At 43.4% G+C, this 288,358-nt stretch overlaps 2 protein-coding genes and 2 long non-coding RNA genes across 4 annotated transcripts; 3 read left to right on the top strand and 1 right to left on the bottom strand.

The window, feature by feature from the left end:
* Nucleotides 1-90,229: 90,229 nt before the first annotated feature.
* TMEFF2 (transmembrane protein with EGF like and two follistatin like domains 2) lies at nt 90,230-222,757 on the top strand. The gene is made up of 11 exons (XM_049794186.1): nt 90,230-90,764; nt 92,181-92,290; nt 98,400-98,529; nt 101,287-101,313; nt 167,935-168,031; nt 188,165-188,313; nt 189,496-189,555; nt 214,256-214,379; nt 215,945-216,103; nt 221,429-221,515; nt 221,925-222,757. The coding sequence occupies exons 1-11, from the start codon at nt 90,578-90,580 to the stop codon at nt 222,019-222,021; spliced, it is 1,227 nt and encodes a 408-aa protein (XP_049650143.1). The 5' UTR covers nt 90,230-90,577; the 3' UTR covers nt 222,022-222,757.
* On the top strand, nt 206,615-208,276 carry LOC126035751 (uncharacterized). Its single transcript, XR_007505030.1, has 3 exons — nt 206,615-206,853; nt 207,154-207,189; nt 208,123-208,276. It is a non-coding gene; the product is annotated as an uncharacterized LOC126035751 (long non-coding RNA).
* A 27,899-nt stretch (nt 222,758-250,656) lies between the features above and the next one.
* CAVIN2 (caveolae associated protein 2) lies at nt 250,657-261,132 on the top strand. The gene is made up of 2 exons (XM_049794222.1): nt 250,657-251,144; nt 258,542-261,132. The coding sequence occupies exons 1-2, from the start codon at nt 250,749-250,751 to the stop codon at nt 259,331-259,333; spliced, it is 1,188 nt and encodes a 395-aa protein (XP_049650179.1). The 5' UTR covers nt 250,657-250,748; the 3' UTR covers nt 259,334-261,132.
* Nucleotides 261,133-273,820: 12,688 nt separating this feature from the next.
* LOC126035787 (uncharacterized) lies at nt 273,821-278,318 on the bottom strand. The gene is made up of 3 exons (XR_007505039.1): nt 278,229-278,318; nt 277,737-278,043; nt 273,821-273,949 (listed from the first exon to the last, which is right to left on the bottom strand). It is a non-coding gene; the product is annotated as an uncharacterized LOC126035787 (long non-coding RNA).
* Between the last annotated feature and the right edge of the window lie 10,040 nt (nt 278,319-288,358).

The raw sequence follows: 288,358 nt of genomic DNA, 5'->3' as shown, positions 1-288,358 counted from the left end.
GTTCCAACTTGCTGAACTTCCTCTTGTGCCACCCCACCCCACTTGTCACCTTGCCTGTTGAAAACACTTGCCCCCTTCTTCCAGCTGGCTTTACGTCCTGTCCCCAAGCACACGTACAGGAGGGACAGCCGGACGGGGCAAGGAGGCTGAGCACAGTGAGCCACGGCAGAGACGATAAAGGAGGTGTTTGGCAGGAGCTGCCCATGCTAGAGCTCAGGCATGGATCATTCCTGTGTACACTCTCAGGCAACTGTGGATGCTTTCCATGGAATAAACAAAAACTTGAAGAATATATCCCAGTTGACTCCTAAAGCGCTTCTCCAGCTGAACATTTTTCTGTAATTATCGTTCTTATATAATAACTGTGGGCTCCTTAATTCAATTTACAATAAAAAAAGTGGAAACACTTTTTTTTAAAAGAACACTCTTCAGCTAGTTTTGTTAAGGCATTGTTCTTCCTTTAGCTTTAATTTCATCACACTTCTTTCCTAATTAAAATCCAGTTTATTTCCCCCAAGTTGTTAAAGACAAAAGATCACTTTTCTCATTCCCTAGACTAAATTGGATTTTAAAAACAGAACACCCTGACTTTTTTGTCTAATAGGATTTATTATACTATTTTGTATAATCATTGTAATTAGGAATTGTGTACCACTGTTTTAAGAAACAGTGAAAGTCGGAAACACTGAAAATCTTATGGTTCTCTCGCTGTGGATGGATCCTACTCTGAGCCAGTATCTTCACCTAGACATAGCAAAACTTTCATGGATTTGGTTTTTTTTTTCCAGGTACATGCAAGCAATATATTGGGCAACCCCTACTCAAAGAAGATCTTATCGCTTTTTATTAAGATGTAAATGAAAGCTGTCAATCCCCTCATCCCACAGTCTGTACTGATACTGGGGACTCTCCCCAGTGCAGGACCTTGCACTTGGCCTTGCTGAACTTTGGGAGGTTTGCACAGGCCCACTCCTCAAGTCTGTTCGGCTCCCTCTGGATGGCATCCCTTCCCTGTAGAGAATCTACTGCACCACTCGGCTTGACTGGGAAGATAGAGGAGACCACCACGCGCGCTCCCAATCCTTTCAACATTGCCCTGAGCAACACATAGTCTCTTACGGTGGGTCTCAGTCGCCTTGTCGCCGTATCACTAGACCCTACGTGGAACAGCAGGAGCAGATGATACTCTGTAGAGTTCACCCAGCTCGGCAGCCTCCCAGTGATGTTGCGAATGTGAGCTCCTGGTAGGCAGCAAACTTCTCTAGAGAAGTTGTCAGGACGGTAAACAGGTGCTTCGGTGCCTCTCGGTAGGCAGCCTCCAATTACTGATACTTATGTGCTTTTCCGGTGGCACCGGTTCTAATGCAGGAGGGTGGCTGGATCAACTTTGCATGGTGGGCCAGAGCACCCTATCTGTTACGCAGGGGCATGTTAGATGGAAGGTTCTTTCTTCTGCCCCGAGCAGAGACAAGGGTCCAATCTCCTTCACCTCCCGAGTTGCTGTGTCAGCCAGCTCCAGGCTGAATTCAGGCTTACGTTCCCCTTGCGGAGCCTTAAGGGAAGGTCCGGGACAGCACACAATACCACATTACCGATCTCCTGCTCCCGTTCCCAGATACTGCACTGCCTGTCGAGCTCGTCTCGTAACATGGCTGCTTGTTTGGAGAGTTGCTCTAGCTGGGCACGCTTGCAGCTATGATATCCACCACCGCCTTCAGGTGCTAGGGGGAACCTCCAGCTGCAGGAGGTCCCTGCGGCCCAAGGCCTGGACGGCTATTCCAGTGCTTGGGAGGCCTGTTTGGGTGGAGATGCCAGCGCAGGCAGGCTGCAGTGCTTCCGTCTGTGTTTCTGCCTCAGCCCTGCAGCTGCGGTGTATGGACACCATTTTCTGTCAGGAGGACACAGTCTCCTCAAAACCGAAAACAAAACCCAAAAAAGGCAAAAAAAGAGCCCACTTAGGAGACGGCGGTTCTTTAGAAAGCCGTCACGCTGGGGCCCTCAAGCTGCTGGGTGGGCTTCCACTGCCCCCAGCTGGGACCGTCGGGGCTGCGGCCCCGCAACAGGCAGCGCGCGCTGCCCTGCCCCTGCCCCTGCCCTGCCCTGCCCTGCCCGCGCGCGGCGGCCGCTGCCCCGCGGCCGCTGCCCCGCCCCGCCCCGCTCCTCTCGCGAGAGTTGGTGCCCGCCGGCCCTCGCCTCCGCCCCAGAGTGAAGGGTCCCAGCCGGGGCTCTGTGTAGTGGCAAACTCGGCCCCGAAATGAAAGGCCCCACACGCTGTAATGGAAACGGCTGTGCCACCCCACCCCCCCTCCTCCCCCCCCCCCGGGGTGGAACGGCGCCATTAGTGTCTGTGAGCAGTAGGTGAGACTCGGGGTGCACAGGTACAGCCCCAGGCCGTGTCTGAAACCCTCCGAGCAGAAGGTGAGGTGGAGGCTCACGCTGCAGGCTTCGCGCGACACCCACCCCGACTTTTTGGCCTTCTGCCCTGTTCACGTCACTCGTAACCGCCTCAAGTTTCCAGCATGAGCTGTGATGCCGGTCCCGTACGTGGGGCCCAAACACCACAGCTGACGAGGAAGCGCCCCTGGCTCTTCGGGTAACCAGAAAGAGGACTGAGAACGTTGAGTTCCTCCCTAACAACACCACATGTGAAGGTTCTTATTGGATAGGGACTTAAATGCGTTACAGTGAGTATATCAGCTTATTATCTGGTGCATAATGATAAGTTGTCGCTAGCAATGCAGAAATGCATAGCTGATACGTGCTTTGGCTCTTTTCGAAACAAGAAAATACACAGTTTGGTAATTTTGGTTTTTTTCCCCCATGAAACTTTTAATGCAGTCTGCATGCATATTACAGATTTATGAACTCACTCTACTCCGGAACTTCCATAGCTGAAATGAGAGTCTAGACACCCTATTACTATCTAAAAAGATACTTATTCATGCAGGCCAAATTGATTTGAAGTGTCCACTTCTCATTTCAAAGGCATTATTTCTGAAGTGATAGTTGGAGTTATTTTTGTGTGCTGTGTTAATTTGACTTGGATTCACTGTTGAATAGACGACTTGGGTTTGTTGCTGCAAACCTTCTGCTCGGCACCGGGAGCAGCAGTTGGGAAGTCAATGCAGAATCCTCATCTCCTTTTCTCAGCCAGGATTAGTGCTTTTAATACCCAGCTTCCGCTAACAGAAGCTGGTGTGTAATAAGATGGTGAAACCTGTTCTAAAACCTTGTTTCTGTGTGATTGCAACTGGTGTTTTGTCATAGGACCTCAGCAGGCATTGTTAGTAATTAGTATCTTTATATATAATCCTTAACAATTTCCATATACTGTTTGTAGAAGCTGTGTGTTGGAGGCTAGTGAATAATCCATGTTATTGAAGATAAATGTGCACTATAATTACACTGTTCTTTCTAATGCTGCAGTCAGAAAAACATAGTGGGTAATGACATACATGGAGCCTGGTTCCAGGTTGAAAATGAACAGTGCACGATTAGTCTGTTTTGTATGCTGCTTGAGACAGGTTTTCCAAACTATTAAGTGTGCTAATGACTTCCTTCTTTCGAGGATCTAATGCTGCATCTTTGTAAACTGTATCTTTTGAATGCTGGCCATTTTTGAGATTTTTTGCTCCTGCCAAGGAACACGCGTGAAACTACTTGGGAAAGGTTGTCTGGATGCTGCAAGTCAGTTAAGTGCCCAAGAAAAAGTCTTGTAAAAGTTGTCCTTGCTTCAGCCCTCCATATCTTGATGTAACCCTAATGAGAAAAGAGATTCTCATTCATTTAATTTGTATAGTTTTAGAAGATGAAATGCATCAATAAGCAATGTTTCAAAGTCATGCTCTTTCTCTTACTGGCCTGATTTTTGGCTAAAAGCAAGAAGCTATCTAATTGAATTTGAAGGTTCTGTCATTTCATTAAGCAATAATATCATGTGAAATCATCCTCCTTCTAAAATCTTAATTTTTCAGGAGTTTAGCATTGCATATCAGTACATAGAGTAAGCCAAGAACTTTTAAATAATCATAAGGTGGGGAGATACAAGACTGAAGGCCTGCTCCACCTTCTCGCACTCATTATTTTAAGCTAACTCTGCAATCACTTTGTGCCTTGCAAACCAAATAGTAAAATGTTGTTAGAAAACAGAACTATGAGTTCACGGTTGTGGTAGCACCTGCTGAGGTAAAAAGCTTATTCAGCTCTTATAAAAATAAAAGAGTGCACAGCAGAAGTGCACATGATTCTAACTCAAATCCAAAATGGATACTTGAAATTGTGGAGAAAAACAGAATCCAGTGATGGATAAGAGACACAGAGTAAGAGGTGACAAAGACCAAGTTTAGCCTTCATGTAAGCTATGTGGTAGAAATGAACGGGCTTGAGTCTGTTCTGTGAATAAAATTCAGCCTCGGTTAACGTATATGATGGAAGGGAGAATTGATGGATGTTTTGTTACTCTGCTTTGTGCTTTCCGTAAGCAAGAGGCAATCCTCTTTATCATTCCACTTATTCTCACACCAAAGGCTCTGAAGTCTCCTTCGCTACTTGTGAGAGCACCTGGGTGATGTTTCTGACAGTCCTGTGTTCCTCAACTTTTCACCATGGTTTGTCTGACGGAGCAGGAAGGAAAGTCAGCATGGGCTGCACTGATGTGAATGGTGACTGCTGAAAGATCTGATCCAACTTCACGCAGTAATATTCTCATAACAAAGCAGATAAAAATGCAAAATTAAATAGCTCCAACTTTTTCAATAAAGTGAGTGGATATGAGAATAGCGACAACAATTCATTTGGTTGTGGGAACGCATTTGCCAGAATGCTGATAATAAAAAAAATTGAGACATCTCAGAGAGGAGCAACAGGAAAAAAGAAAACCAGCCCAAACTGGAAGAGTTGAAGGAAAAAAAGGTAAAGTTTAAAATAGCCAAATATATATTACCTAGAGAGTGACAATTTTGGTTCTGATTCAAGAAATCACTTAAACATTTACTTAAGTGCTGCTCTGAATAAGAATGCTTTCTGGAGTTGAAAAGCAAAGGAACTGGTAGCAGTCTAAGTATCTAGCATCCTGTCCCTGATGTAGGGGATTAATAACTTGGGAAGATGTAAATATTAAAAAGCTACATTTCACCTGTTCAGAATACGATTTTTGCTGTTTCAAGTAAAATGTTTCTTGGGACGTTCTAAGGTAACAAAATATGATAGTAGAAAACATTTTCTTGGGAATAATTCCAGTCTGGCAGGGAAATCAGTTCACTGACCCCAGAGATTTTCTTGTGTTTTTTGCTCCATTGGTACACTTAAAAAGTAAAATTAGGTAAGAAAACTGGAATTGGCAGAAATGTGAACTCACTGCTGCTTCAGTGTTAACTTTCCACTAATGATCTTTGAAGGCTGTTGAGTGAAACCTTCCCTCTTCCCTTCCCCCTTCCTATTACCCTTAATATATTATTATCCAATTTAGCTCCCCTGCCAAGGGAATCTTTTGCTCTCTGATCTCTGCTGTAAAAGGAATGGAAAAGCACAAGTAAGCTGACAAAGTCTGAAGGAGCAAACTACGCCGGGTTCATGCATAATGTAGCCATCACATCTTCTGTTCTTTTAATGTTACTGAATTCATATGATATTCAACACTCACACTCAGAAGAGAGACATATCTGCTCCTTACTTATGGATATTGTTTCTACGTTAATGAATTCTCTCTCCATCAACAGATAAAAATTAAGGAGATGGGGAATTCCTCCTCTCTCAAGTTCTCTTGATAATGAAACATTTTACATAATTACCAATAAATTGTAAGAATTTAGTTTTCTTAGAAAATAAATTTTAACATAGCTCTCACATACCGTATTATAATGCTTTTTAATACTTCAGCTTCCAAATGCAAATGTAAGAGAAGTAGCATTCTGGATTAACAAAAACAAACAAAAAAAAGAAAGACAACTGAAAATAAATTTAATTACAAAGCCAATTTGCTTCAATGGCATAAAAAATTAATCTTATGTAACTTTAAAATGTATGTCTACTGCACTAAGTCCCAAGGCAGTACAGTATTGAAAAGTATGAAGTAGGCTTATTTCAGCCATGAGGGAACAGCTCATACAAACTTCCTAGAGCACTTACTGCTATAAGTGATATGAAATTTTTGCTGAGATGTCTTTGTAAGTGTTTCCTTCAGATAGATGCATTATAAACAGTTAATAGTGGAGAGTCTGCAAGGAGATTCATTCTGTTTCTTTACAAGTGAAGAGGCTATGCAGGAAGGGTACTGAGCAGTCTGTTATATATATAAAAAGAACTGAGGCAAAGCAATGAAGGGGGAAAATGCTTCTGTTTTTCGCTTCTTTTTCTCTCTTCTGTTAAAGTCCGTGTTCAGAAGAACATAGCTACTCTTTGTTTGCCATTGCCAAGTGGCATGGTATCAGGTTGTGATTTCTTTTTAATTGGTATCATTTAAAAGGAAACACATATCCATGTACGAGCTAATTCAGTTTGATGAGAAACCCAGAATGACAGAATGGGACAGAAGTGTTACAAAAGAATATACTTCTGAGTGACAATTAAGTTTTGTGCTCAAGGTAGCAAAATGCGGCCTGGTCATCAGCTGATGCACTGCAAAGTGAGAAGGCTGAAAACATAAAGCAGCAATTTGCCTTTATGGAAAAATCAGCTGAAAGTGGCTACAGACTTGCTTTTAAATACCCAAATGAATGAGATGTGCAGATAATAACGCAGTGCGAAAGGGCTGGAAAAAGTATGGAAGGCTTCTTGTGCAGGCATTGGTGGTTTGGTGTGAGGGAGGATGAACCTACAAAATAAATTTTTTAAAAAGTCATACGTAATACATAACTCATGGCCAATAACCCCTTGTTCTGAAAACTACAAATTAACACTTTTTCCTTCATCTAGCTTTGCTAGAAAGCCCTAATTTGATATATTGAAATTGACATAGAAATTATGAGGAAGCTTAAAATGGGGCGAAATCCTCCCACATGATGCAATATGCTCCAGGCTCAGCAGTGACTCTCCTGTGAGCCAGAAAAAAATCTTCTGGGGGCTTGTGTGTGTGTGAGGATTTGCTGTGAAGGGGGATTCTTTGCTGTAACTGCTTCATACAATCCGACGTTGAGAAATGTAGCAGCCGACTTTCCCATACAGTCAGAGAGTGCTTCCCAGCATGTGGAAACACGAGTGGGAGCTGTGCACTGCAACTGTGCTGCTAGCTGGCTGCCTGCTGAAAGGAGCTAGAGATGCCTGTTTCCATATCCTGGGGATTGTTGCTCTAAAAAAAACTCCCAGAGGGTTAGATCACGGGCACTTCATCTTTGAACGCTTTTGAGAACAGGTCAGACAAATGTGCCACAGATGGCCTTTTTGAGATGGGGTAGATTAGATGACCTCTCAAATTTCTTTTCACCCTGTTTTCTGCAGCTCTGCGATCTTTCTTTTGAGGAATAGCTGGTGCCAATTTCAAATCCTAAATAGCCTACAATGAATGAATTTTCCTGACGAAATGTTATTCCTCAATCCTGCTCCACGTCTTCCAGCCTGTTCTGTGAACACAGCATATTACCAGCTTGGCAGGCAAAGCACAGGGACCAGAGAGACAGCTGGTGAAGACAGCTATGTTGTGGGTGCAGCTTCTTATGGGAAGTGGTATGGGGCAAAAGAGTGGATTTGGTCTGAACCACTATGAAGTGAGGGGATTAACTGTTCTCTTCTCACCAGCTGTAGTCCCCTTTCTGAGCACACAGAAGATGACTGGGAGTTGGAAGAAAGGGGGACAGAATTTGGGAGGCTCTTTTCTAGTCTCCACTCAGCACAAGTTATCTGGATCAGATGAAAATTAATTGTGATATCACACAATCCCATTATTATGACAGCAAATACAGCAATTCTCATGAACTTTCTCTGCAATCTCTCTTGGCAGCCCATGAGATGTTCTCAAAGGGAAGGCTTGCTGGCAGTGAGGATTTAGGCCTGGGATGTGCATAAGCGTGCGTGCAAATTTGGACCACATTGCTTACATGCTGCCTCTCCCCATCTGGTAAGACGGTCCAAGGTCTCAGCAGGGTCCAGGTGGAGGTATAACGGCTAGATAAACACACCAGATGTGGTTGTTAGGTGTGCTGGTTCATGGAAGGTGTAAGTGAAAAGGGACAGGATTGAGCTCTGCAAAATAACTTCCAAGGGAAGGTGACATGTAGTCACATAGGGTGAGAGTCCAGTGAGGAGCAGAGGCATCAGTGGAGCAAAGCGGTGTGGGAAGGTGGCAGGAGAACCAGCGAAGAAGTTCATATATGACCATGATGTAGCCAAATTTGGTCTGAGAAATTATGTATCTGACTATAATAGGAGTAAAAGCTGCCTGGAGATTTGCCAATTACATGGTTGTGAGAAGCTGCTTGTTGTGAATTCAGATTGCTTTGTATCCAGCATCTGGTTTACACTGTCCGTGTATTTTCAAGCATTAAAAAACTACTTTCCATTTCCTGATCTAACTACAGAAACAGCTTCCCATTATGTCAATAATGCTGCCTGAATAAATATTACTCATTTCTAAACTGGGTAATACAGAGTTCTTATCAACTATCTTGGAACATAAACCAGGGCACTCAACCCATCTCACTGAACAGTACGTTATGGCTTTCTTTTTCTGTCAGTTCCCCAGTATGTCCCAAGAGATAGGACATGCTTTTTCTACGCCCACTTTATGCATCTGAATTAGATATCAAAACCAAGTGTCTTATTTCACACTACAGTGAATGGAAAGAGAGAGCCCATTCCACAGCAGAATATAGAATAGGGATTTTGTTGTGGCAGGCTCCCCAGAATGACTGCCCAGTCCCCTACTGCAAGCAGTGATCAATGGGCAGAGTGAATTAGTGATTAGGGCTTAGGGATAACTCTGGCCCTCTGGTTGGAAAAGCAAGATTGCTGCTTTGGGTGGAAGTTGGTCTAGACCAGCAGAGACAGACAGCAACCTCTGAGCTTGCCTAGAAAGGAGCAGGCGAACACAAACAGCTCAAGTAAAGTTAATGGGCATAAATAAAAGCTTTTAAACTACAGTGTGCATGCCCTTGTTTGGGGTAAAGTACTCTTAGGTTAATGTAGTTTGAAGGTTGCCTTATTCCCAGATGAGAAACATGTACATGGTGGTTTAACAGGCTTCAATATATGCTCATTAACTTTACACTCTTAGTTGGCTCTTCATAAATTTCTGATGTATTGACTCTGTTGGGAGTTTTGTTGGGTTTATTTTAGTTCTTTGTTTTAGTTTTACCAGAAAACAACAATCTCTGTGATTTCTCAGTGAAAAACCAACCCTCACCCCCATTCAAAAATAAACAAACAGCCCCAAAATAGAATTTTTATTTTAAAAGGCAGAAGAGTTAGCGATGGTAGCAGAGACATCTGTTCACTGGGGACCCAGTGTACCTGTCAGAGGAAATGCTGATAGCACCAAAAAAGCAAGGCCGGGTAAGTTACTAGAATGTGATTTGTATGAAAATATGTTGTGTAGTTTAAAGGTCCAGTTTTTACAATCTTTATTATTACTTTATGGGGTTTTATATAAAATGTTGAACTTGGTATTGTGCTAGTAATATTTATGAAATGGTATTAGAAAATTCAATAAAAGTTTATAGGAAAGTCATTACTGTAACCATAAAGCAATGGCTCATCCAAAATACCACCAATGGAAAAGTAATCAATCTGCATCTGATGAGTCAAGTGACTTTAGGGGACTGATGCCAATCCAGACACAGCTGTGCATACCACCTGAGAAAATGGGGCTTTCTGGGTCTGGGAGAAATAAAACGATGGCTTTATCAGGATTCATCCTGAAGCGTCTTCTCCTGTCCCTGTCCCCAGTGGTTGCAGAACAGCACTGTCAGTGCTGCAGAGAAATGGGGATGCAGAGCCCAGGCCTGGGCAGGGGGGGGCTCAGCCCGTCCCGAAGCTGGTGTTGGTAATTATTAACTGTTAATGGCAAGAAAAACCATTATGGGACACAATAGGCTTTCCTTTCACGCTGCTAATTGTGTGATGAACTTACTTTGGCAGTAAATTGTCACATCTGCTGTGGAGAGAGATTACACTTAGGGAAATAAAATAAATACAGTTGTCGTTCCTTTATCCCTGGATGATTGAGGCATTTAAAAAAAAAGAAAAAAAAAAAGAAAACTTGGCAGATGGAACATATTATTTGTTAGACAAGGCTTTAGGGGGAGGTAATAACTTTTTTTTAGACAACAGATATAGCAGGAAAAACAGGCAAGCTTTCACAAGCCCTCCTCAATTTTTTCCTTCTGCTCTGATTGCACTTTAGAGAGCAGTAACACCAAAGGCCCCGGTCCAAGTACCTTGTTTGGTGGCAGTGCTAGTTGGAGTTTCCTTCTTCCTATGTCCTTCCACTTGCACCTACTTTACCGGCTTGTTACTCCCTTGTCCTTGCTCCTTCAGCTGTGACAAGGCAGCTGTCCGGGTCTGGAAATAAATAGGCTGGCAGAGCTGAGTATGGTGTCAGTGATGGGTTGAGCTGCTGCTCTCTTTTTCATGCTAGCACCAGTGTTCGAGGTGTACTCATTGTCACCCGGATCATGGAACTGATGCTGCTAAAATGTTACTCAGGCAATAAAATCAACAAATAAAGAGACTCGGTGTTTGGAATAAAAAGATGGATAGTGGAGGGTTTTCCTCAGAGAGGTAGGTAGCTGTGGGACACTGAGGGACATTAGATAGAGGCTGGGGGGAAAATGTGTCACCAAACTATTATCTTTGTGGACCCTGTGACTTTTAGTTTCTATTTCTAGCTTCTAGTTAGTATTTCTGAAACAGCTCCTGGCTTTTTCATCTTCTGTGTCCTGAAATGTTCTAGAATTTAACAGCTATAGTCCTTTTATCAGTGAAACAACATTTGGGAAGCAGAGGAATGATTATTGAAAACATCGCAATATGAATTTGGGGGTTTTTTTCAGTCTTAAGACTGTCACCAGTCTTCAGCTTGTCTAAATACTAATTCTCATTGCTACTTAATTCTACCTGCTAGTTCTAAATATCAATGTTCTCAGTAGATATTCTGCAGATTTTTTTTCTGAGCTCCAGAAACTGTTCTCTATTTTTCTTCACTTCTAAAAGCTGATTTGTAATTATTCATTATTTGCATTGCAAGATGGATGATACTTCAACAGACCAAAATCTGTTAAAAGGCAGCAGAAATTTGCATTACATGTGTACTTTAATGAATTGGGAATAAAAAGGAAGGAAAGAAGGAGAACATTTTGTAGAGAGATATTTAATTATTATTTCCTTGGGCTACAATAATCTGTACACAGGAATTGGATATTTATATCTTTATTTAGATATGGAAAGAAGAAGATAATGCTAGAATAGCAGCTATTGCATCTTCGGAGATTCAGTTATATGGTAAAGACATATCTTAAAGAAAACAGACAAGACATATCTTTTTAAATAAATATGAAAGGGAAGGATGGTTCTGATCTATATAGCTGTGTTCAACCAAGCCTTACAGTCCTCAGTCCACCAGAATTTCAGTTAATGTAAATGGAAATTTTGGCTGAGATGTGGGCAACAGTATTGTCAAAACATTGTTCATAACAGTCCTGATCAGTGTTTCTAAAACTTGGTGTGGTGGCAGTATTTTCAGATGTGCCTGCTGAAGACTGGATGTCTCTATTTTAGAAAGATGAGACCTTAGAGGAATTTGTTTTTTCTGATGCTTGGTGTGATGCTCTATATAGTATGTGCAGGCCGATTGTCAAAAAATTACAGCGGTCTTTGGGGTGTCTTAGCAATAATCTCAAATTGCTTGAGAGGAATGCCAAATCTTTTATTTAAATGTCCTCTAGCAAGGATCCTACTTTCAAGCATATGTCTATGTCATGTCAGTCCCTCTTTTCAATACCAACTGCTTTTTTGTATGTCAGGTCCATAACACGGGGTTTGCGTTGCCCAAAGTCACATTTACAAAATCCTTTTGTCAGTTTGACTGAGACAAATGCAGAAAGTGACAGATGGGTTAATGGTCCTACCACAGTGTCATCACATCACTTCAGGAAATGGCATCAACATGCAATCATGGCATGATGTACTATTACAGTTCATTTGTCTTTGGAACAATTTTGGAGAATCAATGGGTGTCCCATGGTTCAAGATCAGCCGTAAAACTACGCACCCTGCTCCTCTGAGTTGTTGATACATTATTCCATGCCTTAGTTCCTGCAATTGATTCTTGAGCCTTAACACTGCCTCTGGAGATGTACAAAAGTCAGAGCTTCAGTTTTTCAGGAAAATTTGCTTTAGTTTCAGTTCATGAAAAAAAGTCAAGGGAAAAAAAAAAAAAGAAAAAGGCATTCACCCTAAATCCCAATCCAGTTTTGTCCAGGAACCGGAAGCATCTTTGCAATTACCATTGCAGGTGCTTAGTGGAATTACTATTTTTCTAACTGCCTGTGGGTTCAGTGAGGATTCACCAGCCAGCAAAGGAGGCTCCTACAAACTCATTTTCTCACAGGCCATTTTGTCTGTAAAGTCTTCAATAATAATACTGCACACCAGGTCATATAACCATGGTCCTGTAAGATGCACCCATTTATTTACATTCTGAATTCGTCTAGTTATAAAACAGTCTCCTTGTCTTCAAGGACTTTCCTGTCTTACACAGCGCTCTGCTTTCTCCCTGTATCATTCTTAGTCTCCTAACTACAGCCTTCTGCTGGTCCAGCATTGCTTCCTCTTCCATTTAAAATTCATCCTGTGGTTCTCTCCTCTCTCCTGTTTGCAGTAGTTCTTCCCCTCACTCTGCCAGGCTCCACACTTCTCTGCCTCACATCTGCTTTAACAATGTGTTAGGAAAGTTTAGATTTCTTGTGCCGTCTGCAATAGGCAAGTTTCTGCTCTTTGCCAACTCCCAGCTTGAGACCAGTACCCTCGATACTAGCATACAAACCTTTTTATCTCACTTTTTCATCTGTCTGCATTTACACTGTTCCCCTTTCATTGAAGCACTCCACAATAGAATGCTTCAGTATTACATAACTTCTGCAAATAGCGAGGTATTTCTGTGAAAATGCATTATGAAATAAATTGTATTGCATTGTGTAGGAGATATAATATGACATTCTCTGGAAGAAGCAATTATTTGCTCAATAATGTCCACCACATTCAGCTCTTCAACTTATGGGACATTCTTCTAAGGGCAGAAGGGTATGTTTCTTGGTAAAATAATTGTATTTTAATTTAGAATATCCTCTTTCACTAAACATGAAAACTATGTAAAACTGCATAAAAGCAGTCTCTTCATGGTCATAACAGAAGTGGACTTTTCTCATTTAATTTATTTTGAGAAAATACATTTCCTGCTTCTTTTCAAAATTGTTATTTCTAGATATGGTTATCCATATAAATTAGACTTCTTCCTGTCTGAACCACAGGTACAATATAGTACTGGGAGAACGCAAACTGAAGAAGTTATTTTTTGTGGAAGAGTAGCTGTGATATTTCATTCTTTAAAAGTTTTTTTAAATTCTTTTTTCATGTCTTCTGTGGATTGACTTGTAAACAAAAATCTGAGCCTGCTTGTATTTCATGTAACCAAATTTAGCCATCCTTTTTCTTCAAAGGACAAATGTCAGCAAAATGACAAGATTTAAATGGTACCCAGTAAGAGTTTTGTGTTGCCCTGATAAGTTTGGTTAGCTGATCTCATTCAAAAAAAACTTCAGAATATTAGAAGTTGTTTAATAAAAGGCTTCTTATTTCTGGTGTCTTTGCTAATAGCCTTGAACTTGTCCTTAACATTGATTTTGATCATTGACTGTGTGTAATCACCCAGCTATTTGGCAGGGGGCACAGTAGGCTCTCATCTTTGTGTAATGCAGCCTTAGTGAGGGGCCAGGTCAGCCAATAAATAAAAGCAAATTGAAACTGGATTGTGGTCTTCTATCAAAATGCACAATTGTGTTTAGACTTTTAGAGATAAGGTGCACCATATGCAATCAAAAGAAGACTGAAACAGCAAAAGAGTGGTTACTGTCTAGGTGCACTCAGGAGTTTCCAGGCTTAACACGCATTTAAACAGGATTCATGGGACATTACTGAAGGGAGACAAGAGCAGCTGTGCTGGAGGCTCTTACAAAACAACTTACAAAACTTTGTGCCCCCTTAGCAATGTGTAAAATATTAAATACTTTCGCAGCACAAATGTTGTGCTTGTTTTCTCAGCCTAAATACCAAAAGAGTACAAACATGAGACAAGAAAATGTCTTTGAATGTCTCTACATAGGTTTTTTTGATAAACTGTAAAGTCTTTATTAAACACCACCTATTTCCAAGTCAAAAAAAGTCCTTAAAGATTTTACTTTGGGACATATGCATGTATATAACATATTCTGTGTAGAACCGAGTAGGATTTTTTTTTTTCCTTTCTTTTAAGTCAGTTTGGTCATCCAAAATGGGTCCTAATTAAATCTGGTTATGAGTAATCTTAGGCACCCTTGCTCCTGCTTCTGTAGGATGGATTCAGGTAAGCATGATTCAGCTCATGACTTTTGTCCTGTCAGAAGTGGAAGGAAAGTAAAATCCGGTATAAAAATATTTCCCTCTCAGTAAAGTAATGGCAATCTAACAGCATCTGTGTGGAGCTTTCCTTTGGCAGAGTCAGCTAAACATTGTAAGGGTCTGTCAGATGATCTCTGAATAACCAACAAAAAAATCAATATTTATGTTAAGTAAATGGTGGTCGGCAAGTAGATGGGAAAATATCCAAAGTTTAATATAATTGACCCATATAACACACAAATGGAAAAAACAAAACTGTGAAAACTAATTTTCAGGGTCTCAAAGTATAAGCAAGGAGTAGCTTCCTGCAGGCCATACTCAAATATCTTTCTGCATACCTATCTCACCTTTCCTGATGAACCGTCCTACTACTGTTTTGAATTTGTCAAATTTGAACCATGTGGGAGCCCCTCCTCAGCACATTTCACTTCCACATTAATGCATTGCCTATCACATAACAATACCTCTTTGAAATACTTTTTTTACTTGAGATCAGCTGAAGTACCCTCAGCAAGGAAATGTACCTTTCCTATCCTTCCTTACAAAGAATTTTCATATAGGCTAATCTAGTCCAAAGCAGTAAATATGTATATATAATTTATGTGTATTTTATATGCACATATTTAATCTGTATCTTCTTATCCAGTACTGCCCTTCAGTTAAAAGCCCTGATTTACAAAGATTGTTTCTGTTAAAATTTTAGTTGTATGATTTTCCATCATGAAGAAGGTTCATTGTTTCTTGTTAACTGTGAGAAGGAATAAAGTGTATCTTTATACATTCATTTGTCATAGACATCACTAGCATAGGGATCAGGACAGCTCTAGAAAGAATGATGTAAGGCTAAAAAGAGTAAAATTTTTACTGCAAATATTTCAGTTGGTGTGTATAAGAGTAAATGTTGAGAAAGCAAAAGAATTGCATTGCTGGAAGACTCAGCTTCCCAACCTCCTTCTGACTCATGGACACACTCCCTGAAAAGAAGTATAACAAAGTATTTAAAATTAAACTGTTCAAAACCAAAAATGGAGAATGGTTTGGTGCTGAAACTTCACTGGATGTGACCTTCTGCTAAGAGCACTCAAAGTGTGTACTCCACTAGATCTAAAAATAAATGATGGACAGAAAATTGGCAGGATGCTCCCTGAGGTCTAAACAGTGTAATGTCATGTAGTTTGTAACTGCATGACTATTTGTCACCGCAGTCCTGCATGAAGGACACACACTGTGCAAACTCTTATTAATGTGTTACATTGTTTTTCAGTTGTGGTTGGTGAGTTGAGTCTGATATTTTCCCTTTTCTTGCCTGAATTAATTGTGGGAAGCTATCTGATACTTCATGAATTGCATAATAGTGTCTGCTGTGAAGTATGCAAGTACCTGATTATAGCATACACCTGTACTTGACAGCTTCATTGACAAATTTGTTAAAACTATTTTCTCTTTGTGCCCCCTCCAGGATATTATAAGCTGCTTGTGCCATAGGAGGTCACCCAGGAAGGCCTGTGTGCTGAAGAGGAGCATCTCGTTTGCCGCCTCATTCATACCTCTCAAGATTTTTAAGATGAATTATTTATCAAAGATGCTTCTGTCAGAAGTTTGAACAGCAGATGTCTTCTTTAATTATTCCTGACTTTTTTTCTCCAGTGCAGCACATGGTGAGTTTCTTGAAGAGAGAGTAAAGATGCTTCGTCTTCAAGATACCAAAGAACAGACTGAAGAAAAATGTTTCTCTACTTGCTTGTGTGCTAGCAGTGACTAAAGGCAATATTGTCCTCATATCCACACTACAGATCCCTCCTCAGATATTCAGCTTCCTTTTTGTGGGAGACTCCCACTAGTGTCAGCGGGAGCAGAAATGTGCTGGACTGACAGTTCTGGATGTTGAAGGTCTTTTTATCATGTAATATGTATTTTAGTAGAGTAGACAAGATACTGTCCATTATAATCACAGTCTTGGTAATGAAAGGGAAGATGTGTGAGAGGACGTGAGAATTAATTACACCCAACGTTGAGATTAGGCATGTGTGAGAGGGATGGATTCTAGTGGGAAGGCTTCATGTGTGCCCAGTCTGTGGACTGAGCTCGCTTGTTTGAAAATCAGCCTAAGATTTTTCTGTTACCTCAGTATTCAAAAGAAGAATTCAGTGATGCATCAGCTGCAGGCTGCCTCTCTGCAGAGGAGTCAGCCTGCATTTACAAAGCAACAGTATGCAGAAATACCAAAACACAAGAATTTTTTTTAATTTGAATTTACATTACTTATGACTTTCTGTGAACATTTGCATAAGAAATACATTGTTTGAAGAGACATTTCTTTTAGGACCTAAACATATGTAAAAACTCAAATAAACACATATGTCAAGAAGCCCTGGCATTCAAAGGCTCCCACGAACATCCTAAAATACCTCTGTGAGAAACCGACATCATGGAACATGCTCTTCTAACAAGTGAGGACTGCAACCTCTGAAGAGGGAAAGGCAATTTCATAAGGTGCTTATTCCCAGGCTTGTTCCCCAAAGCACCTAATAATGCCTGTTGCTGAGCAAGGCTAGCCATGTGGGCCAAGTCAGCATACTGCTCTGGTGCAGCAGGAGCTGCTGTGATTTGTGACACAGGAGCACACTGATGAGATTTTCCCATCAGCTCATAAGCAAATACTAATTTCAGTGAATGTTTTGTGAAAGGCAGTTGCAAAAATGCTCCCTGGTAAAACACGAACAGCTCTTGGATACGGGTTTTAATTTATCAGAATAAACTGTGCATTTTTCACTTAGGTCTAAAATATGCCTTTAGGTTTTCATTTAAGCTTATTCCTTTTCAGGAAACTGAAGCTGTATAAATGCTTGATGTAAAAAGAAAGGCAGGCTAAGAGATAAAGAAAGTTGGAAAGGCAGAACCATAAAGAAAGGAACAAGAGTGAGGGGGAGGAAAAGAGAACAGCTAAATGAAGAAAGAATTATTTTCCCCTTCTACACTGAAATGAGCAGTGAAGTTTTTGCCTGCAAAGTTTCCTTTCAGACCTGAGTTACCCATGCTGCCTCCATCCTCCCCATTAGCTTTGTGCCATGGTCAAGGCTATAAATTAGACATAAGTGGGCTGGCTGGGCCCTAATAGCAGGCAGCTCTCAGGGAGTACCTGGTAGGCTTGGTTTCTCCTCTGTGCAAGAAAAAGACATTGAACAAGAGCAAATGAACTCCTTCTCCACCTGCAAACAAGTAAGGATCTTTGTGCTTCATGAAATGAACAAGTCACATTAATATTTCCAGTTTAGTGGGGCGTGTGTATCTCCACTCCTGGATTTAGCTGAGGTCCTGCTTCTCTTGCTTACCCTTGCTTGTTTGCAGTATTACACATTTGGACAAAGGGAAGAGGAGCAAGTGAGTATCTGTGTGCTGCCTGTACAATAGGTTTTTGGTGAAGATGGTGCTTCTGGTGTAAAGAATGAGCTCTGAAGTAAAGGGGATTACCCTGAGCCCTGTCACAGTGGTGTGCTTGGATCTCCTCTTGAAGGTCCTCTGTGATGTTAGCTTCTGAGCACAGCATGTGGTCTAAGGTAGCAGGTTCATGTTTAGGCATTTGTATGATGTCTGTCTTGGGTATGTTAGTCAATGGGGCTCATGGGCTACAGGTAAGGATGTCACATTTTCTGCGTGCTATAAAAATAAATGTATTTCCATACTCTTTAGTTTATGATGTTTGCAAGCTCATAGCTCATCTTGTTTACCCTGGTGGTCAGTGATCATAAAACAATGAAATTTAGTTTTGGGAACAGAATTTTGTTCCCAACAGACTCATGCCCTGCACTCCACCCTGGTGAATCCACACCAACGTTATCGTACCCAAGGGAAGCTTGATCTTAAGCTGTTGAGTAGGCTACAGATCTTGGTCAGTTTAATTTACAGCTTGGGAATGAGATATTGATAAAGAGGCTGTCGTAAGCATTGAAGCTACCATATTTTCAAGAATCCTGATACTTGTGCTGCAGAGCACAACCAGTGCTTGCCCAGGGGTGAGGGGTTTCTCAGTCAGCCCCCAGGAAGTTATCTGTTCCTGCTGGTGACCAGGAACCTCACTGATGGGCCATGGCCTGCTTTCTTCTTCTTGGCTTGGCATGGGAAAACCAAAGCTGAATGCCCCCAAAACAATTCTTTTTCACGCTCCACTGTGGTTAGTGAGGGAGCGTAGGCTGCTCGCAGTGAAAGTATTGAGGTCTCCTCCTTAGAATATGAACCTAACATTTCTTTAGGCATCAAGACTGCAGTACCCCACTAGCTTTTTTTCCGTTTGCTTTGGCAAAATTTATGCTTTCTTCTTTAAAACTGTGATCCACTGCAAAGGTTAAGTTTTTTTTTTTTTTTTCATTTTTAGAGGTTTACTCTGTATTTCTCATAACTTAATGATACAAGTAGACCTTTTTCTTTGATTTCTTCCTCCTTTTATGTTTCTCTGCTTGTGACTAACAGACTCTTTTAATCTGCAGCTTTCCTTCCATATAGGTTGTGACTATGTCACACCATACACATATGCTTTTCTCTGAACCTTCCTCAGTATTTTTCTTTGTCATCTTTCTGATATCCTTATTTACTGCCTCCTGTTTCAGGGCACGGTTGTTATTTCTTTCTTGGTTGAATTAAAGAGAAAATTTGGAAAGTATCGATACAGGAATGTTTGAATGTGGTTTCAAAATCTCACTCTTAATCTGTGTGACCAAAAAAGGAAACCTTCTGTTCTTTACAGATTTTTTTTCCCCAAATTACTGATGGAAGAAACTGTGTGGTACTCTGCTTCTACTGAAATTTGTTGTGATGTGCTATGGGGGAAAGAATACATTTTAGTTTTCCATTTTATTAGCAAATATCTGACCTTTCTTTTTCCTGTGGGTTTTGTGCCATTTCTGCACATCTGTGTTCTGCTTTTTTTATGATCTTGTGGTGTTTCATGTGCTGCTTTTTTTTTTTCATATTTTATTTCCCTGCATAGGGCATCTGAATTTGTTTTAAGTTGTACTGGAACAGAACTCTGTTAGCTGTACCAATAGAGTCCTGCAACAAATCTTTCCTGCCAAACCATATTTACTGTACATACTGTATTTTTCAGCAGCAGAATACTTACTTTGAGTAAAAACAAACAAAAAAAATTTCTCATTTTCTTAATTAACTTTTTTATTGAGGGTTTAATGTGTGTTCATTAAAGAAATTGTAGCTCTCCTCTGAAAATTGACTGTAAAAAAAATTCTTTGTGGGGTTACATATTTATTGTGCCTTAGTGATTTTCAGATCAAATACACTCAGTTTGGTAGTAAAAAGATGTTATTGTTTTTCTGCCTTGGCAGCCTTGTGCATTCAACTGGGGCTCTGGCTCAAGCTGGGTTTTTCGCCTTCCCATGCATCAGCAACAGCAGGGCAAATTACAGCTTCTGTTTACACCTGCCTCTTCAGTGGGGTTGTGCAGGTGTGACAAAATACAGCTTAGCAACCAGTTCCCCTTATTATAAGAGGAAACTCAAATCTGGCTTGCCTACTATCGTGTTGGCTTTCTAAAACTAACAGGACTTACGAAGGGGGAAAATCACTTTTCTTTTCGTCATGGTCACCAGTATGTTTACACTTGAGGAACAGGTCTGCTAGACAGACAAACGAGTAGTTTATATCTTCATATAGTCATATCCAGAAAAGCAACTGTACTTCTAGTCAGGAAAATAAATCCTTTTGAATGAGGCAGCTGGTTGTGTTCTTAGCAGCTTCTACAGGTAAAGTTTAGGACAAAATCTTTCCCTGCTTCTGCGAGGCTGTAGCATGGAGACATTCCCTAATTCCCAAACCAAAGGAAGTTCTCTACATTGCAGAATGTAGAGCTGCTTCGCAAACCAGGGCTGTTTTGTATGTGGCTTCTGTCTGGTGTGTATTGTGTAGATAGGCATGGTGAACACCCAAGTTCCTGCAGTGGTGCAGGGGAAAGAAAGGCCTTACCTAAAAATTCTGGTGGGTTCCAGTGTGAGATGCATGTCACTGAGGCAAAGAAGTGTGAGGCACCTGGGGCACAAAATTTGCTCCCTGGAGGACAACTGGTCATCTAAGCATCTGCAGAGGTTTTGGTGAGTGGCCTTTTGGACACAGTTCCCTACTTTGTGGATTAAAGTTGATCCAAAGTGGAGATGGGTCAAAGTAAGTCTATCCCAGGGTACAAACTTGAACCCATGTTTACTAAAGTTTTGGTAGACTGAGCAGAGCTTCTGTTCCTGAGCTAGCACCAGGACACCACTCCTCTGCAGCCACTGAGACCTTCAGGCACATCTCTCCAGAGCTGCTGCTTGCACCAGCAGACATTTCTTCCTAAACCAGTGTATTCAGAGGCTGGACCAGCCTCCGTAACGCTCAAGTGCCTGGAGATTTTTGGTGCTGCTTTGACATCTGCTATTCGCAAAGTAAAATCTTGTGGAAAATGGACAGAAAAAAATTCCACCAGTTTCACTGTTCATCCTTTAAGAAATCTTGATTGTTATAAAAATAGCTGCATCTCCCTCCTCCCCTTGTTCCCTTGAAAAAACTACTGAATGCAGCAGGAGGAGGGGCAGGGGGATTACTTGAATTCTTTCTAGATAAAGCTTGCAAGAATTTTTTCTAATTACAGTATAGCTACACTTAAATGGAAGACAAAAGTACTGATCATTTTGTTGATGAGTTCCCATGTGGCTGCTGTATTTGAGGTTACTGTAGAATCTCAACATGTGGCAACAACTATTCTGTTTCATCCCTGTGCTTTTTTCCTGCCACATGCTTTTTGCTTCATTTCCTTCTCATAACATTGTAGCATATTTGCTCTACCTGAGCTTGCAACTTTATTAAACACCATTATAGTCCATCTTGTCACAATATCAATGTATTGCTGCTTTCAGTCAAAAGGCTTTGTGTATTTTTTTAATTAAAGAGGACATATTTTATTCTTTGGAACTGTAAAATCGTAAGTAGAAAGACCAGCATAAAAACACTGAGAAGTAATTAATTACAAATGGGCTTCTCGGCACATGAGGAAAGGTTTTCATTTTGATGTTAATATACTGAGGATATGATTAAAATGCATTGGGGAAAAAAGCTTATACATTTCATTTAAACTGTATTGAGTATGAATAGCAGTTTCACACTTCACACTTCTCCTGTGGAAGACGCTTACCTGGAATTTAAAACGTGTGCACCTTAACACATAGCTCAGAAATATTTTCTGTAGTGTCTTCTGAAGTAAACTGTCATGTAGCCTGGGGTGAATGGGTTTGCTACTCAGTTTTGTATCCAAACAGCAGTAATAAGTGGTTGCCCACTGAGGTATAAAAGTATCTGTGTGTGTGCCAGTACTCTAGCGCTCTCAGTTGCCAGAAATGCGGGGGGGGTGGGATATACACACAAAACAGAGGAGCAGTTCTCCATGTGGGGGCCTCACCTGCATCCAGCAGTCTGTGAGCTAAGGGTCTGGTCCCAGGGCTGTATGTTTAAGAGCTGTGATATATTTGTTTTAAGAAGGTGTCTAATGTGAAAATCCCTGTATGTATTTGGGTTTCATGCCACTTTATGGGCAGCAGGTTCCTCAGGGCCCATTGGGTTTATTATCCTTGTTGCCTCTATTCTTTTGAAACTTGGGGGAAGGGGAAGAAGAACTCTTTGCCTTTGTCCTCATCCTCCAAGTTTTGCATGGGCCTTGAGCTCTGCCTCTGTAGATGCATTTTTAAGGGCAAAACCTCTATTGTGACTTAATGCTGACAATGAGACAATATTATCAGAAGCCTTTTTTGTGACTATTAACTCACACTGTGTGTTCTGACATCCAGGAAGTAGATTAATTCCCAGATAGTGCTGTTGTTTTCTTCCTTTCATGGTGTGAAAGTACTGTTTTCATGGGTTAATTATCTGCATGTAGCAAGGAACACAGGTCAGGGATCTGTGCTGATAGTCTGAATAAAAGTGAATTTTCTAAGTAATTGCTGAGAAAAGTCAGGAGTTAAGAAAACAAACTGGACTTTGGGCTCATGCAGACCATAATCATTCCTCTCCTGCCTTTTGAGATGCCACTTTATTAAAAAAAAAAATAAATAAGCTAGTACTAATAAGCAGACCCTCCTTGATGTCAAGAGACATGGAAGGACCATAGGACATAAAGAACATCATCTTTCCCTTCCTACTGTTTGAGCTGCAATCATTTGTTGTGGCTATGAGTGAGCAGATCCCTCAGAAAATGAACAAGCTACTGTCTTGTTAAGCATGGTAGAATTTAATGGAAATGTGTTCTTAATTTCTGGGACCCCATTTTTTATTTCCTCTCCTATACTTGCTAAGGAATTGTTTGTTAACTTGCTAGTCATGCAGTGGTGCATCATAGAAGGGGGAGTGAGATGTCTGATGAAGGACACAGTTCTGACATCTCTATGTTTATAATGGGAATTGTTTTCCATGCTAGTATCCTATTCCAACATGTTTGCTACTTAGAAGCAAGAACACAACACCTTGTTTTGGTTTGCTTTTTACATCATTGCGCAAAACTCTGTATGTCAGAGCACATGGATCAGAGTCGTCTTGGAATTGGCTTGTTCATTACCAATTAAAACAAGAAATGATAGTGCTTTTGCTCTGTTTTAGGGTGGCATCTCTGAGAAATGACTTTTCAAATACTGTTTTAAACAGTTCAATCTTTTGATGAGAACTCTAAGGCTGAAAGTAGTATGTTAATTAGTAGGGCAGCAAATCAATAAGCGTATCACAGTTGCCTCATCTACTGTCCAAACAAATGACTTCAGTATTTTACATCTGCTTTTCCCTTCTTTACCTCTCACACACACACCCCCAGGATAAAGAATTTAAGATCTTCGCTTCACTTGCAGCTGTACGAAGGACAAATTAGAAACTGCTACTTTCTGTGAATACAACAGACTGATGTATTAAGATTTTTTTTCTGAAAATGGCTTTTATTGGTACAGCCAGATAAAGTAATTTATTTTAGATCCATCTGTGCAAATAGGTCCTGTTGAAAAGGCTGACTGCTAAGACTGTTTGGCTCTCAGAATGAATCTTCCTTTTGAAAAGTGTTTAAAGATTTTAAGCTTAGCCCTAGACATCAATTTCCAAAAGCTTTTGGACTTCAAACAATGAGCTTAACTAGCCTCTAGAATAACATGAAAGGTAGTGCAATGTCCAGAACATCTATTGAAAAAACCTCTAATATCTCTAAGTGCCCAATTTATCTCTGGATTTAACTTTAAAACTGATGGAATTTTTAAATGAGGAAAGAGTTCTTCTAAAATATAATGATAAGCTGCTCTAAAACACTGTTCTGAACCGACTGGGACAGATTTAGTTTCTTACATACCTATTTGCAGTAAGATATGCTGCTTGAGGGGATGATTTACTGTTTCTGTCAAAAGGAGCTGCAGTTCCTCTTGCAAAATTGGTAGAGGCTGAGTCTAAAGGGATTAGCAGATTTTAAGTTTAAGCTTTTTAGTGTGTCGTTTGGTTAATTTATGATACTTCTTTTAGTGGTTGTGGAAATGGTCTGCTTTCTAATATGGTACCACTGATAGTTTTATAGGGAATTTTAATTGCTTTACAGTTAGCGTTTTTAACTCTCTTCTTACCCCCTTCTTTGTTCTTTCCTTTCCAGAAGTGAGGGCTCCAGCTGTTCAACTCTGATATATCTACTTTCTCCTTACTTGTGTTCTTAATTGTAACACACATACATTTTAGATGCGGATGGGAGCAAGCTGGTTTGTCAGAGTAATGGCAGATGTCTTCCTTCCTCAAATGTCTCCAGTACAATAATAAGGAGACCACAGAGGACTTACCAAGATGCAGCCTTGTCCACACAGACACAGCAGTTGTCAGGTTTTCATACCATTTTAATTTGCACTAAGAGAAAAATGAAAGAAACAAGCTTTTCTTCATTTATTACAACAGTTCTTCAGTCAAATTTGCTCTTCTGTGATGATTGTTTAATCTAACATGTGGTTTAAATGGTTTTGAGCTTCTGGGTGTGTCTTAAATTAAAGTTATTCCATGATGGTTGCATAACCTGGCACGAGACACTGGAGGATATAAAAATCCTGAACCATTTTCCTTCCCCTGTAGTTTCTCAAAATAGCCTTCTTGGGTGCTCAGCTCTTCCCATGGGAAGTTCTGGTTTTATAAATGGGGGGGTGTGTGCAAAAGTCCTCTCTGGGGGTACAATGTCTAGAACTTCATGTCTAAGAACGTAAGGTTAGGAGACCGAACCTTGTAGTTCAACAGGACTATGAAGTTGGTCACTACTAAAACAAACCAACATCAATCTCTAAAGCCTTCTTTCTTTGCTCAGCAGCATGAGACTAGGTTCGTGTAGCTTGCAGAAAATGACCCAAACTGCCTGCTTCTAGAACTATGGCTTCTGTGGTTCAGGGGTTTTTTGGTGGTGTTTTTTTACTACTTTGTTTGGTACTTCTGACAGAGTGTATCTGACCTCATTGTCTCACTTCTGGGTAAGTCCTCTCAGTATTTCTTCAAATCTGGTTAAGGTGGCCTGGTTGGTTTTTTGTGGGTTTGGAGTTTGCGGGGGGGGGCCCTAAAGAATTTGGCCTGTGTTCCTTCTGTTTCTTAGTGTAAAATGACAGTCTTCCAACATTGGTTTGTTTCATCTGTTTTCTGTTTCGACTTTTAAAGAGCAAGTGATGTATTTAGCCTTTCACTGGCTTTCATTCAGCTCTTGGCATAGGTGTGCTTTCTAGGTTTTTTTAAACCCAACTAAGACATGAATGTTACATCTACATACGATCACTGAAAGAAAAGAAAAAACTTTGGAAAATGTACTGAATTTTTTTCAAGTAATCAGTTTAAAATAGAAAATTTTTTCACTACTCTTTCTTCTGTCATGATCTACTTTGGTAGATAAAATCTGGATCTGTCACCTTTCCATCTGAAGCATCCATATACAAATGTATCTATCCATGATGTCTCCGAATGCAATTTTTCCAATAACTATTTGATGGTGTCCATCATAAATTTTGTTGTCAGCTGTGTATCAGTCACTGAACAGAAAATGGAGCCCTTCCTGCTGGGAAGGGTGGTTGCCTGTGTCCTGGTTTTGGCTGGGATAGAGTTAATTATCTTTCTAGTAGCTGCTATAGTGTTATGTTTTGGATTCAGTATGAGAAGAATGTTGATAACACACTGATGTTTTCAGTTGTTGCTAAGTAGTGTTTACACTAAGTCAAGGATTTTTCAGCTTCTCATGCCCAGCCAGCAAGAAGGCTGGAGGGGCACCAGAATTTGGGAGGGGACATGGCTGGGACAGCTGACCCAAACTGGCCAAAGGGATATTCCATACCATGTGACATCATGCCCAGTATATAAACTGGGGGGATTTGGCCTGGGAGGCGGGGAAATCACTGCTCAGGAACTAACTGGGCATCAGTGGGCAAGTGGTGAGCAATTGCATTGTGCATCACTCATTTTTTATATTCCAATTCTTTTATTAGTATTGTCATGTTATTATTATCATTATTATTTTCTTCCTTTCTATTCTATTAAACCATTCTTATCAGAACCCACGAGTTTTACCTTTTTCCTTCTGATTGTCTCCCCCATCCCACTGGGTGGGTGGGAAGTGAGTGAGTGGGTGCGTGGTGCTTAGTTGCTGGCTGGGGTTAAACCATGACAGCCTGTTACAACCCTCTTGTCCCTCCCAGTCCTTTGGGCTATTGATAAGTGCTAGAAAGGTGGTATTTTGAGGTCTTAATTGGTATTTTACAACTTGTATTGTTTCTCAGGACCACCCTACCTAGCCCCTTTCTGGGATTAAAAAGATGGTGTTCTGAATCCCATTTTTCTTCGGGAATGTTACGGAGTTGTTTCTAAGACCATGCTGGCATCAAATACCTGTATCTCTCCTTATCACAGAAGGTTGTTAGTGAAATTAATTTCCTTCTCATAGTCTCCAATTAAAATACAGTTTATCATGATATACTTTATTGTGACTTAGATGAAAAGACTTTAATGCATTATTTTTCAGCAGTGAAAATGCTATTTGTAAGGCTCTGGGTGATTTAATGTGGCACTGCTTATACATATGGGAGGAGAAAGCAAATTCTTGATCAGTTGATGGATTATTTCTAAATTGTCTTTGTCCTTAATGTTACAGTTGCTAATAATAATTTATAATGCTTGACCATTTTCTTGTCCTTTAGGAAGAGATTTTAAAAATTGCTGTATTTGGAACTTCTTTCCCAAAACCTATTGTTTGTTAGGTTTTTAGCATTTTTATTGTCTTGTTCTGTTCTACAGATAGACACAGTGTCATGATATGAGGGATAACCTTGATTGCTCCAGTGTCACTGGTGACTGTGAATATATTTGTATAACCTGAGGAAACCTCAGTGTAATTACTAGCTATCAGGGAATATTACTCTGATACTCATAACAATTTCATAAATAATAAAGTTTCAAAGGATAATAGGGGCTATTTTCTATTGGGATTTTTAATCTTCTAAAACAACAAACAAGTGTGCCCTTCACAAGCACTTAAATGCATGATTGAATCCATTTTTTTCAGGAAAAATAGCTAAATAAATCCCTATTTTTAAGGATATTCTCAAGTGTTGTAGATAGCAGATGTCTAACTTTTAATATTAAGAGAATCACTGAGGTTTTGAAGAGTTTGGTGCTAGTTTGACAGATGCACCTGATAATCCCAAATCAATTTCTGTCAGATTAGAATAATTTGACAGGTTTAGATGTTGATGGGGGGGGTGGGACCATTTTGCTTCAGTTATTCTGCCCAGCTATTCTAATTAATCTCCACTTAATTTAAAGAAATTACTTACTGTATCTGATAATGAGTTAATTTGTAATTCAATTAGCAGCACCATTTGCAAGCCTTTAATGTTAACAAAAACACCTGCTGAACTGCTCAGCCTGCATTATACCTGGGAGATGGCGAGATGAATCTTCTTTCCCCGGCATGCCAGGATAGGCAAGGCCAGGTCACAGCACTGCCCACAAAGATGCACCTGTCTCCAACACCAGTAAAATTTTACTCCATGTAAGTAGCTGTCAAATGGTGGGTAGGATGGTTTTTGTCATGCAATGTTTTCTTATTTGGGTCATGAAGTAAGTATTGAGCTTTCAGTTTCTGTATGAGAGAATTATACAGTATAGGACAACCTGTTCAACTTCTTGCAATCAAACAGTGTCCTTGTGGATGGATTGTTTCAACCCAGCTGTTAGCAAGGAGGTGCTCTCCTCTCCCGCAATACTAAAATATCATGCTGTTGTGTGTCCTGTCTGTGTGTTGTGTCCCCCACCTCACTCTGTGGAGATTTCTGGTAGCCATTTAGCAAAGCAGTTAAGTCTATGTTTAGTTTTATTGTCTATAGTGCCACTGAAAAGGGAAAGATGCACCACAGAGTTTTGATTGTTAGCAATGCCCTGAAAGTTCTTTTTTTTGAAAATTTTAAATAAGGTGAATTTATTGGACAAATAGATCTTTTCAACTTTAATCTTGGCTAAACTGGAAGAGAAATTACGTTGTAGTAAGTGCTCTCTCTGATATAACTTCTACAGTATATGTTACTATAATTTTTGTTACTTTAAACAGAAAAGAAAGGTTTTGTTTTGAAAAGCTTGTAATGAGAATACTGACAAAGAACAGCTCCATCCTAAAACAATAACAACAAAAAATCCAAAACAAAAAAGCCCCAATCAAACAAAAAAAACCCCACCAAGTCGCTTCTGTTATGGAGGAAATAGTCTGCAGATCAGTCACTTTCTAAAACTGTTTTACACCTGGTTGCACTCATTAATTGAAAATAGGAAGCACGCTCATCAGCTGTGTTAAGCTATAATGGAGCAAAGAAGGTATATGTGAAGTCATCTACTCAAAATGCTTACACAAAGGACAAGTCCCTTGGTAAATAGAATTTTTTTTGGTAGGTAAGATAGTATGATCTAAAATGAGGATAACAACATAACCAGAGTAGAAGAAGCAGGTCTGCATAAAAGTGGCACAACAGGAAGGGTGATATAGGGTATCATAACACTTAGTTCACTGGGAAAGGAAAGGACAGAGGAGGGAAAAGAGATCAAGTGTCTGTATTTCCTACTAGACTGTGACTCAGGATGGGATATGAGCCAAACGACCAGATTTAATGCTTCTAATCACTTTTTTTCTTCTAAGGTTCTTTTTTTCCCTTCATGACTAGCACTATTTAAAAAAGACCTAACAGGCCAACGTTCATCTCAATTATTCTCTTTCAGGTTTGTGGGCACTCACAATGCCAAGTATTCAAGGCAATCCAAATTTCCCTGCCATTGGCAAAGGGAATTAGATGCTTGCCCCTAACACACGGCCTATGTGCTGTATGTCCACAGCCCCATTTAAGTAAGGGTGACAATGTTAAACTGAGGTTATAGCTTCTGAGTTTTTTAGATATTTAGGATCACAAATAGATTACAATAGAGGCTGGTGAGAGGAAGGTAAAGAAGAACTTGACAGCCTATTGAAGACTGGTAATATATGTATCATTTTGAATATAAGAGTTGCTGGTTCATGCAGTAGCAGGTGTACCACTGTAGTGAGTCTTAAACATACACACCTTTGGTATCTGCATTCAGAATTGCACCAGTTGTTTCTTAGAAAATTATTTTTGAATGAGCATCAATGTAAAATGGCAGTCAGCTGGCTGCTGGGGGTTTTTTGTTCAGTTTTGGAGTGTTCTAGGGACTTGGAGGTTTGTGTTGTTATGTGGTTCCCAGGAATTGAAGCTGCAGTTTAGCCAATTACTAGCTCCTGTTATTTCTTTGTCCATGTGACTGGAAGGCCCTTACTCTGTGATGTGCTTTAAGAGCTCTTTATTTGTGGCTTTTAGGAACAGGAAACATAAAACCACTATAATTTTACCTCTAAAATTTACATTGGGTTAATTAAATAGACTGGGCAATGTAATTAAAAAATCATAGTTATATCTTTTTTTGCCACTGACTTTTATGACTTGCTGTTATTTTCATGTTCCTAAAAATATGGGTTCCTGAACTGGGATGCAATATTTAGAAATATATTTCCCTTGGTATGCAACTCAGGATGACATTAGCTCTGCTAACTTAATGTTAGCTAAGAGCTCCTCTTGAACAACTTAACTCTGATTCTTAAATACTCTCTGACTTTCCAAGATTTTTTCATCTCATAGTTACAGCCAGTGGGGGTTTTTTCCATACAGCTGTATTAAACACGTAGTCTTGGATTGTTGCCAGTTTACCAGGTCACTGAACTGCCACCAGTTTACCTACACACTTTTTCATCTTACTGCCAAAATAATCTTTTTGCCCTCTGCACTTCCATAAGTTTTTCTCGCTATACGTGCTTTGTTATTGAATTACATCAAACCTGATCCCTTCAGGACTCCAGTAACGTCTGGTTTGCTGATGTCAACTATGTCTGGCAGTAGCTGTAAAACTGTAAATCTTGAAATTTAGAAAGGAACTATTTAGGCTATTACGGAGTTCATTGATATGTGCACTGTAAAGATTTTTAATTATGTTGTGAACATCTAAGTCACAGTAATACCATGGTAAAATACTAGCTTGTATCATCATTGTTGCCCTTATCAGTCAGGTCTTTGGCCTTCTGTGCTTGAAAAGCAGAGGGGGGAATTCTTCCAACTCAAATTGTTATCAAATACTTTGATAATCCAGTACTAACTTTGAAGTTATTTTGTATTGTGTTTATGTCAGACTATTACTTTCACAGGTTCATGGGATAATTCAGGTTCAAAGGGACCTTTACTCTAACCTCCTCGAAGCAGTGTTAGTTGTGAGGCAAGGCTGCTCAGGGCTTTAACCAGTCAGACCTTGAAAACTTTCAAGTGTGGAGACTGCGCAGCCTGTCTTGGTCCCCATTCCTTTGCTTAACTGTCTTCATGGTGAAAAGATTTCTCCTCTCCTTTTCACCTTCACACAGTTTTTATGAATATCTGTAGTGTTTGGAGTTAAGGGAGTTTTTTCATACTCTTTATTAAGCTGGCCTAGCTTATTAGTTTATAAATGTTAGGAAGTGATGGGACAACATATAGTTATTAAAGCAATGCAGGATACTATTGCAAACCTGAAGTGGAAGGGTTTCATCTAAGCTTTCCACTTTGACACGGAAAGGGGTTTTGTTGTGAAAATAGTTTCCATTCAAAACTGAAGAACTGTGGCATTTTTCAGACAAATGAAATGTTATAATATATTGTTCTGTAACAATATATAATGTTCTACATCTTCAGAACAGACATCTGAATGGCTGAAGGTCGCTACTGCTGAACCTAGTTGTCACTGTGCAATGACTAGATGCTCCAAGGCTAGTTATCACAAAAAGCGCACTGGGCTAGACAGCATCGGTTTGTGCTTCAGTTGGCAGAAAAGCTGTGCTGTCCCTGGGGAGCCTGATCCAAGGCAGAAGGAAAGCCTTTCCAGAGCTGAGCTCTTTCCAGTAGAGGAAATGACATCTGCTTATATTGTTTTATACCTGTTCTGAGAGTCTCTGCTGAACAGTCTGCTGCGTTGGCGTCCAAGGCTGCCAACCCAACGTACCTCACAAGCACTGCAATTTTGCTGTAATCCCTCCTGTGTGAATTGAGGCACACTCTCTGTGTGAATTACTAGGAAGAAAGATGGGAATCGCCTTGTTCTAGCAGAAGCACTTTAGGAACAGATACTGAGTGTGGAGGATGACACCTGCACTGGTCATAACACCCGTTCTGTTCTGAAGTGCTGTCCCTTTGTCTCCCATAGCAGACTTAAGGGAGTGCTTTGTTTGGTTTATTAAACTTCATTTATCCCCCACCTCTTTAGTTCTTCTTAATCCTCTCTTCCTTCTAGTGCTGAGGAAAACAGAAGCCCACACAGGAAAATACTTGGTAGACTATTTACTCAATAAAAGTCCAACAATGTCACTAAGAGAAGGGGAGCCAAATTCCTAACAACTTATAAATATTCAAAAGGATGGACTTCAAGCTGTCTTGATGACAAAATTACAGTTGCTTTTTATTGCAACTTTAAAATACTGGTGTCCACATTTAAAATACCAGCCCCACTCTAGAGCAGAAATGAGATATTTTAATGTTAGTTCTTCATTGTCAGCCTTTGTTAGGATATATGAAGTCAGAGACAATGACTGAAATGGGCCTATAGATTTGCTAGCTTGAACACTTTAAAAGTCTTGTATAAAGGCCAAAGCCTATGTTCGGAAAAGGGTGATTAAAAGCACTGTTGTTGCACTAGGTCAGGTGAAATGTCCAGCCAACTTGTGTCTTATTTCTAACAGTAACCACTTGAGGATACGTAAGGAAAGAACATTAAAAAAGGTGTGAAGCAGAGGATGATCCTTTCCCTGGTACATCTCCAATTTAAGGACTTCCTAGGGCAGTATGCATTTTTCAGTCCTCTGGAAAATGTCAAGATGGCATACTGATGTGTATAGGCTCATTCTGATCACTAGTTAGATAAATACAGTGTTAAAATAGAACTAGTGTTTGTCATCTCTTCTACCCTAATAATTTCTCTCAAAATTTATCAGATAAACTGCATTCAATCTGGGAAATTCAGACTCATAGTTGAACTGTAAAAATCTCAAGAATGGGAATGTTCAGCGAAGGCACGCACATACCCTAAACTCAGTCCTTTGCCAACAGTATGCATTAATTATGATTATGATTTAAGTATTTTAATATGGTCTTTGTTTGGATTAGCTGCAAAAAATGCAGCTTGTTTTTGGAAGACTCATCCAATTGTTCTTTTTCTTATTGTTTCCATCACTATAGGGCAGAGTTAAGGCTGTTTGGATGCCCTCAACTGTAATTATGCAATTGCAAGCAATTTATCCGATGTTTACATGCATATAATACGTTGTATATTAACTTCATTGACCCTAATGCGCTTTGGATGAGGTCCAACATAGACGTGTTGCTGAATTTGTAAAATGCTTTGGGATACTTCAGATAAAAGGCACTGTGATAAAGTGGGAGTTAGTAATTACCATAAGCACAAGGAAGTGGTTATACTTGACTCTAGCCATTGACCCATAACTCTTGGAAAGAAATTGAAAGCTAAATGATAGATATGGTAGAACAGCATCCCATCAGAAAAGCTATGCAATTTCATAGTCTCTAATCTAACTACGCGGTTCTGAAGGCAGAAGGTGAGATATTTTTGTCTGGTTCAGTTAAAGTGCCAAGTTGTTTGGATTTTTTTCTGACTTGCTCTTTGCATGTTGAGCTGTAGGCTTATCTGAAGCGTGTTGTAGCCTCTGAAGCATCAGTATGACCAGCTGCGCTGTTTTAAAGACAATGCCATTCTGCAGTGTCCTCCTTCCTTTAAGCAGTCGTAACCATCCTTTCTTTGTATTGCTTTAGTACAGTGTCTCACAATGCACATGAAGCACAGTCTTTGTAATCCTTCTAGTGATTTGGTATTGGCATTTACCTTCATGAAATTACTCAGCTGAGTGTCAGCAAGGCTGCAGATCAACATGGTCAGATACCCAGCAGAACAGGAATTTGCAATGCTCTAAATCTCATGAAATCTGGGCATCATCCATTTGGCTGCCAGCAGTGAAACCTGGTTAGGAGAAGACAAGCAGAATGTATCCAAGAAGTTACAGTACAATGTGTCTCAGTAAAGCCAAATTAGGAGGACTGCAAGTGGTTTTGCTAAGTGTGTGCTTGCAGGTAAGTGTAAGGAAGGTAAGTGTATTGCTTCTGAGGTAAGGAAGGAAGAGAAAACTTGACAGTCTCATTTGTATAGGAAGCAACTACTAAGTACATCTTGTCATTTTCTTGGGATTTATGTTTCTTTTTTTAAAGTCGTCTCTTCTGTTTTTTGAACAGAAGATTGTTCAACCCCTGTATCTTTGTATAGAAAACTACATAGAAGATGATGAGAATGCTAACTATCAATCATTGAATGTCATGATAGCATAGCCGAGAGCTTTCTCAACAGTAGAACAAACATGAAAACACTTACAGGGTCTTGCATTAAAAAAATTAAATAACTTTTAAACAGCCATTAACTCTTCTATCAAAAATGGATAGTGATGAAAGGAACTTGGGCAAGAGAGCATTTCTTCCAAAGACTTGAGGGGGCAGATGCTCTTTCAAATGTGAAGTATGCTACTGAAATCAGCCTGTCTCTGCAAATTCTGAAAATAAGGTCCAGAGGTGATATATAGTTCCTGTCCCTTTTTGAAAGGATCATGCTGTCTGTGACTTAGGAACATGAATTCATTAGCAGGGTGTTGCTTGTCCCCCCTGAGGAGTGTCCCTCTTCTGCAGAGCAGTGGCAGATGCCCTTTGGATTGTTGTTCAGCTGCGGTGGTGTGGAGGGGCCTGGAAGCGCCACAGACAGAAAGGGTGAACTTCCTTCCCATTTCCTGGTGCTTAACGACTTTGCCATTTTATTGGAAATATGACTTCTTATATTTCCTATATTACATAGGAAATATTTGTCATGGTGAGTAATTGGCATGTATGTCATAGCAAAGTTCACAACAAATGTATCTTTAGAAAACAGATAGAAACCATCTCCTGGGGTGCCAGTTTTTGTGTACAAAAGCTACTCCTCACTGATGCAGAGATTCCAGTGGAAGTCTGTAAAATGCAAATATCCTTACTAGTAAGATGGATGTCAGAACCATCTACATCATTTACAGGGCAGCTGTATTTCTGGACAGAAAACGTCCCTGATGTATTTAAAAACAAAAAAACCCTCACAGCAAGGAGTTCAAACCCTCCTTTCCCAATGAGAAAGAAGTTAAATGTGCTGTGTGGCAGTAAATATAATCTGCTTACAAAGAAGGCATATTTTTGCCAGTAAAGCAATTTATTTAGAAAAACAGACGTATCAATCTAAGGTAATTACAAATTGCAACAGGAAAATTAAAGTAAGTACCTCAGAGGCACTTGTTGTGGAAGGAATTTTCAAATAGAAACATACGGGGTGGAAAAGTACAATACGTATTGTTTCTGTCCACAGTCTAGATTACTTGCTGCATTAATGTGCACTAATGTACATTTATGCACTCCTGCTAATCATATCCAGAGCCCTTCTGAAGTAAATAAAGACTCTTTCTGTTCCAGCTAGTCCTGTTGTACAAAGCATAGCACTAATCAAGCAAGTTATCAGTGTAATTAGGGAATAGAAATCACTAGGGGCATCATGCATTATGATTTGTCTGCTCTATTTTTAAGATCCTGAAATGCAAATGGGTAATAAATTGTGTTAGTGATAAATTGTTTTTACTTTATGTTGAAATTAGTATGAGACAGGCACCCAAATGACACATATTGACAGAAATCGCTGGTTTCTTTCATCCCTTCCCCCCACTCCCCATGCATGATGTGTTACTGAAGCACCTAACCCTATTTCCTTGCCAGAAAGACAAGAATGGGGCTTCTGTTAGGTCCTGTGCTATCCTAGACACAGATGCTTTTCTCTGCCTTGCAGTGCAGGGAAGGGAGGGGCAGAGGGGAGAAATTGGAGGGAGTCAGGAAAGCAGGTGCAATGGTCTGTGCAAAACACTCTGAAATGCCCACTCTGCCAGAGGATATCTCTGAGTCTGGGGGAGGGAGGGTGTCCTGAGCCTGGATACTAGGAAGTGAGAATTTGCTCATTTTACTTGACAAATTACCCGCAGGAAATCTCTGCCAGGAGCTAGAGCCTGAGCGCTGTCCTTCCTTTTAGAGCTCCAAAAGTGGTGTAGAATAAAGCATGTGGCAGCGGTGACCATCAGCGCGAACTAAACAGCTATGCATGCTGGCTTGGGTGGACTGGGAGAGTGAGAGTGGCTAAACTAATTGATTTAAAAAGTAGGAAGGTCATTGCACATGAGCAACAATTCTCTCTTCCACATCTGTTTGCCTAAGCCATTCATGTTTCAGCTAGAGAAGATTTAAATTCCCAAAATTATTTGTTGTGGCGTCTTCTGTGTTTCTGTTTATAACCTCAGAAAACTCTTGTTACAAAACCACTTCTGTGTCATTTGGGAGGATGCAGAACCACATCTTCTGGAAATCAGTAACCAAAGATGGTCCATGCATGTAGGAACAAAGGAGATGTGGTCTGAACCGAGAGGAAAGCTCAAATAGTTAATTTGTTTTTAAAGCAGCAGTTACTTAATGGAGAAATTTAATCAAACATCCTTAGTTCCTCAGGCAAGTCAGTGCACAGCTATGATGGAAAGATGCCACACAGGAGGATAGGAGGTCCCTTACCACAGTCTGAGAGGAAAGCAATTGTACAAGCAGAGAAGGATCTGGCCCACAGTACTTGTAACTTCTGATTTTGTTTATCATAATATATAATTTGTTTTTCATGAAGTAATGGAAATGGTATCAAGTGACAGGCGACCACTAACAGTTTAATCCAAATGTTGGTATTCAAGATGCAGAGTGAACAGGTAGCGAACAGCTTCATCGCTGTAAAGAGGGAGAAATTTCTTTTCCAAATGTGAATAATTTCAGAGACTGAACACATCTCGCATGTTTCTACATGTAGGAAAATAACCTAAATGTATTTGAAAGCACTTCATTTTCTCTGAATTATTTGCTTATCTTCAAGTGATATAAACCAAGCACATGTGGGGTCTTTCTGGGAGGTGAAGAATTGGTGTCTGTGTGTCATAAATAGCTCTCTCCAAATATCTAGGCCTAGCAGCTCTGAATAAAGAGTAGTTGTTAAAGGGTACACAGGTGGATGCAGACAGCAGGAATTTATCCACAGTTAGCTCGGAAAGAAAACTGTCTTTCCACGTGTGTATTGACCAGCGCATCCCAGGAGTATCTGCTGTCAGGTAATCTATTGATTGCAGATGGATTGTTGCAGGAAATAAGAGAAGTTAGTGGTCAAAATATGGTTCTCTTAAGAAGATACCAGCAACTGGAGCTGCTCAGAATTATTAACTGCTAATAAATTAGCTGACATGTTTGATCATCTCCCTCCTCCCTTTCCTCAGACAGCCCGATTCCTGAAAAGACCTGGTGATCAGATCTGGTTTTTTCAGTGTTTGAATAAAGTAGGTTTATTTTTTTTTCAGCCTTTCAGTAGTAGATAAATCAATAATTGTAATCCTGAGGGGCAAGGAGGAAACATTTCCAACTGGCTGTGAGTCTTGAACCCACAGCTTGTGGGAATCACCTGCTGAGAAAGGGATGTGCAGGTAAAATATATTCAGGCTGCAGTGAAAGAGAAATGTGAGCAATGAAACTAAACTTAGCAAAGAAGTTAGTGGAAACCAGAAAGGAGTAAGGGCTGCTGATACTGGGCAGACTGAACGAGCCAAAGGATGCTATTGGTCCATGGCTGCTCTCCCTCTACATTTGTTGTGCCTGCTGGTCTTCGGACACATGTATTTTATGGGGGTTTTGCACTCATTTTCTTTTAAGGCTATTTTCAAAATAAAAAGCCTACATTTTGTTAAAATGAAAGGAAGTACAAATGTTATTGGGGGTTTTGCTATTGGGATGCTACAGTTTATAAGCAGTAACTTTTCTTGGCATCTGTTCATTGTTTGATGTTAACTAAATGAAACATACAAATTACAAATATTAATCTGAATTACAGGTTGTTTGAAAAGAGAAAAGGTTTCCACTTTCCACATAAACAACTCCTAAGAGGAATATCTTGTTTTAAGGGAGGGAAATTAAAATAAAAAAACACCAACCAAAACAACAACAACAACATAACCCAAACAACCACCCCACGCCCCCAAACCCAAACCAACACAAACTAAAAACCCACCTCCAAATATTTATCCTGGAATGAATTACCAGTTGTGCTGTGACATGAACACACCTGCAAAAAACAAACGTGTACTGAAATAAATACCACAAATGAGTATTTCTTGCAGTAGGTATGCAGTTCTATACAATGTATCTGTAAATTATCAGTGTATTGGTACTATTAATGTATGTAGAGAAAGGTATTTATTCTAAACCGATTCATGATTTGTCAAGCATTGGGAAAACTACCCTGTTAGATTAGGTTAGCATGAAAGCCTTATTTCTGCTGCTTTACATACACATTCCACACTTGCCTCTGTGCTTTGTCTTTATTCCACAAAGCAAATAAGCCCCAAAAGCAAGCAAAGTACCTAGCTAAATGCCTTGCTGAATAGGAATCAAGATCCGGTAGGTGCCTTAAGATCCTGATTTAGCAGAACATGTAAGTAGAGACTAAAATCTGAGTGTGCTCTTAGCCTTCTGCAGAGGGATTCAGGAAAGCATGTGCTCTGAGGTCTTAGCTGACTGAACCGCTTCAGTGCATGTTTGGTTTCCATGAGTAGTACTTCTTTCAGCATCAATAATAAAGCACTTAGAGCACTGATTAAGCAACTCGCACATTGGAGGCAAGATTAGCTTCAGCTGATCATATCTTTAGCAGCTTCTGTCTCTTTTATACCTTTCTCCACTCCTTTGAACAGTAAACAAAAAGAAGTTATATTTGCAGCTCTGACAAATGGATTTAGGTTTCTCTGGAAATGTTACCCTCCTGTTTAGACAGGATCTGCTAGCAGCTGGGATAATCAGCAGTGTCTTCATGTGTGCTGTTCTAATCGTCAGTGTCAGAAGGTCATATTCTTCCTTCCTCTTTATTAAAAAAAGAGGGCAGGGGAAGGAATTATATGTATTTTTAAAAACTCTTAATAACTGAAAAAATCTACTTTATGAAACATCTACTCATCAGTGCTTTATTATACAATCCAGTATGCCCATATGAATGAAACTCCAGTGCCAAAGGAAAAATGAGATGACAAAATCCTTTCAATACAGAAACGCAGCTGAACTGCAGCTCTATTGCTATGCAGAGAACCTCAGCTCTCTGTAATGTGCACTGCTATTGCAGTGATTGACATGTAGTCCCAACTGCATGCTTTGGATGGGGACCTCAACCTCCGTTTCATGCTACAAGCGCAGTAATTTTGGATGAGAACATGGTGTCATCTGAGTGCTTATTGGAATAGAATCTGCTTTGTCAAGAGTATCATGTAAAATCTGGCTGGGTTTTGGTGACACCAGTGTTTCAGTACCCTGTTGTAAGAACATTAGGTCACATCTAGGTCCTCTGGGTCCCATTTTAGTTCAGATAATAACTTCTCTTCACCTTTAATCTTCTTCCCAAATCCCATTCCTCCAGTTATCAGGTGAAAAGCAGAGACCAAGGTGCAAGGCTCATGTAGCATCCCTTTTCATTCTGGAACTCGCTGGTTTCTGTAGATTGCAGTTTTAATGGGTACAGGGATAGAGGCCAGCATCAGGATTCAGTGCCCTTGTTTCCCCAGGACCACCATCAGTCCATCGTTTTCTTTCATGGTGTACTGCTAGTTCAAAAAAATTAAATCTAAATGGGAGAAGGGGAGGGGACATTTTTCATGAGTAGCTGATAGCAGTCTTTATGTATCCCAGAAAATGTCAGTTCAGACAATGTACCCAGATGAAGAAAATCAAAGTGTGCAGGTGCCATGGGTGAGTAAGTGTATTCCTTTCCACCTGCATCCAAAGAATGTGGAGCTCCATGTTCACAGGCATGAAATACAGTTGTGGTTAATGCTTACACAATATCTTGGATGCAGAAGGACAGCAATCTTTAGGTTCTGGGACACTTTAAGAAGAGACTTTTGTCGCTATGGTCTTGGAAGTTGTCTGCCTTACTTCTTGGATCCTCCCAGTGCGGTATTTCTGAACAGACGCTACAGGATTTGCAAGGCAATGCAAAATGACATTGGAGATACCAGTCCCAAACAGAGACAGGTGAATGTATGATAGATACCAAAAGGTCAAATTCTGCACTGACATTTACAAAGACGTCTCTAGTGGTCTTGATATTTTTTCTATTATTCCTATGCTTACATTTTATATTCATGTTGTCCAGATCCTACAGTTTTCACCTCCAAGCACACCTATTATTTAAACCATCTCTTTATACCTGTTTTCCCCTATGTGTGTCTATGTATTAAAATAATTACTAGATACCTAGCTATACTTTTTATATGAAGTTATTTAGGGTTGGTCAATTGGACCACCACAAAAGCAAGAATATGTTTATAGAATATTAGCTAAACCCCTGGTTTTCTCAGAAATCAAATCCAGTAAAGGTCTAGTAGATGACTTGGGAAACCTTGAAAGAGGGAAACTGGTGGGAGAGCCCTACATTTCAGGCACAGCAACCTATCAAATGCTAGCAGTCATAGGTGTGGAGCAGAGACCAGTGTGCAAGGAGAATTGCTGTAATGAGTTTAGTTTGCAATAGGAAGCAAGCATAAAAAGATGAAGAACCCTTAAGCCTAGGCTGGATGGGAGCAATTTATAAGTTCCTTGCAGGGCTTATTTTACTTAAAGGCGAACAGAAGAGGCCAGGCGTATGTAGTCTCATAAGTCTCAAGTTATGGTGCTTTGTGGATACCATGTAGTTAAAAGAAGTTTTGTCCCATTACCTAACAGTAACTAGTTAAAACCAAGATTATTAACTGCAAAATAACCAGAAGACCAGGTTTATCCTTAAGTGAAGAATTTCTAAGGCCCAGGAAATAATTGGTCTGAATTCTGAAGTTTGCTCTTCTCTGGGTTTGTGAATGCATCAGTAACTTACATTCCTTATTACTGCCTGCAAATCATGGGTTATGACAGCTTTGAGAATCTGCGTGTCCAGTGTGGTCTCACATTGACTGTAATTCAAAAGGTGATGTCTGGAGAACTTAAAGATGATGAAGTCTAATTTGTTTGGAAATGCTGAAGTTCTTTGTGCCCCCTCAGTTCAAAGCCCTTGTTCATGCTCTAAAATACACTGTTTTGAAGTACCTGATAACATGCATTAATGCATGGCTTCTCTTTCTTCCTGAATTTCCATCCCTACCCTGGGTTGTAAGAGGGTTTTGCAAAGTAGAAGGAGTCTCAGTCTTAGAACTTAGTGCTGTTTTAGGTTGTGGAGGGGTACTTGCCTTGTCACAGCTTCCTAAGTGATGGGCAATTGCTTAACGCGGTTCTTTGTGCAGCCAGTATGTTGGAAGCGTTACTGTCACCTCATGTATCTTCCTTTAAGTTAAATCAGAAGGACGTACTTGGCTATTACAGCCTAACATCTAAAAAATGGTGTGAACTGCTAGTGAAGTTGCATGTGAAAAAACTTCACTTAAAGGTATTTCTGTGCTTTTTTCTTCTATTGTAAGCCAGAACCCCTTACCCTCAACAAGAATGTGATAGTAAATTAAATGCATTCATAGACACTGCAGGACAAGACAATGTAACTGAAGTGGGAATCCTGTAGTGATTGCAGTGCTTGTACCAAGAAAGTCAGATATTCTTCTTTTTCTTTTCTTTTCCACCCTTTTGTGGTTTAGTTGCTTCATCAGCAAAAACTGGGTCACACAGAGTGTTCATTTGTTTTTCAAAACATTCTGGAGTTAACAGTGCCATAGAAACTCTTATTTTAGTAATATTGCTAATCATAAAATGATATGTGATTAAGTGCAAATTAAGTAGTAAAACTAAATAATTGAGTGAATAAAAAGAACATTAAACTGAGCAGAAGGTGATATTAGGAACATTAAACCACAGAGGAACAAGTTTTATATCAGAGTAACAAATAGGTTCTCTGATCTGAGATCTGTATCTCATAGCTTGTACTCAAAAAGCAGTTCTTCACTTGTAAGGGAAATAGATCTTTAAATACTTGGAATGCAGTAGCAAGTTTCCCTTCTTGTCTGTCTGTATGAGGTGAACACAATTGGGAAAGAGATTACAGATAAATAAAGGGATATTGAAGTGTCAGTGATGACAAAGTATGATCTGATTCTGCTGTTGGGCTCTTTAAGTAGAGTGGTAAAACTGAATTTGTATGTAAAGTGACTTTCCCTTTTTGGTCCATCTCCTTTTTTAAAGCATATATGGAGAATAACTTCTACTGCTGTTGCCTCTCTTCACAGGTGAGTTTTGATCAGAACTGAGCTACTGATGCCAGGTAACATTTATTTTATTTCATGCAGGCTCTAGAAAATGACCACAGAAAGCTTTCCAGAAGTGGAAATAGTTATGTGATCGCTGCCAAGGAGCAAGTGTTTGCTTATCTTAGATCTGCAAACTTACATTCAGAATTAGCCCTGGGTGCTCACAAATCAGATCTCTGAGTTGGTGCATCCGAATCTGTTTTTTGTTTCACCTGTGAATTGTGCAAGTGCAAACCTTTGTGTACATAGAGCAGTTTTGTAGGTTTTGTCTCTTACATCACTGGATTCTTTTTGCCATTCCCATGTTGCCTACATTTTTTCCTTTTGTGTATAATACAGCTTGCTTCAGTTCTAATGTACTGGAGTTTGTGTGTTTGTTGCTGGATGAAAGAGTCAATATTTCTCTAATTTTAGTTTTCCATGGCAATTTAATGACTCCAAGTTATTCTTAAATAAGACTTTATGTGGCATGACACTGCATTTACTGTAAAAGGAAAATAGGACATATATCACTTTTTTTTTTTTATTTGAAATAAAATATAATGTAGAAAAGAAAAAAATGCAAGTTTGTTTAGATGTTTCAATGGAGTGAGCAGTAGGCTAGCTAGCTAGGTACCTGAATCAAAATGAAGCTTTCCCATTGACAACATATCAAATATAGAAGTTGTGGAACAGTATTTTAGAGTAAAAACTCTTTTTTCAGATTTTAAGATGTTGAATATTATTGCAGAGGATGAGATTTGCAACTAAAAGATGCTATAGTCTTGATAATGGAAAACAAAACATTGGCAGTTTTGTAAAGTTCAAGTAGCTGTGCATAACTGCAAACCAGATGTTACAGCCCACTTTTGATCTAGCCACTCAGCCAATATCCACATTGGGAATGAACAGCTCCTGAAAATAGTTTTCAGGAGGGGAATAAGGTTCATCCATTCTCTCAGAATAAATACATTTGTCTTTGCTTGTCTCCCTCATTGCTCTCATTCTATGAACTATACGTATGAGGGCCAGATTTTTTTCTGTGCAGAGAAGCAAGGCTTGTTGCTGGCTTCACTAGCTAAGAAGCTTCTGTCTGTAACAATTTCACCAACAATGAGGATGTTTATTGAGTAGATACCCACTAGAGGTTGGGCATTTCAATTACAGAACATCACTCCTTGCCAGAGCCTACCATAACAGATGTCTTATTTCCTAATACAGTACTGAATTCTCCCTGACATCTGAATTTTCATCATGGAAATGCTCTTCTGCAGATATACAGGCAAACTAAATTAATCTGCTGTGCTCTAAGTGAAAGAGAAAGGGTCTGAGCCTTTTTGTGTGTGTGTGATGCATAAAGCATGGCAAATAGCAAAACTCTTGATGGCTTTGTTACGGCTGTTGTTTGTTTTTTAAGTAGTAGAAAAGTATTCTGAAGACATATGGGAATGCAAAACAGGCTAAGCCATGAGAACTATCTGATGGGATATGTGATGAAAAGCAGGTGTACCGTGTAGGAGGACAATGGAATAGCCTCCAGCACTTTATTTATGAGAACATCCTTTATCTCTGCCTCTCTACAGCAGGCGTGTGGCAAAACTGTCTTTTCAAAAGTGGATCAAACAATGCTACCAACACATTCTTCTCATTTCCCATTTATCCTTCCACATCTGTCATACAACCCATTTATTTTAGGCTCCAAGGAAAGTTGAGAAATTAAATTTTCTGCCAACTTGATTTCAATGGCATCTTCTTTTGCTTCAGATTAATTGGTGCACATAGTGTAACGTTTTTAAATAAGCTGTTATCTAATGCAGTGAAAGCAATGGAGAGGCAAGGGGATACCCTTTAGTAACAGTACAGCTGCTACCTTATATGAATGCTGTGGATTATCAAATGTGACTTCTGGTCTTCAGGTTCTCTTCAGGAAAGATCTATTGGTGACAGTCCCAAGAACAACTCAATTCAATAGATGTGGGCACAGAAACATAACATCTCTTTGTACTAAAATACTCTGCCTAGAGTCATCAGAAAGACTAGCTTGCCAAGTACTACTTAGGTGGCCTGTGCACTCATAGGGGTATTTCCTCATGTCATGGGCATGCTGAGATGCATCTAGGAACTGAGTTGAGACCTGGGTTGTCCTTTCCTGAAGCCATTCAAGCAGCCTCCTGCCTTTTCCCTGTCCTACACTATTTTGAATAGAAGCACATTACAGAGAAGCATCAGCTTCTGTTTACTTGATGGTGAAGAGAAACAGCCATTAGTTGGACATTTTCCCTCAAAAAAGAAACAATCTGTTTCAAATCCCAATGAGACCGGCCTTGCTATTATTTGATCCTTTTGTCAAAACCTCAGTTATCATGTCTCTAGGAAATAAAATGAGGAGGAGTGGGTACAGAGAAGGGGACAAGTAAAGATGAGGGAATAGCTAGAAATCAGAGTCCACAGAAATGTGGCAGTTTAGGTTCATCCAGTTCTGCATTTAGGTCTATCTCTATTCTCACTGAAATCGGTGGCATGACTCCCACTTCCTGCAAAGGGATAAGAATGAATGCTGAACCTACAGAGCTGTCTGTTTTCTGAGGATACTTGTTCTGGAGATGAAGAGAAATGGAAAATCATCAAACACACTGTCAGCAATTGTATAATTGACTATTTGACCACTGCTGCATGATAGCTGCAGACAAGAGCATTGGGCCTTTAGCTTGGTGTATGTCAAACATTACTCTTCTGCGTGCAGCTTTGTAAAGATGTGGAACAGACTTTCCAAGACAAATGTGCAAAAAGAAACAGAGTAACTGGGATCAGCTGTAGCCATGAATTTTATGAATGGTTTGCTGGAAAGAGCATTAAATGTTAACTTTGGTCCAAATATGAGGTCTGCATTGTTTCTGTTCCAAGCCCGCAGATGGGTAATTCACTATGCAAGAGGTTTTCATGGCCAACATTTCAAGCCATCCTATTTGCCTTGGAACAGCTTTCCTTAAAAAGAGAAAGATCTTAACTTTTTTTGTATTGGGAAGGTTTTATTTCTTTTTGATAGAGTGTAAAGAGAGGAACCAAAAGAGAAAAACTGCCTGAGGGTGTCCCCCCCCTCCTTAAGTGAGCGAGGTAACACAGGAATCTTTCATGAAACTGGAAAGTGATAACTGAAGGTTGGATGGGAATGCTTCTTTCATAAAATGTGCGCTAAGCTCTGGAGGTCAATGCCGCAAGATGTCATCCTAGCTAGAAATTTAGTAAGAGCCAGGAAAGTGGCTGAAGTATTAATAAATTTTGAAATACTTATTTAAAAAAGAAAGCTTTAGAAGGCATTTAAGGCTTTGTGGTATAAGCTCATTCCTAGACCATAGTGAGACAACTTCTCCTTGTATCATTCTTGCTTCTCTCTTTACTTCCTGTCTTCCTTCCGTCAGTGGCCATTGTCCAGCTGGCATACTGAAACACAAAACTCTAAACCAAAGTACTCTGTTTTTTCCCATTTCAGACAAACTGAGCCTGCTCATCATGAACAACAGTCTCAAACACATTGCTCATGAGACGATGTTAAAGTATTACTCCACATTTGCCATAAAACAAGCTATGAGTTAATGCTTCTCGGTGTCTACCTTCTATTTTCTACTGATTTCTGTTTGTGTTTAGCAGACAATGAAAGCAGCATCTTGGTGAGGATCCTTTTGGTAAAATCCATTGCACTGACTTATGGCAACTGTCTGGCTAGAAAGATTCTACCTTAGCATGCCTGATGATGCTTCCCTCATTTTATGCTGGTCTTTCTTGTAATTGGGCAAATGAGCCTTCCTAAAGAAAGATGCTTCACCTGATGCTTAAATGACTGTGAAGCTGGTGAGGACTTCTCATGTGTCTGTTCAATATCTGCGTGCATGCCCACATGCATACTGCTTTTTAGACCTTAAAATGCAATCTCACTCTAGGGAATGTTTTCCTTTCTCCCAGATGGAAGCTTTTAAATATCTGTATTTAAATAAATGTAAAAAAACTCTGCTAATTAATTCACAATCATAAATTTAAAATTTTAATTTTCTCACCCAAGTCCACTTAACATTGTGGATAATGAAGACAGGTGATGTGAGCAGCACTAAAATTTCTATCTAATCAACACCAAGGTGAGATCTATGCTTGTAAGAGTGAGGTGACACAACAGTGTAACCACACACATGATAACCTAAGCATTTTTCCCCCAAAACTGCAAATGTATTTTCAACAAAAAGGCTAATATTTTGCCTTCTATTTTGTCCCACAAGCATGACTGGTAAAGTTTAGAGGTTGCTTGCCCCTTTCAGCTGTAGCCTTGAAATATGAAAATGCAACATTGCCATGGTAACAAGCTGCTTCTACCATCCATAAAACTAAAGGGCCAGCTATTTGTTTCCAATGATAACATCTTATGTTTAACTGCCTTGAGCAGTGCTGACAGGGTCAATCCTTGTTACAGTAGTCAGTTCTTCTTGGTCAAACAAAGAAAAACACCTGCTAAAACTGACTGTGATGGACACAATCATAATGTTAACTGATTTTTTTTTAATGCTGTAAACAATTAAATGGGTAAAGTACCCTTGTGCCCCCCTCCCATGCGAGGTCATGTTGGTTTCTTACTTGGAGAAACATATGATGGTAAAGTTAAGATATTTGGGATTTTTTAAATAAGGTTTCACTCCAAAGTGCTTTACTGTCTAAGATGGAAATGCCCCAGTGAGACACAATCTGGTGAGAAATACCAGAGACTGCCATCTAAGACCCTTCATAGCAGTAGAAGTAAAATACAGTCATTACAAAAACATACACAGCTCTCTGGCCTAAAAGATCATTTCATTGTGTCCTCTGCTAGGATTTCTGGCAACGTTCTTGTTGACCTTCCTGCTGCTGTACCCAAATGCCTCACGCATGCCCTCTTGAAGGACAACACTGTTCTCCTCAATATACAGTTGAAAAATGAAACACAGAAATGGTGAATGGGATTATTTTTACACAAACGTATTCTCCTGCATTTAGAGCAGATTGTGCCAGAATTTACAGGCAAATACTTAGCTGACTTACAGAGCTTGTAGTCCTAGAGTCAGTGAATGCAATCTTGTACTTAGTGCAATGAATTATACCTAGGCATTATATTTTGCTTTTTTTTAGTGTTATTATTATTTTTATGTTCCATTTGTTTGGGACTAATTTCAAGTTTTCCTTATTCTGAAATGCCTGCTAGTTATTCTGTCCATCATTCAGGTGAACTTGGGTACATCAAGCTTAAAACTTGGTCCTCCTCAGCAGAGACACTGCTTGGTATGTGGATGCTTTGGAAAGGTTGTCTGGAGTGACAATGCTTTGGAACTTGAGTGTACATCAATACCTATTGGAATCATTGTGTATTGCTCTTAAAACATAAATCATGTGTAGACATTTAGAGCATGGGACAGACTCATTAAATCAAAATAATTACACTTAATGCTAAATATTCATTACAGGGCCTGACACTGTGGTAAAATGTAAAGAACCTATACTTCCAAAGTGTACCAGATGTTCCAGTAATGTTCCAAAATGCACATGTTGCCAACATGTCCATATTTCACAGTGAAAGCTAAGCCTTGCTGAAGGTCTGAGGGGCGTGAAACCATGTTACTCATTGGCTAATAGCAGGCTTCATCCACTGACAAGTCAGGCCATTGATACACAGCATGCAGTGATAGCCGTGACCACAAATGGACAAAAAAATATAGGTTTAAATAACTTATATGGCTTTTTGCGCTCATGGTGTACAAGCATTATCTTGTGCAAAGGTTATTCAGGGCCATCCCATCCCTTTCTGCATTTTGCTTAATTGGACTCCAGAAGCATTCAATAGATAAAAAGGTGCTTCTGCAAGCACATTTGAATTGAGGTCTTTGAGTTTTCAGAGAATTTTCTCCTCCCTTCACCAGTTTATAACAGAAAGCACCTGGGGAGCACTTTTCATTCCTCTAGCCATATCTTGTGGGCTTGATCAGTAGCAGGAGCATAAGTCAGACAGTGTCTCTTCACGTTCACAATCAGTTCCCTTTGAAGAAATCTTGCGGTGCTATCCTGAGGTGATGGGAGTCCTTAGGAAACCTATCTTCCTATCCCTTTTAACAGACCGAAGGAAACAACCGGTTTGCAATGGTTGCCAACAGTGCAAATGCGGTGAGGGGGTTGTTGTGTGGTTCTCAGCTAAGTGATGACTCCATGGGACTTCTTTTACTGATTCTGAATACGCCCAGGGCAGCTTCATACTCGTTCATGGCATGTTCTCTGCGTGTGCTCTGTTCAAGATAGCTGAGATTGTATCACTGCTAAAAAAACCTGTAATTTCTTAAGTAGCAGGACAGTGGATATGTGACGTAGGTCCACACTTGTGCATGTGATCTGTGCATCCCTCTGACTTGAGGGATTGTCAAGGGATTCTTAATTGTTAATATTGTTGGATGTTTTCTTCAATGCTTGTTTGAATGGAAAAGTTGATCAATCATCATCTTTTCTTGATATGAATGTTTTAAATAATGTTGGTTACCTTCTGCCTCATTGCTTTCTTACCTTACTAATTAAAAGTATGTCTTTTCTCCAGTAGTGAACATTGAGGTGACATATCTAGATATAATTTTTGCCTTTGAATCTAATAACTATTCAAAGAAAACTGCCCATTGCTGCATATGCTACTTCCTAGGACTTTACCATCATTATCAAGGTAGAATATAACTGTTTCTTTCTGTTTTTCATGAGTGAAGAAGGCGGCTTGCAGAAATTTGATCAAAGTAGTGTAAGATTCGGGTGTTTGTTCTTGGTGTCCTCAATTTCATCTCCACTCAGCAGTAATAGGACAAATGACTCTCCAATAGGACACCGACACTCCCAGTTGATCAGCTTTCTGGTGACAAAATACTTAGTAAGCTTACTTGGAAAGCAGTATGTGTGATGTATGAGGCTCTTGCCTCTGGCAGTTATACTTTGAGTCCTGCTTACTTCACTACCAAGGTTTGGCATTGTAAAATTTGTCCTTCTCTACCCCCTCCCCATTTTTTCTCCCCTCTTTTTTTTTTTTAAGGCTGTGGCAAAATTTGTAAAATGAGTGAACAGTAGAAACTACAAGAAGAAAGTTGTTAATCTTTATAGATCAGTCCTGAGAATTTGAGATAGGTTTAATCACCCTTTAAATGAAAATATTGTGCACTTCTGTGTGATTCATGCTCTTGTTAAAGTTTTGCTGTGAAACTCCAGCAGACTTCAAAGGTGAAGGTCAGGCCAGCTACAACAGGTAGAGGGGTGTGTTTATCTTGAACATTTCTCACTGTGGAGGAGAAGAGAAAGGAAAAGGGAGAATGACCTTTCCAATCATATCTTGGGCTTTACTTCTTGGAGACAGAATGCAACAACAAAAAAAAAAAAAAGAAAGAAAAAGAAAAAAAAAGAAAAGACAAAGAAAAAAGAGACATTTAGTTTTGCCAAAGAACATTATTAGAATTAAAATAGGCAAAACTCAATAGACAAATTATCTTCCTGTAACTAGTCAGTTACATGTGTAAATTCAGATCAAATCACACTTTTCTCAGGGCAGCATCATGGTATGTGACAGTGTAAAATAATTTTGCTATTTAGATCATATTATTGAAAATAGAGGGGGGTTTCAGACTATGCTTAAGCAAAGCCTTGGGCATCCCTTTGTGCTTTTGGGGCACAGTGGCTTTTTGCCTGGAGGTCCTGTTCCTCTGTTTTAGAAGCCCAGGGCTGTGCAGATTCCCCCTCCCTGCCTGGCACTGCTGTGTTAAAACAAAAACGGAAAAAAGGTAATGAAAGATCTTTTTTTTTTTTTTTTTTTTTTGGGGGGGGGGGGGGGGTGTGCTAAATGCAAAAATGGGTTTCCTGTCCATGTAAAACAAGTAATAATTTATGGACTTTTAACTGGGCTGACCCTCATTACATAGTAGTAAATGTTGATGCTAGTATCTTACTGTTGGCTTACGTTTTAAAGCTGTGCACATTTAATTGTAGGGTACCATTTAGAAGGGAAACTCTCTTCAAAGACCACACATGCATTACTGGAAAGGATATTGTGGTGTGAGAGAGATCCAGTGGTAGGCATCCAATGGTTTGCTTCTACCTGAACTTAATGGATGATAATGCATCTTTTATGTCATGTATAATGATAAATTTACTACACTAATAAGTCCATATGCCATAACAATAGACCGCTGCTCCAGTAAGTTCCTCTTTTATATGAAGAATTGCTTGTGTATTGAGAAGAGGTTGACAGGTAAATTGCTGGATGCTACCATCTTTGGTTCAGTGATGAACTATGTCTCCAACAAAAGCTATTAAATCAAAGTCTGTTAATGAAAGCAGGAGAGAAAAACAAGAAATTAGGTAAGGAGGAAAATCACTTAAATTCTCTGAAAGTAAACATACAGAGAATAGGGACTACTATAAAGAATTGCTCTGCTGGACTGCTGATCTGCAAAACAATTTTTAAACTGTTTTGCAAAAGAAAATATTCAAATATTTATTTCAAATAATTTGTGTGCAGGTAATACACCTCCAAGGCATTCTGTTGGTAGTAGGGAGCTACTAATCCTTTAGTTTTTTCTTAATACCTCAGTTTTTAAAATATATGTGCAACTATATATTCAAAATATATTGAACTCTAATCAAAAAAGATATTCAAATAGTCTGTGTTTTTACAAATTCAAAATTAACTGGAAAAAATCTTACAAACATAAGATTTCCATCAGTCCTCCTTTCTCATCCCATCTCCCTTCCTCCCTCCTATTCTCATCCTTCCTCTTGTTTCCATCCCCAGTACACAGTGTGGCCCTAGCAAAATATGTTCCAGAAGGAGCTAAAACAACATCTTTAGACCCTAGATGCAGATGGCCTTCCATAGTTTTGTTAAAAGAAGCTATTATTTTACAATAGAAATTATGTGGTTCTGTTTTACAGTATGTTAGAAATGCCTTTTTTTTTTTTTTTTTGAGGATAATAAAGATTACCTCTCCTATAGAAAAAAAAATAAAATCACTGAATATGTGCATTGCATTTTGTCCAGATAATTTGTCTGGCAAACAGTGGAGGTGGTAGATGGAAAGTAGTGGTTGGATTCTTCAGTTGCGTTAAAAAAATTGTGATTCTTCAGTTGCGTGTGTGTGTGTTTTGAGGGTAAGAGTTTTTGTGGGAATAGAAATTGGTTTTGGTTCATTATGGCAAAGGGGGAGCTGAAATTAATTGTCAAGTTCCTGCTATATCAGCACAGTGCACTACTTGTGAGAAGAAATTCATGGCAGTAGTGACCAAAATGGATTTTAAGTCAGCTGGTGAGGTCTTGATATGTTACCCATGTCTAACACTTAATCACACTAATATGTTTATTTGAAATGTAGATATGACATCTACAGGACCATGTCAGTCAGAGGTAATAGCATGCATTACTCTAAAAAGAAATGAAAGAGTGTATATAATGATCATCACTGCACACTGATTATTTGAGAATCTGAGCAAATCTTGTGAAAACTTCTGTAAGTGTTAGTGAAGATAGTGACCACAGGTGGGGTATTGTGAGGGGGAGGAATGAGTGGGGTAATGTGGAGTATTCTAAAAGGCCCATTTCTGAATATATATTTATCACTTGCATTTCTACTGTGCCTGTAAATTACCTTTGAAACCTATACCTAGCTGCTGCAGTCCATATATAATACACATATACATAGCTCTTCCAGAAATATTCTTTTGTTCTTTTCTTTTTTTATTTTTGGTATTAAACTGCTGTAAAATTCCCAGAAGAATTTTGGGACAGATGTCCGATCACTCAAAGCAGTGATAAGAAAACCATCTCTTTAAACTGATTTCTTTTGTATCCTTGAGCACCAGGCACACACATGCTAAGCATAAATAGTGGCCATCTGCACTTTGCAAGAATTTTAAAATAAATAAATAAATCATAGTTTAAAAAAAAAAAAAAAACAAAAAACAAAAACTTTCACTGTTAAATATTTCCCATTGTCTTCTGAGATAAATTACTTGCTGACAGATCATCTGGCACATTCCTAAGTAATATTTCTAACCTACTTCATTGGTTACAATGAAATTCAGTGGAAAAACAGCCTGGAAATGGGTAGTTCACTGAATTTCTGTAGCAGGACACTTGCATATAAGGCACTGGCATACAAGAATCCCTAGCCAGTTCTGGGGATCCTCTTTTTCTGCCATACATTTACACACAAGACAGCTGCTGCCTCACACAACTCATGATCTGAACGTCAAACATTTCTTGAGTGAACCAGAGGGATTAAGTGATGTGATGGAAATTGATCATAAATATTTTGAGCTTAAATCAATGCCTGAGCTCTAGGGTTTTCTAACTAGTTCTTAATAATTTAAAGGTCCAGATTAGTTTCATGTCTGTCAAAAATAGACAATGGATCACTATTAGTGACTATTTGGGCCACAAGGAGTTCACAAACATAGACATGACTTCCCTTAAAATGGGGCAGTAGGGCAGCTGGTGGAGAGGGAGGTGCTGGCAAACAAATGTGTGTTTACTTTTTGAAGGTAATTCTCCACCGAGTAGGTGAAGGACCTCTGTAAGAGACACAAGGTGATCCTCTGCAGAGGGAGGATCTTAAATGCATCATTGGCACCCATTATCTCAGCTTATCTTTAGCTGAACTATTTTAACATAAATTAAAGGTAATGGTTCTTACAGTAGATCTATTCAGCAGTGAAAAAAGCACAGAAAAAAAATTTAAATTGCCATATTTCAGCAGATCGTTGTGAATCTGGACCAGGCGGAACTGTGCTGGCTGATCCTCATGGAGGCCATGGCTCAGGCCCACTGCACAATGGGACTGGATGGAGAATGGATGACATTTGTCAAGAAGCAAAAATAAACACAATTATTATCATCATTACAGTCTCATTGTTTGCTTCACCAAAGAATGAATGTCACAACAAGTTTTTTTGTACAGGCTATTATTAGAAGTTGACCCTGGCAACATGTGCCAGAACTCTGCTAAAGAGACCATTTTATTTGAAAGAAATTCGTTCTCCTTAAGCAAAATAAAAGCATGAATTTGAAACTCAGCTATCATCTTTGAAAAGGCACGGTAGAATTTCTTTTCTGTGAATGACGAGAGAAAATGGACAATTGCGAGCCAAGTTCTGCTCTAGGGGCTTAAAATCATCTCTGCTAGCGTCATGGAAAAAAATCCGATTAACTTCAGTAAGTGTTGGGTCAGGCCCATATTTTGTAGGGTATCTTACTAGTAGAGTCTATCCCAACACTTCTAAACACATGGAGCAAAACAATTATCAGTGTCAGGCTGCAGTCTGTAAGGGCTGCATATGCTTGCATCAAAGCTAAATGTGATTCCTTCTTTACTTGTGCAAAAACGTGTCAGCCTTCATTGTGCTTCTTTCCGACACATTTGATGAAAGAATCATATAAAGTGAAGCTGTTTGGAAAAAAACCAAATATGCCACTTGAAGGATTTCAGATTTTTAATTATTAGTTTATTATACCTTATAAGTAACAGGGGGAAAAGTTGCAGACAGAGCTGTGTGCATCTTTGTTTTCCTTTTGGAGCAACTTCAGACAATGCTATTGCACTGTATTAGCACCGATTTATTCTCTTCTGGGGCCAATGAAATGAAACCTTAATTTGGCTCAAGGACTGGGAAACCAGTAACCCAAATGTCTTCATTGACTGAAAACCTCTAAGCAGAGTGACTAGATTTATTATTTTTTCATTGCTATTCGTATTACATTAGTAATAAGGGTACAACACATCAGATCCTCTGCAAACAGATGCTTGGAGGCATAGCCAGCTCATAGTGGTGATAAGTAAAGGCTTTTTCTGTTGCAGAGCACACTGTAGCATTGAGATTCCTGAGTAAGCTCTAAACTGGATAATCTGGGTACCAAAAAAATGATTTTGTGACTGTAGTGTGAAGTCACCTAGCATTTGCTGTTTGGGTTTGAAGCCTATTTTATTAGCCTATTTTCCAGTGACACTGACAGTAGAATTAACATGTAAGGAAGAAAACAAATATAAAAATTAATAGAAGACTTCATGAGACAGAGGTTGCACGCAGATCATTATGAACAAGATAGACCTGCTAGAGGCTACTTAAGTGCTGGACATCTTCTGAAATCCACTTCTGGTCTCAGTAGCCAGTCCTTCTAGTGCTCAGGCTGCCTCAGTCATCTCCACTACTTGTTTACTCTTTGCTTTTCCATCTGTTGCCCCAGCCTTTTGATGACAAAAATGGCTAGCACCCTACCCCTCACAATCTGGGCAAATTTACCCATATCACCTGTAGCTGGGTTCTCAGTCTGATATGTTATTTATCATTTGGGATAATAGAAAAGCCAGGCATTCATCTCTTGTTTTTTAAGCCATGTTCACGTAACAGGGCCACAGTTCCCAGACATAACTAATGTTTTATGCTTATTGTGGCTATCCACTCCTACAGAGTACTGGAACAGTAGCCTATGCACATATTATTAAATGCATAGCCATTTTCCAAACATTTTTTGGCAAATCCCACTAAAATACTCTTGAGAATAAAAAGCTTAATTAATTACACTGAATGTTCAGGCATTGGATCCAAAATACCACAATAGAGAATTTAAGGGAGAAAAATATTTGAAAAGAAATCTTGTGTTCCTGTTTATGCCAAAAGCCATATAATTGTTCAGCTTTATTTGTGAATATAAAAATGGAAGTTTTATCCCCATGATCATTTTTGCAAGGAAAATACAGATAATATTTGTCAACCGTAAACAACTAATTCTAATGGGAAGTGAAGACTCTAAATTGATGAAGACATGAGCATGAGATAGGAGTTTATCAAGGAATTGCAGGGGATTCTGCCTGGGACAACACATAGAAATAATTAATTTCACAGTATCATCGCCAGCTAGAACAAACTGATGATTTAGAGAAAGAATAAGAGGAAAAAACACAACAAAACCTCTTACGTCAAAATGTCTGAGCAGTATTTTCTTGGCTGTTTTGCTTTCAAGAAAATACTGTGCTTTTGCTTGCAGTCAGTTTCAGGACTTTTTCTCATGGCAGCCTCTTTCAGTTGTCTGCCTGTGGCCTGATGCTAATGGAACTGATGGTCATCAATATTCAGAATGTCCTGACAAAAATGTTTGGGTTCAGACAGCCAGTGCCTCTGCAATCCTCCCCTCTAAAAAGCAGCTTTTCATGTAAGCAAAGAAATGCAACTGAGGTACAGGGGATCCCATTTTATGCTACCTTCTTATTTATTCAGAAGAGGTTTTACAAACTGCTTGAGAAACTTAATAGTCATTTAGTAGTTGTTCAGATTCTATTTTAAAATAATTAAATGTTATACCAGAATGGAAACTGAAGTATCTATTGGTTTGACTCTGGTGTGAATAATATCAAGTCTCTAGTGTTTCCCATTGATTTTCTTTGGAAAGAACTCAGATTGGATGCAGCTAGTACAATGAGACCTACTACACTGCATCCAGAATAGACTTGCTACATCTGCCTGTATGGTGCAGGCATCCAAACCTGGAGACATGGAGGAAAAAAACAGTAAAACTTACTATTAAAAATAGGCTGATTTTGTATTTCCTGGCCCTAGCTAGGGAACAAAGATGTCATGGAGCTGCAGAATTGCGAGACACAATTTTTGTGTGATTAAAGTTCAAACCCATTCTTGAAAACAAACAGCTTCTAAATTTAGCATGCTTTATCTATTCTTTTTCAAGCTCCCTCATCACCACTTTTCACCCATTAGCCTGTGACATCCATCATAGCCTCAGTGCAAAGAAGCGGGACATCTGATCTTTTCAACTAGAGGTGAGGAGGGAGAGCCTGACATCATCAGTGAGTGCCCACCCAGGCAGAGTGCTCTGATCTCACTCCACTTTGAAATATTCAATTAAAATAGGTGTAAAGGATTGACAAGACCCACTGAAAGTGGCTGAATATTTCAAAGAAAAGAACTTGTCATGCTGGGCTGCAGGGTGTGGGAATCTACATAGGAGGGCAAAGAGAAAAAGATTTTTAGTTATAAAATATTCAGGAATATCTTGGCTCAGCTGGGGAATGAGGATAGGAATCTGCTGCTGCTGGAAGAGAAAGCTCACAAGAAGAATATTTCAAATTTAAACATACCTGTATTATTCATCCTATCTTGAAAGAGATCGGACAGACCCTGTGCTTGGAGAAGTTGATTTTTGTTTTTGAAAATTCTGGGTTTGAATCATGGCCACTGTGGTCAGCTTGCCACCATTGGGTGGGGTGTGGTGAAATGGGTGCAAAGCCCCTTCAGTTTAAAAAGGTGAATTTGCAACCACAGGTACCAAAACCACAACCAGCCTTTGCACTGTTTGTTTGGGTTAGTGGATGACTTTTCAACTGTACGTTTTCCCACTGTGTGGCTGGAGATTTGCTTCTATTCAAGTTGCTTTTGAAGGCTGGTCTACTAAGGCAAAAGGAGAAATGTTTCTTTCTCCCTTCTCAGCAGACTTACTCCAGGCTGATGGTTGCTTTCATGCTCCCCTGACTCCTTCCACTAGGAGTTAAAGTGGGGTGATAGCCGGCCTTTAGTTACTCTTGCTACAAAATTACAGTTCGTAATTCCCTCCATGCCCACTAAAAAAGCATTTAAAGATTTTTCATCTTTTCAATATGTGATGATAAATTCCTGAAATGACAATGTCGTGGTTTAACCCCAGCCAGCAGCTAAGCACCACGCAGCTGCTCGCTCACTTCTCCCCCACCCAGTGGGATGGGGGAGAAAATCGGGAAAAGAAGTAAAACTCGTGGGTTTTATAAGAACGGTTTAATAGAACAGAAAAGAAGAAACTAATAATGACAATGATAACACTAATAAAATGACAACAGTAGTAATAAAAGGATTGGAATGTACAAATGATGCGCAGGGCAATTGCTCACCACCCACCGACCGACACCCAGTTAGTCCCCGAGCAGTGATTCCCCGTCCCCCCTTCCCAGTTCCTATACTGGATGGGACATCCCATGGTATGGAATACCGCCTTGGCCAGTTTGGGTCAGCTGCCCTGGCTGTGTCCTGTGCCAGCTTCTTGTGCCCCTCCAGCTTTCTCGCTGGCTGGGCATCAGAAGCTGAAAAATCCTTGACTTCGTCTAAACACTACTGAGCAACGCCTGAAAATATCAGTGTGTTATCAACATTCTTCTCATACTGAACTCAAAACATAGCACTGTACCATCTACTAGGAAGACAGTTAACTCTATCCCAGCTGAAACCAGGACAGTATCCACCCCTTATTCTATACCATTGACATCATGCTCAGTTCCCAGACCTTTAGTTACATCCTGGTCAATCATCATTACCTTTTCTGTCCCTTTGAGACATATGAACTATACGCACACAGAGATATCATTCCTTTAGTTTTATGGGTTATGTTCATAAAATGTTCGTTGAGTTCATTTAGTTCCCAACTCTGGGCTCCATCTGTCATAGCAGTCTTTCTGGGCAGGAGGGATGGTGCAAAGTCCTCTCAGTCAGTAGAGCAGAATTGGGCTTCAGTGCAGTGTGACGAGCAGGTGACATTGGACGCAGCAGGAGGATGGTGTGCACCATTGGATTGTTGCATGCTGGAGTCCGTTCTGGTTCCATCACTACTGCGCTTCGCTCAGTTTTATCACAGTTTATTCTTGCTTGATCTAAGTGATTCTTACCTATGGATATAGCATATAACAATTATAGTAATGATAACGTACAGTAGCAGGGTTATATAGCAACTAATATCATACAGTTTACTTCTGGCTATTGTCACCTAAAATCAAATCCCCTTAAGGCACACATAGAAATTCCCCATCTTCTCGCATCACCCACCAAGTGCACCCAGGTCCTTGAGCAAAAGCAATCCCACGAATGGGTTTACCTTTGCCTGAGACAGGAGTAACCCAGACTGTCTTCCCTAACATATTTTTTATGTGCACTACAGGGGCTTTATCCCCTTCTACAGTATGTAAAAGTTCTGACTGGGCAGGGCCACCCCGACTGGCAGATCCTCTGCTGTTGACTAACCGGGTGGCTTTTGCTAAATGTGTATCCCAATGTTTGAAAGGTCCACCCCCCATTGCTCTCAATGTAGTCTTTAACAGTCCACTGTATCGCTCGATTTTCCCAGAGGCTGGTGCATGATAGGGGATATGATACACCCACTCAGTGCCATGCTCTTTGGCCCAGGTGTCTATGAGGTTGTTTCAGAAATGAGTCCTGTTGTCTGACTCAGTTCTTTCTGGGGTGCCATGTCACCACAAGATCTGCTTCTCAAGGCCCAGGATAGTGTTCCGGGCAGTGGCATGGGGCACAGAATATGTTTCCAACCAGCCGGTGGTTGCTTCCACCATTGTCAGCACATAGCGCTTGCCTTGCCGAGTTTGTGGGAGTGTGATATAGTCAATCTGCCAGGCTTCCCCATATTTATATTTCAGCCATCGCTCTCCATACCACAGGGGCTTTAACCATTTGGCTTGCTTAATTGCAGCACATGTTTCACATTCATGGATAACCTGTGTGATAGTGTCCATGGTTAAGTCTACCCCTTGATCATGAGCCCACCTATATGTTGCATCTCTTCCCTGATGGCCTGAGGTGCCATGGGCCCACCGAGCCATAAATGGCTCACCCTTATGTTCTCAGTCCAGGTCCACCTGAGCCACTTCAATCTTGGCAGCCTGATCCACCTGTTGATTATTTTGATGTTCTTCAGTGGCCCAACCCTTGGGTACGTGAGCACCTACATGACGTACTTTTACAACCAGATTCTCTAGCCGGGATGCAATATCTTGCCACAGTGCAGCGGCCCAAATGGGTTTACCTCTGCACTGCCAGTTGCTCTGCTTCCATTGCTGTAACCACCCCCACAGGGCATTTGCCACCACCCATGAGTCAGTATAGAGATAGAGCACTGGCCGCTTTTCTCTTTCAGCAATGTCTAACGCTAGCTGGATGGCTTTCACCTCTGCAAACTGACTCGATTCACCTTCTCCTTCAGCAGTTTCTGCAACTTGTCGTGTAGGACTCATACAGCAGCCTTCCACCTCCGATGCTTTCCCACAATGCGACAGGACCCATCAGTGAACAGGGCATATTTCCTCCCGTTTTCTGGCAGTTTATTGTACAGTGGGGCTTCTTCAGCACATACCACCTCCTCCTCCGGCGACATTCCAAAATCTTTGCCTTCTGGCCAGTCCGTGATCATTTCCACAATTCCTGGGCGACTGGGGTGTCCTATGCCAGCCCGATGTGTGATCAGTGCGATCCACTTACTCCACGCGGCATCAGTCGCGTGATGTGTAGAGGAGACCCTCCCTTTGAACATCCAGCCCAGCACTGGCGGTCGGGGTGCTAAGAGGAGCTGTGTCTCAGTACCAACCACTTCTGAGGCAGCTCGAACTCCTTCATATGCTGTCAGTATCTCTTTCTCAGTTGGAGTATAGCGAGCCTCGGATCCTCGATATCCTGGACTCCAAAACCCCAGGGGCCGGCCTCGGGTCTCCCCAGGTGCTTTCTGCCAGAGGCTCCAGGTAGGGCCATTCTCCCCGGCTGCAGCGTAGAGCACATTTTTAACATCTTGCCCTGCTCGGACTGGCCCAAGGGCTACTGCATGAACAATCTCCCGTTTAATTTGTTCAAAGGCTTGTTGTTCCTCAGGGCCCCATTTAAAGTCATTCTTCTTCCGGATCACTTGATAGAGAGGGCTTACGATCAGACTGTGATTTGGAATATGCATTCTCCAAAAACCCACGACACCTAAGAAGGCCTGTGTTTCCTTTTTATTAGTCGGTGGAGACATAGCTGCTATTTTGTTGATCACGTCCATTGGGATCTGACGACGTCCATCTTGCCATTTTATTCCTAAAAACTGGATGTCCTGTGCAGGTCCCTTGACCTTGCTTTCTTTTATGGCAAAACCGGCTTTCAGAGGATTTCAATTATTTTCTTCCCCTTCTCAAAGACTTCTTCTGCCATGTTACCCTACATGATGATGTCATCGATGTATTGCAGGTATTCCAGAGCTTCACCTTTTTCCAGTGCAGTCTGGATTAGTCCATGGCAAATGGTGGGGCTGTGTTTCCACCCCTGGGGCGATCGATTCCAAGTGTACTGGACACCCCTCCAAGTAAAGGCAAATTGTGGACAACACTCTGCTGCCAGAGGGATTGAGAAAAACTCATTAGCAATGTCAGTTGTGGCATATCACTTGGCTCCCTTTGACTCTAGTTCGTATTGAAGTTCTAGCATATCTGGAACGGCAGCACTCAGCGGTGGTGTAACTTCATTCAGGCCACGATAGTCTACTGTTAGTCTCCACTCCCCATTAGACTTTCACACTGGCCATATGGGACTATTAAAAGGTGAGTTTTGCTGATCACTCCTTGGCTTTCCAGTTGACGAATCAACTTATGGATGGGAATCAGAGAGTCTCGGTTGGTGTGATATTGCCGCCGGTGCACTGTCATGGTAGCAATTGGCACTTGTTGTTCTTCAACCCTCAGCAACCCCACAGTTGAAGGGTCTTGAGAGAGACCAGGCAGCTGTTCAGTGCCCTCCGTCTCCAAGGCAGCTATACCAAAAGCCCATCGATACCCCTTCAGGTCCTTAAAATACCCCCTCCTGAGATAGTCTATGCCAAGGATACATGGAACCTCTGGACCAGTCACAATGGGGTGTTTCTGCCATTCATTCCCAGTTAGGCTTACTTCAGCTTCCAATACAGTTAACTCTTGGGATCCCTGTCACACCAGAAATACAAATGGGTTCTGCCCCTTTATAACTTGATGGCATTAGAGTGCACTGTGCGCCGGTGTCTACTAGAGCCTTATAATCCTGTGGGTCTAACGTGCCAGGCCATTGAATCCACACAGTCCAATAGACCCGGTTATCGCTTTCCTCCACCCTTTCACTCTATCCCAGCTGAAACCAGGACAGACAAGAATCATGAAGTTACGATCAAATGAACAGCCACGAGCTGCGCTTGCTCTTGTGAAACATAAGCAACAGCGCTGTGTGGATTTCTGTCAGTTACCTCCAGCAGGAGCAGCTCTTTTCTTACATACTGTAACAAGTTATTATGGGAGAGGAATGAGGAATAATTGGAGAATCCTCCGGGATCCATGAGTAAGGGGATCCAGGAACACAGCTCAGAAATATTTAGGAAGAGATTAGTGAAGGCATGGCGAGGCTTCTGTAGCTGCAGCATACTTCTTCACTGCTGGCACAGCTCATAATCAAAACAGACATAGACTCGGGCAGCCGCCCGGAGAGAAATCTCAGCAAATGCTAGCAGCTCTTCCTTACATCCCTCTCAAACACACATGCAAGTCTTGTTTCCTCCGTAATTCTTCTGTCTAGTCATATATGGAAAACTCTCCTATATTTACAAGATGTTTAAGTTCCCTTTTCTCCACCCCACTATATTTCAGACCCCACCTCAAATGCCAGCCCAGGGATGTGAAATGTTGTTTCCTGATTAATTGCTCGCAGCCAGCCTGTATGCATCCTGCTGTATAAATGATTTGCGGGAATTTTTTGAAAATGACATGCAGACATAAATCTTGAGATGATTCCTACTCATGCTGGTTTGTGGGGGCTTGTCTTCATGAATTTATAGTTTACAGGAAACCAAATGTGCACCCTACTAGAAATTACTGGAAGAAAATGCTAGTCTTATTTAACTGGAATGAGGAAAGCAGTTTTTCTAGCACCTTTGCAGATCTCCTAAAAAAGAGCAGTAGAAAAATTATTGATACTGCGTTTCTCTTCCTCCCTCTGTATATGCAGAATACAGCCTGCAGCCTCTATGTGGCTGGAAATGTGTGATTTCTGACTTCTCATGTAAGAAGTGCTGATCATCTCCAGCTTGAGTATCTTTCTGTGGGCTTGCATTTTAGGGGCTCCAGTCTTCTACATTGGGAGATTCAGGTACCGTCCTCAGTCCTGTGGTGGGAAGTGTCAGGAAATCCCACATATCTGGGTGTTCCTGTGAATTCTTGAGGTCTTTGTTGCTGTCCAGGAGCAGCTCTCGCAGGCATCTTCTCTTGAGACACCCATCAGGTCCTGTGTGTGGGGTGGTGGGACAGACAAGGTCCTGGCTAAGGCAAGAAAGCGCAGGTCTCCTCTGCATGCCTGGTCACGTGCAGAGTGCAGCCCCCAGCCTCGCCATTGCAACCTGAAAGAGCTGAGAGGTTTCTCTTACCAAGTGCCTGCTCTGGGTTAGAGCCTGTATCATGGGGATCATAGGGGAGTCAGGGAGGAGTGCTGCCAGTGAGCATGACTGAGCCTGACCTGCAAGAGGATGGGAGCTCGTCCAGGCTCATGCTGTGCCTGAGATCTGGCAAGCAGGCAGGAGTTCCCGCTGGGACGTTGCTTTGTAACCCTGGATGTAACAGTCAAAGCTTTGTGTCATTCTTCTGAGATTTTCAGTAAATTCCCATCAGCAGGGAAGAGCGTGGTGACTCATTGCATTACCGTATGCACCAAGAGCAGTTTGCCAAAAACCACACCAGCTACAAGCCACTGCCTTCTCCAGGAGGGCTGTGCCCTGGTTGGGGGAGCCTGCAGCGCTCCCCTGATTCCATCAATGCCTCCAGCTTCAGAAGGCAATCTTAGGGTTGTGCAGTTCAAGCTTCCGTGTGGGAACAAGGGGAGGGATCTGCTGAATATGTCCACTTAAGAGGACTATTAGGGATGCGCTGGTCCAAGCTTTCACCCCAGCCACTTTTCTGGCTGTGCTCCACATTAGGCTTAGCTGAGCTCGACTGAGTTGTTTGTTACAGCTCTCCAGTGCTCTCCTTCCTTTTATCCTGGCATGAGGGTCAAAGGTGGCTCTCTTCCCTGTGTTGGGAAGAACAGGCTGAGAGATCAGTTGGTAAAATGCTGCAGCCCCTTCAACTCTGGGAACAGGTAACAGACCAAGAAAGGGTTGAGAGAAGAGCTGAGGGCACTTTGAAGGGGAGGAGGTCAGACAAGCTCATGGATATTGTCTCCCTCTATTAGTCTTAGCCCGTGTTTGTATCCAGATCACAAACCATCAAGTAACTGAGTCTTTCCTTTAAATAAACACTTTTTTCCTTCAAAAACACATACTGTTTTAGAGTTGAAATACTTCAGGAATGTGTTCCTGATATTTCTACAGCACTCATTTTTTGGCACCCCAATAGTCTTTATGATGTCACTGCCACTGTCCTGGGTGGGTCTGTGCAGTTTGGTGTTTGCATGCAGATCTGTGCCTGGCTTCCTCCCTCTGGTTCATTTGTATAGTGGATACAAAGCAGATCTAAAGCTCTTGTTTCCCATGATATTTCAGAATAGCTTTATTCTTGACTATCCAGTGGAATTTGCAAATAAAGGAGTCTTGCCCAGCTTTATAATCAAAACCTTCTGTGTCTTCCAACATTAAGTGGAGGGCTTTGTTTTGCTTTGTTATTTAAAGAACAGATGGGGTCTGGCATTCTGTTAAGTGACAGCTGAAGTCATCCCGGACACATTTCCTTGTGTTTCGGGATGGAAACCGAAGAAAGTGAATTGAACTGTGTGCTCATCCTCTTTCTCTTGTGCACGCACCCCAAAATGCATGCAGTGCCAGTATTGGCTCTCGCAGCTCAACAGTAGGATTGCAGCTACCTCAGGGGTTTGGGTCTAGACCTTTGTTATTGTGACGGAAAGCAGATCCTGGTATTCTGAAAAGGTTGGTAAAACCTGACATAATGGGAGAAGCAATTGTGTCATGGCAACTTCCTCGTCCAATAATTGAGAGTGGGAGTTCACACTCCTGAGCTTGTCCCTGTCTCCTGGCAGGGACACGAGGCGATGACAGCTGGTCATGTTCTGAAGTTCAAGATGGAATTTATTAGAGACTACTGTTATTAGCTCTGGTATTTCTGTTGACAAACAGGCATGAGAAAGTCTCTCTTATTACCTCACTGTCACAGGAGACCATTAAGCGTAATTAAGTCTTGGAGAAGATAATCATTAAGTACAGTTCTGCCATATCTCAGAAACTCTGGTTACTCATCTGCCACGGAGCTAGTCTGTGCTATGAACGTGCTGCCTTGTTGCCTGAGATGAATAAGGCTGTATTCTGAGCTGATGTAGCTGACTTAGTTCCACCAACTGGTGATATACATCCACCAATGTTCTGACTTTTAGACAGGTCATTACGAATCTGCTCCCAAATCTGCCAGCTTCAGTGGACTTTGGCTTTGGCCATATGTCTACAAGAACACGGTTCTATAACATATAGTAATTGCCATAACAGCAGATTCCTGGGGAAGAAACATGTTCTGTTTTCATTACATCTACTGTTGTGTTTCAGTTCTAACAGCAAACTAGAAAGATCTCTGAAATATTCCAGTCAATCTCATAACATCTTAAAATATCTCTCCCTAATTAAACAATATCCTATTTACTGCTTGTGTAGGAACAGAATGAAGCAATTTATCTGTGTCATGGTTTTGAGCCCACTCTGGACAGCTTTTTTTACTGTGTGGATTGAATAAAGACATCCCAAATAAATTATTTCAAATTCTTCAAGCTTAACCCTGGCCTGCCTCTCAAAATATAAAAGATGCCTTTGAATACAGTATCAAATATCAAACATTTGTTTAAACTGTTGTATTTGCTATCATAGTGATTTATTTTGATAGCTTTTGGTGTAAACCTGTGTAACTTTGTCAGAAATTTTTAATATTGTCTTATATGTGATCTAATGTGACCCAGCAGACAGATATTCAACAATATAAATTCCACCAGGACAATCAGTATATTGGTACCAAATAGGGTTTGATGAGTGTATTGCTATCAAATCTAAGGATGTCCTCTAGAATTAAATGAAGCTGGCAACATGGAGTATTTGGCTGAAGTTACCTGCAACTCCACCACAATCTACTCGTGGTGTAACATTCTGTGTGGTAATATTAATTATTTAGCTTATTTTACAATTGTTGGAATGGATCGTAAACCAGAAAATTGTGAGCAAAAGTAGTGGAATTCCACATAACTACCCTTTCCTAACTTTTCTTCAAGATCTTTCTCCATCCTACTTGGTTCTGCAAGCAGTGTCTTAAAATGAGTTTAGATTTCTACTAAACTCTCAATGCTTTTCACCTCTTATTGAAGCCAAATTTATAATCTTATTTTTTAAATATGTTCCATAGTGTCCAATTACTTCAGGACAATGGTGTTTGCTGTGGTTTAACCCCAGCTGGCAGCTAAGCCCCACGCAGCCACTCGCTCACTTCCCCGCGGTGGGATGGGGGAGAGAATCAGAGGAGTAAAAGTGAGAAAACTCGTGGGTTGAGATAAAGACAGTTTAACAGGTAAAGCAAAAGCCGCACATGCAAGCAAAGCACAACAAGGAATTCCTTCACCACTTCCCATGGGCAGGCAGGTGTTCAGCCATCTCCAGGAAAGCAGGGCTCCATCACGGGTAACGGTTACTTGGGAAGACAAATGCCATCACTCCAAACATCCCTCCCCTTCCCTCCTCTTCCCCCAGCTTTATACGCTGAGCATGACACCATATGGTTTGGAATACCCCTCTGGTCAGTTGGGGTCAGCTGTCCCAGCCGGGTCCCCTCCCAACTTCTTGTGCCCCCCCGGCCTCCTCGCTGGTGGGGTGGGGTGAGAAGCAGAAGAGGCCTTGGCTCTGTGTGAGCACTGCTCAGCAGTAACTAAAACACCCCTGTGTTATCAACACTGTTTTCAGCACAAATCCAAAACACAGCCCCATCCTAGCTACTATGAAGAAAATTAACACTGTCCCAGCCAAAACCAGCACAATGTTAAATTAAGCAATACGTACTATTTGGAAAGGCTTATTAGGTATGTATGACTGCTCAAAGAAATGCTGGGTGCAAAGATGCAGTCTGGAGAAGTTGCCACCTACATTCAATTGTGATGTGAGCAGTGAAGGTCATGAACAGAGTAGGGAAGAAGCACTAAAGTTACTCCATAACTCTATGATACTTCAAAACTTAAGCTCTCCAGCAACATTCAACTGAGCAGTTCTGTTAAATATAGCACTCTGCTTTAGCCTTTCATTTGGCTGTGACTGTTTGAATTCTCATCCAGCCTCCTCCACTCTGTCTGTCTTGGTAGTTTTCCTGCTTCCTTTTGCCCGCTCTTGGCTCTCTGCTCCCTGTCTCCCTTGCCAGCCTTCCCCTGTACCCACTCTGGCACGGAGTGCAAGAAGGGAATTGGTCACTGCAGTGGTCTTGTGGAACGGGACGCTTCCTTCTGCGAGGGGTCAGGCACGGGATAGGCTGCACCAGGCACTTTCTCTTCAGCTGGCTAAAGAGAAGAGCCTGTTTCACAGCCTGTTTCATAGCTTTGGGAAAGAGATCAGAGAATGATAGGGGCTTCTTTTATTTTTTTATTTTTTTTTTTTCTTTCTCAGTCTTCATCTCACAACGCACCCGCCTCCTGTTTCTTTAAATCTGCAGCAGGTAGATAGGCAGGGGGCTAGAAAAAAAGTTTTAAAACCGTAACAACAGGTCTCTAAGAAAAGGGCAGGTTTTACCTGCTTTAGCTGAGGCAGCCTGTGAATTGAATTCTGCCAAATTCTTTGTTCATCTCACTTTCCAGCAATGCCCTTGTCTGCCCTGAGCATGGTCCTCAACTTCTCTTTTCTTTGACTATCCCCACGTGTTGGAGGAATTCACATTCTCATTTAAAATGCTAGTAGTGCTGGCTCTGACTTCTCATATTTTCTTTTCTTCAGACACTTTCAATGCTTGGATGGTTTTTTCTAGCCAGAGCTCAAGAATCCCAGGGTTATATGAAAAGCTGTTTTTATTTAAAGACAGTATTTTTCTGCACTTCTTGAATATGAAGAAAACTTTGCAAAATAACTTAGATGTTGTCTACAGGCTCAAAAGGCATCAAGGGGGCAATTCTCTGCTTATTAATATCTTGGGGTTTGATCAGCCTTGTGGGTTTAGGCAACGTGACACATGCTGGTTTACAGCTGGAGGTTAGTAAAGCTGAGCACAGGGGCTGTTCTCTACATCTACAAAGAGCAAAATCAAGACCTCACATCCAAACACCCTGGAGTTAGATGTGGATTCACTTTCCTATGCAGAGTCATCTCTTACCTCATGTGATCTGAGGTACCACGCAGATGTCCCTTAGAAAATACGCATCTAGTTAAGGCTTCAGCAAAATGATCCCATATGAAGCATCCAGGTCTGATGAATGTACCTGCACAACAAGGCTCATGCTTTCTCCCTTACTGCTGCTGGTGACTGACGGTGAGAGTGGACTGATGACCCTGGCAGGTGGAGGAGCCGCACTCTCCTGTCTTACAAGGATCGTGGGAAGTGTAAGCAATGCACCTCGCTGACATGGACAGACTCCCCAGTTCACGCTGTTCCTGCTGACTGCTGAATAGCAGAGCTTTGCAAAGCCCAGGCTCTCCTAGACATCAGCTGCTTTCGCTGTGCTTGAACAGCTGAAAGAGATGCCTGAGCCAGCGCTAGGAAAGGGAGACTGCTCACTACAGGGAATAATTGCCCGGCTGCGGAGAAAGGCGTAAGGGGGCAGGACCTCATTGCCATAAGTCTCATCAGGCCCAGATGAAGTGAGGGACAGCACACGTTCACTTACCCATGCCAAAACCCAGAAGAGGCCAAAAATAAAATATTACCATTAGCAATATTCCCTTCCCATAGCAATGTGTTAAGTCTGCAGTAACAAGACTAGAGAAGGTAACTGCCCTAATATAATAATTTTCTTTCTCTGGTAAGAAACAAAAGCTCTTCTCACCTAGAACGACCACCTTTCTGCTATTTGAGAGAAGCAGGAATATGGTGGGTCATGACACTTGCGCTGGGGAAACTTTGAAAAGAGGAAGGACAATATTCTTATTTTTATTGCCCTGACAGTTCTCTGTCAGTGGACTATATGAGTACATGGTAAGCAGTGTTATCATGTATTCCAGCAGTTTATCTCCAAAGAGAGCTCGCTGATGGTGCTGTGTTTATAGATCCTAACCTGTATTTCTTCAGAGGTCGTGTGACATCATCCTGAAGCCTTGCATGTCTCTGCCCTGTTTGTGGTGGATGAGTAATGGAAATCTCTAGGCAAAGTCTATTCTGTGCACCTAAGCTCAGGGAAAAAAAAGAAAGATCCAGATTTACTATCCCACAGCACTCGCTGAGAGACTGGAGTCACCACTGCTCTGCCTGAGCAGTGACCACTAGTCTGCAGACTCAGTCCACTCATAGCTAAAATACAGTTTGTTCCTAGGTCATTCAGGTGGAGAGGGGGGACACTGAATATTTTACCTTCATGTGCTCCAGCAGTTTCTTGCAGAATGGCAAAAGTACAGTGCTCTAGACCTGCACGGATCCTGTCACACCACGAGGATCTTCACCCTAGAGGTGAAGCTCAGCAACAGTTCAGCCAATGCTGTGGAAGGGTTGAGGGGGGCAGCCTGTTTTATTCTGTTTTATATGGTTTATGCCATTCTTGCTTGGACCTATAATATTGAGCACTTTCCACCAACACCAACATATCAGGCAACGTAACTGATGATTGGTGTTGAAACAGTTACCCAATATTTTTGCCTGAAAGCAGAGGCTGTGTATTTCTTTGTTATAACGGATTTGTGTAGTCCCTAGAAAATGGAGCCCAGATCCTTATATGCACTAAGTCAGTGACTGACATGATTAGTTTCTTTTAAATTATGAGTACTCATATGGTGGTTTGATGTACTAAGTCAGTCCTATGTTTATTAATAGCTTTCATTTTATATTTGCTTCCTTATCTTTTTTAATAAAGTGAGCATATTACTGAATAAATGTGGTACAGTTTCACTGATACCACCAAAAATGGATGTGATGACTGAATCATGGCCACAATTAAAATAGAACAGATAAATCCAAGGACTCAACCGAGCAAATCATGAGATTAATACGGCAGATAACTTGTCAAGGGTTATGCAAAAGGTATTTGCTTTGTGGTGCTTTGGCATGAGGGAAAGTTGAAGGACACTATTTCATTTCAACCCAGGGCTGGAGCCTGTTCTAGGCAGCATGGTGTGGTGACCTAGACAGCAAAGACACACCAGTCCCTTCTGGTCCTAGACCCTTGCCAAGTGAGACTGCCCAAAACAGATGGTAATCCATCCTGGTTCATTTAATTTGCCCTCAGCAGCTCTATGTGAATGGTCTCTCGTTAAATCTCACTGTTGTTGCAAGTTTCTAATTTATTGTTGCTTTTTGTTACTTCCCCCTTCCGCACGCTAACGCAGAATTTGTCAGCACAAAGATGCTATTTAAATCCTGCACATTAGCAGTTTTTAAATAACGTCCCTTGCTAACTGCGGACTATACGCAGCTGATGGTGGCAGACACAGAAAGGGGGGAGGAATGGAGGGGTGTGCTTTTGAGAACAGAGAATAGCTAAGAAGTAACCAATATTAAAAGTTCACTAAAATCCATGTGTTTGCATTCACTACTGAAATATGAAGATGTATTTTCATCGTGATAAAAATAAAGCGCCTTTGAATTTTCTCTGCTTCATGGTTTTTTTGGCATATTAATGATCTGTGGTTCCCGGGATCCATGTGATAAGCCCTCAGCCTGTCTCTGCTGGAAGCTGTCTGTCAGGTTTTCAGGTGGCCTGACCAGACAGGAGAGGAGAGATGGTTACTCAGGTGACATTGATGCTGGCCAGAGAACTGGTGCTTTCCTTCCTTCTGGCCCACAGTTTCACACAGTCATTTCCCAGGGAAGCAGCTTTGGGATCCTTAGTGTCCTAAGTGGGTGGGAAGGAGGGGACGCGCTCCCACTCCCCTTGCACTGGTCACCAGTGAACTCCAGGTTATGGTGGAAAATCTCATAGCCAAACAAGTACAGTTGCTGTTTGCCTGCTTAATTTTTTCCTGGAATTGGCTCACTCCTCTGTAGCCAGGTGTTCTTCCAGAAACATGGATTACGGGGAGGTGGTGGGTCCGTGCCAGGAAGAAGGGTGTTAATGCCGCCACTTAGGTTAATGGACATTAGTTCTGCTGACTGTGGGTCTAATGATCTAATCTGCACAGTCACTGCCTTTTCCTTACAGTTGTTATTCCTCAATCTAAATTAGGAAACTAATAGTTGTAAGATCATAACTTGCTCTAATGACTTTTAACCTAGAATCAGAAGCTGCTTTTGCATGTCTCAGAATAGATTGCTCTTCTAACTAAACAATTAAAATTTTCCCAGCTCAGCTGGAAGCTGAGCCTTTGTCCCTCATGTGTAGTCTAAACTGTATGTAATTAGCTCTTTAATTTCTATTAGAATATGAAACAGCAGCCTAAGGTTCGTCAAAGACAAGACAAGTCCCATAACCTTTACAGGAGTGGTAGTAGTTCAGTGTTTGTGTGCTATCAGATTGTGGTCAGAGCGGCAATTTATTCAAAAGGAGTTTTGCTGCTCTTTCTTTGCAAGGACTCCAGCTTCTGGTTTTCCCCTAAAACAAATCCCTGTTTAGGAGAGTTGATCCTTGGTGATGATGTAGGGAAAAAAAACAGTATGTGTCCAGAAAGTAAGAAACCAATCTGAAAGCAGGCGGGAGCTGAGCATGCACTGGTCTGTAACAGGTGGGTTTCTGTCATTGGAAGCATCTTTTCCCCTTAAAAAACCCCACTTCCTTCTGCCCCAACCTCCTTACCTTACCTCCTTACCAGGAGCAGTGCTTTAAAATGCCACAGCAGAGGAGGACGGATGGACAGTCAGGCAGGGGACAAGGACAGCGGGTCTCCAGCCCATTTCTCATTTGTGGAGGCTGAGCCCAGGAAAGGGGTAGATCTGTCTGTAAAACCATGTAAAACTTTGTGGAAATACTTTCCTGTTTAACACCTTTCATCAAGAGTAGCTGGTTGGCAGTGCCCTCGGAGAAGGGTCGATCTAGCTTTAGTACATGTTGTTCTTTGCCCTACCTTATTTTAATTGCCTCTCTCCTTAACAGAGGGGGATTGAGGAACAGTACCTGCGTTGGCTTCTGTATTCAGCTTCTTACTGCAATTAAGTGTTTAAAATGTCTTCTCATCCCCTGGTACTATAAATATTTAGATAGCTTATTGTATGATTATATTTTTGCATGCCTCTTGTGGTACAGGCTGATGAGGATTTTGAAAAAATCTGTAATGCCAAGAAATTGGGGAAAACTGAAGAGGTCCATGGGGTTTTGTACATTTCTAGGCATATTTGTTTGTGTTGAGTGCAGCATGCTATGCCATTTGCTATACAGCTAGAACATTTCATAATTTTTTCTTCCTGCAACAATTACCCTACTAATAGTCATTTTTCATTATTTTGGCTAGTAACCCAGCTGTGCTATCTACGTTCCAGAGATAGAAGCTCAGTTTTTGAGTCAGATAAAATCTAGAAAGGATGTAGACACAGAAACACAAAAATGGGGGTGGGGATCATATAGAATCAAATGATCACAGTAAAGACTGGGACAAATCTCATCATTTCAGATACTTGCTTGGTTTTCCGTGTTAAATACATTTATTTCCCTTTTTCCCATCAAATAAAGTCAAAACAGAAAAATATACTGCAAATATATGTTATGCCAATTCATGCAGATTTATGAAACAGGCCTTCAACTAATGTGAGCAAAGATACCTCTTCATCTGTCATAGGAAAAAATTCTGGTAAAATTTTAGTTTCAAAACTAATGACTGATTATTTTTTTTGCCATTCACTGTTGTAAGGCCAAGACCCAAGTCACCCCTTCTACTTCACAGTAGGTCAGGAAAAGTAAACAGCATCCTTATTTTTCTCTAAAAATGTCCTTTGTTAGTAAACATTGATACTGTATGTGTCTTGTATATTTTTAAAGGATTCATCCCAATAGCCTATGTTATGCTATTTCAGGATGTTGGCCTTTGTTTTGCCCCCATTCTTGAGGGTAAATCCAGAGTCATTTGACTGAGGTCAAGGAAGTTATGCTGATACCAACCCAGTCTAAATGACAGATGAATCGAACGGCATAGCTAACTCAGACAAAGTTTATGCATTGCTTGAGTTGGGTATAGATTTTTTTTCTGATCTCTCTGCACATAGATGAATTTTGTTTCCAACAGTCATCTGCTGGGAAGATAGAGATGCTGTATTTAGCACAATCTAACTCGAAGTGCAATGAAGTGTGTAGAGACATTCCTGTTGATAACTGAGTTTTAGGTTGGGCCCATACAGTTTTGAACAAAATTCACATTATATTGATTAATCAAATTCTCAAAAGCAGGAATGTTGTAACACCTTCCAAATCGCATGACAGCTGCTTGCAGAGGTGGCCTTCCAGCATATGGGAAAAGCAGTATCTATCCAGCAATCTCCTGCAAATGAACCTGTATCACAAAGCCAAAAATTGCCTCTAGTGAGCACTCTCTGACCAAGGAGAAGGTGGCTAACTAACAGCTGTTTTCCAGCTGACTCAGAGAAAACAGCTGCTACCAAAGCAGTTGCGTAGCACTCAGCATAACAGCAGCCAGGTTTTTTGAAGTGCCTTCTAGGTATAAAGCCAGAATTTAGCAACACAGCATCTGTAATATGCAGGCATAGGTTTGTGTGTAAAGGAATGGGGCCAGCAGGAAAGAAAAAAAAAAAACAAAAAAAAAACCACAAAACCCAACAAAAACAAAAATTCAAACTCTGCTTGCACAGTAGATGCAAAGAAGTGAGTTTATGTTCCAAGATGGGGGAGAAACAGAATGCCACTTCTCGCTTTTGGGTGACCATATATACAACAGCTGTTATATCTGCATAACTTTGTGAAAGATGTGGCTACCTTTCAGAAAGCAACTTACACCAGATGTCCTCAAGGAATGAGCAATTCAGAGGTGTAATTGGAACCAAACTTTGTGAGCAGATGAATGATAATTCAGTGGTCCATCTAGAACTGGCAGATATACTTTGTTTTGCTACCCAGAATTTTTTGCTGGTTTGGGCTTCATTAGTCCGGCAATGTAATAGACAATGTTACCCAGGTATACCAGGAATGTTCTGCTCTTTCAAGATCCACTTAGCTATTTGCAAGCTGTGTAATCTGTTGATCTGCTTAGATATGAAAAATTGTGGATAGTTATATCATTAAGTATGCACTTTAAGCAGAAGACAAGTGATCCACCGATATGGGAGTGCCTTTGTTACTTTCATTATCCTCTGCACAACAGTAAGAAAGATGATCTATGGCTAGATATAAAGGGATCTGTGGGGAACCACTTCATTTCTGTCTTTGTCCTGGACTGCCTACTGTATATGAAATGGGTAATGCTTTCATTTCATCTAGACAAAATAAATAGAAGTCACCTTACTTAAGCATTTGACAATTTTTTTTTCAGAAGGAGAGATGCTTTGAGAATAGCAACAAGTGAAGAGAAAATGAAAAAGTAGAGCAGAATTTCTACCAATTAACAAATGTTGAGCTTTAAAGAAAAATTAAGGGGGGGGGGGGGGGGAGCTATACACTATACTTTTGAAGATACGTATTTGTACTGTCCCTCAAAACATAGTACACAAAAAAGTAGGTGTAGCTACAAAAGGACACTGGTGCTTAGGAAGATCTGTGCTTGTCTATAAGTAATGACTTTTCTCCAGCTGTTGGGGATTAGTAGATTAGATGACATACCCTGTGTCTGTGGCTCTTAATAGGTGATTGCCATGTATTATTTTTTTTTCCTACTTGTGATGCTTTTGTTTGGAGACCTGTTCGAATTTTAAAAATCTGGGAAGTTAATTTTATAAAGAGTAAGTCTCAAGAGAAAAGTTACTGTGCATATAGCATAGCAATCAACAGTGGATATAAATCAAACTGTAGGCAGAGTAGTAGTTCTCTGAAATACAGGTTGCCTCCAGAAGTGTATCAGCCATCCCGGGGTGCCACCTCTTCAGATGCTTTGCACTCTTTTCCTAAAGTCTCATTCTGCATCTACGAGCTGTTCCTCTAGTACTTCCCAGGCCGATTACATATATTGAATCACCTGGAAGGAAATAAATGGTGACAGAGGATATCTGCTCAAAAAAAGATGAGAAACAAGATACATAAAAATAATGCGGCTAAAATCTGGAAGACAAGTTATGCAAAAGTGGGAGAACAGAGAGGCTGGTATGATAATTTCCCAGTTTTCTCCAGGCTTAGGCATCTTATCTTTGTCTTTGAGATGCCCTCTTTATGTCCCCACACTTTGTGAGTACCTTACTATCTGTAGCATATTCTTTATACAGGCCAATGCAGTTATCCTCATTTTATGGATGAGGATTTGTACGATGATGCTAAGATCACGCGGGAGCGTGTGGTTGAGAACTAATGTCTCTCGAAATTTTAGGACACTGACCTAACTTTGGACTACCCTTTCAACATATCAGGCATTCATGCAAAATGCAAAGTGTACTCAGCAGCTGATGACAGCTGGTACAGATGCACCAAAGCAAATCTCTTCTGTGACTTCCTGGCACCTCAGGACACTCATGAGGAACAGCCGAGTTTGCATGGCTGGAGGATGTTATGCCTTACCACTCCTACACTGTTGACTGAATCCAGTTCAGAGCAGTCTGGTAGTATGTCTTGGACTCAGAAGTTGCTGAATACAGTTCAGCTTTTGAGGCCTTTCTGTGTACAAGAAGCTCTAAGAGCATCAGCACTAGATTTGTGTCTACTGGTGTCTAATTTGTGTCTAATGACCTTTGACAAAGGTCAAAGTTTAATATGGATTTTATCTGTAGTTGGGATGATTCAAGCATCTCCTCTTGAGGTCCTTTGGTGTCTATTAAAAATTAGCTTAGTTCAGAGCATGCCTAGGATCTCTGTCCTTTTCCTATTGTCTACTTCAATGAAACTTACAGGAATTTAATTACTTTTGAGAAACCTGTGATTCTCTAGTTTTGTTGAAAGCAGCCAATTAAATAAATAATGGATGAGGGAGGAAGGAGTTGCATGCTCATAATCAATGTGATTGCATAAGCCCTATTTCCACTGGAAACAAGGCTGAGACCTGACCTCCTCACTGTACCATGAAGCTGTTTTGACATGTCTGATTTCAACAGTGAGGATGTGGCAGTAGTTATCTGTGCTAAAAATGAGCAATAACTGAAAATGATTAATGCCTCTACAAAGCAAGCACGCATAAGAACATAATACTCGTCGTTTGTTTGAAGTTCTGTATGAACCTTTTTCCCCTAAAGTTTTCACAGTGCACATATGAAATTACTGAGCTCAAATGGACACATACAATCAAAACACTCTAAGGTTGCGCATGCATACGTGTATTGCAACAAGGTTAAATAATTGCTCATGACAAGTAAGTTTTCTTGTGGTTATTTCTCCAGTTAGACGCAAACCAACGGTGATTTCATTAATAGCTTGCAGTGCTCTAGTACTAGTGGAACTCCTGATTTGAGCGACTTAGCTTTTCTAGCAATAGCGAGATGATCTCATTATCATTCAACAAGCCAAGCAACTTCTGCTGGTTTGAACTGCTGAAATTGATGGGACAATGATTGTCATCGTTTTGAGTGCTCCTGTGATTACTTCCTGAGGGTATTACCTGGGAAGACTCTCTTAACATCAAACACCACTTACTATTTTGTCCACTGTTGCATGATAAATAACAACAAAGAAAAGTCTGTAATCTTGCTAATCTACTCTTTGCCAAACTGCACATTTTATAAATAGGGCAAGGGGAAGGCAAACCACTCCTCCCCATTTCTCAGCATAGATCAAGTGACAGAGGGTGAAGTGATTTCTTCTCTCCTCCTAAGGTTTCATTACTTTTTATAAAATACAGCGTAGCCTGTTAAGAGGAATGACAAATTATAAAGCCTAAATTACAATTCCCTAAATCAATACAAAATATATATATTTTGGTCACAGTAATTTTTTTTCTCTTTCTTCACTTACTTAGTAATTAACAAAATTCTGTAATGTGCTATGGGTCTCCTAGGTATTACAAACAGAGAGAGTATGCAGTAATTGCAATTGAAAACCCCAAGCTAGCTATTTACTTAATGCTGATGTATCTTCATGCTTTGTCACTATCTACAGCAGTGCTGTAATTTTGCTTTCATTTTGTACATTTTCCAGAAATCTTACTTCTAAGCTGTTTGATAGTCTTTAACAAACATATCGTTTACAGAACGCAATAGAGCGTCTGCCTCTGGAGCACCATCTCTCACGGGTAGGGGTTGTTTAGATAAGTAGTCTTGGCTCTGTTGCTCCTCCACAGGCTCATGCATGCCCTTGGTCACTGCTGAGCTGGGCTGGGAACGCAGCCAGACCACACCACCAGCCTTCGTGGCCTTCACGCCATGCTTTATACAGAACCGCCTGGCACAGGGGAGGGACAGGCCACATGCTCAAGTCTTCCCCTGGTGTACAGTCAGAAAGTACCTTTGCACCCAGATTTGGGAAGTGTTCCTGAGTTTAGATCCAGCCATGGCTTCCCACCTCTTTGCGTCAGGTGTAGTCAGCAGATGTGACTCAGGTGAGTGACGGTGGGCAACTCAGGTCTGCCCTGTACAGCTTTTCTAATGAGGCAGGGAGACATTGTCTTTTTAATCCGTACTGCGGCTGCTTTCTAGCACAGAACAAATTTCTGCAATGAAGTGCTTGTATGCTGTCTTTAGGTACCATATAGAAATGTAGTGGTGCAGACATACTGTTGTTTTTAAGAAAGTGTTTTCTCTATATTTGAAGGTGCCAAGTTGGTTAAAAAAGTGCACTTGAAGGTCAAACAAGCAAACAGTTGATTTTGGTTCAGCAAAATAACCCGAACGTGCTTATAGCAATAATAAAGAGGATCTGACCAGGCAATCCAGACCTCACTCCCCACATCTTTTGGGCCATTTTATGTTCTCTGAATGATACATGCAAAAGTCGTGGGTTTATGTAGAACAGATTAATATGATTGGAAAGAGGGTTTGGACTGGATCTTCCCCCTTACTATTACAAAATGATACATACACTGTTACGGCAATGCAAACTCTTCACAATGATTAAGCCTACGAAAAAAGAAACAAATATTTTATTACATTCAAATAATCTTTACTTGAAATAAGTATTATTGACACAAAAAAGGGCAACTGTCTTACTCTGAAAAAAAAAGTGAATAGTTCTAAATAAAACTTGCTGCTCGAAGTGTGGAAAATCCCCGATGCTGCCAGAAGGTCTGTTGTACAACACCTAGTACAAGGGTCACCTGTCCCTGCATAGAGTCAGTGTCCGTTACTGCAAGACTACAGAAGAAATACTCCCTCTGGGTTCATGAGCTCTTGAGGATTCGTGTTATGACACCACATTTAGTGGGCGGTGTAAGAGCAGTACTGCTGTTACCAATAGTTCTGCCTTTCGCACTCCTGAAAACCTTGAATCTGTGATTATTTTGCTTCATTTGCTGAAGCCATTGGCACTAACCTCTACTCTAAAGACATGTGATGCTAAAGAATTTTGTATGCAATGTTCATATCCAATCCAGATTGTTTTAGCTTTCTATTTGGATAGAGCTTAGAAGGTGCTAATCACCTTTCTATCTCCCAAATATGGTTTGTGCCAGCACGGAGCATTAACAGGCCCCTTATATTTGATTGTGCACAGTTGGAAAGCATTATGCTTCAGTATCAAAGAACATTTCAGGCAGTAAGCTATTAAGGCAGCCATCATTTAAATTAAAAAAGATGCTTTGGCTTAAGTGTGGTTAATAGGCACTGTTCTCAAAACAAAGGCCGAAACTTCCTGATGCCACCCTGCAACTGAGACAGGGTCCATGTGCTCACACGATGAGCATTTCCTACTGTTTACATTTCCCTCGTGTAACCTTGGTGTCGGGTGTAACTGGGATGCGCTGACTTCAAGAGGGTCAGCAGACTGAAGAGGGTGGGCACTGAACAATGTCGGGGAGTTCAAACCACTCTGATCCATAAGCATTGCTTGGACAATCTTTTTCAAGTAGTCTTGTGTGCAGATTTTCTGCCTTCTGGTAACTCAGAAAGTACTTTTTTTCCCCTCATGGTCCCATATCTGTTCAGAGCTGGATTCAGGAAGTACCAAGATAAATGAAAGGGTTTTACTTGACTGCTAAGTAGGCTTTTCTAAATCTCCTATGCTGTACAGTTTGCATTAGTTTTAGATTAAGTTTATTTTTTAGATTATCCACACTGGTTCAGCAATCCCTTCTAAAGCCCAAATGATGCAATAAATAATAGCTGAGGAAATAGGGAACCAGGCTCCAAGTGGAAGAATCTTCTTTTTAAGGCACACCAGATGTTCAGAATGGGAGATTGAATCAGGGCACAGATCCATAAAATGAGAAGCATAAAGTGAAACTCTGTGTTTCCTTTTTATCAAATTTCTGTTCAAAAATTCCCATCATCCCTCACCACTACCAGAACAGTTCTGTAGGGGAAGCCATGAATTCATTAGATAGCCCATATTTGCAGAACCACCACCGTGTCTTCTACACTTCAAGGTGAGCTTTTTCTTTAACAGTTTCTAGTGCTGTAATAAAAAGAAATGAGCACAAGATTCTCCAAAGTTCATAGGGAGATAATAGTATGTAAATCAAGGAGTAACTATATTAGCCGTGAAAGCTGATGGAAAAAAGATCTTGGCTAACTAAAATAACTAACTCGCATTGATTTCAGTGGGATCAGAATGTCATCCAACTTTCTACCAATGCTAATACCAGTCTATACTCCTTATATGAGAGGAATTTTGGAAAAAAAGGGAAGTTATGACCTTGCGGAAGACTGGAAGCTTTTTTACATGACTCCCAAAGCTTGTGGTACCCTATTAATATGTTAAAGGCTGCAGTTCAGGGATGTAATTTACATTGACGTAGTTTAAGTTCAACAGTTCTTTCTTAAACCTGAGAGCAGAGTTTCATGCAAGGTTTTGAAGAGTATCATGGGTTGGGTGACATTCATCTTCTGTAGAAAGTACAAGTGCAGAAACCAAAATAAAGCAATTTGATCCTAGCTCAACTCAGCCCAACTTCTCAGCTAAAGTTCATCCTTTTTTAAAAATAGGCTGAATTACAAGAAGGACCTTCACACAAAACAGGCAGGACACCTAACTTACGTGACAAAACCAACCCAACTACTTTCCTTAAATTCCGTCTGTAGCCTGTGATAGGAGTGGAAAAGGAGGGAGCAAGAGGAAAGACACATACGCACACACACACAGACTTAGGAGCAGGACCTGAAATTAGGAAGTATTGTCCCTCTGGAGGTCACAGAAGGAAGGCAGGTCACTCAGGGGACTTCTAAGGTTGGATGGTGTCAGTACATGCCCTGTGCCTTCACCCTCGTTTTGCTTGTGGCTGTGTATGTGGTTTTGGCACACTGTGTATGACAATAATACTATATTATTTTATTATTCTACTATATTACATAATACTGTAATATTCTACATATTTCCACTATTGCTCGATGGGGGTAAAATACTACAAGCCTGCATTTCTCCTTCCTATTATCATGGGATGCAGCAGCTCTACACCTTCACTTCTATAGCTGTCTTTATCAGGCAAGACTGAGAGAAAAAAGGTATCATTAGTCTAATAATGAGTGTGTGAGCTTTTAGCAATTACATTTTCTCTCTACTTTGCTCCCACAAAGTGCCAGGTACCTATAGGGAAAGAGATTATGGAAGTAAGTTACATTTTCTCACTAGCCTAATGAGTACAGATACATACAGAGAAAGCGTTCCCTTGGCTAATTATTTAGTCAGCAATCACTCCAGTTGTCCCTGCCATAAAACCAAGAAACAGAAGGAGTATAATAAATATAGACTGGGGTCGCTGACCAGGAAAATATATCACAGTTGGGTGGCGTAGGCCTCAGGATGTGCTATTTGGGAAAACTGCATTTAAAGCATCCATAGAAACAAATTTAATTAAAATTTGAATAAATTTTCAAGCAGAATTTCTAGTTCATACACTACATGGCCAGCTGTCTGAATAAAGTTACATTGTAGAAATCCTCTTCCTTGATTTAGGAGTGATTAAATAGCTGGAAGAATCTGATCGCTTTTGCTTTTGCTATCTATCTTTACTCAATTCACAAAATTTAGGCTTGGGATATAAATCACTGCCCAGACTCCCAGATTGAGATCTTCTCTTCTCTTCTCTTCTCTTCTCTTCTCTTCTCTTCTCTTCTCTTCTCTTCTCTTCTCTTCTCTTCTCTTCCCTTCCCTTCCCTTCCCTTCCCTTCCCTTCCCTTCCCTTCCCTTCCCTTCCCTTCCCTTCTCTTCTCTTCTCTTCTCTTCTCTTCTCTTCTCTTCTCTTCTCTTCTCTTCTCTTAAAAGGAAGCAAAAATTCATTTCAATGCTCTGTAGAATTGCTAACTGTGAGCTTCCCTCATGGACTCCTTCCCCTTAGGGGTGTTAGTTCCTATATGCTCGAGAAAATCAACTCTAAATAGACACAGCTCAACGGTTTAGTTAAGAAAATCTAACTTATTAACTACATAACCCCACTGGGACTGGCAATACCTCTTCTTGCACAGAAACAGGGGTACTGTAGAACTATTATCTCAGCTTTGTCTAGTCTGCTTAAACAGCCCTTAAATCTCACTTAAAGAATTAAAGGGGAATTTCAAGCATGCTTTACTGAAAGGGGGTTGTATTTTTGCCTTCAGTTATCAAAAATAACTAAGCTAAGAACTTTGATATTTTGGGGCAGGTCTGGAGAGAAGATGCCTCAGTTTCATACAATGTCTGTCTTGTCACCTTCCCAGAATACAGTTTGAGTGGTTATTTTCTTCCCGGCATGCAGCAAAAGCAGCTATTACTCAATAACCAAGAAGTTGTCTCAGTCCTATGAAAGCCATAGGCCTCATATCTTGAGAGCCATCTACTGGCACCTTATCTATTATCCACATATTATATATCCACACACGCTTCTCAGCTACAGAGCTGACATGTAGCAGGTTTTACATCTTCCTGCTATGATATAAATAAGAGCTACTTAAAGCAGTCTAAGCTCCTAAATCATCTGCAGGGGATCTTTCGGAGACCTTACACCACCGGACTCCTCCCACGCCCTGCCTGCAAGCATACAGCGTGGCAGTGGCTAATGCAGGACATGGGACTGCAGAGAACTTTGCATAACGGTTGTGTGTTTCTCCTGCACAGCAATTAATAGTAATTGCCTTGCTTTGAAGTAGTGGCACATTTTATGAAGCAAAGGAAAAAAACAGTGGTGAAGCTGTATTCTGGGCAGAGTGTGCCATTTCCATAGGAACCAAAAGCCTTTGCTGGTTGTACCCTGCTTCTTCCCAGCCCACCCAGCTGGACTGAGACTCCCCCCCTCTTAGGGCTGCAGCAGGAGGAGGGTGGACACTTGACCGAGCCGGGTGGTTGTGCCAGAAGGTACCACTTCTCCCAGAAGCATGGGACCACTGGATAGCAGCGCGTGTGCTGTGCCTCGAAACCTTATGGGACAGGGGCTGGGAGTGGAGTCGGGTCAGCAAAGACACAGATCATCAGCAGAGGAAAAAAACAGTAGAGAGGTCGCGGAGAGAGATGAGTAACTTTGCAGATATCAGAAGCGCAAAGACATCTCGCTTAGCTTCAGTTTGGCTCTCCCAATATTAGTAGATGCAAAAGCCAGTTTTATTTTCATGTGTCGGGCAGTAAGTACCTGGGATACTTCCTGTTTATGCGTGTCACAGACCTATGAAAAAATTACTGTGTGCCACCATTATCAGAGTAGACAGGAGTGGTATTTAGGACTGCACTCTGCCTTTAATTCCTCTTTCTTTAAACAGAAGCTATTAAACTTTGCATCTAAGGCAGCAAGGCTGTCTCTATTATTACAGAGCTTTACTTGATGTACTTTACAAGTCTTTTTTTTTTTTAAGTTACCATTTATATGTATCATTTGACATCAATGTTTTAGCTAGTGAAGCATCTTCATTTGCATTTTTTACTGTTTTGAGTTGGTATGCCTTCAAATAATTTCTAAATAATAGTTACTTTTGCCTGACTGATCATAAAAAAATGTTTCTATCACACCCAAGCGATGACATTTTGAATAAAAAATTAATTACATGATCGGGAGTGAAATGTTTTCAGGTTTCAACAATGCTTCTCTGTATTGCTGTTTTGTTTCATTTAAGGTGAAGTTAAATATACGCATGATAGCTTGCAAATCAGATAGGAGATTAGTGTGGCTTGATAAAATTCTATACCTGGCTAAGTATTGTTGCTATACGTTAAATAGGAAACAATATTAGTTTTCCTTAGAACATCATGTCTGTGCTAGCTGTTGGTAGTCTGTTGTGTACAATGCCAGTATTGACAAAACATCCCTTTCAGATCCGTGGATAGAAAATGCCAAATGGTCTGGTTTTCAGAACTATAGCTCTTCTGGCCCTCTCCCTTCTCAGATATGCAATCTGATTTTGTAATACCTAAACTGTGAATTTTTATGCACGCGTAGGCGTGTGTGTAAAAAATTTCTAAGGATACTGACTTCTGATCCTTGTGAGAATCCTTCTTATCAAATCTTTCAAGAGTCTTAGTACTTTTCTGTCATACTTAATTTTCATTGATGCCCCATTCCCAAGAACAATCGGAAACGCTCCCATGACACTTTGTTCTCTGACCTGAGACAGGCCAGATGAAGGCTGCCCATCAGCCTTTCACTGCTTAGTGCACCGGACCACACCACCACTCTGGCGTAGTCACTTTGGCATGACACCATGACAGAGTAACTGAACTGAAGTCCACATTCATGCATATCTTGATATTCGCCTGGGGCATACAAGCGCCCTTTGTTCCCACAAGCATCGTGTGTGACAGGTAAACAGTGTCTTTGGATGCACGCTCTGGTACCCACACCATGTGCTTGGTTTCTGTGGCAGGGACGCTCATCCTGGCAGTGCACACCATGGTCAGACATTGCCCATTGATGCTTCTCATAAGGAGGGACACTGATGCTAGATCTCCATCCATATGCAAAAGGAAAGCATGGACAGGCTGCTATCTGTTAGAATGATTTAGCAATATATCAGGAGACATGGAGCAGGGCTTACAGATACAGGCTGGCACAAGGTGCTGAATACGAAATGATTGTTTATTGATTCATAATGCATGAAGTAGGAGTATCAAATGATGTTAGCAGGTGCCAAGTTTAAGAAAGTTATCTTCTCACGCAGTCCATGAAGCCCATGACCACAGGTCCTCCTGGCTGCCATATGTTTGTGTGGTTCATGGGAAATTCATGGTAAGAAAATCTATCGGGAGCTATTAACCACAGAGACACCAGCTCTTGTCCCTGAGCAGTCCCAGCCTCCAGCTGCCTGCGAGAGTACAAGGAAAACGTTGCTGTAACCTTGCTCTGATCTCCTACTGTCAGCTACATGTCAGAGGACCTGTATGAGGTATTTCAGCACAGTATGTAGTGTCTTCCGTGGGCCTTCAGCAATGCTGCCTTTCTTGCAGGAAACGGTACTCCTCCTTCGCTGCCATGGTACTACCTACCTGTCCTCAATGGTCTACTGAAAACAAGCAGAAATGGCTCATATGTCTGTATGTTGAGCAGTACTACATCCGTCTGCAGTTGGGCCCTCTCTCCTCTACCGACAGACACAGTTCAGGTGTTTCTGTTGACAGCATTGCCACACAGAGACAGGGGTGGATAAGTCAGACTGCTTGGCATTTGTTCAGTTAAATTATTAATTCCCCTTGGTGGTCTGCGGGAATCCTATCTAGGTAGAAGGATGCTATGCAGTCAGTTGGGGTGAGCTGAATGTAACTTCTGCAAGATGCACCTTCATAGAAGATGAACCTAAAAGTTGGCTGAGAAACGCCATTTGAAAATTCTGTTTTATGTCTCCAGGTTGTTCTTCTTTTTCATTGAAACAGTTTTATTGCCTGCTAGGAAAAAAAGAAACCACTACAATTCCAATGAGGTAAAGTAGCTAGAAAGAATAGCTAGAAAGACCAATGGTATGCTAAGGCTGCAGTTACTCTTTCACATTATAGCACTTTCATGCTCTTTGTCTTGAAAAGAACTCTGGGCCAAAGAGCCCAAAGATAGAGAAGGAAAATAATGGGAAATAAGAGACGGATGTTACACTGCATCAGACAGAAGAAATAGTTCGCATGGCCAAGAAACCAATGTCACACAGAAATTATATCAGTGACTGGCTGCTGGGGGTTTTCTCCATGCAGGCCCCAGTTCTGCATCTCCATTCAGTACTGTGCTGGGAAGAGAGCTGCAAAAATAAAGCTGAAGTATCTCCACAATGGTAAAGGTCCCCACCATCACCACCTCTTTCTGTATTTGACTCTTTGAAGAGCTGTCAAGCCACTTAATCCATTGTAGTGCTGTCTGTCCTGGGAGATGGAGGTGATTTCTACTGCTGGTAGCAAAATGTCCAGTGTTACAAAGGTGCTTGTAGGAGCAAAGCTCTTTGTAAATCAATCACGAAATAAGACTGTTAAGTTGGCTAACCCTGGTAGTAAACCAGAGTTATGAATTTCTTCTTCTCCCTTGAAGACGTTTTGTTGCTCTTCAGGAATAAACACTGCTGAATAACCATGACTTTATATAAATAATACACTCCCTCCTACAAGCTGCATGAAATGTTAAAACTCCAGAATGGACTATAAACGGATGCATAAATCTTTAGGATCCCTGCATTTCAATCCATCTATTTAAAACTGAAGGTAAAAGGATCACAGTATTTATTCACATTTTCCATGCCCTTTGTGCAATTTTTTCTGACATCAATTTCATGTGCGGAGCAGCACAAAATAGTGTTCCAGTATATATTGCAATACTTTGTTCTGTTTCTTGGCATGTGCCAGCACATTCAGTTGAAAGTAAAGCGTAACACAAGACAGCTTTTTTGGCATAACAGGTCACTAAAGTAGTGGAATGTTTCAGTCAAAACTCAAAGTGTGAGACACATTGCTGAAAGGCAAGTCGTCTTTCAGGAAAAGCTGAGACCTTTCTTCATCTTTATACATGAGAAGTCTTGCTCTGAAGCAGTTAATTACAATGAAAAATACGGCACACTTTTCTCATAACTAGCCATGAATTGTACTTGGATTACACACTAGCTCAAGTGAAGAATAAGAGCCATATTTCTCTCACAAGTAAGGGGAAAAAAAGTCTGACAGTATGTAGATGAATGTAATCTACTTGTTGTTTATAGACCCAAAGGATCCCTCAGAGCATTAAAAATCCATGTGATATCCAAGAGTGGTATACTTCGCATTGAGATATGTGATTCAGCTGAAAGCTGTATAAAATCTGTAAAATTGCACGCAGGCAAAGAGTACCGTACTGCCTGTGCGTTCGAGTGAAGCCATGTGTACTTTTCCTGCACACATAGAAAATAGATGATCATAAAATCTGCTTGAGATTCACAAACTTCTGACAGGAACGTGTGTAGGCCAAGTCTGCCAACTTTTGGTCAAACTAGGCCTGAAAGAAAATACACAGACCTGAAATAAGCATTGTTCTTCCATGGTGGGGAGACACTCCAGCTTCATACACAGCAAATCCATACAGGTTGTGTGTCCTTTGCTGGTCTTCTGCTGGAACAGGCAACATCCTTTCCTTCTAGGCTGGGTCTTCTAACTGGCAGCTGGGCTCCCAAGCCTTTTCTGGTGGGGTCTTTGGAATCAGACCCACTCTTCTGTCAAGAGGAATTGCCATTGAAAATAGGTGACCCCTACGCTCCGTTCTTTTTAGTACTGGCTAGGACCTTGTTTGGTCAAGTCTCTTGTAGATTAAATAGATTTTGTTTCCACTTTGTTTTTTTCCTAGGAACTAACACTGCTGGTGGTATCTTGCAGTAGCTCACGCACGTGGTGTGGCTCTTGTTCTCTCAAGAATTGTGCAGAGTGAATTTTTTTTTTTTAATACCGTACATACATGTTTCATAAACACGTTGCAACATGGTGTCAGCAGTGAAGAGGCTAACTCAAATGTCCCTTGTACATTTGGTGGGATTTCTTCTTAGCAGCTGTGGAACCTTATCCCGTACTTCCAGTGCTGACTTGGGGAAAATGTAGTTGATAAATATTAGCCGGACTGTAAGAAGCCTTTTTTCATTGGTGTCTTGACCAAGGTCACCTTCCTAGGGCCTTTAGAGTCATCAGACACAGGCCATAAAGTGTTTTAAAGATAAGGATCCACGAACTCAGCTTTATAGTCTTTGGGTAGACCGAGCAGAAAGAGAACGGGTGTTGTGTACCCGTAGCTTGTATTGCTGAGGAGGTTTTGCTACACCCGTCTGTACCAGTTGGCTTCTCCCAAGTTCTGGGAAACTTTTTGGAAACTGCAGGCTTCCAAGAGCAGCACAGCCAAGATATAATACAAGTGTGAATAACTGAGGTTGCATAATTCATCGCTAGTACACCATCTCCTAGCCAAGCACAGCAACAGAAGGCATTACTCACCGACGTGGCTACGTGGGACTGGGATCAGGTGCAGTCTGGCCCCAGGCCTCGGCTGCAGGCTACTGCTGCCCGGTCCTAGCTGAAGGAGCGCAGCGCACAGCCAGGGCAGACCCTGCCCTCACATAGAGCTCTTCCGAAACATCACAACCAGCTGCTTTTCATCTGGGAGCTGATCTCCTCCCAGCACTGGTACATGCAGCATGACCACGTGTGTTGGGTAAAACTGCATCAGTGTCAGCTGCCCCAGAGGCCTTTCATCTGCCTGTTTCATGTCGTATAAGCATCTCAAAACTGCGCAGACCTCAGAAAAACTCCACAAGTAACGGGTTTAATATTCAAGATGTAGTCTCCCCTCATCATGTGCTAGAAGGGCCCTTCCAAGAAGCATTTGGATCCCTTTTGCTGCTTATCTGGCACTGGAGCCAAACACGTCACCGCAAGGAGCCATACCGATGGCTCTTGGTCTTTGGTTCTTGGTTTGGACATGGAGAATGGGGAGCCAGGGCACACGTGTCATGACCTCAACATCTCACTGAGAAGACGCTTGTCGCAATTTGTACATCACGCTAGCATAATGCTGCCTGCGTGGTGGTGAACCCGTCGCATGGTTTACAAGTAGTAGTTTTTGTGTGAGTAGCTGTGAGATGGGATGGGAACCTCAGGGAGTACAAGAACGCAGGTGTCAACTCACCAAAGTGTTGAAGTATAGCTGGGAATAACGTGTTACCAAGAGATTGTGTGTGCAGTGTCGCATTAATAGGGCAGAAGAATGTATGCTTTGGAGCTAGGAACTACATGAAAAAATGATTGTATCTCAGTCTCTGTAATTCAAAAGAAATTGCTAGAGAGAGTACTGGACAAATGGGGCTCGTGGGTCTAGCTGTCCCTTTTGGAACACTGACAATGTATTTTTATCATAAAAATGTTTTCATAAGTAAAGTTTTCATATCAACAAGGAAAATCTTTTTAAAGAAAATACGAGTGCTGGTCACAGCAAAAAAATGTAGTACTGTGCCTTAAGCAGATTGCCCTTCAGACAGTTTCACGTTCATAGTTCAAGCATCATGTTGTGACAATTACAGGACCTCTGGTGGAGCTTCCATATTCCAAAGTCAGAAAACAAGTATAAAAATAGAGGGGCTCCTTTGTCTCCCCAGGCAGTGCCTGTTGTCTCAGTGGCTGACAATAAAGCAGGGTAAATGTAAGTCAGAACCACGTGCCTGAGACTCGGTCGCTGCGGTGTTATACGGCACTCTGGGGAGAACATGGGCCGTAGCCAGGCTTCTGCTGCTGTATTTAATGATACTCTGTGAATGCCGGATACACTTGCAGTATCATCTTGGGCATGAGTTACAGTGACAGGAGAGACAGATCAGAGAGAGCCCGGCTGCAAGACTGGGAAAGACTGGCCTAACAGTTTCATTCCCTGTATGGTCTGGTTAAACTGGTCTCTAAATAAGGAGACCAGTGGTGAGCTGTAGCTATGTGGAAATGAAGGGGATTTGGGGTGGAAGAAGGGACAAGGTGGAGGAAAAGAAGAAAAAGAGAATAAGAATAGAAACTGTGGGCCATGGTAATTGCAACCAGGGGAAAATAGAGCAGTGAGACCACATAGAAGAACCAGGGAAGTGGGAAGAAGCGGCAGGGGAGGAGCAAGAAGAAAGGAAGAGAGAGCAGGACATGCCCCTGGTGAGACCGTGTGACTGTGGTACCTGGGCAGCCAGGACATTTTTTTTATTTTTAAGCACCTCAGTGATCAGCCAAGCAGAGAGCTGAGTTTCAGCAAGCAACAAATAATGAATATGAGAAAGAAGCAGCAAGAGAGAAACAAAAAGGAAGAGACGAGAGGGGAAATGGAAAGAATATGATAGTAAATGGAATAACAGAATGGCATGAAAAAGTGAAATAAAGAGCTAAAGGGAAAGAAAAAAATTGATCTGGCACCAGGTGCTCAGCTGGCAGATGCTCTGTAAGCCCACGGAAAGTGAAGGATAACATTCAGTGCAACCACTAGCAGGCAGTAAAAATTAGTATTTCCTTTCTGCTAGGCGCTGCTTAGGGCTTGATTAGTCAATAGGAAACAGTAGGCACGGGGATTTGTGTGGATCTTCGTCAGAGCCTTGGCACATACTGGAATGTGCGATTTGATACCCTTTTAATTGTAGCAAAGGCTTCTGGACTACAGGTGGGTAGGTGAGGTCAACACGGAGAGCAGCAGGCCGGCAGAGCGGGGAGCAGATGCAGATGTTTGGGGCAGAAAGGAGGCAGAAGAAAACCTGTCTTATAGCTTATGGGGAAGCTAGATAGGAATTACAGGAGCATAAAATATTCCTTGGCTCCCGCATACCAGGCCCCCACGTGAAGGGATGCTAAGCAGTAGTATGCGGTATGGATTTGTGTAGACCCCTCGAAGCGTGGTTCCATCAAATACGTCAGCCAGTGCTTTTAAAGAGCGAGTCCTAAATCTTTAACTTAGGGGTCGAAAGGGACGTCACGCTCTCGGGAAAAGCAAACTTCCAGCAGGGCGTCCGCACGCTCATTCGGGACCACGGGGAAACGCTGCCTATTCCCGCCCGTGGCGGCCGCCCTCGGGGCTCGCCCCTGCCCGCCCGGGGGCCGCTGCTGCCCCGCCGGAGCCCTCGGGGGTCCCGAGCTGCGCCCCGCAACGAGAGGAGGGGGCAGAGGAGTGGCAGGGGCAGCCTGGCTGCTCGGCCGCTGGGCGCCCGCCCCGAGTCCCGGCCTCCCGCCCGGCGGGACGGGACGGGACGGGACGGGACGGGACGGGACGGGACGGACGGGGCCGGCTGCTCCGGCCGCGGCTGCCGCCTCCCCGCTCACCGGCCCGAGGGGGTGGGCAGCCCGCGGCCGCGGGGATTGAGCGCCCGTGACTAGAAAGCGCTTCCCGGCTGCCGTCTGGACAAATTGATCTGATTTTTTTTTTTTGTTTTGTTTCTTTTCCCCGGTCTAACGCGACCTTGCCGCGACAGCCGCCGGCCGGCCCATCCCGCCGCCGGCACGGCCGCACGTTAAGTGCCGGGCGGGGGGGGCGAGGGGGTCCCGTTTACCTGGCAGGTGTCTGTCGGCTTCGCCACGCCCGGGAGCCGGCGGCGAGAGGCCGGAGGCCCGGAGACTCGCGGAGGAGGGGGCGAGGCTGAGCCGCCCCCACCCCTGCGGCGGGACTGGGACTGGGACTGGGACTGGGACTGGGGCAGGGGCAGGGGCCGGGGCGAGCGGCTCCCAGCGCCGGCGGCAAAGCGGAAAGCGCCGACCGGGGTGGGGGCGTGTGCGTGTGTGCACTGCTGCTCTGCTCCCGCCGCCCGTCCTGGCCGCCGCCTCCCAAAACTGAAGCCCCGGAGAGGAGGAGGACCCGCGGCGAAGGGGGCAGCGGGGAGAGGCGGCTCCCGCAGCCCCGCGGCGAAGCGCCCGCCGGAGGCGGAGGGCGGCTGCGGGCGGGCGGCCCCGCTCCGCGCTCTCCGAGCCTGCGTTAGGCGTTGGGGGGCAGAGCAGCCCTCCGTGCGGCCGTGATGGTGCATTTTTCCTCCGGCTCCGTGGCGGGGATGGTGCTGCAGCACGACGAGCCCTTGGCCGCTGCCTGCCGAGGCCGGGCAAGATTTCCCTCTCCCTGTCCCTCTCTCCTCCCTGCTTTCCCCGTTGTGCTCGTTTCTCCCCCTCGTCGCCTCGGCGGCCGGGTGCCCGCTCCAGACCCGACCCCCGCGATGGTGTTTCATGTTCCTAACGCCGCATCCGCGCGTGATGAGATACCGGCACCCGGGTGCGCGGCCAGCAACTTCAGCAGCGCCCGGGCGTGTGCCCGCGCGTGGTAGTGCTGGTGGGGGCGGCACGTATGTGCATGCCTGCGCACCCGGGCGAGCCGGCCACCCGCGGCTCTGCGCCGGCCGGGGGGGCGATGCGCCCACATGTACGGGCGCGCAGGGAGGGGAGCGGCGCCGCCCGGCCCCCGCCCCGTCGGGGGTGCCCGCAGCTCAGCGGCGCGGGGGTCGCCCCTGGGCCCGGGGGGGGGGGGGGGGGAGGGGGGGCGGCGAGCGCGGGCGCGGGGCCCCCCGGCCCCCCTCTCGCCGCCGCCGCCCCCCGCCCGGCCCGGCCCGGCCCGGCCCCGGGCGCTGCCGCGGGGCGCAGCAGCACCGCCGGCCCCGCCCGCCGGGCCCCGCATCCCGCTCGGCCAATGGGGGCGGCGCGGCGGCGGCACGTGACGCGGCGGGCCGGGACCTGCTGCTTCCCCCGCGCAGAGGGATGCGGGCGGCAGAGCGGGGCAGGCGGCGGCGGCGGCGGCTGCGCGGCGGCGGCCCCTCCGCGCCCTCCCCCTGCTCCCCGCCGCCCGGCCCCTATGGCAGCCGCTCCCCGCCCCGCCGCCGCCCGCACCCCCGCGCCGCCCCGCCGGGCTCCGCCGCTCGCCCCAGCGTCGCGCCCGCGCTCGGCCGCCGCTCGCTGACCCGCTGCCGCCGCCGGCCGGGGCCCCGGGATGCCCAGCGGCCCCGCCGCCCGTCCCTGCCGCCCGCCGCGCCGCCCGGGGGGCACGCCGCCGCCGCCGCCGCCGCCGGAGAGTTGAGTTAGGAAGTCATGGTGCCCTGGGAGCCCTCCCCGCCCCGGCAGTGCGGCGGCGGCGGCGGCGGCTGGACGCTCTGCGACTGCTGCTGCTGGCTGCTGCTGCCCGCCGTGCTGCTCGTCCTCGCCCGCCCCGACAAGCTGGCGGCCTTCCCTACCTCCTTAAGCGACTGCCAGACGCCCACCGGCTGGAACTGCTCCGGTAAGCACGGGAGCGCCCCGCGCCCGGCGCCGCCGAGCGCCCGGGCAGCCCCGCCGTGCCCCGCCGGGCGCTCGAAGTTGCGCGGGCGAGCCGGGGGAGGCAACTTCGGAGGGTGATGGATGCCGCGTCCCGCTGAATACGCGGGAAGGGAGAAGGCGACAAGTCCCGGGCGCCGGGGCTCGCCGCCGTTGCCGGCGCGGCCGCAGCCCCCGGGCGCCCCGCTGCCCCCCGCGCCGCGGGGCCGGGCGCGGCGGCCGCGCCCTCCGCCGGTGCGCAGCGCCGCGGCTGCGGGCGGCTCCCCCCGGCCCCGCCGGAGCGCAATTCCCCGCTTAAACGGGGCGACTCGGCGTGTGGCTGCGGGAGAAGGGGCAGCGGGCAGACGGGCCGTGGGTGCGCATCCTGCGGGCGGCTCCGAACTGAGAGCGAATCCGGCAGAGGGGACGCCGCGCCACCGGGAGCCCGGTGCCTGTTCCTAAAAGTCGGGCTGACCTTTATAATGAGTTTCCTATGGAGGTCAGCAGCCGGCCCTTCTCCCACACGTGAAGTAATTCTGCGGTTGGACCCCGATAGCCTTCCGAGGGAAAGAGCGTTATTTGGGGTCACGCGGGCATCGCACATAATACGTTGGGCTGGTGGGGAATTTCCACTGTAAGCCCTCCGCCTTAAACGTGTAGCGATACGGTTAAGAGCGCTCGGGTGGTTTTTAAAAAAATGATGGATTTAGATCTTAAGGGGTTCGGAGTCCGATGTAGCTGTTTTGTTTAATACCTTGCTGCATGCTGTTAGAGTGGGAAGTCAGCTAGCGAAATCTGAAATTCATGCTTGTATTCGTGAACTGAATCTTCAGTCAGATCTGTTGGTTTTTCCTGGAGAAAATGAAGGCAAAGAGCTAGGTTCGCTCAGCGGCTTGTGGGGAACCTGGCACTTCTCCTGTTAACTTAGAGGTGATCAATCTTCATTGGGATCAGGCAGACCATCACGGAAAACACACAGCCTGTTTGTCTTTATTACTGGGGGCTTTGCTGCATCACGGGCTGGAGAAATTCCAATTCGGACTTTTGTCCAACAGATTTGCGATCGGATGGGGATAAGTTGATGACATTTCCAACTCGGAGCCATGAAATAGCATAATTACTGGGTGACTTTTGAGGACACAGAGTCTGTGAAATAACAGAAAAAAGTGTGTGAGGTAGTGGGGAAGAAGGACTAAGAGAAAGACCGAGGGAGAAACAAGAGAAAAAGTGGAAAACCGAGGACAGGGAAGGACAAAAGAAAATCTGGACTCTATCGTTTCATCAGCAAGGTTATTGTGCTGCGTGCATTAAGATGCAATCATCCCGTATTGTTCCTCTTGCTAGACCAAAGCTGACATCTTTTTGTCTTTTTTTTTTTTTTTCTTCCCTCTTTACATTTGAGGTTACGATGACAGAGAAAATGATCTCTTTCTCTGCGACACCAATACCTGTAAATTTGATGGGGAGTGTTTAAGGATTGGAGACAGTGTGACTTGTGTCTGTCAGTTCAAGGTAAGAAGATTGATATTTCGTTCTCTAATTTACTAATGAGAATACAAATCAAGGATCTCCCTTTATAACCTATCGCTTGGCAATTTATTTCTCTACGTGCAGAGAAGTTAGAGGGAAAACCTGGCAGCATCTATAAAAGCTGGCAGGAGAACCAACTGGTGTCAAGAAGACATAAGTTTCTCTGGGAAAATGCAGATGCTGTGGCTTTAAATGTCCCTTCTGGTCTGCAGCTTCAGGTTGTGCATTTCTGATTTTTCGTCTCTGCCCTTTTAACGAGGATTTAGAGTCCTTTCTAAATTCATTTCTGATACAGATCATGGCTTATTGTATTCGGAGTTCTGATCTAGTTAAAGAAATGGATCTGTAATGTGCTTATGCAATATTTTCAGGAAGGGCTACATAGTGACAATGCTTCTGCCTGTTTATCTGCCCAGCTGATCAGATTAAGGAGCAATCCCTCTGTTCCAAAATCATGAACTTCCTTTAGGTTTTATATACTTTTTTTTTTTTTTGGGGGGGGGGGGGGGAGTATTACTGAGTACTAGGGTTTTTCCTTCTCTTTCTTCTCTCTCCCTCTTGCAGCTACATCTAAACCTTAGGCATTCTTAAAGTCAGACGATTTCATTATGAAGGATTCCATTTAATATGTTTTAGTCAACTCACAAAACAGCTGTGCTTTACATAATGACCTGAATAAAACCTGAACAAATTAAAGGAGTTTTAAGCATGTACCAGCACGTGTTGCATGTACATTTATGTCCCTGTGGTTTCTTGCATTTTAATGCAGATCTGTGAAGTTGTGGAACTTGTAACGCTGATTTGAGTGTTTACAGTAGAGCAGGCCAAGTAGTGCATAGTTCAAGATCGTGCACATCTGTGATGATTAAGTTATTATTGAGCTTTGATAGACTATTTGCTTTGAACCATGACAAGTATCGTTTATATTTCTAGAGCCAAATGTGCCTTCAGAGAAAAAAACCGAAGTGATAAATTCCTTCTTTTAAAACAAAGAAGGAATTTTCTGTAATAAGAACAAGACAGTTGTTTGCAGAAGTGCTTGCGTTTCCCATGTTGGGAGAGAATTCATATTGACCATGGGTGGGTTTTTTTTGTTCCACTTGTAGTTTGCATGCAATCAAAAATTCAATGTGAGAATGCTGTTCTAAGCATTTGCCTTGGCTCAGCATGTGCAGTGATTTAAGGCTTGGTCTGTTTTCTCTTTCTAAGGCAAATCTGTAATGCAGTGAAATGTCTGTGACTCGTCCCATTGCCTGGTAGTAAGCTGGGACAGATGTTGCCCCATGAACATGGGGAACTTAGAGCAGCCACAGAGAGCTCTTGGGTCTTGCCTTTGGTCCCAGTTCAGTGTTGCCATTTGGCACAGAGCAGTGGACTCGTAGCCTATAGGGAGCAAACTGGGATGTTACTATCGGCAGGGAAGAAGGCATTGGGAGTGCTGTTTTCCCAAGGCAGAATGCCGGTCCCTGGTGATTCAGAGTACACGAAGCTAAGTAAACCTCTCTGGGCTGTGTTGCCTCCTCTTTGAGAGGTGAACGCTCTATACATGCTGAGTTGAGCAGTTCTGTAGGGGCAGTTGAAACAGATTTAAGGAAATCAGATAATTGGTATATGAATATGCAAATGAGATCAAAAGAATGAGTTGGACAATGGTAGGCCTGATCGCTAGTAAATTAGCAGTAGTCTTTGGTTTCAGTGGCCTTTGGATCAGGCCCTGTAAACACTTAGAGCTCTTTGTCTTGATTTGAGCCCTCCGTGGAGCCGCAGGGCTAACTGTGACCTTGGAGGGCAAATTACCTGTGGCTGAGCCTGTGCCAGTGCTGCGAAGGGCGGTGCGGTGCCGGGGGCTTCTGTAGTCAAATGCGTCCACTTTGATACAGGCAGAGCTTGGGGGGATGTTACCTTCTCTTGTAACATCAGTGGACAGTGTGACAAGCCAAAAAGATATGCCAACAGAGTAGAAAATTAATTTCTAGTGCGGTGTCTGAGACTGGCCGACTAAGGCAGAGCCGGCCAGGTAATTTATGTCAGGAGTAAGGGGGTCCTCCATCAGAATTCAGGTCCCCCATTTAGGTGACAGCTCTCTGGGGTGATAGTGAGCAAATCAATAGCAGACTCCTCATCACTATAATTACTTTTTATGTTTTCTCCAGAATTTGCCAGGGGCTTTAACTGCAGCTTGAGAGAATAGACAAGGACGGAAAGCTAATTTTGCCTCCGTACCGTTGAAAAGTCCTGGGCTGGCCAGCCTGTGTCTTGAGGGGCTGGGAGAGGCAGAAGTGGGGACCAGGGCTGCTGCAATCTTGGTTTGGGTTTTTTCCAACCAGAATCACAGATGCATCATGTCTCTCCAAGTGGAGTTAAAATTCATTTATTTCTATTGGAAAAGGTGAATATGATCAGACTGCTCTGGAACGCTTGAGTTAGGCTTCCATCCCTGAGAGCCAGCAGGCACATGCTAAGAAAGGGATTCATATCAGCTGGCTCTCTTGTCGTAGCCTACTGCAAAATGATGGGCCATTCACTGACTCCTCACAATGAGACCTGTATTGCATTGGAAAGCACCATGTCCTGTTCTGATCAGTAATGTAGACCCATCCCCTGCTCAGGGCAAGCCCAGACCTGGATCTGGGCACGAAGGGAAGGCACCGGGCCAGTGCTGGCTCTGGCAGTGGGGCTGAGCAGGGGGGAACCATCACCCCTTCCCTCCCTGCATAGAGCAAACTGAACAGTCTACCAGAAGGTGCAGAGCTGTGCCAGCAGGCATGGCGTTGGACACACGGCTGGCTGGAGTCTGTACCCCAGTCTGCCCAAAGCCATAGGTCTGGCAGCATGGGTTCTCTTCCCTCTTAGGTTCCATGAACATGTCTAAAATTATACCTGGTTATTTCCATCAATGTTGCACCTCTTTTCTCTTTAGTCATCAAGACTGTGGACATTCACTGTTTTTTATGTGAGGAAGGAGTCCTGTTTTCATGTGTGTTGAATCCCTCACACGCTTCAGTGTTTGTGGAGCTGGAACATCACCTGGCCACCCTGCAGCTTTATATTATATTTGCAGAATATATTTTCGTGCTACTTGGTTCAAGGCATGGGTGGCATTTTGGGAGTAGTTAACCCATGAGAGTAGGAGGAGGTCAAACTTTTAACAGCGTTACCAGGAGGAGGAGTCGCACAAGTTACCATTTTCTTTAGAAAACAAACCTTACTCTTTGGGTGCCCAGCACTGACCCCAATGCTTGCAAAGCTCATTTGTCCCTGGCTGTGAGCACTCGAGGCTGCTAGTGCAGAGGAAGGCTGCGTTTGACTGATACTTGGCTGAGTTGGATATGTCCGTTTCCCTGCTCTACAGCTATATTTTAAAAGCGTGTATGCGTAAGAGAAGTGGACGGTGGACATGGCACCATGCTGCTGGGTTTAATGACAGTTTTGACACGGATTTCCCTGAGTGCTGGATCAGCCCTTACTTGAGGGATGGAGAATCACTCCCACATCTATGGCTTGGTCTGTTGAGCCCTAAACCAATGCCAAAAATATGTCGCTAGGCTGAGGAAACTGACAGTCAATGTCTATTCTCCAGTACTAGCAAGAAGTATTCTATGATGGTGAAGAGCTGCAAGTATTGGATTCAGCATGGTCAAGTACAAGAGTTTAGCTCTAGCGGGTTAGGGGTAACCTGGTGACTAACATCACAACCTTCTCATCGGTGGTCTTGTTTTCTTTCCTGGGTAACTTCCACTATGGTTTGTTGGTGGCTTTCAGAGCCATCCCAGCTCAAAGCCAAGGCAGGATCCATCTGGAAGATCTCAATTCTTTTGTTTCTTGTGGATCCTGCCTTTTCCATCCAAATGCTCATTGTCCAACGGCAGTGGTGGGAAGAGTGGGCAGCAGATGAAGAAATACACCTTTGTCCAGCACAGTTTGAGAAAGAAAAGACTGCATCACCTGTGCTTATCATGGAGTACCCTCTACCTTCTCTGGCCAAAGCCAAGCTTGAGTGTGACAGGAGCCACAGGAGATACGGGAAAAATCTGCCAGGAGAGTTAATCCTTCCTGGAGCCCTGGTGTCCCCCAAATGCATTTTAAAATTGCCAGGCTTTGGAAGAAGTTCCAGCCTAGCTCATAGCAGCTCTGTCACTCGTTTCTGTGGATCAGGATTTCACTCTTGATGCTGTGTGCTGTTAATGTAGGGCCGTCTGGCCTTTCAGATTAGCAGCTGAGTCAGTGTAAAAGATCATCTTTTGCTCTGGGCAAAACCAGCAGAGAGTTTGCCACTGTGTTTCTTGGGAACAGGATCCAACATTGTTTCTACACGTAACAGAGCCTGTTGAGATACTTGGGGCCAAACTCCGCACAGATTGCTCTGGCAAAAAGTCCTGTGGATGACAAGCAGATAGTATGTCTAAAACAAGCATGATTTGATCCTTCATGCTTTAAAAAATCTGCATGATTGTGTTAATTGTCCTGGTTAAGTATTCCAGATCAGCCTCCAGCAATTGCTGTTGAGCTTCTGGATGAAGTTGGCATTTTCTGCTTGAAACATGGCTCAGATTTGGAACGTAGTGGTGAAAATAGCATACAAATGCTATTTCATCAACTGTTTAAAATCTCGGTGTGGAGGAGCCCTTCGTTAGGGGCGGAAGGAGAGGATTTCTACTGTTGTGGCTGCTGGTTTTCTTGTTCCAAAGGAAGAGAGCGCTGGGGGTGGGTAGCAGCTTGGGAAGATTTAAGAAAATACAATGCATAAGGAAAATGTCATTTGATTTGGCCCAATCAAAATGTCACTCTGACCAACTATGAATAATTTCTTGGCAGCTGCTCTGTGTGGAGGCCTGCAATTAATGCAATCTATGCAATTGTTTGTGTTAATCACTTCTGTAGTCGTTCACTTTGAAGCATATTTGATGTTTATATGCCTGGAATTTCAGGTCTGCATTTTACATTGTGCCTGGTGAACACACCGCGGACACTTTGTGGCATAATACAGCTAAATAGGAAGCATGATTTCTTTTTAATTTTTACTTGGATTTAAGCAGAGGTGAGCATTTGTAAATAATAATTGTGATCATTCCATTTGTTATAATTAAACAATGAGGCATACCAGGAGTACGGTAATCATGAGATAATCATATCCCTCTTATAATTACCGTGTACAGGGTACATCCAAGTATCTCTAAGCCTCAGAGTGTGATTATCTTATGATAACTGCACCCGGTAGGTTGCCCAATTTTCAATATAAAATGGAATTATTTTTATTAAAGTGAGCGAGAGAGGGCAAAGCTGTATTTCAGGGGTAGAGGGAACAAAGCAGGTAGTTTGCAGAGCTGAGCGGGAGTTTGAGCCGAAGGAGGGGTGCATGGCGTGAGTAACTTCTGCACTCTTCAGCACGCTGGCTGAGCTTGCTGCGGTGCTGCTGCTCCCGCACGCTGGCCGCCGCGGGGAGAGCTTGGACCTTTGTGGAGCATCCCAGACGCAGCTCGCCGGGAACAGACACGTCTCTGCAGAAGGAGGGGTGGGTTTTGATCATAGGTCTCAGAAATAATTTCCCTCTGTCCAATCGGTTCTAATTATAGCTAAGTACTTAAATAGAGAGTTATACACACACAGGCAGACACTTCTGTGTATGCAAACAACTGTCTCTGTAGCAGCCAGGGTGTGTGTGTGCAGGAGGAGGGGAAAAGCGAGCCTGTTCGTTACAATTTGTCTGTAGCCATCCAATGGAAATGCATGAGCTGCTATTGCAGATGCGAGGAGCCGTTTGCCTTGTCCGTATTCCTTCCCTGGGAATGCCCCCACCTTGTTCTTGCAGGGGGACGCCTCTCTGGGGGCACTTATTGAACACTTTGCCCATTCAGATTACCTTTTCCCTCACCAGTTCAAGTCTCGTTTATGCTCCTTTGCCTTTTGTCTTTTTTAAAATCCACCCTCCCTCTCCCCTGGTAGCTGTAAAGGTGAAGAAGAGGGTCAGTGCCTCCCTCTCTGTTGTTTCCCCAGGGTTTTAATACTGGAAGGGGGCAGGGGGCACCCAAATGGATGCCGTGCCACCCTGCTTGTGTGACTAACGCTGCTGCTCTCTGTCCGTTCCCGTCAGTGTAACAACGACTACGTGCCCGTGTGCGGCTCCAACGGCGACACCTACCAGAACGAATGCTACTTGAAACAGGCTGCCTGCAAGCAGCAGAGTGAAATACTCCTGGTGTCCGAAGGATCGTGTGCCGCTGGTACGTATAACGCACTCCAGGCTGCCTGCGGACCTTGCCATGCCCCTGAATAAAATAACCTGTGGATGGCAAAAGCCATTTGAATCCCTGTGTTGAAGTCATTATGGGATAATTCTTTGCAATCTTAGGCATGAGAAATTGCTGCCATCCTTCCCTTTTAAGGAACTAACTTAGTATAGGCTCACAGTCTATGATACAGTATGCCCTTGACGCTGTTTTGAACAGTGCGGCACAGAAGTTGATTTCTTTTTTTAATGCGTATCTTGTGCTCCTGATCATCCTGTGTGCCGCGTACACTTCTGAGCTGTTACGACAAGTAACTGGAAGCAGATTAAACTAGCAGATGTCTGATAAATGGGCATCTGGATTACCACAAACCTCTCCATAATCTGGAGAGATAGAACTGGAGCATTATTGCCTGCAATCCAGTTTCTTAGGTTTTTCCTTATGCATGTAGGGCCAGATTTCCAGCTGGTATGATTCAACAGACCACTGGTTGTAATGACCCCTGCCAGTTTATACCAGCTGAAGATTTGGCCCAAAACACACTCAATGAACAAGTCTGTGCAACAGGGTTTTTTTCTGGACTTCTTGGAAGAATTCATTAAAAAGCATATGTGAAAACTGACTGGCATTTGAGACATCTTTACTTAACTCTGAGCATCGTGAGCTATTTGTATCTCTGCTTTTATGAAACAGCTAGAAAGGTGTACGAGCGAAATCAGTCAGGAAAACTGAGTTGCTTATGTGCAGGAGTTCTTGATGTTTTTCTTTTGTGCTCAGTATCTGTTAGAGGTGGGCAGTGAAGTTAACTTGAAAAGAGCAGGAGGAGTAAGTCTTTGTTCTTGACAGAGTTCTTTAAACTTAAAGCAGAATTTTCTTCTTGGCTGAGGATGGAGGAGTCAATAAAAAGTGCATTAGACAAACTTTTTGCAGTGCTGTAATTTTGTGTTTTGTACACCTGAGAGAAAATAAACTTCTTTCCCTGGAAATGTTGTTCTTCTCTGAAGCTGTTACCTGACAATTTTCAAGAGGAAAAAAACATATGCTGCAATTTTTTTGTCTATAAATTGGTATTAAACGGAGCTCAGGCTGACAAAGCCTATTGTGGCGTAGGATTTGTTCAACTTAGTAAATTCTCTCAGCACAGCAACTGGTCTTTTTTGGTTCAAACTTTTTGATTAAAGGGATAATTTTAGTGCATCGCTACATCTTTTCTTAAACTTGCTTGCCTACTGGCAATGGCTGTGTTGGAAGCATTTTCTCTGAAGCACATTGTGGATTTCAGAAAGAGAGAAGGGGGGGGGGGGGGGGTGGAGTACTTGATCGTTTGGGCTCTTTTTCCTCCCCCCCAGGGAGGAGGCTCAGTGGAAAAGGTAGCAGCCGTGTACCTCAGGTTTTCCCTGTGGGATGGAGCAGAGAGAGGGTACGCAGGACCCCCAGGAGAGACCGGGGCTGTTGAGATGTCTGGCAGTGAGCAGCCCTCCTGGCCATGACTGGCAGGGGTCTGGGCATCAAAGGGTAGGGGCAAGAGGAGGGAGACCTGGGGAGACCTGGCACACCTGGAAAAGCAGTGCTTCCCAGAGCCATGAGGGCACTGTAATGAAGACACCATTCTTTCCCCTTTCTTCAGAAGCTCGTTTGGGAAAGCACCAGGACAGAAGGTCAGGTCAGGAAAATGCAGGACATGGTCACGGGGAAAACACCATCATTTTCTGTTCTCTTTTCCAGCCCCCTTTTGCATCTGTCCTATGCAGTCTTGCTGCGTAAATCTAGTTTTCTAAGCCATTCTTGTGACAGGTTTATTTAAATAAAGGTTTTCCTTTTTTTAACTTTGAGCGATGATGGCATGTACAAGCCAGTTCAAATCCACCAGACCTTGCTGCCAGTAAATTAGATCTAACAGTTCACAGAGTAATTGGATCCCAAAGGAGCCTTTCCAAACTCTTTCTATTAATCTTGATGCTGGTAAATGGATAACCCCTCCACTAAGGGGGAGGATGGGATGACAACTTTCCTCCCTTCCCTGCAAAAGAAACTCCTCTTGTGGATTATTTTTGGTAACCCTAAAGGTGTGTGCATTTCTGTGCTTTGCCTGGCTTAGAAAGTTTTGAAATGAAGCTCCTGGCTTGGCAATTTTGTGATGTTGCACTTTCTAAATTTGTGAGTCTTGTCATTCCAGCCAACAAAACATCAAGCAGAGGAGAAATAAAGATAAAGCACTCAATTTTGAAACTCGGCAACAACCTCAAGAAAAATGGCATTTTAATCATTTATCTAAAGACTTGGAATAATAATAATTTCAATGGTTTATTCCAACTAGTTATGATCTGATGAGATGTCACTGTTTTGTAAAGATAATGATGTGAATTTCTAATTGGTCAGGCCTCAAACAAATGGGTTTAAAAAATTCTCTTTGATGGTGAGGGTTTAGTAGTGCGCAAATGAAGTAACTTTGCACAACTGTTGGGAACAAAGGTTTATCGGTCTCAGTACAACAAAACGAGGCAGAGGCTTATGAGGATGTTACAGCACTCCAGGGCTTATGTTATTTTAGTCTGATATAGAGACTTTAAAGAAAGAGTTGAGACATGAGAAAGATGGCTTGAGTGAAATATGTTCAGATTAGATCTCTATAATTTACACAGGGATGACATCAAATGTAAAGTACGCTAATATACTTAAGAGTCTTGCTTTGCATGTTTACAGGACATACTGTAGCATATGAATACGAATTTCTTTCTATTCTTTTCTCAGATGCTGGCTCAGGATCTGGGGATGGAGGTAAGAGCCATCTTTTAGTATCTCTGTGCTTATGTGTACACACATTGTCTTTCACAGTTTCAGATTGAAAGTGGATGTGCTTTGCAGTTTAGCTGTTACACTACATATTGTCTTTCGTTTAGCTTTTTCTCTGGAAAAAGTGACATTTTGCATTTTAGTCGAGCTGGAACCTAATAATGACATGCTGTTTTCTAGGGAAATTCAGAAAGCTGTGTAACTTCTAATAGGACTTGGAATTATTCATAGGTTGTGCTAGGAGCTCTATCTCCATCTACTGTTACAGTTGCACTCATTTGTTTTATGTTTAGAGTAATATTTCTTTTGTTTTTAAAACATGAGCCAAACCCTTGACTCCTCCTCACTGGAGGATTCAGGCCAAATATTTTGTGTTAACAGAGAGCATTCTTTCAAAGATACGAAGAAATATCACAGGGAAAGAACAATGTGGTTTTTTAAGAACAGCAGCAGCAAAAATGAATGTGGAAATACTCCAAACCCTTTGCTGCATAACAGGGGATACTGTAAAATGTAGGCAAACTTCCATTTAAGTTGGGTGTTGTTTTTTTATTTCTTAGGTGCAGTCATTTATGGAGTTGCTTTTTTTTAACACTGGTCGTAGGGTTTGTGACCAATCCTTCTTGGTAGTAGAAATGTTGGGTCTGGGTAGAGCCCTGCCTCAGGGCAGGGAACATGACTTTTGGGAGTTACTTGCATGGTGGGGCTGGTGGGTCAGGCTTCTCTGGGGGCTGGGAGGGCCAGGGCTAGTTTGGATGGCTGTGCAAGGTTGTCCTTAAGAGTTACCCCCGTTTCTGCCCAAGCCCCCTGAGTAAGCTCTAGGACCCCTGTGGCAGGGGAAGGGCAAAGTCGGCATCAGGCTGGGATGCTGCTGAGGTCCCCCAGCTGGGACAGCCACCAGGAGCTGAGCCAGCTTTCTGCATAAGATGCAGACAGCAGGTCTGGGGTCTTACCCAGTTTTATGGCTGGTCCTGGCTGGATTCAGGTTTTTCAAATACAGTCCTGTCATTTGGCAAGATGTCACCTAGTCCTTGTGTGGTTTTGGTAACCAGTACATTAGAGAGCACAATGTGTAGGTAAAGTATTATTTTTACCTATGAAGTGGTCAACAACATGAGCATGAAGCACTTGCAAGGAACCTGATTTTCCAATATGGGACTCAGGCTGCTCTCTGGAAATCAGGACACTTTGACACGCTTCAAATCTGGCTCCCCAGAAACCGCAACCTAAAATATTGCTATTAATTTGCAAAAGTTTTGTCCAGCTATTCCTATTTTACTCTAGTGTCCTTTTAAATTGTCTTTTTAAACTGTTACATGAAAGAAATTCCTAATTCAGTGCTTAACAGAAACCCACGATTTAATTTATATTTATGATAAGGTTTTCATGCATATGGTCAATAAATTGGTTTTCAGGTGAAGTTGCACAAAATTCATCATGTATGTACCAAGGAAAACAGATAAAATTTCCAGTTTGTTTTATAACTGGGGAGGGAGGGGGGGAACTTGACTGCTTTCTAAAAGTAATGAATACTCAAAAAAGCATAGGAATTTAAAAGCATGATTTCTAAACAGTTTCATTTTAAAAGCTAAGGTTGAGAAAACACAAGCAGAACAGGACCTTGGGGACTGACTGGGCAGATAGAAAGGAAGCAGATTTGTGAAGGAGACAGAACCAAGCTGGTGCATGTGTTTAAAGGTCTACAAAACTGCCTTGTATTATCCAAGATTTAGTAGGCAGCTATGGCTGTTCTTAAAGTAAAAAAAGTATATTTATGTGCCCTAAGAAGCTAAATCCAGCCAAGTAAATGTTGTCACTGCATCACTCTTTACTAGACACGGTCTTGTTGTAAAAGCTGTAATAAATTTTGGATGTCATCACAGTAAGCCTTGTAAAATCCACTCCAACAGTCATGAGTGGGATGTTTTCATATGAGAAGCCTGAGGTCTTAGGCAATCTTGTGTGTTTTCTGTTTTTATGAAAGTTTTCCTTTCTTGCGCTTCTTCAGGAAGTCTTGGTTAACAAACTGCTAACCAACGCAGCATCATTTTTTGCAAAGCTACAGCCATAGGGAGCCTCGCAGCTGGCCATACCTCTGCCTAAATCAGCAGAATGGGGCTGTGCTGGATGCTGCAGGTGTCGGAGGTGCTGGGTACATACACAGTGAGGTACCTGCAGTATCTCAGGTGCTGGGAGCCCTTAGGAACAGCCATTCTCTTGCTGATTTGCCCAGTGTCGTGCTGCTGTCAGAGCGCCAGCAGGACACGGCCTAGCACAACGCTTCGGTATTGCTGTTTGCTCTATGTTGCGTCTACATTTGTTGTGTTTTTCAGAGCTGGCAGGCTTTCTGGCAAGGTTCAGGTTTGTGTGGCTGTTGCGGTCTGTCTTTGGGAGGTTCCTTGCAGCCAGGCAGACTGAGGCTGGGAGCCCTGGGGGATTGCTGTGGGCACGGGCAGGCTGAGCAATGCCTCCTGGGCATGGATTAGGAGGCTCTGGTTAAAAAGACAAAGAGGGGATGGACTTTGACTTGAAGGCACCTGTAAGTGCTGATCCTTCAGTCTGAATTGCTGAGGACCATCCATAGCAGCAGGAATCTCTGCCTCTCAGCACTTGTAGGTGGAAAAGGATGTTGCTTCTTACCGCAGCCCCTCCATATTACTCTCATGGGTTCCCGTAGTGTTTCTGTATATCACTCCGCGAGCTGTGAGACAAGGGAACCAGCTTTTCAACAGAGTTGTATCTTGTGGTTGGATTTCTTTGATCTGATAAGGTACACATCGACTAGGAAATTAACTCAAATTGTGAACTACTAGAGGACACCGTGTTTTTCCAGTTCTTGGAACATGGCAAGTTTCTTGCTTTGAGGTGGTTTCCCCAAGACCAACACCAGTTCAGCTCTCGGTACTGCTTCTCCCTCAATGGAGCTCTTGTCACATGAAATTATAATTGGTTAAGGGTTCAGAAATTGCTGGGAAGGGGTTGGTGCAATGGGCAGACATACACAAACGCACCACGTGGTCACACGAGCCTCATTTCCTCCGGAAACTGGACAGAGCAGGAACGAGGAACAATATAACCAGAGGCCATGTTTTGCCTGTCACATTTCCCTTCCGTGCATTCCTACCTGGGTTTGCAGAGAGGTCTTCTCACTTCATTATTTAGGAATTGGGGTTTTCTGCTTTCCTGCCAGAGATGCTGGGATCAGAGAGGTCCCAGCTTCTTAGCACATTAATGATCTTGAGGGCTTTCCAGAGGTGATTTAATCCTTCTTCATGCAGCAATAGGCTAGCAAAGTCCCCTTATTTGTAAAGTGATGGGGGAATCTTAATCTCATTTGATTACTGAGCCTTCAGCGTGCACTTTTGGGGATATCCAGTAAATGGGTAAGAACAGTAGGTGTTCAAGTTTCTTACAGCAGAAGACATTTTTCCCTGTAAGTGAAGACTAAAAATGCAGAATCAAGAGCAGTTTCTGTGTTTTGATTGCAGAAGCTGGGAGTATGGTGTGGAATTATTTAAAAACCCATATCACGGAAAGATGCTAATCAATGGCAGAAAGAATGAATGTGAAAGAGTTTATACAGAGAGTAATTTAAAGAGATTCCATTCATTTTCATCTATGCCGTTCTCTAGACAACTGGGTTTTTTTAGAACCCAATGATTCATGTTTTGGTCTTAAGCAGCTTCATAATGAATTCTTGCTCGTTTCCTAGCTTCCTTCAAACAGCGACAAACTCAAGATGCAGTATTTCATTATAGCTCTTAATGTGATAAGAACATCTCTCCTTGGTTTCTTTTTTTTCATTGAACACTTCTTTTCCCTCCCTGCATTATCTGTATTCTTAGCTCTGTTGATTGGCTTGCATTCATAGTCCGATGTATTTACTATGAGTGACTATTGCACTAGGTGTTTCTGTGATCCCCAGCATGGCAGTGCATAAGCACCTATGTTGAATTAGTTTCAGAGCCTCATTCAATTTCCATTCAAGTCCTACTGGCTTCAGTGGGAATTGTATGAGGCCCCTGGGTACACAGATCTTATCCTAGTTTGATTTTTATGTTAATGCTTTATGATCTAGATTAGAGCAGAATGAAAAAAACCAAGTCATAATTCAACAATATCATCGTCACCATTTATTTTACAGTAGCATCTAGAGGTGCTAATTGTAAGATTAGGACTCCAGTGTGGTACACCCTAATACTGTGAGGCACTTCTTCACAGTGAGGGAGAGACTAAAATCCGTGAAGCAGAGTCTGGATATCCAAGTTGGACAAAGGCTGGAAGTTGCATCATGCTTCAGTGGCTGAACTGGGAATGACATATGCCACTTCAGAGCCAAACCAGTGCTGTGTCTTTTGAACCACGCTGTTCGTCGCAGACCCATATGTAATCCAGAAAGAACAGGAGATTGTTCTTGAAGTTATTCCTAATTTTTTAGACAAACCTGGAAATCAACAACCTTACAAGCCATCTTCTTTTCCCCCCTCTGTCTCCCTCGCTTTGTGTGTGTGTAAGGATGAGAGTGGCATTTTTGTTTGTTTGTTCATTCTTTCGATTTATCCCTTTAGTCTTATCCAGAAAAATTGGAGTCCTGCAGCTTTTTGTAGGTGCCAACATGTAGATTTAATGATAGATTTGGAATTCTGGTCTGCCTTTCCTGTTGGCTTGGATGTGTGAGTAAATACATGCATATTATAAATCTGCATGGAGCAGCAGTCATCTTGAAACACTAACCCAGAGAAAATAGGGAAGAAAAAATTAAAGCTTGGAAACCTAAATTATTTTTTAAGGCAAACTGTAATGCAGCATGTGTATCTTTTTTTCTTTAATGAAAGACAAATGGCTACTTTGACCCAATTGCATTTATACTTGTCTCCATGCTGGTTTTGTATGACTAACTTGCATTCAGCAGCTCTGCTGCTTTTCCACCTATTTCCCTTTCTGCTTTATTACAAGGTTGATTGATGGGCAGGACTATGCAGAACACAATGAATATTGCTGAAAACACTGTCCTAGCAATAACACTTAAACCAAAATACACCGTAAAACCTGGAGTGTATATTAGGTTGAATGAAGCAGTGTATAAAATGCAATGCTGATAAACACACACATACATGCATGTTCTCAATATGTGGGGAAAATTCTGGGAGTGTTCTAGTTTAACCTCTGAAAGAAAGGAAATTCATATTTTGAACTACAGATCCTGTCCTTTCTTTGCCTGTGTGTAACAAGTGATAAAGGCTTCTCTCATGTGAATTTAGAATATCTGCTGACCCTGCATGCTATCATCAACTGCAATAAGGCAATAGGAAAGCTTCTTCTACTCTAATTTAATTTGGGAGGTATAATTTAAAGCGGCATCAGAAGGTACAGAATCAACTATAAGCAACGTGCACTGACTGGGTAAATACCTCTGGAGGGAATGTTTAAATCTTAAATGATTGACCTGACTGTGGATGGTCAAATATACGTCTCCTTTGTTAAACAGGTTTTTACCTTGTTAACCTCAGCATGGCACTGAGCCCAAACCAATAAGCTCTTTGAAAGGCTTGGTTTATTAGCTCAGGCTCTTCACTGTCCTAACATGATTACATGACTTCTAGTTCAGGGCTGGTGCACTTCTGACCTATACAAGAGTTAGGTCAGGAAAAAGCAGTTAATGTCTCTTTGTGGCCTTTAAAAATTAGGAAAGGATGAAGTTCCTATGTTTTTGTTGACTACATGAGAAGCACTTGGGCATTCGCAAGTGCTGAACTTTTAGGACTCTGCAGCGGGCATTTTGTGCTGGGTAGGATGCTTTAGAGGTTTTGGAAATCCTAGGAAGTTATGGAAATGACGGGAATACCAGCTTTTGGGTTCCTCTCAGGCTCTCATTTGAGCTAAGGACTGAGCTAATTGACACTGCCTGGCTGAGGTGTTCCAGCAAATCCCCACAGCTCCTGTGAACTTGAAGCTCTCCAGGGTTATATATAAAGTACCAGTCTGGGAGATGATGGTTGTGGATTTAGTTGCCTGGGTTCTGCCTATATTTTGCTTGCTGTTTCTGCTGCTTCTGAAGTTAGAATGCAAAAATCCAATGAAAAGCGATGTGTTTTATCCCTGTGCTTGCTTTTTTATTAATGGGCCAAAGTGCCTGCTGTGTCCTTGGTGTGAATGCACAGGTCCCACCAAGAAGACCATCAACGCTGAGAAATACCATGGGAAAGACTTGACCGATAGTGAATGATTTGTGGCCCATTTTCAGCCATTCATGCAAAACCGAAGAAAATGAATAGAAGATGCCATAAAGATCCAGACTTTGTAGGCAAGAAGTAGGAATGTCGTCCATTCATAGCTTCTTTCCCAAATTATGCAGTCCTGTATGGTTTTTAGCACTTCTTTTAAGTAGTTCAGAGATACACAAGTAGACAGTAAATGGAAGATGCTCACCTACATCAAAAAATACTGAGGATGCTCTGGTTTTGCTTTAAAAGTCAAAATTGCCTGCCCACATCGAAACAGAGCAAAAAAATCCAAAATATGCTGTCTAATCATGTGCCATCTGTAAATCCACAAATAACTAAGTCATCAAACCAGCAAACAAATCCTATGATACTCCAGCAAACAGATTAAAAAGGAGGCATCCAATCACAAATATTCATTTATTGGTCTGTTATTGTAAACACAGCAAGAGAGAGATGTAGTGGACTAGATTTGTCTGCTACATCTCTGTAAACCTGGATTAATTTTCCCTGTGACAACTGTGGAGTCACTGGAGATTAGCTGTGATGACAGTGAGAGGCGAATCTAGCCCACCATTTTGCTTTCCTATGCAGGGAGTTCTTCCACAGGGAAGAAAAATGCTTCTCAAGCTTTCAAATAGCTCTATCATGCTTACTACCAACAACTTACTTCATGGGATAAGAGCATGTGTTCGAGCACATGCTTAATTTTTATCATATGCTTCAGTTCCATTGACTTTAAAGTTTTCTTCTGAATGGGGATGTCTTGCACAAGTGGGGCCTGAGGCAGCCTTGAGTGACCAGAACTTCTTCAGATCCTTGTGCATCTCTTGGTTATACATTCTGTGGTTTAGTGATTGAAGAAGCTGTTTTACTATGCACTTGCTTCAAACTGGCTTTGGCCTGACATAGGATTTTCTTAGATGCTCTCAGGAGATCTTAAAAAGAAAAATGGGATGAAAACTGCCAAGTCTCTCTCAAGGTTCATGTACTCACTTTTCTTCAACTCTTACATTTCAGACCTCAGCTGCATTTGCCAAATTAATATATTCTGCATTGGATGTTTAAATTCCCTTTTGTTTAAGAGGCTTTCTCTCCTGTCAGAGATTGGGAAATAAAACCAGAAATTTTGCTTGCCATCTTTGAAGTCAGTGGGAGTTTATCTTCAGGAAGGGCTTGACTGATTCCCTGACACTTAGCAAACTGGAGAGTGCCACCTACTTTATGTAACTGCACATACAGGGGAAGTTTAAAGAGTGTGGTGCAAGCCCAAGAATCTGGAACAATTCATAATCAAATCCAGACAAGTTAAAATTTTATGGTACAGCACTACCAGTTCTTAAGATGTTGCAACAAGTCTTTCAGCCCAGGTTTTTGAGTAGTATAATAGAAGATGTTTAGTTTTTCATTTAAAACAAATACATACAATGTTTTTAATCCTCATTGCTCAGAAGAATACTTTAATAGAAGCCCCAAATTCTCAACAATAGGGAGAACTCCAAATTGCATTTTGAAAATATCATGATTCGGGGAAGAAGAGGTCAAAACTCCTCCATGATATTTCACATGGTTTTTTTAATGCCTTGGACTTCTTGATCTCATTTGTTCTAGCTGCATGGGAGTTAGATAATGATGGTGCCTATTTAAATCCATTTAAAAAGCAGCTACTGAAGCAGCACCCTTTTTACTTCAGCAGTCCCAAGTATCTTGCAGGCAGGAATTTAAAGAGAGCTCGTTAAGGGACTTTAATGTTAGTTTTCGATAAGTCTGAGAATATGGGAAGGTGCTAAAGGTCTGAGAGAATGTAGGTTGTGGGTATTAAAAATGGTAGGGGGGGAAATTCAGATATTTATAGGCTTGTCAATCTGACATTGATTGAGGTAAAGCAGGACAGGAAGACCCAGACCTGCTTAATAAAGAAATAAATGAGAACTAATGCTGAGCAATATGGGCTGATGTAATAGATTTTGTCAACTAATTGAAATGTTATTTATGAAGTTACAAGTTTGCTTGATAAAGACAACAATATTGATTTAGTGTACGTGGATGTCAGTGAAATATTTGGCATGCCACTACATGACACTGTGATTAAGGAACAAGAATCATGCAAAATTAGCATGGTACTCAATTAGTGGAGTAAAAAAATGCCTTTCACAATGTAATCATAAGTGGATTTATCATTATTAGATGGACAGCACAGGGATCAGCCTCATGCTATTTATTTATTTGTTTGTTTTACCAGTGACCTAGGTGGGCACATACTTTCCTCATTGATCAAGTTCTCAGCAGATATAACTGGGGAAGTAAGAAATGAACAGTTCACTGACGCAACCCAATCCGATTTACTGGGTATACTGGTGCAAGAGCAGGCCTTCTGATGTAGCCAAACATAAAGCCACAATCATAAAACAAAGACAGGAAACCAGAGGAGTGAGGTGGGGAAACGCTCCTGGAAACGGTGATGCTACGAAGAAAGCTGGAGCCTTGGTTGTGAGAGTCCTCTGCGAACACAACGGGCCAAAGGGCCGCCGTTATCCCAGTATATTTAAGCAGCAGACTCTTGAGCAGGGGTAAGGATGTCAAATTACCTCCACCTTTACCAGAGGTGGTGCCTGCAGCTGCAAAGGTAATGAGAAGCAGGGGAGAAGGCTGTGCACAGCCGAGGGCGGTGGCTGGCAAGCAAGCTCTGCCGTGTAAGATTTGATGCCCTTAGCTTTGTCAAGGGCAAGGAAAGGGGTGCGTAGGTCACGATCAGTAAGTACCGGTGTGGGGAACACAACTGAGCAGCAGGGCTCTTTATGCTGACAGACAAAGGTCTAATGAGATGCCAGGCTGGCAATTAAAGCTAGACAAACTCAGAGTAAAGTTTAGACGCATGTTTGTAAATGAAGGCAATAGCACGTAGAAGTGATTAGAAGTTAGGTAGGATTCTGTGTCACCTGAGGTTTTGACACTTGTTTGAGCAGAGCAATCTAGGCATCCAAGGATGAATTTGAAAGTCCAGGGCCTCTGTCGCATGGGAGGTCACAACAGATGCTCAGTGAGCCCTTAATTCTAGGCTGAGTTTAGCCTATTTTGTTCAGCAAGATTTCTGTGTTAAGCAATATGGAAAGGGATAGATTGTGTGGATGTATTTGTTCATTTCAAAATCCACACAAGTGTTTTTCTCTCTGCTCTATCCCGTCTCATTGTGTACCTTTACATATGCAGGTAACGGAAGAGATGGGGGCTTTAGTACCAAGTGGAAAACCTCATGCGTAATGCTCTGCTAATTGCTCTGTATTTAAAAATAGGCCACACTACACTGCATTTCATCCTAAGACTTCTTTATGTTGTCTGGCACTGGGTAACTTCAGCAGGTCCCCATCTCATCTGAGACATGACGGGCCCCTTTAGGATTTTCTCTGTCCTGCAGTGCTGCTCTGATTCCCAGTGTAATTACTGGTCTACCCCGAGCTGGTACTTGGAGGGAGTTCTGAAGAGGAGGAGGATCACCAGCTATCTCTGGAGGATCTGTCCAGGATCCTTCTCTTTCCCATCTCTCCTGGTGTAAGGGGGAGAAAGCAGAGGGGAGGATCACACCCAAAGAGCTCTAAAGTTGGAACCCTTATTGATCATGATTAAATATAATTTGATTTTTATCTGTTACTAGAAACAGCCTCCCTGGTTTTATTAGTGTGTGTCATGGGTTTGTGAGGTGAGAGAGAAGGTACTGGAGTAGGCTGTAATTGCTTTGGCTCATACATGTTGTCCACTGGTTTCAGATAGAGAGGCATCTTCATCTTTGCTATAGTAGAGCCTTGATAAACAAAGAACTTATTCTTTTGTACAGTGTCTGAGATTGTCATCAAAAGAGGAGGGAACCAGTTATATGAATCACGAGGCCAGTGCAGGACAAGTCTATGCGGTAACTCATTCAGACAAATGTTGAAGTAAATTGATGGACTCAGGTTTGTTTAGATTAGTGGCCTTTTGAAAAATGAGTTGTCCCGTGTGTACAATTTTTCAATCTGTTTACATCTAATTAGCTGTTCAGATTGGCTAAAATTAAGCATTGTCACTTATAATGTATTCAGAGGTGAAGATATAAAATAGGCTCTTTCATAATCTCTTCAGCAAGTGGCTTGGAGCACTGGCATAGCATGAACTGAGGGCGTATGGAAGATCAATCTGTAACATGGAATCAAATATAAGCAAGCTGCAACCTCACAATGTAGTGAATAGTCTATAGCATCTCTCTTGTACTGATTCAAAGAAGGAGCAAGTTTTTCCATCATCCTCTCCCACAACTCCTTTTCGGTAGATTTGCCTGTCTGTCTGGGGCATGGCGTTGGGGTGGCTGCCCTCGTACACTGGCATCTTTACCTGTTTCGCTACTGATTCCTGTGCGCTAGATAGTCCTCCTTGGAGACAAGTCATTTGAACAGCTTGAATTCTAAAAACTGACTGCTGCAATGTCAGGTTTCTAATTCTGCAGCTCAGCTGACAGCTCTGGAAAGTCCCTATCAAAGGCAGAAAATACAACACTCTTCAGCAGACTTTGTTCTGCCACCATACGGCCCCAATTCTATTTTACTGCTCCAAAGCCTACAGGCTTTTTCACATGTTTCTGACCGCAAATTCTGCTATTAGTATGTAAGCTTCTCAGCAATTAAGCTGTGCTTATTGCTGCATCAGTGCTTTTAGACTGTGACCAGCAAGCAGCACCCTCTGTGCAGCAGCAGCAATTTAGTTCTCATGCTTAGTCATGAATACATGTCGAAGGAGATTTTGGCATAGGTTTTCTCAAATATTTTTAAAAGTTTTTGCTAGTCTTTTCTTTCTTCCTTGGCTCTCTGAAGGCTTTTGCTAGCAATGTGCAGAGCACTCCCCTGCCTTTGTGTAACAATCCCCAAGCCTTACGGGATTTGAGCATTTGCCAAACTGTGAGCTTTCCCATGGTGAGTATAAGGTGCTGTCACCTGGCCCCTGCCTCCAGCTCCCTAGTGCGTGGCACGGCAGTGCTCTCCCCTCGCAGCTGGCTGCTCAGCCCCGAAGCATGGGACATCATGAAGTATGGGCAGGTTGCCCTGCCCCATTTGTGTGAGGAGCTTCAGTGGGGCCGTGGCTCCCTTCCTTGGTGTCCCGTCTCTCTCCCTATGACCTGATGCACCAGGGTCGGTGGTGATGCACCTGAGTATCTGCTGGAAATGAAAGCTCAGCTCAGTGGCTCAGGACTTCAGGAGCAGGGTCCTGCCATTCGCTGGGGTGCTGCAGAAGCAGCAGGAGGGGACCTTTAAAAGCCAGCGGGAGGATTGCCCCGCGAAGCCTTTGCAGGCAGCACTGGAGAGGCTCAGCAGGTGACTTGGTGACAGCACAGGTGGCCTGGCCGAGCTGTCCGTGTGCGGGAATCGGGCTGGGACCTTCTACCTAGACAACAGCAGTGAAAAGGCCAGCTGACGCCTGCCCAGGCACCTTTGTCGTCACAACCCCTTCTGACCCAGCTCCCTCGGGTACTGCCCATAGCTGCTTTCTGACCCCTTACATTTCCCAAAAGGAGCTGAGGGCGCTCAGTGAGTTACGAGGTCAAACCGTGAGATCTCAGGTGCCGGGGCTGTGCCAAGCTTGGCTCCATCCTTGCTGTTGGAGCTTTTTCTGGTTTCCTCCTGGGGCTTCCCCTCTCCTGCCCTGGAGGTGGTGGCTGTCCCTTTGCTGTGGCTGGGCCAGGCAGGGTTCCCTTGTGCCAGCAGGGGAAGCTCGCATCTTGCCTGTGCTGTGGGTCCTGGAAAAATGCACTTGGGTATTTTCCTTTGATTTTTCATTTACCATTCACATGGTGTACTCTTATCAGGCTGTACCCTGTGGGGTGGAACAAATCTGGGGCCCTCGATCTCAACACTTCAGCATTCTCCTAAAGGTGAGGGTGGCAAATGCCTAAGCAGTGTCTATAGGCAGCAGCAATAACGGTTTTTGGTTTGGGTTGGGTTTTTGTTTGGGGTTTTTTTGTTGGGTTTTTTTTAGGGTGTTGTTTTTGGTTTTGTTTTCAAAAAGAGCATTTTACATGGAAAAGAACTCTTCTAACCGGCAGAGTAAATCTGTATCTGAACCCGTTAGTGTTACGGATTTGGGTTGGAAAGCCGCAGCATGCTGTAGCTCCTCTGCTATAAGGTACTCTTTTTCTGGATGTCTTTAGCTGGATGACAGGTGCTTTTGGGCTGAAATTTTCCTTATATTGTTCAGGAGGATTTTCTTGGATTCTTTTTTTATTTGAAAACAATACCATGAGCCATATTTGAACTGACAATAGTACATATGAAGTGAAAGGTTTTGTTTTTAAGACATTCATTCTTACTACTTGAAAAGAGCAGTTTTAACAGGCATGAGCTAGTGCTGGGTAGTCTTAAGCAGGATTTCTCTATGTTTTGTTTGTTCCTATCCATCTACCCTCTACCTGAGGTTTAAGTACTTCCTTTCCATCTCAACTCCTGTGCTACAGTATTTTTTGGTGTTGGTGGTTTAAGCCCAGACAGCAACTAGGCACCACGCAGCCACTTACTTCCCCCCCTCAGTGGGATGGGCAGGAGAATCAGAAAGAAAAAAGAAAAAAAAAGTAAAACTCGTGGGTTGAGATAAGAATGATTTAATAACTGAAGTAAAATAAAATGTAATCCTAACAATAATAATAAATATAATAATAACAGTAGTAATGAAAAGGAATATAATTTTTTTAAAAAAGTTAAAACGCAAGAAAAAGAGAAGTGATGCACAATGCAATTGCTCACCACCTGCTGACCAATGCCCAAGCAGTGATCCGCCCCTCCTGATCAACTCCCCACAGTTTATATACTGAGCATGATGTTCTTAGGTATGGAATATCCCTTTGGCTAGTTCAGGTCAGCTGTCCTGGCTATGATCCCTCCCAGCTTCTTGTACACCTGCTTGCTGGCAGAGCATGGGAAACAGAACAGTCCTTAACTTGGGATAAGCGCTACTTAGCAACAACTAAACCATGAGTGTGTTATCACCATTATTCTCACACTAAATCCAAAACACACTGTACCAGCTACTAAGCAGAAAATTAACTCTAATCCCAGCTGAAACCAGGACAGCTGGTTAAAAGAGATCCCCTTGATTTCACTGGACAGTCAGGCAGTTGTGTTAACACTAAGCCTGCTTCACAGAGGACAACTAGATTGAGAATAATCTGTGGTTTGTTACTGTCTCAAGCCAGTGTCAGGGCGAAGAAAACAGTAGCCTTAATTTGGAAGTAATGCTGAGAACAATCTATCAGTAATTTATGTATTGGAAAGAATATCTGAAGCAGTTTGCTAGAGCATTGTAGTTATTTGAAAACAATTATAAACGTAGAACACAAGAAGGTTGAAAGTTGATAAACAGGAAGAAACCTCTACACGTAGTAGCCTGGAAATTCACCAGGCTACTTCATCATATTTTTCTGTCTTCTTCTTTAGGTCTTCCTGCTTCATTCCTTTTCAACTTAATTCATAGGAAGGAGAGATTTTTCTTTGTCTTAACTAAGAAAGTGAACAGCTGCTAGGGACAGGAAAAATGGTGACACAGTCAATCTTTCATCCTATTTCATGAGACATTTCAGAAGTCTCTTCTTTCTTGAAGAGGTTACTTGTGCAATCTATGTAATTAGGAATATGCAGCCCCGTTTGTCTTAGGCGATACATGATGGTGAGGCATATAATCTGTGTTTTCTCCCTTTCCATAAAAGTGCCATGACTTCAGGATCAGGGCCTCAGAAAGTCAGCTCTGCTGTTTAAGAGCATTGTAGAACTAACTGATAAAATGCTATTAATTTGAAGGGATGTAGAGGGAACATAAGATCCTCAGCAGACTCTGATCTGACAGCAGGTGAACAGCATGGGGAGCTGTCAGATTGCACAAGTTGCTACAGTCAGGTTAAATTAGTGCCCAGCTACTTGTACAGTGGTAGTTGGTGCTAGCATGTATGATACAAGTGTCACAGTGTAAATCCCTGCAAATTCCCGTCTTAAATTAGTGTCAAAGAGAAGTCATTTAGCCATGTCACTTGTCAAATGGCAGTGTCTCAGAGTGGGGCAGGCAATGAAAAGCCTTTGTGGTTTTGGGGACTTAGTGTCACTTTTAGTGTCATTCGTAAGGGGTTAGACTGGTTCAGCTTGATGTCTCAGCTGAGCTTATAAACATACTGGAAGTTCTAGCAACCCTCATCTTTGTTACATCCCACGAGGGGGGAAAAATGGTGATGAAGGTGCCATCATCTTGTGGAGACAAAAGTAAGCGTAGTCTCATGATCGTGTATGTACATAAAGAAGAGAGGGAGAAGACATCGCAGAGCACCCTCGCCTGGTGATCAGCCTTTGGGAACCAGGCTCAGGGGTGCGTGCTGGGTACGTCCAAGAGAGGCAGTGAAGCACAGAAGAAAAAACCAGTAGCGAGGGAGGGAAAGCTCTTCCGCTAACTCATCCCCCTTGCTGTGGTTGCATTGTTATTGTCTGGAAAGATTTACTGGCAGAGGGATTCATAAAAGACAGCAATCCTGAAAATGTACTGGAGAAGGATGTGTTACAGATCTTCTCTTCCTTTAAGGTAAGCTGTTGCACGAGGCTTCTGTAACTTGGCTCTTAGCAGTAGCAGCCAGTTATGCCATAAACACCGTCGAGACAAATGTAATGTTTTACCAGAGGCAGCCAGCAGATGCTTTGTGTAAACCTTAGTCTGCTGCTGGCCAGATTAATTTTTGGTATATTACATTGCATTGTCTTTAAACAAATATGTTTAGAATAATAATCCTCTGCTAGCTTGAGTTGCTTCAAAGTGCTCAACAAAGATGCCCCTCTGTTTGAAGGAAGGGCAAAATTTGTGCCTTTTAAGAGCTCCTGTTGTAATCGCCAATTCGCTATATAGTTTACAGGCGTTGTAGAGGATTAGCTACAGAGTACTCCAGAGGTGCTCTTCAATTGTCATCCTACAGCTGACAGTGTCAATTGAGGGAGAAGAGTGTAGGTAAGAAATGCAAATAAGCCAAGAAGAGTCAAAATGTTTCTTTCTCCTTTGGCTTGTCTTTTGAAAACAGAAGATATAATTTCTGATCCTTTAAACCTACCCATGAATGAAAGCATGTCAGTGGGTGCTCCAAAACATTTTGGCTACTAGTGTCTCCTATTAGAACCCATTCTGGGTATGAAAAACTGCGCCTCTGCTTTTACGCTCAGAATAGTAATGTGGTAAAAAAAATTGCAAGCTTTCAAGCCAGCCACAGTATCCTTGTGTTGAAAAGGAGAAAGGTCAGTAAAGCTTGTCCTTGATGAGAAACGACCCCAACTGACGTTCAGAAAACTGAAATTGTAAACTAAGCCGTGCTCACGTGTGGCAAAACATGATCAGGCTTTTCACTCTCTTCGGCTTCTTCTGGACAATTCTTTTCAACTAGATCTAGTCTTCAGCTAGAATTAATTGAGAAGCTGGTCTTGCCAATGAATTTGTATGAGTTTACTGGCCCTGGCAGTTTTCACTGTAATGCACTCAGTATATTATATTAAAAATGTATATCACAACTGAAGCAGTTTTGTAAAACAAGCTTTAATGCAGCATCTGCTTATTTGTGCCTTGGGGATGTGAGACAACAGCAAACTGCTTACTGCTTGAGAAATCAGCACACCACCACAGGCGTTGCTCTGGTGTTAGAAGTCAGGGCAATGCCTTAATCTGGATGCGGATCAAATTGTTGTGTTGATAATTAGAAGACAATAAGTCTGCATGAAATTGAACCAAGATATATTAAAATCAGGTAGTAGTTCTCCTTAATGCTGACTGGAAGTAAGCCATGTCAGAAGGTAACCAGAATGCATTATTGTTTGCCATTATGAAAAGGTCCGTTTAAATAGCTGTCTGTCACCTAGGGCTATTTAACCTTTTGTAGGTATGAGCATTACAAGGGAGCCTAATGCATATTTTGTGTGCGTTATTGTGCATAAATGCATGCCCACAATTTTTATGTTCCAGTGTGCATATTCATCATGAATCAGACTGGGGTCAATGTATTTCCAAATCATGTCACTGGTGATAGCCAGGAGCAGCTGTTTCCAAAGAAGGTGAAAGAAGCTTCATCCTTGAGCTACTCTAGTGGGAAATAGCTTGCTAAAACCTACCAACCAATGCTTGGCTTGTGTGTCGAGGTGGGATTGTAAATGTGAACATGAATGGTCTCACATAAAAAAGTGTTTGTGTGTGAGAATCAGCTGTGAATACACCTAAATGCTGGGGTCTGACGATATGATAATGAGCTTAATAGTGATCCCTTTGCTGGAATGAAACCCTGGATGTCCTTGGATGTCCGCTTTTCGTGGGATTCTGAAAGCTGAACATGGGACCCGTCGGGACATGGAGGACCCTTCCCTGTGCCGGCCCTTATTTTGTTTGCCTCTGTCTGCTCCTTTCAGCTTCAACTCCCTTATAAAAGGTACATGTCATTTTAGGGAAGCACTTCTGGGCTCAAGAGCATTTTCTTTCCCAGCATTTCAACTAGTCTGTTTCCTCCCTGTGCTTTTTGTACACTATTTTCTATGTTAATAGGACATTATTAGTTTTATTTATAAGGATTACTGTTACTAATTATTAGGTGATTGACTGTGGTGCGTTCCCATAACCTGACATAACTGGTTGCAGTTTGCTGTATTTTTTAATAACGCTTCCTTCAAAACAGATGAACTCATATGCTTGTGTTGATCATTAACTAAAAGGAGGAAACTAAGGCAGCATTTGAAAGCTCACAGATACAGTATGCCTGGGAGCTCTCTTGGTCTGATCAGCAACCTTATGGCGGGTTTAATTTGGAAATCATTATTTGGACAAAACCGGTGCAGAGCTGAATCTCAGCTGGTCCTGAATAACTTCACAAACATCAGCCTTTCAGTATCTGTGCAGCTCTGAAAGCAGATGCTCTGCTTATTTACAGACAGATGTAACGGGAATCTCAGGTCTACACCTAGTTTGGCACTGCCACAATGATCAGCTTTAAAAAAAAAAAAAAACAACCACCTGTGCGGGCACTTTAGCAGTGCTCAGGCAGCAGAACAGGAGACACATCCTGCGGAGCTTGGCCTCCCTTGGCCGGTGACCCCAAAGTAACGGAAAGAAAAGAAGAAACTTCCCACTGGCCTCTCTCCTGTTCTCAGCTCCAGAGCCCCGCTTCACATGGTGGCAGCAATAGGGGGCAGAATATTAAGAGAAAGTGTCATTTCTGTTTACGTCTATGATGTTTATTCAGCTATGAAAAACATCAGTAGAAGCTCTTGCCGAAACTGAAGGTGTTACTGTGCTGTTCACCTAAGCAGAAGAATAGGGAAGACTTTTGATACCCTTCATCTACTCCATGCCAGAGCAGTCTGGGTGCAGGCTGATAGACAGGACCAGTGACACTGGTTGGACATTTATAACTTGCAGCTCTGGGAGTGAGTCTGGTTGTGTAGCTCTGCCTGAAACCTGAGAGCTAAATCTATCCATCTACCCAGCCAGGGGGGTATGGAGGCATTTAATGTTTTCCCTAATCATGTCAGAGTGCAAAAGGCAGTACAAGTGATCTGAAACTTGGATCCCTGAAGTCTGATGCCTCAGGAAATGCCTTTGTTTCTGAATTGTGTGCCTCTAAGTATTTATTCAAGTGCTTACATACCATTTGGTCAGGTGCCTACACAGCAACTGAATTCCTGAAAATGTTAAATGTTTTTCATCCATAATGTCTTGAAAAAAAGTCTGAGATAGCCTCATCAGCTACAATGGCTTGTGCCATTCCTCATTGGGTTCTGGATTCAAAGAGTAGCAGTTCGTGCCTTCTGTTTAAAGGCATTTAAATGGATGATCCTTTTCCTGCTTTGTTCTTTTGGAAGCTCTCTTACTTTAAACATAAGGGTAAAGACTGGGGTAATTCATGGCTATTGCTTAGACCAGTAACAGAAAGAGAGAAGAGCTGTGTGAGTGTCAGCGTTTGTATATGTGGCACATAATGTATGGGCATACACTATATAAGACTGCATTACTTATATTTAAAAAAACAAAATCAAAATAATTGGTTCATTTATTTTTAAAGCCATGGAAAGCAGGATTGTTCTTTTTTTCTTTCTTTTTTTTAAAGGCCTACAGTAGGCGCAGACTTTGAAAACCCACATTATTAAATTTGACAATCTCAATAATGCTCTAAAATTCACAGGAAGAGGCTCTGATGATTGAAAAGCCAAGGAAATCATCAGTAGTCAAGGGCAGACAGGGATCCTAAAGGGATTCCAGCTTGTAGAGAAGAAATAATACACCAGGAAGTAACAAATGGAATTAATTGTTTCTTCAAGTAGAACAGTTACAGGAGGACAGAGGATTATACATATGTATTATTATTTAAATAATGTGAATGAACAGAGGACTCCAGACCTGTGGGTAGCACACAAACCCTGCCAAGAGCCCCTGGGCTGCTGAAATAAATCTGCATTACAACTGGGCAAGGAAGGAGGACAATAAGGTACAGCAGCTCCACTTGAACTTATTTTGGCTGCTGCTGAATTTGTTAAAATGTTAGAGCTTCAGGTTTTAAAATCTTATTTTTGAACACTGAAAAGTTCCATTTCTTTTTCATTTGTTTGTTTATTCACGGGTCCTTGGTTGCTCTGAAATAAGCAGCTTCAGAGTTGGAATTCTGCAAGCTTGACATTTAAATGGCAGTTTCAGTTGTATGTAATTTTCTTCTTCAGTTCTTTTGGGAGTATTTTAGTGTCCTATTATGTAGTGACTCTACTACAAACTAAAGTTGTCTGCGTACTGTGGATTGCATGTCCTCCTGCATTTCATCCCTGGCTCTAGGCAGGAGTTCTGTGTGGGAGGCTTATAAGATTTGAGAGATGTTGTTGTTTGTAGTTTGGCTGTGTGCTCTTTAAGCATGAAGGTATTGCATAAACATAAATACTGTTCTAATTGTGAAGTGGAAAATCTTCAGCAAATTTTAAGTCAGAAACTTGTCATAGCAGCTATACTATTTCCATTAGAGGAAATCCCTATAGCATCTTCCAAATAGAGTCCGTGTGTTTCTCCTAAAAGGCATAAACCAACTTTTTGCTTTTCCCAGCTCTTATAATTAGCAGGAATAAAAATGTTCAAGTTTTCAACAAGCCTTTCTGCTGGAGTGCAGATGTGATTCTTGGTGACTCAAACGCTTCCCAGAACTTAGTTACCCTCTATGTAATTATTCCAAAGAATTATCCTTCCAAAATTAGAAGAAAAAAACATGTAATTACATCTGCAATATTAACATACTTAATGTCTGCCTAATGTCTGAGCATCAAGTCAGAGGCTGTATTTTCAAGCAATATACACACTGTAAGCAAAATGAATTGGGCCACGCAGTTTCTTGAACAAAGATGCTAAATATATGAGCTCCGCATCATTTATGCCATGATTGGCCATGGAACTTGAAGAGGAACAGAGGAAAGTAACGTTTCTTTCTAATTACTCTTTCTCTACCCTCTTTCTCCTTTACATATTGATCCGGCTGTTTTGTCAAGCGCAGCAATCTCGGCTCCGCTCCTCTCACCGTGGGCTGCCGAGGTCCTGCCCTGCGTTTTGCTGGCCTTGCCGTTTTCCCGGCCCCTCGCCACGCGCTTTCAGTACACCACCCAGCAGAAAACAGCTCCTGCGTCCGTAGCTTCGTCCTCTGCTGACCGTTGCAGTGAAGTGGCTCAGCACAGGGCTGGGCACGGGCCAAAAGCGCCTTGGGGAAGGGGCTGGGGAAGGGCAGCTGCCCGCCTGCAGAGCTGGAGAGAATAGGGGAACCTGTGTCTGATGCTGTGCTGCGCGATTAAAGAGTGGTCTGTAGGCATCGTTGTTGTCAGTCCCACTTCTCTCTTCCTTACAGAAGAATTTGCTTTTTGATTGGAGCGTGTTGCACCCAGCAGCCCTGAACTGTTACGGAAAATAGGGAGCAGGAGATGGATCGGGCCAGAGGTGTATGTATTGGCAACGGTGGTGGAAGAAGAGATGCTGTTGAAAGCTCTAGAGACACGTTTAGTTTAAGGGGTTAGTTAAATAGAAACACGGTGCCTTAGATAAAGTCAGGTTGCATAAAATGTGCATCATTTACGAGTTGGGTTTTTTTTTAAAATATAGCACCTGGTTCAACTCCCTCTTTTTTTCCAGAGAACTTTTTGTGCTTTGTACTTCTTAGTAGCTAATTTGACTCCACCTGTTTAAAAAATGAGTTTTCAGATTGCTCAGCCTAATTAAATCTTGCTGTGCTTTTGTTCGCAAGGACCTGTGAGAGCCGGAGTGAGTGGAAAGGAGGGCAGCACGTTCATATACGTAGTAGAAAATGTAACTCGCAGGATGGTGTTACATTTATGTGACATGACATGCTCATGTGAATCAAATGTGCTATTTTTACGGCATGTATTAAATGTGAAATTGTGACTGGTGTTAGTCAGAGCAGAGCCAGAACTCCTGCCAATGTGCCATGTAATCTCATTTTAAGAATGAAAGGTCTTGAATGAGAACCTTGTATTTCCAGCAAATTTATTCCATTTGTCTAGGGTCAGCTATGCCCATAGGTTGTTGCCCCCTTTTTGTTTGATTTCTTCCTTACGCGACATTTGATTTCATCTCAGAATACGAGCAGAGAAACCTAGGTGGCTTCTGCAGCTACCTAAAAATCATGTACAGCACAAGGGAATCTCCCTTTTGCACATAGCGTGCTCCACATCTTCAGCCGATGTTGACTGAAGTTGCTGGACCTGTGCTGGCATATGTAAGCAGAGGAAGAGCCTAACCCATGAGGCGTAGTTGGTCAATGGCACCCTTGGCTATGAAATAATCCCTCCCAAAAGCAGACCGTGAGTTGGGTTGGAATTCGTGCCAAAAATCATGGTTCCATCTACACTGCAGACTTGGGCTGGGGGTGCGTTACTAATATGGCAATTAGTCCTAGAGCATGGGAAGCAGTTTGTGGATGTCTAACTTGAGACACCGTGAATGGACCTGTTTTGCCAGAAAAACTTGAGATTTCAGAGGAATCGTCTCCTTAAAGTCATGTCATGCTGTGCCAAGGAAAATGCCTGTCCATTTTTAAAACGTAGGCATGGCTTTGATCCACCTTTGTCAGAACAAGGTGATTAACACCAGGGACAGACTGACACTTGAGGAAAGGAGAGTCATCGTGGCCATCAAAACTCCTGCGGCCCCCGCCAGCTGCCACTGCGCGCTGCAGCATGGGCCAGGTAAGGCGGCAGAGGAGCAGCAATGAATCATTGTTTCAGCTAATCGGGGTCTGTCAAGTCCAAGTACAAGACAGGATCACTGGGGACAAAAGGAGGCAATACATAGATGAGCTCAGTCAAAATAAGAGTGAGGGGATTTTAATATTTACCTCTGACGTGTTTCTCATCTATCCTATGTTCACCTAAAGCTCGTATCTCTAAAAATCAAAAAACCCCACAAACATAACTTATTATTTCAGGGAATTATTTTATTGTAATTATAGCTAATCCAATTAAAGGTGATTTGTAATGACGGCAAATTAATTACAGAAATACTGGATTTAATGAGTGGATTACTATTTGTTTTGATAAAAGAGAAAATGCAAATACCAAGATAGAATATTTAGTTCACTTAGATCATGCTGAGCTCGATACTGCTGGATTTACAGAGCAATTTGTTTCCAAAACGAGGGAGAGCATAGTCCCAGCTGAACACATCGAGACAAATAGCAAGCTCTTTTCCTTTCAAAGAGTGTATCTCTACGACAGGGTCAGACTTTCTTGATTTTCTTATAATGGAAATCAGATGTGATGTCTGAGGTCAGAACTGGGTGTGATGCATTGGGAAGTAGAGAGGTATCTCTTTTTTTTTTTTTTTTTTGGTAGGTTTTTATCTAATTTTCGATATAAGCTTACTAGCTTGTACATAGGGTGCCACACGTACCTTTTCTCCCATTCAGCAACAAGCTGAATCATTGCTGGCTTGGCTGATCCTGTTGTGGCCTGATCCTGCAGCTGGTAAGATGTATGGAGAAATGAAGCAGTGTCTGCATGTGACAGCTGACAGCCCAGCAAAGCCAAGGTGCAAGGCAGTGGTCACTGGCTCTGCAGCGGGTATGGTAGTGAGCAGTCAGGGGGAAAAGGCCTTATACTGACGTATACACACACTGATGTGTGTGTGTTGAAGGTGGAAGAAACACTTGTTGATAAGGTTCAAGTCTTGGGAAGTCAATAGGTTTATAAAGCCAAAGGGAGCTCCCACATTAGAAAATACAAGTGTCTTGAGGCTCTGATGGGGGAATTCTCCCAGCGACCAAGTATTGCACAAGTAGAAACGGAGAGTGTTGTTCCAGAGATGTGCACAGACTTTGGCCAGGTGGATCCTTAGCAGGCATGCCATCTTCATCACTTTCCGTAACTCTTCACCTGCCGCCTTCTCTCATCGAACTTGTCACTTCATTTTGACTGTCCAGCTGCTTCTTACAGAAGTGCCACCACCTCACTGTCCACATGCTCCCCTGCACGTGGCTCAGACTTGCTTCACCCTCAAAACCTTTGCAGCTCTAAGTTGTTGTCTCAGTCTGGGTCACGCAATTGCATTAGCAGACTTTTTTCAAGCAGCTAACTGTTTTGGTTATGTTATCGAAGGTGATCGACTAAGTAAATGGAAATGAGCTTCCTTCCCAGCAGCTCTTGCAGCAAATTAGGTATGGAACAAACTCTGGTTCCTAAGGAAGTCAGCAACTACTGAGCAACCTGTAATCAAGGTTCTCCTAATGTTGTGTTTTAAGTAGACCCATTATCATAGCAATGTCTTCCTGAAAGCATTTAGACTTCATTACCCCATTAGAGAAATTAACATATATTAGCTGATAAGCTTCTGGCACATTCAAAAACTTGCAATAATGCTGGGTGTTGAAGCTACTCTAAAACGTGCTTTCATTAAAGGGGTCTTATGCCACATAGGAAATATATAAATAGAAAAACCATAATTAAAATGCCACATTATCTTGTTCTAAACTTAGTGTGTCTTGAAATTTAAATATACGGTGCTGTCTTTAGAATTTTCCAGCAGATTTTTTTCAATTTTATTAGCATAGCAGAAAAGAAAGTGGGTGTTGGTTGGGGGGGGTGTGGTGTGTGCTAAACAACGACCGGATTTCAAACGTGACTGTAATAACTGTCTTTTTAATTAAAAACTTGGAATAAATCTTTTTTAAACCAGTCACTGCTTCTAAGAGGTAACTGATCATTGTTGCGGTATTCAGAGCAGAGATTGCACAGGAGCAAGTCAGGAAGAAATGACAAGGAGGATCAGCAGGGTCAATGCAGAGCCAGTGTAAGCGTTGTGTGTAATTGCAAAGTCAACAGAGAAGAGCCAGTTTATGCCAGAAGTTGATCTTGAACCAAAATGAAAAATACCAAAGTTCATAAATACAGATGTAAGGAGGCCTTCTTTTCACTTTTTGCCAAAATAGCCAAAATTCAGATTTCCAAATGCTTTCATGGGCAGAAGAATGTATAAAGCCAGTTCCTGTGGTTTGGATTCACAGCAGCTCTCTCCTCCAAAGCTCCTTAATGTTGCAAGTACAGCACAATTTCTAGTACAGCCTTTCAATCAGTGGCAGCTCCATTTGGGGTATCTCATCTGAATGAAGCCGCTTATTCTCATGAGGCTTGTAGGCAATTAGTATTCTTTTAAAATCTGATCCAAAAGTTGTGGGAGTCATGCAGAGACTGACAGAAAGAGAAAAATCAAAAAGTTATTGTTCTTCTCCAACAGTGATAGAAATGGCATGTGATGTCTGGAGGGCAAATTTAACTATAGAAGAGCTAAAAGACTTTTTTTATTTGTACGTATCCGGTATTTGTGGTGCAGGGGCTGCCCCGCTCTGTTCCAAATCCAATTCAGTGCCTTACTGTAATGGAGTTGTGAAAGTTCAAGCTACAGCCCATGTGGAGAGCACTGCATGGGCCCTGGGGTAAAAGGGAAAGCAGCCAAGGAGAGGTGATCAATACGGTGACTTGATTAGCAAAAGGGTGGTGCAGAGTGTAAGGCTGCATCATTGGACAACTTCTGATTTTAATTACTGTCACCTTTTCCAGGTGATTTCATGCCAAGGGAGAGATTTTACAAGTTTTGCTTTTTGAAATATTCTGCAAGTATTGAAAATTTAAAAAAAAAACAACCAACCAACCAACCAAAAAACCCACCATCCTCATTCCTGGTTCATGCGCAGAAGTCTTTGACTCGTTATTCTTTGCACATTTCCAAAAGTTAAATATCGTTCTGCTTTTTAAGAGGGACTGCAACAGACACAGGGAGGCATGCAAACATGATACTGTCCGCATGGGGCACTGAGAAATCTTACAGATGCGGGTGGAGGTTTGAGTGCTCACACTGCCTAATGGACCCTGGATAATTGGCTGCCTTATTAGTCAATAAATGACCTTCTGTATGCTTGTAGAAAATTATACCTTGATCGATTGTAAGCATGTTGTATATTTTTGTTTGTTTGTTTCTGCTGATAGGGAACACCCCAGAAGCGTGGTCAGAGGCAATCTAGATGCCATTCCGTGGGCACAGCTTACTGATATACTGGCCGAGCTCAACGCAAAAAGAGCAAGTTCCCATTCATCAGACTAAGCTTCAAAAGCATGGCAGGGAGAGAGGGTTGTCTCTGTACTAATGATCTAATACACACTGTTTGTATCAAAACTGTCATAGCAAGGACACTGGTGGGAGTAAGAATGCAGTCAACTCAAAGCTGTGCTTCTGGCGTTATCTGGCACGTTTGCAAAATACATCCTCAAAAATGTAATTATACTGAATTCACAGAGGTCTTGCGAAAAATGTGTCAAGTTGGATATTTATTCTAATGGTAAACCAACTCTGACATTCCTCTCTATGTTGAAATGTGATCATGTGTGGGTGTGTAATGATATGTATGCATATACACATAGGTGTCTCTGCATATTATATACAAACAGAATGTGTATGTCAGTGTCTGGGTGCATATTTATATGTTTGCTCTCTCACAGATGCCGCAAAGTGGTGATTAGATGCCAAGGACGGTAAATTTTCACAGTAACTCTGTAAGGCCGATCTGTAATTATCTGATAATGTATCTTATCTAGAAGTTACCATGTGGCAGAGGCCTAAATCCTGCCTTCCTCTTCTGCTCTGAAAAGTTGGTAAATTCTGTGTTTCAAGTATTTCAAGTGGGGTTTTGAGGTCGTGGCGACCGCCTCACGAATGCACCACCTCTGGGTTATCTGCGGTGGGCAGGCAGGTGGGTGGCAGGGTGTCATCTCCTGCCCGCGCAGGCAGCGCTGCTCCCTCCAGCGCTGCGCCGGGCAGAGGACAGCCTGGGGACCTGGTCCCAGGCTGGAGCAAAGACCCAGGCACAGGTAGTATGGGGACCAGGGAGCGCTTCCAAATGCTGCCTTTGGCCTCTCCGTGCCTGACTTTTAGCACAGCGTTCGACTTACGTGGCCTCTGCTAAATTTATAGACGTGGTTATGCCAGGAAACTCTCTCCTCCAAAAACGCTTAGAGGCTCCGCAGAGAAGACGAGCAAGCGGGCAAGGAAAAAGCAGTAGCTCTCTTTCCATTTTACTGCTAAAGAACGGAGACGCAAGAGATTAATGGATGTGCCCAAGGTCATATTGGAAATCTGCAGCAGAGCCAGGCACTGAATCCAGATACTCTGCACCCCAGCTCAGTGCTCTAGCCATAATTTTTTTTTTCTGCTAGTATTTAAAAGAAATACTGTTCCTGGAGAGTGAAACAAATCAGAAAAATAAGCTGGTAGTGTGCGAATGAGAAAAGGTCATTTGTCCTGTTTCATCACTTTTTTGTCCAAAGATCTAATTACTTCTGGAATTACCTCAATGGCTTTCAATCAGTGCCTGTCTGTCTTAGGTCATTCACACACCTCACCTTGTCAGTTTAAGATGCTTTCTAAAGATTTTTTTTTCCCCCTCTTAATTAAAAAATAATGCTCCTGGCCAAATCTTCTGCACGTGTTTTTCAAACCTATGCGTGAGGCTGAATACCGGTACAGCCAAGCACTTTTACTCCTGACTTCTGATGATTGCCGTGTAAGAAGCGAGACGCTTTTACCTGTAATATACCAGAGCTTTCCACAGATTGGAGATGACTTATAAATTACACCGTGGAACTTCTTCACCTGCAATTGAAATGTAATCGCCGTGGTGCTGGGAGGTGCGAGCCATTTAAGAACACAGAATTTCTACACTGCAGAGTCCCTCACAGCACATTTCAAAATCAGGAATGACACTAAATCAGCTTGTTTTAAAATAATGTGCTTCAGTTCTGTTATTCCCTTTCAGTTTCAGGATCTTTAAGGGTGCATTTATACTTTCAAGTTTTTTTCTCTGCAGTCACAGAGTTGGGCAGGACTCCTCCCCAGTCCTTCCCCTACCCCCTCCATGAATTTACTTGTGTGGTTTCTTGGTTCCAGCACCCGAGGCCTGCACAAAACCAGCAGCTATCGTACGTATCACAACAGAACCATGACAATAAGTGGTTCTCTGCGTATGGCAGGTTATGTGGGCAGCTGACCTGGAAGAAATAGAAAATCAAAAAGAATGTGCTCATTCTCAGTGAATAGCACTTTCAGCCTGAAAGATAGTTGGGATCATTCCCCAAGAGGTCTTCCCCCCTCAGCTTTGTAACTCTTCCAATTTTTTTTTATGCTGACACAGATTCTGGGTGACTGATTTTGGGTAGGACCATGTGTATACCCCTGAGTTCTCAGGAAAAGCTTTTCCTGGCCTGACTCATGCTGATCTCCACATGGAGTGGATGGCTCCCTATTGTAACGCCAGAGATAGTGGGACTGGACCAATTATTAAACTGAACAGTTTAATTCTTCCCCCTATACCTCATAAATCTCAAACCACATTCTGCCTTGCCAGCTGTTAATGCCAAGTGAGAGCTTCAGAGGTCCTCCGGCAGCGGGCACAGCTGCTGGCACATGGCTAGCCGAGGCTGGCTCACCTTCATGGCCTGGTGGGTTAACATACTGGGGCCCCGGAACTCTGGTCAGGGACGTGGACCACATTTTGCAAGACATGCAAGTACAGGGAAGAACAAGTCTTTGCCCCAGAAGTTTACCATCTAAGTAGGCCAAATTTCAGTTAATGGCTTGAAAGTAATTTTTACAAAGCCATAATTAGGTTAGATTGTACCTTACCCTCCTTTCTTTCCCCCCTCTATGAATGGAGTCAGTGACCTAAAAGCTCTGCTAGACTCCATCCCTTTGTTTCTATTATTAACACTGTTTACTTAGTATTTTCCTTACTGCTGAGAGGGACAAAAGATTTTTTTGTTCCCCTTGGATGCAATCTGTATGATACTGTATTTATTTAGAATTAAATGACAATAACCATGTCCAATCTAGGCCCTTTTGCAATTAATCAATCTCCTTCAAATTCTGTGTGCAATAATGAGCTCGCTTGGGCAGCAGAGAAAACAGAAGAGTAAAACTGCCTTGTTTCACAGCTTTCCCAAAAGTGTGCCCTCATTTTCTCTTCTCTGCTTCCTCCTCTCTCTGCCTTCTCTGGATTGCAGAGCAGCTTCCCTCGCTCTTTGTGCAGTCTGCTGAACCTTATTAGTGTATTGCAAACTGATCTTTACCTAAGAGCATAGTTGTAAATTTAACCCAGAATAAGCTTAAAGTGCCTTCTGAAAGAAAAGTAGAGAGTAAGACACTTTTCCAGCTATACCTTACAGCATTTGTTCAGTCAGGGACATAGAGGAATAAACTCTTCAAAGGAAAAAGTTTGGCTGTTTTCTCAGACTTTCGGCTTGTTTAGGGTTAGGACATTAGCTTTCATCAAAGATCTTAAAAGTGATGGACAAGCCAGTTCAGTGGACACTAAGTAGAAAGAAGCAGCAGGTAAAGCCCAGCAATTCTGTGCCAGCTTCTGTCGCTGTGAGTGCTCACAGATCTTTTTTGCTCTTCTTGTAAAGGAAAGCACCGTGGGCTGGGTTTTATAAGACAGCACCCAGCTCACCTGAGCAAGGGAAACACCGAAAAAATGTCAGCCAGTGAAACGAAGAGATCCACTCTTTGCAGAGCTCTGCAAAGCGTGCCAAACGCCAGCTGGCAACCCCATGGGAGTAATGGTGACATGCTAAAAATGTTGAGGATAAAAGGTGTAAGTCAAGGATTATGGTAGTGCTCTGCTGAGGTGCTCTTATTGGCAATTCTGTAACAGATTTACATCAAGTCCTAAACTAGCAAGTCCCCAATTAAACAAAGCTGTGTTACTCTGCATTTCTTTTTTCATGCCAGCAGCTAATTCAAGTTACTGTTGACCAAAGGTCCTTTCACAGTCACCTGGCAACTTCTACTGTATCACATTAATAATCCTCATAAAGATGCCCAGAGGTGAAAGAGCCTTTACCGGTTTCAGACTGAAAGTGTATTTTGAAAGAATAAATGGAATGATTTTGTGGCATTTCGAATACCACAGTATCACGCTTCAGTCTGCACATCCTTGGGTGAGTTCGGAATTGTCCTTGCATTAAGCACAGTTAATGGGTCTTGTTAATGTGCCTGTAACAGTCTGCTGCAATATATACAAGGATCACTTCTTTCCCCCCAACGGGACAAGAGCAGCGATATCAGTTTTGAAACTTTTGGACTGATCTGTCGGCTTAGTCCTTTACTCAGCATGACCTTTATCATCCCATATCTCATTAGAGCCAGAGATTAGTGATTTGTCTTTTGAAAGATCAAAATCATCATTTTTAGATACTGTTTCATATCTGTATATTTATATCATACTCTTTTCCTTGGCATTTCAGTACATGCTATGAAGCATTGGTTTTTAGCTCTAACAATTCTGAGAGGGGAAGCGCGAAACAGTAGTAAAATGTCAGCATTATTATGGCTTAAAGAAGAATATTACAGTGTTAGCAGTCAGTGTATGTCTTTTTGTGATGAAGTTAAGTTCCTCTATGAGAAGAGTACAGTTATTTTCATTTTATAAATAAGCAATTGAGATATAGATAAGTATAATAGTTTTCCCGAGATCGTAGAAGGAGCTTTGAGAGAGCCGGTTCACCCCTCATAAATCTCACCCTGGCTAAATGAGCTAATGCAGGAAAAAGATTTATGCAAGAATAGAGAAAATGGAAGTCACTGGATGGGTGTAAGAAAACATCCATAACTGCCTCAGATCGGTGCTTTCAGAAGCATCATTCTTTGTACCTGGAACTTGGTTTCTAGGCATCTACTACATGAAGTAGAAAGTGTTTGTGTTTATTAATACTCTTCCTTGATCAAAATTATGTAGTAAGAAGTATTATTGGTTTGTGATCACCGTAAACGCTGGCGTGTACGTACATTTTCGCATAGGCATAGTGGCAGAATTACATTTTGCCTTTCGAAGGGATGGTGTATCATTAACCAAAAAGCACGCAGAATTACAGCCCCTTACCTGTTTCTCCCTTGATACTGTGTTACTTTTAACGTAATACTTGCGCAAGGGAGATGACCTGTTACGATCCCTACCTCCTTCACTCATCGCAGGGCAAAGGGAGGCAGTTGCATTGCCCGCTTGCCTCTGAATGTAGGTGCCTGCAGGGGAAGCTCAGCCTCTGCAGTTACCCCTGTGCACGAAGGCAAGTGGGGCAGGCTGGGCCAGAAGGGCATTCAGAGCACTCCCATTAGGGTCTTCCTCTGAATTGCCGTGTGCCCTCCAAAGTCTCTTTGTCTCTCTGCCTGTTGATGTATGTGGGCCTTAGAGATAACAGGTACCAAAGCTAGGATGCCTGAAGGAGAGAAGTGTTTGTCAGCACCTACTGCTTCGTCCCTGCTGCCAGCCCCATGGGGAGATAGCATCAAGGCCTGGCCCCTCTTCACCACGCTGGACCTGCCTGTCCAGAGCAAGTATTGCCCTCTCATCCCCTGGGCAGAAAGACGTAATCCGGGGCGGGCAGAAGGGATAGTTTGTCCTACACTGGTCTCCCATATGATGGTGTGGTGAAAGTTTTGACCTTCTCGGTGCTCTTTTCAGGAGGTCCATGTGGAAATGATGCTCAAGGAGTTTCTGATGCATCTGGGGTTACCCATGGGATATGATGGGCAGGGAAATATGCGTTGACGTGGGTTAAAGTCAATTTACTCTATCCTGTAAGAATTACCGTATATTGGTAGTACCTGGGGAAATTGAAAATAACTGCAATAGCTAGAACACGCCTATTTGTACAGTGCCTGGTACAACTGAGCCGTGGACTGTTCTCAAAGCACAGCAAGAACCTCCCACATCACCAGTGCCCCTCTTATGCCGGTGGAGGGCACGTTCCGGCCTTACTCAGTAGTGAAGTATCAGCCCGTAAATCAGATTGACCAATATTGGGTTGTGTATGTAGCAGTTCCCTTTTTCTTGCAGCTGATCATAACCAAAGCTGGACAGAAGATAAAGTGGTTCGTATATTAAGTATGGCATTTTATGAGTGTTCAACACAGTAATTCTCATAGTATAGAGGAGTAATATTTAGGCCAAGTGATAAACCTAAAGACTGATAGGAAAGACCTCTTTTCCTTTTAGAAATTATGTTTTTTTAACAAGAACCAAACTTTGTAATATTTGTTGAACAAAATGCATGAAAGTTCATTAAGCAAAATAAATAAAGGAAAATAAAAATAATTAATCACACAACTACAAAAGGAGGAATTAAACAGCTTGGCAAATTGCATTTGCAGCACAGTAAAATGTGTAATGTGTCTGCATAAATAGTAAATCGGCATTTTTATAGCAATACTATGCGAAGCCACAAACTAAATACATGTACATATTACGAAGTACAGATATATTTGAATATAAGAAGGTAAATACACCAAACCAAAGTCCGAAAGTAGGCAATCACCTCCTAATAATTACTTGTAAACATTCAGTTAATCTTAGAACTCTTTATTTGATGTTTTAATACTCTGTTCAGTGGTGATACATTGCCTGTAAGGCTGCATTCAAATAATCATTAGTTTGGAAGTTTCCGTTGTTAGCAGGATACCGAGAAGATAAATGATGAATTGTGGTTTCCTGATTCCATCTTTTCTTTGCTCCCCGTAGGCCTCGTACTGTCTCCTCTTGATTTATGCCAGAATCAGAGCTTGCTTTCGGTCTGACTGGTCTAGTCTGACTACAGGCTCACTTTTGGGTCCGTGTCGGGGAAATCAAACCTTTTGGGAGCTGCCACACATCTTGCCTCTGGGGTCTGAGAAAACCTCCATCTTAACACCACTGTTTTTCTCTTTGGTGGCTCAGAGACTGACTGTCTCCAGAGGCCCGCTCTGGAGATCATTAAAAGCACTGGGAATGCTGATATTGGCTTAATGGGTTCAGGCATAGGTATATATTGTTGAGAGCTGGAAATAAATGCTTTGGGAAGATGGTTTCTTTCCCAACTGTGTGTAGCAAGGCAGTGGCACTTCCTGCCAAGTTTTGTGGTTTCATCATGGGCTTTGTGGTATTTTGAATTTATACACAAGCCTAGGATCCTCCACATGTGATTTATTGAAGATCTGAGCTTTCTCTGATTGTTTTTAAGGAGATTCTCTTGCCCCTCTGTGGTAGAAAGCAAGCTGGCAATGCAGTCTGGAAACTCAGGGGGGGAAAGGTGGGCCTCAGATTTGTAGGTTTTGGTGGAAAACATTTTTTTTAAGCCGGTCTGTCGGTTCCCGAGTCCTCCCTCGTCAGTCTTGAATTCTTGTCCTTGCTCACTGAACCTTTGCCCTGCAGCTATGCTGCTTTGCTTTCTCACTCCTCCTAACAGTGCTGGGTATTAACATACTTTATCCTGTGTTCACCCAGTTTACAGTCATCCAAGGTAACTACAAAGAGTGGAAACACAGAAAGGCCTAAATGAAGCTTGTGTTTAAAATGGAGAAAAGTAGCTGGGGAAAGGCAGCTTCAGGGATTCAGTCCAAACGTCCAGCTCAACAGAAATCTTTTAATTGCAGATCAGACCCTGAACAGAGATGTCCTGTTCTCTTCCTTTGAGTCTGAACCTTGATAAAGTACTTTGACGTGAATACATTTCGGGAAATAAAGAGCAGATTCCCGGTACCAGGCAGTTGTTCCAGCACTGCCCGAGTAGTGGAGGAGCTGCTTATCGCTCATGGCTTCTGCCGGTGCTTTGACTGAGGGAGTACAAAGAAGATGAAGAGCCAAAGGAGGGTGGAACCTGAACAGGAACTTGCTCCAATTAGCAGAAGGCATCACACCAGGCTGAGCTGAGCACTGAGCTCACATGGGGTTAGCTCCAGTCTCGCCTTTCCCGTTGAACAGTTACATAATAAGTATTCGGAAAAATAACTTTGCTTGGCAGAACACGGTGTATGGCAAATGAACTCGTTTCTCATGATGATTTAGATGCCACAGAGATTATGATGTTAAGGCTCTTGTTTTAAAGGGTTGCAGACTCTTAACAGAGATCACAAGAAACATCTTGCTTTGGGATTTAACATTTATTCATTCAGTTCATCAAGTACTGATATGCACATAGTACTTTGTTGCAGGCATCACAGTGCTGATAGTAGCCTGAGGTTATGAACAAGGGATCTCTAGACAGTATAGAAAAGGTTGGCCTTGCGTAGTTCCAACCCAGTCGTCATGTAATGTTTCCTTAGATCTGACTTGCACATTTTGTACTTTGAACAAATACACGTAGTGCTTTTGCTCACCTCCCCTGCTTTCTGTTTATAAAAGGCTTTATGAATTGGTTCTCGAAGCAGCTGTGAAATGGGTGATTTTTCTTTCCAGTGAGCTTCAGCCATACTGGGGCTGTGATAAAATCACCAGAGCCCGTCTGTTCTGAACACCAAAGCAATCAAAATGAACATACTACTAATTTTAGCAGCAGTCTTTGAGTTACAATTATTAAACACCTTCCATTCCTTCGAAAACATTAACCCAGCCTAGATCTCATTATTGCAGAGATTGTACAGTAACTAGAGCAGGGTTTCAGCTGGGTTCATAATGTCAGAATTTCACTGGCCTCATTCAGGGGGAGGGAAGGGGACATGACAAATACAATGTAATATTATCAAAAACAATACTCATTGATTTCAGCAAGGAATAATATTTACACGTGTATTTCCTTCTCTCTTGTGCTCTCTTTTTTTCCCACTTTGGAAGATTCTATAGCAGGTTTTAAAACCTTACAGAAATGCTGTAAATTTTTCCAGAGGGGTGAAGAGTTTAATGTAAAAATTCAAACAGAAAATCTGAATCTCATGGGAATTCCTGGGTGGGAATCTTCTATCAGGAAAGAAGTTGGCCAAGGTCACCCTCCAGATCTCCTCTGATGAGAGCCAGCTGAGTAGCTACATACGGAGGTGGCAGAGACCAAATGGCTCATTGATCCCCTTCTTTCCACTTCCTGACGCATCTCCTCTCTCTCCACTCCCACAATATCCCATGATAGCCATCACACTTCTTCTCAACCTCTGTCTTAGGTCAAATAGGCCACAGTCTCATGTAATTTCTCTATTTCCCCTTATCCATCGTCAGTTAGATTCAGAAATTAGGATTCCTTGAGCATGGCTAACTAGAGCTTAGCACAGCATTCCAGTAATAGTATTAATACTTCTCTGTTTCTCCTAATGGTGAAAATACGTCATCTCAGAAATCCTAAGATTTTGTCACCTTTCTCACAGTGGCATCAGAGCCAGAGGTCTCATGGTCTGTCCATCACTGCCTCGTTACCCCTGTGGTGTTGCTATATCCGCAGCGTTTCTCATGACTAGGGGAGTTGTGGTCATTGCTGCCGCCATCTAAGCTTGACTCCAAAGTCTGGATGCTCAGATATCACTGGAAGTTACTTGATGCTGGAAGTAACTTTCCTGTTAACTTCATAGGGAGGTTTTTTTGCCCAGACAAATTTGCTAGTGTCCATCTACCACTTTGGCCGGTGGCAAGTTGTTCTCCTGTGTCACTCATCTCCAAGGAGGGAAGGAATACAGGTCAGGCATAGGATCCCACATGGGGCTGTCTTAATTTTGTCACAGATACTTCCTGATGGATAAGATGAACAGTGGGCTGTGCTTTGACATGTGCTGTGGCTGTTGCTCATAGAAGCTTTTTCAGCATTTTGCTGAGTTAGGGTAGAAGGATGGAGATGTGTTGGTTTTTTCTAGTCAAGCAACTGATGATAGTTGATGAGCTGGATGGCATCAGGCTTGTTCTCCATTAATGCTCTTTGTAACTCTGCTGCACAGTGCCAGGATCTGCTGTACGCAATGTGTTTTCATTTGTGCTAAGCTGTTTGGTTTTTTTTCTCAGAACTCAGCTCTCTATATATTCACAGTAACTATTATCCTAAAAATCTTCATGAAAGGTTATTGCAGTTGTAAGTTAATTTGATGAAACGGCACTCTTAATGCAATTATTCATGATAACAATGATCATAGAAATGAAGAAAATACATGTTGAAAAAAATTATTATAAAACTGGTAAAAGCAATATTGCTTGCATTGTTGCTTAACAGCATTCAATTGCTTTGTGTTGCTTGTTACATTGAAATCAAGTGTCTTGTTCACTATCATCTTTTTTTCTATTTGTGTAAATACAATCTATGTTAATGAATATGATATTTGAGCACATCCAAACTGGTTTGTCTTGGAGACTATGAGTAACAGTTTATTTATAACCTCATCCAAAGCAGATCAACATCCAGGCCAAGCTTTTTTTTCTCTTCCTTTATTAAGAGAATGGAATAACTTCCATACAGCAATATTTATGTTGCTAGACTAGAAATCATGTAGTGCTGGGAAGCTCATAGCACTGGATTATTTACCACGTCACTAATGTTTTCAGCAGTGCTGCAAGCTAACCCTTTAGAAATCAGTCAATGCTTTTACTAAATGGTAACATTTAATTTTTGAGTGCTTTTACAAAATCCACACAGTTGATGAAAGCAGATTAAAGGAGCATGAAATTAGTGGGGCTTACATCTCTTTATGGTTTGTGAGCTGAACTATTATTGGTCTCCAGACCTGATTCCGAATCCCAATAAACGAAGGCCAAAGTTTCTTATATTTAGATTTTCTAAATAAAAGAGCTTTTAAATTACCTTCTTCACACCAGCTGAACACCAAATCTCTTGTACATTTGTGTATGAAATTACCCTCTGTCCTTTTCTTTAAGCTGTAACAAAAAAGAGCAAAATGTTGAATGAACTAACCCTTTGGCATGAAATTTAAGGGCCAATAGTGATTACTAGGGCCTAGGGGGAAGCGTTCCCTAGGGCCACATTATTGCCTTCATGTCTAATGATGGGCTGGCGCTGACTGCGTTTGGAAATCAAATAATGCATCAGACTGTTAAACTCCCATTAAAACCACGGTGTCTAATACGTCTGTGGATCGGAGCTTGCGTTACTATATAAATCCCAGTTCAGCGTTAAAGAAGAAATGCTCTATAGGAGCACCTAGAAAAGATACATGCTTGTCTACTGATCCAGATGACTATATTATACAACTATTTTATTATTTATTATGATAATATCCGTACTGTGTTAAGCTCCTTCTGGCTGAAAATGAAGACCCAGAGAGTTCAAATTCTTAAAGCAGAAAGGTGAGTAAGTGGAGACGGTCATTATAGAAAGGCTGCAGGATGCAAGCAAAGCTGTAAAAATTGTTTGTGGTCACACCTTAATGCAGTAACTTCCCTCTTACTGTACTGCTGCTTTTGTTTCTCTTTTCAAGTATGATTCACGTCAGAAAATTATGTTCAGGAGAGCTGTCATGAAAGTTTGTAGACTTCACAGGACTTCCATGAAAGGAGCAAAGCAAGACATGTACGGGTTTGTAATGTTTGTAAGAGCCAGAGAGATCAGAAGGGAATGGGATGGACATCAGACGACCAGGAAGATGCCAGGGATTCAAACGCATGGGGAGAGCAGGGGAAAAGTGTCATGCTGCTGAAGGACGTGTAATGTAAAAGCAATATTGCACCCTGGAAAAGGGGAGGGCTGGTCAAAACACTGGTTTGAGAATGTTTTCACTGGCAGAGAATCTTGTTTGTGTTCGCAGCGTTAGAGAGCTAGGCTATAAGACTGCATGGAAAGTAATGAAGTACCAAATAAGGTAGACTTCTTCTAGAAGCAAGAAATGGCGGGTGGAGGGAGATCCTCACTGTGTGTTGCAAGACAGCAGGAGCTCCAAAAAGTTCTGATCAGTGGTGGGTTTGGGCAGGTGGTTTCTTTCCTCCTGGGGAAGTGAGAGGTCTCTGGGATTTATTCCGTTCTCTGGCATATTACTCTTTTCCCAAAGTTGGTGTCTGAAGAACTGTTTAACAGACTGACACCTCTTTTTTGCATGGTCTGCACGTATATGGAAGCTCTGTTGACGTTTTGGCACGTTGCTCTCCCTTTATACACAAGAGTATATGGTGCACACGCTTCACCCTCCTCAAATGACTGTTCAGAGATGTGAGGGGAAGGTCCACATTAATTCCAGCCACATGTCTGAAAGGAGGTGCAGTGACAAAAATGTTTTGTTTGCTATGAGGTTTAAAACCCATGCTGCCAAAACCACTTCAGTGTTTAGACCATCTGCTTTCATGCCAAGGTTTAAAAAAAAGGAAGAAGAAGGAATGTTTCTGACGCAATTAGAAGCAGAATGATCTGTGATTCCTAGAAAGCTCAGATAAGCAAGGTTTCCACAAACATGAGAGGCTGTTGGTTAGAAAAAAAGGGGGAAAAGGAACAACATTTTCCAGATGTGAAGTTACACTTACACTTTGACTTCTGTTATTTGTTTCATTTTAAAAAAATTCTTCCAGTGGCTTGATCACAAAAAATCCAGTTTTAAATTTGAGGCGCTTAACGAATGTGGATTCTCAGCCACCCCCAGATTGTTTTAGTTTTTGAATATAAAGGCCATTATTCTTTTGCCTTGTTCTAGTTACAGTTCTGTAATTACTATCTTTTAAGATAATAAATACTTTTTCATCCTCATTGTCTGTAGAGATACACAAGTGCAAGTCATGCTGGCATCACCACACTAAGAAAATATGTAGCACAGAATTGGATCCCAGATATTTCTAATATAAGAAAAATACCAACTGAACTGCTGTTTATGCCTGTTCACTTACTCTTAGCACGGTGGTAGCATATATATCTTGTAACAGCTGGAGGTGGCAGGGGGTGCTGTCATTAAGAAGAAACCCTGAAAACATCAGTTATTTGTAATGAGCCTGACGCTGTTGTAAAAATTGTGCAGTTAGAGCCACCCAAATTAGAAAATAAGTTTGGTTGGTGTTCTTGCACAAAAAAAAAATCTGAGAGTTTTCATTTAAAGCAGAAACTTTTGCATTGAAAACCACATTTTGGTTAAAAAGGACATTTTTTATTGAAGAAACATGTTAAATTTTCAGTCAAAATTAGTATCTTATGCTTTCATTTTTCATCCATCCATCCGTCTATCTATTCATCAAGCACATTAGCTGTATCTATGCTGCCTTTGGTTGCTGCATTCAAGTTTGAGTTTGAGTATAGAGAGCCAAATATCTGAAGACAGCTGTCAGTGCTGCTTTTAATGGGCAACGCCTGAGTGTGATCCACTCCATCACCCAGGCCTATAACTGCCTTTGTGGAGAGCTGGAGGGTGAACCAGCAAAGCAGACAAGCAATCTGCACAGCAGAGAGTTTAACCTGAAGCCTTTTGTGTGTTCCTTTTTTATGTGCTGGGTTATTGCTGAGTTATTGCACTCATACCAAGGTACATGAATGTTGTGGGGATTTTTTTCCTTCTCCAAATGCACAGCTGTAAAACCCTCCTTGCTGGGAGTAAAGGCAGTCCTAACAACTACATTTTCTTCGATCTCTTTCTGTTTCTGTTTGGTCCCTCTAGCTGAAAAATATTTCAGTCATCAAAGGTTTGATCCAAACTAAGAGAATATGCACATCCTTCTGTTTTCAGCAGGCACTTGCATTCATGAACCATTTTTGATTAATATTAACATCAGGTTTTAGATTCTCAGTTCGGATGACGGAAGAGACCTTTGAATATAGCTTGGCTGCATTGCCTGCATACTTAAACACCTTCACATATTTCAAGACCGTGAGCAAAATCAGCCATGTGCCCATAGTGGTACTTTTGAGGTGGGGGACTCAGAGGAAGGCCAAGAAGTGACTTCTGAAGAAATTCCATGAAACAGACAGGGCACCGTGATATTATGCAATATCACAGGGAAATAAATCTGAATGAATCCTTTTAATCAAATAAAGATCAGAGTATTAGGACCAGAAGATAGCTTTTTCATCTACAGGAAATGAATTCCCAGATGCAAAATTCTTGACAGATACACACAAGTGTATTCTTACTTCCAGCTAACAAAAGAGTAAAGATCAGAATTACCATTTCACCTGTAAACAATTAAACAGGTGGGAGCTCAAAGAACCATCTACCAGTGACCTTAAAATGTGTCAAAACCTGAAATTTCTGGCAAACTTGATGTGAATCTCAGTCCCATTAAGTTCTCATTAGGGCTGCAAGTTTAATGTTTGATGTTGGCACAAAGAAAAAGTAACCGCTGGCAAATGATGGCAAATGTGCTAAGTGTTAAAAGTAACAGTGAAGCTGTTGTACGGTTTGCTTAGAATTTAATGAATTAACACAAGATAGATCCTGTAGGCTAGGTGCTCAGTTCATTGAAGGCAGTCGAGATCTTCATGACTGGCAGAGGAGCTCTCTGATTTATTCCACCTGAGAAATTGCCCTGACTTCTGCGAGCCTGATTTATTTTGCCTTTGTTTGTTTTAGAATACTAGATTTTTTTGAGGCCAGGCTACCACAGGCTATTATTATTTCTTTATTTAATATCCTGCACAAGAAGAGCATAAACCAAAACTTTCTAAAAAGGTCAGTCATAATATCTCATTTACCTAATCAGATCAACACTCAACAAAGGGACATGAGACAATGAACTATGCAAATGCCGTTCTGCAGATAATAAACTGTTATAATCTGGTGCATGAGGGTCAAAGCACACAGAGATCAAAATAAAAACCTCTGTTGATTTTGGTGGATCATACCCTTGGTTTCTAAGGCTTACTGACACATGCAGTTTTTATATCTGGTAGCAAAGAATGTTACATATGTTCACCAGCAAGTAATACCTGATGGTTTGGTCTGCATAAGCAATACTCAAGATCTGAATGGAACACTATAAAAGCCTTTGGGATTTCTAGTTTTTCCATTCCTCTTTTATAAAGTACTATTTGTTATCAAAATTAAATTCTGCATTTTATTTGTAATGATTTGTCTAGCAAACAGTTGAAAACACAGGTCACCACTTGTCTGAGTGCATGGTGTACAAGTTCATGTAAAAGAAATGGATTGGCCAAGATGAATTCAAAGGCAAGGGTGGCAAAATAAAAATTGTACGTGATTTATTGGTCATTTTTTCGGCTGAAGATTTGTACCCCAATATTAATATCTCAAGATAGTTAAATAGGTGCAAAGAACATACAGTATCTGTTGTGTTAATGAGCATATTCAACTTGGCTTACCATGCATGATTTTCTAGTAGTCCTGTTTGACTTACAAGAGATTTTTTCATTGTATCACACAGGGATATGTTCTTACTATTTATCATTATTAATAGTATCTCTGATTTGATGGATTAATAAAGAATAGGTTGCCAGAGTCCCTTTATTACTTAAGTAACCTGTGTAACTATTTCTACTATAGTCCATAGCAGTCCGATGTGGTAATAGTGTATTTAGTCTTAGATACTTCTATTGCATAGTCCAAGAATGGATGGATTGCAAGTTACCACAAAGTTCATGATATATATTATACTTTAAAGTATTGAAGGATGCTACTAAGCTGAATTTATCACAGGTCTGTGTAGCTCCTTTTGTGAAAGGCACTAAGTTTATGGTGTTCATAACTTTGAAGCCAGTCTCGAAGAAGGTGTATTGAACTTTCTGTCAAACTCTCTAGACTCAATATCAGTGGTGTGATTATACATGTGATCTTTCTTGTGGTTCTAGAGAACTGGACCTAGTGACTCACTTGATCCTTTCCAAACCCATTTTTCTAAGAGAAGCAAATTTCTGAGATGGTGGGAATGGTGATTTGGGATTTTCTCATTGGATCTGGTATCGGGCCGTTGCTATTAAATGATTGTAAAGGCTACTGTAAGTGAAGAGGTGCTGACTTTCAGACATAACACTATTAACTTGTGGTCATTAGAAAAATCCCATGATACTTTTTGAAAAAAAGTAGAGTAGTTAACCTTGGTGGCTTGGCCAGACTCCAGCTTTTGTAATTGCATCCTGCCTAACTAAAATTGCATTGCACACATTCAATTGGATGGGGTATTCTTCACCTTTTACCCTGAGCTGCTGAGTAGTTCTGTTCAATATTTTCTATATTTCAACCCAGAAATGTCTTCATTCAGCATTATTTGTTTTAAATGATAGTTCATGAAGTGCTTTGAAATCCTCCTGGCTGAAAGCTGCTGTCTACTATACATGTAAATTTTCTTTGTTGCCAGCTGTAAAATCATACAGGATTTGACATCAAAAGATCTATGCCTTGCACCATTATGATTTGGCTTGAAGAACTCCTTAAAACCTAGGCAGACTGTGCATTAAACACAGCCATTTTCTGCAAGGATGCCAGAGAAAGAATGCATATCTCCCAAAGCCAAGCAACTAACATAATCTACCTATGGATCAATAGTATGCCCTTCAGGGACACTGATACTCTGAGGCAGTCGGGGACTTAGCTACGTGGTGTGCAAATACTGTGCTGGTAATGGTGGCATTAGCTTTAAGAGACCATGGCCATGCTTGAAATACTGCAAGAGGTTAAAATTCGTCACCCTGGTAGACTACTGGCTTGTCTGAAATGTAACTTTTGTAGTCAGCCAAGGGAAGCCTTTGCTTTTTTGCACCGAAACCTGTCAGGGGAGTTGGGAGTGGACTGTGGTCTAAATATAGCAATGCTTGTTTTCTAAGCAAATCTTACATTTTTTTGACAGAAGTCTTCCATCCATGCATCAAAGCAAGTGCACTTCAAGGGGCTTTATCTGTGTAGATAAGGCTATGTGATACAGGAATTAGGGAAAGAATAAAGCTGGAATTAGTGCTAAATCCACAGTAATATTCTGCTGCGAGATACTTCGACCTGCAGTTCTTTTCAAGTTGTACTGTGTGCGCTGCGAGCCCACTGCATGTGCTTGTAATGAAACATTAAGGAAAGTTTCAGGCACCTGAGGGAGAAAATCACCTGTTTATTGTTCTCTGAGTAATATCTACCACGAGAGTCAAAACCTGCCCGTGTCCCCAGAAAACAAACAGAGAATTCAAGGGTGGATGTGAAAGAGGAAAGAAAAGATCTGCCTAGGGAGAAGGGTAATAAAGACAAAGCCTTGTGCTTTGCCCAGGTGTAAATTCAAGATTATTTTCCCTTCAGATAATTCTCTGTACTTCTTGATTTTTTTCTTGTGGGACGTGGGCAGACTGCACCGGCACAAGCAATGCTACTCTTGGGATGGCTTTTGCTGGCATCTGTGGCTCAATCCAAAGCTGACCAAAGGCAGTGTGGTGCTCCCTGCAGACTTTGGGGAGTTTGAGAGTAGAAAGCTCGAGAGCTCTGACAGTGTCTTTATTCTCCCAGTCTCTTCAGAGGGAAGATGCTTAAAAACGCCTTTCATCTAAAAAGTCTGAAAGTTTTCAGACTTTCATGTGCACAGACTAGGGACGTTTTCTTACCTTTTTCTACTGTGAGCCTGTGGCCTCTCTTCATAGGTACTTAACCTGTGCGGTATTTGATGTGTCCAAGCAGCGTATCTTTCTGTAGGGCTTATGTGGAGCCCGGCAGATCTGCTGCCTGCAGAAGGGGTGCAGGCATTTTCCTGGCAGTGCTGTCTCCTGTCTTGCGGAGCATTGCCAGTCAACGGGCAATATTACATTATCTGAGACACAGCTTATAAATGTCTTTAGAGGACCATTGGGTGTAACAATCATGGCCCAAGGAGCAAGGATAATGATGGCTTTGTGGTGAATGTGGGGCTAATCAGGGACCCTTGGCACAGAGGGTATTTTGGAGTGCTTTGCCCTGGCAGGAGTGACAGGCAGAGGTGACAGCCTGCCCGCAGCCTCCATTGCAAGGGTTTTCGGGAGCAGGGAGACCTTCTCCCATCCATCATGCTGCTTTCTGGTGAGACTGGAGCAGGCAGGGAAAGGGGAAAACGTCGACGGTTTATAAAAAAAACCAGCCGACCTCTTCAGTCTCCTGGCAGCACGACTGCAAATCTGATTTCAGATCATGTTCCAATATATGCAGTAACAGCCGGATTTTATTCACACACAGCCAAACGCCCTTCCTTAATGTGATGACTTTCCTTCCCTACCCAAGGAAATATGGTACCTACCCTTCTTCATTTCTAAAAATGGTTCAAATTGAGCCCACAAGGCTTATTTACTCAACTATGTGCCTAGCTTCATGAAATGCTTTGTCTATGAAAACAGACTACAGTATATGAAATGAATCATAGGCAGAGGTGGTTTGGGTTTTTTTTAAATACTGTAATGAACTCTTGCTCTTGGCCCTCTTAATAGCCACTTGTATTCAGAGCATGCAAAACTGCTACCTGGACAGTGTTGCTACAGTAGGCCTGGATGTATTTGCTATAAATTTATTAAATTGGTGGCAGTATCCTGGATTGCCTTAGAAATGCAAAATTCATAGAAATATGAACTTTACAGTTGAACTCAGTAAGTTGGTAGTTTTAACAGGTGAAGATAGATGGTCTTATTTAGGTGGCCAAGGCACAAATCTTGGTGTAGCTAGCATTGTTCCTCCCAAACCTGGTGGTAGAGGCTCTGGTGTTCTTTGTCCTTATATACTGTGCTTTCTGTGTGCTCTGGCAGTATAGGCAAATTTTCTAGTTATCTACACACCCACCTATTTTTCTCAGGTATTCTCCCACTGTAGCCGTGAAGATAGCTTTGCATTAGGCCTTATAGAACATGCCGGTCTCCTGAAAAGAGCTCTTCCACCTCTAATGAAGTCGTGTGGTGTTGCCATAGTAATTTTTTCTTACCTGTCTGTAAAATGTCTACCCTGTTTCATCACCACAAGCCTTATCTTCTACAAAGCCTTCTGCTCCACTGTGGGATGCTAATATTCAAGAGGAATGCTGGCCGATGGCAAGAGCATTAGCCCGGACTTTTGCAAAGTTGAGTTCAGAGTCTTACTCCCAAAGACTGTGCTGAGAGTGGCCACATCCTGTCCCTATATAAGGATGGCATATGATGCATAATCTGAGCCCCTACCCTTAGTATGTGCAAAGTGAGAAAATCCAGGTTTGTTACCCCCAGAAAGAAGCCAAGTCCATCAGGCCACGGCTGAGCAGTGGGAGCACACAGCACTGCAGTGCCCACACAGCGGGCAGCCTTGGCATAGACTCCCTGCTTAGGTCTCTTCATGTGAAATGTGAACAATGATATTCTTCTCTCTACGAGATGTTCCATGCAAGTAGACACAAATATTTAAGATGCTCAGTGGGACCATATAGCTACAAAGTACGTTGCAATAGAAAGCTAGGAGCCGAAAAGGCAACTAAGAGCCAGTGAGACACCATGAATGGCCATCAAAACCATCCTCTGTCCACTTCCATTGCCTTCACCATCCAGCAACCACTGTTGTCCTGTGCAAAGCCACCCCTTTCCTCTAGCTCAGGACTCACCTGGCTGCCCCTGATGGTTAACATGTGCGTGGGAGTAGGTGTTTCCATTATGCCATTGCTGAGTTCTCCTCAGGCATTCAACAGTTTTGAAAGCAGATGAGCGGTAAATGAGAATGTGGTAGCTACATTTTGGTTGCCATAGTCATCCTGCCAGAATAAATGTCCTTGGGCTCAAGGGACACATCCAGTGTCACCCCTTCAGCAGATGAGCGATTTGGTGTAGGTCCACGGCACTTAGCCCTTGTGTGATAATGGTGGGATCTGCTACCACGTATCAACAGGTGACATCTTTATTTCTCTTTTGAGCTTTTCTAGCAGATTCTTCATCTGGTTACCTTTAAAGCTTACAAATGGCTGCCTAGTCCTAGGAACAGTAATTTCAGCACCTAAAATCCCAAATCCAATTAAGGCATGGGGATAGGTGCTAGAATACATAGAGAGAAGAAAAATATATTAGCAATGGCATGAAAGCATTATCTGCATCCCTTAGCCTGTTCTGTGCAGGCAGGGTACAAAATTGCTATGAATTACAAGTGTACTTAAGAGGTCTGAAAAAATAGATCTGCAACAAATATCATGTTCTAAGTAGTCAGTGGAGGTTGTGGTTCACTCCTCCCCATCTAATTCCAAAGTAAGAGACAATAGTGATGTTTAAAATTTGTGGAAGCAATTAAGGAAGAAGCCATGGTGTCACGAGGCCTATTCAGGATTGTGGGACTGGTTTATGGGTTCGCTGGAGAGTGTGGGCAGACAGGGAGGCTGGCGGCTGCTCAGCCAGAGCGGCATGGAAAGGGGAAATATCGTGAAGGTTTGGCCTTTTGCACAGTGCGCACCAGTGAACAGTTCACTGAAACATTATATAGGTGCTGCGGAATGTCTGCTGGCATGAGGCCAGCTGCAAAAGATTATTAAAAAAAAAAAAAAAAAATGGAACAATGTGACCAAAGACTCTCTGGGAATAAATCACTGAACTCTGGTCAAGTCTCTGGGATCTCAAGGCAAAATAGTGCAAAGAAAGAATGTGGATAGGCTACAGGAAATTGAATGTCTCCTAGAAGGACCTGTATCATTTTTTCCATTTGTTAATGATAGCTTTGATGTGATTTAGAACTCAGCTGGTTGGACTATTTAGATCCATCCATTTGGATACCGGTAGCAAGAGGGAAGCGTAGCTCACAAAGACATGGTGTTTATGACCTGGCAAGGATTTTTTTCAGCCGATTATAACATTTTTCAACTGCTTAATGTCCTTGTTGGCTTTGAAAGGTTTCTGAACCAAATATTAGACAAGCAAGCGTAAAGCAGGTGCACTGTTTTGCCTTGGCAGTGGAGAAAGAGCAGAAATGATTCGGGATGGCATTTACTCAGGTGCTTAGGTTTGCCACTATTTTAGAAGGATCAGAAACAATGTGATTCAAAGCAAAAGTTAAAATAATAGTACTACTGGGGAAGTAGGAATATATTTCAGCATCAGATCCTGTATTTGAATAGAGGTCAGTTCAGAGCAAGAATAACCTATTTCAGACCTGTCAGAGAGGTAGTGATGATCAGTAGGTATAGATGGTGCTGTACAAAATTGGGAAAAGATAGGTACCTATCCCACAGGCATGCATGACCCAAAGCTGAGATGAAGCTTTCCGATACTGCGTAACTTCCGTTAATCTATTTACGTTGTAAATGAAAAGTAACCATTAAAAATCTTATGCTTCCAGAGGGAAAATAGACACTCCGTAAAAGTTAATATCCAGAATCAAGTCTAAATAGAGACTTTTGTTTATAAATATATTTTGTAAAGGGCAAGAATAAAATGAGTAAGAAAAAAATGTAGAAGCCTATAGAAAACATAATGCTGGATTTATTTATTTTTTTTACTCGTTCTAAATAATGGTAGTGTGGTAGAATAGCTTTATGGACTTTTTTCCTTTGATCAGATGCAAATCCAAGAGCAAAATGGAATCCACTTAAGTAGGATATGCATATATGTCTTGTAGGTCACATACTGCAGGGCGTATTTTAGTAAACCTGACCACAAGACCCTAAACACTACTTCTGATAGCAGAGAGTGTCTAATGCACACTGTTCTTGAGGGTAATTACCAGGAAATGCAGAGGGATCAATCATACTTGATGCACTGAGCAATTATATTTTATCCCCTGAAAAGTCTTTTACTGTTCAGGGGATGCAAAGTGTGTGAATTTCATTTTAGCATGGAAATATTGTTAGGAAAACAGCAGCATTAACAAAGCAGACAGGCACAGTGTAAGACCATGAAGCTGCTCAGATGTTAGGGAGATGCTTCCCATAAAATAATCCCATTTTAGAAACGTGAACTAAGAAAGAAATACCACCATGGGAATTTGCAGTTGAGAGGAGGTCTTGGAAAAGAACCATCCCCTACGCAGACCCAAACCCTACAGGGGCAGGCGTTGTGCTTCTGTCAGCATGGACCCTAAGATGGGAAACAGTTAAGACAGTGAACCCAGATCCAGGCAAGAAGATGGGATGTGATGAAAATAGGCTGTGGCTGATTTAAGAGTGATAAATACCAGGTTCTTTGAGAGAAGAGAGAACCATGTTTCATGCTCTGCTCGAGGGTTTTGGATACACTGGTGGGGACTTGGAGCTCCTTGCAGGCTTAGCTCCTGGAAGTGGCCCATTGTATTGGCAGAGTCGGGTCGCCCGTTTTGCCGCCAGCTCAACCACCAACTGTCAGGGCGCTGGAGGTTTCTGTTCATCTAAAGCATCTTTCTTGGAACTAGTGCAAACGCGTGGCTGTTTTCCCCGCTTGCTTCGTTAGCTCTTTGATTAAACTACCTGCGATAGTAAAGCTGGAAGAGATGATTTCTGTTTTCATTAATAAAGCAGGAACACAGAACTGGACAGAGCATCTGGTAGATGTTGGTTGTGTGGTGCAGCTGGGATCCTCTCAGATGGTCTTCTGCTGCCCACCGGCCCTCTCGCAACTTCTGCAGCCATCCGTGGCATGCTATCGATGGTCTTACTGAAACGTTGGAGGGCAGAATACTGCTCTACCAAAAAGCAAGGCCATCTGCAAACTTCATCCATCCACGGTTATCTTAGAAACGGGCCATCAGCTCTGGTTTGGGAGGCCGGGATTTTGTGGCCTGTCCAGATCTCGGGCAGCGATGTGAAAAACTGTGCTGTCCTCCCTGAACTAACTGGTCCCCCGCGGGTCTTCAGACTAAAAAGAGACTTGGAAGCGTAAATCAAAACTGGTGGTGGTTTCTGGTTGGTTTGGCCAACGTGGTCAGAAGGGTGACGCCGCCTGGAGCTGAGAGCGCGGCCTGAGCCCGCGGCAGGCAGCAGTGGCGGCGGGGGCTTGCGGCTGCCTTCCTGCGGCGCCGCAGGCAGCGCGCTGCCGCTCCCGCCGGGAAACGGAGGCAGCAGGAGCCAGCGCTGAGAGCTTTTCATCTGAAATCCCAGAACGAGAGGTGTCATGCAGATGCCAAGTTTCGTTAAGATGAAAGAAGCCTTATCGGATGGTGGGTCGCAGATTCGGGTGGGTTTGATCCATCACCTCTGTCTGGAGGGCCGCAGCTCAGCGGGGCTGCCGGGGGCACGGGCGGGGATGGGCCCACACCTCCGAAAGGGGCTGACATGGTCCCTGCCTCGCAGAACAAAGCCTGAACGAGCCGTGTCTGTTTCAGTGTTATCCCCTTCTCATTTTTTACTAGCCGCATCTCGGGTAGTGATATTTAACCAACATTTTTTCTTCTTTTTTCTTCTTTTTTTTTTTCTTTCTTTCACTTTTGCTCTTTGAAGTTTGTCTTTCTGAGGTTTGTGATGGGGTATCCCAAAAGTTCCCCCTCCCGCTCAGCCAGGCAAGGCTGGGGGGGGGGGGCTTGTGTAGCCCTTCCGGATGCAAAACGATGAGAGGTTTCACAATTCCCTTGGCAAGAACTCATTGCAAGTATGTCTGCAAAGCATGCGGGCGCTAAGAAATTAGGGAGGCACAGAGCCCATGTGAAGAGTCATGCCTGGGGGGGGCTGTATAAACCAGATCGCATATGCCACACAAAGTCCGAGCCTGTGTTTGCTCTTCACCCTGTCAGACCATTAACACGATTCCACTTGCACCCAAAATGGAAAAGTGGCGTAAAAAAAACTTTGGAAAATAAAGCAGGCAAGTAATCAGGCTACAGAGAAGATGCGTCTGGGTGTTTTAAAGTGTATTCACAAGTTAATTCAGGTAGGAAATTATTCTGACAGGTAGAGAGTAAAGTTTACTCCCGTGGGCTATTTGTGCTTTATTTAGGGCTTAAATGAAGCACAAAAGCTCACGCAAGACAGAAAATCCTTCAACGTGGAAGACAACCCTCTGGAGGTAAAATACGGCTAATCTAACGCCACCTTCCCCCACAGTGTTTGCAATTGCTGCCTGAGAGCGGCATGAGGGGGTCCGCAGCCCCTGTTAATCCCAGCCCTTGGCGTGCCTCGGGACCGGGGTCAGAAGGCCTGTTTCTCCAGTACCTGTCTCCATGTGTAAATGGTCTCTTTTAAGCTCGCCTGTGCACGCTTCAGGGGTGCCAGGCTCCCAGGGAGGATGAACGCCCCTTGGAGACACACGTGGTTGTTTTTAAAACCATGCATTGCTGTCAACAAGCTTGTAAGCAGTGGCAGGCGCCCAGCCTAAACCGGGACAGCCCTGGACCACTGGTAGCTGGCAGAGAGCTTTTTAAAGTGTGGCTCTCCCCTCAAGTGAGTAGTCTTCTGTTCTTCTTATGGTTAAAACATGGACACAAGCTACGCACCTTGCACTTACATTTTAATGCGGAAATGTTATTGTGGTGTCTGAGGTAATTACCCGATTGTTCCTTTTACTGCATGTAATTACAACAAAATACTACGGGGATAGTTTATAGCAACTCAGTGTAAAAAAATTGTACATGAAAGCAGTGGTTAGGTTAGGTGATGTTTACACTTCTTCCACCCTGAACAGGCTTTTGCAAAGAAACTTACCCGCATCTACCACACGCTAATTAACTGTTCCTAAGACATTTTCATGGTGAACGCTCAGGGCTTGGTCCTAACCTGTTAGGAGGCAGCTCTACTCCACTGAAGCCAAGTGGGCACCCACCTGAGATGAGCTGAAAGCTCCCCTCCATAAGCTAGGAGGCATTTCCTCCTCCCTCACCATGCTGTATGTCTGAAGCCACAGCATATCTTGCGTTTTAGACTGGCACATGCCAGATGGAATTTATCCCTGGGGTTTTCCTGAAGCCAGATTTACACAGTGTTTTGAGCAAGAACAGCATTGCGTCTTCTATGGAAAATACTTAATATGTGATAATGTTAAGACTTTTCCCCACCACACTGGGCCACGTCCTTTTTTTCTGTCTCTGCCTATGTAGACATGGCATTGCACTGCTTAGCTATGTTTACATTGCTTGGTTACACTTATAGGGTCTGGCCGCCTCCTGTGTGATTTTTTTTTGCTCCAGACCCCCTCTTCCTGTGTTTGAGGGGGAAGACACCCCGGGTTGGCTCTCTGGTGAAATAGCATCCATACCACCTGTATGCATTCTATACATATTCATACATACAGATTTATCGCATCAGGGTGAGTTCAGGTAGCTTACCTGATGCTTAGCTGCCATTTCAGGGACTAGGCTTTCTTGCTTCTTAGCTCTGTGCTGTATCTACTCAAGCAAACGTAAAGGGTTTAATGTGATTGTTAGCAGAGGTAATGGAGAGAGTCCCGTTGATTAGAACAGGACCTGAATCAGACCCTTCATTTTCCCCCGCTGTCACATGGGACGCATTTATTATTCTGGCCTGCCTTTATTTTTTTCATCTGAATTCACTGCAGACATTTTTTCCATCGTTATCTAAGAGGTTTTGGAAGGAAAAGTTGCATTTTAAAAAGAGCCTGCCTTGCTTCAATTTATTCAGCTCACCATTTCCTGACTCCAGCTGTGCCCTCTTGCTCTAATAGGGTTAAAGAGGTTGAGTTCCCCCAATGCTAAGTAGAGAGAATATCTCAAGGTGATCAGGACCTGTGCATCTAATATTCTTAATTGTTCTGTGCATCATTAAAATGTTCATGCATTTCATGCACTTCTGGCTGAAAATAGCCCATTCAGCTTTAACAGCTAATTACAAGAGTGACCAGGCATTCACATGGCACACGCATGCTTATTGGATATGACAGATGGATATGTCCGGACCTCCGATTCATCATTTTATATTTCCTTTCTGAAAGGCTATGTTATCACTGTGCAAATAAACTGTAATTCTGCCCCGGGCCCGACTGCTCACACAGGAAAAAGGAGGGGGAAGAAGCGCACCCCATGGGCACCTAGGCAGCTACATAGTGTGGGTGCTAGCTGCGAACACCGGAGGCTGAGGAACCTTTGAAGACTGGCTTTGCTGTAAAAGGGCTGCTCACTCCTTGGAAACGGGAACAGAGGGGACAGATTTTGAGCTGTGCCTCCGGCAGATGCGGCACAGAAAGCGCAGCTCCAGGGGACACAGAACAAAGGTGGCTGCAAGCCCTCTGTGCCGCGTGACTCTCGGCTGTTGCACGGGCCACTGAGGCTCCTGACACACATTCGGGCAGTCGCAGTCTGCTCTGGTTGAAAGTAGGGCTCCCCGAGACACCCAGCTTTGCCGTCCGCAGATTTGGAGCTGGCACGAGCAGCTTCATTCCCTCTGCCACCTTCTGCCCTCTGCCATCAGGGCCACAGCCGCTACGGGGTCCGCGACGGGTAGCATCGCTTTGGCACAAAGGTGGCAGGCTGCTGGGCAGGACCCCTACCCCGAGCAGGAGTGGGCCCCCAGGTTTTACCTACGTAGCGACGAGCTGAGTAGCAACACTGGAAACTCATTGCCAGCTGCTCTGGGAAATGCAGTGCGTTATCTGTATTTCTCTATTAACGTAGAGTTTGCAACCCATTTAAGAAATTTTTTAAAAATGTTTTCCCTTTAAAGAGATCTGTGCCTTTTCTCTAAAAGGTGTTTTATTGTAATGGAACAAAAACTTGGTCAACTGGAACAGATATTTGCAAACCACCGTGTCTAAAAAAAGAAACTTCTCTCCTGAGGGAGGAATAAGATGCCGTTGGCTCCCCTACCTCTTCAGGATCAGAAGAAGAGCTGAAGACTTGTCCACAAGGTCCGAGGTGTAACCAAATCCTCTGCATTTGCAGGTGTTGGGAACTTTTGGAGATTATGCAAAAATATAAACTGGCCCCATATGTGGGCAGACATCACACAACCAGCTGACATGAAGACGTTTTAGTTACAGCACCAAGAAATGCCCCATGATTTCAATGGAAATTTGTACAAGTAAAGAGTGAGTCATGCATATTATGGAACCCAGCCATTGCCTAACCTGCAGAAAATAGATTATATGGTCGTAGGCATATAGTTCTGGAAGTAGCTTCAACTGATCATCTCATCCGTCCTCCTCAAGTCTGATGGAAACAACTATAGTTAGACTGTCCCTTGCAGAGATTTTCATGGACTGGTCTCAGAAGCCAGTTATGAGCACACCAGCTTCACTCCAGTGCAGCCTGTTCCAGCACATGGTGATTCTTAGAAGTTGGAAAAAAAAATTTCCTAATATCTAACCTAAATCTCCTTTGCTGTAAATTATATCAATTATTTCTTGTCTCAGAAACAGTGGATGTGGAGAACAATTGATTGTCCTTCTTTTTATAGCAGCCTTTTTAACATTCCTTTTTTTATCAGACGACTAGTCTCTTTTCAGTCTTCTCTTTTCCAAAGTAAAAAATTTCCTTTCCCCTCAGCTCACTGTGGAAGTCGTGTTTTCTGAATCATGTCATCCTTGCAGCTCTCCCTTGGACTCTGCAAAGGTGGTTGCTCCTTCTTAAATGCTCTGCTGGAGCATTTCTCTACATAAAACAGCATCAAGCAGAGTGGGATAAGAATGTCTTATAAATATGTCAAAACAGAGAGGGGCAGGGAATAAATAGGTATTAGACTAGCGAAAATGTTGATTTGTTGATTTATGGTTTTTTAAGACCAGAATAAAATTGGGAGTGAAGTTTCTTCTGCATTACATGTTTTTTTCTGCCAGTTGTACTGTTTTGACCTTTCCTGTCGCCAGGAGGTATGTACTGACAATTGCTATTGTATTAAAACAATCTGGTCCTAGTTAATCAATGAGCAAGGCTCTCGGTCTCTACTAGGCTACGTGTCTGGATTTCCTCCTCCAAATCGTTCATGCTTTTTCTGTTTTGATGTTCAGCCACTCCATTAATAAAACTTCTGAGAAAATTGCTTACCCTCTCTGTCAAAGGATAGCATGTTGCATGTTCCAGTATCTTGTAGGTCTGAGTTTCGCCTAAATAATTGTTCTTACTCTGGCTTGGATTTCAATTTAAAAAAGCATTAACCCCATATTTACTCAGCATTGACAGCAGCAGACCATTCATAGGATTTTATGTTCTGAGGGTAAATAGCTCATTCCCTTCACTGTTCATTAAAACAAATACAGTTTGCGCCCTTTGTCTGTTCCCTTAAAAAAAAAACCCAAACTTTACTATATTGCTCACCAGCGAACATTTCATTATTTATTGTTTAATTGCTGTTTCATACTTGGCATAAAAGATGTAAAATAGGATGTTACTACTAGAGGAATAATTACTAGTGGTGAACAAGAGAAAAAGACCCAAAACATCAGTGGTTGTGGAAATGCTATTTCTCACTCGGCAGCGTTCGGTATCATTAGCCACGATAGCAAACCGTCTCAGCCGGCATGGTGAACCCTCACACCATGAAGCACTTGTAATCGTTCCTCTGTGGCGCTGCGCCTTGGAGAGATACCATTTCCTAACTCGTTTCTATTGTTTTGAAATGAGATCTACAGTCTGCGGACACGACCTCTTGAAAGGAGCTCCGTGCTTGATCATCCTCGTCGTATTTAACTGGGGTTTATAGTGTCCACTTGAGTCTACTGACACAGTGGGTGAGGAAATAGAGAATTAATCTTCTATCACATTCCCTTCTGTAGAGAAATTTCCTAATTACACATAGCAGAAAATTACTCTAAAAGTAGCAAGAGGAGACAAAAAAAATCCTTCCCCTATTGTGGGCATGGGCAATATTAATTGAAAAATTGTAATTTATTCATGCAAAGCTTCTAACTACACCTCATGTCCGCAGTGATTTCCCATACGTGGAACTAGCTTTGCCCCCAACAAGGACTTGTGTTAGGAAAATAGAAGAACATACTATAATCACTGTTTTGCTTCGGGTTAGTTTGCTTCGGCTTTTCTGTTCATATTTATCTGTGTTTCCAAAGTTGAGAAAAATCCCTTGATAATTGCCCCTTCTCTAAGATCTTCTCACTGTGGCAGTTGTCACACACACACTGAGAATTTTCCATTTTAATATTCTGGTCCATAAGCTGCTAAGAGCATAGATAAGATAACGAGAAATGAAAGCCCCCTTTTTAAGCATTTTTTGTTTTAAAATGACAACTTTAAATATATTACTCTATTTAGAAAGAAAAATCTGAGTGGATGGCATGATGGGTAATGATATGTAAATGACCATTCATGCATGAAAATCAGGGCCACAGTTGAATGTATTAAGCAATGACTGATATAATCATTATTTTGGATTTTGCATCTGAAGAGGGGGATTGCAGATATCAAGTGAATTGCATATTTAAAGAAAACATTCATGTGTGTGTGGAATAAAGAATGTTTTCGACATCTTTGCGTTAAGTATCCTAGTGTTATGCTGTTTGGACTTAAATAAGGTCAATATGTTGGGTTCATGCTTTTCATATTATCTCTGGCTCTCGCTTTGGCAGATCCTCCCTTTCCCTGTTTGTGCAGCATGCCATCGGAGTGCCAAGTTTGTAATGTCAACTCTCTTCAGCTCCCTGTAACGCTTTTATCTACAGAAAGCTGCCTACTGCTCACATGGGGGCAGAGCTCAGGGAGAGCCATTCGCTGGCATTTTAAAAAATATGTAAAAATTCATCATTGCTGCGATCCCTTTGTCGCTCTCACGCTTACACATGCTTCCCGCGCTAGCAGGGCGGTGCGGGAAACTTAATGCTGCAGGTCTCATGGAGCTGCGAGGTCGAGCCGGCAGCCCCCATCCTGGGTTGCCAGCGGTCCCTATCTCCGCACGCCACAGCTGTGGCCAGGGTGATCGCTCAACTGGCAGTTTCTCTTTCAAGGGTCGGGGCGGCTGCTCGAGGGTTTGGGGCGGCCACGGCACTGGGGTCACAGGTCGGGAAGGAGAGAGGCAGCACGCCGGCACTGATGCTTCGTATGTATGGCTGCTCCTTCGTCCCCCAGCGCGCATTGGCGGTGCTTCTGCGGTTGATGTTACGGACGGGGAAGCGGGACCTTAGCGTGGGCTCGGAGTGCAGCCGCTGTTCAATCACCTCTGTAAATTTATAAAACTTGTATGTGTAAATACGTGCGTATTCTGAGTAGTGCTGCCTGAGTGTAAGCTACGGACGCTTTGTTCTGGTGAGCAGGGGTGACGGGCAGCAGGAAGACTGTCTGAAGCTGACCCCCAGAAATGAGGAAAGTGTCTCTGGGGATTGTTGTCCAGGAGGTGACAGTATAGCTCACTTCTTTGCTGCCTGGCCAGAGCTCTGCAGCCGTTCTGCTTTTAAAGCGCTGCTTTCATGAGGAGAGCGGTAGTCCAGACTGAAATAGGGAAAGGATGTGGTATCGGCAGATACTTGAGATAGTGATGTTTTCTTGTCTTATCTCGTTTGGTATTAGGAACCTTAAAGAAAAAATGAAAATTCCATTTTGGAATAGGAGAAAAATAAGCTTCTGTTATACAATAGCTACATTAATGGATTCCTTCTATCAAAGGCAGAAGAAAGCTGTGTTACTAAATATAATTAATGCATCTCGAGTTTGGAGAACATTATGCTAAATGTCCATGATACATTCTCTGTCCCCTTCGGCAGTAGCACATGATCAATTTTGCTACTCTGTCCTTACCTAATTATTGCTGTCACTAATGAAGGGAAGTAGAGAAAAACATGTCTTAGTAGGTTAATAAGCCATCCAGAAAATTATATTAGCATGATCAATCCTTAATGATTATGGTTTCTCATAATATTAGATCACCTGAAAGGTGTTTTTTGTAGGAGATGGGAGGGGAAGTAGATATCATTTTGCAGCCATTCTTCCAGGTGTGCTCAGTTGGGTTTTGGAGAGAAAAGCAGCCAAAGTTTGGCCCGGGAGTTTTGACTGCTTTTGCAAACATTGATTTACTTAGTGGAGCTAGTTTATTTTGTCATAAAAGCACCTGGAAGAGCAGCAAGTATGGGAGATTTTCTACCTTCCCTCCCTCCACAAATATTTGACGCATTGGCTTTCACCTGGGCTGATGGCATGCGTGTTCTGTGTTGCTTTTCGTAAGTTTCTGTGAATAAGCTGGCAGTCTCAGATCAGTCTGAGCAGCTTCCAACTGGCATTTTCCCCCTTCCTCTCTCCATGATGATACACCTTCATTTGCAGTCTAGTATCTGGTTTAGCACCTCTCAGGATTTCTTTCATTTGTTTCTTTTTTGTCTCATTGATGCTTCTTTAAGTACCCATGTATGCCAGTACTGCAGCGTACTCAGGACATGTTTATTTTGATGAAAGCATTTCTCTTAGAGCATGTCCATGGCATTACAACAAAAAAGCAGAGGAGAATGATCCTCAAGCATCAGGCTCTTTTTTTTTTATTTAAAGATTTCCCCCAAATTAAACGGAATCACAATCCTCCCTTTTAATTTGTTAATTACACTTCTGCAATGGTAATGCAATCAGTGAATATAGCTAAAGTGTTTGTGTGTGGGAATCAATATTAATGAGAAAGAGTATATTTGCAAAGTGTGATACATATCAGCTATTTGCTGTGCGTCCGTCTGCTGGTGTAAGACTGCTCCAAACTGGACCCACCTGAGCGATGCAAGGAAGCACAGCTGCAGGAAGAGAAGGGCGAGAGTCCCTTCTATGCTTTCCATGCTCGGGGAAAGGTATGGAGCGGGGTGCACTGCCATTCGGGCAGGAGAGGCCCGCATTTCGGGCAGTGCAGCCCTCGGAGAGCTCAAGCTCTGAGCTCAGCAGCTGCGGCACCTTGCCCAAAGCAGAAAGTCAGGGCTTTCTCAGCCTGCCTGCCCTGAATGACTTCGCAGGTGACAAAACTCTGAGCGAGCTCATAAAGGTTAATCACGACTAAGTGAGAATGAAATCTGGCATTTTCCTGCTGGGCTTCCAATTTTCTGTATATGCAGTGTATTGAAGCTAAGTGAGATTAAATGTTTAAACCTTTCATGCCATATGGCTCCCCCTATATCATAAACACATCTGTAAAATTATACTCAGAAGGGCAACATCATTCTGGTGTAAATAGATTCAAATCCACGCTTCTCTACTGCTCGTATCAAAGCTGAGTTTCACATGTCACACTAAACCTGTTTGTCCTGTTAGTGGAGGTCTGGGACGTTTTTCCCGACACAGTCATGTAAATTCTGGGTGACAGCACAAAAATAGATCCACAGTTTATCCACAGACCTGGCCCACGGAGGCTTCTGCTCCTAAATCTTTGCCACTCTTCCAGGAGTGGCTGTGCTACTCGTGAACTCCCTTGCCTTTCTGCTTAGGCTGTTAGCGGTGCTGCCAGTATTTGTCATAGGTTTTGTGCTGTGGACATGACTATTCCACCACAAAAACCAATGAGTACAGTAAGCCAGTAATGGTGCTACTCATGCAATGCCTCAACCTGCCCACTAATAATGGAAATAAAAAGGAAAAACACGGTTCGACTGATTATTTTTTTTTCCCATTTGTCCTGAAAGGTCGTCTTACTGCTCTACATTTTCATGCAATTAACTGATGCAGTATGTTTTCGTGTTTGTTGAAGAACAGGATTATATAAAAGATAGGACCTACGCTGCATAAATATTGTATCTCCTCCTGCAGGACTTAGAAACTTTGCAGTTGCCCTCATCTTGGCTTCTAGCAAGTTCCTTAGGTGCCTGCACTCCTGTGCACCCTGAGCTACAGCAGAGGCCCAAGGACTGCCTAGCTACAGGCTTGGGAAGGCAGAAATACCTTTACACATGTCAGGACGGATATTTTTACAACTAGCTCTGAGCTGGATTTTCTTTTTTTTTAAATGGAAATTCTCACTTCTAGAGAAAGGAGCAAACACAGGGATGAGCCCTGGTTGTACGAGTTTAGAGGATCAGCTTAGTGGTGACAATTGCAGATCAGGGAGTGCTACTGCAGAAATACAAAAATCTTCTGGGGCAGGAGCTGTGAAGGGGGATTGGGGATCGCCCTTTGCGTACAGGCTGACCGCTGAGCTGATGGAGGAAGAGGCAGATAAGGAGCCGTCTATCGTGGCTCCCAACTAAGGGACAAGGGTGCAGCCTGGCTGAACGTGGTTTTTGACTGCCACTTTTGGCACCTGAGCTGCCTCCTTCTGAGACTCTGTTATAGAGCATGAGCTTGGCACAAATCTTCTTCTCGACTTCTGAGCTCCAGGGCAGCTCCAGCTCTCAGTTACGTGTGTGTAACCTGCATTAGCATCACAGAAATAAACAGAAAGGAGTATGACATGGAAGAAAAGCAGGGTGGGAGAAGCAAACTGCGCTCCTCGTGTTGAATTCAGTGAAAGGTAGACCCAAGTCATTTTTATAGTAGAGCCACTTTACACCACCCTGATTATGTAAATGGGACATAAAGTAAATTGGACTTTCACTCGCTCTGACACTCCGTTCCATTGCCAGAGTGATTTACAGAAGCCTTAGTGTAAATTAGAACCAGGACCGGTGTCTGCAGTCCACATTTTAGGATTTAAAACCAGTCATTTCCCAAGATAATTGTGGTGCAGTCAAGACTAAGAGCAGCTTCCTAAAATTGGTTAATACCCAGATTTGGGCTTCTTCAGTGGCTTAAATGGAGTGGCATATTATCTCCTCTATAGTCTGCCTAAAAGATAAATTTGATGTCTGCGAGCAAAGACATGAAATTGCTATAGGCTTCCACTCTTATAGCCTGCCACCTATTTGATTTATGTGATAAGTGATCTCAGATGACCCTCCAAGGCACTGAACCATTAGAGAGTTATGTTGCACAGCGATAAGAAATCTTCAGAGATACCTAAATCTTCTTTTACCACTGGGAGTTTCATCTGTTCCGGAATAAAGAACATTTTTATGTATGATGTTGCTATCTTGCTAGCCATACTAATATTCAAAAGGATACACAGACTTAAATCAATAGCAAAGTGACAAAGACCTTAAAACTGAAGTGGTCACCAAGTGGATGCTAGACAGCTCTTTTAGGTTTTATCTTTGTTCCTTTCATTCTGTTTCTGGAAAGATGAGTAGCTGTAAGGGTTCACATTCAAGTCCTCCGTTAATCTTTCCACCAGGTAGGAAGCTGGCAAAAGCACCCTTTCAGTGCAGAAAGCCCTGGAAATTCAAATCACCCATTTGGGACTTCCTTACTGCAGGCTTTGTGAAACCATGGGTTGGATCCCTCCTTATTTTTTTCATTGAATTTCTCTAAATTCAGTGATCTAGGTTCCTCTCTGCATAGAATGAATAAAAGTGCTTAGGACCTCAGGTGGGATGTTAATTCTTGACAGAGGTCAGGGAAAGCACAGACAGGTAATTTCTGTGGTTTACATCCAACTATAGCATCTTCCTCTGCAGGAAGGCACTGCTGATTCACAGTCCTCCAACAGAACCTGTATCTAATGCAGTATTTGCTTGACAGAATTTGCTGTAAGTGCAATGTTATAGCATGTATATAGTCCATATGTTCCATCCGTCAGATTATCTTTGCATCATGTGTTTAGTGCATCAAGCATAAGGTATCTGGCAGCAAGCTCCTGTTTCAGGCAGTATGGGATGCAGCTTCAGCCCAGACGTACAAGAGGAAGAGGAGGGGCCAGAACCAGTCCCTGCTTTTCAGCAGAGCCCAGAGATGCCGCGCCTCATTGCAGGTCCGCAGGGAGAGGGTGTTTGGCAGTCCAGAGAAGGGATGATGCGGGTTTCGAGCCTGGCCTGCTCCCCTCCCTTCTGGCACATAGGGCCAGCAGGCCACAAGCAGCTCACACTTGACTCTCCTCCTGAGTAACCTTTGATGGCCATTTTTCTGACAATAAGAAAAGCGTTATGATATTGGGTATTTTCCTGGACTGCAGCTTCCCATCTCCCTTGACACAGCACTGGGGTTTAATGATCCGTGTGGCCCGGCAAGCCAACCTGAGGGAGGAATCAGACATCATCTTTTTCTGTTTCTCCTTGATCCTGAAAAATCTTCTGGTCCTTGCAATTAGGACTACAGTAATCTCCTTCCAGGCCCTTTAGTAACGGTCTTGGTTGGTGACCCATCGCATTGCATGCATCCAGCTGTGGGCATGTCCACTTGGTTGTTTTGTTTGCACTGTTGGGCATATTGAAATACATGAGAGCAGGGACTGATGCCACAAAAGCTTTGGCAGCATTGCAGGCATGTTTTTACAACAAGCTGTATCTATTCCTTGAAAATTCTCCTGCAAGGAAGTGATTTCTCTTTAAAATTAAATTAATGCAAGGCAGAGATGAATAGTCCCCACGTGCTATTTGGCTTTTAACTCAAAGCTGTTTATGAGGGGGAGCTTTTGGCAAAATTAATTGAGCCTCCTCTTCCTCAAGCTGGCAAATACTGTCAATGCCGGTCATCGTACACCTTCATAAATCTGCGATGTTGGCATCCCACACACACCAGGCAAACATCAAATTTTGTAGGGGGACCACACAAGAGTGCAATAATCACAGCTGTTTCATGTCAGCATTCAGAAAGCTTACAATAGGGTTTTATTCAATGAGCCATTCCTTTTGAAATGCCATTAGAGATATTTGCTAGGAGAAACTGGCCTCGACTAATCGTATTTAATTTTTTATCAAATGCACTGTGGGAGCAGCAGGGATATACATGAGGCAGAAACAAGCAAATGGTGTTTATTTAGAATAAATAAACTTTGAGTAAGAATTGAATCCATCCCCTCCTGGCCACAGTTGTACAAATACGGGCAGGTCCCTACAGAGGTCTGTAGGGGGTCATGTCCTGACTTCAGAGCCGGATGCTCTTGGAGACCTCCAGCTGCGCCTGCTGAAAGGAGAGAACAGCAGTCAGATAGATGTGGAGGAGCAACGCTGTTCCTGTGAAACCGTTCCCGTCCCATTCACTTTTAGCCACGATAAATGAGGTTCAGAGGGTGCGAAGGCTACCCGTCTTGCCAGGGGAGGCCTCCAAGCCCCCAGACTGGATGACAGCTGGAGAAGGCTTCTAAGGTTTCTAAGACATTGAGCTGTGCAAAGTGAGAGGCGTGCGGCTTTGCATGGGCCCATGCCTCTCCTCCCAGCAGTATCTCCTCGTCTGCCAGAGCTGCTCTGTGTTGGGCCCTGTGTTAGGGTAATTGCAACTGAAAAATTGGGGGCGGTGGGGAAAGGAAAGAAGCCAGAAGAGAATGAGAAGCAAGGCATGACAGGAAGCAAGACAGGAGGTAAAAACTAAAGATGGGACTAGAGAGAGCAGCAGCGCTTAGTAATAATGTGAAACTGGTTTTATACTAGTTATTTATGGAACTCAGGGCACTTCCCAGACACTGTTTTCATGCACTAATTAGGCTCTATCCAGGGCAGAATCAGGGCCTTCAACACAAGGTGCAGGTGTGCTCAGCACGGGGCCTTGCACAAGAGTGAGCTGTTTCAGAAGCGTGTCTTTCCTGTCCAACATAAACTCAGCATTGCACAGGACTGAAAAATCATGAATCAGCCCTACAAGAATAATTCATTTTTAAAAATTATAAACTTGACAGTTTCTGGTATTTATTAAATTCACAAGCTTTTGCTCCACAGCTCTAAAGCTTAGACATACCTTTCAAAGCAAATAGGCAGAGAAACTGAGGTCCTTATACATTGAGATAATCTACCGGCTGTGATTTTAAGACAAAAAATATAACCTGAGAGTCACAGTAGAAATATGAGAGCTGGAAAACACTGAAAATTGAATCTGGGTGGCATCAAAGCAGTGCCAGGCTGTATCTACATGGTCTTTAGCGAGAAGATAAGAGCACATTTTATCAGCAATCTGAACTGGCTGGATACATCTAGTTCCTCCCCAAAAACCCTGTTAGGTATTTGCATCACGCTGAAGCCATCCCATTAACCTTTTCCAGCACTTGGCTGAGAATCGCAACATGGAAGTACCCAAGATGGGACCTGAAGCAATATAGAGGCTGGCAAAGGTGGTCTGGTTTCCTGGGCAGCTAGCTCAGGTATGGCACAACCCTGGTGCTGTTTAAATAACCCGCCCATCGATAGCGGAGAGGTGGTTTCAAGGGCTGGCCCTTGGTGGTATGGAGAAACCAATCAAAGGCCCATTGGCATGAAGGAGAATATTTCAGGTCTCCTTAAGAAGTTCTGAGTCGGGTCCTGAGCTAGGTGATAAATAATTTCCCCAGCATGTTTGTAGGTGTGAGAGAGAGCAAATTTGTATTTATTGAGATGGAGCCAGACGGCAGGAGTAAAGCAGAACAAGGCATGTCAGAGTTTGGATTTATTACCGATACAGTAGGCCATTTTCTTTTCATTTTCATTGTAATGCCGTTCTGAGCCTCTGCCAGACTGTGAGAGCAGAGTCATTCGTGAGTCGACCCCCTGCTTCGCACCCTTCATTTTTCTCACTTTGCAGGTTTGACTGAGCTAATGCTTTCAGGAAAAAAGACTTATTGATTAGAGTGAAGTCTCTTGCAGCATCTGGGCTTTTATTGGTCGAGTTTGTGAGGTGTTTTTAGCCATTTGGTAGAGGTGCAGGTAGTGTTTGTTCTAACACATTTAGTAAATTCTGCTGGCTTCTCTGCCCTGGTTTCTCTTTCTCACTTCATCCACTCGCCTTGTCACCTGCCCAGAGCACTCCTGTTAGGACTGAAGCATGCGGCGAGATCACCTCAGCTGCTCTGAAGAGCATTCTTCTCCTCCTCCTCCTCCTCCACTTTTTAATTTGCACATTGTCTTTCATTCCAAAATACAGAAGTGGCTATCAACCCTCATCTCTACATGATTTTTGTTATTACCTAGATTTTATAGCTAAAAACAAGTGGATATCCTGTTAGGGTGAGCTAGAGCAAGCTTTGTTTGAAGTTCTTCTTTCAACAATAACCCACTGTGAGGAATCAAGTCAGAATCAGGGATTGCGATGAGCGTGCATCTGATCACATCAATCAAAGGGAGACTCCATAATATAAAAAACAATCATAACAATTCATTATAGTCATATTTCTGTATTTTGAAGTGTGTGTTGATGATGTTTTATGCTGTTTCTTTGTTGCGTTCTCCAGTATAGCTAGAATATATTGAATAAGGATTATTATATTAGTGTTAGCAGTCCTACAAAGCCACATGAAAACTGAACTGAGGGTCTCTTGAGTTTGCCCTGTTGCATTCAGAGGCATGTTAGCAAAGAGAGATTGAGATATTTGTGTTTAGCTGGTGTTGCCACCTAATTGTCTCTGACCCTCGTGGCTCACCAGCTACTCTTTCCACTGCCATTTGCTCCTCACAGTATGGTCCGTCAGGCAAGTTACATGCATGTCCCTTGTGTCACTTAGGAAATAGGGGACACTTTGTATATCAGCTCAAGTCTATGAGCTGCTGTGCGTATTCCTAACCATCCCATTGGAGCTGCTTTTCTGGCAATTGCAAAGAGTTTACTTCCATCCCACCTTTTACTTTCGCTGAGCATCTTGGGAAGAAGCTCGTGCACAGAGATTTTGATGCCTAATTGTTAAAACAACTAAACCACCAGTCATCAACTCCTAGTAGAGCATGAGTCTGGGAAGCTGTGTGGATAAAGTCATAGCATGATTTGTTGGGGTTGTAGCACTCTCGACTCAAAGAGATTGAAGTGTAAAGAGAAAGTAGAGGTGTCTATGGTGGGGGGACAGTTTGGGGCTTTTTGTTTTCTCCTGATATTGCAGGAGATAAGCACAGAGTCAGACCAATCTACTGATGAAACTTTCAGTCTGTTTTTTCAGCTATGGAAACAAAGTAAAATGTCTCAAAAATGGTCTCTTTCTTGTGGGACTTGCAAGCAATACGGATATTCTTGAAATCACAACTATCTGATCTGAGTGCAGTGGGAACGCCAGCAAAGGACCGAATGATTAAAACAGGAGCTGTTGTGGTTACCACAGTCCATTGACTCTAAATTGTGTGTAGTGCCTTCCCAGCTAAAGAATTTATATTGCTTAGGAGATTGAGGTAGTCTCTGAAGTGACTTTCAGATAATGTTAGTGACCTTCTAACCCATGTTAGCACGTTTCCTTGAACTCTGGAAGTTGCTAATCTTGGTAATACAAATAGGAACTTGCAGCTTAACATTTCTCAGTTGCGTGAGTAATAAGTGGTGGACTTCAGCGATTAGCCTCCCTGGAGCCCTACTATGTTGCTACCAGGTCTTGGCATTAAACCTCAACAGTTGCTAATATGAGAACTACGTAATGTGCATGAGAAAAAGAGAATCGTATGCCTTTTATTTTTAGAAGAGGAACCCAGAAACTGGATTATTTTTGCTAACAGTTTTTTTTTAGTTGGGATATGAAAGCAAGTGCAAATCAGCAAGTGCAGCAGGGAAAAAAAATTAAAAAGAGCCACCTTAGAAAATGAGCATCCACTAGTCCTCAAGCTAAAAAGCAGCAGGAAATGTTGGGAAAATAACTCTTTCTAAGATGTCAAGATTTATCAAAGCACTTATCTGCACAGCACAGATAAAACAAGCCCCTGTGTGTGTCCGTCCTGGGTGTTGGTGCATATGCCAGCGTGTATATCTGTGTAGGGAGAGAAAACACACCTTAGGGAAATGTTAAGAATAATATTATCTGCGGTTACTGAAAACAGGAAAAAAAAGAGAGACAGATAAACAACTGTCTTTTTTAATCAAGACTGCTGCATGCTCGGACACTTAATGACAAAGTGCATGTTAACTATGGAACACTGGATGCAGAGCTTCTTCAGAAAAAGCTGAAGTAGTGACCTATTATTTTCTACTAGAAATTAAGAACTGTGTTGTGCCTTACTGTGGATGTTCTTCTCTGAATCAGTTCTCTGAATCACTTCTCTTCAACATGCTCAGTCTTTCAAATGCCTTCCTTTAATGACTTAAGTAGCTATCTTACTCAGCGTGTGATGTGGAACTGTGTGAAGTCCCTGGTCAAACCACACCTGCTGGACCGTAATAAATAGAAACATTCCAGGGAGGAAAAAAAATTGGGTGTATGTTTTTAATTAAAAGGAAATACAAAGGAATTGATTTGCAGAATAACAAAATAAAGGAATTACAGCTCTTTTCCATAAAGAATATATCCTCACCCTCCTGAACTGGAACAATTGTCATATTCCTGGTAGGTGAGGAATGCTCGGCTGTCATAAGTTCTGCCCATAGGTCCCGTTGTCCTTTGCCTGTAGTCATTCATTACATGTCCTGTCTAATATCTTAACCACTGGAAATTCCCTGCCAAGATTGGTTGTCAAAGTTATCTCCTCAGTAAAAGAGATTTCTATATTTAAAATGTAAATGAAACTTAGTGAAAAACACAGGCCTGGGTACAGCTGCAGAGAAGTGGGGAGGAGCTGTACAGCAGCATGAGCCTCCGGTGCTGTTGGGTCAGGTTCACACAGGCAGCACATGAAGATGCTAATGGTGTGAGGACATGGCACTTGGACACCTTGTCCACCCTTGTACATTGGCTTTTATAAAATGTGAGCCTAAAGAGTTCCTCAGTCATTTAAGGAAACAGAAAAACCACAGCTCAGACCCTCCCTACAAAGCCTGACAATGCAGTAAGAACAAAAATCCAGCATATGTTTCCTAGTTTCCCCTTTGTTTTTTTGTATGTGAATTTTATGGATATAAAGGTGAGCAAACTTGTACAAATAGGGCAAAACCCTCTTTTTTTCCTTTTAAGATAATCAGAATGCTCATCATAGGTGAATTTTTTCAACTTAATATAGTCTAAATTCAAGCATGACTGATAATAAAGTGCTGCAGCATAGCTCATACTTAAACATACCAACACTTCCTTTGACTATATTAAGCCTCAGGAAAAAACTTCTTAGACAAACCGTCTACCTTAGGTATTTCTGTGGACTGTATCACTGCAGTATCTAAGCATATCACAATCTTTTAATATACTTGTTTCCATATTCTCTGTTGGTAGACAGTGCTATTATTCCCTTTTTACACAGTGGGAAACATGACAGAGGTTAAGTAACTTGTCCAGGGTAAGAACACAAGCTTGTTGAAAAACAGGCATCGGGGTCACACTTGCTTTTCTAGGGACAAAAGCCCTTTCTCGTCCAACAGCTTTGTGAAAGCTTGGGACTTCCATCCTTTCTTGAGTAAATAACAAAAGCAGCCTATTTCAAAGTCAGAGCGCTCCAACGCGAAAGCCTCCGGTAACAACCCGGTTAACGGGTAACACCCAGGTTAACGGTCTCACATAGTGGATGTACAACATCAGGCAGGTGATTTGTCCCATCAATGTCACTGGGGCTACCGACACACTTCAGCATGTCCACCAGGTTTGGTAGGTTGGATCTGAACGTGTAATAAGCCTACACCACAGTGGTGACTCCAAGTGAAAGAGGGAAATGAAAGAATGACACTGCAGAGGTTGTTTATGCAGATAACAGTATCAGTCAACGCTGATTGATACTTAAAGTCTGCGTTGGTTTAATTATTCTGTAACTGGCAGAAGGATATCGCTAGGTACTGTGTCTTGCTAGAAAGCAGCATCTTTCGAAAGATATCAAAAGGTGCTTATAAACTTTACATGTAGATAAGGTTTCTTTTAGATCTTAACAAACCCTCTTCTTGGTGCCTACCTTTGTGGTCTCTCTTTCAGTACTCAGCCATCAATATTTTTTGCAGTCCTCTTACACCTGTATTTTTATTTTCCCCTTAGTTCCTTCATGGTTTTGACTTAAGGGCCAGGTACAAACCTTACACAATTGCAGACATTGGCGTTGGCTTTCCTGGGTTTCAGGTTTAACCTATGCTGGAGATCGTCCCCTCCTCTAGACAGCACTAAATCTTTCCTGCCAGAGATAACTAGTCCTTGGGGCTTGTAGCTGTACTTCTGAAGAGAAAAATGGTTTGCCTTTGGAATGGCCTAGATTGCACCACACGGCAGGTAATTTCAAAACATTTTCGAGGAAAGCATCCCCTTGGGTCCGTCCCAAGGCCTTCACTGGTATAGGACACAAGGCAGAGCGTGATGCTATCAATACACCTCCATTATTTTCCCAGGGAACAAAGCAGTGAGGCTGAGTGGTGACACAACCTTCCTGGGCTACAGCTTGAAGGGGTCATTGTTTAAGTGGAAAAGGAAGAGGAAGGGTCTTTCTCCAGTTTCCCTTTTAACTCCATAATTCAGGGAATTTATCACAGACCAACATGGAAATCTCTGTGTTTGCCCCATTCAAAAATAACATCTGTTGGCCAGGCATCAGCTCTGTGAGAAGCGCATTAAGCTGATGCAGGAATAGATTTTTCTAGAGAGAAGTGCTTTGCTACAGTGCTGTCTTAACTAATGTATATTCTTCTGCTTTCTGTCAAACAGTCAATGAAGGCTCAGGTGAAACCAATCAAAAAGAGACATCGACCTGTGACATTTGCCAGTTTGGAGCAGAGTGTGACGAAGATGCAGAGGATGTTTGGTACAGTAATTTGGTCTACTCTTCTATTTTAATGAATGTTGTATTATTTAAAGGTACTGTGGTTTAGAAAGCATTACAAATATTAGATACTCAATTTTCTGCACCCAGAGATTCATCACACAGTGATTGAGGTGGTTATTACTCTGAAAAAATGTGTAAAACAGTCTGGTTTATAATTTTGGAACATGTACAATTTAGACAAAGTCTAGAAACACAGTTATCCATTTTGTTGCTGTTATAACTTATGTTATTCCATCTGGGGTTTTACAGCTTTATACTTTGGTAAAAATAGAATTGGGAAAAATAATTGACCTAAAGCTTTTCCAGTTAAAAAGTATCATTAGTATTATCATCATGTTAATTCATGTGTGGCATTAGAAACACTGGGAAATCTGTCTCGCTTTTTCCTAGTTGCTGGAGTTGAAGACCTAATCCTCAAATGTTTGAAATAATTAGAGTGTACGTTTAGACATTTTCTCAATGGAAATTGTTTGGGTTGGTTTTGGTTGTTTTTTTTAAAGAGGTTTCCAAAGTATTCAGGGTTTTTTTTAATATTTTAAACCTTAACCACATAAGTTGAAGGGAAATATTTATATCTACTTAGAATTTTTTTTTTTTTTTCATTTTGCCTAGAAGCTATGCAAACATCTATCAAGCCAACTTTAAACTAGTCATTTTATTGTGATTTTGGAATTGCCAATAGATCAAAAAAGCTGCTATTCACAGAGATGTACTTCTAACACTCCCTTAATGCCAAGCCTCGTATTTCTGTCCAAGTAATTAATACAAATTTAGAGAGACAACAAAATAATCATGCAAACGTTAGAGCTGTTGTCTGGATGATGCTTCTGAAACTGTGGGCTGGTGGTAGCTAAAGGATGGATACAGAGACTGGGCAGTGAGATGTCAATAAAGCAATATTGCCCAAACTCCCAACTTGGATGGTAGGAATGGAGCAGAGAGGAGTCAATGAATGAATGAATGAGCAGTGAACATGACAATTGGGCCCAGTGTTGGGCAGCTGACCTCATCCAGGCAAGGTATCCATGCACTGTTGGTCAGGCATGAAATTATGAGCATTTCTGCTATTCAGTGAAGAAGCTTAGGAATACGGTCATGGTCATCCATTTGTGCTTGTTTTCATTTTGTCTTGCCAGGCTTTTAATAACCTCCGCTTCTAGTCTTTAAAAAACACCAAGTAAACAAACCACAGAGGCCTTGCTCTGGCTTCGGTCATCAGAAAAAATTGTGGTGTTGAAAAACAGGAGCAAGATGCATCATGGTTATAGGTTTGCAGTAATGTAATGAGATTTGTGTGGAAGAAATTGCTTAATTTTGACTTTGCTTAAGAAAATTACCCCAGGTGTCAGGATTTTCATTGTCTCCTTGACCGGTTGTCCTTGAGAGTTTTGGTGGTGCAGTGTAGAAACAAAACCATGGTAAAATTAATATATCAAAATTCACAGTCTAGTGCTCATGTTTTCATAATTAAGTGCACTTCCAAATTGGAAGGCAGGAGAAGAGAGGGGCAAGGCATAAAATTAGCTACACGATAACGTTATTAATCATAAGCACCGAGTAGCAGTGTTTATTTTTTTCCAGAAATAGCTTGGTAAAATAGTCTGATCCAACCTACCCCAGTTATGTTCCTGCTGCAGCTTTTGCACTATCTAATTCCTCCCCTTTGAAACAACTTGGCTTATACAGAGCAGCGTAAGGACTGCAGGAGCTGACGTTCTCAATCTTTATTGACAGGCGATCTTTCTGTAGGGGAAGACGCTTCTCGGGGCGGGAAGCAGGGAAGGGCATTTACTGGGAAGATGCTACCAGACAAACTGTTAAAAGGCAGGAAAGCAGATTTCCAACCAGAAGTACAAAGACCATGTAAAGCCTGTTAAAGGTCTGCTTTGAAGTAAACAACTTCATATGCCGTACCAGAGCCCTGTTTTCCTGTCCCTGCCCCTTGATTAGTCTTGGATAAACGTCTTTCTAAAAAATGAGCCTTCTGGGTTTTAGCTCTTTGTTATTCTTATTTCTAGAATAAAAGCAGACTATGTGTGGGGGACCTACATCCCTCTTTTAAATGCACATTAATTGAATTTCCATGTTTGGCACCAGATAGACATATTGTCCCACTCCCCCTGCCAAGATCTGGCATGCAGAAAATGTCCTTAGATTGAGTGGGAAAAGAAATTTCAGTTTTTTATTTGAACACTATTTTTACGTGGATCAAATTTCAGATGTAAGCTGGGCTCTTTAGCTACCTCACCTGACCGATGAGCTTTGTAAAATCCGAATGGGGTCACTGGGTCCAAGTGGCCCCTGGACTTGTTGTTACAGGGTGACGAGCCCGGCACCAGCAGTGTCCCCTATCAGAAACAGTTTGAGGGTGCAGGGTCAGTGCCTGATCCATTCCAGGTAAGAGGGATACAAGCTGGTAGCAGAGCCAGACCGCAGAGAGCTGGCGATATGAGGCTGGCTGTTTGCCTAATATTTCTAGGGTGCCAGAGTAGATCAGAGAAGAGAGCACAGGTGTGATAGCAGATGTGGTTGGGCTGCTGATGATTTAAAGTGACAATTAACATTATTCTGCATTGCCACAGTCTGTTATTTTGCAATCCCTTGTCTCTGGTTTAACTCTTCCTTTTTTTTCTCTTTTTTTTTTTTTTTTTTTTTTTTTTTGGTTATTCATTGCCAGTTGTCACTCAGCTAAATTGTGCTATTGTACTGTGTCACCATTATTTTTAAATCTTCTTGTTTGTGTAAAACCAATCTGTTAATGACTAGACTCCTGGGATTCTGATAGAGGGCTTTTGACATAGAAGACTACTTGAAGGGGTAAGATATGTGTGTGAACGCTCTCTGGAAAGTACAAAGAAAAGGCAGAAAAGAACCCACTGTAATAACAGGTCTTCTGCAGCATGGTAAAGCACACATGTATTATTACCTTATTCTGCAGTCTAATATCACAAGGGCGCATGCAATTTGGCATTCCATTAGTGAATCTCTTTCTCTAGGTTAAAAACAAAGACTGTTCAGTTGAAAGTCTTTAACATCTTGCTACTTTAATATGTGAAAGCTTCTTGTCACTAAGAGGATCATGTATTACTGGCATTATTCCCACCTTTAATGCATTTTGCACCAGTGGGCTTCATGAATATTTAAAGCAGGGCAGTGGCTATGCTCTTTAGCACTGGATTGCAATCTATTGGTAAATCAGACATTTGGTGTTGCTTACTTTGGGTTTTATTTCTGAGCTGGCTAAGGAATAATTGATTTTGTAAGACAGGGCTACTCAACGTAACACCCCGAGAGATATACTTAAAAGGAAATGAAGAATGAAGCGTAACATTCTGAACCGTGGTGTATTTCTAAGATCTTCCAAAAAGCATCTATGAAATACTCACTCACTGTATATAAATAGTACTCACCAAATGGAGTGCCTGCTCATCTGCTAAAGTGGCTTAGTGTCAGTGCATAACCACGTCAGAAACCTGGATTCCAGTATTAATCTCCTCCTTATGGGCCACTGAGGAAATAAGAGCACTCTCTACACTGGACAAGCCATGGTTTGGATAGATACTGGGCAGCTATTTCAGAGGTCCACAATGTGTCCAAGTAAGTGGAAGGAGATAAATAAGAGGAAAAACCCTTCTGTTGAATTTCCTGTTGGAAAACGCTGAGAGGACAGGAGTGTTTTCTTAAAACAAGATTAAAGCCTGCAAACCTCTGACTTGTAGAGTTAATCAAAATCAAAATGATGAATTGGGGTTAAATATGCATGCTTTTCCTTTGAATTTCAATATCAGCAGGTCAGCCAGCAGCAGTCTCAAAGTGCAGCATTGCCCAGAATAAGATGCATTTTGCTAGCTATAAGACAGACACACAGAGATGTACAACGTGCTCGGGAGAGAGTGCTTTTCCTGTAGCCTGGCAGCATCCAAGGAAGTAAGGAGGCCGCCTCCGCATATGGCTCTTCTGCCTTCTCCTTCCTCCCTCCTGGAGGCTGCAGGTGGAGGAGAGAGGCAGCAGTATCCCTGGCAGGAGGTGCCTGACCTCAAATGGGCCACTCAGGGGTTTGCACCAGTGATAAAAAGGGGCGTAAATACCCCTGCTGCTTCCCACAACTCGGTCCCACACACCCCAAGGACTCCTCCTTGGCCGAGCCTAGGGTTTTGTGCCGTGCCATAGACACCACGCTTGTGGTAGGCAACTTTCCTCCTTCCTCATGAGCCTGGCCCACGCTGGAGGGGTCTTTTCCATTTCTTGCAAGCAGACAAGGATCCCACCGGGCAGGTTCAGCTCAGGAGAAGATGCTGAAACCATTCTGTGGGGACGCTGTGTCCCTGATGGCCCAAAGCTGGGAGCTTGGAGGAAGGCATCCAGGCCTGAATGAAGGGGCTTGGCATGCTCAGTGTCTAGGTCAGTGGGTGAAGGAAGGAGCGTCGGTCTCGGGCATGCTGTGCACCTGGGTGGTATTCCCAAGTGAGGTGGTGACGTTGCAGCACAATTACAGCAGGTCCCTTGTGTCCTGTGCTTCTTTCCGCATGGCTGGGACAATAAACTCCACTTCCCCACAGCAGACAGACACACACACAAAATGTATTAAGAAGATGAACAGTTTCGGTCCTGTGTTTCATATTTTACTGCTAATCACTGATATATATAGTTTGGGTAAATGCTTCTATAAGGCAAGTGAACATTCTGCAACACATGAGGATTGTGAAACTGCATTCTCATGCAAATAAGCAGCTCTGTACATGGGAGATACTTGTGCAAATCATGCAGCTGCCATCTGCAGTGACCCCTACAATCAATATTGCTCTAGCAATCAATATTTATCTTTATTATAGTATAGAAAGAAAACATAAAAAAAACCCTAATGATTTTGCCAGCTTCTCAATCCACACAGTAATTAGGTCAGTCAGCTTTGGGTCCCTTCCCCCTTCCATCATTTGCTCTCAACCAGAGCATCTGCAAACAAGATGCTGTACTACTATAAAGTACTAAAAGGTAGTTTGAAAGCTCACATACATTACAAGGGTATTGGCTGCTTCATGTTCAGCAGTGTGTATAATAACTATGTGTGACCTACTTGTTCCAGATGCAGAAACAACAAGCTTCTTTAACATCTGCAACGTCCCGTGCATCATACAGTAGATATATTGCTGTTTTCTGCTGCTTTCCTTTCTCTCCTAGAGAAAAAGTAGATCTTTGTTCATGGCTATGTATAACACTTAAACATACTCATTGGACTTGTGGTTCAAATAAACACAGAATTGGAATCAAATTAAATCAAATTAAAAAAACACAATCCTGCAAAGACCTAAATTTCTGCTTAACTTGAGATCATACCTAAGGCATGAAGTGAATCTGCTGCTGCATAAATCTTCACATGGAGCTTGGTAATCATGTCTAATAACAGTTCAGGCAAGGGTTTACAGAGGAAAGTAAAGGCACTGCAGCATGCAATCTCTGCATTGCACAGCAGGAGATGACCAAGCAGCTTACACCCTCTTACACCTGTGTCACTTAGCCCCAGCCTAAGAGCTACCTCCAGTGCCTGCCCAGAAATTAGCCCAATTCTGGCTCTGTTAACTGTTAATGTTTCATTTGGTGCATGTTCTATGGTTAAAAGATTTTGAAATAAAAAGAAAATGGCTGACTTCCAGTGTAACTCTTGAGACGCTATGTAGAGATACCTTGCAGGGGGCTAAGAGTCAGTAATACTGCAAAAAAGTAGCCTAAGCAACTGGAAATTGGTCAATGAAGGATTTGCAATGAAAGACAAAACATCGGAAACGTTAGAAAAAGCAAGATGACACCTACCTATCTATATGTTATGTTTTCATTATTAAGCCTGCTCTGAGAAAGGGTCAGGTCAGTAGCTGTCACAGGAGGCTGCTCAGCCAGATCTACTGCTTGGGGCGTGAGAGCTGAATAGAGAACCCAGCCATGTCCCGTCATTTGGGCTGTGGAAAGAAATGCCATGTGAACTGGCACAAAAATGGGAAAACTAGCAAAATACAAAATTGTAGCTTGAATTGCTGTCCACAGCACCAAGAAGGAGAAAGTTGCAGCAGTTCCAGCTTAGGTGAAAGCTTCAGGCGTATTAGCAACCAGTGTCTAGACATCATGTAAGAGTCAGAAAATAAGGTCCTGAGGTGAGCATTGCATGAACGCCACAGTTCCTATCAGGTTTCTCGCTGGTAAGCTACTGAGATATTGTAGGACTCTTTCAGTGGGCAGTTTCAACTTAAAACTAGCCCAGGTGAAAAAGTGACTTTGTGCCCAACCATAGCCAGAGAAAGATCCCCACTGACTTCTAAAAGATCTTAAATCAAGCCAAGAATATGTGGTTTTCCTCTTTCTCATCAAAGAGTCTGCAGAAAGAGCAAGTAAGATATCAGAACAAGAAGTTAGCTTTATCTTCAGAGGATGTTTCTCTAAGAGCAGCCTATGGTCCAGTCCTCCAGAGTAGGAGGCAGGAATGAGCACATTGTATTTCTAAACTGAGTGCACTCCTAGTGGCTTGGCTAGAAAGTTAATGCTCGGAAAAATGATGGCTTGTTTGGCCATCTGGTGAAATTGTTTTACTCTACATACATTTTATTTGGTTTTAGTTAAAAACAACCATTTTTCCCAGTCAGGTAAGTTTCACAAAATCACCTTACCATCTTTGCATCCTTCATCCTGTGCCAAAATAGCCTATTTAATTTTGCAGTGAGACTGATTCCCAGCTCCCTTAGGGTGACGGTTTGGAGAATTTGACCTTTCCATCCATTGAGTCAATGCAATCCTTTAGAGACTTATGTTCATTTGACAAAGTCCTGCCTTTCCAGATTCTCAGGATTTATTTTCTTAATAACATTCTTAAAAAAAAAAAACCCTGGTTTTAACGTAAGCCAAGATTGTCTGGAGTTACTTATACTTCATAGTGTTTTATTACCAATACACTTTGGAACACTCTGGTAAATAATTCAGCCTACACAAAGAAATTGGCTATATTTTCTCTATACATCGAGGAAGTCTGTTATGTAGACTATATATCACGGCTCTAAATGTTCTCAGATAAATGCAAACCCACATTGTGTTCCATCTGTACTACTCACCCAAGTAGGTCTTTTAGGGACCTTATAAGACACATCCATCTCTTATCCAAAAACTAGAATCCCTAACGTTTGGTTTTGTAATAAAAAAGACATTTTTTATCTTTTGCAGTTACAGCAAAACTCGCTGTGTGTCCAGGGGATAATACCCTACACAGTCATAAAGCTTATAGATTTTTTTCCTTGTGCTCCTCTTTTCAGCTGCTGATCCAAACTTGGTTTTCAGTTTCAGAAGGTGAACTTCCAGCTTGTGGAAGTCAATGAAAGTTATTCCACTGACTTCAGTGAAACAAAAGTTCTCTTCCAGTATCATAATCGTGGAGTAACTTCTCAGTAGCCAGTGGAGCCTTTCGCTGGCAGAAGGGAGAACAGACTCTGTCAGAGTATACATGTGCCGTCGTTCACAGACTGCAAAGGAATAACTTGGAAATTGTGATGATAAAAGCAGAATTTGGCTTACTGAATGCTTCAGTTGCTTCAGAGGAAATATTGATTTGTGAAAAGCCAAAAATAACTTGTGAGATTTTGGAGGGTTTGCTTGCCTTATCATGGTGCCATGCTCCTGTAGGAACAAGACAAAAATTCTTCTGAAATTTAAGGGGAGGAAGGCTTGTAAGCCATGTAGAGCTGTCATTTCTTTTCACAATTGTTAGTCTGACGACAGTAGAGCTGGGAAAAAAAAAAAAAAGCTACAATAATTTTAAAAGTGTGGCTTAAAATAGCCAAATTTTCCTGTTAGGTTTCCATGGCCAAGAAGCCTATACCTACGTTCAGCATGTGGTGTGTGGACAGGATGCATGGAGGCATAGAGGGATGGGTGGTCATGGCAGAGAAGGCAGGGGGGATGGACTGGGAAAGGACAGAGGACTGTGGAAGCGGGGAGAAAACCTAAAGCTGACTTGAAGCTAGTCCATTGTGCTGTTTGCTGGAGAGCGGGGAGGAGCCGCAGCGGCTGCCCACACGCAGGGCCTTGGGGAGGGTTTTGGGGACACTACTGGAAGGTGGCAGGGAGGTCCTCCTCCCCTGCCTTGCCTCTGCCTGGCTTGGAGGCTGAAATGGCACGCCCAGCATGGAGCAGGTGAATCAAACGTTTATATGGTGGGAACGGCTGGAAGATGTGTGGGGTAGCAGCTCGGCTGGCATCGAGGTGGTGCGGCTGTGGACTGCGTTAACACCGGTCTGTGCGCGTTACAAGGGTGCACGTGTGTGACTGGGCATTGTGTGAGACAGCAACAGCATCCCTCTCTATTTTCAGGAAATGTCCGTATACCACATGTACATGTGACAGCAGGGCAGCAAGCAACCATTTTATGTGCCCAGTTTAACAGGGGAGCAAATGAACCCAGGGTTTGGGTTTTTTCCTCCTCTGCCACCAGCTGTGACTGCGGTTTTCAGTCCTAGGTAGGAAAGTGTAGCAGCCTTCTGAGCGCACACCTTTATTTGCATTTGAAGGAATGGTTTTGGCAGTCTGTTTTGTGCTCTTGCTGTAATACAGGGTGTTGTAAAGATCATGCCCAGCAACTGCCGCTTTGTGGGAGGTACACAAAAGGATCCCTTTTGACTCCGCAAGGGCAGAGCTGTGCGCGGGTGCTCCAAGGCAAAGCCACCGCTTGGTTGTGTAACCCCATGGCTGGGAGAGCCTGGGCTCACCGGGCTGTGAAAGTGCACATAAGGGATAATATGATAATGCACATCAGATATTAATGTGCATTGACACATAATTGTCTGCATACATCAGGGCATTACAGCATGAAAGAGCAAGTGCAGAGACCTTGGAGAACAACAAGCTTTTGCACCTTTTTTTCCTGTTTTCTTTTCCACTTTCTTGTTATTTAACAATAAGCTTTCCCCCCTCCCTGGCCCCCCATTTAGCCAAAGTCATACCCTAGTAGTAAAGTGAGCGGTGCCTTCATGACGGCCTATTTAGTCGCAATAAAAAGCCGATTGGCCTAATGCGCAATCAAGAAAGGAGTGACATTTATTGCTTCAGTTTTATGATGCTGTGAACTGAGCAAGATTTGGAGCCTTGCAGTGCCTTCAGGGGGCAGGAGATCACCAGCAATGAATTGTATTTATACCTTTTCCAATTTCCTACTAGCATTTTAGCAATAAATAGACTGTGTTGTTATTGAGTTTTATGTAAGTATGTTTACGAAAGCAGGAATACAACTTTGTAGCTCAGAATTACATGTGTTGGCTAAATAGATCAGCAGAGAGAATAACTATGTAAAGCACTGGGAAAGCACTTTCCAATTTATTATCAAATGTCTTAATAGAATGCTTCATCTCTTCCATCCCACTTTATGTTAACCGTTAAATTAAAACTGCATCCATTGCAGAAGGTCGGAGGCTCCTTCACACACCCATGTTGGAACATCAAGGCCACGATTTGTTCACACATCGGAGCCATTAAAAATACATCCCATGCATTAAATATGAGCCTGAGGAAAACTCAAGAGGAGCTGACGTACAGGGCTGACCTCGGCTCTCAGCCCCTGCAGGGTGGCAGGTGTCCCTTCCCCACAGCGCCCATCTCCTGCCCTGGTCCTTTCCCATGCGTGAGTCACAGCTAAAAACCTGTGTGAGACGTGCCCAGACGTACAGACTTAATTGCTGTCTCTCGGCCTGCCCATTTTGTAATGAAGCTCTCCCATGTGGAGGTGCATGGGTGCCCCCGGGACGCCCGTCCCGGCCAGAGCACAGTGCTTGCGGTGCATCCCTTTCAGGAACCGCGGCTGGATTCTGCTGATCTGTGTCCCAGACCTGAAGAAGGTTACTCTCATCTCCTTAGTTTCCTGGCAAGGACGCTTCTTTGAGATGGCACATTTCGTTCATTCCTTCATCTTCCTTTCCCTGGCAGCAGTACTCTCTCTTGGGGCTTGCTCCCAAAAGCACTTAGCCACTGGGGTCATCATGAGACAGCAAGAGAAGAGGCAGCATCCCCAGCCAGTAATAACACCCGGTTTTGTACAGCAGCTTTCCCCTACAGACCTGAATGCTCTGGCGAAAAGGAGGGTTACTACTGCTCTCTCCCTCTTGTACGTGCAGAGATTTGCTCAGGTCCCAGGCTCATACCTGTGGGCCAAGATCTCATTTTACCACTGTGCAGGATGATATGAGGTTATTTTGCTTTATTTCTGTCTGTGCAGGAGGTGTAAACAATGCCTGAAGGAAAGCCTGGAAGTATCCTCCTAAAATTTCATTAAATAGCTAGACTGGATTTTGTTTTGTAATTTAAGTCAGTTTACCAAGCAGGGTAGCCTGGAGTACACAGCCAGTTCAGGTGGTGCTGCCTCAGGCGGGTCTCCTCAGAAGTGGGAGGCACACATGTTTGAGGACACAGAGCCATTTATGGTGAGAGGTAGTCTGATTTTGCACGTGCGGAGGGAGTCTTTACACGGAGGAATTATTTCACCACGGTTTTCTTCTCACTAGTTTTAGGAAGGCCACTCCTGAGCCTTGCCTTCCCCACCGGCAGTGGATGGCTCATGTGCTGCATGGGATGGGGCTTGCAGCACACTGGTATCTGCTAGCCACAAGGCCATCATCCCCCTACTCCCACTGATAAATCAGAGTCCACCTTCTGCTTTCGGAAGTAACTTCTAGTGTTGTTAACGAAAGCGTTGTTATCAGAAATTTGCCGTTGGTCCCAGCTGGTGCCGCAGTTCTTCGTGAGCAGACTGAGCCTTCCCGCGTGGCAAGGCCCGTGCCAGGACCTGCAGCTAGATGGTCTCCCGTGCTTCCCACCAGATGTTGCAATATTCCCACTGGCTGTTGGAGGCCAGGGTGAAACGCTGGGATTCGTGGGAACAATTCTCATTATTCTGCTGGCTTCGAGATAGGAGCGAACAGTATCAGCAGTCTGAGGCACACAGCGATAAAACGTTCACGAAGGACAGTCTCAAATGTTTACAGAGGGAGAGAAACAGTCAGCAAAGCTTTGTTTTAGCACAGACTATAGAGACGTGAAGGACACCAAGTGTAGGCAAACCATAAAAAGGCATTTATTTTATTCTGTGTGCTTTAAATAAACTTCACACGTTGGGTACCTGCAGACACTTGAATTGGCATGTGAACAGAATTAGAATTTTCGTCTCCAGTCACACAGCTAGTGTGAGGATTTTTCCATCGCTCTTCAAACCCAGTTGTCAGCCTTATAATTCTCTAGTTTCTCTGCTTGGGTTTAAAGCATCCAGTCTAGCAAAGACTGCTTTGCACAACTTAGTTCCTTTCAAATAGGAATGATATTTAAAACAAAATAAAATGAGACATTTATTTTGCCCTAAAGGTGTTAGCATACAATTCAATGTACTGCTGAGGGCACTAGAGGCATTGGGAAGCCAGATGAAGGTCATATTATAATTGGTGCTTTGAATTGTAAGAAGGAAGCAAAGGTGAAGTTTGTGATGTTTTTTGTCGAAAACTTAGTAAAGAAAGTTCCGGGGAAAAAAACGAAAGGAGAATTAGGAATTGAGTTGCAGTGCCTTGCACAGCAGATTAAAGCAGATTTCGTGAGCTGCGGTCTCCAGGATGAAGCCTTGAAAACTGGTGGAGCACGGGACCAGCTCCTCACCGAGCTGGTCTGGCTCCAGGAAGGAGCCAGCGTCCGGGCGGCTCTCCTCACAGCTCCAAGGTGAGGTGCCTCCAGGAGCGGTCCACGAAACCGTTTTGAAACAACTTCCGTGAGCTGTCATAGCAAATGTGCTCTGAAAAATCCATATGCATTTTTAAATATTGCGAGTCACTCCCTGCTATTCAGCAGCAGCAGCAGCGTGGCAGCTGTATGGCAATTGCCCTAGCTCCTGGCTCTGCGCTCCAGCTAGCCTCCCAGAGTATGTTGCATTTGGTATGCAGGGAAGGGCATCAACAAATATATTCACCACTTTAGTGCATTTTAGCTTGACATATGTCCAGTAAACAATATTTTGGTCTCTTGCAGTCCAAAAAAAAATAAAAATCACCTGATTATTCAGCGCTTCCTTCTGTTATGATGCTTTGGGGTCCTTCAAATCATTTTCATTATGCACTACATAATAATAAAAATCTCTATGCAGTATGCTGATAATTCCGTGCATGGTGTCTGTGATTTCTAATTGTTTGAATAACAGGATGCTATTGAAATGCCATGCAGAAACATTGCGTCACCCTGAGGGAATCAAGCTTTTCTTCTTTTACTCCTGGTGAAGATAAACATTTGAACAGTTGAAATAGGTAAAATATCCCAGGGAAGCCACCATGAAAAGTAGACATGCTAAAGCCCTTAGTGCAAAAGCTGGGCTGCAAAGGACAAAAAGGAAAAATAAATTAGATAAATAAATAACATTGAATGGAAGGCACTCAGAATAAGCCGTGCTTTTTCTTCTCTTGTGATCTTAAAGCAGAAGAGAAGCACTAGCAGGCCCAGGAAAGAAATATCGCATGCTATTTTTGTGCTGCCATTATAAAATATGTATTGTTTATTGTTCTGCACTGCAGCTAAAGTTTTGCATCAGCCTCAAAAATACAGCAAAGTTTGTTTTGAAGGAGACACGCAGCGTCTCTATTCTTTAAGCCTCTTAATGATGTTCTTAAGAGCACGGTGATAGGATTTCAATCTCCTGGCAAGCACAGGCAGGTTGTAGGGTATGATTCATAGAAAGCACAAAATATTGTGTGCCTGTGTGCGTTATGAATATATTTTGTATACACTATTTTATATATACGTATGTCTGTGTACCTGACATTCAGCTGTATGCGAAACCAGGCAATGATGCCAGGCAGTTTTGTCTCCTGGCTGGAGGCATCATTGGGTGCCATCCTCTTGGGCTGTGCTCCACGTGCTGCAGGGACCACTGTAGCGTATACGAGCTTGGCCAAGCTACCAAAATCCCTGTTGACTCTGTATTGAGGGGGCCAGGACTTTACACTAAAACCTACCTCTCTGTAAAATGGGTATAATTGTACCAAGTCATTGCTGCTACAGGGCTGTATGAGATTACTGCAAAGCTTAATGGTGTACTTGGAAATGAGCTGAGGGTCAGAGGAAGAGGCTGGTATTTATGTGGTCCTTTTGGGACTGATGCCGAAACGGAGGGGCGTACAAGCCCCCTGGAGCAATCCAATTTAGCTGCCTGTGTGTGTGGGCAGCTTTGAGGATGACTGACGTGGTACCAAGGTGGGTAACAGAGGTGATGTGTCGCCGCTCCCCAGTAAAGGGGTATTGCAGGCAGTGTGATTTAACAAGGCGCGATGCCGCAGCACACAGACGGTCTGAACGGGCTAGCTGAGCTCCCGGAGGCTGGGTCTGCCCAGCCTGGTTAACCTTGCCAGTCCCAGCTTAGAGCTAGTTCAAGTATCTCTGCGTGGTGTTGTGTTGAGACATATTAAACATACCCAAAGCTGCCTGGGTAAATGAGCACTCCCACCAGCCTCCTGACACGCGGCTGAACCACGGTACAATGCGTGTTCGAATGTTGAGGTGTAATGTTAAGCCTGGCTTCATTTCAACTTGCCTGCTGGTAATGTCAACAAAGATGCCCCGTGTACCAGAAAGAAAAACCTTGCAGGAATCCAAATGATAGAGAAGGCATTTGGGACTGATCGCCAGGCTCTTTATGCAGGCGTATACTGCCAGGTTTGCTTTAAATGGGCATTTAATGTCCTACTCAGAGGGGCAGGGGGCTTGGAGAGGACCGTACTGACATCCAACCAGAAATTTGAGTTTCAGATCACCGTTTTCTAGTCAGAACAGAGGAAGATAAGAAATGTCTCTGGTGGAAATATCATAAATGTACAACAACCGTGTTTTTATTTATACACTGTTTTATGGCAAAGGGAAGGCTTTGGGCTTTTTTATGCTGCAAAATGTTGTTGGTTTTTTCCTTGCTTTCTTTATTTTTGCCTGGAGAAAATATACGACGTTTAAAATGATTGCAGAATGGAACATCACTTTCCCTGTAAAATAGTGCTCACTGAGACATGGTGGGATCTCACACTTGACCAAATTAGCATATGCGCTCAAATATCAGAGCTCTGACTAGTAAAAATAACACTAGATTTGCATTTCCACATTTTTAGCTCTCGCTTCCCTGTCTGTTTGGTTTTATGCCTTTTTTCTTGACTGACAATTCTCTTTGTGGCAGATTTATTGCTGTTCTGCTGTTTGGACCCTGTAATCAACTAGACACTTGGCTGAAGACGTTAGTCATTTCATTAAGTACTTTTTTGCAGATATCTCAGACACAATTTTCTGTTGCTCTGGTTCCAAAAAGCAAATGACCCATGGCCAGCAAAGTCTGAATATGAATCTTTAATAAACAGAGGTAGTACCAACAATGCTCTCAGGTTTCCAAACTGCAGAGGACTAATTAAAAGATGTTGAATAGGGAAGAACTGCCATTACTATCTTGCCCTGACAAAAATATGCCTGTGTCTGTTCCCAGTGAAACTGCTCTTTTAGAAGCATTGTCTCATTTATCCTCCTTCCCATCAGAGCTACATATGAAACCTTCCTCGTTCTACGCACAGATATTGCATAGTAATTTTTTTAAATTCTTTTTCAGTAATACATTGCTGAAAACAAAGACTGAATAGTTGTCTTAGGAGTAAAGATAAAGCATGGAGTGGGGTTCTTTTTATCATCGCCCTGTCACTAATGATTATACTTTATTCATGAACTAAGGAAATATAATTATAGCATTCCCCTACACTTCATGGGCAAAGAGCCATTCTCTTGTTTTATTGAGACACCTCCTTAAAACGCAGTTCCTCCCTCCAGGGACAGTCCTTCATAGCCGTGAAGCCTCTCTTCAGTGGCATGCTCTCTGCAGGCCAAGATACATTCTGTGCCCAGAAAAAAATACCATATGTTACTTGTAGAAGAGTGGGGAGTTAGGAGCCTGTGTGCTCACCAGTGTACTCACCCGTGCCTGGTTTATTGACCCCATTAATTTTTACAGAGACTAATTCAACAAAAAGCCAAGTCGGCTGCTCCAGCTTGGCCAAGCAGCCTGATGCAGCACATTGGCATCACTGCTGGGACACAAACCTCTCTGAGGTCTGGGCAGCTTTTTCTTCATGGCCACGATCTGTACAGGAAATAACTACTGGTCTACTTCTGCGCTCTTCTCGTTTCCTTGGGAAGGGGAGAAGCATGTTACACAGGTGAAATAGTGACAACCACTCCCAAAATGCACATGGGTTCCCCTGTGCTGTTCAGTACATTTATTGAAGTTACTGCCTTGACAGAAGCTCAGTGGCAGAAGCGCAGTGGCTTGCACCCCACAGGTCAGTAACGAGGCATAAGGAGGTGCCCACCAGCATCCTACCTGCCACAGGCTTCGTTCGGCTGTGTCAGCCCTCCCATAAGCAGCCTTGTGGGCTTCTCCAGCGTCTTAGCTAGTACCACCTGCATCTGCAGAGACCTTCCAGTCCTGCCTTGATGTGATATTTTCATCAGAGGGGCCAGCAATGTCGCCAAGCTGTGCTGTAGGATGCGCCTGGGGGAATTAGCCCAAAATCCCCTGAGGAAGTGGCCATGTGTCCCCATTGGACAGTCTTTTTAGTTTGTTTTGGTTTTTTTGCTTTCGTGATCACTGAAATAACTAAGTGCATTGCTAGATGTTCAGCTCCTCCAAGATTTTCATCATGTGAAATGAAATGGAATAAAATAAAGCATATAAAAGAAGTGGAATTCATCAGAGACTATCATAATGACCTGGAAGAATAGACATAAGAAAGTGAGCCTTGTTTAATGATTGTTTACAGTGACAGCCCAAATTTTAACCAATTAACATATGAGCCCATTACTTGAAAGATACGATGGGCCTGTGGGACAGCATTCAGTATTTCTTCCTTTCTCAGGGGAGCTGCAGGGTATCGGCTGACATCTTGGAAGCACTTCTTCCTCACAGATGCTTTTAAAGATGCTCTCCTGACTGCAGAAGGCATAGTTAAGCCTTACATGTGTATTTTGTGTATGCTCTTGGGTACAGTTTCATCCTGTGACCCCCTAGGAGGCCTCATTGACCTTCTCACCGCTTCTTGAGCCGGAGGAAAGCTCAGTCAGCCTTTATATTGCCAAGCTTTCTTCAGCGCTACGCTTAGGAACACAGAAACCAGATAGATTTATTGATATAACTATAATCAGAAGTTACAGCCAGGATGATAAAATGGTCAAATGATCAAATTACTTACAATTAGAGGCGTACAGAAGTGCCTTGGGGACCGGGAGGCTGCAGGCAGGCAGCGGCCTGCCGGCCAGCCCCGTGGCAGCGGGCTGCGTGCTGCCAGCCCCGTGTGGGCAGGAGGACCAGAGGAGAGCCCTGGGACCAGTACAGCCAGCGGCCGAAAGAGGTGAGGCTGCTCCGATTTTGTCACTCCTGGGAGAATGAGAAGCTGGCGGGGCAGAGCCTGGACAAGGGTGCGGGTTGAGTGTGAGATGGGAAGCACCAGCGCTGGGTGCTAGAGAGGGGCAGGATGGGATTTCTGGGCACAACAAGGGTTGGATTTCTGGGCATGACAAGTGTTGGGGTGAGGCTCTCTTTGGGGTAGGGGATTCTTGTGTCCCACAGGATCTGAAGTCTTGTACACCATTAGGACTCTCACCTAATGTACGCCCTGGGGGCCAAGCGGGGACGTCTCAGTTTGGTTCTGCTTGTCTAATAGGAGACAGCCCCACTTCTGCGTTTTATAATGCTTCAAGAAGTGAAGGCACCTTTACCTACGGCTACAGGATTTCATTCAATCAGATATGTTAAGTGCCATTTGTTTTGTATTTATTACATCGCTGGTGGATCCCGCTTAAGAATGATGTATGCTCTGTGGCCGCATGTGCCCAGGCATGCACGTTTGGAGTAAATGCCCCACCTTTTTCTCGGCAATTTCTTCTTCTGGACTTTGGGGGCATGGTTGAAATGGCAGGCTGCTCGTTCCTCTAGTTTGAAAAAACATGTTTGAATATGCTGTCATTTTCCCTGATAAGAAGAGCACTATAAATTAAACAGAGTCAGCAACCCAGGCACATTAATCTTCCTGATGCAATCCTACCTTTAGCATTTCCTGACATATATTTGATGTTGACTTAATTGTGCGGCCTTAAAGTAGGATTTGAGTATGTAAGTGCAAAAGCACTAAGAAACTGCCGATGCAAGCTAGAAGCTGTCCACTGAAAACTGTGCGAGGGGTGGATGATGCACAGATCCGTGCAGCAAGGAGACTGAGGTGACAAGTTTATTGTGGTGGTTTTCACCGCCCAGCTAGTCAACCCTGAAAATCAGGCTTCATGCAGGACATCTTATAAGACTTGAGCAAGTAGTGTCATCCGGAGGGTGTCCCTTTCTGCCTTCCCTCACACACGAGCAATCTGACGTCAGCACAAGTAGTGCGGGGTTCATGGTGCTTGCGTGGTGCGTCCTCATAATGCAGCGTGCGGCTATGGAGATCTTGCCCGGAAAGAAAGGCTGCTCTCGCAGTTAAGATTTTAGAATGGAGTTGAGAAATATCTTCGTTCTCTTCTCACTTTCAGTGAAAGAGGTCAGACAAGTCATTTTGGAACTTTGTTTTTTGGAAGGTATCAAAAGATGCAAATAAGTGCCTAATGGGCTCTGAAACGGTCTTTGAAATCAGTGGGAGGTAGGTCTCTGGGATTTCAAAAATCCCCCCCAAAGTGTTTGCATGCATCTTTAAGCATCTAAACACCTTTAAAAATATGTCTCTTAAGTGCCTATCTCTGAGCATAGGTTCCTACATCCCCTAGGCATTTTTGAAATTGCATCCAAATTTGCTTAGATTTCCCCTAAAGAGCACCCTTTTGTTTTAATTTTCTTGTTGACTTAATTTTCTCTTGACTTGAGACATAATATATATTAACCTACGCTCATTTTTCGTGGCAAAATGTAGGGAAGTGAAGCTGTTTCTGAGCTGTTTTATTACAAAAAAGGAGCATATGGCTGATTGTGTCCCATCTGAAATGCAAATGGTGGAGCTACGTGGAAAGAATTACTATTACTTGAGCAGTAAATGTTTCCTAATGAAGTGAATTTGACTAAGGTGGGAAGCTGGAAATGGATGTGGGAAGAAATGACAACGGTTAATATTTCAGTGGAGCAGAACATTCTTATTCCAGTGATAAGGAGGTTCTTAGGAAATGGACTGGATTTTTTTTCTTACATTCCGTCTGTTCATCAGTGTGGTGAAATTGTTACACAGGGAGCTAGACTCTTTTCTTCCACTAGTTACAAAATCATGTACTTTATAACCACAGCTTTTCACCATTGGCCTCTTTCTGAGCAGAAGTTTTCTGTATTTTGTGAACATTTGGGGAAAACAGACCTATCCAATGTAAAGAAAGTCCAAAAGAAGACAAGTACTGGTTCCACTGATTTTCATCACCCTGGGCACGTTTGCAGAGGCCAGAGGCCAGAGGGGGTGTTGGAGAAATCTGGCCCATGCTGTCTAATTTCCTGTGCTTCCTCTTTGCACCGAAGTTTTTCTCTTGTGTGTATCCCTCTGCACTTCCAGTGGTCAAAGCTGTCCAGATGTCTGCTGCGAATGGGAGGTGAACTGACTTTTAAACACTTTCTTAAATCAAGCAGCGAGGCTAGGGGCTGACATTTCCATTGCTTAACTTTCCAAAGGGAGAGCTATGGAGTCGGCGCTGTGAGGTTCAGCGCAACCAGTGGGCTGGAGATAGAGCATCGGTCACATTACTTTGCCTTAAATGTCAGAAGGAGCCGGCAAGAGTTTAGATAGCAGCATGTGCACAATTACGTGCTCAGAGGAGCTGAAGCAGCTGCCAGGTTAAGACCTCTGGCTTTGTCCCCGAGCAGGATCACATCGGTGTTAATGCAAGCGTTGCTGCGGCTGAGCTGTCTGTTACATGGCACGGTCGGGGGGACAGAAGATTAGCATGCCTTTCCCTTGCCGATGCCTAAGGGTGTCTGACATCACTAATGATAATGAAATAGGAGAAACCTAAAGAAAAAAGGCTGCAGCCTGCTGTTGATGGAAGTAATTAGGTTTCTCCATCTTCTGAGCAATGGCAAGGCTTGCTGGGATCAGGACGTGTCCACATTAGTGTGTTAGTTCAGATCCAGACCAGACTTTTGAAGTGAATCCCCCACTGTGTTTTGGTTCTTGTCTCAGGGCAGCCCAGGAGCTCACGAGCTGGGTGGTTGTGGCTCTGGAGATGCCCTAAGCTCCCTGAGGACAGGGCTACCACTGCCCTACCCGCGCTTGCCCACGCTCTGCTCTCGGCCGTGGGAGCCTTCATCCCGCACAGAGCTCGTTGCCAGGTTGTGAGCGGGCACTGACCTTCCTGGGTGACACCTGGGTAAGGCTTTTTGATTGCTGAGATATTCAAATGCTTCAGAAAGTGCTTGTGCACAAAGTCTCTCCTAAAAACAGCATTCCCCTGGTTTTAATACTGAGTAGCCTCACCGCATCCAGGAGCTGTGGGAGATCCCACCAGCCCTAGGCACAGGGTGAGGACAGTTGCGTCGCTACTGTCAGTCTCGGTCTTGGCGGGTGCTTTTATCCCAGTAGGGTGAGATGAGGCCTCAGTATCACATCTTTTATTATGAACAGAGTGCCTCTAGGTGCTGTAACTATTATCAGAATTAAATCATAAATCAATATAAACCCACATTTATACAGTGTTACATACGATTGGCAGCACCTCAATAGAGGTAAATTTTATGGCTTCTTTAATTGCAAGAGGACACAGTAGCTTGAATTATTGACATATCTGCTTGGGTGCTCTTTGGTTTACATGAAATTACAAGTGGTAATGCTGTGGCGCAGTTTTCCATGTATAACACTCTTTTTTACCTTTCCTTTTGCTTGCTTTTCTTTTCTGTGTCTCTTCCCTCTCCCCACATTTCATTTCCAAATGACCTCTTGACAGAACTTTCCACTTTCATTCTGTTGATTTGCATTGTGCAGTCAGGAAAATACAAACACTTTTATTTCTGAGATGTATTTATGATGTCACGAAAAAACTTTCTCATATTAGCCTCTTCTTTTTTCTCTTTCTTTATCTTTTCAGGTGTGTGTGCAACATTGACTGTTCTCAAACCAACTTCAATCCTCTTTGCGCTTCCGATGGGAAATCTTATGATAATGCATGTCAAATCAAAGAGGCATCATGCCAGAAACAGGAGAAAATTGAAGTCATGTCTTTGGGTCGATGTCAAGGTAACTCTCATAACAAAACTCATTTCAAAGAATGTTTTCAATTTTTGTTCAGGGAAAAAAAAAGAACCGGGGCTGGCTTCTTATTTGGCACTTCTTACATTTCCATTAGACTCTTGCAATTTATAGTGTAGAGCACAGGCTGCAGGAGGGAGCAGAGCCCTCCACGGTACAGATGCCAAGCGAGGCGTGAGGAGTGGTGCGCATAACCCTTCCCACACCCTGCCCACAGCGGCAGGGGACTGTCCAGCCCTGCACTGGTTTCAAAATCAGGCACCTGTACTTTGCCCAGAGCAGCTTGCCCAGAGCTCTGCCCTCTGGGTAGGAGCTGGAGCAGGGCAGCAGGAGAGCCCCACAGACACATCTTGCCACCCAGGATGGATCCTCTGTTGCTCCCTTAACTGGAGCAGCAGGAAACAATCTCAGGAGGCCGAAGACGTGCTCCCAAACACAGTGCTGGTGCTTGTTTCTCACGTGTCCTGTGCTGGGCCCATGAGGTGCCAAAGGTGCCTGGAAGGAAATTTTGCTAATAGCAGCTGAAGACTCTCTGTGTTTCTCCATGAATGCCATGCTTCTCTGTGCCCAGCTCATGGGCTACTGCATCAACTGTAACCCTTGAGCTGACTTTAAAAAGTCTTATTTTGTTCTAAAATAAAAATGAAGAAAATTTGCCTTTAAATAGCTCCCGTAAATAAAGTGTCTACCGAGGCTCAGACTCTTAACAGCTTTTTTCCCCTTAGCTTCTGACCTATAAATCCCCAGTACAACTACTTACAAGGACGTACCATACAGGTGTATTAAACACATTCTAGTTTATTCCTATCTCTTTAAAGTTAACCACCCTACATGGCAGTTCATTTCAGGCTACGTATTAAAACTCCCCAATTACTTCAAATAGAGCAGAAATGACAACTCCTGCTTCATACTGATATATTTATCCCAACTGCAATCTGTTATCACGTATTGTTAGAAAAAAATGTGTTTTCTTAATGGAAGATGTTTCATGTTTCATTCCAAAAAGCCGGATCCTGCTGTTTTCACCTGGCAGACCCAGGGGAGCCTTGCAGCCAGCAGCGATGCTGTGCATGCAAGAGAAGCTACATTTGCCTGGGCACTGGTGGATGGGGTATAGTCTGTATCAAGTACAGGCTCCCCAAGCAATTCAACATATTTCTTTTCACACAGATAATACTACAACAACTACAAAATCAGAAGATGGGCATTACGCAAGAACAGATTATGCAGGTACGGTTCCTATTCTGTGAGAATCACAATTCACAGGAACTTTCTAATTCTCTTTTGTCCTCCGTTTCCTAAGGTGAGGTGTTCTCATCTTCTAGTATGGTTTTCTTGGTTTACTTTAAGGAAACACTGTCTTCGCATTACTCTTTCTTTTGCTAGAAACGCTTTTTCTTCTTAATAAATGGGCTTCTTCCAATTTTGTAAACGTAGAGATATTCTGGCCATAAAACACCTGTTCTGGCAGTGGAAATAAGTATTGTAAACTACTTGCCAGAATTAGCAGACATTATGAAAGTTATTGAATCAGTGCACTAGATTATGCATGTTTTTGTCACGATATGCAGGTTTAAGAAAGTGAAAATCCAGAGCATAGCACAGCTGTGATACCATGAAACGTTGCTATAATAGTTAATATTACCTGTTGGTGTTTAACTATGAAGTTAAGAAGGTTCTTAAAATGTTTTTTTCCTAAGCGATAAATGGTTTTCATTTATTTAGAAGCTACAATAAAATATAATGGCTGAATAGCCTTATATGGTGTTTGAAATTAAAAACATGTAAATACTAGTGAGGTTTGGGAGACATATTTTACACCCTTTGCCTGGGAGGACTGATTTAGAAATTGAATTTGTGTGCGTGCGCGCGTGCACACATGCACGTGCATGCAGATATTCACAGCTCACACTGACAATTCAAGCCTTTGGGAAGGTATTGTGAAAATGGGTCAGGTGATGCATTCATTGCTTAAGGTTGTGATATTTCTGTGGTTTGAAAATATGTAGAGAGAGTAGGTGCAGATTGCTGGTTTTACCCGAGCAGCTTGCTGCATGGCTTAGGTGAAATCCAGCTGATGGCTTCACAGGTCTTAACATTTCTTACTGGGAGACTCCTCTGACAGTAGTTGATTCAGCTGGTCATCTCTTGTGAGGGCCCTTTATGCATGACGTCCCTGTGTTAATAGGGTACCCAGCCGTTAGAAATGATTGTTCTGTTCCTACTTAAAAATGGTGCGTGATGATTAAAACATAGATCTATGAATAAATCATGTCTCGGTGAGGCGGAGGAGTGCTAGGTGTTAGGGGTGGCTGCAGCATGAAGCAGAGAGAGTAGAAATTTCTGTGGAAAGTAAATGCTGGGATTCATTTCCAAAAGAGGAGCCCTCGTCCAGGTATTTCCTACTGGCAAGGAGCCCTTCCATGGGTGAAGAGAGAGTCATGCAAAGACAGAAAAGCCTTCAGTCTTTCCCCCACACCCTTGATTACTCTCAGCTTTTTTCTGGGAGGCAGCAGTCAGTTTTCTTAAAAGGCTGGAAAGGCTGATGTTGTACCCTGTGATGGACAGGAGATATGGAGAAGTAGGCCAAAATTATTTATTTTAAGTTAGAAATAAAGGCAAGTAATATTGTTGTGTTAAATCCTTTCTCTTCCTTGCTGGAGAACTGAGGAGAGCACTGGCACCCCCAAGACAAGATGAAGGCCTGCAGCCCCTTTTTAAATGTTGTGCAACCTGTCCTCCTCTGCTACTGTCCTGTGGTTTAGCATTAGGATGGCAGTGACCCACATCACCTAGAGAGGGGACAGCACATTTAAGCATGACGCAACCGAGTTGTAAGAAGAAGGGAGGAAAGGCAGGTTGAGGATTAGGGAGGAGGAGTAGATCACAGCGACGACGAGAGAAAGCCGAGTCATGGGTCACAGAGGAAGAGGTGCACAGAAGGCACCTTCAGCTCAAGTGGGCAGGAGGAAGAGAACAGCTCTTGCTTAGGAGAGAGATGATATTTCAGCCCACGCTTGAGAGGAGAGATGGTGGGCAGAAGAAAATGGATTGCAGTAAAACGTTGTCAGGGGTTGGGAGTCGAGCAGGGAACACGGGAGGAAACTGGGTTACTGGGCAGGGAGGACGGCAGAGCTGCGGCGCAGAGGAGCAGGTCTGTAGTGGAGGTGGTCTCCGAGTGCCAAGAGGTCAGAAGGAGTGTGGGAACAAAAGGTCCAGCGAGAGGTGGCGGGGGCCTGTGGAGAGGAGACAGGGCACCTTACTCCCCTAAAGCTGTGGGAGGGATGGAGACATCCTGAATCAGCAGTGAGGTCCAGTAGGTACCTCTTTTGCACAGGGAAGCACCATCATTGCACCTTGGCAAGCAGCTCCTCGAGGCTTCTGGTACGGCTCAGGCCCCAGTGGGCTTCTCGAGGGCAGTGACTGTGTCCCCTGGGTGGGTTTCATCAGGTACCATCCATTGATTTAACCTGAACCACAGTCACTTGCACCAGCTGATGTCTTCTTTTGGTGCACCTAACTATTATTCTTGCTTAAGTTTTCCATTTTTACATACGGTGACAGCATGCGGGGTGAAACTTGCAAGTTCATGCTGGGCAATCCACATGCCTCCAGCGTCCCCCAAATGTCTGTGGCATAACCCTGCCGGGAGACCCTAGGAGAAAGGGACCGCTGTATCAAAAAGCTTTAACAGCTCCAGCCTTTCAGAAATGGTGAGAAGGAAGGCAGCAGTATAAAAGTGAGGCTCAGTGAACATTCAGGCTTCAGCATTTGCCAGGCAGGAAGCTCCATGCCGTCCTCATATTCTTTCAAGTGCAGAAACATTTGATGTTGGCCATTGTAGGAATGTGGTACGTGCCACTTTTTTCCCACCTTCGTATCATCTCAGAAGGGAAATGCTGCCCTGACCATGTGAAGCTGTGTGTGAAAAAGCAGCAGTTCCTCAGCTGTTGTGCCTCTGAAGCAATTTGCCTGAGCCTGCACCTTTCCAGAGAATACCTTTGTTCTCTACCATTTAATGGCGCTAAAAATTGCTGAGACTGTGAGCACTACATGCTTTTAAAAACATTGACTCGTACGGACTGACTTTCCCAGGGGAGAAAATAGCAGTGGGCATAATTGATGTTGTCAATTATGCTAATGCAGCAGTGCCAAATGCTCTTTGCAGAGATTGTGGTAGCTGAGTGGTGTGGGTTTTTCCATAAACACCCCCGCACGCTCAATGTGGGGTCCCAGGAAGGCAGCCGCTTTGTGAACAACCACAAGTCCCAACACCCAGCTGATTTTTTTCATATTGAACTATTCAAACCGTCTGTTCAATCAGTGTCTTTGCTACCTCCTGTTCTTTCAAGCCCATTGATACTTGCAAAGAACACACAAATCTTTCAGAGAGTACTCGTTCCTTTGGAGCGTAAATCTTTGCATTAAGTTTGTATCGCCTTGGTTTTTTAAGGGCTCTCACTTTACACACACAAGATTTACTTTAGTATTGGAAATGCCTGACTAATGTCAGAGACACCCAGAAGGCAGTGACCCCTTTTTCAGCAAAGCAAATGTGGGGAGAGTAAGCCGTAGGTGGCCCTTCTGTAATGGTGTCTGCCTCTCCAGGTTCATCAGTCCCCCCTTGCCATGGCTGCATATGCAATACATGTCAGCACAGCGTCTGTACACGTGTGTGTTTGTGCTTCTCTCTGTGCAATTCTGGCCTCTCAATTTTCTGAACCCCCAAAGTATTTATTAGACTTGGCGGGATTTTCACTCTTTTCAACAAATGGCAGATTGTTGGCATTGATCAAGTTGGTGAAATAAGATTCGGTTTTAGTGGTTTTTTCCCCTCAAATCCAATAGAAATACACTTTATCTTGCATTTAAACATTTTAAGCGTAATGTATGTTTTGGAATGTAGTGCCTGCGCTGAAAGTCCTGTGACTGATGTTTTCTTGAATTTCCTCATTATATGCGTAAAGAAGTTGGCTGTTTCGGTGGCATTTTTGCATTCAGAGTCTGGGCAATCAAGGAGTTCTCATCTTGTTTATTCATTTGCCTATTTATTTTTATTCTTCAATATTTATAGTCCCTTCTTAAGATCTGGATATTAGCAATTATCCCCCTAACTGATTTTATCCTTTCTCATTATCAGATTACAGAGATTTTTTTCAAGCCATTTTGAGCACTATAAAGAATAAGTCAGTATGGATGAGCCATATTTCAATATTATATATTCATGAAAATTGTCAGCGGAGACACTGACAAATTTGATAGACCTATTCAATAATATCATCTTCCAGGCCAGACAAACCTCCCTATATGAGCATTGATTAGATCAAGTCTCAGCAGCCAAACGCCAGCAGCACAGCAAAGCTGATGGAAAGGGGAAGAAGGCGTTTTCAGGCCTGATAGTCTCCTTTGGTAAAAAACGCGCATCCGCAAATGATCAGTTTGGGCCACTTTTTTGGGTTCCCCGGTGGCGCTAAACCCTCCCTCGGCAGAAGCCTTGGGTGGTGCCGTCTGCGATCTTGGCTAGTCCGGTGACTCTCTCACAGGCAGTGCCGTGGCCCTTCTTGCTGATGCTGTTGCTGTGCCCAGGAAACGCTAACGAGCACAAAATGCTGCACGTCTGCTCATGGCTGCTCTGTTCCCTGCTCTCCCTCCTGGTTTCCCATGAGATTTCAAATCTACATGACAGGCTTGGATCTTTTTCAGACCACTTTCTGGCACTGGGGCCTTCCTGGCACTACTGGAGGTGCTCAGGCAAGTAATCCGGCAGATGGCTGTGTTGCCCAAGCAAACTGAACGCTCCACCAAAAAGGGCAAAATCCATCTGTGTCAACACATCATCTTCCCTCGGCTGGGCCAGGGCTGTGGGATGAAGGCCACGGGAGCCATCACAGATTGCCTACTCCAAGGATAAAGAAGAGTCTTGGACTCTTCAAAGAGTCTCTTCAAAAGTCCAAGAGTATTGGTCTCCAAATTAAATACGTAATATTTATATCTGAGGAAAGAAAACTATCCTAAAACTTTACCAAAACCCTGACTCTGCATCGTTAACTTCTAATCCCTTTGAGTGGGAGAACAAGCCGTGCCTATCAAAGAAAATGCGGAGAACTGGCAGCGGTGCACTGACCCAGCACATGTGAGAAGCACTGGGGTGTGATGCATCCCTTTCTTCCCAGGCTCGATACAGAGCCCACTGAATTCAGTCACAGTCTTCATTGTCTGTAATAGGCCTGGAGAGCGGCCAGGAATCAGAACAGCAGTGCTGAATTTCTATACAGTGACATATTTTTTTTTCCCCAGGAACAAAATACGAGAACTTCAAACTAGATTCCTTCTCCAGATTATAACATTTTCAAAGTAGGTTAAATTTTGAGTGCAAACCACTTGACATTGTCCCTTTAAATTGAATTTTGTGTCTACTACCATGTCAGCCATTGCCTAAACTGGTGAAGAATAATAAAGCCCCAGAGCTTAGCTATGGAATATAAACTATCATGCAGTTTTGCTCTGCCTTTGTGAACCAGGCTTTCCTTTCTTCTTAATGGAATTAGCAAGTGAGACATAGAGCTGAGCACTGCACATCCATCACAGCTAGAGAGAAACCATTTCTCATCTGCAGCTATGTAAAAATGCTGGGGAAATTGCATCCTTGCATATGCAGATTTGCTTGGCTTTCGATTCCATAGACTCCAAGTCAGAGGTTGTCACACTAAACAAATGGATTATTTAGGAAGCGTTCCTGCTTTTCCATCAAATCACTTAAAACTTGAAAAAAACCACATTTTAATATTTTGACAGCTGTGTGGCAGCATGAATGCTGTCTAGCTGCGGTCTCCACCTGCGCTCAAACACAGGCACACACGCTCCTGGCATTTGGGAGTAGAAGAATAATACAATTGATATATTCTTTAAGAAATGTGAAGCTTTTAAATGTTGCTGCAATTGTTAGTTGCATTTACAAGTGCAAGGTTTTATGAAAATATACCTAAGTTTTATGCACAGTGAAAGTCCACAAAAGGTGGCAGATGAGCTCTACAAAATAAAGAGAAAAAAAAACCAGTAGAAATTGTATTTCAGGCTGTACAGTTTAGGAGGTTTTGGCCTGTGACTTGAGGAAAGCAATGAGGGCACCTCCCTTCAGGAGGTGTGACTATATTACACCCCACAGGCCTGAATGTCCTTTAAGATGTCTGATTGTTCAGCAGTATAGATGTCTACAAATAGCTGAAGTCTGGGGCACATAAACTCAAGATGGTGTAAGAACAGGGCCGGTCTCCACTTATAAAATAATTTCCTAATAGACTCAGGTGGAGAAGGCATTGTTTTGCCCACCTAATCCAGGCACTCCTGACAGAAAAGTTTTCAAAAATAGAACAAAGGAAATGTCTCAGCTCATTGCTTCCAAAATCAAGCTCAAATTTACCATCATGGAAAGTAGTATAGTGTTTACTCGGGAGTAATAACTATGTGTAGCTTAGTTTAATATATGGAGTACTATAAAACACAGATAAGAAAACTATTCCTATTCTGGGTTTCTTCTGAGTGATTTTCAAAGGTGAGAGAGAGATCACGGTGGTCTCCAGCCCTTCCACTGCCTTGCAGCTCCTCCACTGTTGTTGATATCCAGAGGAAAATGTAAAAAGTAGAGATAGAGGCCAGCTGGTAGGTTAATAAATCTTGTTGTCACCTACTTCTGAATTAAAATCTGAGTAGCCCGCAGAGTCAGTCCCAACTACTCACTTGGCCCCCAAACCTTCACTTGTCCCGGGTACTTTTTTTAAATGAAAAATTGCAGCTGTTTCTTTTTGTAATTTAACTCCTGGTTTTCAAAAGTTGGAGTGCAGGAAGTCTCACTCCAGCATTTTTCTGTGTCATCAGGAGGACCGGATGCCTTATTTCTAAAATATGAAAAACCAGGGCATTAATGCATTTATCTAGTGGTAGGCACTGCAGCGTCGGCTACCCCAAGTGTTTTTCTTCTATAGAACACTCTCAAATTTATCTTCAGATCCTGCTTGGCTCCATCTTACTGAAATCTACATAATATTTTTGGAATAGGAGATGGGCACGCTGTTGTAGAGGTCACATAATAACCTCACAAACAAGTCCCATGCCAGGAAGGAAGCTGCAGCACTCCGGAGCACCACGCCATGTGATTTAACAGCAATTACTCCTAACAGTCTTTTCCTGAGAAGCATGCAAAATCAAAACAGCCTTATGGAGATTTTAAAAACAAGCAATAGGGAGAGAGAAATATTGCTCATTTAATCTGCCAGCCTCAAGAGAATACCTCACTTTTTATGAGAGTTCTCCGTTAACTTTGAATCACATATGCTAAGCTTGGTAAAATGTGCCTTGTTTGGGGGGATTTCTTTTTTTTTGTGGTTTTATAATGAGAGAAATTGTGCCTTTTCATTACTTACGATTTCCCAGTGTCATGCTCATGGAACCTGTAATTGTTAGCATTAAAACTTAAATTAGGTCTCAGGTGAACTGCTAGACATCTCTTTACCTAGACTGATGTAGCTCAAGGAAAAAGAGCATTTCCATTTGTGCCTTTAAAGCTTAGCCCTTAATTTAGTCACTAATGAATGTGAATCAGAAGTTGCAGAATTCATTTGTGCTTTCTTCCCGTAATAAACAAATTCAGTAATGTCATGAGTGAACATTATAAAGCAAGCTATTTGATTTGTGTAGAAGCTCAGTAGCCTGAAAATTCAGTATGTCCAGGCTAAGAATTTGATCTGTAGGAAGCAAGTACCAACTTGTAACCAATATTGGCATGGGCAGCCTAAAAAATACGAAATCAGACCAAGCTATTTTACTGGTTAGCAGCCCTGAAGTATTTAAGTCCTGGAAATGAATTCAGAAGTAAAGCTTCATCAAGATTTGGTGTGAGGGTGGAGTCTGTAATGCAGGTATATTTCTCCATCTGGGGTTTCCTTCAGAACTGTGCAAAATTCATAGCTTGCTCCAAAGACTGTCTCCCGCTTCTTCTGCTTCCCCAAGACCGTGTACCTTGCTGGTTGTTTTTTCCCTTGTACCATCATGTAAGTAGTCTTTTGTAACATTTTGTTCTGTTAAAAGGTTATGGTTAAAACCAGAAATTTTATGTGCAATAGAGATGAGCAGATCTGAGTTCACATAGGCATTTCTACAGATTCTTCCATTTAGTGTGCCAGTCCATAAACACATCATGTATCATTTACATATGTTTTGTCTTATTTGGAGCATAGAAACCCATCTTCCTGAGCAAATCTGAGCCTTTCAGTACCTGCTGATCTTTTTGTCCTCCGCTCAGTACCTGCGTTTTGCTTAGAAAAATGAATAAGCTCAGAGGGAGATAGAACTTGCAGGAAAAAAAGGACACTTTCCTGCTTACAGATAGAAATGTGATCCCTAAAACTCAACACAACTTGAATTGTGCCTGATTTCTCAAGTTGTCTTTAACCAGATGCTTCTTTCTAAATAGGACCTCTAATGACAAGGGATATGCAGGAGAAATGAATGCAGGAAGGGACCCTGGGAAAAACATTTTCATGGTTTGCAGTCATGCTAGTTGTTATGCTCTAGTTAAAGCCACTCCCAGAATTTGTTTTTCCCAACCTTTATTTTCAGAGGTTTATGGAAATGAAGATCCAGCAACATGATCCACAACCACTGATCAGCTGCCTTTGACATATGGAATATGTGCCATAATACTTGGCCCCACAGAGCATGAGGGCTCTGCCACTGTGAAAGAATTTACAGTTATCAAAAAAAGGTCATTTTATATCTGACTAAATCACATTGTGGCACCTAGTTAATACTGTATCTTTGCCACTTCTTAGATGAGACACCCCCCACTTGCAGGCCCGCCCTTTGAGATATACCAGCATTAAATAACAGGGCTCTGTATTAACTCCATCTAACAATGCAGGAAGAGTGCGGCCACAGTCTGGTTTTCACAGATCTGTACGTAAATTTACTGCAGACAGCCCCAAACCCACTTCACATCAGAAGTCACAGGGAAGCTTGGATTCTTCTCCCTCTGGGGTCTAGAAAAAACGTGCGGGCTGGTTCTTCTCTGGGACCAACAAAAGCACGTAGTAGGTACAGTCTGAGACTTGCTGTGGCACAGGGTGGTGGCAGACGTGACTCTCCAATACTCTGTTTCGGCGGCTGGGTTTCACTCTGTGTCAGCTGTGGTGCTGTTTTAGGTATCGGTCTGTAACTCCTAGCACTTCATCCTCATGCCAGGAAGGTGGTAGACACCAACTGTCTTTGGCCTTTTGACATCTTGGTGAAGGCATTTTCCTTTTGATAGCATCTTCTTTCCCTTCTCCACCCCCTTGCCTCCCCTACAAGAAAGGAAAGTAAAAAAACTATTTGAGACAAGACTCTGTCAATCGTCCCCAAGGAATAGGCTGGGAAAATTAATCCTGTTGTCTGGATTTGGGGAGGAATTCCGCTCGCCCTCAGTTCCACCCTTCCTCTGGGCCCCAGGCACTTTGATTAGCTCAAGAGTTGTCCTTGAAGGATGCTGTTCGAGATGGTGCACAGCAGCTGTTTGCCATCCATGACACTAGTTTGAATTAGTTAATGGATATCGAGGAGTACCACAGTGTATTTTTATGCCTAGCAGCTCTATTTTAGGCCTAGTTTCTGTAAATCTGCTGTTAGGAATTACAGAGCCTTCCCAAGGATTTGAGAGTTAAAGTTATAATGAGATGCTAGAATATCCGTTTTCAGGAAACATCAACATTTAAATATTTGTGTTTGATCTACTCTGAAATGTAAAAAAAAAAATATTTTGAAATATTTATAGAACCGAATTTCTTCAGAATTTTGTTTCGTGGGATGTTTTGGCATTCTTTATGAAATGTTAGATATCAAAATACCATGAGATGAAAGCATATGACAGTTGTAATAAATAAGTTGTATAGTAAGGAAAGTTGCTACTCAGAACTGACTGAAACATCATCTTTTCTAGAATGAGTATCATCATGTCAAATTACAATACAAACACAAGATAATTTGATCATTTAGGCACGTGAAATGGTAACCTGAGCCTTAAAATAACAAAGTCTTTCACCTAGACTCAGGAAGTATAAGTGCCTCTGGTAGAATGAAAAGAAATACAGTTGGGGAAGAAAAGAAGGAGCTGGTATGTTTATTTTTAATAGACCTTCAGAATTAGACTACATGGAGACAAGTAGCAATTTTTGCTAGTTTAATAGATTTGAGTAAAGACAGACAAATATCTTGCCACACCAGTTTCACTTTGCTGATGGTTCCACATCTTTTCATTGAATGCGTCTGCTAAAACCCACATCTTGTACTGATTGTTCGAGCAATGCAACATAACTATTCTTTTTGTATTTCTTAACGTTTAGTGTATGAGACACTGTAACCACCAGTGACAGAAATTTGTTACTTAAGAAAAATGGAAATGGTTTATAGGAAGTAGGAAATTCTGTGGGAGATGCAGCATTTTGAATATCAGCTATACCTTCTCCCATACTTCTGTCCATAGAAGCATTTCTCTGCATTCGGGAGAAACCCAGCCTTGGCAGTTTGAGGCGCACATCCGTACCACTGAGCAAGTGGAAGCGCTCTTAATAACCCAGCAGCATTTACCTGCTTAGCAAGGTGACTTCTTACACACTTGGGCTGTCATTTTACCATGTACCCATGAGCGTTAAGTTAGTGTGAAACTCTCTTCCTGGAAATACAACAGCTGTAAACGAAATGTGCTATTACAGAACCAGTGGCAGTGCATTTCAGAATGTTATCAGCACTGAATCGAAATGCACTTCTTTGCCTACTGCTGCTATCAGCAGCCTTAGCCATTTTAGACAGCATTACATAATGGCAAAATATTTTTCAGGAGGGAAAAAAAAATTAAAACCCTCCCTATGGTTTTAATCTCCCTCTTTTATTTTGTCTGTAGCTTTAAAGCTGTGTCAGGTGTACATCAAAAACACCCCCTCCCCGGGGTATTTCACTTTCAATTTCATTTAATAATGGACGTGTACTTCCATCTAGCTAGGATAGGAAAGGATTAAATAAAAAACACTGTTCTAAAATCAAGTAGGAGAAGTCTAGCCTGTCTCTGTGTGCTCTGCAAATGAAGTAGCCATCGAAGGGCTTGTTATTAGTCTATAATATCAAAACTGATAAACTATTAGTGTTTTGTCAGGCGTGATATATGCTAAACATTTTCCTCTGCAGATTGCCTCAACAAGAACTGTGACTGTTTTTAGACACATCTGGCACTGCAGATTTTTTTCCATCCTGCATTTCAGTGATTTAAAGGGCCTTGGCTGGGCAGAAGGATGTCAGCTGTTTGGTTTAAAATACTGTTATAAGAGTGCATAAGATTTAAAGAGGCAGTAGGTAAAATTCTGGCCTTGCTGAAGCTAATGGCAGAACAGCCATTGAATTTAATGGCTTTGTGATTTCTCTGTATGGCTTTTTCATCCATTTTTATTCTTAGTAAATTTTCCATTTCCCAAAATTGCCCCTTTGTTTCCATTCAGCTTCTCCCACTTTGAATATTAGCTCTAGGAGTGAGCGCTGAGATAAAATACCAAACCCTTTATTTACACAAATGCCATCTCTACAGCTCACTTCTGTGACGCTTCTGTAAGACAATAATGGGTGCGGGCATATAAAAACAGTAAATGCAGGTATTCATTTATAAAAAAGATGTTCTTAATAGACTCTTCTGGCTGTGCTTCAAAATGGGCTGTGTGACCAGTGATGAATCTCAGGACTTCTGTGGTGTAGAGAAGCTGTTCTGTTCTTTATGGAAAGAAAGAGCCGGGCAAGCTCTGCGCTCACGTTGTGTCCTGTCACACCAAAATACATCGACATGTAGAGGTGGGGAGAGCTGTGGGGTCTGAAGAAAAGAGTTGGATGGGAGATGGACATCACAAGGCAACCAGTGACGATCTGCAATTGGCTTATGTCAGCAGACAGAGTCTGAGCTGGGTCAGTGGAAAAGTCACTTCAAGGACATTGTGCTTCTGGAAGAGTTTGCACTCATCAGACAAGAGGTGGTGGCTTCGTGTCTTCAGTGCTATGTGTGCCCTGGAGGAGTCTCTCTCAGCTCCGGATAGGCACCAAGTACGTTCTGCAGTGCTGGGTGGTCTCCTCACCGCATCTCAGAGACCAGTTACTGCCTGATAGACCTTTGGTATTTGAATAATAGACAAAAAGCTTAAATTGGTACAGCGCAATTTAGACCCTTTTCTTGCAAAACCAAGAACGTGCAAAGGTTTTGGCTTTGTCCTGCCATTGCCGAGTTTCATGACAGATGGGAAACAAAGTGTATCTTTGGTAAATTAGATAAAAGAATATAGCAGGTTTTGTTGAGGGTGGCATTTTATATTGTTTTACCATTTTCTCCTACACTTAAAATTAGGAATAGTAAGGGATATCTTTCTAGCTTCAGGCATGGGAAAGGAAACATATTGAACTCCTGATTATTGAGTAGGAATTTCTAACGTATAGTCTGCTAAAAACTGATCCTCTCAGCAGCCACAAAAGATTTTAACAATAGAACTGGGCAGATACAGAAAGCAAAGTTGTAGACTGTGTGGACCCATTGCCATCACAGTTTTACAATGCAGGACTCAGGGGAGACAGGTGAGTAAAAATAGAGACAGAGCAGGATTCATCCCTCAGCAACTGTAGTGCTTTGTTTTTTCTGGAGGAGTGATCACAGTTTCGCAACATGCCAATAAAATGTATTTACTGTTCTGAATAGCCCGAACAAAAGCAGCAAAAAGCATGACTGAAACCACACTTTTAGCCAACAACAGTCATATCTCTGAGTAGTCACAGGCCATTCAGGGTCATGTTCTGGCAACTAAAATAACCAAGAGATGCACAAAGGATTTGCCAGGCATATGATTCAGGAAGCATTCAAAAATACCACATATAGGAATTATGTATTTTTATTTCCGTCTCCTATTTTCTTACACACACTTGCCCCAAATTCTGCAGCTCTTTCTTCAGTTTCCTGGATTAATTCTCTTGGGCAGCATGTTTTTACAAGCACAGATGCTACTTTGGAAAAAAAGAAAGGAGGGAAGGGAGCCAAATGGGTGTCACACTCCAGTTTGGCAGCACCTTACCAACATGTGCCCCCCCCCCCCCCAAAAAAAAAGGGGGGGAAAAAAAGACTGCTTTTAGTAATCAAAACTGAATATAAAATTAGTGCAAAACCTTCAGGTTGTCAAAAGGACTGAAGGAAATGCCTTGTGGCCAAAATGACATCCCTGACCTACTTGTCTTTGCTGTCACATACCTGAGTAACCTTTCCATCTCTGTGCCTTCCATCAAACCTCTCTGACAGTTTTGCCATTCATACTTGCTTTCAGTTGTAATTTTTTGAGTTTGTTTGAAGTGCGCAACCAAAAAGTAAATTCTCATAATGTTGTGCTGGCAGGCCTAAATATAAGACAGAGACCTTTTTAAATACTGCTTCTTGCTGTCCATTGATCTCCACAGGAAACAATCCATTCAGACCTGGAGTTCCTATTGGAATTAGGGGACAGCCTGGTAATTGGATTAGGGTGCACTTTTATTTGCAGCAGTTTCTCAAAATGAAGCTCCTGTTTTGTTTCATGGATCACCTGCCCAATCTTTCTGCCAGTAAAAGTCACTCACGTAGCTGAAGAGTCAATGTGAGGATTGATGGAAAATGCAGCTTCATGTTACATAAGATGTACGTGTTCCTCTGAATATGATCAGGTAGATGCAGATGATAAGTGCATCTCCACACAAACATGGAAACGTGCTTTGTTAATCCACAGTTAAATTGCTTAAAAGCAATTTTTATCAATGTAGCCCTTAAAAATTGGAAGAGCCTCTAGTTGCATCAGTACTTAAATTCCTGCCAGCCATCTGCATAGGTGTCAAAGAGGGAATAACTTCAGGACACTGGGATTGCATGTATGAATTGGAGACCTTTGGAGTCTACATGATTGTAGGGTATGGAGGGGAGAGGAAAAAACTGTATTTGACTTCCATATTTCCCGAGATGGGTTGGAAATTTACAGGTGTAAATTTACAGGTGTAAATTTACAGTTAAATTTACAGGTGTACTCCCAGCAACACACTGGGCTTGATTGTGTATGGAGAATGAGTTAGCCTGGTGGCACTTGCAAGGCCGTAACTTAGGGGACTACAACAACCTGTTTTACTAGTCCTCCAGAACAAATCTGCACCAAAATTGTTGTTTGTAACTCTTGCCCAATCTAGCATTTTCTTCCATCAGAAGATATGCATACTTTGTCCCACTGTGTTTATGAAAGATGTCCTTAGACAGTTGAATTTACGTATAGCCCTTCAGAGCCGTACAGCAGTTGCAGCCGGTGGCAGCCTACCCTAGTGTGAGCCATGTTGCCCTCCAGCCACGCAGAGTCCCACCAGGCACTGAGAGCACTCACACCTCATTTCTCCCATTTCATCATCCCCATGGAGGAAACGGTATGTCCTAGGTGGGCAGAGCTGCACTGGCAAGCCGAATCCTTTTTTTCCAGATGGGCAGTGAAGGCGCAGCCGTCCCCGAGCCCCCTCCCCGCACACCCGTGGCTGGGGGACAGGAGACATCGTTAGTCATGCGACTGTCCCCCGGGGAGGTGCCAGCAAAATGATCTTGCTCCCTCCACACATCAATATTCTTGACACCTGTCTTAAAACTTAGGTCATGCATATCCATCTACTCTTTGAAAAGTGTCAGAAGGGTACAAATATCCCTTCACTATTTTTAGGGCCATATCAAAAGTATTTATCAGCTTTCTGGCACCTCATGCCATTTGTCATATTTGATGCTATCTACCAGTTGGCAGGGAAGGAGGATGAAGTCCTTCAGAAACATAGTGGCAGATGAGTGAAACTCCATCAGCTAAGACCACAGTCGTGGTGACTCCCAAGGGGTGGTTTTGCCTGTTGTCGCAGTCGGGAAGCGCCTGTCGTGGTCCCCCAACAGCAGGTGGAGCAGGGGCTCGAGGGAGCGGCTCGTCCTCACCTTGGCGTTTGCCCACCCATGGGGTGGCGGGGATATGGAGGAGGTCTGCTCGCAGCCATGGAGCATGGCTGAGCTATGACAGAGGAGGATAGCTGATGGCTGGTGACTCCACCATCCGCTCTGCATGCCATCAGCACTCCCACGCCGCCCGGTGACACCGAAAGACCGCTTCCTTCAGCGCACACCCTTGGCTGTGCACCCCAGCACAAATGTGTACGAGGATGGGGCTCAATCTGTGTATTATACATAATTCATACTACTCAGGCTAGGTAGTACGTGAGAGGTGTTGAGATTCTTGTTTTTCCGTACACACGTTGCCAACGGGAAGCTCTTCCAGCTCCTCTGTAGCACATCCTCGAGGCCCCACATCGGGCAGCTCTTTAATGTGCAGGTAACATGTTCGTCCGCCTCATGCCACAGAACTGGGCTGGTTTCCTAGTGCTGTTGGTTTTTAGAAGGCAATGTATTCAGGTTGAAACTTTGCCCACATACCATCTGCTTCAGCCTTGTCTTTCTTTGACAAGAAAGCTGAATATATAATGTCCACTTGGCTTTCCCGATGTTACATAAGGTTGTGGTTTTGTGTTAGGTTTGCAGTTTTGGAGCTCCTCAGCAGCTCTTGCAACAAGCTCCTGCTCTTGTTTTCAAGTGAAAGATCAGTGACAAAAATCAATACCGTCTTCATAGCTATAATGAATGTGACCCACAGCCTTTTTTAGGATGACCACAAGCTGCCATCATATGTCTGAGGCCTATTTGCAAATATTGATTTGTATTGCAGATTATCTGTAGCCATTTCATATGAAAGCTTGAGGTCTTGCAGTTTTGCTCTCTGTGCTCAGTTTAGTGTCAAAGGTACAACTATAAATCAAAAGACCTGCCCATACACACTATTGATAGCCAAGGTTGCCAAGTTATGAAAATGAGGTGTTTCAATGAGGTTTTTTTAAGCTTCTTAAGAAGGATCGTTCTCAGAAAGCTCCAATTGAGTGAAAGCACTGCTTTGGAGTCACAGCAGACTCTGTTTACTCGAAGTGGGGAAAAAAAAGTGGAACCTTCATATGCAAATGTATGGCATTTGGAAATGTCATATAGCCACATCTACATATAAATAAGCCGCTCTCTGAGTCCTGCACTAGCGAGGCTGCTTTGATATAGAAATTGCATAGTAGCACACAAAGCAGAAACAGCAGGACACCACTCAGTCAAGTTCAGGGAGTTTTGTTCCTTAATCACCACTTAACTAAGTTAACTAATATCGCTTCGTGTTAGACCAGGAACGGTTGTGAATAGCTGCTGTTTGGTTTTGCTGCTAGGAAGAAGCGTGCGTTTGTACGTGCGGCATGGGGCTGTGCGGTAGGGCCAATGGTCTGGCTCCTGTGCCCCAGAAGATAGTGCTGAACATAGAGTTGCTTCCTATGTCAGCATCCCTCCTAGCTACCGTCTGCCTTGTTTTGTAGATCCATGCCTGCTTGCTCTGAAGGTGACATGATTTGGTCATATAAAGAAGCATCTGCTACTGCTAACATCTACGTACTGGGATGTTATTTCCATCTCTGTTTAATCTGGTATTAAAAAGTAAATTGCTATTCTCAAGCGTACTTTTTCAGAGAGGAAGACATAGAGAGGAGCCTTGGTCCGGTTCCCACTGCCCATTTTTTACCCCCTCCAGCACTGGCACTAATGAGTAGCTCGAGGAGAGGCGGATGGGAGGGAAAGCGAGCCGTCAGGTGCCCTGTTGGGAGGAATTTCTCACAGAGGGGTGACACACACTCTGCTTGTGCCGTGCTGCGTGTGATGGATACGGCATTCGCCCCTCTGCCTTCAGGCACACAGCCTAATTGGAGAGAACCTCACAAATCTCTAAACTGACACCAACTTTTTTTCAACAGAGAATTACAATAATAATAAGGTTAACTCATCCTCTAAGGGCTCTGTCATGAGCTGTCTAAGGAGATCATACGCAAGGAGAAAAACTATGACTTTATTCCTTTATATGGCTGGTTTCTGAAGGGGGAGGAAGCCGCTCCCATGGGGCCGGCGGCATCTCTCTTAGACAGGGGGATCCGAGTGAAGGGAACATCAGCGGCGTGCCAAAAACAAAGACTAGCTGAGTTGGCACAAAGAGGGATTTAATCTATTCTAGGAATGGGGTTAACACAGATTTATTCAATCCTCGCACAAAAGAAGGAAGCACAAACTGTAAGGGCCCCTTTACCCAGGGCTTTGATAAATCCACAGTATGGCCCCGCATCATTAAATCACATCCATAGCAATGATTGCAGGCTTCGGGACCAGCCCCGTCAGCAGCGGTCTTAAAGAGCTCCGTTTGTGCAGTTTATCCACAAAAGTATTGAGAGATGACTTAGTGACAGCTAACACAGAGATGACATGGGAACACAGAGATGACATGGGGAGCTGAAGACCTTTCCAGTCTACCAGACTGGGAGGCAGGCAGGTGCCATTCACACGTGGCGATAAACCGCTCCATGAAGCTGCTGAAGGAAGAGGTCAGTGCATCTTCTCTTGATGTCCTCAAATCAAGTGTGGAGGCACTTGTGCAGCATCTGCTTTAAACAACAGCAACCGCTGCTTTTACTGATGGCCTCGATAGCATTAAGTGGATGAAACAGGGCGGGGGGAAGCAGAGGAGGTCAGACAAGGTGAGCCAACAGCCTGCTTTACCTCCCTGAATGAAACGGTCACCCCAGGGAGGAGTTTTGTCTAACATGAGCACTTGAACACTGAGAAAACGCTGGTTTGGAGCAACACATTAGCCCACATGGCATTTTGTTTCTTTTCTCTTACAGCTTGGCTAATATCGCTGGGTGTTCCTGTTCAGACATGTGAGCAATGGTTGCTAGCAATGGTTGTATCGCTGTGCTATTTTGGGGTTGTATTGCACCTTGTATTGCAATAGCTACTTGGTAGCACCTACTCCTGCATGTAGGAGCCTGTGCTGCTAGAGGTCTATACAGTCTCTAGGGTAAGGCATCTGTGCCTAGCCCGCGAATACAGGTGGACTATGGCCACTGAAAGAAACAAATTAGGGTAAAAAGCAAAAGGTTACATTTAGTTTTGTGTAGACAAATGGTCTTGTTATTGTGCAGGAAAACGATTAATGAATTGCCTAATTTCAAGCAGTCTTCTCCGACAAGGAAGATATGTTCACAGATGTTGTAAATAAAAGTGCTTCTCAATTTCAAAAGTTCTGAGATAGCTTTAACATATATAGCATAGCCCACATATATATGCTGACAAGCTGAAAGTATTTTGTTCTCTATTTGAACATCTGGGGATTATTAGTGTCTTAATTCATTGGTTTCTATTATTAATTACAGCAGCAGGCTGAATAATTACGATACATTGCTGCAAAAGACAGAGCACAGTATTTTTTTTTCCAAGTGCGCTAGGACATCTTGCCATCATCTCAAACATAAAAAGCACTAGATTATTTTTAAAAAGGAAAGTGGATGTTATCTTATTCGAGGGAACTCATTTGCATAGGGACATTTAAAATTAATAAATTACCATGTTGAGCAAGCCTATTTTGTGCCTGAGAAAAGAAGTGAATGTAATTTAATTCACAAAGTTTCGTTTCTTTTTTTTTCCTCTTGGTAAAGTAGCTAATATGGGGAGGGTATTTTTTGTGCACTTTATGGAGAAAGACTAGCTTGAAGTTTGTACTTGGAGTGGCTGCAGGATGAATTTAGGCTAGGGCTGCAGCACAGTGGTGCCAGACGTTTTCAGCTGACATTTGGTGTCTCACTTTCCACTAGCTCTCAGGGAGAGTGGGCTGGTGAGCTCCCTCTTGAGCGGCAGCAAGCACTTCCTTCTGAATTTTCACTCCAACGCCCACCCAAACAGTGATTTTCAGGCGAGTTGCTTGCACACATATTCTTCATTGTTAAGAGACACTATATTCATAAGATCAAGCGCAAGATTTTAAAGGTTTTGAAAGAAGGGAACATACTGTGTCAAGATAATTAATAGGTCAGATCTGAGCAGCTGTTAGGGGTGAGGTATGCCTGTGTTGGTGGACAGCAGCGTGGTTCCTGGCAGCTTTGTCAAGGGCAGGGTGTCTGGAGCTGTTGAGCGGAGACGCAGGAGAAATCTCTTTTCTCTCATCAGAGCTGGGTCTGAGCTGGGATTTATCACCACAGTTCTTCATTACAAGTAAGTAGGAAGCCTGCTTAAGGACTTCATCCTCATAAGTTGCTGTGGGACCTCTGTTCCTGCTAGATGCTATTAGAGAGGAGGGAAAGTACCAGAAAACCTGCTAAAGCAATTCTGCACTTTCAGAGGCAGCAACACCATTACCACCCCATTCCTCCTGACTTTGCAGAGGGACCTTCGAACCGTTCCTGCAAACGTTCCTGGGCTGAGGAAGCTCCCTTTTACCCCAAAAGAGCAGCAGTTGCTGACTCTGTGAAGACTGCAGATAAGTAACGTAAACCATCCCTAGGCTCACCCACAGGATTCAGATTCCCACCCCTAGTCAATCACTGAAGCTCTTCCACTAAACTCTGGGCGTCCTCTACTTTTGCTCCACAGGTCGATACTCTCTGGGCCTTTATTTTTATTACGTATTTCATAATTGCCACACCAAGTCTCTATCAAGCAGAGCAGAAGAGCTTTGTTAAGTGAGTTCCCAATGCTGTGCCCTGCAGCATATCTTTGGGAAAGCTGCCAAGAAGGTAAAGGGAGTGGGGGGGACACACTTCCAAAAGGGGTTGAAAAAGGTTAAGGACATACATTTGACCCAAGAATCCCTTTCCTCCTTTATAAATCCTCTGATAATGTGATGTGTAAAGAGTCACTACCTCAATATCAGCAAGAGCTTTCAGCTGCAAATTTGACTGACTTCAGTGGTATTAAAAGATTAAACTTATTATGTAAGTCAATTCTCCTTAACCACTGTTTCCAATGAGATAGGTGTCAAAATAGCTTCTGCTGCATATCATTCACCATCTCATCCCTTATTTGATGAAACATACGTGTATATATTTGTATTTTCAGGACCTCCCTTGGTCCAGTGATGACTGTACACTAGGTATTGACAACGTAAATGAGCCAATATTTTCTTATATGGGCATGATCTATCAGTTATTCTTTCCATAAGCTCCAACATTACACGCTGTACAACAGTGAAAATGCTAACATGAGAATTTACAGGGTGTGGGCCTCTACTTTGCTTGCCTGAAATCACCTAGAAAGTCTCACTGATTCAAACATAACGAATGACAGAATTATCAGCCCTGCAGAACTGATTGTTAAGTGCCTGACAGTCAATTTTTGGATGTAAGAATCCTATTTTTTGCCTAGATTTTTATCTAATTTCTCCAAAGTGGCTTGCAGGAACTTATGTCTGGAAAGAATTTGCTGGGCACTCTAGGCAGTACTTCATATAATCCTCATCAAGGGCACTAATGGATTTATTCGTTTGTCAGCGGCACTACTCCACATGTTCAGTTGTGTAACAGAAGATCCACATTAGCCCAGATGAGAGCTGGGGACCGGTGAGGGCTGCCCAGAGAAGAATCTGGCTGCATTGTTTTCATCACTTGCAGAGTCAGGTCCTGCAAGTAGGCAGGCTGTTTTGGCTTTTGAATTTCAGCCTTCACTGAAATATTTTCCTGAGAAGCCTAATGGTGCACATTCCACTTCCAAAAACTGAAGAAAAGGCATATAGCTAAACCAGAAATTAAAAAGAATACAAAATATATTTGAAATAATTCTTCCACTCCTTCTTAACAGAGGATGGGAACAGCCGTAGATACTAAGGAATTTAGACAAGATAGCTTTAAATAATTTATTTAACATTTCAGAAGATAATCCATCAGGAAAAGCAAGATCACTGAGTGGGTGGTCAGTCGCACTGGATGACTTTTCAGGATCCATTTTCTTACCCCAGCAAAACAGCTCATCGTCTTGGCATCTCCCTGCCATCCACAGAAAGGTTGGAGAGCAAGTGTTCAACTGGGAGACTCTTCTAGTAACAAGATGATAAGCTGTTTCAGTCTACACAAAGTAGCATCTGGCCTCAATGCATTTAAAAATAATCTGTTTTGACTAGTATATCTTATATGATAGGCTATCATGTCATGTTCTGGCACTAACAAAAGATGCGAACAATATGAAATGCCATGTTAGGCTAAAGATGCAAAAAATGTTGCAGAAATGCAAAAGATGTTGGCTTCATCAAAGTGACATTTTCTATCAGAAAAATGCTTCAAGAAAAATGTTTCTACATACAGTTGATTTGGAGGGTGAAGATGTATTTCTTTTTACAATAAAAAGGAGAACAATTCTGAGAAATGTGGCGGGAATTATGTTTGTCCAGATAGGAGAGACTGACCCAGTCGGTCCAATTTTTATCTTTAGGCTTTACGGCTTCTGTCTCAAATTCCAGCCATCACAAAAAGGCACAAATCTGTCTTTTTCGTGCAAATAAAACTTGCACACATAGTTGTAAATAACAATGCAGCAAGTCTAATGTTTGAAGAGGAGCTACTTAATTCAACATTACTGAAACCTGACTAACTTTGAATTTGGTCTCTGTCATTGCTTTATGAATACTAATCTGCTGTGCTTGGAAAAAAAGTGGGTAACTTTGTATTTAAGCTTTGCTCTCTGTAGGCATAAGGTTGGTGGGGTGGAGGGGCTCCTTAGTTTAGTGATACTATAATCTGATTAGTGCAGATTGCCTCCAGTACTGAATTTATAAATTATCCAAGATTATAATAAGGGGGGGAAGTCTTAATTTATTTCATTTTTAACTTTGTACAGTTCTTATTCGATTCATAATTTAAACTCTTTTTTATTCATATCCTCTCTTTTTAGAAATGATTTATAGTTCTTCTTTCATAGTGATGTAAACCCTGTGATGCATTCATGACAGTATCTCATCGATGGCTGGATTGCTGAAAAGTGCTCACATCCTTCGGGAAAGAGAGCAATCGGTTTGAACATGAAGGAAACTTTAAAGCATATCTTGGTGTTCGGGTCTCTATTTTGAATCTGAAAAGATGTTTTGTGTAATGAGAAAAATAACCTGTTTTGAGGCAGGGGAGTTATTTTGGGTGAATTCAAAATGTGCTGCAAGAGGAGGGGAACTTATTTTCTGACGTGAATGATGCTTTCATTGTGGTCTGTCGTTCAAACAACCAAAATGGCAGATCAAACTAAATACAAGGGGTTTTTCCCTCTCTTCCTTTATGTTAATCTCTAACTCTTTTAGAGGAGTCATCAGTCAAAATGAGGGACTACAGCCAATTCGTCTCTAAGTTTTGTGGTTTCTTCCAAGCCAGATGACAAGGGTTCCCGTATGAAGTGTTTATCCTATGAACTGCTAGCAAAGCTTGGGCCATCTCATTTTTGATTCAGTAAAGCATTTTTCGTCATAACATTACACTTAGAGGTGTAATTACAAGTTCTGCAGGATCTTAGATTTACTTAAACTATGCCTTTTAAAGAAAAGACCTTTTTAAAGAAAACACGGTTTCTACCCACATGATTGCAGGAGGAGGAAAAATCTTTCCTCTTTTTACCAGCCCTACAGCCTACACACAGAGAGAGCATCTGCAAGTCTGGGAGAGGTCCTGGTCCTCTTTTCAAGTCCTGGCAGATTAGTCTGTCCTGAAAGTAACAATTTCCCTCACCATCCTGAAGCGTGCCTTTAAAAAAAAGAAACCAAATGGTATCCTACCGTTTTAGCAACACTGCTGGCTCATCTGAGAGAGGAGGGATTCTCACGCTGGTTGGTGGTGGCGCACGGACATCGCAGTGATATCTTGGTACCTGCGAAGGAACGATCAGAGATACACACGCAAACACACACACGCACAGAGCAGTCTCCTGTTCTTCAGAAAGGAAGCAAACTTCCTCTTGATAATGGAAGATTTGGAGGAAATGGCATAGTATTTTCCACAATAGAAAAAATGCGTATTAATAAGGATCCCATATTTCTTGCTGCAGTTTCCTGGACAGAAATATATTTGTATGTGGACCATAGCAGCGGTCCAACACACCCAGAAAACATCGGGCATGGTGCATAGATGATCACTACGTGGGTATGGAGTCTAACAAGTCCCAAGCACATTGGGGTCTGTGCACAGGGCAAGTCCATTGACAGCTGACACACATCACACACACATTTTTTTCTGTTCTGGGAAGATTTCCAGGTGGAAAAAAGGAATATACATGAAGTCCTGGTGAGATCATAACTCTCTATGTATATATTTCACATGCTGGTAGCCAGTGTCTCACCTAGAGGGTAATAGGTAACCAAAAATGTTTAGCACCAGACCAAATGGACTTTCTGCTCCCACCTCTTTCCAGTAGCAGAAATTCCTGGGCAAGGTCTCAGAGGAGGTTATACCATGTCTATTAACGTGCCTTCTGTCAGCCCATCCTGTGCTGTCCCAGAGACCGCTGTCAGCCCCAAGCCCAGGAATCGTCACTGCACCATGATGCCCGCTTCTGCACTGCGTTGTCATTAAAAGCCTTCATGGCAGCCTTGCACAGATATCCCAATGTAAGCAGGGAACCAGGAGAGGCAGGCAGGTTTGTCTTCAACATATGTGCATTTAAAAAGATGCAATAATGGTCCATAGTGCAGAGGTTCTGAAAGTCCTAACAATGAAAGAGAAGTTAATGCGGTCTACAGGGATGTAGAGGTTGCCCTGTCATTCTCGCTTGCTGGGAGCTTGTCCTCGCCTGTTTTAGCATAAGGACAGTATAACCAACTTTATTAGTTCAAGTTGTTAGAGACCCTTAAAACTCTCCTTGGACGGCAGCGACAGGAAAGAAATTCATTATGAAAATCTGAATCTTGGATCTGCTGCACACGCTTTTCCCAAAGGTGGGATAATACCTAAGCATACCTACTGCTGGCATGACTGGCTTGGAGGCAGAAAACAAATTGCAATTGTTTCATAACACTTGGGGACTTCCTTTGGAAGATACAAATGCTTCAACTTATTTGTGTGCAAACTACATTTCCTCAGACATCTATCATGAGATTTTCTTCTTCTGTTTTTAATTAATTGTGGCTAGATGATACTATCACAGAAAAAGGATTTTTACCATTTGAGATATCATAAGTATTGATTAAATGGAAGAATTTGCCAAAATTACCCGGTTAATTAATACCTCAGTGGCCTACAATATTCATGTGAGTTTATCGCAAGTAACGCTCTGCATTTCAGCCCATGATGTAAATGTTGAGCACATACCTGTTTCAAAACTAAATGAAGCCTCCATTCTCCTGGCTACATGGAGGGAAGTATCTTCCAGGATTTGTAGTCTCAGTGACTATTTAAAAGCTGCACAAGCAGGCACAGAAAGTCAGACTAGTTCAGAGGTACCCGTGCTGTGGGACGGGGAGGAGGCCAGCGGGCTCTGGGGCACAGGCGTGCAGCACTGATGATAAACTTCAGCTCTGGACTCCTGCTCCTCTACTTCAGCCATAAAATTGTCTTTCTGAATATGTTCTGTTGAATGACCAAATATACTGTAATGGTATATTACATGCAAATATCCAGAGCCTTTCTCCTAGCCTTGCCTGGGTGTGAGGAGGCAGACTGTAGAGGATAACAGAAATGATCAGACATTTTTCATGTGCTATTCTGTAATCAGTTTTTGAATAGTCAAATTATTTTTCCTGGTGTCTCATTTGCTGTAACTTGACAGGAATTAGATATGCAAAAGAATGACAGAAAACCTTGCAAAGCTTTGCATCTACATTGGCCTACCTGTTTCAAGGTGCAAACCCTTGCTCTTGCTTCCCATAAACAACATCTTTCACGGCTTGTTCCTCTGATTTTCCTTTCTTTTATACGTTGAGTTCTATCCATCATTCCACCTTATCCTGCATTGTCAGGTTAATGTTCCCTTCACCTGTGTTCACAGAGAATGCAAATAAACTGGAAGAAAGTGCAAGAGGGATCTACATCCCTTGTCCAGAGCATTACAATGGCTTCTGCATGCATGGCAAGTGTGAGCACTCCACTAACATGCTGGAACCGTCTTGCAGGTAACCCTTCTCCTACCAAGGAGGAAAGGCTAAACACATGAAAATATTGACTTGCAAAACCACTTAATCTAGATAAACTATAGAAACTAATGGTAACCATGGCCCTTTCTGCTACAAAACCCATTAGACGTAAATTATTCAACAAAGTCCTCATTTTATGTGGCAAAAGTGTATTGAGTTACACACAATGCTAATTGATTGTAAAAACATTCAGTAACCTTCAGTTACATTTAGAGATATCTTACAAAGCACTTCAGAAAGTGCCCAGGCAGCCGCTAGGTAGCCTCCTCAGGAGGAGGAGGAGGAGGAGGAGAGGAGTGCCCCCAGGGATATGTCCCTGCTACGGCAGGAGTGACGCTTGTGGGGCAGCGAGCTGGGGCAAAGTGGCTCCTTCATGCAGGAGGTGGCTTTGGAGGAGGTTAAGGCGGGGAGGAGGAGTAACAGTGAAAGCACACGGTTTTGCAGCAAATGCCTCCCTGCAGAGGTGGGGATATTACGTCTGAAGTCCAACCAGAGGCCTGCTGGCAAAGAAAAGGACTATTACACGTGAAGCACCATTTTTCCTGGGACATTGGACTGGGAGAGAGAAGATACGGAGCAGACTTCTCCCCCAGGGCAGAGCCTTAAGCCAGCTTCTCCCAGCTCCCACAAACAGCCAGGGCACATTTTGCTCTTTGCGAGCTGCTGCGTTTTAGGTTCTCCATTCAGCTGGAAAACGTCCTTTCCTCAAGCTGCTGGCTGCTGGCTGCTGGGGGAATGCAGGAGAGGAAAAAGGTGGAAGCTCAAGGCTTAACCCTTCAGGTTAAAGCGCCGCTAACACTTCTGAGAGGAGTCCAAGCAATCTGGCTCGGTCTCTTATGGTTGCTGCTGCCATTGGCCTGGATTTTTGCATTTTCTTGCTTGGGCTTTTTAGGGGAAACGGGGCAAGAGCTAAAATGGGAAAACCACTGCTTGTTCCCCAAAATCACAGAGGGGAGATGTCGGGCTGCAGGATGGGAACCGGTGAGCAGCGCAGCAGGCGGCATTAGGGTGGATGGTTGCAGCATCAACAGAAGGTTTTTTATAGCAACCAGACAAAATGTAAATGATGTATCCACTTGCAGGAACATCTAATCACATTTCATATGGAGCTTAGATGATTGCTTATCACCTCCTTAGGGGTAATCTGCATAAGAAGCCACAGCTAGATGGCTTTCACCCTCCCCCACCTCCCCAAAGAAAGGAAGAAATCTAAAATATGTTGTGCAAGGAATTAAATGGATTCTCATCACAACGTGCAAGTAGTTCCACTTGATGCTAGATAAGTCCCAGCCCCCTGGGCACCTCCTGGCACTATTGCAGTGTCGTCCACTCTCACAGACCTTGGTGATGCTGAGGTCCTGAAGTCTTCCCTCTGAGAGGTCGAGGAGGCACCAGTGCTCTCTCTGGGGAGCCCTTCCTGCAAAAAAAACACATAAGCTTATGCTTAGGCCACTGATTTTTTTTTTTTTTTTTTTTCAGATATAATTTTCTCGGCATTCTTTGAAAGCAGCAGGTATAACCGGAAAAAATATTTTTTGTTTCAGATGTGATGCCGGCTATACTGGACAACACTGTGAAAAAAAGGACTACAGCGTTTTATATGTGGTTCCAGGTCCAGTAAGATTTCAGTATGTCTTAATAGCAGCTGTGATTGGAACCATCCAGATTGCTATCATCTGTGTTGTAGTCCTCTGTATTACAAGGTCAGTATCTCTGGTACTTTGCAATAGAAAAAGAAAAGACTTTTGTTTTTCCTGCTTTGTCCGCTGATTATACAGATTTCTGCAGTGACACTACTGATAACAAACACTGTTTAATTCACTAACAAACAGAAGATATCGTCTGGCCCAGCCAGGCAGTGCTGCTTCATTATTATGACTGAAGTTTTACTTCCATCTTAATCAAACTTAGGTAGCAACACTGCCTACAGCAAGTGAAGTTTCCTATTTTGTATTCAGATGCTTGGACAAATATTGTTCATATAAATAAGGGGAATATAAATACAGCAGCTGGATCAACACTTAATAAAACTAATCATATCTCCATCTGGTTTCCTCAAGGGCCCATTCCCTTAGTCCTAATCAGGCACAGCATACAAACTTTTAAGCCTGTTTGCAATCCTGTTGATTAAATGATTTCATTAGGCTTGTATACATGTTCAAAGGTACCGCACATGTTTAAGGTCTTCACTAGGTGGTGGCACACCACGCCATATATAATATATTTTTTTCTTTAATGAGGAGAAAAGGGTTATTTGAATGGAAACGACAGCCCCAGGGTAGTTCAGAATGAGAGGGGTAAATGCAGTCCTTCCCCTCCTACACGTGCTGCTCTACCTCTCCACTGAACTCTGTTACTGTCTCTGGGAGGGCTTGGGGTAAATTCTGAACTTCAGACATCTTTGGGCTTCTCTCAGAAAGCATGAGGTTTAATTAATTCAGCTAGCAGCACTGATAAATCACTCTTTTAGAAATAAGTTTCTTTTTAAAATACAAAAAAAAAAAATAAAAGCCAGGTATCATACCTCTGCAGAAAATGAAATCTCTAATATATTTCAGTCCCTATCTTGCACTACCTGGCTAGCAGACAAGTGTAGCATTTGTTCCTGGAAAAGACAAAGAAAAAAAAAAAAAATCATAAACCCTTCTCTGGCCTAAAGGCATAACACAAAACCATCTGATGAAAGGTAGTTGCTTTTTTGGCCAAGCTGAGTCCATCAACTCAATGGTAAATGCCGAGTGAGGCCATAGATTATGGTGCTATTCACAGAAGTAATTCAAACAACCAAAAATGTAGTGTGTAGTAAGAAAAAGAAGATGGTGTAGTAACTGGTAAGGGAACAAATGCTCTGTATCATTTTGTCAAGTGACTCTAGATTTGTCACCTTGATGCAGTAACGCAGAGTACGTTATAATGAAGAATGAAGGCAGTGTGCTCTGAGTGATCTGGTACTGTAATGCAAATTACCCATCACACTGTTTTCCTACATAGATGGTACCTTTTCCCGCACACTTTGTAACCAAGTTAATGTATGACCTTTTGACTTTTTTCTGTAATGCATGTAATTACTGCAGAGCATCCTCCATCCCAACATAATGATTCGAGATACATTTGCAAAAGTGTACTCTTAAGTGGCCTAAGAGAAATCCACATGACAAGAGAGCATTGTGGCAGCATATGCATAAGTAATTGAGTTTTTGAAGTCATCTGCTTTGGAGAACCTGACTGTGCTGGTTTGAACTCCACACCCTGAACCTCGAAAGGGCTAAAACCACCCTACCAGGATCCTGGGAGAAAGAAGGGAAACTTCACTCACTCAGAGGCCGCTGCAGCCAAATTCTTTGCCACTCATTTCAGTGCAGCTTGACCTAATTAATTTACCAAACGAGTTTGGTGCACTGTGTCCAAACCCTGCCTTTGAGTCACATAAGACTATCACTGTAAATCTTTTAGCTATCGTTACTGTTGTTGCTCTTAAAATCATACCTGTGCAGTGGTGCAAATCTACAGGGTGTCCTTCATCACTGGAAGGCTCTGAGCAATTCCTGGGCACTTTTAGGGCCACCGTTGCAGGAACACTTTAATCTGACTAAATGAGCTGTGCTGCTGACAGGGGCGGTCTGCCCTTGGCCCTTCCCCTGGCTCCTGGGCACTTGGTCCTGCCAGTGCTCTTGTGCCACCATTAGCATTTCTGTAGCCACACAACGAACGCGGTCAGGGGACAGATTCAGCTGAAAACTCAACCAACAAAACCAATGATTCGGTTTTAAGTAAGTGGCTCGATTCCTTGATGAGGTTGGCCACCTGGCTACTCATCGCTAGTGCCAGCAGTGGGAATAAGCGGCTGGGGTGGACGACTAGGGGACCAGAGGCCAAGAGGTGCAGCGGGAAGGAGGTGAAGCAGTGAGGCGCAGTCCCTATGCCCAAGGACTTTTAGCTTAGACGTAAGGCAAAAGAGAAGCAATGATAAAAGTGAAGGAGGATGGTAAATAATATAGGTATGGCCTAGTGTCATAATGATTCTCAGCAGTTTTCTTTACAGCTTTGCATTTTTAGTGCTTCCCTAATGTTTAGTCACAGCAGCTTATTTATGTGAAGAAATAACTTGATTAAAAATGAATGCATAATGTGTTTTACCTGCTATGAATCACATTGTGAGTAACTCAAGCTTGCGAGCAAGCTTCAATGGAGGGAGGGCAAGCAGCCTGTGCTCCAGTACCTAGTTTACATTGATGTAACTGCTGTGTTCATAAATGAAGGCATCCCACACACAGAGCTCTACAAAGAACTTTTGATTAAAGACTTAAGGACCAAGTAAAAGCTGTCACTCAATTTTAGCAGATGATTAAGTCTAAAAAGCTGGTTAAATGCCAATGCCCCTCTTAGGAAACCCAGCCGCACTTCAGACACAGGCTACCTGTAAATGCAATAGCGTTGCATTTAAACAAACAGTCGTGGTGTCAGTACTTGGTCCCTGGGGCTTTCCCAGGCTTCCATCAATTGGTAGCGTAGCGGGTTATGCAATTAAAACATGGGCATTTTTGGTTAAAAGATGCTTTTCCATCATCTTAATTGGAGTAATCTCTACATTTGAATTGATTTCTCTCGACCCTAGACTAAGCGACTGTATAGATACTGCCACTGTCGGTTTTGGGAGAGCGCCTGTGAGATGCTCATCTCCTTGCTTCCAGCTGAAGCAGTCGGTATCCACCGTTCTCCAGGAAAGCACAGCTGCGTACCCTGGGATTGCTGACCATCCCGGTCAGCCCCCAGCCACCTGGTACCTCCATGTTTCTTACAAAACCAGTCTGGTTGTGCCCACTGGGGCTTCCCACGCCTGGTTCCCAAACCCTGCTTTGCATGGCTGAGCACTGGGGCAAAGCAGGGCTGTGCCTTCTGGTGTAAATCCTCGTCCTCTGGGACTCAGGAGGAACCCCTGGTAGCTCGGTCATACCGTGTGGCTGCCGGCTGCTGCAGCAGGATTTAGCAGTGCCGTCTCTCAGCGTGTCGAGGTGTCGGTGCTGTCTCCCATGGAGCGCTGCGAGGTCCTGCTGTGCGATCTCCGGCTGAATGGGCAGGAGAGGCTGCTTGGGGACAGTCGGGGCTGGGAGGCTGTCAGCGTGCACATGACATGCGGCTCAGTGAATCAGCCCTGTGTTTGCTAACAACGGCTCCCTGACTCACTCAGAAAGTTTGATCGCCTTTTTAGGAGCACGCAGTGAATAATGAGTTTGTCATGAAATCGCAGACCAGCTAAAGTCTGCATTAGTTTCATAATGAAAGCTCTGCCGTGACCTCCAAGAGCGCTGGAGACGCAGGCTTATTTTTCCTGGAGTGATGGTAGCAGCCTACTTTACTGCTTCCAAGAAAGGAACGAGGCAAAATATAGCAGGCAGCCATACAGTTTCTCATGAGGGGGTGGTCCCGTTGGCTTAAAAGTGAGGCAAGTCAGGACAATCTGACCCATATTTTGATAGACACTTATATAATTGTATTTCACGGTTTTGAAATGCTTCCTAAGTCCTTATGCTCTTGGTTAGCCTTTCAGTTGGCGTCACAAAGCTATAGCATCACTCCCATTCAACAGGGGGGGAAAAATGGCCTTTTTGATTTTAAAGGGCCAGTAAAAATTTATTTCACTCTGTTTTGCTGTTAGTTATTTGACATAGAGCTGAAGGCAAGTGCTTTGAGCTCTCAGTGCACTGAGAGGGTGGGCTTTCTCCAGGGCATAACCCATAGGGTTTCACAAGGTGCCGCTAAAAGCCTTCCTTAATAGAAAAACAAGTTAGCCCGATACAAAGGGAATTTTTTTCTGTGTCAGTATGGTCTGGAGTATTGTGGGGCTTTCTGTCACGCCACTCCAAGAGGGTGTTTCAGTCTTTCTTGTGTGGCTGCCCACGCAGAGGGCAGAATGAGGTGCACCCCGGCTAAAAACTCCCGCTGAGCTTCAGCTGAAGAAAGAGGACAAAGGCATGGCCGAATTAGGAATAGCTTGTTCCTCCTCCTGTGCAAAATGTTAACTAGATCACCCTGGGTAAAGGACCATTTTTACGGCTGGTTTTCTGTAGCTCCCCATTTTCCTGCTGGTACCACAACTGCAAACAGTGTGAGCATTTTTAGTGGGTGTTGGTGAGCCTGCTGTGGTTCTGCTTGCCCGACAGTTTCTGCCGTTACCCCCTTGGCTTTCAGCTGCTTAGAACTTCCTGCGGCCTCCACCTGGGGCTAAACTTCTCCATGCTTTGTGTCTAAGGGTGCCTTTCCATGGGAGGAAACCAGAAACACGCCATTATCTTTGCATTAGCGGGGAAACGCTCCGTAGCATCCCCATAGCTGACACTGCTGCAGGTAAAAGGTTGAAGCGTGCCCTTGCTGAGGAGCACCGTGAGGTCCTGAGGCAGAAGAGATTTGCTTTTGCAGCCATCCAAAGGAAAATAAGATTTTGGTCTTTCCAGTGCGATTGCTTTCCGCACTAAGCCAAGCAGCCGTGTGAGGAGCGTAGCGCCGTGCAGGCACCCGTAAGTAAAGTAGCTGCTCGCTAATGAGCTGAGCGTGGAGCATTTCCATGGAGACTAATAGGGGCTGCAGACGCTTAGCTCCTCAGAAAGGCAGCCCCCGCATCCACTTGGTAAATACTTCATAGACCTGGGACGCCGAGCAGGTGAGCGTGAGACCATCCTAAATCCTCCTCCTGTGCCTCGCTGAAAATAAATCCGTTATTTGAAGATGAGAGATGCTGTGCAGTTGGGGCTGTCGCAGCGCAGCAGAGCTGCCACTGCTCACCAGCAAGGAGCAGGAATCTTAAAATTTCCCTTGCCATATTTTTGTTTACAGTATGTTTTGTGGGGTTTGGAGGGGGGGGGCGTGTTGTGGTACCATTGCCCTTAGCCAGCCCACTTCATCTCACCGAAGAGGAAACGCGCTGAGGGCCAGAGGATGCCCCTCTCGCCCTCTCGTCCCCTGCTGCCCGTGCCACCTCTCGAGCAGACGCGTTGTTAAGAGCCATGTATTCTCATAACTCTCTTTTCCAGGAAATGTCCCAGGAGCAACAGAATCCACAGACAGAAGCAAAACACAGGGCACTACAGTTCAGACAACACAACAAGAGCATCGACAAGGTTAATTTAAAGAGCGCATGTTTCCACAATGGCAAAACTAACTGCAGAGAGCTTGGACTACAAAATACAGTATTATAGACAAAAGATTAAGACAAGATCTACACATGTTGCCTTGCATTTGTGGTAATCTACACCAATGAGAACATGTACTACAGCTATATTTGATTATGTATGGATATATTTGAAATAGTATACATTGTCTTGATGTTTTTCTGTAATGTAAATAAACTATTTATATCACACAATATAGTTTTTTCTTTTTCATGTATTTGTTATATATAATAAATACTCAGTGATGAGAAAAAGATTGCCTTTCTTAAATTTGCTGTATCTCATAGCTGTGTATAGTCTTGGGATATTGTGTATGGACACTAACAAATCTCTTCTTTTTTTTTTTTTCTTTTTCCAGTTCTAGTGGCAATTTTGAGTCTACTGAACTCAGTAGTAGGGTTTTGAGTTGGTCCAAGATCAGCGACAATTATGGATGTGGGAAAGGTGAAGAATAATTTAACCTACATTGAGGAGGGATAAAATATTTCAGATCCGGAGTCAACTACATTTCATCAGCCTTCTTCTCCCATACCATCTATCTTTACTCTCCCATAGCTTAGGAAGTCTTTGCCTTCTAAATTAAATCCTAACCGAAGGGGAAATGGAAATTCTCAGTAACCGCGATGAGAGTGTCGGGGGTAATGTTTTGATTTGGGAGGGAATTAGGTGTCTGTCAAGGTGAACCCTAGAAGAACGCTTTGCAGAAGCTCCAACTCTGGTCACTGGAGTGAGTGAAAATTGCTTCTTACTGTTGATTGAAAATTATTAGGTTAAAAAAGTTAATAACATAATAACAGCTGAAATGCCAGCACCATTTGTACCTCATGAACATGCTGATATAATTTATTTTTTCAAAAAGAACGTGAAAACCTCTCAGAAAATACCTTATGAATAACTTTATGGGTGACCCTACTCCATTAAATGGAATGAACTCAAATGTTGGCTATACCTCAGGAAAATAAGGGCATGTGTTTTGTCACATCCACATGATGGACAAGATGCAAAGTTATTTCCACGGTAGCTGAAACTCTCCGAAACACATTCATTTGAGAAGCTAATATTACTCTAGTTTGGGCTCTGAATCTTGAAGACGACAGAGCGAGACTGAAGGGCAGAGTGCAGTAACTTCACTCCTGCTGGATAACATCCGCTCCGCTAATTGACTACCGGAGTACTAGTCACACTAAATAACATAACTGAGCTCAAAAAACCTTGCAGCAGTATTCATTATTGTGCCGCTCCTGTCCAAAGAGACTTTGCCTAGGCAGAAAGTACCCATGACGAGAGTTAGGGGTAGTTCGTACTGTCATCACCACGTAAGAAATTGCATTTGGGTGAGAATCGGATCTGGGGTTACCTGGGATGATGTCTCACGAGCGTGTTTCCATTTCCTGCTTCAGCATCGGTCTGACCACTCACAACAGTCACCACCCACCCCACCGGTGACAGCCCACCCGATCTGGCCTTCAGACACGGGTGAAGCGATGCTTCTACTCTAACGTGGCTTCTGGTCCCGTCCCGTCCCCGTCCCCCCCCCCAGCCTGCTTTAAAGTGAATCCATTGCATGATGTTCACACGGTCTCAGTTTTTGTCTTGTTCTGGGTTTCTTGGCTTTTTAAAGGTAATAAAAGGCGATTGGCAAGAGATGCTTCCAGGCACCTGGTCTGTGCTGATTGATGGGAGTGGGAGTGCGGTGCTTTCGCAGGCAGCGGGGCAGACGACGGCGCGTGGCAGCAGCTCTCCGGCGCTGGGCTGCCGGCCCTGCCGGCACCATCTGCTGCCCGGAGCGGTGGGCTGGGGCGAGGCAGAGGGAGCGGGGGGCTGCGCCGCCGCTGCCTGCTCCTCAGCCCTCGCCCCCAGCTCTCCGACCCACAAGGCCTGTTTGCGGATCAGAAGAGTGGCGGTGCGGGGTAGGAGTGTGCGGCGAGCAGGCGTGAGCCTGGCCCGCTGGACCGCAGGAACATTTCCCTGCTCAAACCCACCGTAAAGCGCTCCTCTTCGTCCCAGTCCTTGCTGGTTTTGTCTCCCACGCACAGGCTCGGCAGGGGTGGCGCGACACGGAGGGGAACCCAGGCGCAAGCGCGCCGGGCTGTACAGGTTCGGTGGCACACGATCCCTTCTGGGGAGACTTTGCAAGCTCTGATAATTAAAACTGATACCTAATGGCATTATAACACCCCCCTTCAGAGCCCTCCATCAGCTAAACCCGACGCAGCGATGGCAGCGAGCACCTCCGAGGAGCATTTCGGCGTGAGCTTGAGGATTAGGTTGGAGGTGGCGAACGTAGCCCTACCCTGCAGCCCCACTCCCACCACGCTTTGTGCTTTCTGAGTGAGGTGTTGGAGTCTAACAAGCATCAAAACCGCAGAGTTTTGAGCCATATCCAAATGTCAGTCCCCCCGCTGGGACTATCAGATCTGGATTGTTTATTTCAGTCACTTACAGTAGCTACAAAAAATCAAATGTTAACACATACACACCGCCATGTAGCTATAGCAATAAACCTAATTAAAAAAAAAAGGCAAGGCTTGGCTTGGCCTGGCCTAAAATAGCATAGCATCACTTGGAAGTAAAAATAGGAGTCCAGCACACTATCTCTAAACTTCCCAAAGTTATTATTTGCCTTGCTTTTACCATGCAATGTCACATTTAATGCCTAAACAGTCTGCGTTTTGCGAGGAGTTATTAGCTGCATCCCCAGCCACAGTGTCTGTCACAAAGCCTTCACACCTCCGAAAACAAGGCTCATGTTTATTAAGTACGTGCTGCAGTCCAGAGGGCAGAGAGGGAAAAGTGATTTTTGGTTTTAATGTACAGAGGGCAGCTCCCACCAAACCTCTTTGGGCCTTTCAGACTTTTAACCTTCAAGATGCTGGTATGAGCACACAGTCTGAAAATAATAGTGTCTTGGGGCTGTATGTACAGGAGTGGAGACTTCTGCAGAAAACATTTGCAGAATTTGTATCAAAGACAGCAGCAAATTTGGAGATGGGGGGCTTGGGGTTGCTTTTTCATTTTCTGAAGGGACTGGAAATACATTTGTTAAAGCCATACACTGGCCAGAACTCGAGATGTGAAAAATCTTTGTGCAGTTTAACTTCACAGACTGAAGGGAGGTGGGCTGGGCACCTAAAGGACCTGGCTGGGTGAAGCCACGGCCGTGGGGGTAGTGCCACGCGCGGAGGCAGAGCCCAGCTCCTCCACCCGGCGTCACGTGGAGGGTTGCCGATGTGTTGCCGTTTGTCCGCTTCCCCGTGCATTCTTACACCCGCAAGAGCAAGGCCCCTTGCGATGCCAATGGGTGCGGGCTGGTTCCTTGTCCGGGAAGGGGGGACGACAGTAATTCATTTATTTTGGCTGTTTCATAGACATGTTTTGTCATGGCACTGTGGCATCTGTAAATAACCTCAAGTACCAGCGCGCGCTTATTTTACAAACCACATGAAGAAAAGTCCTAGATGTACAAAACCACTGACAAGACCAGTAATACCACGCTCAGCACAATATTGCTTAGGGGCAACCCATGCCACCAACAACCCAACAGCCTGCAGTCACTTGCCAGCCTGGCTGTTGTTTTGCCAAGGCCAAACCACTTGGTAAAAATAGGACTGCTGGCACACCCATTCCCCGGGGCTTTTCCTCTCAGACTGCAACATTTTTGGAGCAAGGAGCCGTGATGCATTTAACACAACAGCATCCTGACCTCGGTCCTCAAAATAAAGCCAGATGTGTTATCGGCATGCGCTGAGTGTTGGTGAGCAGTGCTCACCCGCCCGCCCCCGCCGGGGATGTTCGGTTGACGTTCAATCCCTCGGTGCCTTTGGATGCAGGTGAACAAGCCCGCTCTGCGGGCTCCCAGCCCATAAAGAATTCGGTTCCATACAGCCTGACTGCAGCGGACAGGTGACACACAGCTCTCGCCTTCTCCCACCCCAAATGCTGTGCTACGCACAGGACAGGCACAGCTTCCACACCTCTCCATCCTGACGCTTTTCCTTAAAATAAAGTCTGATCAGATGTTCATTATCATTCCCTTTCAGCTAACGATAGTGAGACATGATTTACAGAACATTACCGTTACAAAAATATTATAATAAAGGGAGGTCGGACATTCTACTCTAGCTGCTGGCTCCCTTAGCTCGCCTGCCTCTGCGTGCTGAGGAGCCGTGATGACCCCAAATGGAAAGACACAGGGGCCATTTTTCCTTGCTGCTCTAGCCTCCCCGGGCAGCACTAAATCAGCTCGGCTTTGCAGAAGCGTACTGGGTGCCAGCCTCGAGAGCCGTGGGATGAAGGCAGGGATGCCTGCACGTGTCTATGATGTCCCACGTGCAGCTTAACCGAGGGGGCGGGTGGACGTGGGCAGAAGGTGGGCGTCACGTATCGCTGCCTCCTATTTTCCAGAAGCAGCTCTCAAAAAAGTCTCATCTTCAAAGAGCTCTCTAAAGCTTCTTTGAAAACAAAATGATTAAAGGCTATCTTCCCTCTCATCCAACATCAGACACATCTCGCGCCGCATCCTTGCTTTCACCCCTTATTATGCATGCAGCTTTTCCGCAGCTCCCAGTTTTGCATCGGGATGGAAGTTACAACCCTGAATTAAAAGCGAAGTTCATTACTGCACATCAAAGTAGGCACCGCGCCTCGGCCAGGCGTGCCCTTTCTTTTATTTATAGGTATTTATAGGGGTTACAGGGGCTGGGGTGGGGTGGGAGGGGCGGTGCAAGGTATTTACAGATATCAGCCCCCGCAGGTTTGAAAGGCAAGCTGGAGGCGGGAATGCCCACGGCTGGTGGTGCTGGTGGGGTTTTTCCCTCCAGAAGAATCAGTACCCTCAACTGGACTTAAAGGTAGTTGGAGATACACTGGGCCATTGCAATTAGGTCTGTAGAGCCATTTTTTATTGTATTTTAATAATAACAATAATAATAAATTATCTATAGTTCTGGTCTGGACAGGCCACAGCCTGGCTGACCGAGCCTGTAAAATTGTGCTCTGTTTGACACAGGAGCCAAAAGTCTCTTTTTTTTTTGCCCCACGTGCCCACGGCAGTCGGGACGCTGCACCCTGCCGGTGCCACCACAGCGGCGTCTGCCGGCACCCATGGGCAGGAGGGGCAGGAGGGGCAGGCAGATCCACCTCCTACCCCAGCCAGCTTTTAGGCTGATGCTTTGCTTTCAAATGCTTTTCATATTAGGTGAGCTTAATTTATTTTAGTTTCAGTTTAATTAACAGTTTTGTCACAGCAGGAGGGCTGTTGAAAACAAAGACGCATTTAAAAAAAAAAAAAAAAAACAAAAAAAGCAGGATTTTTGTCAACTTTTCCTTTTTTTTTTTTTGCCATATTGAATGTGAGCCACAAAGCAGTAAAATATTCCGCAGTCTCACACAGCAGCCGCCAAGCTGCATAATAAAAAAGCATGTGAGGAATCTGCTCTATAATGCTAACTAGGTGGCATCCACCACGGCTTTGTAAATAAAACGTGAGGCTCATTTTGCTCAGCTGAGGAAGAGCAGCCCCCCCAGGTAGGAGCCTCCATTTCCGTCCTTCTCCCCTTCGAGTTTCCCTGGGCGGTGGGAGCCATTAGTCCCTCGCCGGGGGCAAGGGGACAGGAGCGGGGTTGCATCCCACCCACTGGTGAGCAAACCCCACGGAGGCAGCCGTGAGCCCGGCCACGGCCGTCCTCCGGCTCGCTTTCCTGGGGTCGCAGTGCCTTCACCTGTCACCGCCCCCGCGGGAAATAAAAGCGGCTGGAAGGTGAAAAATGTTAAGAAAACGTAGTAACGCCTCATAAACTTGCCATGAGAGAAGCTTTAAAAGGGGCTTGCTTTACATCGGGTCACTCAGAAATGAAGTGCAATTATTCAGGATGAAATCCGGCTTCTAAATGCAAATGCGCGCGACAGACCATCACCCTTGACGGGGGAAAGGGGCAGCAGCGGGTTTTACGGCGAGGAGCTTTCAGCAGAACAGGGACGAGCCGAGAGGTGAGGAAGAGCCGTTTAATGTGACCTGAATTAGCAGCTATAGATAGTGCTTCCTGCATGTTTTACATTTTCAAATAAAAAGGATCTTCTTGTTTAATGGTTAATAAAAATGATTAGTGCTCCCAGGGCACAGATCCTGACAGATGCAGACTGCGCTGGAGGGACCAGCTACAAGACACAAGAGAAGATGAAACTGATTTTTTTTTTTTTTTTTTTCCTGTGGAGTACATCTCTACCAGCATTTGCAAGTTAATTTGTAATATAATTATATGTTGCTTCTGTCACAGAAGCGCAGCATGTGTGACGGGCCAGCGGCCCGCCACTGCCACCGGCAGCCTGCAACAGCCCAGCAAACACTCTGCAGCGAAGAGAAAGCCAACAGCTAAGAGGTTGTGTGTGTGTACACATTATATACATAAAAACACACATTTATATGTACATATATACACATATATGTCTGCATATATACACACACGCACATATATACACACACATATACTATATATACACATATAGATACCTATATACATTTAATAAATACATATATGTATTTAAAAATATGATATTTTTATATATGTGTGTGTGTGTGTGTGTGTGTGTGTATTTGTGTGATGGATACTGCACAGGAGAGCAAGCTGATTGCCTTGGAGCACGTGGTACTTTAAAGCCAGGCTAACCGGCCAGAAAAGCTTTGCCATGCCCAGCTCCCCAGCGCAGCACCCGGCATCGCCACCTCCCTAACAAGAATAAAACCTGCCATGCCAGCCTCTTGGCAGCCCTACCACCTCTCTCTGAAAGCTGGGTTGACTTCTCTTTTTTTATTATTTTTTTATTTTCATGGCATGCCACATAGCGGATTATGGTCAGTAATAGTTTTCTAAGAAATAAAGTCTATGAAAGTAACTGTTAGAAACAAGCAGCGATAGCAAATGCTTGCAGAGTGGTTGCCATAGTGCAGGAGCACAATTGGAGATTTAATATCATTACTAATGATATTTACTTGGCCTGCAGGAGAGAGTGAGACTTGTGCTCCCTAAATGTCATTTGACTGCTAATATGTCAGCGAGTGCACCCAGCCCGGCCCCAGGGAGGGCCCCGGCGTGATCCGGGGCAGCGCAGCCCGCAGGAAGGCGATGCTGCTGCTCCTGCTCCTCCTGCTCCTGCCCCTGCTCCTCCTGCTCCTGCTCCTCCTGCCCCTGCTCCTCCTGCCCCTGCCCCTCCTGCTCCTGCTGGTGTCCCCCTCCACGGGCCGTGCCCACCCGCCACCCCAGGGAGCCCACGTTTGGCAGGTGCGGGGGTCCCCGAGGAGCCCCCCCACGTGTAGCCACAGTGCCGGGGCTCGGCTCCTCCCTGGCGCCCACGAGGCAGCCGTGGCCAGCACCCAAACCAAACCCCAGCCGCCGATTTACTGATGGGTTTCGGCTGAGTTGCACAGCCTGTGCGTTCAGGCTTCCTCTCCTGTTGGGCTTCTCCACGGGAGGGGGAGACATATTGCGTTGCTGTAAAGTGAGCCATTTAGTTTATTAAACGCTGTTAAGGGTGCCCTGAGGTCTCTGCACATGTGGGACCATCAAGGCGGAATCGTTATTATTATGGTTCTTATTAGTCATAGTCATTTTCCCAGCGATACGTCTCACGTCCAGATGTCTTCCCATCTATCTCTTAAATTTTGCGATGCCAACGCAAAACTGTTATGAAGACGGACTGGTCCAAGTCCCGCTTCACGCGGTACAGAGGCAGAACATGCGTGCAAAAATAAATATATACATACGTTTTTAAATTAAAAGACAAACGAAAGAAAGGGTCATAGTTGGCTAAAAATGAATTGTGCAGTGCATAAAAGAGACAACAGATTAGAGAAGATAACATTTTAGTTTAAGTGTTCCATCATTATTAATTCATTTGGTGCTCTTTATGATAATACCAATCATTTGGAATTCATTTGGTGTTTATGTGGATGTCATCTCAACTCCTGCAGAAATTCCAAAGTAATTCAGCATTAATGTGCTATTAAAAATTGTTACCAGCCACTACCTTCATTACTTCACCAGCACAGACTAATCTTTCTTCTCCCATTCTCTAAATTCAAATTTCAGTGTTTATTTTGCTTTTATCTTTATTAGGGTTTTAAAATGTAATGCTTCTATTTAAAAATTCTCCTTATGCTACATGAGTGTTGTCTGGCTTTGACAGCATCAAAACTATGCAAATAAAGGAGGGAGTTAATGGTGATTTTTCATTATGTTACTGGCATTTGACTGAAAAATCAACCAAAGAGGTTTCGGCTTATCATTTAAATCAGTGAAGTTACCGAGCTGGTATTTATGTTCACAGCAGATGACACTGAACCAAATCCGTACGGAATACCATCTGCACCGCGTGGAGTTCTTTCTTTTTGGGCACAGTAGATGCCCCCGCACCCCCGAGTCAGGCAGGGAAGGGATGCGGCTGTCCCGGCCCTCCCAGGGGCGCAGGGTACCCAGGGGGGACCGCGGGGACCGAAAGGGCCAAGCCGCCACTGGCAACCCTTTTCTGGCCTCAGCCCCGTGGGTGGAGGAGCATCCTTCTGCTCCCAGCTGGGGAACGCTGGGCCGGTGGCCGCAGTAATGCATAATCTGGGTCCAAGCCCTGGCAATACAGGAAGAAAGGCTGCACTTGCACGTAACATTAAAAAAATAAGCACTGGGAGATTAAATGCAAAAACCTTGCATTAAAAGGGCATTAATTAGGTTTTATAGTCAAGGGCTTGAAGATTAGAAAATGCCAGATAGCTGGGAGTCTGAAAAACATTTTAAAAAAATTAAAAAAGGAAGAAAAATACAAAGGCTGGGTTCAGTTCCTAGCTGTGCCTGTCTTGCTGCGCAGCCCTCTGATTACACGATCGCATACTATTTTTCCCCTGGACACCAGCTTCTTTTGGACCGCAGGACAACAGCGTACAGGGGCAGGGTGAAGTTCGCGCTTGGCAACTCTCAGTCGGGCATCTGCAGCTGGACGGCTTGACCGTGCAACCAAATAACACTCTTTCAATGCTGCTGCTTAGCAAAAATTCCTTGTTTGAAATTGCAGACCACCTCAGACCCTTGCGTATGTGAGCAAAGATATAGGGGGTGGGTATTATTCAGCGCTCTGTAGCCCAGAGAAAGTGGAGAATACAACATAAAGCTCACCATCAATCACTTGAAACACACTATAAACGGCAAGCAGGGATGAAGTCCCCCAGGTGACCGATGAAGCGAAGCCCATCAGCACGGTCAGGTCGGTGCCCGGGCAGCAAAGGATGGGACAAGGGAAACGGCGTGGGCTGGTCACACCGGGACTGACACTAAATACCCCCAGCCGGTGGTGGGAAGGAGCCAGCACCCACCTGGCTCCTGGCCATGGAGGAGGGAGATGCCACCACCATCCCCCGGCACCACCGGGACCCAGCCGGGACTGAGCATCCTCTGCCACTCACGCCAACCGCGGAGCACAGCTTTACACGGAGAATAAAGCCCATCGCAGAGGAATTTTCCACTTAATCAAAATCCTGTGAAGAATATGAATGCTTATAGGTTAAAGGAACCTGGCAGCTCTTACTTGTCTATCATGTCTTTAAGGATTGCCATTAAGTCATAAACGTGACAAAGATTAAAGAGTTTATTAATGTTATTAGAGAGTTGAGATAAAATGCTATGCCTTGCAGGGTCTCTCTCCCTCTCTCACTGTTTAATGAAAACATTTTCATCACTTTCTGAATCTATTATACCAAATATTCATTTCAGGAAGTCCTAAGATGATTTTATTTTAATTAGAAAAGATGTAGCAACCACCTGAAAGTAATACAGTTAAAATACCTTGCCACGGTTCCCCTTCTCCCTGCTGCCGGCAGACGAGCGTTTCTCCAGCCGTGCCGTGGCGGCAGAGCAAGCCCAGGGTGACGGAAGGCGTGCAGGGAAGTTTTGCGGCATGGCAGGACCACCATGCCGGCCCCTCCTGGAAACCCTGTGAGCCAGCAGCATCTCAGCCCAGGCCTTGCAAATGGCTCCACGCATCTCCAAAAGCCACCGTGTTGGCCAAGGTTAACGGGCAATGAGAGCCGCTGCAGCCACAGGTTAGACCGGGGGTACGTCCCCGGGGAGCGAGCGAGGGGTGGGAGCATCTTCTGCAGGCACAGGAGACGAAGTGAAGTCCTTGCCCGTGGAGAAAAGCAGGAGAAGGAAAAGAAGCTTAAAAAAAAGAAAAGAAAAGAAAAAGGGAGGTTTGTGGTGGCTTGCGAAAGGAGCGTTCTCCTCTGCAAATCTATGGCAACTATTCCCAAAACCAGAAGAAAATAAGCAGCCAAAGTCCTTCCTTGGTGTGGCTGCTTTGACTTCGGTGGGTGTTACACCATGGCTGAGTTTTAATCCGTGTTTAGAGCAGGTCCAGTCTTTGATGATGAAGACTGAAAATCAGCCACTTTCATGGAGCACCTGGACAGTTACATTTTTCTATGTGAGCCTTCCCTTCCAGCTCAAGACTTTTTAACGGTATTCGCAATGCAAGCAGCTCACAGACGCTCTTTCTTTTAAACTTTCCAACTAACCCGATTTAATTTGTTAATTTATTCTGTAACCTGATTTACTGTTAATTTATTTTGGTGCATAAGATATCCCAGCTTTAAGTTCCAATTAATTAAAGGGGAGGGCTTAATGTTTTTGCTACGCAATATCTTCATGCCACATTGTATTCCATTTTAACATCGCACTGAAGCATTTCCAAAGTTTATTGCCATTAACTAATATAAATCCATACATCTGCAAATTAATTTCACGCACACAAAAGATTACTCTTTGCAAATGTACCTTTAAGAGGGGAATATTGGCTATAGCAATCATCACTTGTTGCTTAGCAACAGCCATAGCATCACTTACGGCAGGTTTATCCTAAACAGCAATGTAAAACCCAGGGACGTGGCTATCTGCTCCCTGTCGTCCATCCCTGCTGCTCAGACCCAGGTTAAGGGAGCCAGAATTCGCTATTTTTCTTTCTTTTTTGGAGGCGTGTCTGATTTTAGGGTTCTTAAGAATGATAAAATAATCCTCAGCCTTTAAACTAATTTTAAGCAGCAATCCAAAGCTTGGTGCCCCATTCCGACCGTGATGGCAATGCCAACGCAAATCAGCGTGAGCACGAATGTCTGTTCGGTTTGTGGCTACGCTACTGCTGGCTCAGCATTTTGCACCAAAAACTTTTTAAAAATTTACACCTAGTTTGTTACAATCAATTCAAGATTAGAAGAGGGAAATCAGATTATATTAAGACCTTCCTGAGGGTATCCCGAGGCTGTTCTAGTCTTCCTGAAGCCCAGGGAAGCTCCTACAGCCAGAAGCTGTCAGCTCTCATCTCTATTCTTGCAACTAGCCAGCACTGCGACAAATGACCTTTGCAATGGCGCATACATCCCTGCGCCCACCCGTCCGTCTGTCCGTCCGTCCGCACGGCTGTGCCTCCTCCAGCTCCTCCCCTCGGCGCGCTGCCTGCCAAGCAGCTCCCCGATGCGATGCTCCCACCCGCCCTTTGCCAACCGCGGGTGCCAGCCAGCTGCTCCCCTTGGCCAAGGATGTGGCAAGTAAATATTCTAACAGCATCCATTAGCCCTGCCTTTGACGGCCCGTGGAGAGGGGCCCGCAGGCTCGGGCCCGGGTTTTAAAGCCATTATGCCGTTATCTGTAGGCACGGCTAATTCGCAAAAAATGAATGCAGGGTTTGCAATCAAGGAAAAATTAGCATCTCAGCCAGCAGAGAGGGTGAACATGTGAGCCAGCCAGCACTGCCAGCAACCTTGATTCTGTTTTTGGCAAAGCTGGCCGGCTTGGCAAACACAATGGTAATGAGATAAACTGAAACACCAGGCAACGGGGCTGCTCTTTGAAGTAATTATCCTCCAGGGCAACAAGGAACACGATGAAAAGGTTTTTAGAGACATGGTGTGGATGCACAGGGAACGTTATTTGCATTCCTGAAGTCAGCCCTCGATTTGCAAGGCTCAGGTGCGTCGATGCCAAGCAGCCAGAGAAAGGGCAGGAGAGCCCCAGAGCGGGTACAGCAACCAGGCAATACAGCAAGAAGAGGAGCCGTGCAAGGAGCAGCACTACGGGGCAGCACCGCCCCGGCAATGCCGGCGTTAAGCCTTTATTGCTCCTGAGAAATGCCTGTCCGGGCAGCCACGCAGTACCCGCTGTACTGGCCCACAGGCAGAGGCTTCACGGCAGACACTTAACTTTCAAAACCAGCTATCCATTTAGGGGGTAGAGCAGCGGACTAGAGACAAGGCGAAGGAAGAAATAACGCACTGTCAAATCTCGTAGTCGGGAACTACAGGTGAGCACCGAGTGGGATTTCATCTGGGGGGCTCTGCAAGGCCGTGCACGCGTGAGAAAAAACCAAAATGCAAGGCAAGGAAACAGTAATATGTGGCACAGCACGCTCCCTCGGTCACTTGTGACTAACCAGGTAAGCAGCTGGCATTTTCCTGGTATCGGGACACTCGACTCTAAATTTGAGGTCTTAAACGAAATTATTTTCAAAGCAACAACGTAACAGTTGGCGTCACAAATCCCCAAGCACAAAGTGCCTTGGTGAGCGGGTTTCACTTAGAGAGGCCCGGGGTTAAAGCTGCACCAGCAGCAGATTGCCTCTCGCTCCAAGAGCGGGCGGGCGGGCGGGCGAGCGAGCATCTCCCTGGAGCCCATCAGAGGGGACGGGCTGAGAGGGATGCAGGACACGTCCCGCTGCTCCCAGCCTTCCACCGCAGGCAGCAGGGCTTCTGTAATACTCTTTTGATACTTATCAGAGTTAAAATCTTTTCCAAAAGCAACACTAAACAGGTGAAAGGTTTATAGTTCTTATAATTACTTTTTTGTTTTAATAAAAAGGAACACCTTTGAGCAGAGCAATGCAAAGCTAGGCCTGGACCAAGGACCGGGATGTGCAGGCACAGCAGGTTATGCAGCTTTTACTCTGCAGTAATTCATTGGACTTCAGAGGCTTGCTTGAGCCACTGCTTGGTGACCCTGTCCCTGCCCACGGTCCAGAGGAGGGGGCAGATAACTGCCCAATTCCTGCTGAACCTTAGAAGTTTTTGCTTCTCTCACCCACAGCAGACCTTATATTTAAATTTTTTATTTTGTTTTTAACAGAAAGACCATGAAAAGAACGAGCATGAAAAGAAAGAGCACACGTGAGGACTGGGAGGTGGTGAAAGGCAGCGTGGCGGGGACACATGTGGAGGCAGCAGGACTAGGAGCAGTGTGGTGGGACCGGGGAGAGGGACCCTCAGCCCTGGCCAGGGGATGCTGCAGCTTTCCAGTGCCAGCCCTTCCTTCTGCCCACCCCCACACACCCCCATGGGGCTTGTGGTGAAGGAGCTGCAGGCAGAGAACCAGGGTGTGAATCCCAGATGCACTTCACCGAGTCACCCCCAAAAAACAAAGACATTTTTAAGAAAGATGGTGCAAGAACACCTCCTGGGGCAAGCCTGTGGCTCCCGACCAGGCCGGATCCCTGCAAATGGTGGTTTTGGAAAGAAAAGCTCTATTCTAGGCAAAACCCCCACGTTCCCTTCTGCACAGCAAATAGTCCCTGTTAGTACAGAGCCAACCAAGGCAAAAATGTTTATTACAAAGGAGAATTATAAAAGAGGAGTGCCTGAATCCGGAACAAAATGTAAAACGGGAAACAAATGTAAAAAGCTCTATAAAAGTTTTAATGGATACTTTCAGATATGGAGTGGCATTTTACTGTGATGTTTTAAATTATTTCTTTTTCGTTTTTCTTTTTTTAGCTTTTAGGCAGACCATTAATCTGAGGGGCTCTTTCTGCCTGCAGAGGCGTAATGCTTCAAAGCAGGCACCTACCAGAAGACTGCTGGCGGGCAAAGTGCAGCTGGGGTTGGAGAAGTCGGGGCCCCGGGCTTTGCAGCAAGGGGAGCTCCAGCCCAGCAGGACAGTCTCCCAGATGCCACGCACCCAGAGAGACCCAGCAGCACCCGAGCCCATGGGAACTTTGCTGCTGGTTTGAAAGGGAGCAGCAGAGGGGGCTGGTTTGGTGTGGAGGGACAAAGAGCTGGCACAAAATGGAGCGCATACATCTCCTGCCGCTTACAAATGCACGTATATACAGTGAGGCAGTCCTAGCCAGAAGCTTCTCCCATACTTGCTTTTTTGATGCCAAGGACCTACTTTCAGGATTTGACTCCAGCCTACGCACTTCCAACACCTTGAAAATCTCAAACCGTATGCTTAAATATCTTTGGCCTATTGCTGACCTTTCCAAAGCCCAGGAACAGCCATTTCTTCTTGCTGATGCAGATGCAGGAAATTCTTAACTAAATCCTAACTGAAAGCCAGAAAAGCAGATAAGCAGGCTAATCCTCCAGCCCGTCAGACCCCAGGCTCCCTCGGACCTCAGGGCGAGTCCTTGCTCCGCAGACCAGCTCAGCGGTTTGCTCACCCCTATCTTGACCGTGTCGGCGTGTGCTTCTCCAGGGCTGGGGATGAAAGCATCCCCACTTTCCAAAGAGGGAAATATTTTGCTGCCGCTCACTCACTTACTGACATTTGTGGTGCCAGTCTCTGGCTGCTGCTCCCTTCACAAAACACCTTGCAGAAATCTATGGAAAACGCATTCAAAGAAACACACATAGTTCAGGTGGTGGGGGTTGTGTGTATTCTTTAGGGTTTTGGCTACATAAAGCCCTCTCCTCCTCAAAATCCTAATTCTCCCTGGAAATATGTGATGCTACTCAGCCAGGAACAGCATTGCCATTTAGGGATATGTCTACATTAGTTAATAAGGCAAATAGTTTCAAATGCAGTAGCACTGTATATGCAAAAAGTATCGATTTTGATGCCTTCAGAGACTCTGCTCCGGTTAAAAGGAAGTCAAAAAGAAAAAAAAAAAAAATAGAAGTAATTTTATCTAGAATACTGTATTCTGAATACTTTTGTCTGAATTTGGTCTGCTTTCTCAAGAAGGGGTCTGGGAAACCAGTATAGGGGGAAAATGAAATCCCAGCCACTCGCTTATTAATGAAACAGCAACAAACTCATTAAGAGCAGCGATTGCTGCCGAGGGTGCCCCAGTTGCACCAGCTGCTCCGCGCAGCAGAGCCCTGCCGGGAGCCCCAATTAGGCTGATGGAGCTCGCCGGGCTGGCGGGGGGCCAGCCTGCCCCGGCAATTTAGAGGAGCTGGGCCCATGCGGGACTGTCACAATGACGGAGACCCCACCTGTATTAAACACATTAGCGGTCATTGCAAAAGCTGCTGCAGAAGAAACCCGCGCTGAAGAACGGCGCGGTCAGGAGGGTGAGCGTGCTCAGTGCTTCTCTGCAGTGCTTTTTCGTAACTCACATACACAGACCCCTGTCCCCTCCGCCACCAAAGGCTGGACGTCTTAAATCACCCCTTTTCTCCTTATTTCACACACCCTCTGCTCCCAGGCAGTTCTCCCTGAGCCTGCGGGCAGGATTAAAACAAGTAGCATGAAGAGAGTGATAAAACGATGAAGGTGGTTGAAAATAACCTCACTAAATTAACCCCCTTAGAGGTTAGTTTTGTCCTCTTGCCTTTCAGACTTGCATAGGACCGCTCTTACTGAATCTGCTTATCACGAGAGACCCGCAGTCTCTGCAAACGCCAGCAACCGCTTGGTTTCCCTGTGCTGCACTTGCCGGAGCCCAGCCCTAACCTGAAGGACAGCCTGGCACAAGCTCAAAAGACAAGGGGGCAACCTTTCAGTTTGGAGTCATCTACAGCCCATGTCCGAGAAGCTGACAAGTCCTGTTGTGCTGGAGGTGGAAGCCTGAAGGTCAAAAACCAACCCCATGCCCAAGAGTGCAAAAAACATTTCAGAAAAGGGTGAGTGACGTTTAGGACGCGCTGCTCAGAGAGGTACGTGGGGCTGGGGTCACGCCTGCAGGACAGCCTGACGAGTTCGTCCTGCTCTCCTCAAAGCTGGGAGAAAGGCAACCCTCAGAGGACAAGAATACAACATAGGCAGCTCTGTTGTTTCAACAATGTTATTTTCTAAATGCATTTGCTCTACCAAACGGCACTTAAAAGCCTGGCTACGAATGACCATTGTCATTTCTCCCCCAGGGAACTGAACCGCTTCATCCCGACACACGTCACCTGCTGAGGCAGCCACAGATGCTATGCCAGAGGCTACACGAAGAACACAGGGCCCCCCATACCAGAGTACACCAAAGGTCCAGCCAGCCCAGTTCCCTGCCTCTGGCTTTGGTCAACAGCAGAGGGTAAGAACGTTGGGTCCCTCACCAGGGCTCCCCTGACGAACACACTTGCTGCTGCTGGCTCCTAGCAGTCACTCGCAGGCCCTCTTCCATCAGCGCTACTGGGTCGATGCTGGGGAAAGGCAGCCTAGGGACTTCGGGGTGGAGAGATGCTGCGGTGAATGGCCCGCTGCTGCTTTGAGCAGTAACAGCAAGTGCAGCGACCTTGTCTTCCCCCTCTCTTTCCCCCACACCCTCCTGGCGTCTGCTCACCTGTAACCAGGGATTCACTAGAGCGGGAACTTCTCCCTTCTGCTCCTCCTGCTCCTGCCAACAGTTCTTTTGCTTCTCCCTGTCTAATTAGTTCAAATTTCAGACTCAAAGTTTTTCCCTAAAGCCCTTCCCAATCCTCCTAGTTCTTCTCCTTGTACACCTCCATCCTGTCTTCCATCAAGGATGGCTGTAAAGTCACTCGGCAGTATGTCTTCACAAATGTTGGTGCATGCTTCTTCAGTATTAAAATTGGTCTATATTAATGTTGCCATAATTAGTACTTGAATAAAGTAAGCAAAAACCAGAACGCTAAGAAATACTAAGCTGTCTCAAAAACAGGAGTTCAGCAGCACAGCTGAAGTACTTCCAACACTCTCCTATCAAAAATAGAAATACAGTGAAGGAACCTCTTGACCATGTCCTTATCTCACCCTTGTGAGAACTCCAGGGACTAGAAGGTTGGTGGAGCTTTGTGTGCTTTACACACCAGATTGTGAGAATAGGAAAGGTCAGTTCAATGGATGCAGGATGTATCTGTATATCGCCTATTGCACAGGTGCCCTACGTTACATCACCAGAGCTTCACCAATATTCATCCACGTGAGTGAAAACAGTATTGCCTCCCAGTGAGATACCACAACCCGGAAAGCCCCCACAAGTGCTAGATATGATCCTCTCACTGGCTTGACCTGCCCTTCCACATCCCCATACCTTTGGCTGCTCTATGTACTTATTTAGCCTTCCTAGATGAGATTTCTTTTTTTGCTGGTGCATATTGACATTCTCTGATGACAAAACAGGTTAATCATAGCATGGTGGAGTAGCAATACCAACTTTACACAACACTATCCTTCACCAGACTAAGACATACCATACTGTACTAAATCTCTGGTACCATCAGAAGGGTCCCAAACATGGATTGTCCCTGCCCCTGTACCACTTTTGTAGTCATTCCCTGAAGGGAACAGCGGAAAGGCACCATCTTGCTGAGCAGCAGTCACAAAGAGCAAAAACCCCACGCCAGAAGATCCTTCCTGAGAGCAAGCTGCAATGATGCACTGGCCACCAGCCAGGATTTGGTGGCTTGCCCCTAACTGAGCACCACATAGTGCCTGTGCCACACTGCTCCCCAGTGCTCCTGGCACAAAGAAAATTAAAACTACTGTAGGGCAAGGATCTCTAAAGAAAAACAAATCATGGCCCCTGATTTTGCTGGACATACCCAGCAGAATTTGGGGACACTGAATAATCTTTGAGGATAAGTAAGACGGACCTGGTCCACTGGTCAAGCCATGCTGAACTTGATGAACACTTTTGATGAGAAAACAAAACCCTGAATCCAGAAATAAATACTTTGAAAAAGGTTTTGACATTTCCTAAAACTTTATTTTCTCTACCTTGAATTTTCCTAGAAGGGCACACACAATAGATGCTAGGCATCCAGGTGGTCTCTCTTTGTAACCAAACGAGAGATTTCTTTAAAGTGCTCTTAAAATTAGGCTCTGAAAAGCCTCTACAGATGACCGTCATCCTCCACAAAGAAAGCGTCAAGGGACACCAGCTAGCTCTTCTAGACGCTCCGTACTGCTGATGGTGAAACCTCTCCTCCTGCTGTGTTTGGAAATACCCACGCGTTTTAATGCTCCTGGAAAGACTACTGAAAACTGTTCCTTGCCCTTTAAAAGCAAAAACCTTTCAAACCTAAAAAATAATTACATGGATTTTACATGAAGTGACACTGGTAATATGCTTTTAAATAGAGACGTACAAGGCAACAGACAAAAATATCGAGATCAGAAACTGACTAATCCTAAAAAGCCATTTTTACAAGAGAGCCAGAGGAAAGAAGGAGACAGGGAAAGATAACTATGGTCTGCATAATATCAGAAAGAAGGTACTGGAAGGTGCGGAATTAACCTTTTCCTAATTAATTACAAGTTGTAAGGCAAAGGAAATCAGCCAGTTGAGAGCAATTTCAACAAGACAGGGATTTCAACGCGTGAAACACTTTGGCTGTCCTTTAAAAGCAGAAGGAGAGGAAGGGAAGCGGTTGGTGTCAGAAGAGGGGGGCGAGATGGAGCTGCGATACCGCCCCAGCACACGAGCCACGGCCACGGCCGAGCCCACCAGCTCCGGAAGGACCGTGCTCCAAATGACAGTGGGGAAGATTTCATTACAGGATGTAAGCCCGCAAGATAACGATCAGTAAATGCATTCTAAACAGGGTTATTCGAAAGGCAATCAAATTTTTGCAAGAGGAAAATTATTCGGGAAGTTGTACTTCAGAAGACTTCTTTAACCTCCTACGACCTGATATTTCATATGCTCCTACACTCAGCTCTTAATTCTTGAAGTATTACCATATTTAGTAACTGGAGAAGATGCGGAAATATTTGCTGAAGGTATTCAGTGGAGAAAATTTGATTCTTTTCTTTTTAGTTTGGATCTTTACTTCTCAAATCACCCAACAACTCACCACAAACCTCCTGCATCATCCCTATGGCAAACACCTTCAGTGCAACTTGGCCAGAAGCCTTTTTTTCTTTTTTTTTTAAACCACTTCATTTTTATTAACACCCACACTCTTACATCTCAAGATGGAGAGCTCTCATGGATGCAGGATTCTCGCAAATGCAGATATGGCAAATGACATAGAGAGGATTCAGGTGGAGAGTGACACTCTGCTCTGTCTGCCTGGTCTTCATGAACCTCATTAAAGCTGCAGAAGGTGCAGACCTGCTGTCTGGCTCAATAATGCTGTATCTGGGAAAATACACAGCTTTAAAGCATGCTGCTTCTTTAGATTGTGCTGCTTTGAATTACACACTGCTGCACTACACAAAACTGTGGACCGTTGTGATGATAAACAGGGGGGAAATGTTTATCAGCATTTAAACAAAAAGAGAAGGAGAGAAGACGGAAAGAGTGCTATGTTTTAATGCAGAATTTAGCTTGCTTTTTTCCCCTTACACTTCCCATTCAGCTGAGTGTTGTTCAAGAGCAGAAAATATTTTTCTGAGTCCGTTGCATGATATTTTTCATCACAAGACAGCTAAAGAAGCCAGTATTTCCATTCATATTAGTTCTTGGAGTTACATGGAGCTAATTTACAACAGCCAGCTTTTTTGCTTCTTGTGCATGAGGGTTAAAAGCTCAAGAGCATCACGAATAACACTGCAGCACCCTGCTTGCCTTAACCCACTGGGGTATCCCCAGATGCCTAGAAATCATTCAGAAACAAACCAACCTGCCGTAGCACTGTAAAGCAATACACTGCAGAAGAGTTGCTATGATGCCTAGTGCTAAGAAATGTAGTAGAGTTATTAGTGAAGCTCTGAGGTCAGGCAAACATGTTTAGCAGTCAGGAACCAGGCTTTTTTTGTTCTTTTAAATGGACTACTTTTTAGGACTCAGTTTACTAAAGCACAACACTAATTGAATTTCTAAATTTTTTCCCCCCCTATAGGTTTTATAAAAGGGGGTTTATGTGGAGAAAAAAAGGCAAAATCCTGATGCTCCATTTCCTCAATCACAGCTTTCCCCTTCATGGTCTTCCTTGCTCCTATTCAGTACCGGATTTGTGGCTCCTGCTCCTGGCAAGCAATGAAGAAGCTGGAAAGTGAGATTCTGGGGAAAAACCAAGCTAGGAAAAAAAGCCCTGCCCAGATGAAGATTAATTTTCTCAACCCTTCTTTCAGCAATCTGCAGTGCTATCAGAAGATTGAGAGGGGAAAATGCTTTGCTTTTGGTTTGGGGGTTTTTTGGATGGATGATGTCCCTTTAACAATAGGTCTGCACTACCAAAAAATCCTACGCTGAGGAAAACTCTAAGCTAGATGAGATGCCCACGTACTCCTCCCGTGCCCTAAATCCCTGAGCTCCCCCTGTCCTCCCCTTCTAAGTGATGAAGAGCAGAAAAGATGAATCTCCATTCACAGGGGAAGCCGTGGGACCTGGGGACCTGCCTACAGCTGGCACTGCGCAGACGGGGAAGGTACAGTTGCCACTGATTTATATGCCACTTATGAGAAATTTTTGTGAAATTATTCAAGCAGCACCATGTGGGTATGCAGTCGGGGTGAGAGCCAGTTGAAAAGCAGTGGCATAGCAGCTGGTTGGTTTGGAGGACTAATTATGGGATGGAGTCTTACACATCTGGGTCATCGCTTCACATCCATCTCAGCTGCATACTAGCGACAAGGTCATTACTCTTTGATAGTTCTTTGGTGACAGACATGAAATGGCTCTGCAGGTCCAGACCACTTTGTAGTGCACTGGTCTCCTCCTTAGAGCACCCTGTATGACAGGGACTAATTGATCTTTGCATTGGCAGTGTGAGCAGAGATCTCAGGGCTGATCTGCTTGGGAACGGCATCCAGATTTGATGCACTGCAAGAGGCCAGCCTGGAAGAAGGCTTCCCTGCCACACCGCTTCCACAGCCAGCCAGAAAACAGAAAATCCTTCCATGATCTTGTTCAAACACATTCGACACGGCAAAACAAAATGGGCTTCAGCAAAGGATCGTTAGTGGCAGAGTGCACCCAGTGCAACCACTTCACCATCCTTTCTCACAGCAGGAGTAACCTTTTACATGGCTGCAACCCCAAATCGCGGTTACTGTCTGAGAGACCTCCAGAAAGCCTGGCAACACAGCATGGAGCCTGTGGGCAGAATCAGGCCTTAGGAGCTAAAGATTCATGACCTAAAAGAAAAATAAAATCATTGCAAGGAAAGGCATGCACCTGCTTCATAGCTGCAGCAGCACCTCAGTGCATCTGGAGTAGGCAATGGGAAACTCTCTCAGATGACAGAGGAGGTACGCAGCACTGGGGCTGCTGCAGGGCACAAGCAAGCGGTCATCTGAAACAATGAAGAGCACCACAGGTTCAGTTCGGCAGCCAGTACATGTAAATAACTCCTGGTGAACTGTGCTTGGGTTAAAAACCAAGTTCACCCCACTCATGGCTTTGATTTGAATGTGGGTTCACCATCTGTAACCTGGAGCGTGACAGCACGCAAGAGAGCAGGTCTAAAATCTTCGGTGCTCCCTCTGTAAACAAACTAATTTGCAGCCTGACATTTTAGCCGTGTCCTATGTAGATGACTTTCTGCTTATTCAATACTTCTGAATAAACACACTTAATAGCTGTGCAATAATAAATAAGGTATTAATACTATTCACCACAGATGCTCGGTACCTGATTTAACCTTCTTTTTTCTTCTAACCTCAACAGGGGCTCTGAAAAATATGCAACTTTTTTTATAACTAAGTTAATAAGTGTTTTCAATCACTGAAAATAATTACTATCAAGAACAGACAGTTAGCAGCATGCATAGGGCATATGTAAGACATCAAGGGGAGAGTGCAGGAAAGAGAGAGAGAAAACAAGAGAGAAGGAGGGAAGATACTGTCAAAAACCCAAGATCCTTCCAGCCTAGATTTCTGTTTTTCATGTGCAAGAATAAACAGTTTTCAAAATATTCCTCTGTGAAGAGGAAGAAACTATGGAGGCCCGGGACTCACCCTCACTTTTTGGAGGTTCTCCAGCCCTGGGGTCTGAGAGGACAGCTTCTCCCTGGAGCTCTGCCAGGTCACACCAGATGCAGTTTTCAGGACAAACTGGCTGGTCAGGGTTTAAGTCCCAGCTTGCTTTTTAATCATTTGATTTCAACAGTTCCTCGTTTACCCAATTCACGGAACTAAACGTATGTTTGGGGGTTTGTTTTTCTTTCCTTCTTCTTCCGCTACCTTAACACAGGCACGCTAGTGGTGACCTGAGGATTAAAAAGGATAGAGAAAATTCAAGAGTGCTGCAGTAGGCAAATGCTATCGCTGAGGCCAGCTGGCCCGTGACAGATCCCGTTCAACTGTTTCTCACGTCATTATCGTGCTCAGCCCCAGGAACCTCGCCTTGACCAGGTATTTTGGAAAAGAGCTCTGGGATGTGCACCCGGAGTCTGCTGTTCTTTCATCCTTTTCATGCCATCTTGTCCCATCTTCGCTGTTCATCAGAAACAGTAACTCAGGTTGACATCACTCCTACCAGAGAAAGGAGCTATTGAATTATCTAAGACAAACCTAAATACTAGCTTTTAAAGGATAACTGATCTACTAAAAGCAAGTATTGTTTTGGACATGCCATGTCATATATATCACGCTTGGCTTTGCATTGCACTGCTATCTCCGGCGATGTCATTTGAACAACATGAAGTCGCACGGCACAACATGACAGATGCCTCAGCAATGAGGGAAAGATGCTCTCTAGATTCCACTTCTATTATAGCTCATCCCAAATAAAAGATTCAAGGGATACAAATGACAGTGTGTCTGCAGACCAAAAGTGACTCGAGTCTCCCCAATTATCTGCAGAAAACAGATCTCCTCAATTCACCCGCTTCTCACACAATTAATGTTCTATTTGCTTCCATTAAATGTGATTTCATTATCATCTTTTTCCCAACAACCTGATTACAAAGTAGGAAAGCTTTTTACCAATAATAAGAATCCCGAGGAATGTGCCCGATAGAGGCAGACTCCTTTTTAGCACAATACTGATCATAATCCCAGATTTACCTTTAGAAGATCTCCCCTCCATTAGGAAGAAGCACCACCTCGAGCAATCTCCATAGAGCAACACGAGAACACTCTGCCAGTCTTCACAGGAGCAGACCGTCCTCGTCCTTTCCAAGAAGGTTGTGCTCTTAAATGTTCCTTGAGAAGTTTCAAGAGACAATAAATCATTGAGAACGTATTGTAATAAAAAGTATCCTAGAAGAAAAAGCATCCATGTGTATTCAAATTATTAAAAGTTTTCTAATTTTTACTCTCTTTTAGTGGAGGAGAAAAGAGAAAGCAGACAGGTTATCTCCGCCTTTTACCGAAAACTACCTCCTCTTTCTCCAGAAACATCCAAAAATGAAAGGGAAAAGTAGCTCTCTTTCCATGTACAGTTTCTGATCTGAAATTGGGAAAAAACCCGGCATTTTCTTCCAAAGAACCTGGCACCTTTGAAGGAAATTTAAAATGTCGGTGAGCATTTTAATCACACTTCCTAAAAGCTCATCTTCCAGTTGGAAAGGGCTTTCCCCAAAAACAACAACAACAAACCCCTCCCTCAAGCGCCAGTTCCCTGGTCCTCGTGACCTTGCAGATCCTCACACCCACCACAAAGGCTTGGCCACGGGAGCAGGTTTTGAGGATGAAGCGGGTTCTCTGCTCCAAAAGCAGAACTAGTTCCCTGTAGGTAATCATAGCCCATCCTGCAGATCCTGCCATTTTTCAGGTCCTTTTAATATCACCTCCGTATCTTTTTTTATTCTGATATTAATGGACTTACTTATCCTGCTCTGTGCCCCACATATTTGCTAGATGAATACAATAAATTGGCAAGTCTGGTCTGACTGGCCATATGCTCTTCAATTTGTATCTGCTGGTGTCCTGACCTCGCTTTTGTCCGAGCTGCTAAAAAGTCCAACTGAGCGGCTGAAATGTTCTTCGTTATCTGAAGCTAAGGAAACTATTCTTTCCCCTCTCACAAAACTTAATTTGCTTTTCAAAGAGAAAAAAAAAAAAAAAGTAGTTTATTATTGTGCTCCTCAAATGTCTGAGGAAATACACAGAAAATGCCTGGCACATATGGTATTTTTATGTGGCTTATTTTTTTTCCTTGTCTACAAGTCTGCACAGAATTATTACTATTTGGCACACAGCAAAAGGAAGTCTCCTGTGCATAACATGATTTAGTCTGGCCGATAAAGTGGAAGTGGATTTCTTCGTTGCATATTAAGTTCTGCTGGATACCATTTGCACAAGAGAGCAAAATTGCAGTTTCATGTTCTCCTGTGATGATACATTTCCCGTCAGACAGCCTCATCTCTCTCTTTCCCCAAATATTAAAATTTCTCCCAGAAGTGACTCCCCAGATTTCCCACTCTCACATATCGGCTCTCCAAAGACACTTGCTCGTGTTTGCACAGCGTTGCCAGCTAGGAGCCAGGCCCTGGGGGGGTTCCCTCCTTTGGGGAGCGGGCTGGACGGCCGTCGGGACGAGCAGAGCCCTTGCAGGGAGGGTGCGACGCCCTGCTCCCCTGCACGCCCCAGGGACGGTGCAGCAGGGGGGGAAGGTCTCTGCCTGGAGCCTCTTCCAGCCAGCGCCTCACCCACAGCCTCTTGACGCTTCTCAAAGGCTCGTGCTGCCAGCGCACCGAGGTTGCTGCTGCTGCTGCTGCTGCTGCTGCTGCATCCTCCTTCTACAGGTCCCTTCTCACCAGCCTCCCCCTCTCCCAGCAGAAGCCTCAGGGTCCCCACGCTGCCCAGATCCCAATCCACCCTGTACCCAGCTGGTGGGTTTCCGCTTGCTCACCTCATGCTAAATATTCTGTGTGCCTGCCACGCTGCGTGCAGCCTCCCAGGTTGTCTCCCTTGCCCCGGGAGCTGTGAAGCCGTAAGAGGTTTCTCTTCCCCAGCCCAGTGCTTGCTCCTACATGCAAAACACCACCTCGCATCTGAGACGCTGATACCTTCTCAAAAGGTAAGTACTGGTAACTACTGCTAAAGAAGAGGCCGTCCATAATCCACTGCATTTACTGGCATCTATCAGCAGGGTTGGGTTAGTTGTACTGGTCCAAGCTGATTGCTCAGTGCCAAGGACAATGCAGTAAATCAGTCCCTGTTTCTCTAACCCGTTACATTTCTTCTCTAATGCTTTTACAGCACAACACAAACTGGGTGCTGCCGGTGAGATTGGTTCATAACAGCCATAAAATTTTATTTTAAAAAAAAACATCAAAAGGCAACATTAAGGATTGATGGACTAACTTCTCTGTGCTGCGCCACTGGAAGGAGCAGCCTGGGGCCGACGAGGGGAAATGCCTTCTGCTGGGACAAAACCCATCAGCATTTTTAGCCTCACTGCCTAATAACACAAAACTCACTCAATCGCCATGCGTGTTTAACGAACCAGCCAGTCTGGCCTCCGTCGCCCCAGCAGCTTTTGGCCAGTTTCAAACAACCCTGGCTGAAAGGCAGAGGCTCCAACAGTATGACAAATGTCACTGCAACAGAAGGCACAGACCGATGGGAGGGAAATGGTAGTGGGACCCAGGACCAGCCCTCAGAGAAACCCTCCAGCAAGAGGCAAACAAGCGTCATGTCCAGCCACTCGCCGGGTGCAGGCACGGCTGGTCCCTGGAGCAGACATCAGCCCCCTCCCTCCCTCCCTTCCCGGGCTCTCCTCCCTCCCACACCTCTTCTCATTAACCAGCTCTTCGCCTACCTACCTTCGCACAGCTAGATGGCCTCCCGCCATACCTTTAAAGTCAGTGGGAGCTTGGACTTGAAGTTCAATAAGCTGTGGATGACCTGTACAGTCCCTGCCGTTCTTCCTTCCCCTATTAATTCCCCTCTCCTTCCTTTCCTGTCACATTGTTTTACCTATTACTCCACGCCTAATAAATTATCAGTAATGCTCCAGCATCAAACATTTATTATCCTGAGCACCACGTGACTAATGAGTGAGTTAACCTCCAATTTCTGCCCGTATAATTCACGCACATTGATTTTACATGAAAAGAACTCTTGACTTACATTGGATGACCCTGATAAATTTAATCTCTTTAATGCTTCTTCTTTCTAAATAAACGTAAAACGTTTTCCTCTAGAAAGTTTCTCACCAGTAAAACCTGCATTGCAATTTGGCAAAAAAACTTCTCCGCTACCCTGCCGATTTAATCAATAAAACTAAAAAAACCCCCACCAAACCTGCATAAAAAGTCCACGATTCCTCCAAGCGCTGGCAGCTCAGCCAGCCTGACAGCACTGTTACAAACATGACAGGTAATCAGAGCTGACAGCTAGTGTCAAAACCCGCAGCTGGAATTTAGCAGCTGGCTGGAAGAGGTACCAGTTTGGGGCCATCTTATTCCTGGCCTCATTACCCCCCATTTCCCCATGGCATCACCTTGGGGCCGGTGACCCGAGTGGCAAGGCTGAGCAGGGAGCACAGGGGTGACACGGCACCTCCTGAGCCACAGGGACCCCAAGGAATCCTCGGCGGTGGGTGCCAACAGCCCTTGCAGCTACATCAGTGCTGCTGGCCCTGGCTCTGCTTTACCAGGTCAGAGGACTAACCGGGAAACCACACTTTGGATTTTGTGCTGGCTACCATGGGGCACTGCAGCTTTTCCCCAGGATGCACACTGGGCTAGGAGTTTTAAACACTCAAAAACTCGCAGAACCTTTGCCAAAGGCTCATAACTGGAGTCAGGAGAGTGTTTATTTAGATTACAAAGTCAGCGTGCATACCTTCTCTATCATGCATATGTGCCACATACAGTAGAAGGTCAATGCAGAAAGGCTCCAGGAGACAGGCTCCAAAGTGCAAACCGGAGATGGGCTGGAAAGCCAGCTTCTCCAGCAGCCGGGACCACAGCCAGGCCAGGGCTTCGCCACAGCTCATCAAAACTGAAGAAAAAATTAGTTTTGAAAAAAAAATTGATTTTGCCACAGTAAAGATAGGTAGCTGGGCATGGACAGAGTCGGGTTGCTCCTTCCCTGGGGAAAGAGGGAGAGGAAGAAGGATTGGAGCTGAAACAGCAGCGCGTGTTGCCTCTGCCTATAAACTGCAACCGGTTTAAACGCCTGCCCTTCTCCCAGCCACCCACTGACAGCGCGTCAGACCCTGCCAGAGCAAGGTGAGCTGCTGCTCTCTGCAAAAACACCTCCTCCTCGCCCGGGCTCCAAGGTCCCAGCCAAAAAGAAGGGAGAGAGCAAGACCGAGAGGGGCAGACACCGGCAGCCCTTTGGGAACCCGAACGCCTGAGGAAGGGCGTATCAGGTAGTGCTGCCGGGGAGAGCCAGCGGAAACAGAGGGGTTTGTTTCGGTTGCTCCTTTAAAATCCGTCCACTCCCCTCTGAGCCTGCATATTTTACAGTCTTGGCATACTTTCCTTGTTGACGACTCTGGCAGACTCGGTGATTTTCTTTCCTAAGTGAACTCACTCACCAAATGCATTTTTCCAGCTCCCACAACTTGAGGAATAGAAATTGCAGCCTGAAAAAAAAGCAAGGACCAAAAAACCAGATACTAAGAGTAACATTGCAGAACATTCAGGGGCTCGAACACGCAGTCATTGAAACGGCGAACTCATTAGCATTACTCTTAAGTCATTAATTTTTATTCCTTTTCATGATAAAATGATTAAAATATTTTGGTTTCTGTGTACAAAAAAAAGGGTGAGGATCAGGGCCATTTGGACTCCAAATAGATGTTTTTAACCTACAGGATGCAGGAAAATCATGGAGGAATTATATATACCCAAGTACTAGAAAATATTACATTTCAGCTACCCAAGTACTGGAATTCTATATACCCAAGTATTAGAAACATCTGCGTTGCAGCAAGAAGTCCTGTTACCAGGCAAATGTCAAGAACAGAAGATAAAAAGAAATTGGCTGTGCTTCAGAATGTCAGTCTACGGATGAGCAACCCAAGTCCACAAAACTTTGTATTATTTTCCCTGACGATAACAGCTTTGGATCAGGCTTGGGAACAGTTATGTATTATTCTAAATAAACAGCTTGGTATTTCTTCATGCCAACAAGCTCCTTTTGGTGCTTTGCAAAAGCCTGAAAACACTGTCCCTCTGCTACCACACCCAGTTTATCGCTATTCCCCCAAAACAGCTGTTCTAACCCTACGATTTTTTACCAAAGAGATGCTGGAGAATCCAGTCAGGGCAACCAGAGCGCCCAGCTAATCTCCACATCGTGGGTGGTGAACCCAATCTCCTGGCACTGCTTCCGCCAAGCAAGCAGCCCATGCAACACCAGACTGGTTTGGTTTTTCTTTTAATAATGAAAATGAGTATTAGAATAATATAGAATAAAGTAGAATAGAATAATAATCTAAATTATTATTAAAAACCAGAAGAAGAAAAAGAAGGAGGAGGAGGAGGATTTATATTATTATTTTAAGAAGTCCGGTCTTGCATGGGGTGCTTGCTTGGTGGAAGGAGTGCCAGGAGATTCGATTCACCACGTATGAACATATCCTAAGTATGTTAATTATGACGACAGTTGCTACAGATAATTAAATTGATATTATATAAGAATAACTATACTAATATTATTCTCTCTCGCTATAGCATATTAATACACTAATTGTTACGCTGATTACAGCAGCAATTTAATTTTTTTTTACTTTCTCCCTATGACCGCAACTCCTTCAGATGACACGACAGGCTTTAACTCCAGCCTACACCCACAACACCACCACCCCCCCCGGACCACCTCTTCCCCCCTTTTCCCCAAGCCTTTCTCCAGAGCAGCCGCCGATTTTCTCCCTCCCTCCCTCCTCTCCCATCCCCGACCGCATTCCGCGGTATCTCCTGCCATCTACTGATGCTGCCGGGGAGGCGACTCCTGCATTTCGCCAAGTGTGGGGCGAGAACACCCCCCTTGCCTTTTAAAAAAGGGGGGTGACGGCACCGGGGGCCCGGCCCCGTTCCCGGCCCGCCCCGGGCGGCCGTCGGCCGCCCGGGGCGGGCCGGGAACGGGGCCGGGAACGGGGCCGGGGCCGGGCTCTGCCCGAAACCTCCCCGGGGGAGGGGGAAGGCTGAGCCCTTAAGAGCAGCGCCGGCATCCGCCATCCCCGTCCCGGCGCAGCGATGGGGGAGGCGGCGGGAGGTAGCGCGGTACCTCCGCTCCCGCCGTCGTCGGAGGCGACGGGGGGGCAGGTGAACGCCCTGACCGTCCTGGCCTTACTGGAGAAACTGGTCTCGATGCTGGAGGCGGTGGAAGGGCAACAGAGGCAGATGGAGCAAAGGCAGCGGGGTTTGGAAGGGGCGGTGAGGGGTATTCAGGGAGACCTGGGGAAACTGTGCCGCAGCCACGGGGCGACGGGGGAAGCGGTGGAGAAGCTGCTGGAGAAGTCGCGGAAGGTGTGCGCCCACACCCGGGCCGTGCGGGAGCGGCTGGAGAGGCAATGCGACCAGGTGCGACGCCTGGAGCAGCATCACGCGCAGCTGCTCCGGCGGGACCGCTTCAAGGTGCTCATCTTCCAGGTGAGAGGCCCACGCGACCACCCCGTGTCCCCCCTCCGGCCACCGCGTCCTGCGCCTTCCCCCCGAACACGGGGGGGAGAGCCCGTTTCTGCTAACTCCTAGCAGAAGCGGGGACAGAGCCGAGCTACCGCCGACTCTCGGCAAACTTGGAAAAAAGGCGCCCTGTTCGCGAACTTTGAGAAGTTAGGAGGAACACCTTTCAATCTCGGCAAAGGCGGGGAAAGAGCAGGCTTTTGCGCTAACTCTTAGCAAACTTGGGGAGAGAGCTCTCTCTTGTTCTTAGCAAATTTAGGAGAAACGCCCGCTTTCACTCTTAGCAAACTTGGGGAAAGCGCCTGTTTTGCTAGCTCCTAGCGAACCTGGGGAAAGAGCTGTCTTTTCCGCTAACTCTGGGCAAACCGCCCCTTAGTTTTTTGCTAACTTTCAGCAGACATGGGGGAAGCGCCCTTGTTTTGCTAACTTTTAGCAAACCGTGGGGAAGGAGCCCTCTTTTACTCTTGGCAAACTTGGAGAAAGAGCTGTCTTCTACTAACTCGTAGCAAACCTGAGGAAAAAGACCTTGTTTTACTAAGTCTCGGCAAACTTGGGGAAAGAGTCACCTTTTACTACCTCTTAGCATACGTGTTTTGTTGTGGTTTTGGGTTTTTTTAAGCAAGCTTGAAGAAAGGGCCCTTTTTTTTTTAGCAAACTCAAGCAAACTTGAGAAGAGAGCCCATTTTGCTAACTCTTAGCAGCACCCCTAAAACCCACCCTCGCATCTGCCCTCAGAAGCAGGAGAGGGGCAGCGCTGCAGCTCCCTGTCACGCTCAGCCTCACACCCCGCTTCGCTCCTCAGGCTGTTCTGGCTTCTTTGGGGATGAGCTAAAAATTCAGCTAAAAACTCAGCTTCCTGGGAGTCCATCCAGTGATAGCAGGAGTTTGCATATTTTCCCCTTTTTAAGCAATGATCTGGACTGAACACAGTGTGAGCTTTAACTAAACACAGGACATGACTTTTAAATCTTTTTAAAAAACAAAAGACAGACCTCCACAACACATTGGGGGAAGGAAGGAAAGCCTGCCACAGGTCAGGCACATCCCCAGCTCCTCAGGCTAAACTTGTCAGCTGCGTGTTACCTCTGTCAGTAGCTAACTCTATTCCTTGGGTTGCTGGGTTTTTTTTCTATTTAAACAAACCCAAAACAACAGCACAGAACTTCATTTTAAAAGCTGGCAGGCCTGGTTAGTGCACAGGCGCTTCCCCCAGAAAGGAAGCCCCCACCTCCCTGCTTATTGTTCTCCCAAATTACCATCCAGGCTTGTCAAGCCAGAAGAGGAGGAGCTGTGGCACGTACCGAGCGTGGTGGTTTCCACCCTAGAAAGAATGTGGAAATTATTCCAGGGACTGGGTAAATTAAAAAGACGCATGTTCTCTGGACTTCTCCAAGTAATTTAAGATCCATTACTTTTGTAAAGTCAAAACTTTGCCATCTCCCAGGCTGCGTTAGCTAAGGACTGGCTCCCGCCTCCAGGCTCAGACCTAGACCTTGAACGTTTCCCATGGAGAGGGTGCACCAGCATGGCCTGTGGGAAGGTAATTTTGTGGCATTTCTGCTAACTGCGAGCATGAGAATTAAGGCCTTGCTATTGCAGCTACAGAATTTTCCTCCAGAGAACCCAAATTTTAGCACTGTAAGGAGACATAGCATGTAGACCAAAGGCAAAAGCACAGCTGCGTGGGAGCAGTACAGTTGCCTCAGCTAGGGATCTCTGTCACTCCTGCCTAGGGGCAGTGATTTGTGGGCACTGGGTAAACGTACTGATAAAACTGGGGATTGAAGGATAAAGCAGCGTCCTGCCAGGGGAGGGATGGCTTAGCTTGTTTCCCGATACTAAATAGCATTGCAAAGCTAAGGCCTATTTCAACCTCTGAGCCTTTCTTTAATACTGGGTCCTAAAGTGCACAAACACAAAGCAAACAACACAGGTCTGTGTCCCAGAACAACAGCTAAAGAAAATTCACAGCTGCTCCACCACCCCTCACCGGGGTGGTACCTTCGGACAGGAGGTCTGTTCTTCGTTGCTTTTACAAGGATTTAGCTGACTGTGTTTCCATCTCTCACTGGAAAATATGTTGCCGTGGTGGTGGGGAGATGAACTTAACCAATCCCAAGCCGATGCAGATCAGAACACGAGCCTTAGAAAAGAAACACTGCAGTTAAATTCAGTTAAAAAAAAAATAATAAAAATTCAGCTGTCAACTGGGAATGGCTCCTGGCACAGGCCTGTTGCTAAAAGGCAGCGTGGCTGCCTGGAAAACCAAGGCGGCCGGCAGAGCTTCCCGGGATGTGGGAGGGTGGCTGGGGCAGGCAGCGCCCTGGCCCTTCTCTGCTGCATCCTGGGAGGAGCTGGGATTTTCCACTGGGGAAGCGGCTGCACCCAGAGGGACGGCAGGTGCTCATGAGGCATGCCCATATGCCTGCTGCCAGGCTGGGCAGGCGCCTTACCTGGGTGCCCACCTCCTGGAAATCTCCCCACTGGGTCTCCTTACAAGGTGGAGGTGGGATGACTTGGCAGCCTGTGGGGCCACCGCCTTGCTAGGATAGTTGTACAGAGGGAAAAGAGCAGAAGGCTGGCTGGGTTTCTGTCCTGCCCTCAGCAGGAATCCATGGAAAAACAATTACAGGAAGGAGAAGTTGCAGCAATGAAGGCATATTGATGCCAGATTTCTGTAAAAACAAAAGGGAAATCTGGATGTATGACACTTCGGTTGGGGGATTCTTCTTTTCCACTGAAAAAAACCCAATCCCAAACTTCACACAGCACGTTTCCTGTTAGGACCCGCTTTTCCACCTTAGGAAGACAGCTCAGTATAAAAATAAACATACACATTTGTGATTCAGTTCTGCATTCACCGTATACCTCAAACTCCCTGATATTTGGTGGGAGCACTGAGCATAGCCAAAACACACGACTGCGCTCCAGCTCTGCATTTTATGAAACGGTGCTGCCGGTCGCCAGCATCAGCTTTCCCTCAGCGTACATGCTGAGAATGAACTGAGTTTAGAAAAGTTCAGCTATTTACATATTTTCCATTAAAATGCTCTTAGTTTTCTCTCCCTAGACTGTCTGCATTGTTCCTGGTTTGCATATATTTCTCTAATTGGTGACATATTTTAACGGACCTCCAATTCCAATTCCAAGCATTTGAGGATGCCGAAGTTATTACAAATGCCACAAGTGACACAGCAATTCAGCAAAACACTGAAGTGACTGTTTTAAAAATCCTTGTTAAGCTTTGGCATTGTTCCCCTCTGTTTTGTTCTCACCACATGACCAGCTTTTTGGTTCTGGTTTGGTGGGGTTTTTCTTTGCTTTTTTAGCTGCAAAAGCAAAATGCAAGATAAAAAAGGCTCATGTTTAATTTTTCAATTAAATGTCACATTTACTAGTGAATAGGACAGATAAGTCAAAATTACAGCTTGGGGTCAAGCACGCTGATATTCAAGCCACTTTCAGATGCTGCTTTTGGTAAATGCTTCATCCTGAAATGAATCAAGAGGAGGGCACAGGAAATTAGCCATGTGGGTGTATCTTGTTGTTTGGGTCACTGTAATAATCTTTTGAAAAAGCAACTTCAAACTCAAAAATGAACAAGTGAGGGAAACAGAAGAATTACAAGCCAATAATGCTATTATCTAACTACTCAATTTCCCACTGGAGCCTTGCAGGGAGAATACTCTTGTATTGATGAATGACAAAAATACCTCCCATGGTTCTTAGGACTTAATCCAGCTGTGCTGTGGGAGGTTCGGGGGCCGGTGCAGCCAACACCCCAGCCTGCACAGGACCTGCAAACCGGCGGCTGGCAATTTCCTCCTCCTTGCCTGCAGTCCCAGCCTGCTCCCTGCCCTCCTCCCTCCCTGTGGTGACATCCAGGGCTGAAGAGCATGTGTTTGTCCAAAGGAAAGTAGGTGGAGCTGTAGCTGTTTTTAGAAGGATTTGTCATCTTTCGACCTATTTTGTGTAGGAAAACAAGTTTTAGACTAGTAACCATTTAGGCATATAACAGCATCTACAAAGTACAGAGGAGCCTGGACTGTTGTAAGCTTGACAAAATGCCATCTCCCCTTCCTGAAGGCTATGGACTCTTACAACAAACCTCACAAAAATGCAAACCAAAGTACAGTGATTTCCCTTACACGGCATCAGAGAGATTCAGCACTCCTGAGTAAATTAACTACCTGTTCACTCAGGCTGTCCCGTTTCGTAGTACAGCTTTATGGATGTTATCTGCCTTTCTGATAGAAGATAGGGATGAGATTATGACCCATAGAAAGTTCCCGAGAATGGCTGATCATAGCCACAGGGAAGGCACTGATTTTAACTTTGCAAGTATTGCTAGTATTAACAAGAGATGTTTTACACAGAGAACTCGCACTGTTCTATTCGTCTCCCACACGGAAAAATAAATTCAGAGGAGCTAGCTACCTACAGTCAAGCTCATCTAAGAAAATGCAAGCACTGTTTTTGAACTTGGATGTGGAAAATAAAAAAATGTATTGCTTTCTCAGAATTTTGGAGTAGATCAAGAAGAAAAGATCAAAGTTCTACTTTTTTTGGTACGGAAAATAGTTATACAGTTTGTAACAGTTGGCATTTTTCAGTGCATTGTTCTAGTCGTCTTAAATGAAATACCAGACTGCTTGAAAAATGTATCAAAACAAAATATAGCTGTCACATAAACTTGTTAGACCAAAAAGTTACCAATAGCCCACTTACAACATGTTATCAGTAACTGTACTTGAAATAGAAACGTCTGTTCCACCACAGAGCATTCCTACTACACCACCTTTGTATTTCCAAAGCAATTTACTTAATTTATTTTCATTTGCATTTTAATAGTTCCTGTGATCCTAAGGCCTTTTAGAAACGTGAGATAGGAAAGCATGTCATTCCCATTTTACAAGCACAGTAATAGATGCCCAGAGGCTGATGTTTTCCAGGGCCATGCAGGAAGCTGAGAGAGAGGCGATTTCTTGGATGCCGGTACTGCCTGATAGCCAAAGACAACCTAGGATCTCCTTTTAATTCAATCATTAGCTCATTATTATGTAGTATATTTTTGACTGGGGTTTTTTTCCTTTATAAATATGGAGAGTTTGACAGTCTCCCTTCTACTCAGTCACAAATTTGATAAAAATTGAAATAAAATCAGTGTCCATATTCTTCTAGAGCCTGCATGTAGTACTTCAGTTTAATGGGAACACTGTAGACACAAAGCTAAACTGACCTTGAGAAGAGTCACACAGGCCCATCTCTGGCTCAGCCTGCACTGTGATCAATCTCATATGACACCACTTTCCTAGATTAAATACTTCAAAAGTTACAACCCATCTTTACTCATTAAAATCAGAGTTTTCTGTGCCATTCAGGCACTTACACCTGAATGTTCAGATGTTTAAAACTGTATGCAATTACCTAGGTTTGGAAAGAATGCACAAGACATGTAAATTATGCTTTATACTGAGTTCTCATGCTCTGGGGAATAATTTAACACTGCACCCACTCATGTAATCCACATTTCGTTAACTGCAGTGGAGAGGAAATATAAATATTTGTACTGCAGTTACAGCTGTTTTCACTTAAAGCTGGTGCAGGTTTTCTTTGTTTTGTTATCTTGGTCACTGTTGCTGATAGTTGCAACAACATAATAGGTGTCTGGAGAAGAGCGCTGGCTTCATTACATGTTCCACTGCAGGCAAAGGGCTTGGAAAGCTTGTTCTGTGCCGGTGTATCCAACCGAGGCTGCTGGTCCAGAAAGGTGTGCAGAAACCATAGAAGTAAAGCACATTCGAACTGTCAAACCACCATCCATTTTTTTGATACTTTTCATTTTTATATACATGAGGGATATTCATCAACACGCTTGAATCACAGCATATATGATTATATGCTGTGTATATATGGTATAAAACGATTCTGCCTGTCCACGTGCATATATTCTTGAGTTCAGAAGCGCTACGAGGTAGTCAGAACTATTTTGTTTTTAAAAACAACCATGTACAACGTCTTTGTACAGCCTCAACAGCAAATTTAACCCAAGACACTATTCTCTCCAGTGATCAACTGCTGTATGCTCAGTCCTGAAATAATGAGCATTAACTTTGAAGTGTATGTGGCCTTTTTTTCCCCCTTAACTGTACACTCCAGCCCTGCCAGGGACAGATCTGAGACTATTACAACCATTTCACTCAGCGCTTACTGCTTTTCGTATCTAAAGACAAATGGGGGTGGGGGAATCCCTCCAATCCATATGACTAAATGATATCGCACGCACTCTGTCCGAAAGTGATAAAAAATGTAACGAATAGAGACTATGCAGATCTAAGGCATAACAATTCTGAAAGGAAAAGGGAATGTGCAAGGAGCCTCGTTTTCTTTGCATGGGCAGATGCCTGCAAAACCTACCGCAGAACAGAGCGTTCATTGTGCTGCCTTTGAACTGCTCAGGGTTGCAGAGCTGCTGTGCTCGGTAGTCACAGAGGTCCTTCGTTACGAATTGCAGCTTCTGCCCTTGTTCAGGCTGGTTTGTTTTCAGATACCTTCTTTCCTTCCATGCCCTTTCTTGGTTTTGTTTCTAAAAAGCAATCATTTTCCTCTTAGCTAGAAGTGACTACTAGTGTTTTCTGTGTGGTAAAATGTCTGTTTATTTTTGCATACCCTAAACTTTTTTTTATTTTTCAAGGAGTTGTCCTGTCCATATTTTTAATATTTACCAGTTTACCAACCAAATTTACCAACTTTTTTTTCTGTAAATAGCTGTAAAATAGCACATACTCATGGACTGCATGGCTTCTCAGTATCAACAATCCCTTTTTAACAGCAACATACATTTTTCTGAAACACGGTGAAAGTGCTAACTGCATTTGCCACCTAAAATACCTCTCAGATGCAACCAACATCTCTGCAGAGATATTCCCAGTCTTTGGCTAGAGAAACAAAGCTCTGGGGTGTTACATGACTTCTGTAGGTCTACACAGGGGTCTGTAGTACAACCTCCCTGGCCACCATACCATCCCTTCTCCCCAGGGATAGGCGTACAACTTTAGAGCTAAACTCGTATTAAAAAGTATCTAATTTAAATGACAAAGAACGGGATTTCCATTCTGTATACGTTCCAAGTCACTCTGAAAGAGAAATCTTACAGCTGACAGCTCATTAGTCTTAAACTTTACCAGATAATGGTTCAGTGGGCTTTGAGTGGCTTGTTACTAGTTAAATATACTGAAACAACAAGAAACGTTCAGCATTCTTCATCTCATCATGAGGCGGGGGGATAGTAAAGGTTCAGGGTTGTGCTTTGTTAAATTTGCGTCCTGTGAACTATGAAACTCAAATATTGTCAATTCTTTCAGGAGGAAAATGAGATCCCTGCCAGTGTTTTTGCAAAAGAGCCTATTCCCAGCATTACAGAAGGAAAAGAGGAATCTGTGGATGAGAACAAAACACTGGAAGAAACCTTGCACACAGTGGAGTTGGGTTCAGATGATGAAATGTTTCATGAAGATGATGATGTGGATGACAGTGCAGAGGAGAAAACAGAAGAATCAAGAGCTGAGAAAATCAAAAGATCCAGCCTCAAGAAGGTAGACAGCCTCAAGAAAGCATTTTCCCGCCAAAACATCGAAAAGAAGATGAACAAGATCAGCACAAAGATTGTCTCACCTGAACGGAGAGAAAAGATCAAGAAATCGCTTACTGTACATCATCAGAAATCCTCTTCTTCTAAGAGTCCAGCTTTCAAAGTATCTCCCCTCACGTTCAATGTGAAGAAAGTCCGTGAAGGAGAAAGCCCTGCTGAAGCTGAGGACAGGCCAACAGAAACCACAAGCAACGACCAAGCCGAGAATGAGGATGAAATGTCATTCGCCGACATGCACTCGGATATGACACCTACCACCTCGCTGATCGAGGAAGGCAAAGCAGTAGCCGATTCTCTAGAGAAGGAAGCCAGAATGGAAGGGAACACCATGAACAACAACATTGAGCTGTCCATTGTTGAAGATGATGAAGAGTATGGAATGCCTCTAGAAGTTTCTAGCCAGAAACTGTATGATGAAAGGAACAAAGCAGTCGGCGGGGAAATGGAACAATCTGATGAAGAAACAACCCAAGCAGCTGTCCTGCAGATAGACCAAACAGCGTAATCAACCCGAGCCTTCCTTCGCCTTCCAGATACGCATGCTTTTACTTAGGCGAATAACTGGTTTCTGCTACACAGGCAGTAGTAGCGATTCAATTTGTTCCATCCTTTTCTCTGCAGTGGTAATTTATTGCATCGTGTAAGAATGCAGAGTGAACAAGGTCAATGACACAGGCTGCAATATGCTCCGTTTTAGGCCGAGTCACTGGTGTTTGTTAATTTAGAGATGCTGTCAGCTGGTAGAAGAGACTAGCAGGAAAAAAGTATGTCTAGTAGAAGCAAGCTGGTCAGCTGGCTTTCTTATAGTTAGGTAAGAGGAATGCATGGAGAGTAGTCAAAAACTAAACGTTTCTGTTCTGTTTTCTTCTCTCAGTATTTCACAGCACTGTGAGTAGTTTTGTATGTAAATGTAGAAATACCAATGAAAACACTTGATTTCAGTTTCCTTGCTATGCTACGTGAATGCCAACAGCCTCGGTAACTGTGCATACACGTATAGTTTGTTTGGGGCTTTGCTCCATAACACTGTAAGACTAAAAGAGCAGAGTACTTAGAGGGCAACGCTGAAAAGTTGGTTCCATCCATTTCAGTGGGGGAAAGATTTTTGCCAGTAGTCTCTCGCTATTCACTTAGAAGAAATTACTGTATTTAGGTGGAAACAAAAAGATGTTTTTCAATCTACTGGAGTTATGGTGGTACATTAGTGACATGCATGAAGGTGTGATCAGTTACTGTACCTTTAAGGGATCAGAAATTGAAAAGAAAAAAAAATAGAAGGAATTTGATAGAAACATGGAGATAGTCTGAAGAAAGTATGAAATATTAAAAAAGCAAAAATAAAACCCTACAATATTAAATCTATACTCCCAGCTTAAATAATATATACTCAGATAACACTAATTAATTCTTAGTCTTTATAGCAATATACTATCAAACTTTGCACCTGCACAACTTTGTATCTCAGAGTATTTTGAAAATAGCATAATTTATCTTTTTACAAATTATTTCGTTTATAGAGCTATATCTACACAGAAGAGTTAGATAATTACAGGGATGTAAGGACAATTTTTTCAAAAAGGTGAAATACTCTTTTTGGCAGGTCTAAAGGGAACAATGTGTTATGGATTGAACTTCATAGCAGGGATGAGTTTACGTAAGGATGAGTCTGCAGAGCCACAGGATTTGATTCTCTGCTAGTAACTTTCATCAAAGCTGCCTACCTCCTTTCAAAATTACAAGTCTGTAATTTTTCAAAATTAATTGAAAAGGAGAGGTTACAGGGTAGTTTGTTCACTATGAATGTTCATTCCTGTCACTTAAAGGTAAGAGGGAAAGGGAGGAAAGGGAAGCACAATACCCACAACAGTTACCTTACATCCTTGTTTGTTTATGCAGTGGGTTATTTTTATTTTTTATATATATATAAAATTCTACTGATACTTAACATTGCACTAAAAGGTTGCTTCCTTCAACTTGTATTTAGAATCACAAATTACAGGGGAAATAAAAACTACAGGAAAAATAGTATTATGAAATGATTAACAGGTATTACTCCACAGCGGTAATATCTGCAACCAGTAAATCGCACTGGAAGTTAGTTGATAAGAGCTTAGTGTAGGCGCGTACTATTAAGAGTTAAGCTCTTAAGTGTACGGTATCATATAGGAGATACTGTTTGTAAGAAAAATCATGGCATAACTCGTGCAGCTATGTTTTTATTTTGTATTAACTACAATCGATTTCAATCATTTTTACTTGTAACTAACTACAAATATGACAAATAAAAGCATAACATAAAACACAGCCATGTCAGTCTTTGGGAGAAGCAGAATGAGAAGTTGGCAAAGATGAAATTTAAAGGTCAAGCATTTATTACTTCAATTGATGTACCCATTGTACCTATACCATTTTCTTTCTCATCCTCGGCTGTTATTTAGCAATGCAAACACCATTGCTTTGCCTTCCAGACACTCGCCAGGTCTCTAGCCCATCTGTATGTAGTCAGGCCCTTTCCAAAATCTGCTAGCTCCATCTGCATTTTTTATTGGACTGCAGCATACTTCTAATACTTTAAATAGTCCTGAAAGCATATTTATATTGAAGTGTATATTCTGTTTACGCACACAGATAAACTCATGTCTTTTAGAGTGCCACATAGTCTTTAGCAGGCTTAATTTTACTGACAGACCAAAGAATGCATGTTTAACCTTATGTAACAGCTGTCAGCTTCCCACAGCCACCAAGCGCTAACCAGGAACCCCAGCATCATGTTTACATTTCACTTTCAGATATGCCTGGTTTGTTTGTCCTCCTAAGCTTTAATTCAAACAATACCCCTGGTCACGCTTTATCCAGTTTTAGAGATGCTGAAATGAATCCCATGCACAGTGTTTTAAGAGCATTACAATGCTATCCAGTAAAACCATTGGAAATGCAGATACCGAGCATCTGGGAGAATCAATTCAAATACCCACTTCAGGATAAACTACACACACAGCCATCAGTTGCAGGACTAGAATTAAACGTTTGCTCCGTCACGACCGCACATTTACAAGGACAAGCGGGCCTGTAATCCTTACAAACATAAGAAAGCATGCTTTGCAAGAGAGAAAAATGTTTACTCAACTCATGAATGTCTGCTTTTGTGCCATCTTATAGACCAGAGGAAGAAGCAATCTCATGATCCTGAGATGTCTCCCTAGCTGTTTCTTTTCCTCTCCTTTCAATTTCGAATCCTGACTAAAAACATTAGTCCTGACTAAAAACATTAGTCTGCAAGACCTACTGTTTCAGGGAGGAGACAGGCTGCGGCACCAGCAGCACTATATTCTTTCAAGTATCTGAAGTATGTGCCTGGATCTTGTCAGGCTGGCAGATGTCAAGCGTATGCACCAGTATTCCATGATTGTGCTGACAGGTTTGTCTACAGAATTGCATTTTTAAAAAATTGCTTGTTTACCCTTCTTGACACAATAACATGGGTACAGCACCTGCCTGTGAGCTCCACTTGTACCTTTACTCCTTGGAAGACCTGACCTGTTAACTGCTGCACCGATTCAGTTAGACCTCTACTGAAATTGGTGGGAGCTTTGCACAAAGAAAGAGGGTGTGATAAAGTCCTTGTGGCATAAATATTTAAACTAGCAGCACTCAGTGGCTGCTGATACTTCCATTTTCAATGCCCAAAAACCAGCTGACATTTCTGTCCACTTTTAGGGGAAAGAGCAAAGAGCATCCTGTTGACCCCCTTGTGCTAATCCATGAGCAGTCTCCTCTGTGAAAAGGCACAGATATGGGCTTTCTGGACCATTTCACTGTCAAATAAGAGAGTGCAGTGAAAGCCCTCACACAGACCAGACTGAAGCATGTTTGATGATTAAAGAGACAGAAGAAAGGGAAGAAGAAAAGGATCAGAAGGTAAAATATACCTGTATGCCCTTTACACTGATGCAGGGAAAACCATTTATTGTTACAGGCTGTAATGCCAGTTACGCGACTGATGATTGATAGTCACACAGTTAAAAAAAGAGGTAAACTCAGAAGAACTAGTGAAGTAATGGCAATTTGTTAGAGGGCAAACTGTTCACCGAAGGGCCAGTCCAAACCTAAAAGTCGGTGAAAAGCCTTCAGCTGGCTCAAAGGACTCTGAGCCGTACAATGTTTTTGGACCACATGTACAACTCCTGTGACCATCAGTAAGAGCTGTATGCATAGATGCAGGACATGAGATCTGTGTATCTCCCTAATCCAATCTGCTTAGCTCATCAACAGCATAAAAAGTTTTACTGCCATCAGCACTGCAGATGCAACAGTGTGGCAGAAAGAAAGGCTATAGCCTGCTTTGCAGGGTGCATTGTGAGCAAAAATTTCAAGCTAAGTTCTGACTGCAAGGTCTTTGCTGTCAGTAACTGCATACTATGGAGCAAGTGTAGCTCCAGCTCCTGAAAACAAAGTCAAGTACACAGGCAGAAAAGTTTTACTGTGACCCACTAAGACACACATGCTCACTGTGGGTGTCAAGAGGAAGGTGTCAGGTAGTCTTCCTGCATGCCAAAAAAAAAGATTCACCACTAGAGCAAAGCAAGCACGCAGCTGTTTGGCCCCAGTCCTGCTTAGGGTTTTGCCTAGGCAACTAAACAACTGGCAGCAAACAACTACCAGAGCAGCCCGGAGGGTGCTGACTCAGCACGTAAGTATCCACCACTCTGACTCATGGGCCTTGCTTTCCTAAATAAATGGAAAAAGGCTGATAGCCACTTCCCACCACTTTGAACTATCCCTTGCCAGGGTTTTGTTTCAGGATCTGAATTTGAACCAGCATCAACCCTAGGCTGAGTCTAACTGCATGCATAAAGAAAATTTTAATCAGCATACTTGCAGCTGTTGGTGGTGGGTGATCTTTCCTGCCCTCCTTTTGATCAAAAATGCCTCTTTTCCCCTTCCTCTCACTCCACCAAGTCATTTGCGGGAGTCTGAAGTGCACACTAATTCAAATAAGGAACTCCCTCTAACTGCATGTTGAGAACTGATAATCAATGTCATCTTTAATTTTTCTTACATGGTTATCCCCTTTAATGGAGTGTGCTGCAGTAACTGAGAATAAATCTGCTTTGGGTTAAGCTAGAGATTGTTATTTATTTTTCCTTCAGATCAGAGATTAATATTGCTGTATGACCATTGGCACTAACCTCTTTTTCCATAGCAACACTAAAGAGAACATAAACTATGAGTCATAATTTCTCTCTGGAGGACTTTTTTGTAATTATGATCATTCCACAGTTCCTAAAATACGTTAGCTGATATATAGCTCTGGTATAACAGCTTTGATTTTCCTTCGTTTGAACACGCAGGCAGAAAGAAGAGACTTCTATTATTTTCTCCTTCCCAGGCTGAGCTAAACACTACACAAAGTACCATGCATTAGTTATTCATTATAACCATGTGGCCCCTAAAAACTCCACAGCGATGTTTTCCTTATAAAGGTGGAACAGGTTTCCTCACTTTCAGTAACCTTACATGATACTGACCTTCTAAAAGAAAACTCATGTCCATCCGAACATGGTTAGTAAACTGAGGTCTGACAGCTGGAATTGATCCAAACTGGAAACTGTACTATACTCAGTGGCAGCAAGGTTGCACACCAGCATTGCTCCTCTGCAAGTCAACAGCTTTAGACTCTCCAACGTTTCCTCTCCCACAGAACATAGCTGCAATATACAGCTCAAATTCAGCAATAATCATGATTCTCTTTACTCCCTTCAGTGAAAACCTGGCCTTGTAACAACTTGACCATACAGCTCCTTGGAATGTCTCAACAGATGATCATACCAGGTCATCACAAGAGATTTTAAGACTTTGTGTGTGGGTGGTAGTCTCCTATGTTTCCCTTACAACACAGTCTGCTGCATGCTGGTGTGAGGCTCTCGGAAAACCTATAGTGCCTGTTGCAGAAGAATTAGGAAAACAATTAGCAAACCCAAGGACACACACATTCACTAAACTGTCATAATCCAAAATGGAGAAACAGAACAAGCTTGTATCTCTCAGTGTGATCCCCAACAGCTAAACCAAACCCAGACTGCACCAACACAATGGGTATGTGGTTTGCTCTTGCCTTGCCAGTATGAAGCAGCGCACACAGGCTCAGGCTTGTGCAGGCAGGTGAGGAAAGACCAAAACACCAACTAACATAGTTATCAATCACTCTACAGACTTGTGTGCTCCTCCCTGAAGGTTTGCAGAAAAAACCCCAAACCTTCAAATTCCTGAACACACGGAGCAGAAGGTCACTGTAACGCCCTATGCCATTAACTCCAGTGAGGAGAGTCTGGCTCTGTCTTCTTTCCTCCCTCCCATCAGGCTTAAGCTGTGTAGAAGCATGGGTGATGTGAACTGTGCTAGATACTGAAAATGTGCAAGACAGTGTTAGGAACAAATAGGACACAGGGGATGTCTATACTGCACGCCATGTACACATACCTCATTTAGATCAAGTACCAGGCACAGCCTAACTACAGAAACACAACGCTCCATTCAAGCAAATTTATCTTATTTCTCAGCTACTTAGCTCCTGATGTCCTACACTATTCATTTAAAGCAAGCTTCAGCATCTTTTCAGTACACTGCCAACTACAGTTATATATGCCTTTATATTACTTGTTCCTTCTGACATGCCTGTAGGCAAATGAGCCCCATGAGGGTGACAACATGAGCTGCATTAACCAGCCGCCCGGTCCCTGAATCATTACAACTCAACACAGCACTGTGAGAGACATGGAAAAAGGGACAGTGAGAACATCTGACGAGCAGTAAAGAAATTATGAACACACAGAAGTTGTCTGCATTTGCAGAGTGAGTTGTGACTTCCACACTACCACAGTGGAAGCTAAATGCACTATGTGACTTCTTTTAAATAACCTTCATTTTCCTACAAGGTTTACCATTTTACTGTTGATGATTGCTGGAGATTGAAAGTCAGTAAGCAGGTTATGACTGAAAATATTAAGAAGTGATACGTCATGTAAGACCTGTGTAAGTAGGTCCTACATAAATTTGAAAAGCGGCGGGGGTGGGGGGGTGTTGCATGTCCGGTCGTAAGGTCTTTAGAAGAATGACTGCGTCCTCTGCATGCCGCCGCACACCTCTTCAAATGAAAGGCAAGCCTGCAGTACTGGAAGTATGCATTTCTGGGTTAGGTTTAACAGCATGGAAATCTCAATTAAAACAAGATCATGTTATGCAGTAGCTCTAAAACACTATGTATGACATATATATATGAGATAGATATATATATATGGCATCTAGTTTCAAATAAGGTGAGAACCCAGAAAAGTTTTCATGGATTTTGGAGTGGCTGTAAATTGCTGTGCTAAAAAGGAAACAGACTGACAGGATCCTATAAATCCAATCCAAAAATCCCAATCCATCAGATATTTATTTTTTTTTAATCAGTTCCCATTACTTCTTAATGATACAAAAGCTGACATCCAGCTGGGAGTGGAGGGAGGCATTAAGACAGGCAGAAGTGTGGGGGATGTGCATGAGTGGGGAAACGTGTGAGGGAAGGAATCAGTGGGAAGGGTGGGGAACCGGAGGAAGGAGCTGAAAGGCTACTTAGAAAGAAGCACCGGCAGAGCGCCCAGAACCTCAAAGCAAAGGATGGGACAGAACCAAGAGGGACCATCAAAACAGGGAAAACAAAGAAAAACAAGAGTCAGTAAGGTCTAGGGTTCAAAAGGATGGAAATGAGAGTAAGGAATCAGAAAAGACTGTGGGATAGCTGCCGTGTAAAAGACAGCAACAGTGAAGAAAGAGCACAATATTTATTTTTTCATCTCCCTACCTGCCAATCTGTATTGCAGAGGCTGTGCCCAGCATTTAGGTCTAGAAGTGATTTTTACTGTGCAATGTTGTCAAGGCTTTTTGTTTTGCTTGGATTTTTTTGTTTGTTTTGAGGGAGAAAAGTTAGTCAGGAATAGGCAAAAGCAACATCTTATTCATACATATCAAAATAGCTCAGCCTGAGCCTGCAGAAGCCTGTAGTGGGAACAGCCCTTTCCCAGGTCTGCAGCGCAAACTCGCACACCACCATACATTTGTCATGCCTACTTGCTTTCAAAAAGGCTTGGGGGGAGGAAGGTTAGGGGGAAAGAGGATAGATGCTTCTAACAGCAGGGTGGGGTCTCCTCTTGTCCAGACATTTAGCTAAACCCCCACTCACTACAGACCTCCTGCACACAAAGGACAGGCAGGATCTGCTAGAAGCCCTGAGGAATGCACCTCCAACAGCTGGATTTCACTGCCAGATGACTGAATCCTAACGGTTTGCTGGAACAGAGCCAGTGGGATTTCTTTGCTATTGCAAACAGATTTTTGGGAAAGCAAACCCAGCTCTCCTCCTCCACCGGGCCTTACCGTCTTGCTTTGCCAAGAAGTCTGCTATATTAAGATATGAGGCAGCCATGCTGGCTGGGCCATTTCTCCTTCATGCTTGGCCTCCCGTGGGAGTTGCTCCATTCTCACATATCTGCTGAGAAACAGCTTGTTCTTTCTGGTTTTCCTCAGTTTCTTTTTTTAGTGGTGCCTTTCTGCCACTTTGCACAGCAGAGGCCGGGTTCTGCTCCAATGCCAGCACGGACCTGCCTGAGTCCCCTTCTCACCATGCACCCCATCAGGAGCAGCTTTCTCCTGCTCCACTCCTAACATCTCCTAGGTTGTTTCTTGACATTTTCTTGTACTTCTCCAAAAGCTCTCCAGTTCACTATATAACTCACTCATAAAATGAAAGGCTCTACAGTGAATTCTTGTTAATGGCTCACAGGATGCAGGTTAACGGATACAGGGGTTTTCATACCTGCCATACTTGGATCATTTTCTATGCAGAAGAGGGCAACATAGGGACAAAGTGAAGAGCTCTGGAGCCAATGGAAGGAAAATCTAGATTAGGACTCTTCAAAAGGGAAATGTCTCCTCGCCTACTTGTTTGCTGCTGTCAAATTTCAGTGCCTGAAAATAAAGTCTCCTTCTACAGAAGAGAAGAAGGGGGAGATGTACTGAGAGATAAAAATGACAGTGGAAACTCAGGAGTTGTATGGCTTCTTTGTCATACAATTCCAGTGACACATATGTATCTCATACATGCATACATATATACATGCATCTATATATACATGTGACACATACGTATCTTCATATGCACACCTGTATATCCATCCTTACTATTTAGTACAAGGATTAATGTGCTAAACCCTAAAAAAAAAATTTGGCATCCAAATCTCATTAATTCTGAGGATACCTGCACACCTGTAACTCATTCTATAAACTAATAAAGACAAAGTTCCTCAAAAGTTTTCCTCCTGACGTTTCTTACAGCGCCTATGCTATCACAGTATTCAGCATCCATCCTGAAAAACTAAACAAATTCAGGCACTCCCCTTTCACACAATGTGACAGTAGTCAAAAATCCATGCCAGCAGTGGGAGACTAACAAAATCTAATTGTGTTTAGAGAAAATCACGGACAAGAGAACTTGAATTGGTAGGTCTTGATCATATATGAGAGTTACTCAAGCTGCGGTTCTAATACGAGCAATTTCATATTACAGTGAGTGTTTCACTTTATAAGGATTTCACAAAATCACTTCGTTAAGTCTTTCACACACAGTTTTGCGCAATATTTTTCAGGCAGAGGCAATGTTCACACTGAGACAGATGTAAGCTCGCTCTGCCCATGCTTCAAGCCAACTGGAAGACATGTTAAATGTCAGATGTTGCCCCAAGCTAATATGCCACATCTCTTATTAGCTCAAACAGGGCACTGCACTAACTGCATCCATATGACGCCTGGTCAGCTCAAAACGCAGACAGGATGAGATCATCTCTGCCTGTATGATACTGTTAGGCAACACATCCAGAGAGTTTTGCCTGCATGAATAATGCAGTTGCAGAGGGTATTACTCTACTACCCCAAGTAATAGAACAAAATAGATCTTCAGCCTATAATTTAAAAAACAAAAAAAAACCCCAAACAACAACAACAAAAAACCAGAAATGTGGTAAATGTTTTACCTGTAGTAAGTACTGAAGTTGGAGAAAAATTATCTACACAGAACTCATCTGATTTGCTTGTTACAACAGAAAGCGTGGCAAAAATTCCTCTTTGATGCCAACCTGCTGGAGCAATCTGAAGGAGTGTTTTGGCTCTATAAATCTTAATCATCACACTACAATACAGAGCTTAGTGTCTGCGCTCATTTTCTTTGTACAAGGCTCCCATATGAGAGTAAAGAAGGGATCAGCTAAACTCTGCAGTGGTTTTCTTCTGGTCTAAATCCTCTGGGGGAAGCGGCATGAAATATTGCCTGGGGACTCAGCAGTAAGGCATGTGCTTGCCCCTCCATGATACCGGGGCCCATCCACCAGGGACCTGGGCAAAGATCAGCCAGACCTGTCACCAGCAGCAGTTCTGCCATGGCTCTGCCATCCAGATGACCACAGGGACTTGAGGTGGAAGAAGCGGCAAGATGCTTTCCTGACATTCCCGAGATCCACAGAATTCAAGAAGCTTACACAGAATAATTACTCTGTGTAGGTAAGGACAAGGCTTTAGCCTACTTCCATATCCCCACTGCGATGGAATCATAGAATCATTTAGGTTGGTAAAGACCTTTAAGATCACTGAGTCCAACTGTCAACCTAGTGCTGCCAAGTCCACCACTAAACCATGTCCCTAAGCGCCACATCTACACGTCTTTTGAACACCTCCAGGGGTGGTGACTCAACCACTTCCCTGGGCAGCCTATTCTAATACTTGACAAACCTTTCAGTGAAGAAATTTTTCTCCACATCCAATCTAAGCCTCCCCTAGAGCAACTTGAAGCCATGTCCTCTTGTCCTATCTCTTGTTACTTGGGAGAAGAGACTGACACCCACCTCACTAGAACCTCCTTTCAGCTAGTTGTGGAGGGCGATAAGGTCTCCATTCAGCCTCCTTTTCTCCAGGCTAAACAACCCCAGTTCCCTCAGCCGCTCCTCATAAGACTTGTTCTCTAAACCCTTCGTCAGCTTTGTTGCCCTTCTCTGGACATGCTCCAGCACCTCAATGTCTGTCTTGTAGCGAGAGGCCCAAAACCAAACACAGTATTCAAGGTGCAGCCTCACCAGTGCCAAGTACAGGGGGATAATCATGTCCCTGGTCCTGCTGGCCACACTATTTCTGATACAAGCCAGGATGCTACTGGCCTTCTTGGCCACACTTGGAGACATTTTATTCTTTAAGATTATACATTATTCAGTGAGTTCTGCCACCTTTCTCCAAATATTATTTTCACTCAACAATGCAGCTGGCCAAATACTGCAAAAAAGCATTAGCTGAAAAAATTATTTGTCAGGAAATACAGTTTCCTCTTCTCCACCTAATGCATTCCAGCAAGTTCCAGCTACATTGCTTCCTCCCAGCATTTAACTTGACAAAGCATGTGGTGAGCCTGGCAAGAACCTGAAGACATCAAATGTTCATTATTATTCAGCATTAACAGTCGTTATTGTTCTTATATCATTAGTTAAAGCTTGCCCTCACTGAGAAATGGTTCTTTCTTCCTGACTACCAGAAATTTCTTTTGCACAATAATCCTCTTTACATAGCATTGTGATATTTTCAGATTTTCCTGTTCAGCTTTTAATGCTACGTGAATACCGCCTGGTGAGGAAAAGCCCACTACATTTAATATATCTTACAGTTTCATTCTTAACTGGATTTAGTACAGTGGTCATTTGTGTTGTTCCTTTCCCAAGTTGCATTGCTGTGGCTGCAGCCTTCTCATCTTCTTGCTTGTTTTCCATCCTTATTTCACTGCCATTACAACCATGATTTGCATTATTGGATTGTTTTTCACCAGGTTTCTACTAACCCATGTTAAACTTTTCCACCTAACTTAACTGGTTTGGGGTTTTTTTGGCGGTGGTGGTGGGGGAAGAGGGGTCCTGACATCCATCAGCAGTGGCACCCTAGAATTATTTGTTGCACCATCCATTTATTTACATTTATCCTGACCATATAGTAAGAGTCCTTACGTTGCTGCTAGCCTTCAAATCTGACTGAGTTTGTACATAAGGTACTCAAAAGTGCTTTTTCCAGAAACAAAATCATCAGTGGTTAAACTGAGTGAGAGGTAAGTATGTGGAGCTTAATTCTATTCTTGCATATGTGTATGCAGTTTTGGAATGGAGGCACTGAAGCCAATGGAGCATTGTAAGCTCTGTCTATGCTGTGTAGCAGAAAAGATGATCGCAGACCAGACTCCCTTGCACAGCTAGGTTGGGATTGCAGAATTCTTGTTTGTAGGAATACAGAAGCCCTATTTGAGCATCTTCAAAAGACAATCTTTACTACCTTCAGGACTAAAAGCCTGACCTGAGAGCCAATTGATGGATTCAAATCAACTCCAGCATGCTTTGCATTTGATTAAAACCAAGATCCCCCTCTTTGCTATAACTTCCCCAAATACTTTCACTACGTAAACTAGCTTTTAAGAGAACTTTCTCTGAACACAGACTGAATACACATCTGCAAGACATTTCTTTAGATTCAAGGTAAAGTACCCAGATACTGTTCTGAGGAGTGTGATACACAAGATCTTAATTCTCACTCAAACAGTTCCTGTTTATCTTCATGGAGGACTAACTCAAATATTAGCTTTTGGCTTTGATAAGGGACACATTAAACAAACACTGATGCCTGTATCATAAAAAAGCTGGCTCTCAGCCAGATAAGTGGAGCACTGCCTACAAGTTAAGTATTACTATATTCAGGCTTTGCTTGCAGTGGTATTTTCTTCTACAGCCTGCATTTTTTTTTTTTCAGTAGTGCATAAGCATATCTAATAGAGTGGCTTACAGGGAGATTTCAATCACCCTTTAGCACATGACAAATGAGACATTTCTTATGCCAGCTCAGCTGCATGCAGTACTCCTCTCCCTCCCGAGAACTCCGTTAAGAACTTCAGGTCTGAGACACCATTTTGTTACTCCACTATCATGCAGTGATGAAAGAAACAACACTTTAATTGTTTTCTATCCACACGATAATGAATTACTCCTCTCTCTAAAACAGAGAGGCAGCAAAAGAAGGAACATGAATACTCATTTCCTTTTCCAGTCAACAATTAAAGCACTTGTCAAAAAATGTGACAATTGGTAAAAATCAATGTAAAATTTGGTAATAGCTTGACACTTTCAATATTGCAAAAAACTCTCACCTAATACTCTCAACTAATCAACCCTGCTAAAGCTGAATGGTTTCTTGAAATTAATGGTGCTTCCTGTGGACTACACTGCTTCTCAGCATGAATTAGACAAGCAAAAAATCCCAGTGCTTTACAAAGAAATTTTGAAGTAGATCTACAGTACTCCCCAAGGAGCTTCTTCTGACTTAAAGAAAAAAACAAAAGCAGCCAATAAAATAAAACAGAAAAAGAGGGGTAAGAAAAGGTCACACTTAACAGAAAACAATGAAAGTTTCCACAGGCATTTACCAACTTTCTTACCCTGCACCATGCAAAAGTTTAAACACACTGTTACTAGATCTTCCAACAGATAGCGAATATTTCACCCCTTGAAGATGACTTCCACATCTTCTCAAACCTGTGTTTTACCTCAATATTTTCTGAAACCACAGGCACAGGCTTAAAAATGCCAGAATTTGCCACTGAAATGTGCTGCCTAAATGCAGTAACGACTTCGGAGCTCAGCTTACAAGCTCCTCTTCCCAGGACTCAGACTTCCACTGCTCACATCCTGAAGTAAAATGCTGAAAGGAGCTAGATTGCTTACGTTGGCCATAAATACCAACAGCTCTGTCACTCATTTAGAAACTAATGTATTTTTTTCCATAAAACTTGAGAAAAATACCAGACTTCAGCCCATCCCTGAGGAACCGTTCCCCTTCATCCCGGTCCCACTCATAATCAATTCCCTGCACAAGGGGGCTCTGAACCACGACTGTGGCTCTCAGATACTACCACAATAAAAAGTAAATAGTGGAAACAACAACAGGTTTCCCCCCAAGAGGATTGCATCCAGGCACTTGCCTCACAGCGATAAGCGAGCATCCAAACAATCAGAGGCACAGACAGCATTGCTCTCAGAATAGTTCCTGTGTTCCCAAGTCTCATGAGAGATGAGGGAGATTTCCCTCTCAAGGGCCACTGCGATGCACGCATGCTTTCCTGAGCCCTGGCTCACCTCTGGCCCTTGTTGCTCAGCCTGCCCTGCTCTCCAAACAATTCAAACGAGAAAATGCCAGAATCAGAAACGGCACAGCTCACTTGTGCACTATTTGCCATAGATTTAATGTGCTTTCTAACCAGCCCCCAGGTTCAACAGCATTGGTTGTACCTGAGCACTACTATCTACTCAGGGAGCATTGCTGAAATGGGTCATTGCTGATGAGGGTCACCTCTCAGGGAAAAGCAGCACTCTATGTCAGAAAAACTATCACTAGCTTAGAGCCTAAAGTAGAGAGAAAGAAAGGGTGAGTACGGTCTTTTCCTCAGGCAGGCAAGTATCCATTAGAAAGCTATTTCCAAAGGTTTAGGATAGAGTGTGGTACCTGCCAGGTGAAATAAAGCCCAAAGCATCCTCAGCAGATCTTGTTCCACAAGCAGGTAAATAAGCTTCCCGCAGCTGAAGCAGCACGACACCCAGCTTTTGGCTCCATCTAGCAGATTCACCCAGGAAGCAAGATTTATTTTGCTTAAGGGTACAGAAGGTCTGTTCCCACAGGAGAGCTTCGCTTCCTGCTTTGGGAAAACTAAATAGGTTGATTATATCTGCTACAGCCTCATAAATCCACGTCAGCTGCTGCCTCAGGGAGAGCCATTGCTCCTCTGGGTGATTTTCTTCCCCACTTAGAGAAGATGAACAGCTGGTTACGTATATCACAGCTCTGGCAAAACACTTACTCGTAGCCTTATGCCACTGAAGGAGCAGGTTTATGTCATTGAGACCACAGGAAAGCAGGAGGGAAAGTAGAAGCAGCTTGCTTTCTTTTGCACCAGCTTTTTCAGATCAGAAGACAATATGGTAGTCGGAGTGGGCTTTGGTAGTTGGCTTCCCAAATGGAGCTAGAAGCAAACCAAAGAAGTCAAGTTTTAAACCTGCTTGTGAACATCAAAGTAATTATAATTTGCATGCACTTATATACCAAAAATCTGCATAAGCCTAGATAAAACCGATTCTACGCTGAAGATAGAGGGCTTCTGCAGAGAGGGAGAGACTGGGCCTCATGACAGATGCAGTTACACGAGGCTCCAGTGCCAGGGCCACATCACACAGCCAGCATTGCTGCTCAGGATGAACAGCACCAACAGCTGTTGTGCTGCAAACATTAGACTACCCACTGCATGGCACACCCTGTAACCCACCCCAGTTCAGCCGCAAGGGCAGCCTGTATACCGCCTGCGGGCAGGCAGCTGCAACCTGGGCAGTGCGGTAAGTCGTTGGCTGTGACCAGTCATTTGGATCCCACGTCACCCAGTGCAGCTTCTGACTCCAGGGTGTTGTCTCCAGGGTCAGCCTGAGCTTTAGGGAACCCAGGCTCAGCCCTCACATACAGACATATAGGCAAAAATATTAATCATCATGAGCAGGTTTAGTAAAACCAGGTCATTACTAAGCTCCAGTAACTACACGGCTCTGAAGTTTTCTCTGACAACACATACAGCTCCAGTGATACCAACAGAGATGTATCAGCTTATACCCATTGAAAAATCAAGTGCAAAATAAATTAGGCTAACACTGGCATTTAATAACTTGGTGCTTATAAGAATTTTTTAAGACATGCAGTTTGCAAGGAACATAAAGTTCCTTTATACTGGAGCAGAAGTATTATCACACGAGTTCTCAACAGTCTGTTTTTTCCTTGCATAGCTGGATGTGTCAAACAGACCACAACCAGCAGATAAGAAATGCCTGCAAAATCAAAGTGCAGATTAGAGAGGCAGCAACAGCAGCTGAGAGACCCATCTACCATCTACCACAGCTGTGAGACAGATCAAGGGAGCTGAGAAAAGCTAAGTGCAGTTTCAAACTTTACATGACATTCAATCTATTACATAAATAAATAGGGCATTACAAGGCTGTGAAAACACTGATTTTCTTTCCTGCTTGTTAGCCATGGACTCTGTGACATCAGTTGTGGCTAGCGCTGCCGCTCATGATGCTGAAAGGCATGAACATAGAGCAAAAATAAATTAGTCTCTTCCCTCAGCTTAGAGGGGAATTTTCATGTATCAGTGTTTGTGAGGATGTATACATCTGTTTTTCAGCAAACTGTCACAGCAATATTAAACCCTAGAACTATTAATATGGGAGCACTCTGTGATTCAAAGACACGCCTGATGCATAAATCTTTCCCTCCAATATATGCATTCCCTAGAACTAAAACAAGTACAACTACAGCAGAGTTTGCATATCCAGGAACAAATTTATGTCATGCAGCGTCAACGTAAGGAATGCAATAAACAATGCACGGACAAGGCCTGCAGTATTTTCCAATGCTTTAGAGTTACAAGTCAGCTCTGATCAGGGACACTGGCCAAACACTTTGTGTAAATGAAGCCATGCAATATGGAAGTGGTCCCTAGTAGAGAGACCCAAAAAAGGTCACAAGATCATGAATTTCCCCAACTCAGACAACACAGGGCTCTGATCAGGTAGCCCTTGCCCACATTGGTGAGCACCTGAAGTGGCAGGATCTCCCACCGGATGAAGATCAGCATTTACGGGTATTCTGTAGGCTTCAGGGAAGCAAACCCACTACATCTATGGTAAAACTAAAGCCAAGCATCTGCTCTCCAGGATCACGTGGGCAGATGAAAGCAGCACCAGCTACAGGAACTTAATTCCCTTTAATAAAGTAGTGCTTGTTAAACCAATTAATTTGTGTTTGCATGTGAGGGAAATTAGCTTATTAGGCAGCAGGTAGTTTGGTTTAATTTTCCTGAATTTCCAGGTGGGAACTCCAACCAGCATTTAACTAGCAATCCCTCTCAATTTGAGCTGGGTCTATGCAGCTGCATGCCAGCCGAATTCTGGCAGAGACTTATCACATCTATAACAATGAGAATATCAATGCCCTGTAACACCAACTAATATTGAAGAATCTTATAAGATAACAGCCATTGAGATTTCTTAGCCGCTCCCCAGAAGGCAGGCCACAGAGCCTAGCTATTTTATCTTAGCTTTGTTCTAGTTAGAGACAAGAGTACCCTAAATATACATGGCAGAAATCAGACTACACAATTTCTGATTTTAGTGTCAAAATGGATATGTAAATAAAAAAACTTAAAGACCACCTTCCTCTTCTTCACTATTGTAGTCCTTCGATCTACAATAATCCTACCATCTGAAATTCAGTTTCCAAAACACATCTTTCTTCTTGCTATGAGAATAGCAACTCAAGGTGAAAATATCAAGTGAATGCAACTGTGTTCCTGATGTCAAAACAGGAGCAGAATCTAAGAGTAAACAAATAAAATTTACACGTCATCTGTCCTTCCCTCAAAAGAGTGGTATGATGCAGAGGTCCGTAACGCTCCTTACAGCACAGCTCCTTTTTGTATGGCTTGAAACACTGCACTTTCAAGGACTGTATTTTTCCCCACTCACAATAAGCCAAATAAAATTGGTTGGAACGAAATTGCCAAATGTAACAAAAACCATTGTTGCAGCTTCAAACATCCACCCCATTTCCTGCTCCATCTCAATGTGGCTGAAGACACGTTTATGCTGCAATGATGAAACTACTACAATGCACACACAGTACAAGAGGTAAGAAAAACATCCAGGGTGTTATTAAGTGTCAGTAGAAAATCTTACAGCACTTAAAGTATCCAGTTATTTTTACCTGGGGTTCTGGTGATTAACAAGCTGTGAATGTCAGATCCATCTAACTCGCCCTGAAAGTACAGGAGAGGGAACCAAGGAACAGGTCCTTAGCACCACTTACTGAAACAATACAAAAGTAAGAATTATTATTATTGCTAGTTCCACTATTGTACTTCAGTTCAACTGAAAATCTGCCTTCCGATAGCAGAAAGGCGAGTCAAGTGCCTCAGGAAATGAAACAACTAGCATTACTTTCCAGCTTAGCTTATATTATACCTTGCAAGATGAAACTATTAGAAATCAACATTCTTTGTATTCCTCACATACACAGGTGCTTTTAATTCATAGCTCTGCCTTCTCCTCCCCTCCCCATGAAAGAGTCGGAGGGTTATGAATATCAGTTAAGATAAGAATATGGTGCAAAATGCTTGGCATGCCTCACTACGCACTATCAATGGGACCGCATGCCTGCACGGCAAAGCATCAGGCCAAAGCAGGAGACAGCGTCTGCTTCAGGAAAAAGCATGTAGTCAGGATTTACCTTTCAGTGGAAAATATTTAACCAGATGGGAATGTTATTTATACGTGATGCTTCCCATTAGTGGCTACTAACGTTCACGGTATGAAATCTCATCTTATTACAGCACTAGACTTACACCACGCTTTTAATAATTAGTAGAACTATTCTTTTTTTCCCTCCCCAGCCCGTACTTTCAAGAAGTCTATGCGCTTTCAAGTCACCTATGCAAGAACCACTGAACTATTGTGGTCTGGTGACCTGCTTAGCACGAAGCAAGGCAGCAGCCAGCAGATAAGCAAGGGAAGAGGGGCAGTCGCCGGGACTGGAATTTGTCACTGCGTTATGATTCACCACTAATTTATGTGGGATGCTGCGTAGCACAGGCAAAATCCAAGGACGCACTGAAGTTCACCCTCTGCAGCTTCTTTTCTGCTTATAGGTGGGGCTCAGTTCACAGGATTTCCCCTTCCTCTACACCACCAGAGATCTTCAAGGTCGCTTACCCGACAGGGACCACGGACTGCAAACGCTCTGAGAAAACCCAAGTTTCGCCCCAGCTAAGGGGCAGGTCGGTGCTGTGCCCTCAGGACAGCTCAGGCTGCTAACGCCTCAGGACGCCAATTTTTTGGACCAGCAAAATGTAGCATGAGTCAGTATCTGTTTGTGTAAAGGCTGCACTTCCCTTCCACAGATCTTGCGCGTAAAATTGCAGTACGTCCGGTACGTGCATCTTTTCTAAGGATAACATTCATTGCACGTCCAGCAGCACGAAGCCCCGGTGCAGCCATTTTGCAGGGAAACAGCACCCCGCTCCCGCCGCTGGAGAAGCCCGGCCTGACCCCCACGAGCTCGCCCCTCGCCCAGCTCCACGACGGCCAGCGCTGCGGCCTCTCCTCCTCCTCCTCCTCCTCCTCCCGAGCCCGTGCACCCCGGGAGAAACGCAGCTCCCTCCCTCCGCCACAGCCTCCCCGTGCTGCGGCATCAAGGCCATCCACGGCGGACGGGCCACGCGTGTGCCCGGGCTGCTTTTCCACAGACGAAACAGGGGTCTGACAGCCCGGTGGGCCGAAGCCTCCACCCTCCACACCACCCACCAGGGGCCTGGCCGACGGAGAGCCCCGACGCACCGCACCGGGCACAGCCCGGACACGGGCCGGGGCGGCGGCGGGTCCCTTCACGCTGAGGCGGCGGACACCCCGCGGCCGCACCCCACCCGCCGGCCCCGGGGGCAGCGCCCGCCGCCGACGGCACTGCGGCGCCCCCTGGCGCCTCGCCGGCAGCCTGCACCAGGCGCGGTGGGGGGGGGGGGGGGGGGCGCCCGCCCGTCCTCTCAGGGTCGGCTGCAAACGGGCGGCGTCCAGCCTACGGCTCCTCCCGGAGGCCTCCCTCTGGCCGTGAGGGTGCCGTAACGCCTCTCCCGGCAGCGGCGAGGCTTTCCTCCAGCCTCCTCCGGCGGCCCCAGGGAGGGCCCCGCAGCAGTGGGAGCCCAAACACGGCCCCCCCCGCGCCGCCGCCCAGCGACGGGCTGCCCCCAGAGCGGGGCCGGGGCGGGTAAGCTGGCTGCCTTCGGCTCCAGATCGTTCCCCTCGGACCTCTCTGCAGACGGCAGGCCGGCAGGGGCAAAGGCCCGTCTTACCACGGGGGGCACTGGTGACAAAACGGGCTAAAACCCACCAGCGCTTTGGCAGCAGTTCTCCGGCGACTTCCGTGTCCCCCTCATTAACTCTCCTTTTAATACAGCCCTGCTGAGGCAGTGACTTTCAGAGTTGGTGCACTTTCTGGCCGCGTTCCAAGTCCTGGTTGAAAGCAATTAAAACCGCTAGCGTGGTGCTGAGCTCCCAAGGTCCCGGGCTTTGTTTAGTAGGTCGAGGCTGGCAGGGTAACGCGAGAGCGTGTCCAGTCAGCACGTTCGTGCCTTGGGCTTATGTAAAGGCAGCCTGGTCGGGACGCGGTACAGGATTACATCCAAGGAACCTTGGAGAGAAACCTACACGCTGGCTAACGTGAGAATGTATTCTTCTGTCTTAGCCTTGGTCATCCAAATCCCATAGGACTCAAAGGAAAAGAAATGCGGAAAGGAAAATCCCTTGTGCCCATTCCTTCCACCTTGGTCTGTCCATCAAGTTTGGCCCTGGCTTAGTGGGATCAGATAGTAGGACAGGACAAAATTTGCATGACCATCCCTGATCATCTTGTGCTTCCCTTCTTACTAAAAAAAAGGAGCGATGATACATATTTTGCCTTCAGCAAGGCTTTCTTTGCAGATACAATCATAAAAAAAAAAGGAGGAGGAAACATGACCTAGAGTGCAGAAGACACTCTGTCCTCAGAGAGCAGTATCAGTAGTTCACTGTCAAATTGAAAGGATATTTTCCATGATGATCTGTCTTGGGTGACTTGAGCACTTTCATAAATAATTTGGATGATGGAAAAGAACATGCTTACTAATTCTGCAGATGACAAAAGCTTTAAGGAAGTTTGAAGACAGAGCTAGAATGAACACGATCTTGGCAAATCAGAAGAACAAACTGTAAGTCTTAAAAATGTAACCCAGTTTGTAATCTAGTGAAGAAAAATGCAGTGGCCTACACTTAGTCAGGATAAGCACCTTTATGAAACAGGGAAGGGCAAGGCAGTGGCATGGGAATGTTTCTGGGATGTTTGTAAGGAATCGTAAAATTAATACAAGTCAAAGTTATGCTGCTGCAAAAAGACTTATGTCATAAAATGCAGTATCTATAAGAAATCCCCATGGAGTAACGATAACAGCAAACCGAGCAGTCCTTAGACCTTGGCTGAAATACTGCATTTAGAAAGCTACGGGCCAAATGGAGAGAGCCAAGAGCATCAAAGGAACAAAAAATGCAACATGAAGCATTTGTTACAATACTTTCAACCTTCCTGCACAAAGAGGAGAAGAATGAAGGAAAACATGACTAGCTGCCAGATACAAGGAGGACTTTCCAAAACTAAGAAGAAATCACCTTGGTATTATCTCCCTAAGAGAAGGGGGAAAAGTAATGACCTAAGATGTCAGCAAAGAGAGATAGACTGAACATCAGAAGGGGTGAGGGGATGCTTTTTAACAGTAGCCACCACAAAGCACTAGCGAGATTGCTCAGGGAGGCTGAGGAATCTCCATCATCAGATGCTGGTAAGAGCAGGTTGGACAAATCCCTGCCAGGAATGACATACCTGTGGCTGGAGGAAGTGGTGGGACTACACCTTCCACAGCACTGAGCCTCCAGTTCTGTTCACTGCCAAGGGTGGGAGCCAGGACGCTGCCCATCCCCAAGTTGTCATCAAGCATCCACTCAGCTTCTTGCTACCCTCAACCTGCAGGAGCAGAAGCACACAGCGAGTTTTAAGAGATTGACCAGTCCTCAGAACAACACTGCTTAAAATACCTCCCCTCCTCACAGGGCTATAAACAATCTCTGCATATGAAATGCAAAACTGGAGTTAAGTCTCTGACTGGCCACAGGAAATAAGAAATGATATACTCTGACCTGAAGGGTTTATGTGAATCCAGTCAAAACTTTCTGAAGTGGATGCCTCAGATCAGGCCATGAAGTCCCTACACAGAAGCCTAAATCAGTGGCCTCATTTTCAAACACAAACTGAGCACTCAGCAGCTCCTGTAGAGTCTAAGAGGAGCCAGTGATTGCTTGTCACATCTAAGAACTCGTGCCACTTTGGCTCTGAAATGTGGACCTGAAAGCAATTTTCTATGCAATTTTTCACAGTCCTAATCCTGGTGTTTTGCGAACACTTTCCTTGTTGTTGGTGGTGGTTGTTGGTTTTTTTTTTTTCCTAGGCCATTATTTTCTTTGTAATGTAAAAATAAATATTTCACATTAAAGCAGCTCCAAAGCTCCAACTTTGGAAATCTTCAATGGGTGCAGAACTTCAGGCTGAGAATTACAACACGCCGAAGATTTTACCATATCAAACACAGTTTGCACTCCCACATCCCCTCCTGCATTCATAATTACGTTCTGACTCGCATCATAATCACATTTGGGTCCCAGTCCTGCTTTGGAAATTTCATGGCTGCAGGCAGGGACATATCTTCCAATGCACAGCACCCATCTTTGATTAAGCCATATGCAATCATTATTGCCACAGCCAAGAAACTGGTTCTTCAGCATTTGAATGCACCCGTTACCACACCTGGACTTTTGGCTGCAAAAGCCATATGGTGCAGAATCCTCAACAGCCTCTTTATTAGAGAGGCAAAAAAGGAACACAGTTGTAGCATTAAATGGAGAGATTTTGTTACTGTCACTCTCAAAGAAGTTATAATGCTGGTGATTTTCAGAGCTTAGCCATAGAACAAGTATGCTGTACCTGTAGGAGGGACAAGAAGTTGTAGTTACCTACAGTTACAGTAGAACAGGAAAAATCAATTTTACCCCCAAACTCTGAGTGTTTTATGCAAAATGCATCACACACATGATTTGGGGTAAGCTTTGAACAGAAATTCCCAATTTTTCCCAGAATTCATCCTCAACAAACTGTAAGAACATGTTTCAGGAATTTTGCCAGGAGGATGCACAGCCAATAGCAGATGCTTGCAACAGTGATAAAAGCTCAGAAATAGAAGAAAAGGATGCACTAAAGATCTTATCCTATTACTATGGAGCATATGACATACGTGGTGGGATTACTCTCACCTAACTTCAGATATCTACAAGGCAGACTTCTACATGGGACATCGCCACCCTTAGCTGGCACCGTAGCCAGAGAAATGAGCATGTGGTATCAAATGAAATCAGCTTAGCTGGAGCAGCAGCATTTGCACAGCGGGGAAAGGAAGAGCTCCTACTCGCTTTAATAACTGCTTTTCCTTGCATTATCAGATGGCTTTCTTTAGTCTATTGCATTTATCTTAAGCGGTTGCTTGTATTTATTTTAGTGTTGCAATTCATACATCTCAAAGTTTGCTCTCCTTTACCCTTCCCTGTTTCCTCTTCACAAACCTTACAGTTAAGAGATTTATAGGGAACTACACATGTACCATAGAATAAGAGCCCTTATCTGACCTAAGCTGCTTAGATTTCAGCTATCTCAAATGAAGTACCAGTTAATTACTAATCCATTTACAGTCTTTTAAAAGCATATTTCTTAAGAAAGCTTTATTTTATGTGTGCTCATGCTGCCCTCTCATTTCCACACCTAGAAATCAAAATATCCCAATGATATCATTGAACCATGCTGAAACTGGAAACGTAGCCAATGAGTACCTGCTGAGCCCACCTGGGTCAAATGTCAACATCAGCAGCTTCCCTTAGTTCAGCAATTTTCTCTTCATCACTATTAAAATATAAGATTTTTCTTATCTTTAATTAAAAATCCTACCTGCCAATGAAAAAAAAAAAAAAAACCACAAACAAAAAAAACTTCCACTTCCAGTGAGTAAGTCACCCTGACATGCAGCAGCTATAAATTTGGAAGCCGTTTCCCACTCTCACATTTGACACCTCCAGTTTCTCTGGAGAAAGTCAATCTAACATCACCCTGGAGTCCCAGCTGCTTAATCAGAGTGCTGGGAGATGGTGTCCCCACGCCTGCATGAGACAGATGGAGAAAGCCACGTGCTACCATCACGAGGGCCATGTGAGGTGGTGGTGAGTTTCCATGCATCTGCTCAAGCCATCCTGCACACTGCTGACACAACTCTCCTCTGCGGCATCCGAGAAGGCAACAACCCGCAGAGCCAGTGAGCTGTTCCCCAGTCTTATCCCCCTCAATATATTTTATTACCTTCTGAAAACAAATTGGCAACTGAAAACAAACCCACAACTGAATCAACATCAACATGTGTCTGAAGTAGCCACAGATCTGAAGAGCTAAGGAAGCAACAGTTCTGCAGGAGGTTGACAATATTAACGTTATTTTGGGGTATAATTATACATATTTCAATAATTGACTTTGAAGACTCTATCTCTTACCAAGGAAGCTTCTGTTACTGCGAATTCTTTTGTCTGAAATTATAATTATTTGGGTTCAGAAAAAGAAGAACTGGCAGTGGGTTCCTCTTTGCAAGAATTCGGTTGTATTTCAAGGTGCGTAAATAAATTCTAAACCAATGATATCTATTAGCTACTCCAGTTAGAGGTGTTCAGAACAATATAGGCAATACGAATCATGAGTTTACAACTCTTCGTTAAATGATAGGACAAGACATTTGTGTTCACCCTGAAAAGCAAGTACTAAATAGTGAGCCCAATCATCAAGGAGTTGTTTCGAGCAGAAGAGTCGGGCTTGTGGGCAACTCCAGCTCTAGAGGACACTGATGTCAGGGATCAATCAGGCCGGGGCAGCCACGGTACAGACCTCTTGAATATCCGCTGTCAGCCACAGGAGGGCAAAGCGAGCCTAGCCAAACTAAAGAAACCACAGTAAAGCAGCCAAACCGAGGCAGGACCACACGTGGTAAAGGGGAGAAGGTGTCAGGACCAACTAAAGGAAATACAGAATGTTTCTAGACACCCTCTAGACCAAAGGTTTTTTCCACTACTCATGAGCAGCAGGAGCCAGCTCAGGAAGGAGCAGCAGACAGCATGGAGGGGAGCAGCCTGGCAGGGCTACCGGTCACCAGCAAAGGGTCTCCCAGGGACCAGACCCCCTTTGTGGACACCAAGTCCCAACTAGCAGCACTCCCCGCACCAGAAAAATCAGGCCCAAAAACCTCAATAGCTGTCAAGCGGTTTGCCAATCAGAGCGCCGAGCACTGATTTCAGAGTAAACTTATTTGGCCATCGCAGACACTGCAGCTATTCATAATTCCCCCTCAATCAAAAACAATTTTGTGATTTGAAAGAATACTCGTTTTTCATAAACGCTGGCATCTCCCCAGCAATCAGTGAACTCCCTGGCAGCCGGCCAGACACATCCACTGGTGGCAGCAGTAATTCCTTCTCATTATAATGTTTATATGTGCATAAATCTGAGCCAGGTGAATTCACAATATGCAGTAGAATGACAAATGTATCACATACAGCAAAGGGTCGAGAAGGTGACTCTGGAGATTTTTCATCACTGGGTGACAGCATGATCCAAATACACAGTTCTCAAGGTTTTCGAGTTCCCAAACTCATTGCCAAGTTTCTACTAGACCTTAGCCTTTTACTTTGTCTGCAGATTTGCTTTAGTTTTCATTAAACAGATGATAGAGGTATCCTGTATATAATTTTTTTTGTAACTCAATTCAAATGTTTAACTTAAACACTCAAGAATTTTTTCTAAAAAGTAAATCTTGTTTTTTCCTTAGAAAAATAAGGCAGAACTTTCCCAGCTTTGCTGAGGACCTGTGGGAAATAAAGGGTGCTTACTTTATGCATTTTTCATCCTAGCTTAGAGCTGTTATGTAAAGGTTTGTTTTCTTCCCCACTTGCACACAATCTCTCTTCTATCAGAAAATCAAGGGGGGGGGGGGGGGGGCACCCAACAGAGCACAAAGGATGCTCAAGATTTTAATTTCTTCATTGTGTGTTCACATCATCCAAAGGAAAAATTACTTCAACACGTACATGTTGGAGACATGACCAGAAAAAGACACAAGGCTGCTTCAACCTTCACTGGCGGCGAGGGATCTTTAACCGAGGTGCGCTCTCCTCAAAGTACACTTGTCAACAGCCATGTTCAAAACAGCTCAGCTAAAAATCCACGTCTTACAGTCTAAGAAAAAACAACATTTCAAATGTAAAAGTCATATAAAACAAAAAGACTTTTCAAAATTATCTTTTCCACCCTGAGATATATCCCAAAGAAGCAAAACCAGGGGAAAACATTCTTTCAGATGCCACCTTAAAAATAAAAACCAGCTGTGAATAGTTGCCAACAGCACACCAAAATCATCACCCTGATTTCCTCCAAAGAAATCATGACCTCTAAAGCCAAAAAGCTTTAAAATGGGGGATTATGTATCTTTGTCTTGTGGTTTTCAAGCCCGTTGCATCACCCTGTTGAACACCCTCATGCTTTCAGGCCAATTTTATTTAATGAAAGCAGTCTGATCACAAGACTGGAACTCAAGCCCTAAGGAAAATACTGACTATCATGAGATTGCCTAGTAAAAGAACAGGGGTGAATTGTGAAGTGCAGAGGTCTTTAAACATAGAGGCTGTGTTTCATATCTGTGCCAATTGCCTGTTTGTGCAGGAAGCTCGTGCCTGGTTTCTTCCCTCGGGTGGCAGACATTGAGCTTTCCATCTGAGAACTGAATTTGCAATTTCCAGGTGTATTTCAAAAGGAATTTGAAAGATCCTCCTTGTCTGCAGGTATTTCAATCCCATCACTCAGGCAGGAACTGAACAGCTGCTACATTAAAGGGAAAGCCCACACGTCAGAAGCAGAAAAGAGAAAGATGTTACAAGCAGACCTGAGCAAAAGGCAGCTTATGATTAAGTCATGAGAATGTAATTAGGGGTGTAAGAGCACTGGAATACCCTAGCAGATATTTTCTTTGAGGCCTCCACCTTGGGAAGGCAAGAGGTTCTGCTGCAAATGCGTGCAGGATCTATGTCAGCTCTTCTTCGTCACAGATCCCTGCTAACTTCCAGGTATCCTAGAAGGAGACAGGCTAAAGTAGGATCTCATGAAGGAAATTGGTGCCACCATGCTTGTGTCAAATTAAATCTGAAGAATAGTTAAGTACTAGGGAAGACTGACTTTTACAGCACTTGGGAAAAGGTATTGAGCCTGCGGTAGCCTGTCTTGATGCATTCAGGTCTGCTATTAAATCGCCCCAGTTATATCTTCCGAGGCGAGGATTTTTAGCTCACGGTTGCAGTGAGGCTGCAGACAGGCAGGAGAAACGGGATGCACCAGAGCGCTTAAGGCAAGAATGGAAAGAAGGGATAAGGCAGCAACTGAAGGACCAGGGAAGTGCCACTGGACTGTGGGATGCAAGAATGTGCATGCAGGCAGAACAAAAGAGCATTATTTCAAAAAGAAGGGAGGGACAGGAACGGCAGAGCCTGAGATAACAGGAGTTGGCAGGGGAAGGAGCTGGGGCAGACAGAAGCAGGGGAACACGGCCACTGAAAAGTTTAAATGGCAAAGAGATACTGGGGGTTAGCAAATGCAGGAAAAGAAGGGAAAGTCAGAGTCTCTCTATACGAGGCTGTTCTGAGGAAGGTCAAGGCCTGTTCCTTGCATTTGGGGGGGGGGGGGGGGGGGGCAGGAATGAGCTTTTTTTTTTTAAATCCTTGAGCTGCTTTGAAGTCTTCTGAGTTAACTTGGGTTGAGTTAATTCACTATTTGCATATAATTAGTTTTTGCTGCTAGGTGGTCATATTTGCCATTTTGAGTCTAATTAATCATTAAGGCACCTGGAGTCTTTGTACCAATGTTTGAGAAATTCCATATATAAAAGGAGGTTTGCTTCGGTTTGTGTCTTTGTTGAAAACAGGCTTGCTTGCTAGCCAGGGACAGAGCTGACACAACCCTAACGCTGCATGCTTCTGAGTCAAACTCGATACTTGGAATATCTTTCACTGCAACAACTGATCTATTTGGTGCAGAAATAGATTTTAAGAAACCAAATACACACAAAGGGTGTAAGGGAGGGAGTAAAAATACCTCCCCGTCTGTATGTGCTTAACCAGGGAGCTTACATTAGGCGCCTTCTCAGCCAGTCATAGCCAGTGAGACAGGCCTCTCCAGAGAAGGATTCAGCATCATCAGGGTCAACTGTCTGAACATTTAGGACAGCAAACAGGCCCTGGGGAATGGCACACCTCAGGGGACTGACGGCAGGGTAGATAACCTGGGGCTACAGGTTCAGTTCTGCCCATTTTTACAGGGAGCAAAATGTAGTATCTACTAAAACCAGGTGTTCCCAAGGGGCCGGGATGCAGACGGTATGAGGCAGAAGAGGAGGAGGAGTCTCGAACCCAGCTGGACTCAGCCCAGCGGAGACCTCGAGGAGAGACCTCACGATGCTCTTCCCAAACTTCCTGCAAGAAATGAAGTATTTTGAATAAATTCGCATTGGTCATCTGGGCAGGCAACGGGAATTAAAAGGGTAACATTCATAACAGAAAGGTCTGTGAATATCAAAATTCACAATAAAAAACTCGATTCTTCCCGAGTGAATCAGACAGAGGAAATGAGGCACACTTCTGTCTGACACTGATTTACTAGAGCTGTACTTTGCATTTTTGCTATTACCATTAAAGTAATGGTTTTGATTGACAGGAGCTCATTTTTAATTAGCCAGATCAACCAAGGCACAACATCAGCATTTCTGAAAGCATCTGAAAAAGCAGCCTACTCCTGCAAGAAAAGCTTATTTCCATTTGAAGATTAAAGGTTTTAGACAGCAGCAATATGTTTCTATCTGCCATTTCAAAAGGAAGACTTGAAAATATCAGGCTGTACCACATGAGAGATTAAAAGATACAGGGAGATAACTCACAACCAATCCTGCTTCTCATAGGTCTTCCTTCGTTAATCCTGTCCAGCAACAGCCTTTAACAACAACAGTATAACCGCATTAATCAAGGATTATTAACAAGAGATCTTAATGCAGCATTTTTACCCATCCATCTCAGATGCACTCCGCATTTCACTGGAGAGTGCCATCATCCCCGAATTCATCAACAAGAGAATCACACGCTATTAAGTGAAGTGACCCATCCTGCTTGGCGGAACGGGTCAGAGCAGGACCTGCCCACCCGGCAGGGAAGCTGGGGACGACAGCAAGGTCTGCTCCTGGGCTGCGGTGACCGGAGATCACTGCAGCTTTTTCCTGCAGCTTGACTTCAACAGCAGCAGGAGAAAGCTGTCACCCTGTTCAAATCTGTGCTGTGCGAGGAGATGCAGCTGGGAAGGGGAGGGAGAGAACGAATGACAGAGATACCAGGGCATGATCTGCCTTAACTTTGCTCTTCCATCCTATCTGGCAAAGGCCTTGATTAATCCACGAACGTAGCAAAGCGACAACGTAGTAGAAAAGCTGTCTAAACCCTGTTATCGCCACTACTCCTATCGCCAGTAGCGTTCTTGCTGTCTGAGACATTTTTAACCAAGCAACATTTTCCTGAAGCATGCTGCTTTTCCGGAAAACCGGCTTGCAGATATACTGCTTCCAATTAAAGCTGCTCGGGAAAGCAGG

The sequence above is a fragment of the Accipiter gentilis genome, chromosome 1 (assembly GCF_929443795.1).
Source record: "Accipiter gentilis chromosome 1, bAccGen1.1, whole genome shotgun sequence".
Lineage (NCBI taxonomy): Eukaryota > Metazoa > Chordata > Aves > Accipitriformes > Accipitridae > Astur > Astur gentilis.
This window is presented reverse-complemented; position numbering and strand designations above follow the sequence as displayed.

What these genes read in the sequence shown, in the direction of transcription:
- TMEFF2 (XM_049794186.1), top strand. Translation starts at nt 90,578, where the DNA reads ATGGTGCCCTGGGAGCCCTCCCCGCCCCGGCAGTGCGGCGGCGGCGGC. An exon ending in CTTGTGTCTGTCAGTTCAAG is followed by an intron (nt 92,291 to 98,399) that starts GTAAGAAGATTG and finishes CGTTCCCGTCAG; the next exon opens with TGTAACAACGACTACGTGCC. An exon ending in GAAGATGCAGAGGATGTTTG is followed by an intron (nt 168,032 to 188,164) that starts GTACAGTAATTT and finishes TTATCTTTTCAG; the next exon opens with GTGTGTGTGCAACATTGACT.
- CAVIN2 (XM_049794222.1), top strand. Translation starts at nt 250,749, where the DNA reads ATGGGGGAGGCGGCGGGAGGTAGCGCGGTACCTCCGCTCCCGCCGTCG. An exon ending in TCAAGGTGCTCATCTTCCAG is followed by an intron (nt 251,145 to 258,541) that starts GTGAGAGGCCCA and finishes CAATTCTTTCAG; the next exon opens with GAGGAAAATGAGATCCCTGC.